The sequence below is a fragment of the Rhinoderma darwinii genome, chromosome 1 (assembly GCF_050947455.1).
Source record: "Rhinoderma darwinii isolate aRhiDar2 chromosome 1, aRhiDar2.hap1, whole genome shotgun sequence".
NCBI lineage: Eukaryota > Metazoa > Chordata > Amphibia > Anura > Rhinodermatidae > Rhinoderma > Rhinoderma darwinii.
The window spans coordinates 478,380,705-478,669,062 of record NC_134687.1 but is presented as its reverse complement, the minus strand read 5'-3'; the positions used below and the strand labels follow the sequence as shown (position 1 = coordinate 478,669,062).

General features: G+C 42.6%; 2 protein-coding genes and 1 long non-coding RNA gene across 7 annotated transcripts; 2 read left to right on the top strand and 1 right to left on the bottom strand.

Annotated features, from left to right (window-relative positions):
- Positions 1 to 50,258: 50,258 nt before the first annotated feature.
- CLIP1 (CAP-Gly domain containing linker protein 1) lies at positions 50,259 to 175,702 on the bottom strand. 5 transcript variants are annotated; one of them, XM_075834150.1, is made up of 28 exons: positions 175,378 to 175,702; positions 149,366 to 149,554; positions 144,984 to 145,522; positions 126,711 to 126,835; positions 124,623 to 124,857; positions 122,780 to 122,977; positions 118,904 to 119,007; positions 117,089 to 117,149; positions 113,191 to 113,295; positions 111,545 to 111,571; positions 109,605 to 110,543; positions 105,984 to 106,100; positions 105,077 to 105,134; positions 103,234 to 103,317; positions 102,996 to 103,152; positions 99,773 to 99,938; positions 97,636 to 97,851; positions 92,102 to 94,861; positions 90,825 to 90,962; positions 90,246 to 90,352; positions 87,504 to 87,624; positions 84,015 to 84,067; positions 76,466 to 76,486; positions 71,397 to 71,514; positions 64,955 to 65,114; positions 60,563 to 60,618; positions 59,411 to 59,538; positions 50,259 to 53,331 (listed from the first exon to the last, which is right to left on the bottom strand). In XM_075834150.1, the coding sequence occupies exons 2-28, from the start codon at positions 149,457 to 149,459 to the stop codon at positions 53,103 to 53,105; spliced, it is 7,116 nt and encodes a 2,371-aa protein (XP_075690265.1). In that variant the 5' UTR covers positions 149,460 to 149,554; positions 175,378 to 175,702; the 3' UTR covers positions 50,259 to 53,102. The 5 variants fall into 5 exon arrangements, with proteins under 5 accessions (XP_075690265.1, XP_075690273.1, XP_075690281.1 ...); XM_075834158.1 differs by lacking the exon at positions 76,466 to 76,486 and having other exon boundaries at positions 175,378 to 175,701; XM_075834166.1 differs by lacking the exon at positions 76,466 to 76,486 and having other exon boundaries at positions 109,833 to 110,543; positions 175,378 to 175,700.
- On the top strand, positions 175,194 to 248,876 carry LOC142658608 (uncharacterized). The gene is made up of 2 exons (XR_012850130.1): positions 175,194 to 175,658; positions 248,510 to 248,876. It is a non-coding gene; the product is annotated as an uncharacterized LOC142658608 (long non-coding RNA).
- A 26,251-nt stretch (positions 248,877 to 275,127) lies between these two features.
- Positions 275,128 to 277,672, top strand: LOC142654004 (uncharacterized). Its single transcript, XM_075828890.1, is given in 2 exon segments — positions 275,128 to 276,561; positions 276,563 to 277,672. Coding segments are annotated over 2 exon segments (2,544 nt in total).
- Positions 277,673 to 288,358: the final 10,686 nt, after the last annotated feature.

Genomic DNA, 288,358 nt, shown 5'->3' with positions numbered 1-288,358 from the left:
CGCCAACTTACATTGTATGACTCATTTTTTAAATTGTCCTGTCTCTTGAATTTGTTAATAAATATATTTTTTCTATTTGCAATATCTTGTGTGTACTCGACCCTTTTTTCTATAGGTTTTCTAGTAATGCTATGGTCAGAGTACCAGGTCATATTGGGTTACATGTGTGTTCTCCTCAGTCTATAGATATAACTATGTGTGTCACCTCGACCGTTATAGACATATAAAGATATATATATCATAAAAATATTCTTCTGGAGGTCATACGATTCCTGCTTGTGTACATATTGGTTGTATACTGGACATCTAGCTGAAAAGGACATTTTGGATGAAACTTGTAACATTGCAAAGATTATTCCTGGTAATTCGCGTTGGCAAAGAACAGCTGATGACAGAGCATCTCACAAAACTCCACTCAAATGTCTACAAAGCCCAAAATTCCCACTCCAAGCACCCACTAGTTTAGCTGCAGACAGTTTTTTTTATTTTTTTCCACGCCATCGAAGAGCCGTGACTTTTTAATTTTTTCCATTAGCATAACTGTGTGAGGGCTTGTTTTTGTGGAACAAGTTAGATTTCTAATGGCCCCATTTAATGTACCATATAATGTAGTGAGAAACTTTGGAAAAAAATAATTCTGGGGTAGAATTTTGGGTTTTGTTTTTACAGCATTGGCTGTGCAATAAAAATTACACGTTAACGTTATTCTGCGGGTCAGTACCATTATGGCTAAACCAAACTGATATCGTTTTTTTTATGCTTTACTGCTTTTACAAAACAAAAACAATTTGTTAAAAAAAAATGTTTTGTGTCACCATATTCTGAGATCAATAACATTTTTATTTTCCATCAATGGAGCTGTGTGAGGCCTTGTTCTTTGTGGTAGTTTTTATTGGTAGTATTTTGGTACAACTTTTTGATCACTTATTACATTTTTTGGGCGACGTAGCCAAAATACAGCAATTCTGGTGTTGTGAATGTTTTTTTTTTCCCTCAGCGTTCAGAGTGCGGGATAAATAATGTGATATTTTAATAGTTTGGATTTTTACAGTCATGGCAATACCAATTATGGTAATTGACATTTTATTTATGTTAATGCCAATTTTATTTACGGTTATATTTTTAAAAATGTTAAGAAATTTAGCATGCAATCGATCGATGACTCATGCATTACACTGTGATTACTAATAGGAGAGCACAAAAAAAATAAATCAATACACTGCACTACATAAGTATCAAACAGAGAAGTCAGACCTGGAGGCCTTCACTAGGCCTCAGGCTGCCATGGCAACCGCTTAGCAATTCACAATATTGTTGCGGAAGGGGGACGAGGTCGATCGGGGACAGATGTATCTAACTGCACAGATGCAGTGGAGTTCTCTCCTTTCCCGGCCATTACAGGTGGGTGTCAGCTGTATAAAACAGCTGGCCTCCACAACTTTGATAGAGCATACATCAGCCATACATGTACAGAAAATATTGCTAAGTAGTTAAAGGGGTTGTCCCACGATTAAATAATCAATTTTTCTGTTAGATCACACAAAACATAATTTTTCAATTGGAATATATATTTTTAAGTGTTCTTGTATCTAGATATTGCTGTTAGATACTGTCATGGTGCCCCCGTGGTGTGCTTTTTATTCCTTCCCGGAACATCCACCTTATGTGTCTAGTGCTGGTGGTCACACAAGTTTAGTAGCTCAGTACCACTACATGAATCCTCTTGTACAAGGGTGGCGGAATGATTCCTGCTATTGTGCAGGTCAGAAAATTTGGCGCAATAAAAGCAGCATCTTCTGTCACTGGACACAATAGGTGGATGTTTTAAAAGGAAAACAAACCAACACAAGAGAGCACTATAATAAGTATGTAACCGCAATATCTAGTCACAGGAGCACACACGCTGCAAAGGACCGGATGGAATGCGTAGTTACTGCAAAGCACTTAGCTAGACTGATTTTTCTTGGCAACAGGGAGCAGAATATCTCTTTTACCAGTGAAAGGCCACAAGGCAACGGAAGAAACAGGGAGGAATAAAGAGAGTAAGGAGACAGAACTTGTTAATTTACTAATTTATAAAATAGGCAATCTACCTATGTAGAGTTGAAATGGGGAACATAAATTAAGATGATAGTGACTCTCCAAACTAGAAATAACACATATTTCGTACTGATATTTAGAACAATAGACAAACTGATAACTTTAAAACAACATGTACATGAAGACTTTCAATGACAGCCAGCTGCTCCTCTCTATTGTACAAATCAAATGCCACTTTAAAAAGTCCCTGAATACTATAAAACCAGATACTGTTCAGTCCACCACGAAGCCTCAGCTTTTCAAACTTGAACGCTGGAAGGAAACACACACATAATTTTATATATATATATATATATAAATAAAGAAAGAAGATTTGCAGCACTCCAATGTGAAAAAACTGGTGGTTTATTCAATCCAAGAACAACAGCAACGTTTCAATCCTTAATAGAGGCTTGATAAAGATCCTATTGTAGGTTTGAAACGTTGCTGTTGTTCTTGGATTGAATAAACCACCACTTTTTTCACATTGGAGTGCTGCAAATCTTCTTTCTTTATATATCAATACACGTCCGAGGATCGGGACGTTTTGCTGGGCACCTGATCGATTGATTCCGTGTGAGTGCTGCTGCTTTCTTGTTTGCTATATATATATATATATATATATATATATATATATACACACACACACACATACACACACACACACACCATTGTTTATATATCATTTCATACTACAAGCAGATATATGAACGTTGTAATATATATTATTGAAAAGCAAAATGTCTCTGTCTCCAGTTTTCAGGCTCCTTCCCCTTTCCTAATGGTTCACTTACTCTGAATTAACTGCTGGAGATTAGCTATTAGCTCACTGAGGGATCATGTTACAGCTGTCCATAGAAGTCTATGGAGAGGTGATCAGAGTGAGATAGAGTGAAAAAAAGACAGACGCTGTAGCTTCTAGTAAGTGTGTTATCTCACCCCACTGCACCTTCTGTGTGTGTGTGTGTGTGTGTGTGTGTGTGTGTGTGTGTGTGTGTGTGTGTGTGTATATATATATATATATATATATATATATATATATATAAATAAACAACACAAAAGTTTGAACAGCACATTCCAACAAAATGTTATAAAATGTGTATTCAGGTGCAAGAACACCTGTGACTGCAAATATACAGCAGACAAAAAATGGCAACAGCACACTGTGAACACCAATGCAACCTAAACCACTAAATATAAACAAATATGCATTACTGCTAAATCTACTTACAATAGGGAGGTTCTTAGTGCACATTTTGATCAAAAAGTGTTTGCCCACGTGCCACGACCTCTATAAGGTGGGGACCTACTCTGCACATACACCCAGAACTGGGACTAAGCCTACATATATATATCTGGGGATGGTAGGAACCAGCATTAAATTAATTAAAATCACCCAGGGCAGAATGGGAGGAGTGCAAGAATAAAAAAATGGAGGCAGTCACTAACCCCACTGTAATGTCCGTGTAATGTCCGTGTAATGTCCGTGGCTGCGGGCTGTCAGCTACGTTCCCCCCGAGTCGGCAAGCACTGGCCCTAGCCTCATCAGGAGACGCCAGTGCTCGTGTCCACTCACCTCAGCTGGATCCCGTAGAGTGTGCGCGCATGCTCGAGCCCGCTCTTAAAGCGGAGGCGCGCACACCGAACCTTGTTGATGAACTTTGACCCATGTGTACACTGGACTAGAAGAGGGACCAGCCCCCTAGTTCTATGCCTGAGCGTTGTTGTGTTCCCTGGTTTGTCTATGTGATGGCCTCCTAGTGTTTACCTGTTCTTGCACCTGTTCCTGTTCCAGTTCCTTGCATTTCCATATCATCCTGGTCGAGCACTGTGCTGTGCCAAAGTCGTGTCGTGCTGTATCCACGTCTGACCTGCTTCACCTCGTCTGACGTCTACATGCTGCCTAGTCCAAGCTGAGCCTGCCCTGCTGCTGTCTGAGCTGTCACAGGTACCTATACGAACTATAGACTTTCACCTGCTCCCTGTTGGCCAGCTGCCTTACCGCCAAGGCGGTACGGCCCAGTGGGTCCACAGACCCTTCGTGACAGTACGCTCAGGCCATGGACCCTGCTGGTCGATTCAATACTATGACGACGTCTCAAGAGATGCGAGCGGATATGCTAGGCCTCCGTTCTCCACAGGACCAATTCCTCCAGGCGTTGAACAGTCTTGCAAGTCGGCAGGAGGCACAAGCTGCTGTTCCTCCTACTACACCTCCTGGCAATGTTGATCCTCAGACTACACCTTTTGGCAGTATTGACCCACGTGTTTCTTTGCCACTTCCTGACCGCTATGATGGAGAAGCAAGTACCTGTCGTGGATTTCTTAATCAATGTCAGATCCACTTCTGCCTGTATGCTAGGACATTTCCGTCTGATGGCGCTAGGGTCGCTTTCATTTCTCTCCTCACCGGCAAGGCTCTTGCATGGGCGAACCCTATCCGGGAGAGACAAGGACCCATGACTTCCAAGCCTTCCTCCGGACTTTTCGCATGGTGTTTGATGACCCTGGCAAGGTCTCATCTGCAGCGGCCTCTGATCAACCTGCGCCAAGGAGACACCCCCGTGAGTGAGTACGCCATCCACTTCCGCACCCTGGCAGGAGAACTGTTATGGAACAATGAGGTCCTGGTGGCTGCATTCTGGCATGGACTATCTTCTAGAATTAAGGACGAACTTGCCGCCCGGGATCTGCCGTCTACCCTGGATGACCTCCTTCTCCTGTCTGCCCGGATTGATATATGGATCCGAGAACGCCTCCAAAAGGTTCGACGGGAGTGAGCCCTTCCGAGTCTGGCTCCTACTTTGCAGCAACCACTGCTGTCCTCAGATCTCGATCCTCCTAAGGAGTCGGTAATAACCGACCAGTATAAGTTATCTAACCAAGAGAGACAACGCAGACGCACATCTGGACTCTGTCTTTATTGCGGTCTTGATGGCCAACTTGTGCGCCTGTGTCCCCAAAGATCCCAAAACCTAGGGTTGCTAGGAGTGACAACCTTGGGTAAAGATGGACTTTTGTCTAAATTGTCCATACCTGTGACCATAGTGTCCAACGAGAAAACGCATCAGGTCTCTGCGTATCTGGACCCTGGATCAGCTGCTAATTTCATCCGCAGAGATCTGGTGGCCTTCTGCAATTGCCCACCACCCCTCTGGAGAGCCCTTTCACAGTTGCCTCAGTGAATGGACTACCTCTGCCAGATCCTGTTATAGCTGTGACCAAGCCATTGAGGCTCCAAGTGGGAGCCCTTCACTCCGAACTTCTGTCTTTCTATGTCCTGTCCAAAGCTGTTAGCCCTGTGTTGCTGGGCCTGCCTTGGCTCCGACTGCATGCCCCAGTCCTGGACTGGAATTCTGGAGAGGTTCTCCAGTGGGACCCTGAGTGTCAAGGTCGTTGCCTGATGCAGATTCGTTCGGCTCAGCCTTTGCTGCCTCGGTCATTGGCAGGATTGCCGAGTCATTATGCTGCATTTTCGGATGTCTTCAGCAAGAGGAAGGAGGAGACATTGCCTCCACATCGGGCGTATGACTTCCCTATTGAACTGATTCCTGGTGCATCCCTTCCCCGTGGTAGGGTATATCCTCTCTCCTCGCCAGAGGCTTCATACGGAAGTCTTCCTCCCCGGCAGGAGCCGGGTTATTCTTTGTCAAAAAGAAAGATGGCTCTCTTCATCCTTGTATTGACTACAGAGGTCTCAACCAGATCACGGTAAGGGTATGTGCACACACACTAATTACGTCCGTAATTGACGGACGTATTTCGGCCGCACGTACCGGACCAAACACAGTGCAGGGAGCCGGGCTCCTAGCATCATACTTATGTACGATGCTAGGAGTCCCTGCCTCGCTGCAGGACAACTGTCCCGTACTGAAAACATGATTACAGTACGGGACAGTTGTCCTGCAGCGAGGCAGGGACTCCTAGCATCGTACATAAGTATGATGCTAGGAGCCCGGCTCCCTGCACTGTGTTCGGTCCGGTACTTGCGGCCGAAATACATCCGTCAATTACGGACGTAATTAGTGTGTGTGCACATACCCTAAAGAATAAATATCCGTTGCCACTGATCTCTGAACTGTTTGATCGTATACGTGGTGCCAGGATTTTTCTAAACTAGACCTGCGTGGGGCTTACAACTTAGTCCGGATTCGCCAGGGTGATGAATGGAAGACTGCATTTAACACCCGTGATGGACGCTATGAGTATCTAGTAATGCCCTTCAGCCTGTGTAATGCTCCCGCGGTCTTCCAGGAGTTTGTGAATAACATTTTACGTGACCTCCTCTATGTTTGTGTAGTAGTCTACCTCGATGACATCTTGATTTTTTTCTCCAGATCCTATAACGCACCAGAGACATGTCCGTCAAGTTCTGCTACGATTAAGGGAGAATCGTCTGTACGCCAAGCTGGAGAAGTGCATGTTTGACAGAGATGCTCTACCCTTCCTGGGCTACATCGTCTCGAATCGTGGTCTCGAGATGGATCCTGAGAAGGTAAAGTCTGTTCTGGAATGGCCACATCCCCAAGGCTTGAGGGCCATACAGCGCTTTCTGGGATTCGATTCCAAACTTCTCCTCACTGACTTCTCCCATCTCTAACCTTACTAAGAAGGGTATGAATGCCAAGGTGTGGAAGAGTGCCTTCACGTCAGCCTCTATCGTCCATCATCCGGATGTCACTCTGCAGTTCTCGTTGGAGGTGCATGCATCCTCTGTCGGTGCTGGTGCACTCTTGTTCCAGAGAGGTCCCAAGGGCAAGTCAAGGGTATGTGGATATTTCTCTAAGCTCTTCTCTTCCGCAGAACGCAACTGCTTGATTGGGGATCGGTAGTTACTGGCCATCAAATTGGCCCTGGAAGAATGGAGACATCTATTAGAGGGCACAGCTCCTCCGATCCTGATTTTTACAGACCACAAGAATCTGACCTACCTCCAGATGGCCCAACGGCTGAACCCTCGTTCGGCCAGGTGGTTACTGTTCTTTACAAAGTTTGAGCTCCATTATCGCCCGGCCGACAAGAATGTGAGGGCCGATGCCTTGTCCAGGTCTTTTGAGACGGAAGACACCTTGGAGACTCCAAAGAATATTATTGATCCATCTTGCATTATCTCTGTCAATCTCCTGCAAGTTGGGGACATTCCTCCAGGGAGGACTTTTGTGCGCTTGGCTGATTGGGGAAGAATCCTCTGCTGGGGATACTCCTCTAGACTGGCAGGTCACGCGGGGGTCCGTAAGACCTGGGATTTGATTGCTCGTCACTTCTGGTGGCCCACGCTGCCCAAGGACATTATGGACTTCGTTTCTGCCTGTTCTGTATGTGCAGCCAACAAGGCCACTCACTCCTGATCTGCTGGCCTGCTCCAGCCACTGCCAGTGCCCAATGCTCCCTGGCAATATATAGCTATGGACTTTATTACGGACCTGCCTCTCTCTGCTGGATGCAGTGCTGTCTGGGTGGTGGTGGATCGATTTTCGAATGTGGCCCACTTCGTTCCTCTGACATGTCTTCCATCTGCTCCTCAGTTGGCCAAGCTGTTCATCCAACACATCTTTCGCCTGCACAGCTTGCCACAGCATATTGTGTATGATCGGGGGGGGGGGGGGGGTTCAGTTTACCTCGAAGTTCTGGAGAGCCCTCTGTGGACCCCTCGGTATGAAGTTGGACTTTACATCAGCCTACCATCTTCAGTCCAATTGTCACGTCGAGAGGATTAATCAGATCTTGGAGATCTACCTACACCACTTCATTTCCAAGCAACATGATGACTGGGTACAGTTGCTCCCATGCTCTCCTACAATAATCACACCAGCGAGTCTACAAGGAATACACCGTTCTTCATGGTTACGGCCAGCACCCACAAATTCCTCTCCCGGTACCCGATACTTCCGAGGTACCAGTGGCTGACTCCACGTTTAGAGACTTTCTGCAGATCTGGCAGCAGACTCGATCCTCTATCCTAATGGCAGTTGACCGCATGAAACTGAAGGCTGACACAAGGAGAAGAAAACCTCCTCAGTTTCCTCCTGGCACGAGGGTCTGGCTGTCTTCCAGGAATATCCGACTAAGGGTGCCATCATGCAAGTTTGCTCCCAGGTTCCTCGGACCCTTTGAGATCCTACAGCAGATCAACCCTGTCGCCTATAAGCTTCGGCTGCCTCCTACCCTCAAGATCCCCAACTCCTTCCATGTATCCCTCCTGAAGCCGGTGGTCCTGAACCGCTACACCAAGACTCCTAGCCCTGTGGTTGCCTCCAGCGGCCCTTCAGACACCTTTGAGGTTCAAGAGATCCTGGACACCAAAAAAGTGAGAGGAAAGACCTTTTATTTGGTGGATTGGAGGGGGTTTGGTCCTGAAGAAAGATCTTGCGAGCCAGAGGAGAACCTCAATGCTCCTGCTCTTCTGAAGAAGTTTCTCTCTCGCTCTGGTCCCAAGAAGAGGGGGCGTAAGAGGGGGGATACTGTAATGTCCGTGGCTACGGACTGTCAGCTCCATTCCCCCCTTGACAGCCGCAGCCACAAGTCGGCAAGCGCTGGCCCCAGCCTCCTCTGGAGACGCCAGCGCTCGTGCCCGCTCTTAAAGGGGCAGTGCGCGCACCGGACCTTGTTGATGAACTTTGACCCGTGAGTACCCTGGTCCTATGCCTGAGCATGGTTGTGTTCGCTAGTTCGTCTATGTTGTGGCCTCCTAGTGTGTTCCTGTTCCTGTTTCCTGTACCTGTTCCAGTTCTTGTTTCCTGTACCTGATCCAGTTCCTGTACCTGATCCAGTTCCTGTTCCTTGCATTTCCATACCATCCTTGTCGAGCACTGTGCTGTGCCAAAGTCGTGTCGTGCTGTATCTACATCTTACCTGCTTCACCTCGCCTGACGTCTACCTGCTGCCTAGTCCAAGCCGAGCCTGCCCTGCTGCTGTCTGAGCTGCCACAGCTACCTATACAAATGATAGACTTACCTGCTCCCTGTTGGCCAGCTGCCTTACCAACAAGGAGGTACGGCCCAGTGGGTCCACAGACTGTTCGTGACACCCACATATATGGATCACAAACAACACAAAAGTTTGAACAGCAAATTCCAACAAAATGATATAAAATTTGCATGCAGGTGCAAGAAAACCTGTGGCTGAAAATATACAGCAGACAAAAAATGGCAACAGCACACTGCGAATACCAATGCAACCTAAACCACTAAATATAAATAAATATGCATTACTGCTAAATTTACTTACAATAGGGAGGTTCTAATAATGCATATTTATTTATATTTAGTGGTTTAGGTTGCATTGGTGTTCACAGTGTGCTGTCGCCATTTTGTGTCTGCTGTATATAGATAGAGAGCAGATTCTCCTCTTCTATGTGTGAAGTGTCTAGAAGACATGATAGCCATAGGCTACGCCTACTAGCTCAGGACAAACTGTGCATTAGAGATAGAGCCTGCAGAGGGAAAAACTGCTAAAATATGCAGCATACAAGTCATATAATGGCCAGAAATAGTGCGATTTCTCATATACACACATATAACAGCTTATTCTGAAAAGTCATCTCGAAGTATACGCTTTAAAGCTGCAGGTTTCTTATATCATACTCAACAGATGAAGAATTATATGGTGTTACAGTAGATGTGCCAAAGTGACACGCAGATCAAAACTGCTCTACAACTTCTTCAATGAATGAATAACTTTATTTTACATATAAGATAATAATCATTTATTACTTCATGTAGCAAGATAAACCTTTACATGATTGGCCAAGAGGCTCCATTTGATTGTAACCATGGTACTTTAGTGCTGAAAGGAGTCACGATCGCATCCATAGAATCCATCAATCAGGTTGAGAGGCACCTTCATTTGCATATGGCTTGCGTTTTTATTTGTCTACTCGAACACGAGTTTGAGGCGCAGTTAGGCCGGTGCAAAGCCACTTATGTTATTTAGAAAGAGCATCAAATGGATACTTTTTTTGTTTTTAATATATAGATGTTAACCGATATAATAGGATGTGCTGCTGATTGTGTAAACTATCAATAACACTCTGAAGAACACCAGAGTGGCAGATTGCTGGAGTTATCTGATCAGACAGATGTGGGAAGAACAAATTCTCTAAGATTTCTCAGCATCCCAACAATAGGCTACAGACTGCGCTCTATAGCTGCCTATTCTCTATTCAGGTCCTCTACAGTGAGTATATGACTAGAGATTTGCTTGTATATTGACTTGTGTACCTCAAACAAGATGTCTATAGTTATATTAACCAGAATGTACACCGTGTTCCAAATTATTATGCACATTGGATTTAAGTGTCATAAACATTTAATTATTAGTTTTTCAATTAAACTCATGGATAGTATTGTGTCTTAGGGCTCTTTGGATCATTGTAATCAATCTCAGACACCTGTGATAATTAGTTTGCCAGGTGTGCCCAATCAAAGAAAAACTACTTAAGAAGGACGTTCCACATTATTAAGCAGGTCACAGGTTTCAAGCAATATGGGAAAGAAAAAGCATCTCTCTGCTTCCGACAAGGTATGAAAACATTGCATATTTCAAGAAAACGTAAGCGTGATCATCGTACTGTGAAAAGATTTGTGGCTCATTCAGAGCACAGACTGGTTCATTCAGATAAAGGCATAATGAGGAAGGTTTCTGCCAGTCAAATTAATAGGATTAGGAGAGCAGCTGCTAAAATGCCATTGCAAAGCATCAAACGGGTATTTGAAGCCGCTGGTGCCTCCGGAGTCCCGCGAACCTCAAGGTTTAGGATCCTCCAGAGGTTTGCAAGTGTGCATAAAGCTATTATTAGGCCACCCCTAAACAATGCTCACAAGCAGAAACGGTTGCAGTGGGCTCAGAAATACATGAAGACTAATTTTCGAACCGTGTTGTTTACTGATGAATGCCGTGCAACCCTGGATGGTCCAGATGGATGGAGTAGTGGATGGTTGGTGAATGGCCACCATGTACCAACAAGGCTGCGACGTCAGCAAGGAGGTGGCGGAGTCATGTTTTGGGCTGGAATCATGGGGAGAGAGCTGGTAGGCCCCTTTAGGGTCCCCGACGGTGTGAAAATTACCTCTGCAAAGTACGTAGAGTTTATGACTGACCACTTTCTTCCGTGGTACAAAAAGAAGAACCATGCCTTCCGTAGCAAAATTATCTTCATGCATGACAATGCACCATCTCATGCTGCAAAGTATACCTCTGTGTCATTGGCTGCCATGGGCATAAAAGGAGAGCAACTCATGGTGTGGCCCCCATGTTCCCCTGACCTCAACCCTATTGAGAACCTTTGGAGCATCCTCAAGCAAAATATCTATGAGGGTGGGAGGCAGTTCACATCAAAACAGAAGCTCTGGGAGGCTATTCTGACATCCTGCAAAGATATTCAAGCAGAAACTGTCTAAATACTCACAAATTCAATGGATGCAATAATAGTGAAGGTGATATCAAAGAAAGGGTCCTATGTTAACATGTAACTTGGCCTGCTAAGTTTTTTTTGATTGAAAGAGCTTTTGATTTCTGTAAATATGACCTCCTGATGCTGCAAATTCAACAAATTACCATTTTAGTTCTCTTTACAACCTTTAAAATATTTTGATCTCTGTTGTGCATAATAATTTGAAACAGTGCATTTTGAGTTTTTTACTTCTAAAAAAAAATCTGTTATCATTAGGAGATTTGTTCATTAAAATTTGCATTATAAGAACGGTTTCTACTGTACATGGGTATCAATTCTCTCAGGGCTTATCTTGGGACAAATGGCAGTCCTCTAGGTACTTTATGGACGCTCTTCATACCTAATTGTACATGCCTGTATCTCTGTCTTTCTCTTATCTCATTTATAACTGGTGAGTTTTGTTTTTGTTAAGGTTTGTTTTTGTTGGGCTTTTTCTTTCTTTCTTTCTTTCTTTTTATAATAAACCTAAGCATGTCCTTACTCTTCTTTATATACACGTGTATTATTGGAATGTATAATGGTTTATTTTTGTAAACTTGCGGATGTGTACTGCTATAGAATTTTGTTTTAGCTACTGTTCCTGATACATTTTGTACATTCCTATTCTGTAACATCTCTGATGAACCTTATGGTTCAATATCCTACTGTGTATTTTCTATTTTGTCAATAAAAAATATGTTTAAAAAAAATAAAAATAATTTGCATTATACTCCAACGGTTGATGGCTTGAAGATTATACTGACTGTCATTTGCATTGACTATTTAGGAAAATCAGCGAAAAATAACATTTGCATAATAATTTGGAATGCAGTGTATACAACTCCATTGTGATGTTAGTATGTAATGAATTTGCCTGACACAGCTTCTTTGTCGACGCCCGTGGTTAATCAGCCTGCATCTGTGCCTAAGTCTGTTAGAGTAACTCGATCTGCTACCACTCAGGCTGGGAGGCTGAGGAGTGGCAGAACCTATCACAGCCTGGCCAGATGGAGCTAGCTCCCGCCCTCTGTCTATTTATACCTTCATTTTCTGCTCCTCCTTTGCCTGTGATTCTGTTCTGTTTCCTGGCCCTGCTGCTCCGGCTTGTTCTATTGTCCTCTGCTTCAAATTGACCCTGGCTTTACTGACAACTCTCCTGCTCTGCGTTTGGTACCTCATACACTCTTGGTTTGACTCGGCTCGTTCACTACGCTTGTTGCTCACGGTGCTGCCGTGGGCAACTGCCCCATTTCCCGTAGCTTCTGTGTACCCTTGTCTGTTTGTCTCTCGTGCACGTATTGAGCGTAGGGACCGTCGCCCAGTTGTACGCCGTCGCCTAGGACGGGCCATGCAAGTAGGCAGGGACTGAGTGGCGAGTAGATTAGTGCTCACCTGTCTGTCTCCCTACCCCGTCATTACATAATCACAGGCCCATATACCTTTTCTACCCTGGTCCCTGACACAACTATGGACCACCTTGAGACCCTGGCTCAGCAAATGCAGGACATCTCCCTACAGGTCCAAGTCCTGGCTCAGAGGGGCAACCAGCGTGATGCTACCCTGGTAGTGCCCCCCACCTCACCTCTTGAACCCCACCTCAAGTTGCCTGACCGGTTCTCAGGGGACCGGAAGACTTTTTTCTCCTTTCGGGAGACTTGTAGGCTCTATTTCCGTCTAAGGCCCCACTCCTTAGGTTCTGAGAGCCAGCGAGTGGGTATAATTATGTCCCGGCTCCAGGACGGGCCCCAAGAATGTGCCTTCTCCTTGGCTCCTGACGCCCCTGAACTTTCCTCTATTGATCTTTTTTTTTCTGCTCTTGGGCTCATATATGACGAGACTGACAAGACTGCCTTTGCCGAGAGTCAGCTGGTGATCTTACGTCAGGGTAAGAGACCCGTTGAGGAGTACTGTTCTGACTTTAGGAAGTGGTGTGTAGCTTCTCGGTGGAATGACCCTGCCTTGAGTTGCTAGTTTAGATTGGGTCTGTCGAACGCCCTGAAAGACCTGTTAGTTAGCTATCCTTCTTCGGACTCTCTAGATCAGGTTATGGCTTTAGCGGTACGTCTTGACCGACGTCTCAGGGAACGACGACTCAAACATTTTTGTGCTTTCTCCTCTGGCTCCCGAGGTTCCGTTGCTTCGTTCTTCCACGGAAAACTCGGATGAACCAATGCAACTCGGGGCCTCCGTGTCTCCCCAACGTGGAGAGCTCCGCAGGAAGAATGGTCTCTGCTTCTACTGTGGGGATGACAAGCATCAAGTGAACAACTGTCCTAGGCGTAAGAATAAGCAGCCGGAAGAACTTCCGCGCCTAAGTGACCATCGGGGTGGTCACTTGGGCGCACAGGTATTTCCCGTTAATATGAAGCCTAATAAAATCTTGCTTCCCTTTCAGGTCTCTTTTGGTGGTAGGTCTGCCACCGGCAGTGCCTTCGCGGACTCAGGGTCTTCTGCTAATATTATGTCTGTGGAATTTGCTATGTCTCTAGCTATGCCTTTAATTGATTTGCCTAAAGCTGTCCCGGTAGTGGGTATCGACTCCACTCCACTTGCTAATGGTTATTTTACGCAGCATACCCCTGTTTTTGAACTCATTGTGGGCTCCATTCATTTGGAGCAGTGTTCTGTGTTGGTTATGAAGGGATTATCGTCCGATTTGGTTTTAGGCCTTCCTTGGTTGCAGATGCATAATCCCACGTTTAACTGGAATACTGGGAATCTTACTAAATGGGGTAATGAATGCATGACTTCCTGTTTTTCTATTAATTTGGTTTCTCTCGCTGAGGAGATGAACACTCTACCTGAGTTTATTCAGGACTTTGCTGATGTTTTTTCTAAAAAAGCCTCAGAAGAGTTACCTCCTCATAGAGAGTACGATTGCACAATCGATTTGGTACCAGGAGCTAAGCTCCCTAAAGGTAGGATATTTAATCTCTCTTGTCCTGAACGTGAAGCCATGAGAGAATATATCCAGGGAAGCCTGGCCAAGGGTTACATTCACCCCTCTACTTCTCCGGTAGGTGCTGGCTTCTTCTTCGTAGGGAAGAAGGATGGTGGTCTTAGGCCATGCATCGATTACCGGAACTTGAATAAGGTCACTGTAAGGAACCAATATCCCCTTCCTTTGATTCCTGATCTCTTCAATCAGGTTCAGGGGGCCCAATGGTTGTCTAAGTTTGATCTTCGGGGGGCTTATAACCTTATCCGAATCAGGGAAGGGGATGAGTGGAAGACTGCGTTTAACACGCCCGAAGGTCATTTTGAATACCTCATCATGCCCTTTGGGTTATGTAATGCTCCCGCGGTCTTCCAGAATTTCATAAATGAGGTTTTAAGAGACTACCTGGGGGTATTTCTTGTAGTGTACCTTGATGATATACTTGTGTTTTCCAAGGACTGGTCCTCCCACATTGAGCATGTCAGGAAGGTGCTCCAGGCCCTTAGGGAAAACAAACTCTTTGTTAAAACTGAAAAATGTGTGTTTGGGGTGCAGGAGATACCATTTTTGGGTCAAATCCTCACTTCTAACGAATTCCGCATGGACACTGCCAAGGTTCAGGCTGTGGCGGAATGGGTCCAAACTGCCTCCCTGAAGGCTTTACAGTGCTTCCTGGGGTTCGCTAATTATTACAGGAGATTTATTGCTAACTTCTCGGTCATCGCTAAGCCTCTTACAGACCTTACTCGCAAGGGTGCTGATCTCCTCCACTGGCCTCCGGAGGCGGTTAAGGCTTTTGAGGTCCTTAAGAGGTGTTTTGTCTCTGCCACAGTGCTGATTCAGCCTAACCAAATGGAGCCATTCATCGTGGAGGTTGACGCCTCCGAGGTGGGAGTGGGTGCTGTCTTGTCCCAGGGTACCAGGGCTCTTACCTATCTCCGTCCCTGTGCCTACTTCTCCAGGAAGTTCTCCCCCACTGAGAGTTAGGGTATGTTCACACGAGGTCATTACGTCCGTAATTGACGGACGTATTTCGGCCGCAAGTACCGGACCGAACACAGTGCAAGGAGCCGGGCTCCTAGCATCATAGCTATGTACGACGCTAGGAGTCCCTGCCTCGCTGCCGGACAACTGTCTTGTACTGAAAACATGTTTCGTCCGGTACTTGCGGCCGAAATACGTCCGTCAATTACGGACGTAATGACCTAGTGTGAACATACCCTAACTATGACGTTGGCAACCGCAAACTCTTAGCCATTAAATGGGCATTTTAAGAGTGGCGCCACTTCCTGGAGGGGGCTAGGCACCAGGTAACAGTCCTTACCGACCACAAGAATCTGGTTTTCCTAGAATCTGCCTGGAGGCTAAACCCGAGACAAGCTCGATGGGCGTTGTTTTTTACTAGATTCAACTTTGTGGTCACCTATAGGGCTGGGTCTAAAAATATTAAAGCTGATGCACTGTCGCGTAGCTTCATGGCCAGCTCTCCTCCAGAGGAGGATCCTGCTTGTGTTTTGCCCCCAGGTATAATCATATCCTCTGTTGATTCTGACTTAGCCTCCGAAATTGCGGCTGATCAAGGTTCAGCTCCCGAGAACAAGCTGTTTGTTCCCCTGCAATTCCGGCTAAGGGTACTCAGGGAGAATCATGACTCTGCACTATCTGGCCATCCAGGCATCCTGGGTACCAAACACCTCATTTCTAGAACCTATTGGTGGCCTGGGTTGCTTAAAGACGTTAAGGCCTACGTCGCCTATTGTGAAACTTGTGCTAGGTCCAAGGCTTCCACGTCCCGACCAGCGGGCTTACTATGTTCTTTGCCCATTCCCCAGAGACCTTGGACCCATATCTCCATGGATTTTATCACCGATCTGCCTCCATCCCAAGGCAGGTCGGTGGTGTGGGTTGTAGTAGACCGCTTCAGCAAGATGTCCTACTTTGTACCCCTCAAGAAACTACCCAATGCCAAGACGTTAGCTACCTTGTTTGTCAAACACATCCTGCGTCTCCATGGGGTTCCTGTCAATATTATTTCTGACAGAGGGGTACAATTTGTTTCATTGTTTTGGAGAGCCTTCTGTAAGAAGTTGGAGATTGATCTGTCCTTCTCCTCGGCCTTCCATCCTGAAACTAATGGCCAAACTGAGAGGACTAATCAGTCTCTAGAACAATATTTAAGGTGTTTTATCTCTGACTGTCAAGATGATTGGGTCTCCTTCATTCCCCTCGCCGAATTTTCCCTTAATAACCAGGTCAGTAACTCGTCGGGGGTCTCCCCCTTTTTCTGTAATTTTGAGTTTAATCCACGGTTCTCCTCCGTTTCACCTGGTGGTTCCAACAATCCCGAGGTAGATGTCGTTCATCGGGAACTGTGCACAGTCTGGGCCCAGGTTCAGAGGAACCTTGAGGCGTCCCAGAGCATCCAAAAAACTCATTCAGATAAGAGACGTTCTACTAACCCCTTGTTTGTGGTTGCGGATCTGGTGTGGCTGTCCTCAAAAAAATTGCGCCTTAAAGTCCCGTCCAATAAATTTGCTCCCCGGTATATAGGACCGTACAAGATCATTGAGGTCCTTAACCCTGTCTCCTTCCGGCTGGAGTTACCCCCCTCCTTTCAGATACACAACATGTTCCATGCCTCCCTCCTGAAAAGATGCTCCCCGTCCTTGGCAACCTCGAGGAAACCTCCGGTCCCTGTTCCCACCCCTGAAGGGGTAGAATTCGAGGTGGCCAAGATTGTGGACAGCAGGATGGTCCAAGGCTCCCTCCAGTACCTGGTCCATTGGAGAGGATACGGGCCTGAGGAGAGGACTTGGGTACCCGCCCGGGATGTTCACGCCGGGTTATTGCTCAGGAAGTTCCATCTTCGGTTCCCCAACAAGCCAGGTCCACCTAGGAAGGGTCCAGTGGCCCCTCATAAAAGGGGGGGTACTGTAATGGATTTGCCTGACACAGCTTCTTTGTCGACGCCCGCGGTTAATCAGCCTGCATCTGTGCCTAGGTCTGTGCCTAGGACTCGGCTCGTTCACTACTCTTGTTGCTCACGGTGTTGCCGTGGGCAACTGCCACATTTCCCGTAGCTTCTGTGTGCCCTTGTCTGTTTGTCTCTCGTGCACGTATTGAGCGTAGGGACCGTCACCCAGTTGTACGCTGTCGCCTAGGACGGGCCGTGCAAGTAGGCAGGGACTGAGTGGCGGGTAGATTAGGGCTCACCTGTCTGTCTCCCTACCCCGTCATTACATAGTATACTTTTATGTAAGCAGAAAGTTACCAGTGCTGAAGTTCAGCCTTGTTGCCAGACCCTTCTTTGCAAACTTTGCATGGATTTTTGAATAATTTCCTGTTCCCATTCCTGTCTGGGATACAACATCTCTACCCAAGAAAACAGGGATCTTGTTATCCTGTAAAATAGAAGATAAAATGGAATGGAATGACACATTTTTACATTTTACCCCGTCAGAGGTGCCAGTATTTTTGGTGACAAGAACCCTTATGGATACCTGACAGACCCCATTATAATTTAATATGATACCTTAGGAATCATTGAGATCCATTTAATCCTTTATACCGGTCATGGCTCCGTTATGAACCTAAGCCATGATGGTAGTGTGAATAGAGCATTAGGCTGGATTGACACACGTCTTTAATCACGTTTTTAGTGGCGCTTTTGCTGTGATTTCTGAGCATTTTTTTTTCCGAAAACACTGCGGCCAGATGTTACTTTATTAATAATGATAATAATAATCTTTATTTATATAGCGCCAACAAATTCCACAGCACTTTACAATTCAGATGGAAAACGTACAGACAATATCAGACATTACATAGTGACAAAACAAATTTACAATTCAAACAAGAGTGAGGACCCTGCTCGCAAGAGCTTACAATCTATGAGGAAATAGGGAAGACACCAAATGTAAAAAGTGCTTATTAAGTACAATGCTCCAGCCATCTTCTATACATATGGGGGTAGTACACATAAAGCAGCATGAGCCGGTCACCTGCCAGTATCGGTGTATGACGGGCATGAAGTGCATGAGGGTGCAAGGAGTGTGGGGGATACTGCTGAATGAGGGGGTCAAGTCCTCATGACTAATGTAAAAGGGGGATCAGGGAAAGGAGTCCGATTAGGGAATGTTATAGGCCTGTCTAAAAAGACGCGTTTTCAGGGCACGTTTAAAACTGTGGATGTTGGGAATTAATATGATTGTCTTGGGTAGCGCAATCCAGAGAACTGGTGCCGCACGAGAAACATCTTGGAGACGGTAGTGGGAGGTTCGGATTATGGTGGATGTTAATCTAAGGTCGTTGACAGAACGTAGAGCGCGAGTAGGGTGGTAGACAGAGATGAGGGAGGAGATGTAAGGAGGTGCAGCACTGTGGAGAGCTTTGTGGGCGAGAGTAATACGTTTGAATTTAATTCTGAAGGGTATGGGCAACCAGTGCAGTGACTGGCACAGGGTAGAGGTGTTGGTGTAGCGGTTGGTCAGAAAGACGAGCCTGACTGCTGCATTAAGAATGGATTGGAGAGGGGAAGAGAGTAAGTGGAAGACCGATTAGTAATGAGTTACAGTAGTCAAGAAGAGAGGGAATCAGAGCGAAAATGAGAGTTTTCGCTGTTTCCTCAGTAATAAAAGGGCGGATTCTGGAGATGTTTTTGAGGTGAAAATGACAGGAGCGTGAAAGTGATTGAATGTGCGAAGTAAAGGAAAGATCGGAGTAAAAAATAACCCTAAGACAGTGGGCGTGCGGCTTAGAAGTTATGGTAGTGCCGCACACTGAGATGGAGACATCATGTTTAGCGAGGTTAGTAGATGGTGGAAACACAAGGAGCTCCGTTTTAGAAAGATTCAGTTTCTGATAGAGGACATGATGTTAGAGACAGCGGACATACAATCACTGGTGTTTTGTATTAGAGCAGGGGTGATGTCTTGGGAAGAGGAATATAATTGGGTGTCATCAGAGTAGAGATGGTACTGGAAGCCAAATCTGCTGATGGTTTGTCCAATAGGGACTGTGTAGAAATAAAAGAAAGGTGGACCTAGCACTGGTCCCTGAGGAACCCCGATAGCAAGGGGAAGAGGAGAAGAAGTGGAACCAGCAAATGACACACTGAATGAGCGGTCAGAGAGATAAGAAGAAAAGTTAACGTTTATACTAAAATATAAGAAAGCCTAAATACACATTTTAGTTTGTGGAGTTTTTATAAAAACTGTTGTAGTAAGCGGCATTTTTTACAAAATGCAGTAAGCTTTAGGTATTTTATTCTGGCATTTTTCCCTATAGGAAAAACGAATGTTCAAAAAGTCACATTATAAAAACACCATTAAAAATGCTTAAAAAACCGCATTGCGTGTTTTTTTTTAATGTGTTTTAAAACGCAGAAAAAAAAAAAAAAGTGTGTGTGAAGTCACAAATGAAACAAGTTTCTAGTTTCACAAGTAGAAAAACTAAGACGTGTGTCTCGAAAAAAAAAAAAACTATAGTACATTTTAGGGTATACAGGTATTTTTTATTTACTTTTCTATATACCGCATTAGAGAGCAACAAAAAGGGATTTTAAAGAAATCAAAAGCCTAGTTCACACAGACTTTTGACAGGAAGAAAAAAAAAATCTCAGATTTCTAATTGGCAGCATTTGTATACGCTTTTTTTTTGCGGTGTCTTGTCTGAGGCCGGTAATCGAATGCAAAATATCAGCACCAAAAAACAGTGTGAACTGACCCAAAGGCAGACTCATTCCCTCAAACTGGAAGCTCCATGACTGATTGGCGGCAGAGGTCACACTACATATTTTCAAGCAGAGTAAAAATACGCCTCTTAGAATTTTTGAGGAGTATTTTTAGCAAAGGAGGAGTATAAAATTTACAGTAATTAAAATTAACCCCTTCCCGCTCCTGGACGTACTATTAGGTCATGGTAGCTGTATCGTTCGCGCTCCATGACCTAATAGTACGTCACGGGAGTAACGGCCATTTCGGCCGTCCTCCCGACACATACAGGAGCTGTGACAGCTGCTATCTCGTACAGCAGTTGCCGTAGCTCCTACAGCGGGGAACGATCGCTGTGTCCCTGTTGATTAACCCCTTAAAAGCCGCGTTCAATAGGGATCGCGGCTTTTTAGGGGTTAAGCTACAATCGCCGGCCTGCTACACGATAGCGGCGGTCGATGGTGACTATGGCAACCGGACACCAAACAATGGCGTCCGGCTATGCCATCGACGGAAGCCTAGTGGGTCCTGACAAAGTCAGGACCCACTATGCTTGCTGTCAGTGAGTAGCTGACAGCTCTAATATACTGCACTACGCATGTAGTGCAGTGTATTAGAATAGCGATCAGGGCCTCCTGCCCTCAAGTCCCCTAGTGGGACAAAGTAATAAAGTTTAAAAAAAAGGTGTAAAAATAAGAAAATAAACGTTTTAAAAGTAAAAATCCCCCTTTTCCCTTATCAGTCCTTTATTATTACTAAAAATATATAAATAAACAAATAAACTATACATAATTGGTATTACCGCGTCCGTAACGGCCTGAACTACAAAATTATTTTGTTATTTATCAAAATGTAAAATAAAAAAACAATAGTAGAATTGCTGTTTTTTAGTCACCACGCCACCTAAAAATAGAATAAAAACTGATCAAAAAGCTGCATGCACCCCAAGAAAACTACAATGAATTCCTCAAGGGGTCTAGTTTCCAAAATGGGGTCACGTATGTGCTACGTCGATGTGCAGGCCAGACGGGAACTTTCCTGGAATTTCAAGAGGTGGTTATCAAGAAACTAATTTTTAGGGACCAAGAAGGGGAGGCACCCAGTACTTCTGGAAGAGAGGCCACACGCATCGTACCAGGGCAACACTTTCCAGGAGAAGTTCCCCAAACTGCACCTCTTTTGACTTTTTCCTTTCTTGCCAAAGTCTGCTATAAGAGGGGGATAAGGAAGGACACAATATATCAATGTGACACGTGTCCCGAAAAACTAAGGCTCCGTATGAAAGAGTGCTTCAAAATTTATCATACATCCCTTGATTTTTAATCTACCCCAGTTTTACTTACCCTGATGCACTCCGCACAGCTTATCCCCCTCATCTTTCCCTTCTGAGCCCTGCTGCGTGCCCAGGCAGCTCATAACTGCCACATAGAGGGTATTGCTGTACCCGGGAGAACACACATTACAGTTTATGGGGTGTATGTCTCCGGTCAAAATGCTCACTACACCTCTAGATGAATGCCTTAAGGGGTGTAGTTTTTAAAACGGGGTCACTTCTTGGGGGTTTAAACTGTACTGGTACCTCAGGGGCTTCTGCATACATGACTTCGCACCAGAAAATCCCCAGTAGGCCAAATGGTGATCCTTTCCTTTTGAGCCCTCCCATGGGCCCAAACGTCAGTTTATCACCAAAAATTGGGCACTCAGGACAAATTGGGCAACAAAATCAGGTATTTAATTTCTTGTGAAAATAAGAAATTTTCAGCCAAAACTACATCTTATTGGGAAAAAATATTTTTTTTTGAATTCCCAGCCCAATTCAAATAAGTTATGTGAAAAAACTATGGGGTCAAAATGGTCACATTACCCATAAATTAATTCCTTGAGGGGTTTAGTTTCCAAAATGGGGTCACTTCTGGTGGGTTTCCATTGCTTTGATACCTCTGGGGCTCTGCAAATGCGACATGGCACCCAAAATCCAATCCAGCAAAATCTGCACTCCAAAGAACACACAGCGCTCCTTCCCTTCTGGAGGCCTCCCATGGGCTCAAACGGCAGTTTATCGCCACAAATGGGGTATTGCTGCACTCAGGAGAAATTGGGCAACAAAATGGGGTATTTTGTTCCCTGTGAAAATAAGAAATTTTAATTAAAAAAATGACATCTTATTGGAAAAAATGATATTTTTTTAATTCCACAGCCCAATTCAAATAGGTGCTGTGAAAAAACTGTGTGGTCAAAATGGTAACAACAACCATAAATGAATTCCTTGAGGGGTGTAGTTTCCAAAATGGGGTCACTTTTGGGGGATTCCTACTGTTTTGGCACCTCAACACCTCTTCAAACCTGGCATGCTGCCTAAAATATATTCTAATAAAAAAGAGGCCTCAAAATGTACTAGGTCCTTCTTTGCTTCTGGGGCTTGTGTTTTAGTCCACGAGCACATAAAAGCCACATGTGGGACATTTCTAAAAACTGCAGAATCTGGACAATACATATTTAGTAGTGTTTCTCTGGTAAAACCTTCTGTGTTACAGAAAAAAGTTGAATACAATTGAAATTCAGGAAGAAAAATGACATTTGCAAATTTCACCTCTACTTTGCTTTAATTTCTGTGAAATGCCTGAAGGGTTAAATAAACTTTCTAAATGCTGTTTTGAATACTTTGAGGGGTCTAGTTTTCAAAATGGTGTTTTATGGGGGTTTCTAATACATAGGCCCCTCAAAACCACTTAGGAACTGAACAGGTACCTTAAAAAAAAGGCTTTTAAAATTTTCTTAAAAATATGAGAAATTGCTGTTTATGTTCTAAGCCTTGTAACGTCCAAGAAAAATAAAAGAATGTTCAAAAAATGATGCCAATCTAAAGTAGACATATGGTAAATGTGAACTAGTAACTATTCTGAGTGTTATACAAGCAGATGCATTTAAATTCAGAAAAATGCTATTTTTTTATAATTTTTTTTATAAATTTTCTCTAAATTTTGCAATTTTTCACCAACAAACACTGAATATATCGTCCAAATTTTACCATGAACATAAAGCCCAATGTGTCACGAGAAAACAATCTCAGAATCCCTTGGATAGGTTTAAGCATTCCGACGTTATTACCACATAAAGTTAAATATGTCAGTTAGTGTATAAATGATTAAACATTCTTCATAATTTTTTCACGAGTCAGGAAATTTTATAAATTAGATTCTAATTTATAAAATTTCCCTGTGCTGGTCACTAGAGGGAGCAATTCCCAAAATTGCAGCATTGGCATGTGGTAAAGCAACCACATTACTTTATGCTGCAAAATTTGAGAAGACACACTCGCTCTAGCGTCCTCAAACAATCCCCCCTCCTTTATCCTGGCTAGTGCCAGGAGAAAGGAGGGGATTGAATGTTCAAAACTCCTACACTGTGTGTCGCCATTTTTTGAGCGAATACACAGTGTAGTAGGCTTACATACAGTGGTAGTCACACAGTAAAACACGAACAAACACAGACATAACTTACCTGCTTCTGCCGCTGCCTCCGCTCCGTCTGCTCCCTCCTCTCCTACTGCTTGCTTCAGAACACATGTCCGGAAGCCGCGACCGGAAGTAGTAATCTTACTGTCCAGTCGCGGCTTCCGGTCCACAAGAAAATGGCGCCGGATGTCGCTCGGCCAAAGACCTTCCATTTGGACTGTGTGGGAGCGGCGCATGCGCCGTTCCCAGACAGACGGCGTACACCATAGTGAATGCGAACGGCTCCCGTTCGAATTCTCTATGGGGATGTATGTGCCGTATTCCATGTCTGTATGGGTCGTTAATCGACACATACAGAGATGAAAAAAAAAATGGCAGCCCCCATAGAGGAGAAAAAGTTAGAAAATGAAAAAAAAGTAAAAAACACAAACACAAATAAATAATTTTTTTTTTAATAAAACACTAAAAGCAAATTGATATAAAAAAAAATTTTTTCGCGACACCCTTCCTTTAAGGCCAATACAAGGCTGCGTCCTTAAGGGGTTAATAATACGTAGACATATGCAATGTCAAAAACTCACTATTTATACAGAGAAACATTACTATAACTATACCAATTATTTCATGTATAAATAGCAAGTTTATTTAATTCTCAGCCTATTTTAAATTACTGTATACACTGAAAGTAAGCGTAAACCCTACTTTTCTTAAAACACAAATCTGTGGTTTGGGGGGCTGTATAGTACGATTTAATATAAGTAGTACTAAACTACGCCTCCCAGAACCACAGACTTGTGCAGGCCGAATATTTCGGTATATTTCAATAAAAAAATCATATGATAATCTTCCCCTATAGGGCACTGACACGGTGTGTGATAAATTGGAAGGATTTTTACCACCACAATCTTATTATAAACTTAAATATTCCAAATTGGACCAAATTGTCTTAGTGACAGCCTAATTTAAGCCTTCATGACCAAGCAATTTTTGTTTTTTCAATTGTCGCTGTAACGATGGGGTAGGGAGACAGACAGGTGAGCCCTAATCTACCCGCCACTCAGTCCCTGCCTACTTGCAACGACCCGCCCTAGGCGACGGGGTACAACTGGGCGACGGTCCCTACACTCAATAGGTGCACGACAAACAAACAGACAAGGGTACAAAGAAGCCGGGGAAATGGGGAAGTTGTCCAGGGGAACACCGTGAGCAACAAGCGAGGTGAACGAGCCGAGTCAAACCAGGAGATGAGCGAGGTACAAAACGCAGAGCAGAAGAGTGGTCAGTAAAGCCAAGGTCAATAACAAGCAGAGGGTCAGTAGTTCAAGAAGCTGCAGCAGGGCCAGGAAACCAGCAGAGAAGAATCACAAGCAAAGGAGGAACAGGAAAGGCAGGTATAAATGGACAAAGGGCGGGAGCTAGCTCGTTCTGGCCAGGCTGTGATAGGCTCTCCCACTCCTAAGCCTGCCATTCTGAATGGTGGAAGATGGAGTCAGTCTCACAGACATAGAAGCAGGTGCAGACTGATTACCTATGGGCGTTGACACAGAAGCTGTGTCTGGCAGATCCTTTACAGTACCCCCCCTTTTATGAGGGGCCACCGGACCCTTGCTAGGTGGACCTGGTTTATTGGGGAAACGAAGGTGGTACCTCCTGACCAATACCCCAGCGTGAACATCCCGGGCGGGTACCCAAGTCCTCTCCTCCGGCCCGTATACTTTCCAATGGACCAGGTACTGGAGGGAGCCTTGGACCATCCTGCTGTCCACAATCTTGGCCACCTCGAATTCTACCCCCTCAGGGGTGAGAACAGGGACTGGAGGTTTCCTCGAGGGAGCCAAGGACGGGGAGCAGCGTTTAAGGAGGGAGGCATGAAACACGTCGTGTATTCGAAAAGATGGGGGCAACTCAAGTCGGAAGGAGACAGGGTTGAGGACTTCAATGACCTTGTACGGCCCTATAAACCGGGGAGCAAACTTCTTGGACGGGACTTTAAGGCACAAATTTTTTGACGATAGCCACACCAGATCCCCGACCACAAACAAGGGGTTAGCAGAACGTCTTCTATCTGCCTGAGTCTTTTGTATGCTCTGGGACGCCTCTAGGTTCTTCTGAACCTGGGCCCAGACTGTGCACAGTTCCCGATGAAAGACCTCTACCTCAGGATTGTTGGAACTACCAGGTGAAACGGAGGAGAACCGTGGATTAAACCCGAAATTACAGAAAAAGGGGGAGACCCCTGATGAGTTACTGACTCGGTTATTAAGGGAAAATTCGGCGAGGGGAATGAAGGAGACCCAATCATATTGACAGTCAGAGATAAAACACCTTAAATATTGTTCTAGAGACTGATTAGTCCTCTCAGTTTGGCCATTAGTTTCAGGATGGAAGGCAGAGGAGAAGGACAGATCAATCTCCAACTTTTTACAGAAGGCTCTCCAAAACAATGAAACAAATTGTACCCCTCTGTCAGAAACAATATTGTCAGGGACCGCATAGAGACGCAGGATGTGTTTGACAAACAAGGTAGCTAACGTCTTAGCATTGGGTAGTTTCTGGAGGGGCACAAAGTGGCACATCTTACTGAAGCGGTCTACTACAACCCACACCACCGACTTGCCTTGAGATGGAGGCAAATCGGTGATAAAATCCATGGAGATATGGGTCCAAGGTTTCTGGGGAATGGGCAAAGAACATAGTAAGCCCGCTGGTCGGGACCTGGGAGTCTTGGACCTAGCACAAACTTCACAAGCGGCGACCTAGGCCTTAATGTCTTTAGGCAACCCAGGCCACCAATAGTTTCTGGCAATGAGGTGCTTGGTACCCAGGATGCCTGGATGACCAGATAGTGCGGAGTCATGATTTTCCCCAAGTACCCTTAGCCGGAATTGCAGGGGAACAAACAACTTGTTCTCAGGAAGGTTCCCGGGAGCTGAACCTTGATCAGCCGCAATTTCAGAGACTAAATCAGAATCAATAGAGGAAATGATTATACCTGGAGGCAAAACACAAGCAGGATCTTCCTCCAAAGGAGGGCTGGCCATGAAGCTACGCGACAGTGCATCAGCCTTAATATTTTTAGTCCCAGCCCTACCCTTAGGGAGCTTAGCTCCTGGTACCAAATCAATTGCGCAATCGTATTCTCTATGAGGAGGTAACACTTCGGAGGCCTCTTTAGAGAAAACATCAGCGAAGTCCTGAACAAACTCAGGTAGAGAGTTCACCTCCTCAGGGGGAGAAATAGAATTAACAGAAAAACATGACGTCATGCATTCATTACCCCATTTGGTAAGATCCCCAGTATTCCAGTCAAACGTGGGATTATGCAACTGCAACCAGGGAAGGCCTAAAACCAAATTGGACGATAATCCCTGCCTCACCAGTACAGAGCACTGCTCCAAATGCATGGAGCCAACAAGGAGTTCAAAAACAGGGGTATGCTGTGTAAAATAACCATTAGCAAGAGGAGTGGAGTCGATACCCACTACCGGGACAGGTTTAGGCAAATCAATCAATGGCATAGCTAGAGACATAGCAAATTCCACAGACATAATATTAGCAGAAGACCCTGAATCCACGAAGGCACTGCCGGTAGCAGACCTACCACCAAAAGAGACCTGAAAGGGAAGCAAGATTTTATTACGTTTCATATAAACTGGAAATACCTGTGCGCCCAAGTGACCTCCCCAATGGTCACTTAGGCGCGGAAGTTCCTCCGACTGGTTATTCTTACGCCTAGGACATTTGTTCACTTGATGCTTGTCATCCCCACAGTAGAAGCAGAGACCATTCTTCCTGCGGAACTCTCTACGTTGTTGGGGGGACACGGAGGCCCCGAGTTGCATAGGTACCTCCGAGTCTTCCGTGGAAGTACGAAGCAACGGAACCTCGGGAGGCATCATGGGGGAGTCAGAGGAGAAAACACAAAAACGTTCAAGTCGTCGTTTCCTGAGACGACGGTCAAGTCGTACCGCTAAAGCCATAACCTGATCTAGGGAGTCAGAAGAGGGATAGCTAACTAGCAGGTCTTTCAGGGCGTTCGACAGACCCAATCTAAACTGGCACCTTAAGGCAGGGTCATTCCACCGAGAAGCTACACACCACTTCCTAAAGTCAGAACAATACTCAACAGGTCTCTCACCCTGACGTAAGGTCACCAGCTGACTCTCGGCAAAGGCAGTCTTGTCAGTCTCGTCATAAATGAGCCCGAGAGCAGAAAAGAAAAGATCAACGGACAAAAGTTCAGGGGCGTCAGGAGCCAAGGAGAAGGCCCATTCTTGGGGCCCGTCCTGGAGCTGGGACATAATTATACCCACTCGCTGGCTCTCAGAACCAGAGGAGTGGGGCTTTAAGCGAAAATAGAGCCTACAACTCTCCCGAAAGGAGACAAAACTCCCTGAGAACCGGTCAGGCAACTTGAGGTGGGGTTCAAGAGGTGAGGTGAGGGGCACTATCAGGGTAGCATCAGGCTGGTTGTCCCTCTGAGCCAGGGCCTGGACCTGTAGGGAGAGGCCCTACATTTGCTGAGCCAGGGTCTCAAGGGGGTCCATAGAGTGTCAGGGACCAGGGTAGACTAGGTATAGGGCTTGTGATTATGTAATGATGGGGTAGGGAGACAGACAGGTGAGCCCTAATCTACCCGCCACTCAGTCCCTGCCTACTTGCAACGACCCGCCCTAGGTGACGGGGTACAACTGAGCGACGGTCCCTACACTCAATAGGTGCCTGACAAACAAACAGACAAGGGTACAAAGAAGCCAGGGAAATGGGGAAGTTGCCCACGGGAACACTGTGAGCAACAAGCGAGGTGAACGAGCCGAGTGAAACCAGGAGATGAGCGAGGTACAAAACACACAGCAGAAGAGTGGTCAGTAAAGCCAAGGTCAATAACAAGCAGAGGGTCAGTAGTTCAAGAAACTGCAGCAGGGCCAGGAAACCAGCAGAGAAGAATCACAAGCAAAGGAGGAACAGGAAAGGCAGGTATAAATGGACAAAGGGCGGGAGCTAGCTCCGTCTGGCCAGGCTGTGATAGGCTCTCCCACTCCTAAGCCTGCCATTCTGAATGGTGGAAGATGGAGTCAGTCTCACAGACATAGAAGCAGGTGCAGACTGATTACCTATGGGCATTGACAGAGAAGCTGTGTCTGGCAGATCCTTTACAGTCACATTCAAAGAGCTATAACTTTTTTATTTTTCCGTCGAAATAGCTGTATGAGGACTCGTCTTTTTGTGCAATTAGTTGTATGTTTTAATGGCACCATTTTGGTGTACATAGAATTTTTTTATTTACTTTTATTAATTTTTTATGGGGGAGGATAGAAAAAAAAAAACGTTGTTCTATGAGTTTTAAATTTACGCCGTTCACCGTGCCGCATAAATAGCATCTTACCTTTATTCTTGGGTTGTTGTACGATTACGACGATACCAGATATGTATATATTTTTTCATGTTTTGCAACTTTTGCAGAATAAAAACACTTTTGAATTAAATTTATTTGTTTTTGCATCGTCGCATTCCAAGAGCCATAACTTTTTTACTTTTCCGTCAATGTAGTCATATATAGGCTTGTTTTTTGCGGGATGAGATGTAAGTTTCATTGGCACTTTTTTGGGGTATATGGGACTTATAGATTAACTTTTATTAATACTTTTTTGGGGGGCAATGGAAGAAAATAGCAATTCCTCCATTGTTTTTTGCGCTTTTTTTTTTACGGTCTTCACCTTGCGGTTTAAATTACATGTTACCTTTATTGTTAGGGTCATTATGGTCGCGGCTATACCAAATATGTGTATTTTTATTTATTTTTTACACTTTTACGTAATAAATCCACTTTTTAATAGAAAGTTCTTTGTTTTTTTTGTTACTGTAATCTTTATTAATAATTTTTATTTAACATTAGTTACTTATTTTTTCAGTCCCACTAGAGGACTTCACTAGGCGATCTTTTGATCGCAGATATAATGCTTTGATATAGCATTTTATCTGCCATGGCACCCCTTCCTGTGTAAACGACTTAAATGCTGCGGTCGCTATTGAATGCAGCATTTAAGTGGTTAAACTTCAATCGCTACCGTTAGAACAGGGGCCTGGCTGTCGTCAGACAGCTGAGCACCCTCTCCAGCCTGAACAGGACAACTGTGAAGGACTTAAACTAGGCTGCCGTGAAAAGGCGTGGTCACTAAGGGGTTAAGACAAGATCGCAGTCAAAGCAAAAATCCTTCCAATTTACCAAACATACTGCTGCTTGTCAATAAAAAAAAATGCTGCTTACCTTATACAGGAGACTGTGCAGGCTCTCTAGCATTCCCAAACCAGTCCCATAGCAGAGGCTGTGTTGCACTCACTTCCGTAGGCCTGTCCAAACAGACCAATCGGCTGCTTGTAAATAAGAAAGCTCTTTACTCACCAGCTGGCTGCGAGTAAGGAGCTTTCCCATTGGCTCTCCTGCACAGAAGCTGCATGCAAGTATAACACTGTGGGATCCTCTCCATTTTCAGCATACCTCACAACTTTCAAGTATCAGAAAGAGGGACACCCGATGCGCCGTATGCAGCGTGTCACGTAAATTTTTTCCCCTTCAAGTCAGGCCCCTAATCCCACCCAATCCCCGCCCATACACACCAGGTTCAGCCCACACAGTATTATGCTCCCATAGTGCCTCCCACAAAGTATAACGTCAAATAGCTGCCTCCACACAGTATAATGCCAATTAGCTGTGACTATACAGTATAATGCCCCCATAGCTGCCACCATATAGTATAATGCCCCCATAGTAGCACCCATACCGTACAAGGACCACACAGATGCCCCATACAGTATAAAGCCCACACAGATTCTCCCATGCAGTATAATGCCCAGATATGCCCCCATGCAGTATAATGCCCAAACACATTCCCTCATACAGCATAATACCCCATAGCTGCCCCATGTAGCATAATGCCCCCACAGCTGCGCCATACAGTATAATGCCCCCATAGCTGCCGCCAAACAGCATAATGTCCCCAAAGCTGCCTCCATACAGTATAATGCCCCCTTAGCTGCCCCTAGTGCAAGTGCCCTTGTAGTTAGTGCCCCTATATAGTGCCACAGTGTCCATGTAGATAGTGCCACCCCCCCCCTGTAGATAGTGCCATTGGGACTCCCTGTGGGAGCGGAATGCCCAGCCAGAGCATAGGCCGGGGATTCCGCTCCTAGAGGGAAGCCCTGATGTCACTGTCCATATATGGACAGTGACATCAGTGGCTACTCCTTGAGCGGAATCCCCATTGCCGACTCTGGCCAGGGATTCTGCTCCAGGAAGAGCCCCTGACATCAATCTCCATATGTGGACAGTGACCTCAGTGGTTCCCTCTAGGAGCAGAATCCCCAGCCAGATCATCAGCAACGGGGATTCCGCTCATGGAGTAGCCATATATGGACAGTGACATCAGGGCTTCCCCGAGCAGAGCTGTTAAAGTAGCGATGTGCTCAGGGAGTCCTTGGCGAGCAGAGGAGCTCCCTTCGCTCTGAACTAATTCTGAAGCAGGGAGCTGATGGCTCCCTGCTTCAGAATTGGATTCCACTGTATCCGGAGGACGCAGATACAGTTGACAGCGGGTCATACCCCCGGCCACCCGGGATGCCGCCTGGAATCCAGGACTGTCCCGCTGAATCCGGCGACGGTTGGGAGGTAGCTGATGTTGAGGTTTAGTACTTGGGGAGCACTGGACTATATTTTATGAATGTGCTGTGGCTCGGACTGGCTCATTAACCACTTACCAGTCTTATGTAACTAAAGCTTATCCATAGTATAATGGAACAGTAGTATATAACAGTATAACTCTCTCATACCAGGATTTTTTAGAATAAGTGCAAAAGAAGAGTGGAACAGATTGGTTGCTTGCTACAATTGCTTTCAGTCTAGGCAATCCTTTGTGGGTTATGCTCTGCCTGGGGAAGCTACGTCACTGGAGCTTCCCTGCGGTAGCCCCAGTGATTTAACTGGCCTGTCACATCACTGAGGCTAAGTGATGTAGCTTCCTTGGGCAGACTCTGAGGCTGGGTTCACACGACCTATTTTCAGACGTAAACGAGGCGTATTATGCCTCATTTTACGTCTGAAAATAGGGCTACAATACGTCGGCAAACATCTGCCCATTCATTTGAATGGGTTTGCCGACGTACTGTGCAGACGACCTGTCATTTACGCGTCGGCGTTTGACAGCTGTCAAACGACGACGCGTAAAAATACAGCCTCGTCAAAAGAAGTGCAGGACACTTGTTTGGACGTTTTTGGAGCCGTTTTCTCATAGACTCCAATGAAAACAGCTCCAAAAACGGACGTAAAAAACGCCGCGAAAATGGCGTGAAAACGCAGCGAAAAATGCGAGTTGGTAAAAAAACGTCTGAAAAGCAGGGTCTGTTTTCCCTTGAAAACAGCTCTGGATTTTCAGACGTTTTTGTTGACTACGTGTGAACATACCCTAAGTTGATGAACTTAGATACATGTCAATATGGAAAATGATACCCCGCCCTTTTTAGAATCGAGGGCGACATGCGCGTCGGGTGGTGTGCGGACAGGAGTTTGGTCTTTTCAGACGTTTTTGTTGACTACGTGTGAACATACCCTAAGTTGATGAACTTAGATACATGTCAATATGGAAAATGATACCCCGCCCTTTTTAGAATCGAGGGCGACATGCGCGTCGGGTGGTGTGCGGACAGGAGTTTGGTCTGTATTATGTACTCCATGTTGTGCTGCATCTGGTGACTTTTCGGTTTCCTACATCTACTTATCCTATCTAGTTAGATACTATTCCTACTACTTTGAATTTACTATGTGATGTAGATATTATTTTAGCTTAGTAAACACATCTGCACTTTCACTTTATAATATAGTTTGAACTTGGTACAGCCGATATTTGAAACCGTTTTTTATAATGATACAACAGAATTACTTTTTTCCCCCCTAAATCTTGCCTACCCAGCTCTTCAATACAGCACGTTCATTGTAGGATCAAATACAGACATAAAATCACCTAAAACTATTTTAAAATAATTTTAAAAAATGGGTGCAAAGGCTTAAATAGCCTTTAAACATAGAAATAGGGTTGTTTTTTTTACTACTTGCGATTTTTTCTGCTTTTTTGTCGCTGTTCCACAGCAAAAAAAATCGCAACAGTTGTTTTTTGTCTGGATTTTTTCTTCACCATTGAATTTAATGGGGAAAACTTGAAACAAATACGCAACCATTCTGCAGCAAGTTGTCATGCCACGGAATAAAAAAAAAATTGTACCGCAGATCAACTGCTAATGGAAATTTTCTGCAGTTGCTGCTACAGTAATACAATGCAAAATTTATGGGCAGAATTACAGTAATATTAAACTTGGAAATGCTCATAACTCATAGCTTCACACATACAGATTATATATATATATATATATATATATATATATATAAACTAACTCCTGTACTAGTCAGTCATATACTGGAGGCGATATGGTTACTATGGTTACTCCGGATACGTACCTCTGCCGTCTGCACATCCTGGAGCTGGAAGGAGCTGGGAGGACAAATGTACAGGTACCTGACTCGTCTCATCCCGGTCTCCCATTCTAAAAACTGCACTTTTCCGCCTTGTAGGGACATCAGTCTGGTGGCAGCACTAAGCAAAGCCAAACGTATCCAGCTGTCAATGTGAGAATCTTTATTTATAATGTGTATAGTAACAGCGCTGACACTATAGACACGGACTAATAAAGTTATGCAGACTTCCAAGACTTCACCCTCGCTCTCGTTCCGCCAATTAACAAGTGATACATAACCGCTGGAATATCTGCCCAGTGACGCAGCGGCAGCCATTATAACTACTGGCAAAAAGAAATTTCAGTGGTAAGACTGAAAAAAGGAAACGCCTATCGAGTGGTACAAGTTGCAGCTTTTCATTATGCCGCAAGGGGCAGCATCTCTCTGCTTGTGGCTCAGTGAACTCGTTAACTTTATATTTATGAAAGGATTAGTCCTAAATATACGCACAATTAATTATAAAGGGGACACCTTATTTTCATGTAGTCCACGTTGAATGAAACTTTATTTCACATATCTCCAGTCTTAAGAACGTACATAAAAGTTTCCATTCATGTGTGTGAATCATTTCAGAAGCTCTTTAACAAGTTTCACATCTTAGGTGTAGTTGTCCCGTTAGCACCACAGCCATTTTTCGTTTTTCACTCTCCGCCTACCAAGAGCTATAACGTTTTTATTTTCCCGTCAATGGAGAGTGTGAAGTCTTATTTTTTGCAGGAGGAGTTGTATTTTCTATTGGCACTATTTAAAGTCCCATATAATGTCTGGGAAGCAGAAAAAATGTATTCTTTGTGGGGTGGAATTGGGGACAAAAATTTGATTCCTCCTTTGTTTTTGTTTTTTGTTTTGTTTTAACGTCTTGCACCGTTTGGTAAAAATGACAACTTTACTTTATTCTGGTGGTCAATAGAATTACGGTGATACCAAATGTATATATATTTTTTAATGTTTTACGACTTTTAAAAAGAAAAAAAACGTTGTTAAAAATTGTTTGGCGTCGTAACATTCTGAAAGCCATAACTTTTTATTTTTTGATTGAGCGTTAGGGGGACAAATTTCTTGCTGGGCGACTTTTTGATCACTTATCACATTTTGTTTCTTTAGAGCGGAGTTGACCAAAAAACAGCGATTCTGGAGTTTTAAAATTTGTTGTTTTTATAGGACGTTCTCCGTATGAGTTAAAGGAAAGGTGTCACGAAAAAAAAAATTTTGATATCAATTTGCATTTAGTGTTTTATTATAAAATCTTTTATTTATGTGTGTGTTTGTTTTTTACTTTTTTCTTTTTTCTAACTTTTACTTCACTATGGGGGCTGCCATTTTGTTTTTCATTTCTGTATGTGTCGATTAACGACACATACAGAGATGGAATACGGCAGCTACAGTGCATAGGAGTCAATGAACGGGAGCCGTCCCATTGACTTTGCACTATGGCTCTGTCCTGCGCAGACGCAGGTCAGAGTCACACAGAGCAGAGCAGCTGTTTGCAGGGAGAGAGCAGGCGCCATCTTTTTTTTTTTTTTAAATATCCTTTTTATTATCAGTTTTCACATTTTCTTACAAACATTTCACGTAACAGTTACATCATGAGTGCGCAGCACTCTACTGTCATGGAATTAACTTTGAATTAAATTCAACATAACACATAAACATAGAAACATATGAACATGGCGTAATTGTCTATCTTCAGATGGACCGAAAGCATGACTTCCCCCAACCCCGACACGACCTAGGTCATTAATAAGTTTCTACTCATCCTTTTTCCCTCAGCTGATTCAGAGTTGCAACCCCCCTAAAGTGCCTGCCAAGAGCTGTGTACAATACCACTTTGTGTACTGGAAGGGCCTAACAATTTCCGCTATTTCGGCTGCTGTACATTGTGATTCTATGAATGTTTGCCACTTATCAAATAGCTTCTTGGTTCCCGTTTCCTTCCGCCTTTCCACCTCCACCCTCTCAAGAACCAATAACTGTTTCAGCCGCGACACAATCATTTCTAATCCCAGCATGTCTGCCTCTAGCCATTTACTCAGGAGGCATCTCAAGGCTACCAGTAGAATCGTGTGCACCAGCACGGGAGGTGATCTCACTCCTCGAGCACCCTCTTCCTCCGGCGGCCGCGCCTGATGGAATAGTAGCGCTTGCGGCGTCATTGGGAGATTCGTTTTCCAATGGTCCTCAATATATTTTTGTACCATCCCCCAAAATCGTTTCGTATGTACACACCCCCACACTCCATGCCACAAATTCGTCAGTGGTGTATTGCACTTGGGACAACTTGTAATGCGATCAGGGAAAGATTGTGAAGGCAGAATATTAAAGCCATATATAGCTGCATGCATCAACTTAAAATAGGTTTCCCTCCAGCTCTCATTTATCACACTCTTCCGTACCGTCTCCCAACCCCCCAGTATGATCTCTCCTATACCTGGATCCTGAGTCCACCGTTCCCAGCTTTTAAAACTAATCCTTGATTGCGGTCGAACAAAACCATCTCTTAATGCTCCATACAGCCCCGAAATGGTCGCCCGCCCAGTTGTTGGACCCATGACCTCATCCAGATTGTGCGAGGTAGCTTCCTTACTTAAATCCCTGAGCCTGGAGGTGCAAAATGCTCGTACCTGAAGTACTTGCAAAAAATTGACCCTCCCTGCTATGTGTCTGAGTTTAGTGGTGATTTCCTCCCCAGTTAACCACCTCTTTTCCTCTGTGTGCATAAGATCCCCTGCATTGCCCATGCCTACCCTCCCCCATGAAGCAATTCCGTCCCCCTTGTCTATTCCCGGTAAAAACTCTGGATGTCCGCTTAACGGCATATATTTCGAGACCAGGTGAGGTAGCCCAAACTGTTTACGTACCACTTTCCAAGCTAGAACTGTATCTCTCAATACAATGGAGGTTTTGAGACGGCACGGAAGAGAAGCAACTCTACAATGTAACAAAGCTTTTAGGTTCCAGGGTGAGGCATACTCCCCTTCCAGATCTAAGTTGGAATAATTGCTTGTCTCATGAAGCCAATCTACTACATGGCGAAAAAGACAGACCACGTTATAACCCCTGACATTCGGAAAGTTCACACCCCCTTCTTGTTTACCCATCATGAGCTTGGTAAGTGCTATGCACAGCCTTTTTCCTGCCCATATAAATTTAGTGAATGAAGCCGTCAGTTTCGAGACATCCACATGCTTCAATAATAGAGGAAGTGTTTGAAAGGGGTATAGCAATCTGGGGAAACTAACCATCTTAATCAGATGGCATCTTCCCAGGAGGGACAACAGCAATTGGCCCCATCTAGTGAGTTCCGCTTGTATTTTTTTAATTAACGGGGGATAATTTAGGCCATACAGAGTGTCTGGTGCCCTCCCTATTTTGATACCCAGATAAGTAATGCAGTGCTCAACCGGTGATATCCCGCAACCCAAGGATTGCCAAAAGGTCTTAGGCAATGGCCTGCCCAACTCCAGCAGTTCGCTCTTAGCTATGTTGACTTTATATCCTGAGCATTGCCCAAATTCCTGTAAAAATTGAAAAACCTTCCCTAAATGCTCTTGAGGATTCGACATAAAAAGTATGACATCATCAGCGAACAGGGCTAATTTCACTGCACAAGACCCTACTAGAATGCCTCTGAACATATCCGATTCCTCAAGGTATCTAGCCATAGGTTCCAATGCCAGATTGAATAACAGGGGTGATAGGGGGCAACCCTGTCGTGTTCCTTTATGTAATTGGAAGGGATCTGATAGGAACCCTGAAGAGTGAACACGTGCCTGCGGGCTATTGTAGACTCCCTTCAGGAAGACCCGGAAGTCTCCCTGAATGTTCATTTTGTCTAGCACCATCCCCAGCCATTCCCATTGTATGTTATCAAAGGCTTTCTCTGCGTCTAGCACTAAAAGTGCCGGCTTGGTACCTGGCTGGGGATCATGCCTGACTGTTTCTAGCACCGTCAACACCTTGCGTAGATTTGTCACTGCTGCCCTGCCCTTTACAAAGCCTACTTGGGACTTTCCCACCAGTATGGGTAGATACATAGCCAGCCGATTGGCCAGAATTTTTGTGAGCAATTTCTGATCTTGGTCTATCAGCGAAATGGGACGGTACGCCCCCGGGTCAAGAGGATTCTTCCCCTTTTTGGGTAGCACCTTTATATGCGCTACTTTAGCCTCTGCTGGTAAAGCCCCTGTGCCTAGTAAAATATTATAGTATGCCACCAAGGTAGGACTGATTTCCTCTCTCAGAGATTTAAAAAACTCCCCTGTGAATCCATCCGGACCCGGGGCCTTTCCGTTAGATAAGGTCTTAATGGCGCTCCAGACTTCCTCTAATGTAATGTCTGCGCTCAAGTGACCATTTTGCTCCTGGGTGAGCGCTGGCAGCTTCACCTTCTCCAAAAATTGCCTCCCTTTTTGGAGATCTATGGGTCTTTCTGAGTAAAGGGCTTGGTAGTACTTACTTAATATGGTGTTGATTTTTTTTGGGTCTGAAGTAGGAGTTCCATTTGATTCGTTAAGTGTTGATATGTGCGGCGGTGCATACCTCCCTTTTGCTAGTCGCGCTAATAATTTGCCCGCTTTATTGCCGAAACGCATTAAATCGGCATCAAATTGGGACCGGTAAATACTCTCTCTTTTGTCTAACCACTGATCAAACTGTCGCTTGGCTTCCCTCCATTCCTCCCCCAATGGCAGTGATGGAGAGTGTAGAAATGCTGTGTATGCACACCGTAATCTGTCGCTCGCTGCCTTGTATCCTTCGGTCGTCTTACGTTTAAGATTAGACATATATTGCATGATTTTCTCTCGTATTACCGCTTTAGCTGTACGCCAATACAATGACGGTTCCGAGCGATGCGATACATTATCCCCATCAAATTCCATCCACCACCCCTTAAGCTTCTGTATAAAGCCCTCATCCTTTGCCAGAAAGGCGGGAAACCTCCAGATAAAATCCGTTCCTCTAGCTACTGTGTCGGCCAAGGTAATGGTAACCGGAGCATGGTCCGAAATAACTAGATCTTCAATTGTCGCTTCACGTAAACGCAGCGATAATGCGTCACTAACTAGCAAGTAATCAATACGCGACCATGACTGATGAACATGGGAGAAATGTGTATATTCCCGCGCATCTGGGTGTAGACTCCTCCACGCATCTATTAGGGCCGTGTGTCTTAAAAAGTCGGGCAAGATCTTATCTCTATTTCTCTGCGAACTAGTCCCTGCGCTCCTATCCTCCTTTGAAGATCTTACAGTGTTAAGGTCTCCCCCTAGAATCAAAAACCTAGTGCGATCCTGCTGGAGTTGGGTTTCCAAATGACCAAAAAAAACAGTGTTAACCGTATTTGGGCCATACACATTATGAATACTGACGGTTTCCCCTGCATGCTCCATCACTAGATGGATCCAACGGCCTTCGTCATCCCGCTCCTGGGACACCAGTGTAAACACAAAATTTTTATTTACCAAAATTATAACTCCCGCCTTACCCTCCCTTGCCGACGAGCCAAAAACCTGACCCACCCAGAATTTTTGCAAATACTTAAACTCCGGCTCGGTAAGGTGAGTTTCCTGCAATAGGGCCACATCTGGGTGCAATCTTTTCATGTGTCGTAAAAGTTTGGTCCGTTTCTGTGGGGATCTCAGCCCTTTAACGTTCCAAGAGACTATTTTCATGTTATTGGGCCATGTATAAGATGAGCTAAAGTGACTAAAAGTCGTGCTAAGTTCGGGGAGTCAGATCCGTCTTTTTCCAAGAGCCATGTATAAACATTAACAACATAACCAAAACCCGGCTTATAAGCCAGAACCAACAAGGCCAACTGGCCCTTATCTAACGAAACCCTCAAATCACCTGCGGCAAGGGTTAGCAGCCCCTTCATACCCACTGGTGTATGTGACTTCACTTTTTTCTGTTATGTCAGAACACGCCCCTCCCTCCCCCTCCCCCCCAGCCTGCACATATGACTCCTTCCCTGAGGAAGTAACACCTGCCCATGCCCCCTCATTACCTCTTTGTCGCCTGTGCACACTCTTATACATTCCCATATCATCAATTTTAACAGCCTAGCGTCCGTTTGGATTATATCTTCATGACTTTTATGCAAACAGACTTAAAATCACATATCCACATGAATCGTGCTTCGCCTCAAGGTTTCCCTACCTTCTTTTCCCATATCTTCTATCACAATTTCCCCCAATCTGCCATCTGTGACAGATACAGCTAATCCCTTACGTGGGGGAGGCATTGTCTCATTCCCGGTCAATCCCACCCACAAGGAAAAATCTCAGAGCCTGATCTAACTCCCTCACTAATCTCCTGTAGTGAAAATGCAGGGAAATACCAGAGTGCATACATTTCAACCTTATAACCTTGTAACATTATAACAATAGGCCAGCTGTTGACCGGTACAGAGTGCCGTATACTACCGCCAAATATCTCCCTCAAAACTTTCAAATTATCTGTAAACTTATCTGTATCTGGTCAGAATCTGCAATTGGTCTACAGCGTCCACAAAATCATCATCACATCAGCTTAAATAAAATGTGCTGAAAAGATCTTCGTCCGTCAATCAGGAGACGTGGATCGGGTGCGGTCCCGCGTACGCCTCTGCGGTTTCGGAGAGTCCCCTCCATTTCCGGCTCGACCCCCCCGGGATCTTCCAGGTGTGGGCATTAAAGCTTCTGCTCAGGTTCGCTCCATATTTAGTCGGTTCCGTTTGGCTTCTCTCGACTTGCGATTCGGACTGTGACTCTCCTCTTGCTGTGGTCTGCGCTTACAAAGCTCCGTAAGTGTGTCCTCCGCTTCCTGTGGCGTGGTGAAAACCTTGTTCCGCCCGTTCTCTTGAAACACCCGCAAGATGTCTGGGTACTGCAGGTTAAAACGTATTTTCGCTTGGAACAGCGCGGTGCAGATCTTGCTGAAAGCCCGCCTTCGTTTTGCAACCTCCGCCGAGAAATCCTCAAAAAGTAGCACTTTCATGCCCAGTATTTCCAAGGGACGCGATCTGCTGCGGAATGCTTTCATAAGTGCCACCTTATCATTGTAATCCAACAGCTTAAAGATTACTTGTCTGGGACGAAGCGAACTGTGGTCGTCTGTTGCTGGGAGGTTTCTGGGGTCCGGCCCCACTCTGTGCGCCCTCTCCACCCGGCAGGGACGGGGAAGACCTAAAGCTTCTGGCAATGTCCTCTCACACACTCGTTGAAAATCAGAAGATATCACCGCTTCTTTCAGCCCCACCAGTCGCAGGTTGCTCCTCCTGGAGCGGTTTTCCAGATCCTCCACCTTGCCCCCCAACTGCGTAGTAACAGACAGCACCCCTCTGAGTTTGGATTGCAGACGCTCATTTTCATCCTCCAGCAGCGTCACACGCTGCTCTAACTCATCAGCTCTGATAGTGACTTGTGCCAGCTCCGCATGCACGCGATTTAGGGAATCTTGCACCGTTTTTTCCAGCGCCTTTTGCAGGTCTGGCGCTATCTGTTTGGCTACTTCTCGGGCCAGGGCTACATAATCAATGGCTGCAGGAAGAGCAGACATTATGTGCTCTGTCGGGCTTGAAAGCTGGGACTGATGGTGCTGCAGCTCATCTTCCTGTGTGTATAGCAGGGTCGCAGTGGCGGGAAGCGCCGCCATCTTACCTCCCTTTACCACGGCCGCGGCTGAGTCTTCCATGGCTGGCTTCTGCGAGCTTCTGAGGAGGTACCTGTCCATACAGGCACCACCTGTGATGATTCCGTGTGCAGGGCTGGTGACTTCACCGCTGATTGTCGCCGCTGAAGCGACTATTGAAAGCTAGGTGACCACCATTACCCCTCCTACTGGAGTGTGAGAGGTTCATTAGTCACATCCCCAAACACACTCCACTAGGAGGGGTAATGGTGGTCACCCAGCTTTCCCAGACCCCTGAATGATAAATCTCTCTAGTTGTGCTGAGACTGAGAGGTTCATTAGTCACATCCCCAAACAGTCTCAGGACAACTAGAGAAATTTACCGTTCAGGGGTCTGGGAAAGCTAGGTGACCACCATTACACCTCCTACTGGAGTGTGAGAGGTTCATTAGTCACATCCCCAAACACACTCCACTAGGAGGGGTAATGGTGGTCACCCAGCTTTCCCAGACGCAGATATAACCAGGAAAGAAAGGGCTGGATGGACGGGCTGAGGGTGCACAGGGTTTTTGGTGACCCCCTCTGTCATGTGATCGGACCTAGGTTACCGGGTTCATCAGACGGGGTTCATGTGAGTATAACTCTGTCCATAACAAGAGACAGTGCACTCAGGACAAGCCCTGCCCTCATGCCATAGTTGTGTGGTTCTGTCTGCGGTGATGGCGGTGGGTGGCTCTGACACCCGCCTCCTCCGTCGGGTCATCTCAGGACAGAAGGGGTGTCCGGATTGGAGACACAACGCCGCACCTGTCCTCAGGTTTTGTCTGGTAGTGCAGTTCACCTCCATTGAAGTGAATAGGACAGAGCTGTAATACCACACACGACCTGAGGACAGGTGCGGCGCCATGTTTTCCTGGACGACCCCTTTAAGACTTTTGTGTGTGTGTGTGGCAGAGCGGAGTGTGCACGGGCGCCGCTGATACTTCATAGCCGCTTATCAGCTGTTTTGAAGAATCAGCGGTGAGAACACACACACACACACACACACACACACACACACACACACACACACACACACACACACGCAAAATCAAGCGTAAAATGTGCAAAAAAAACAAAACATGTCAAATACACGACGTGTGAACCGGTCAACTGAAAAGTCATTCACTTCACTTTCATCATTTTCAGACGACCTATTTTCAGGCGTAAACGAGGTGTTTTACGCCTCGATTTACGCCTGAAAAGACGGCTCCAATACGTCGGCAAACATCTTCCCATTCATTTGAATGGGTTTGCCGACGTACTGTGCCGACGACGTGTAATTTTACGCGTAGTTGTCAAAAGACGGCACGTAAAATAACAGCCTCGGCAAAGAAGTGCAGGACACTTATATAAAGGACACTTTTTGGGACGTAATTTGAGCCGTTTTTCATTGAATTCAATGAAGAACAGCCCCAAATTACGGCCGTAATTGACGCCTCGCAAAACGCGAGTACGAGCAATTACGTCTGAAATGACGGAGCTGTTTTCTCCTGAATTTGCAGCAAATCTGCCCTAGGGGTATGTTCACACACAATGTTTTCAGCTGAAAAATCGGAAGCAGAACGCCTACAAGCATCTGCCCATTGGTTTCAATGGGAAATACGGCGTTCTGTTCCGACAGGGCGTTTTTTACGTGGTAGTTATCCAAAAACGGCACGTAAAAAGACGCCCGACCAAAATCAAGTGCACATCACTTCTTGGGACGTTTTTGGAGCCGTTTTTCATTGACTTTATAGAAAAACAGCTCCAAAAACGGCCGTTAAAAAACGCGAGTTTGATTAAAAAATGGCTGAAAATCAGGAGCTGTTTTCCCTTTGTTTAGTAAGCGTGTGAACATACACTTAGCCTTTTGGTGTGTCCTAGAACTTCTTCCAGCTGCAGAATCACACCCAATATGGCTGCCAGACACTGCTTAGCAATTTGAAGACACCTTTACCTGGCTTGTGAGAGGGGGGGTGAGGTTCCCTCCCACATTTACAGCAGCTGTGAGTCAGGTTGCTTTGCCTTATTTACCTTGCTGTAATTCTGGGAAGTGCTCCCCCTGGTGGCCAACATTGGAAAACATGTCAAATTATTATTTAATTTTTAATACTTTCCACCATACGGAAAAAAAAAAAATACAGCAAAAAACGTAAAAAATATAATAGAAATAAGTAACGAAAGTTAAAAAAAAAAGGTTTCATTTGCGACACATTCCCTTTAAAGGTGTTGTCCACATCACTATATTGGTGTGGTTCCGAAACCCGGACACCGCACTGATCAGATGCTCTGGTGGACTGCGGGCACCGGATGTGCTGGCACCGTATGCAATGTACGTAGCCGAAAGCAGTTGGCTCCGTAAATGGCATAGCGGCCGTGCTGCAGCTCTGCCACTATTCCATGACCAGATCCAACGGCTTCCGGCATGGACGCCCGGGGCCCGGATGCAGCCAGAACGGCTTAACGGTGCGGGGTCCAGGTTTTGGACACCCACAGATCATGTATTGATGACCTGATGGATACGTATCTGATGGATACGTCCTCAGTTGTCCGTTAGTGGCAAGTCCACTTTAAATAACGTAATATTGTAGCAATAACAATTTTGATCTTTTTTTACATTACTTTAGAGGAAAAATGAGAAAAGGCTTTTTTTATTTTTTGTACACTACTAAACACTAACTATTTTTAACACTTTTTATTAGTCCCCCTAGACTTGAACCAGTGAGGGTATTGTTCACACGGCAGCGTCCGTAACGGCTGAAATTACAGGGCTGTTTTCAGGAGAAAACAGCACCGTAATTTCAACCGTAATGGCATGTTGTGGCGCTATTTCGCTGCGTCCATTACAGACTTAAATGGAGCTGTTTTTCCATGGTGTCAATGGAAAACGGCTCCATTTACGTCTGAAGAATTGACAGGCACTTCTTTGACGCTGGCGTCTTTTTTACGCCCCGCCTTTTGACAGCGGGGCGTAAAAAAAATGACCGTGTGCACAGAACATCGTAAGACCCATTCTAATGAATGGGCAGATGTTTGCCAACGCTATCGAGGCGCATTTTCGGACGTAAAACGCCCGAATTACGTCCGTAAATAAGCCGTGTGAACATACCCTTGATAGTCAGAAAGGCAGACCTGGGGTCCCCTGGGCCACCATGACACGATTGCGGGGGTGCTGATGGGCTGTTGAAGGGGGCCACCGCCTTTTTCTAAAGGCTTAGATGCCGCGGGGTCCCTATTGACTGCAGCATCTTAGACTCTATTCACACGACTGGGTTTCCCGGCCGCAGTAGGAGCAATAGACCCCAAATGGGTGTATTCACACGACCGATTTTTTGACGCCCCTATTTTCGGCCGTTCTCCCGGCCCCCATAGAAGTGTATGGGACCGGGTAACACACGGTGTCACGGGGTTCGTTAGGTTAATACATGATCAACAGAGCCAGTGACGACAGGACAACTCCAACAGGGTTTATTTCATCCAATGCAGGAACAACACACAGTCCACAAAATCAGGTAATCACAGGAAACTCCTCAGAGCACTGCCCTCAGCTTCAGCTCTCAGTAAAGTCTACATCCAGGAGATCTCCATCCTCCCTAGGACAAGCCCTTCTATACACCCTCAGGGGGAGGAGAATCTTGGCAGTTTCTAGTCACCATCATTGTTATAATGACTTTAGTTTGAATTTCTACTGTGTGTGTGTGTGTGTGTGTGTGTGTGTGTGTGAGTGTGTGAGTGTGTGTGTGTGAGTGAATGAGTTATGGTCCTTTGTACTATTATGTGTATTGCCCAACTATTGTCTGCCACATCCAGGATGAGGACATGGGGAGGGAGATAATTGGATCTGCTTTGTTTGCTGGTCTGCACACTAGCTGAGTGATGGTGGTGCCTGCTATGGAGACTGGACAATGAGGACACTATGTCTTGTGGACTGCACCTCTGACTCATCTGATTGTCCATAGGCTGGAGACACGACATGTGGTACCTGATTACAGAATCATTCCTCTCTGCTGAGGGCTCACAATAAGGCCTCATTTACACGAGCGTGTGCGTTTTGCGCACGCCAAAAAACGCAGCGTTTGGCGTGCGCAAAAGGCACTTGACAGCTCCGTGTGTCATCAGTGTATGATACGCGGCTGCGTGATTTTCGCGCAGCCATCATAGAGATAAGGCTAGTCGACGTCCGTCCCTGTCCAGGGTGCTGAAAGAGTTAACTGATCGGCAGTAACTCTTTCAGCACCCTCGACAGTGAATTCCGATCACAATATACAGCAACCTGTGAATAAAAAAAAGACGTTCATACTTACCATAAACTTCCTGCTTCCTCCAGTCCGGTCTCCCGGCCGTTGCCTTGGTGACGCGTCCCTCTCTTGTCATCCGGCCCCACCTCCCAGGATGACGCGGCAGTCCATGAGACCGCTGCAGCCTGTGATTGGCTGCAGCCTGTGCTTGGCTGCAGCTGTCACTTGGACTGAATTGTCATCCCGGGAGGTCAGACTGGAGGAAGAAGCCGGGAGTTATCGGTAAGTCAGAACTTCTTTTTTTTTTTTACACGTTCATGTATATTGTGACCAGAAGTCACTGTCCAGGGTGCTGAACCAGTTTAACTCTTTCAGCACCGTGGACAGTGACTGTCTCCTGACGACGCGTACCGGAAAATTTTTTGCCGGGTTCGGTCAAAACGAGTTCGGCCGAACCCGGTGAAGTTCGGTGCGCTCATCTCTAATTTGACACTCCGTTTGGATGTTTGTAAACAGAAAAGCACGTGGTGCTTTTCTGTTTACATTCATCCTTTTGACAGCTCTTGCGCGAATCACGCAGTTCGCACGGAAGTGCTTCCGTGCGGCATGCGTGGTTTTCACGCACCCATGGACTTCAATGGGTGCGTGATGCGCGAAAAACGCACGATTATAGAACATGTCGTGAGTTTTACGCAACGCACTCACGCTGCGCAAAATTCACGCTTTGTCTGCACTGCCCCATAGAGTAATATAGGTGCGTACGACACGCGTGAAAAGCACGCGCGTATATTACGCTCGTGTAAATGAGGCCTAAATCCAACAAAATGCACCATCACACACGGCCATCACTTGAATGTGCTCCAAGTGACGGCCGTGTCTTCCGTCGCTCTCTCTCTCTCCTCCTCACAGTGCATTTTTTTGCTCCCTGTAGGAGGGGAATCCCAAATCACCGGCCACAGCTTCGGCAACGCTGTGGCCGCGGATCGGGGATTCTGCTGCAGCATAAGTCCCTGCATTCCCTGTCCATATATGGACACAGTGACGTCAGGGACTTCTGAAGCGGAATTCCCCTTCCCCGCTGTGGCCGGGGATTCCGATCCAGGAGAAGTCCTTCACTTATCTGTCCATATATGGACAGTGAAGTGAGGACTTCTCCTTGAGCCGTCCCCTACAGGAAGGTGGGGGGGGGGGGGTGCCATCTATGGGGGGTGACTATGTAAAAGGGGGCTGTGTGCCATTACCTACAGGGGGGCTGTGTGGCAATACCTACAGGGGGGGGCTGTTTGGCACTACCTACAGGGGCAGCTGTGTGGCACTACCTACAGGGGCAGCTGTGTGGCACTACCTACAAGGGGGGCTGTGGCATTATCTACAGGGGGGCTGTGGCAGTATGTTCAGAGGGCAGTGTGTGGCATTATTTACAAAGGGAAGTGTGTTGCAAAAAATGTACAAATAAAATTAATCAGATTTTAAAACAGACAGGAAAAAAACGGATGCAAAACGGGTCAAAATCGTGCGTTAAAAACGGGAACGAAAGCAAAACGGCCGGGAAAAATGGGACAAAATGGCCGTTTTTATCGGCCGACACTCGGACCCTGTCGTCTGAATAGAGACTAAGGCTCTAGTCACACGACAGAGTTCGAGTGTCGGCCGATAAAAACGACCGTTTGGGTCAGTTTTTCTCAGCCGTTTTGCATCCGTTTCCGTTTTTAACGGCCGATTTTGCATCTGTTATTTTCCCTGTCCGTTTTAAAAACGGATTAATTTTATTTGTAAATTTTTTCCCACACACTGCGCTCTGTAGATACTGCCACAGCCCCCTGTAAGTAATGCCACACAGCCCCCCCAGATAATGCCACACAGCCGCTCCCCTAGGTAATGCCACACAGCACCCCCCATAGATGGCACCCCCCTACCTTTCTGTAGATAGGGACTTCTCCTGGAACGGTGGCGCTGACTTCAATGTCCATATATGGACAATGAAGTCAGGGACTTCTCTTGGAGCAAAAACACCGGCCACAGCACCGGGGATTCTGCTTCAGAAGTCCCTGACGTCACGGTGTCCATATATGGACAGTGAAGTCAGGTACTTCTCCTGGAGCGGAATCTCCATTCCCCGACCACAGCGTTACCGAAGCTGTGGCCGGGGATTGGGGATTCCGCTCCTAAAGGGAGCAAAAAAACCACCCTCCTCCTCCTCCTCACATGCACTTCGCAATGGGAGGCATTTTCGGCCGGTTTTTGCCGAGCGGTTTCCGCTCCAAAGAGGTCGTCAAAATACTCCGTGTGACGAGGCCCTAAGTGTAATTGAAAAATACTGACCTAAACACTGTTGTGTGAATGAGGCCTTAGGGCATGTTCACACGTTGTGTAAATACTGTGGCTTTTCCGCAACAGAATTAGTCGCAGAAAATACAGTAGCAGCACTGATAGAGAGAAGCTGCTGATCAGCGCTGGAACGAAGCGATAGAAAGAAAAATAAGCTCATATGTACCCCGGCCGTTGTCTTGGTGAGGCGTTCCTCTTCTGACATCCAGTCCGACCTCCCAGGATGACGCGGCAGTCCATGTGACCGCTGCAGCGGTCCCATGGTCTGAAACGTCATCTCAGGAGGCCGGACTTGAGGAAGAAGAAGGCAAGCAGGGAGTTCTGGGTAAGTAGTAACTTATTTTTTGTTGCGTTTTTTTTTTTTAATGAAACATTAATAATCTATATTGTGAACACCGCGCATGGTACTCACTGTCCAGCGGTAGTCTCTATAGAGAATGGGCTGCACTGATCGGCAGTAACTCTTTCAGCACCCTGGACAGTGAGTACCGCTGGACAGGGAATACAATGTGCGGCGCTCACAATATTGTGTACATAGTGTGAATGGGAACAGTTTCCTCTCTGAAACTGAAACACGGAAGTTTACACTGAGTACATACGGGAAGCACACTGATCCAATCACGGACACACGGATCCGTGAAAAACGGTGATGGAAGTGTGCACGAGGCCTAAGGCTAAATGCGCACGTTGCAAAGTTTTGTGCGAAAAATCTGCATCAAAACTGCAGGCAACACCTGGGTAATAGTGCGTTTTTTAAGGGGTTTTTAGGTGCGGTTTATAAATTTTGAAGCAGAAACTGGTGCGTTTTTATGCCGCGAATTTTGGGGCGTTTTCTTTTAAAACTAGTCAGATAAAATTCACAAGTGGAAATGCAGGAGAAATTGAAATGCGGATTTTAAACTAACCATCGCAGGTCAATTTACGTGCAGAAAAATTTTGCACCATGTATATGAGATTTCATGAAATCTCATTTACTTTGCTGGTACTGTAATAAGCTGCGGATTTGCTGCATGAAAATACGCATGGCAAATCAGCACATAATAAGCATCGTGTGCATTTGGCCTAAAAGTGGCTTCAAATGCAGTTGGTTTTTTTTAAAAAAAGGACGCGTTTTGTGTGGCGTTTTTTTGTGTCAAAAAAAAAATCTGTGGACAGATGTTAGCTTGAAGTCAGTGGGTAAATATAAAACACACTAAAAACATGGGTGTTTTTTTTAAATTTAGTCTTGCGCTTGAAATACGCCACCTAGAAACAATGTTCACACAAGGTGTATACGCTGCAGAAAAGTCAGCAGCTTATATGTTCCAGAACACGCAGGGAAATACGGTCGCATGTTCGCAACAAATGGTTAGATTTTCCGCTGCGGAAAACGGCCACCAGAACAAAAAAAAAGGCTATCCGTACCTCTACTGGCGTTGCCATAGGCTGCAGCGGTCACATGTGATGAAACGTCATCACAGGAGACATCCTGGACACAGAGCAGCGACACTTTGCAGGGATGCCTGGAGAGGCAAGTAAAGGCCTTTTATTTTTTTAACCTGCGGAATTTGATGCGAAAATGCAGCATAATCACAGCAAACAATGTTATTTGTTGCGAAATTTGACTTCCCCATTGAACTCAGTAGGTAATTTCTGCAACTAATGCACAGAGAATTTGCAGCATAAATGGACATGCTGAGGATTTATAATCCACACCGCAGGTCAATTTATGCACGTTTTCTGTGCGTAATTTGCCCGCAGCATGTGGATGAGATTTGTTAACATCTCATCCACTTTTCTGCTATGGTAATACACTGCAGATTTTCTGCCCGCAAATCCGGACAGAAAATCTGCAGCGTATATGTACACGGCAGGATTTTTGTCAGTATTTTGCATTAGTATTTGGAATCAAAAACCAGGAGTGGGTCCAAAACATGGAAGAAGCGCAAATCTTTCCATTATACTTTTTTGTTTATTTTCCAATCCTGGTTTTGGCTTCCAAATGCTGATGTAAAATGCTGACCAGAATACTGCCTTGTGAACATACCCTTACACAGGTAAAAAGTGGGTGCGATTTGGGGGTGGGGTGTGACTTCATATTGAGTGATTTGCCAAATAGTCATTCTGTCAGAGGCTCTCAAACCTCACAGTCATTATACTCCTCTGACCTCCGCTCTGGACTATGGGGGAGCGCAGGCAAGCATTGTGCGCATGTCCGGAGGTTGGGATTGTATATTTTCGATGATATAGAAACTACACTGTTGTATGACATTATTTGCACTAATGTAGAACATACATTACCTACTGGTACTACTCCGCTAGGACCCTATTTTATGGAAACTTTTCAGTGGTCTGCAATACTGCTGCTCAAATTGTTTTCAACTGCAAACATTCAAAACCTTGATATGAGAACTTATGAGTTCTAGTGGGTGTGGTGAGGAAAGATACTGTGGTACTGGCATGCTGCAGGGAGGACCAATAGATGACAAAATTGCCTTACTAATGTAACATTATAGTTCGGCTCTGTTCACAATACCGTTTTTCGCTTTCCTTCAGTCTGCAGCACTATTGTTGACATGAAAATGACCAGAGCCCTTACGATAAACTTTATAAAAGACAATTGGATCCATTAGGATCCGTTCAAAGATCATCCGGCATAGCCGTCATGGCTCTATTATAAACGGTAGACATGGCGCTAGTGAGAACAGAGTTCTTTGATATGTAATAGAGGCTCTTCTCTCATCTGATATCAAGCATGCCAATGTGCCGGTTGTTGCAAACAAACCAAAACGTTAATAGAACCTGACAGATTTTAATATTTGTGAAGTCAGGTATATTTTTAACATTTCAGAAATTTGATATTCTCTAAAGAATTAAATCAGTACTAAAAACACAACATATCCTCAATTTATTTATTAAGTTAATACAGCTTTTAATAGCCAATTACAAATGTATCCATGGAAAGCCAGGTACAGAATTCTCAATATAAGAAAACGCACTTAAGAACATACATATTACATGAACAATAAATATGTACTGGATTATTAATACATTATATGGATAGAACGATATTAATCACCTCTTTATTTATTTGGAGAGAATATGTATATTTACATTCATCCATTCTTACATCTACTATACATTTAATAAGCAACAGTCACGTTCATATACATATTCTGATAAATTTCCCTGTATAATTTGTTAACTTAGCAACGTACTCTATAAACAAACTTTATACAGTCATATAACATGTGTCAAGTACAATATTGGTAGGATTAATATTGAGATTTCAATCTTTTTACTGGGGGGGGGGGGGTTTAAATTAAATCAAGAGTAAGAGGGTAGGCACAGGAAAAAGGAAATCTAGGAAATACTGAATTCATTGCTGATATTTCAAGGATGCTTAAAATACAAAATGCAATCCTCACTAACTATTGTTAAAATTATATTCTGGGATTTTTGTAATATCAAGTTGAATTTTTCAAGATGTCGGAGGCATGAATTGAACCAAATTTGAGGGTTTTATTTACTTTTGGACTGGTGAAAGTGTTAGTCTTTTTTATCCTGTTTTCCCTCGCAATTAGGAGTGCAGAGTCACAGGTTGTACTGTCTGTGATACAATGTTAAAGCCATGGCTTGAATATGTTGGGAAATATATGTGAAGAGCTTCTCCGCCTAATTTTTTTTTTTCTTTGAGAAATCGGAAAAGTTTCCTGTAGTGGTAAAACGTGCAGTGTGACTGCTGTCCAGCTACTGTTCCCCCTGTCTACAGTCAGCACAGGGTCAATTCCTATTTGAGGTAAACAACTAAGACAGACTGTTGCCAGGGATAAACTGCCTCTCACCCACAGCCTAGTCAATGGGTTTGTTAGGCAAGACATCACAGGACATCTGAGATGACGTAAAGGGATTATCCAGCGTGTTTTTTTTGTTTTGTTTTTACAGACAGATGCCACTTGTCCATGGCCTTTATCTGGTATTGAAGCTCATGTTTATTCAAGTGAATGGGGCTTAGCTGAAATACCAGACACATCCTATGGACAAGAATGGTGCTGTTCCTGGTCAAGATGCAGACCCTTTGTTCTAATTCTGGACTGGAGTCTTCAGCAAATGTTAGATCTACCACTGAACTAAGCGCAGAGAGGGGACAAGGAGGCTTGGCAGGAATTAATAAGAGGGGGTCCCCTTCTTCTAATCAACCCCTTTTTTTCCGTATGTTTCAACAGGGCATATGGTCAGACATCGTCCTGATGGGTCAGCTGCCTAAGCCAGGTAATACCCCATCTCTTACGGCCATATTAACATTTAGGTGGAGGCTCTTTAGGACTCCAGATATTTCTTCAGGACTCCAAGGTAGCTTGCATTAGTTTTAGCTAAGAGTACTTTAAATTTGTAATGCACACCCTGTATCAAATATTACCAAAAGTTCTTGGTGACTGCACTATATAGACATGTGTATGTTTCTTTATACATATATGTCAATTATAGGAATCCATGGACTCGCTTGCAAACATAGTACCAGTCTATGGAAGAGTAACATGCATAGATTTCTGTGATGCATAGACCTGCATGTAAGTCGCCATCATACAGGGTGGTCCCCATGGCATAAAAGATCGGGTTGGCATTACAAAGGTTCAGCACTATGTGCTCAAACACATTTGTATAGTCCTATTGTAGAGGAACATCTTCAGAAGTTTAAATATTTCTATATATAACCCACCTTCGCATCTAGATCCATAATCTATGAAGAGAAGGTCATTTGGCAGCTATGAAGATAAATTCACCAATGGTAAGCTCCACAACTACCTGGCTGAGAAGAGACAGCAGCACATGGTATTTAAATAAAAATGTAATACATCAAAGTGTTCTGTAGCTGGATAAAGTAATACCATAAAACGATGGATATTTGTTTTCAGACACCGGTTATTTTTCATGCAGAAATTCGGGATTCTCACACACAGCAAATATACTTGTATACAGCACTTGTCATTCCCTGTTCTGGGCGACAGTGATGCTCCCATAATTCCCTGTGTAGAATATTCTTATGAACATGTCATTGTGTTCTGTCACCGTTCTGATCACTAGAAGCAGCAAGTTTATTACCTGTGTATGTTGTTAGTAAATCTGCTACCACCACATTTCACACCGCTGAATACAAATTGTGCTATAAAAAATAGGTTAGACAAGTGCTATTCCCAAGTTCATCTTTTCATACAGCATACATGTTCATTTGTTCAGGTTATATGTGCAACTGTCTGCATTTTCAGCACTGGTAATCATAGGACACCAGTGTTGTCATTTATCTGTTCACCATACTGAGGCAGGTGAAAGAAAATGTCTGATATGTCGTTTACATCCAGTGTCACATTCAAGGCATTTAAATGTTCAAATGTATATACGATAGTGCAAATATGAAGCAAAAGCTTACTATAAAGGTAATGACATCTGGTGAATGTTAGAACACACAGATTACAGGAGCTCTTATTCTCATCAGCTCGAATACCTCTGCAAGCCCTTAAATGGTAGAATGAATCAATGGTTAACGCAGGTGGATTTCATTGGTTGACAATAGCAGCCCCTTGTCAGACAGTGCAGAGAAGCAATATCATATGTGTAACTGAAAAAGTAGTAAATGTTCTTCTACAGAATCTTTCCAGAAGCCTGTGCACACGAATGCTGGTGCAGGTGGTATACTTCCAAGGATAAAGTGATATATATTTCCAAGGATATAATGAGCCTGATGTTTCATGTTAAAAAGTCTCATCATCATTGCAGCTGTTTGTCCAGTGACCAAATACCTCACAGATATCACAATATGGCCGCTCTTCTTTTCTGTTACCATGGAAGTTGGAATGAGGTGGAGAGTCAGGCAACTGGGTCTGCGTTGGACAGTCTTCTGTGTCATGGAGATCAAAACAGTCACAGATATCGCAGAACAAACGAGGGGGCACTTTCTTTTTGGCTTGCGTACCATTCAAACTGAAACACAGGAAGGCAGAACGTTTACATTCAGTGAATACCTGAGTTTACACTTCGCATTTTGATACAGTTTTTAGCAGAAACTAGGAATGTGGTAGTCCCACAACAACAGATTGGCATAGTACTTTCTATTAGAAGTAGGGTTTTCTACAGCCATGCAGAGCCTAAACCAGTGCGTGTAGTAGAAGCGATAACAGCCATGTTCTACAACCCGTACTCAATATCCTGAACAGAGTTAGGCTATGTTCACACGCCAAAGTAAAAATGGCTATAAATTACAGAGCATTTTTCAAGAGAAAACAGCCTGTGATTATCAGACGGTTTTTAAGCATTAAACGTTTTTTTATGCGTTTTTTTTCACTGACGTTTTTGGAGCTGTTCTGCTACTGACCCAATGAAAAACGGCTCAAGAAGTCACATGCACTTCTTTTTACGGGGCGTTTTTTTACGTGCCGTTTTTTCAAACGGCCGCGTAAAATAACGCCCCGTCGCAACGAAACACAGTTTTTTCCATTGAAATCAATGGGCAGATGTTTGGAGACGGTCAGCTTCCGTATTTTCAGACGTTTTTGAGGGCGTTTATGGCTCAAAAAACAGTTGAAAATAAGCCACGTGAACATACTGTGTTAGTTGTGTGCCCCTAAGGGTATGTTCACACGGCGGGGGTCCGTAACGGCTGAAATTACGGGGATGTTTCAGCCTGAAAACATCCCCGTAATTTCAGCCGTACCGGCATGTGCAGGCGCTTGAACGCCGCGTCAATTACGGCCGTAATTAGCGCTGCTATTCATTGGAGTCAATGAATAGCGGCTCCAATTACGGCCAAAGAAGTGACAGGTCACTTCTTTGACGCGGGCGTCTATTTGCGCGCCGTCATTTGACAGCGGCGCGTAAATATACGCCTCGTGTGAACAGACAAACGTCTGCCCATTGCTTTCAATGGGCAGATGTTTGTCAGCGCTATTGAGGCGCTATTTTCGGGCGTAATTCGGGGCAAAAACGCCCGATTTACGTCCGTAAATAGGCCGTGTGAACATACCCTAAGAGTAACTAGTTAAAAAAATGTTCAAAAGGGACTAAATGTGGTTAAACCAATTTCAAGCAATTTAGAGTCTGAATAAATGGACTTCACAGTGTAGCTTTCATGCGGTACCTTGTAGACCCCTCTAGTTGGTTTAAACCTTCTCCAGTTAAACTAAGAAAACAACTGCTTGAGCCCATTTACTTTTATCATCTTTGTCAATTAAAGAAATATAAATTTATATTTATAGTATCCGGTGTATCCTTGCCCTGATGAAAATGCAGATACAACCTAACAGAAGCACGGACAATACATTGATGTCAATAAACTATATTCTGGAGTGACAAGATGTTTAAACTGGGCTGTATAGTCGACATTATGATGATGCCCCTCAGACATCCTAAAACAAGGTTCACACAGTGCATAAAAGGCTAATAGTTTTATGTGCCTATCAGATTAGGAGGTTTAAAGCGACCCTCCGGTCTCAGGACAAAATTCTAAATGTGATAGGGTATATAGAGTAATATTACATGGTGCCCTCAAGTTGCACCCGTCTGCCATGTATCCACCATCTTAGGGTCCCCACTGTGTTGTCTCAAAATGGCCACAGCGCTGCTCAGACTGAGCCTAAGAAACTCCCTCTGTTCACGGATTGGACATTACTGCTTACGTGAGCCGCTCTGGCCAATCCAAGAACAGTGGAAGTGTCTAAGAAGCACTACATCCATTTTGGGACAGCACAGAGGAGACCCTAAAACGGCGGATCCAGGGCAGAGGGTCACAACTGGAGGGCACCAAGTAATATTACTCCATTATATTTAAAATGTTGTCCCGGGAAAGGAGGGCTGCTTTAAAGAGACACTCAAGTGAATTTTTTTTATTCTGGCCCCCCATTTGTGAAGTACACCCAGTAAAAGGTAGGGCAGGTCATACTCTTACCGGGCACTTTGTTGGCGAACCATCCCGGCCACAATTATATCACGTAACCGCACTGTAACCGGCCGATTCCTGCAGCATCTGCCGCGTGGACCGGAAGTGTCTTTCACTATGCATTCCTATAATACTGTATTCTATTCTTTGAGCGCTGTAATTTAGCTAGTGTATGGCAGTATTGTGTGCACTCATGTTGTACAAGTGTCTTTGAATGTAGGGGGATAAGAGATTACGGTGAAGGCAAATGATTTGGTGGTGAAGCAAAAGTTTGGCTTACATCCTAAAAAAAAACAGCCAATTTTAGTTTTTTCCCATGATTGAAAAAAGATAGAAGAGCCATCACTTTGTAATCTTTCGGTGAACACAGCCGCACGATGGCTTTTTTTTTTTGCGGGACCAATTGTAGTTTCTAATGGTACAAATAAAAAGCACAAAATGTACCTTAAAATGTACTAGGAAACGGAAAAATTATTCTTTAAGGGATGAAATGGGAAAAAAACTGATTCCTCCATTGTGTTTTGGGGGTTCACCGTGTGGTAGAAACGTCACGTTAACTTTATTTTGCAGGTCAATACGATTACGGCGATACCAAAGTAATATAGTTTTTTTCACGATGTACTACATTTACAAAGAAAAAACAATTTGTTAAAAAAAAAAATCTTATAGTATTGTCGCGATAATCTAAGTCCAAGAGCCATAACTTTTTTAGTATACGTCGCTGGAGTGGCGCGAGGACTTTTTTTTTTGCGTGGCAGGCAGCAGTTTTTATTAGCTGTCCTTCAGCACCAGGCAATGTTACCTTTCAGTTACTCTAAGTGGAGCTGTTCTTCAGCACCACGGATGTAATAATACACACCATTGATTAATACTAACAGTGCTTATTTAAACAGAAACATATAGATAGCAAAATAAATCATTTAAATATTTAGAAACTATTGCCTGTTATGCAAACTAAATTAGCTCTTATCCAACTAGCAATCTTTTCTTTTTGAATATATAGAAAGCAGGTTCTTCACTCCCCCTAGATTACGTCAGAGTGTACAACACACCTGAGTACTTAGCAGAAATTTCGGACATCTAGTTTTTTCTAATGATTTGGAATATCTTTAGTATTTGTCATAATAACTTAAGGTTATACTTTGGATTAATCTGTCTTGTATTACATTAGTAAAAATGCTCTGTTCAAAAATGCTCTAGAAGAAATACATTATGATGTTACGTAACTTAAATTGAATACTTACATGAAAAGGTTAACTTTTAAGGCCCACCTACAGGATGTCACCTGACTCATGATATTTGTTATAAATATGTGAACTCACTAGTGGAACACCAAGCTATGACCTAGCGGTTTGAAATGCATAAACGTGGTCCCAGGATCTTTGTTTCAAACCTTCTGTTTTAAAATGACCAAATAAACCATTTAACTTTTATATCGAGTGCAGGATACACTTCTCATTGTTCACCTCCATTACCTTGTATACCTGATGTCGACCCAGGACTTCATTGGGAGTATTTACAAGAACCTGCAGCACCTGGATTAACTCAACTTGCACCAACTAGCGCATTGGAAACGCGGTGAGCGAACTTTCTGTAATATATTTCTTCTTTTTCAGCAGTTTTTATTGGTAGCATTTTGGAGTACGTATGATTTTTTTGATCACTTTTTACTCAATTTTCTTTTGGGAGGCCAGGTGACCAAAAAAAGAGCAGTGCTTGCATTATGAATTGTGTTTTACCTACACACCCAGCGGTTTAAATAATGTGATATTTTCCTAGTTATGGCCTATGCGGACACAGAGATCTCAATTATTTTTAAAGTGTTTCTTTTAACTTTTGGTTATTTTAACCCTTAGTGACCAGACTATTTTAAGCACTAATGACCAAGCTATTTATTTAGTTTTTCTATAGTCGCATTCAAAGAGCTATAACTTTTTTATTTTTCAGTCGACATACCTTTGAGGACTTGTTTTTTGCGGGATTAGTTTTACTTTTTAATGGCACCATTTTGGGGTACATATTTTTTTATTAGCTTTTTTTGGGGGGGGGGGGGAATAGAAAAGACCATGAAATTCCTCCATTGTTCTATGCGTTTTAAATTGACGCCGTTCACTGTGCGGCATAAATAACACGATACCTTTATTCTATGGGTCGGTACGATTCAGCGATACCAGATATGCAGAGGTTTTTTGTGTTTCACGACTTTTGCACAATAAAAACACTTTTGAACTAACATTATTTGTTTTTTGCATCGTCGCTTTCCAAGAGCCGTAACTTTTTTATTTTTCCGTCAATGCAGTGATTTTTTTGGGCTTGTCTTTTGCGGGACGAGACGTATTTTTGAGGTACATTGGACTTCTTGATTAAATTTTATTATGACTTTTTTGGGGGGGGCAATGGGAAAAAAATAGCAATTTCGCCATTTTTTTTTTAGTTTTTTTTTTTACGGTGTTAACATGTAATTTAAACTGCAAGGTGAACTTTATTGTTTGGGTCATGACGGTCGCAGCGATACCATATATGTGTACTTTTACTAAATTAAAACACTTTTTATGGAAAAAAAATTGAATTTTTTTACTGTAATTTTTATTAATATTTTTTATTTTACATGACTTATTTTTTAGTCCCACTAGGGGACTTTACTATGCGATCTTTAGATCGCTGCTATAATGCTTTGGTATACTTAGTATAACAGAGCATTATTGCATGTCAGTGTAAATCTGACTCTGGCGCATCCTAATAGGCATATGCCCAGGGCAGACCTGGGGGCTTTATCAGGCCCCTGGCTGCCATGACACCCCATCGGTTGCCCGCGATTTAATTTGCGAGCTGCCGACGGGTAACAGAGGGAGCTCCCTCCCTCTGTAAACAAGTTAAATGTCGCGGTCGCTATTGACTGCAGCATTTAACGGGTTGAACGGCCGCGATCGAAGTAAACTTCGATCGCGATTGTTGGAGCAGGAGTCCGGCTGTCATCAGACAGCCGAGCCCCGGCTACAGCCTGCACGGGACACCTGTGCAGGGCTTAGACTGGGCCACCGTGAAAAGGCGACGGCCTAGCCTAAGGCCGCTTAGTGACCGCCGTGAAAAGGCGTATTGGTGGTCACTAAGGGGTTAAATAACCATGTGATCAATGATCGCTTATGCAACACACTGCAATACTTCTGTATTACGTTTACCTGTGCTCTACCACTATGCTTTGCCATGGCAACCAATCGGCACCCCGCGATATTGGGGGTTGAGCGATCGGGGGACAGAGGGAGTCCCCCTGTCTAATCAATCAGATGCCACGGTCGCCATTGACAGCGGCATCTGAAGGGTGAAACGGCCAAGACGGGAGTTATCTCCGATCATGGCTCTTGCAGGCAGGTGTCAGTAGTGCCTGCGCCATCTTGATGTAGCGCACATCCGGCGTAACTGTAAATTGGAGGTGAATAAGGGGTTAATTTTTAAAAAAAAATTGTATTGTATCAAGATTTTACCAAGGATTGTAACATTAACAATGCACAATCCTACTAGTTGGTCTAGTCATCTTAAACCTATTATACCTCATGTATGCCAGTTTCTATTAGAATTCTTATGTCAAAGTCCTCACGAAAATTATACATCTAATATTTGCTTTATATACAATACCGAAAAGTTAGGCTACATTCACACGAGCGTATCCGATTCACGCGCGTGAAAAATGCGCGTGAATCTGGTCCGTATGTGTTGCGTTATTGCATCTGTGCTTTGCGAGTGGCATGTGTTATTCACGCACTTGCAAAGCACATCTTTTAAAAAAAAAAAAAATATTTTCAATTGAATTGATGCGGAAATCACGCACAGCACACGGATGTGCATCTGTGTGCTGTGCGTGATCTTCACGCACCCATTGACTTCAATGGGCGATAGGTGCGTGAAAAACGCACCAATATAGGACATGCTGTTAGTTTTACGCAACGGACACACACTGCGTGAAAACTCCTGCATGTGTGAACGGCCCCATTGAAATCAATGGGTCCGTGAGGTGCGCGTGATTTTCCTGCGAAGCACACGGACGTTATTCACGTTCGTCTGAATGAGCCCTCAGACTGCATGTCTTCAAAGCATAAACCAGCAGCAATGTTTATACAAAACTACAGATACCTGTCATGATTATCCATATCCTCCACATTGTTGCCATTTAGTGACGCTTCAACCATTTTGTCAATCTTTTGTTTTAAATCATCATTTTTTCTTTGAAGGTCAATGATGACAGTGTTGAGAAAATCAATCTGGTATTAAAAATCGCAAAAGACAATACAAATAAATCAGAATCATACCGTAATGCAATAATTGAATTACATGGTTATTTCACTGTGTTAACTATATACAGGGAAGACAAAGAAATGGATCCAGCGCTGTGTCCTTGAAGTCTTTTAAAAGGAAACTATTTCCAAGTTTTATTGATATAATAAGAAAAAATTAAAAACAATCGCATTGTAGGTAGATATTCTCAAGTGAAATAATGGATTTATGGCAGTGTGAGCGGTGCCTACGCGTTTCTGACGCTTGCAGCGTCCTTAAGAAGCCATGATTTCCAATACGGACACTAGCAGTGAAACAATTATTAGTCCTTTGTGAAAGGTGTATAAGATAAATTCCATGACGGCTAGTGGCATATACTATGCCGAGATCTTTTTGAATAAATAGCACCATCATGCTGTGGCTACAAGTGAAACGGATTGCAGTAATCCAAGAGAACAAGTATTGCAAACAGCTCTTCAGATCTGGCAAGATAAGGCTCTGTTCACATCTGAATTCTTTATTTGCGCTATACTGTTCCGCCATATGAGCAGAACAACGAAAATTACAGCAGTGACGAATCTGTCGCACTACAGACACAAACGGCACCTGACGGACCCATTGACTATAATGGGGTACATCGGGTTTCCGCCATTTTACCTGAAAAAATAATGCTGCATGCTGTCCTATTTTGTTATTAAAAGTTAACATGCTATGCTGCCATTAAATGAATTAAGGGATCACTAGATAGAGATGCAATCTCTGAATATAAGAATGTGTCGACATTGCTGACCATAATTGCAGCTACAGTTAAAGAAATATTCAGAAAGTTGAGTGCACCCATAACAGCAAGTTGATTTCTCGACCACCATATACCCTAAATTTCAGAAACAGACTTTATGTTTAATCCACTTTAATTTTGAAGCAAATTTTATTTTTTCTACTACAAACTGTATGGTCAGTCATGCATATACTAACTAGGGTTATAGACATTGATTGTCTAATATTCTATACCTGGCTTTCCATGGATGACTTTTCTTCCAGGTACTGGCTGTTGAATGAGGCATCACCTAATTTACATGCAAAGCGAGAATTAAAGAAATAAATACTTACATACATGAAAACAAAAAAGTTGGAAAAGCTGAAATCACAAATAAATGTCCTTTTTCAGATAAAACGCCTAAGATCAAAATTGCTTAATGTACAGTTGGGTCCACAATTATTTGGACAGATCCACAAGTTTTGGCATTTTAGCGGTTTACAAAAACATATCGAATATACAGTTATATAATCAATATGGGTTTAAAGTGCAGACTCCGCTTTAATTTGAGGGTATTCACATCCTAATTTGAGGAAGGGTTTAGGAATTACAGCTTTAATATGTAGCTGCCTCTTTTTCAAGAGACCAAATGTAATTGGACAATTATCTCAAAAGCGATTTAATGGGCTGCATGGGCTATTCCCTCGTTAAGCCATCATCAATTAAGCAGGTAAAAGGTCTGGAGTTGATTCCAGGTGTGGCATTTGCATTTGGAGGCTGTTGCTGTGAACCCACAACATGAGGTCAAAGGAGCTCTCAATGCAAGTGAAACAGACCATTGTTAGGCTGCAAAAAATGAAGAAATCAACAGGGAGATAGCACAAATGTTAGGAGTGGCCAAATCAACAGTTTGGTACATTCTTGAAAAAGAGCGCACTGGTGATCTCGTGAACGCAAAAAGGCCTGGACGACCACGGAAGACAACAGTAGTGAATGATCGCAGAATCCTTTCATGGTGAAGATAAACCCCTTCACAACAGCTACCCAAGTGAAGAACACTCTCCTGGAAGTAGGTGTATCAGTATCTAAGTCTTCCATAAAGAGAAGACTTCATGAGAGCAAATACAGAGGGTTCACCACAGGGTGCAAACCATTAAATCAGCCTCAAAAATAGAAAGGCCAGATTAGACGTTGCCAAACAACATGTAAAGAAGCCAGCTCAGTTCTGGAACAGCATGAAACTAAGATCAACCTGTACCAGAATGATGGCATGAAGAAAGTATGGAGAAGGCTTGGAATGGCTCATGAGCCATAGCACACCACATCGTCTGTAAAACATGGTGGAGGGAGTGTGATGGCATGGGCATGCATGGCTGCCAAAGGCCCTGGGTCACTAGTGTTTATTGATGATGTGACTGAAGACAGAAGCAGCCGGATGAATTCTGAAGTGTTCAGGGATATACTTTCTGCTCAGATTCAACCAAATACAGCAAGGTTGATTGGACGTCGCTTCACAGTACAGATGGACAATGACCCAAAACATACGGCGAAAGCAACCCAGGAGTTTTTTGGCGAAGAAGTGGAATATTCTGCAGTGGCCAAGTCAATCAACCCGAGCTGCATTTCACTTGCTTAAGACAAAACTTAAGGCAGAAAGACCCACAAACAAGCAACTACTGAAGAAGCTGCAATAAAGGTCCGGCAAAGCATCACAAAGGAGGAAACCCAGTGTTTGGTTATGTCCATGGGTTCCAGACTTCAGCCAGTCATTGCCTGCAAAGGATTCTCTACAAAGACCATTTTATTTATGGTAACGTTAATTTGTACAATTACTTTTGAGCCCCTGAAATAAGGAGGAGGTGTAGAAAAATGGTTGCAATTCCTAAACATTTCTCAGTTGTTTCATTTCAAATCAAAAAATGTGGTGGCAGGCAGAGACCAAATCATGAAGATTGCGTCACTGTCCAAATAATTCTGGACCTAACTGTATTCGCCTATTTTACAACCTTTTGAATGATGGGCATGTGTTTAACATAAATATCTACATGTGTAAGTGGGAGTCGAAACTTGGGAAATCCTTTTCCTTAATGCAATGGTTCTGAAATTCCAGGCAAGTAATTGTTCGAATCACTGGGAAGCGGACCACAAAATATTACTTTTTGGTATTATACCCAGCTAAGTTACACCTCATATAGCCTACCTCATCTGATAGATGCTGGAGAGGGTGACATATTTTTTGGTCTTGTCCACTTCTCTTCTCATTTTGGGAAGCAGTTTAACAACTAATCAAAACAATTACAATCACATCTAAGTTTATGAACTTAGACGTGATCGATATTAGGGTTATCCTGTGCATTAGAGGCACACAGGAGCCATTGTCAGCCAAGCCGTCGGTCCAGCAGACTGACTGATTCGGCTTACAGTGGCGCTATGCAGAATCTATGTATAGTGCATACATAGAAGCTGCATCGTAAAAGGTAATAAACATTTTTAATAAACGTCAATTTGAAAAATTATTATAAACAACATTACACACAAATTTTACTTATAAAAAAAAAAAAAAAAAAAAGGAGGGGGCGAAAAAGGTAATTTGGAGCGACATCTAAGATAGACCTCTCTAGACTAATATACAGGGTGGGCCATTTATATGGATACACCTAAATAAAATGGGAATGGTTGGTGATATTAACTTCCTGTTTGTAGCACATTAGTATATGGGAGGGGGGAAACTTTTCAAGCTGGGTGTTGACCATGGCGGCCATTTTGAAGTCGGCCATTTTGTATCCAACTTTAGTTTTTTCAATGGGAAAAGGGTCATGTGACACATCAAACTTATCGAGTGCCACAAACAGGAAGTTAATATCACCAACCATTCCCATTTTATTTAGGTGTATCCATATAAATGGCCCACCCTGTGTATGTATGTGTATATATATATATATATATATATATATATATATATATATATATGTGTAATATATATATATATATATATATGTCATACAAATAAACACACACAAGTGTGTACAAATGTACATATTGGTCTCATGTGTGTCGTTTATTTCAAATACAATATAGTCTGGAAAGGTCTATCTTATATGTGCATATCCTTATAAACATATAAACTTTCCTTTTGCACCTTGCATTTTTCTATACCGCAGTAAGCGGATTTGTTATACTTTGAAAACCATCATAAAAATTATTGAAATTAAATAAAAGTCCAAAAATTATGACTTTATTGGTAACAGAAATCATAAGTCTATGTCAATAAATTATCTTATAACATGGTAGCGGGTAAGATCTTTGTCCAACATTTAATACCAACTATTCCCCTTCTGTTATAAAATTTATTTAAAGAATGCCCTTTGGTAAAAATATCACAATCGCTCCCTCGGCAGCTTTAGGCTTTGTTCACATCTGTGTCAGGTCTTGGTTCCGACGTTCCATCTGAGCTTTTCATCGTAACGGAGCCCTGACTGACAAAACGACGGAACCCTTGCACAACGGAGACAAACGAAAACCATTGGCACCGGATCAGTCACCATTGAAATCAATGGTGATGGAAACAGAAACCTATGGTTTCCGTTTGTGTCAGTCAGGGCTTCGTTACGATGAAAAGCTCAGACGGAACGGGACCCGCAGATGTGAACAAAGTAAGAATTAGAAGTAGTGAAGCAATATTGGTCTAGTATTATGGGTCAGTTTCCTTCCCTCAGCTGGTTTTTGTAAATGCACAGGAGTGGCCGGGCTCTTCCTAGTGTGATGTAAAAGCTGTACAGGGTCTTAATCCGATATCTTCCCCATGCTGTGGCACTGAAACACTAAGTGAGAAGTTGGACCCCCTACTTCCTGCCTTCTATTAACGATTTTACTTTTTGGGGACTGAGGAGGCCTTTGAACATTTACAGAGGTTGCAGGCTCTATAAGGGAACGACAGAATGCCGGAAGGTGGGGAAGATGCCACTAATAGCATATATACTAAGTTTCATATATTTATATATACTACAGATTTATGTGAAAAACAAATATGTACGCTTTCAAGCAGGCTGTAGTCTGAATCCCTTTGACAGACTACAATAAAGGCCTGTTCACATCAGTGTTTGGCTTCCTTTCATTGGTTCCATTAAACCTGCCCGTCGGAGGAACCGATGAACGGAAAGCCGAATGGAAACTATTGCTAAGGTTTCCATTTTTTTTCACGGACACAATAACGTAGTCGACTACGCGGTTTCCATTAAAAAAACAAAAAACTTTACGGAACAGAGAAAAAAGAAAACCAACTGCAACGGAAGCATTACCATTCAAGTCAATGGTAATGCACACGGAAGCTATGGTTTCCGTTCATCGGTCCCATTCAACCTTTCTGTCGGAGGAACAGATGAACGGATACCAAACTCTGATGTGAACAGGCCCCATAATCATCCATAGTTGTAGCTGGGGGGGGGGGGGGGGGGGACAATGCTGAAATGTTTTTTTCTATTCAAGCAAATTGAAGTTGTGCTTTAAATCTTCATAGCAAATAACCAGAGCTTGGCTTTTAACTGACTGACATTCCTAAATACAGCATAGTGTTATGTTATGAAGATAGGAGGATTTGAGGACCGTAGTGTAAAAAACAAACAAACACAGCTCCATTTGGTTCTTACCTGAGGAGTTTGACAGGTTGCTGAATTGTGTTTTGTTGTCATTCAGTTCCTTCTCGAGGCTTTGCACTTTTTTCTCCAACTTAAGTTTTTCAGACTCCAGTGACTTTACTGCTGACTGTAAAGATTTTGCAGATTCATTCTCTCCCCGAAGCAATGTAATCTAGCAAAAAGTACAAGTTTTTAAAAAAAAAAATGAGTGCTTACATATTACTGTACTGCCAGCTAAATGTAAAAATAAATAAATAAAAAGGGACTTAAATGCTATGATATTGTTTTTTTGGTTTGTTTTAATAAAATGCAATTATTTAGTGATCAAAAAAAACTTTTGTAATTGATGTTTATTTTTTTCTAAAAATTAACGGTTTCACTTCTACAGAGTCCATGTGTCACAGTACATAGAAGCTGCAGAAAGCCATCCTGAACCAAATCCGTCAGTGAACTGCTTTGACTGCAGCGGCTCCGGTGTCCTCTTCTAAGCTCAGTCCTGAACAAGTCAAAGTGGATCCACTGTGATACATAAAAGCTGCAGTAGTGAAACGGTGCATCTTAAAAAAATATAAATAAAAGTACATTACAAAAGTTGATTTGTTTTAATCACTAAATAAATGCATTGAATAAAAAAAAAAAAAAAGACCCCAAAAGGTGCACATAGCCTTTAATGCCTATTAATCCTCACATCATTTTTATATTTGCCCTATTCTTTTAATCCCCCCCCCCCCCCACACACACACAAAATGTATTTTTACTCTCAGATAAAAACACAATAGTAAGTTATGCCAAGAAAGGAAAAAAAAAAAGTATAAAAACAATCTAGAAAGCAAAAAAACATATTGGAAAACAGCTTCTGGTACATGTATATTGAGCCTGCATGCACAAAAGAACAGCATAAATGATGATCTATCTAGCCCATCATATTATAAAACAACGCATAGAAAAAAAAACAACACTTCTCAGAATACTAACCTTTGCGCTCATAGTATAATGTTGGACAACTAAAATAATAAGTAACTCCACAATTGTGCTTCACTGTGTGCAGCATTTAAATAGACCTACTACTGTCTGCAGTCATCGCTGTATAAGGTGCCACCTATTGCTGGGAATGATGGTTCCCTATTGATTCGATGATGAAAAAGCTATTGTGTCATTGGCATGTCAGCTGCACTGAAGGCTTCGTGCACAGTAATCACTTATTCCAAAATGACAAATCTTTATTTACTCAAGTTTTAGTCACTGCATACCAAGCTCACAAAACTTCAATTGTTAACTTGGGCCTATCGAGGGTATAATTATTCAGCTAGAGTTTATATATGAAGGGCAAGACAAACGTAATCAATTTAACAACATTATAATAATAATAATAATCCTTATTTAGATAGTGCCAACATATTCCGCAGTACTTTACATTTCAGAGGGAACATGTACAAACAAAATCTGACAGATTGAAAAGCATTTAACAGATCAAACATGAGGAGTGAGGGCTCTCGCAAGAGCTTACAATCTATGAGAAAAAAGGGTTGAAACAAGAGGTAAAAGTGCTTGATTTGTATAATCGTCCAGCCATCTTTTGTACAAGAAGGAAAACCTATAAAGCTGCATGTGCTAGTCACCCAGCCAACATTAGTGCAGACACATATGTAGAACATTAGGGTGCAAGGAGTGTGGGAGATATTGCTGAATGAAGGCATCCGTAATGTAGTGGGGTGTTAAAAAGGATAGAGGAGTCAATTTATGGAATGTGATAGGCCTGCCTAAAAATATGTGTTTTAAGGGCACGCTTAAAATTGGATGTTGGGAATTAATCGGATTGTCTGGAGTAGCTCATTCCAGAGAACTGATGCAGCACGAGACGGGGGAGGAAGGTTTACATTATGGAAGACGTTAATCTTCGATAGTAGACAGAGATGAGAGAAGAGATGCAGGCAGGTACAGCATTGTGGAGAGCTTTGTGGATAAGAGTTATAAGTTTTGAAATTAATTCTAAAGGGAATGGGCAACCACAGTGCAGTGACTGGCACAGGGAAGAGGCATTAACCCCTTCCCACTTTGGCCACTTTTGACCTTCCTGATAGAGCCTCATTTTTCAAATCTGACATGTTTCACTTTATGTGGTAATAACTTCGGAATGCTTTCATCTATCCAAGCGATTCTGAGAAAGTTTTCTCGTGACACATTGGACTTTAAGTTAGTGGTAAAATTTGCTCGATACATTCAGTATTTAATTGTGAAAAACACCAAAATTTAGTGAAAAATTGCAAAAATTTGCATTTTTCTCAATTTAAAAGTATCTGCTTGTAAGACAGGCAGTTATAGTCGCTAATTAACATCCCCCATATATCTACTTTAGATTGGCATTGTCGTTTGAACATCGTTTTATTTTTTTAGGACGTTACAAGGCTTAGAACTTCTATATTAGAAAGCCCCAATAAGTCACCCCATTTTAAAAACTGCACCCCTCAAAGTATTCAAAACAGCATACAGAAAGTTTCTTAACCCTTTAGACATTATGCAGGAATTAAAGCAATGTAGAGGTGAAATTTACAAAGTAAATTTTTTTTTTTTTGCAGAAATTCATTTTGAATCTATTTTTTTTGTAACACAGAAGGTTTTACCAGAGAAACGCAACTCAATATTTATTGCCCAGGTTCTGTAGTTTTAGGAAATATCCCACATGTGGCCCTAGTGTCCTAATGGACTGAAGCACCGGCCTCAGAAGTAAAGGTGTACCTAGAGGATTTTGGGGTCTCCTTTCTATTAGAATATATTTTAGGCACCATATCAGCTTTGAAGGGGTCTTCTGGTACCAAAACAATGGAAATCCCCCAAAAGTCACCCCATTTGGAAAACTACACCCCTCGAAGAATTTATTTAGGGGTAAAGTGAGCAATTTGACCTGACAGTTTTCTTGCAGAAATTTTTGGAAGTAGGCCATGAAAATCGACATTTTTTTAAAATAAAATGTAGGTTTAGCTAATTTTTTTCATTTCCAAAATGACTGAAGGAGAAAAAGCACCACAACATTTGTAGAGCAAATTCTCCCGAGTAAAACAATACCCCACATGTGGTCATAAACGGCTGTTTGGACACACGGCAGGGCTCAGGAGGGAAAGAGCGCCATTTGGCTTTTGGAACTCAAATTTAGCAGGAATGGCTTGCGGAGGCCATGTCCTATTTGCAAAGCCCCTGAGGGGACAAAACAGTGGAAACCCCCAACAAGTGACCCCATTTTGGAAACTACACCCCTTGAGGAAATTATCTAGGGTATAGTGGGCATTTTGACCCCACAGGTGTTTTACAAAAATTATTGGAAGTTCTTTTTTTTAAATTTCCACAAGGACTAAACGAGAAAAAGCACCGCACCATTTGTAAAGCAATTTCTCTCGAGTAAAACAATACCCGATATGTGGTCATAAACTGCTGTTTGGACACACGGTAGGGCTCAGAACGGAAGGAGCACCATTTGGATTTTGGAATGATTTATGGGCGCCATGTCACATTTGCTGAGCCCCTGTAGTACTAGTACAGTGGAAACACCCCAAAAGTGACTCCATTTGGAAAACTGCACCCCCTGAGGAATCATCTAGGGGTATAGTGAGAATTTTGATCCCAAAGGTTTTTTGCTGAATTAATTAGAATTAAGCAGTGAAAAGGAAAAATTAAATTTTTTCCCAATAAGATGTAGTTTTTAGATCAACATTTTTCATTTTGACAAGGAATAAAGAAGAAAAAGCCCCACAACATTTGTAAAGCAATTTCTCCCGAGTACAGTAACACCCCATATGTGGTTATAAACGGCTGTTTACATATATGGGAGCATTCAGAAGAAAAGGAGTGGCATTTAACTTTTGGAGCGTAGATTTTGCTGGAATGGTTTGCGGACGCCATTTCGCATTTGCAAAACCCCTGATGTACCAAACAAAAGTGACCCTGTTTTAGAAACAACACCCCTAAAGGCATTTATCAAGGGGTGGAGTGAGAATTTAGACTCCACAGGTGTTTTTCAGAAAATAATGCGCAGTGGATGGTGCAAAGTGAAAAGTGAAATTTTTCCACTGATATGCCCATTCACCGCACAATATGTTGTGCCCAGCTTGTGCCACTGGAGAAGCTTACCACATAAATTGTTAAGCGGGTTCTCCCGGGTATGGTAATACCTTACTTGTGGACATAAATTGCTGTTTGGGCACACTGTAGGACTAAGAAGGGAAAGACCGCCATTTTGAGCATGGATTTTGTTTGGTAGTAGTTCTGTTTGGGGTTTTGCTGGTATTTCAGTTTATAATGTGGTGGCATATGTAATCTGTGCCAAGTACATCAGGACATAATAAGAGGGTATAATAATAATGGGGTAAATAATACAATTATCCATAGATGTGTGTTACGCTGTGAAGCAATCCGTTATGCACAGGCCGGTGTCGCACTGATCAACGGTTTTCTTTCTTATCCCCCTTTTGTAACTCTATGCACTTTTTGGGGACTTTTTCTCCTTTGTAGTTTGGGAAATTTTGCTGGGAAAGTTTTGCGCTGGTATAATACGGGCGCCCTCGCTTCCAGCGGATGTGCTATGTCCCTTCCCTTCCTAGTTCCTAAATACTATGGCCCTGAAACTGAAGGAATGTTCCCCTCCAGTCTACACATTGAGATTTTTTTCCATCACCGCATTACTAGTGCCATAACTTTTTTATTTTTCGGTTGATGGAGCTGTGTGCGAGCTAGTTTTTTGCGAGACGGGCTGTAGATTTTATTGGTACCATTTTGGAACACATGCGACTTTTTGATCACTTTTTATTTCATTTTTTGTTATAGGAAATTACCAAAAACAAGCAATTCTGGAATAGTGTTTTATTGTTTTGTTTTTCGGCATTCAGAGTGCGCCAGAAATGACATGTTAACTTTATTCTGCGGGTCGATACGATTACGGCGATACCAAATTTATATAGTTTTTTTTATGTATTGAATCTTTTGTACAATAAAATCACTTTTTTTTATAAAATCATTTGTTTTCTGTGTCGCCATATTCTAAGACCCATAACTTTTTTATTTTTGCCTGCACAAAGCGGTGTCAGGGATTATTTTTTGCGGGACGGATTGTCGTTTTTATTGGTACAATTTTGGTGTAAATGTGACTTTTTGATCACTTTTTATAGCATTTTTTGGGAGGAGATGTGACCTAAAAACAAAGATTCTGGCGTTGTTTTACATTTTATTTTTTTACAGCGTTCACCGTGCGGGATAAATTACATAATAGTTTTATAGTTTGGGTCGTTACGGACGCGGCGATGCAAATTATGTATAGCTTTTTAAATTTTTTACGTTTTTCCCCTTAATAAAAGACTTATTACGGGAAAAAAGACAGTTTGACTTTTTTTTTTTTTACTTGATACTTGTGTTTTTTTATTGTTTTACGATATTTTTATAACTTTTTTTTACTTTTTTGACTTGTCCCACTAGGGGACTTGAGGGCCTGATGCCTCGATCGCTACTCTAATACACTGCACTACATATGTAGTGCAGTGTATTAGCGCTGTCAGTTATTCACGGACAGCAAGCCTATGAGGACCCGCCGGAGGCGGGTCCTCATCGGCTTTCGTACAATGCAGACACGGAAGCCATTATTTGGCCTCCGATTGCCATAGCAACCCAGCGATTGCGTCGCTGGGTTGCCGGTCGGGTTAAAACCCATCAGATGCTGCGCTCTATTGAGGTAACTGTACTGCGGTTTGCGGGAACACCTTCCCGACAGCGCCGTATATATACACGGCGGAAGTCTGGAAGGGGTTAATATAGCGGTTGGACAGAACATAAGCCTGGCTGCTGCATTGAGGATAGATTGGAGAGGGGAGAGTTTTGTGTGGGGAAGATCGATTAGTAATGAGTTACAGTAGTCAAGACGAGAGTGAATCAGAACAGTAAGAGTTTTGTCTGTTTCCCCAATGAGGAAAGGTCACATTCGATAGATGTTTTTGAGGTGCAGATGACACATGAGCGTTTCACGTGATTGAATATAGGGAGTAGATCGGAGTCAAATATAACCCCCAAGACAGCAGGCGTGCTGTCCAGGGGTTATAGCAGTGCCACGCACTGAAATGGAAACATCAGGTTTTGGTAGGTCATGGTGTCCAACGTTTTACGAAAACCTGACGCAACCCAGTAAAGTAAATTGTTTTGCATCGGATCTGCAACGTAGAGAGCCTAAGGACAAAGAACTTCAGCACATTTAGGACATAATTTTTATTTATGTAGACTATTGTGAAGCAATTATGTTAGAATCATTGAAAATGTGTGAAGCGCATATAGGCAGCGTGAAATGTGTGGCGTGTGAACAAAGATACCGATCAGCCTTCAGAAAAGTTACAGAGAAATCCAAGGACAGGTGTTATTGCATAAAAAACATGGCAATACCCTATTTACCATGTATACAACAGGAAAAAAAATCCACTCCTACCTCTTTTCTAAGTCTTTCAAGTTCTTTGTCCTTTTCAGTGATTAAGGCACCGGTACTGGTGAGAGATTTCTGTAGAGAGGTCTTCTCTTCATCAAACTCTTTCTTAAGAATAGATTCTCTGCACAAAAACAAAGTCAGAAACCAAACAAGAAAGAAATAACTAGAGAAAATGTTTATGGTCTACTTGTAGTTATTTCTAATTTACTAAACTAGGATTGTGAACTACCGCTCGAAAGGGTATGTTCATCTATGAACACCATTTTATCGTTATTATATATGCATTACTTATCTTATCCTGATCCGGAGTTATAATGAGGAATTACAGTCCAAAGCTGCATTCCCAATTCAGCTGGTCACTATTGGAAACAGTCGACAACCTTGTTAGCTGAAACATCCTTAAAAGCATGGTGTAGATCCAATAATGCAGTGGGAAAGTTTTTCCTAGAGCAATTTACTGTATTTTACCTGGTAGAAAGGCTACACTTCCCACAATGTAGATCCCCAGAGCAAGCACTGTGCAGACATTGAGCCAAAAAGGAATGCTGGGATATTGCAGTTCCATTGACAATTCTGCAGGTTTCACAGCGGAAGAGTATATTACAGGCTGTAACTCAGGATCAGTACAATATAAGTAACGCAATGTATTTACAAAGTTACTTTTTTTTAATTTAGATTAGGGTTGTAAACTATACAATGATATTGAATGGTGCATATGCTTTGAACTGAACTGATTGATGTAAGGGTTTAGGTAGGACCCTCTTTATAATGGCATACAGACAAAAGAAAGGTCAGACTGACTACCTTAAAAGAAATGGCAATTCATATGTTACAAACAAGTGTGAAATCCAGGCATCCTATACAACCTGAGGACTGTTTTAGGAAGCATATGAAATCATTGTATTCCATGACACACAGGTTACAAAAGAAAATCGCATACTCAAGATATTAGGCAAAGACTTTAGCAGTTTTTTTTTTACATGGCTTTCCAGAACATACTTTAGGTTCCTCTCATACCACTGGGTTACGCTTCCTTCGCCTGCTGCTTCTTCTAGTTCACCAAACTGGAGGCACCGGGATTGGACCGAGGACCTTTCCTTTAACAGATAACATAAAAGGCAAAGCAACTGCACATAGTGTGATACGGTTATCACTTTAAAAGAAAATCTAGTTTTATTATACTTGGACCATATTTTCCAATTGTAAGGGCAGAGGCAGATAGTGCTGTATTTTACTAATATATTGTTTTATATTGGATACTTTGTGAGTATAATTACATTATCACACTATGTGCAGTACATTTGCCTTATCTAGTATCCATTAAAGGGAAGGTCCTCGATCCAAATTCGATGCCTTTACCTGGGAGAACTATAAGAAGGAGCAGGCGAAAGAAGCGCAACACAGTAGTGTGAGAGGAACCTTTTGTGTCTACTTTGTGGAGCATACAGTGGCACCTCGATAAGAGGACAACCTTTGTTTTTTTAAGTATTCCCTCGTAGAAGCATCATTTCAGCGGTGAAGTACAATTGCACAGAATTCTATTGTGTTTCTAAATGGAATATTCCAGGCACTATAACCAAGCCACATTGTCACAAATGCGATGCTATTTCACATTGCTTGACTAGAGTATGTCTGTCTGTCTCTAGATACTGTACTAAAGAATAGGTCAATTTCATATAGCACCAGAACAGCCCATGGATTCTACAGAATGCCTTCTCTTTGTAGAAAATGCCTGAATTTCTATTAAAAAAAAACATTTCTTATCAATATTTTGTTGGAAGTCTATTAGAAGTTACAGAGCCACACATAACATGCACAGCTTTACAGCACAACAAGCATGCAAAGCATTGGGTTGATGATGGAAGGATCAGATGGTCCTTTACAGTAGTGTTGTCAACCACTGTTTCCTACAATAGTCACAGATCAAAAGTGTAAAAATCAATGTTTTACGGAGTAATATTCAAATATCTTACTGTATTGCTTGCAACATTGCATGAATTTAGTTTGTGAACGAGTGTACTATTTGCTAGCAGCAAAGAAAATTCAGCATGATGAGAAGATGAAAATTGACTATAGCCTCATCCTAAATTTCTCTAGAAGTTATGAGTGTTGACATGTTTAAATGCATTTACTATTTGGCTTATGAGATCAGAATAATGATCTCAAGGTCTTCGACTTCCAACACATGAAACACAATGCTGTTTCTAACAAAGCTAAAAGCAGAACAAACTAATGACTGCACATTAACACAGAAAACCAAGTGCTGAATCGAAACTTTGTTGCCACTAAAATGAGCACAAGAATAAAAACAAAAAAATATGGAGCACTACACTGACGTAAATGTTCATGTGAGATATGATAGAGGTTCCAGGTAATAATACACATCTGAGCACCTGGTTAAATGACTCTTAAGGCTATGTTCACACTGAGTTTTTTTGACGAGTTTTTTAACGCGGAAACCGTGCCGCAAAACTCGTCAAAAACGGCCCTAAAATGCCTCCCATTGATTTCAATGGAAGGTGAGGGCGGTTTTCTCCCGCGAGCGGTGAAAACCGCATCGCGGGAGAAAGAAGGGACATGCCCTATCTTTGGGCGTTTACGCCTCTGACCTCCCATTGACATCAATGGGAGGCAGAGAAAGCGTATTTCGCAGCGTTTTATGCCCACGGCACTCAATGGCCGCTGGCGAAAAACGCTGCGAAAATAGTCATGCAGGGAGAGGAAAATCTGCCTCAAACTTCCATTCCGCCTGCGAAAAACTCAGTGTGAACATAGCCTTAAAGATTATTGGTCACCAGATAAATCCTTTTACTTCATGGGACCTGTGGGATGCACTAAAAGAAACTAGTGGTACCAGATAATGCTACCCTGTCCTTTGATTGGAGAACCCAAAAGATTGCTTGCATTGCATGTAAAACACGGTCCTTGAGATCTGAGCAATTCGATGCACTGAGATACCATACATGTCGGTTCCTTCTGTGTGCGTACTTGCTGAAAAGCAAATACGGCCAGAAGGAGAAAGCATGTGAGTCATCTTATTGCCTTAAAAGATTTACAGTTTTATGTAAATAAAGCCTAATTTTTTCATAACAAATGTATAAAACTTTCTAATATACTTTTGTATTTCATTCTTTACCATTTTTAACATCTCAGCTTGCTATTAGTGAATGGGAATATACTTGTTTACATCTATAGTTGAGGGCTTGCAATGATTGGCTCGTGTCTAGAAAAACCGGGGGTAATGTTTTAAAAGCTTTACGCCAGTTTTCGGTTAAGAACATTGCTTAGTAATAGGGGCCTTGGCACGTTGAGATCTGATAGTGTTGCTCACGATTATTAGGATGGCTGGTGGCACTAAGCACATGCGCCACAAGAAATCCCAGTCCATGTTGTTGGGGAGAAGAGGGTTCCCCAGGAGGGAAACATTTTATTCAAGGGTTGAGAATTAGAGGATTGCTTAGACTGGATGCAATTGTAGCAAAAAAAAACAACAACCCAAATGTGATGTCTATGTGGGTTTTCAGCCTCTCTATATAAACAAGAATATTTACATTCATTACTAGCAAGTAGGGATCTTGAAAATGTTGAGGAATTGAAAACACATCAGATGACCGGAGGCCCCTTGACCATCAATCTACCTAGTAAGGCGGCTGCTGCTGGCCGAAACCACCCAGGAGTTGAATGGAGTGATGGCCGTGCACGTCCACGTCCTCTCTCCATTCTAGTCTATTGAGTAACAGGAACTGCTGTTTCACTCTCTATTGAGTCTCTGCCTAGATGGTGGCCGCCTCACCGGGTAGAACAGAGGGACCTACCCCTACCTATTAGACTTTTATAACATATGCTGTGGATATGCCATAAAGTGTCTTTGCCTTGTTTATATAAAACTTGTCAACCTTTTAAGAAAATGCAGCCAGAGGGGCCTATCATATGTATCTTCCTGGTGTTTGTAGCCTGAAGAGATCAGGGAAAATTACCATAAGTAATGCAAAGAAAAAGTGGATAAATTGCTCCTAGCAACCAAATTCCATTTCATTTTACAGAAGTCCTTTGGAGCATAAAAAGGTGATATCTGATTGGTGGTTATGGGCAACTACTCCACTTTTCTTTTGCATTACCTTTGATAAATCGCCCCATTGTGTGTAATCTTTTTGGCATCTTGTTTAGGGGGCCATTTGCTCCCGCTAGTAAAGTAAGTCTCAAGCTTTTTACCATGGGAAAACCCCTAAAAGTATTTACCCTCCTGGGGAACCCTTATCACGAACACATCCCTACTTTACAATTACCAGCCGTCGTGGTCTTTCAGGGATCCACGAACCTGGATTCATGGAACACTGGCTGCTCTAGAGTCTCTTTATTAGGAAATGTTATATAAGAACTAAGTGTTTATCTATTAATTGACACATTAAGTTTTCCAATAACAAAGAATTCTCAGTTCGAAAACACCTCTGCCTGAGTTTTTTGGAGGCGGAAAATGTGCCTCAAAATTCAGTTTGGAAGTTTGAGGCAGATTTTCCTCTGCCTGCACGCCGATTTTCGCCCGTGGCCATTGAGCGCTGCGGGCATAAAACGCAGCGAAATACACATTCTTTGCCTCCTATTGATGTCCATGGGAGGTCAGAGGCGTAATCGCGCGAAGATAGGGCATGTCCCTTCTTTCTCCCACGAGCTGGTTTTACTGCTCGCGGTAGAAAACCGCCTCTGCCTCCCATTGAAATCAATGGGAGACATTTTCTGACGGTTTTTGGCGAGTTTTGCGGCGCGGTTTCCGCGTCAAAAAACTCTGTGTGAACATACCCTTAAGGAGTAACTTATTGTATATATCTCTCAGGAAAGAGAATGTTTACAGAGGAGGGACCAATTTTCAAGGTAAAAGAATTCATATGGTATTCATATCTGCAATTTCATTTTATATTTACATCGCCAGGTAGCCAAGCATCTGATCACTGCTTTAGAATGCAACTGAGTGTTAAGACTACAACTCCCAGCATGCTCTAAGGCGCAATAAGCCTACTCTAACGGATCACAGATTCTTCTCTTATTACTAAAACATTCATTAATCAAACATGTACCTTAATGTATTATTGGGTAAGCTTAAAAATGCAAGATAACAAAAACCACGTTAGAAAACATGAAAAGAGAAAAAAAAATGTGATATACAGGTAGGAAAAAGAGAAATATTCTCTTTTTTTTTTTGTTAAAAAAATAACTGCAGCTTAATTTTATTTTATTTACAAAAACAAAAGCAAGACACTTTAGGACATATGCAGCCAAAATACGTACAACAATGCTGTACTAAAAAAAATAATAAGGAAATTAAAAAAAAATTAAAAAATAAAAATTGGACTATTTGTTGTAACGTGGATAGACTTTCTTCAGTCTTACCATTAAAGACACACAGATATAGCAAAGGAAGCAAGAGTAGAAAGGGAGAAAGGAATGGGATGAGCATTGATTAGCAGCGCAAGCTGGAACACAGCAGGACAGTTTGCAATCCATAAAGATTCAATTTCATTTCAGGAATAGGAAAGACCCATTTCATTTAACCGCCTTGTACATTCCCTCCCGTTTCTTTTTACAAAAGCCTTATCATTCAAAGGCAAGAGAACTGACCAGAGGATATTTGTGCCACGAAAAGCGACAATTCATAATGATTCTAAGAAAGGAATTATACAAAAAAAAACTCCTTATACAGTCAATCTATAAATACTCAGTTGCCTGTCAAAACATGAAGCATAATATTTAAAATCAGAGGCAAAATCATTTTCTTTTTAAATTAAAAAGTTACTTAGAGAACCTGTCGCTATTACAGACCTTTTTAAATGTAATGCCCTAAAATAGCTATACTGGCGAGTGTAATTGCATTAAACAGCCACAAAAAAGAGCCAAGTGGGGGTTGAAATAAAAATGTTGAGTAACATGTTCCATTCTAACCAGTTAGCAGCTCTGAAAGGAATCATGTGACCTACTGTTATACACCATGTGACTCTACAGAACCAGGAAGTGCTTTGTTTTTTTCTGTTTAAGGTTTGTTTAGTGGGTGCGAATAAAGTGAATTGGACAGCATAGTACGTGGACAGGTACGCTCTATTAACCAAAAATATTATGACGTTTGAATAAGAATGCTGGCCAATAAGTGGAGAATGAAGTTTTCAAGTTCAGTTGCCATGGTCTTGGGACATGTATACTTTAACATGGACTACATGAAAGTGCCAGGGTTACCAAATTTCTGCAGTCTGTAAAAAAGGGGCCTTTTTTTCCAGTGTCCGTAAAAATAAAACAAAAATAAAAAATGAAAAAGGCCCGTGAATTTTTTTTTAAGCTGGGGAGCTCGCACAGATTATTAATGATCATTTTATAGGTCACAATACATGCTGCTGGTATATTCATATTAGTATACTAAACTATAGACCTATATAACTTATAATCTTTATCTTTCATTTTGGTTCTCCAACATGTCCTTAAAAAAAATAGATTTTTGGATAAGAAATAAAAAAAAAAAAAAAAATCAGGTTGGCAACCCTGGGTAGTGCGTGATTTATATTGCTTTCCTGGTCTTCGGACCATTCACAGAAGTTCCTGTGTGGCTTGGATTTATGCAAGTACATTTTATCCTCTGGTCTATACCAGAAACCCCATAATATACCGTATAACATTTGGGAACTTCAGTAAGCATGATCATGTTTTTATTTTCCCATAAAATACAGGAAAAAAACAAAAAACAGCACCACACAATGACTGCAGGTTTTACATGCAAAATCCTGTGATGTACTCATGGGAAGCAGAATTAAAACATCCACTGGTTACATTGCTGGCTTTATTCATGACTAAATAGTTTTACTTATTTAAAAACATTTGAAATGTATTTTTTTACAGTAGCGCTCAACTAACAAGTGCCCCCTAGTGATCAGATAAGGACAAGTAGGTAGGAAGGAATTTACTGAATGTTAAGAAGAAATGGTTTCATTGATGAGAAGTGGTTATTAACGGTTTTACTCTCTCCATCTACTTCTGCTGTGCAACTGAAAAATTGTGTCCCCCCCCCCCCCCCCAAATGTATGAATAGTAAAAAGGTAGTGACATTTTAAAGCCTGGAGCAGACAAAGGGATAAAATGCTTACACAAATCATAATAATCAATATTTACTCTAGCAATCGGATAAGTACCCGATGAACCAAAAGGTTGATGTTTTTGCACTATATAAGGATCAGTAATCTCTATTTTCACAAGGTGAAGTATAGCATGGCCTATCTAAAGCAGAAGGTATTACAGGTCATCACTTCCATCACCGATACCCAAAACAAGGGAACCATTCCCTTTAAGACAGTGGGTGGAGCGATGCAAATAATTCCTTTTTACTCCTCTAACTACTTATTTATCCAATGCCAAAAGTTTGTAAGGCCAAGTTCAGACAGAGGTGCAAAATACAGTACAATACATGTGGATAGGGTTTTTGAAAAAAATCCACATGGATTTAAGGGCATGCAGAAGATTTTTAAATCTGCCGCATGTCAATTATGTAGTGGATTTTTAGCCCTTTAATGTGTGTGGTGAAATTCTCGATTTTGCTGTGGAAACGCTATTGACTTGTGATGAAATTGGTGGCGGATTTCTACCGCTACATGTGGGCATACCCTAAAGCGGTCCACGGCCTTTTATTTCTGCCTCATCCAATTGGGCTGTGTAGAAAGCAGCCCTTATCACTCAAAGGAGTGTTTACATGTGGTAAATCAGTAGAAGGATCAACGCCCTACTGAACAGGGTCCAAGGGGCAGGCTGATGGCTCACTGAGATTTGGCCTTGTTGACACAGATATTGCATAAAATTATAAAACAACTTGCAAAATATTCAAATGATGGCTCTTAACACATTGTTCTGGATGCATATAGCCATGGGGACACTGAGTTTTTTTTGGCGTTTATTTTGACATGGAAACCACGTCGGAATCAGCATTAAAAAACGTCCTAAAATCGCACCCCATTGATTTCAATGGGAGTCAGAGGCATTGCTTACCCAGGCGGCTTTCGGCTGCTCGCAGGGAAAAAAACGGCATGTTCTTTTTTTGCCACGGTTTCCGCCTCTGACCTCCCATTGAAATCAGAAAAAAAAAAAAAAATGAAAAAGCCTGCGGCGCTAGTTTTCCCTGCATTTTTTGGCCTGCGGTCCTTATATTAGCTACAGTGGCCATGGGCAAAAAACGCTGCAAAAAAAGTGCAGTTCAAAATCTGCCTCAAAATTCCTGAAGGAATTCTTACAGTGGAATGAATAAACAAAAATATCTTGTTAACAAAAAAATATGAAAAAAACAATTAGAAAAAAAATGAGACCTTGAGTGCATAAATAGTCACCCCTTTGCTATGAAACCCCTAATTAGAAAGGTCTGGTCAAACCAATTACATTCAGAAGTCACATAATTAGTTGAATAAGTTCTCCCTGTCTGCAATCAGTGTCACATGACCTGTCACATGATGTCAGTATAAATACACATGTTCTGCAAGAGCATCATGGGATATGTGAAGTGTGGCGCAAACAAAACACTTCCCATCACCCCAAGAACACCATCCTCACAGTGAAGCATGGTGGGGACAGCATTATTCTGTGGGGATGCTTTTCACCAGCAGGGACTGGAAAACTGGTCAGAATTGAAGAAAAGATGGATGGCAGTAAATACAGGGCAATTTTGTGAGAAAACCGGTTTGTCTACCAGAGATTTTAGACTGGAACAGAGGTTCACCTTCCAGCAGGACAATGACCCGAAATATACTGCTAAAGCTACAAGTAACATGTGAATGTCTTGGAATGGCCTAGTCAAAGCCCAGACCTCAATCCAATTAAGAATCTGTGGCATGACATGAAGACGCTTTACATCAATGCAGCCTGTCTAACTTGAAGGAGTTGGAGCAGTTTTGCCTGGATGAATGGGCAAAAATCCCAGATGCCTACATGCGAAACGCTGTGGAATTTCCGCAACGGAATTGTGTGCGAAAATTCCACAGCATTTACAGTAGAAGCAAAGTGGATTAGATTCAGAAAATCCCATGCCCATGCTGCGTAAAGAAACCGCATCGTAAACGTTAATAAATTGACTTGCAGTGCAGAATTTAATTCCGCAGCATGTCCATTTATGCTGCGTTTTTGTTGATTTTTCCATTGTGGGTTTTCCCCGTTGAATACAATGAGGATGCAAAACCAGCAACAAAAAGCCAAGTGTTGCGACTTTTGCGGCGTATTCGCAGCGATTACACTGCAAATATCACAACTGCGGTAAAAACATACCCAAAATGCCCTCCTAAAGCTGCAGCGGTCACATGAGCTGCAGCGTTATCCAAGGAGGCCAGACTAGACTGCACAGGAGGGACTCGTCGCCATAACAACGGGTTACGCAAGTATGAGCGTTTTATACCGCTGCTTTCTGCAGCGAAAATTCCGTCCGAAAAAACGCACCACAAAGTGGTGCGGTTTTTGGACGGAGTGTACTGTGGGTTCTATGTCGGATACGCTGCGTGGATTTTACGCAGCGTATCTGTCCCGTGGGAACTTGGCCTTAAACTACTAGAGACATACCCCAAGAGATCTACATCTGTAATTGACGCAAAAGGGGCTTTACAAAAGTATTGACTTTTAGCGGGTGAATACTTCTGCACATTAAAGTTCAATGTTTTAGGTCTTCGTTACGGTTTGCGTGTCACATTAAAAATTATTTTTCACCTTCAAAAGTGGTAGACATGTTGTCTAAGGGCCTGTTCACATCAGCGTTGCCCTTCCGTTGTGGGGTTCAGTCGGGTTACCCCCTCAACGGAAAGGCAAACGGAAACCTTAGATTCCGTCTGCATCACCATTGATCTCAATGGTGACGGGAACGTTGCTAAAGGTTTCCGTTTGTCACAAGGTTCCTGGGTTCCTTTGTTTTGACGGAATCAATAGTGCAGTCGACTGTGCTATTGATTTAGTCAAAAACGGAAACCTGTCACGACGGTGACAAACGGAAACCTTTAGCATAGTTTCCGTCACCATTGAGATCAATGGTGATGCAAACGGAAGCTAAGGTTTCCGTTTGCCTTTCCGTTGAAGGGCTAACCCGACGGAAACCTCCGACAGAACCCCTCAATGGAAGGGCAACGCTGATGTGACCGCAGCCTAAATCAAATTTGCACAAACCCCCCAAAAATTCATTATAATTCAACAAGGTCGGAATGCAAACCACACAGCAATAACTGTACAAGGCAATGTATAAGGGACAATTATAAAAAGAAAGCACATTGTTGATAAATTATACCAAACTCTATCAAATAAATCTAAATATTATTAAATACATTTAACATATGTTTGCTAGTTAATCCATACTGCAAACACACTACTTTCTATGAATATATGTAATGGAAGCAGCATTTTAGTTTGGTGCAAAGCTATTCAATGAAAATGACAGTGCAAAAAAAATTAAAAGTAGAAAATGCATTAGCAGCTAATGTAACATAACGAAATCTATTTAAAAGCACCTAGTCATGTCAGTAAGTTCAGGCATATAGAGCTAGGATTATTGGTTTGTTGAGGCTGTGCCTTTATATACTAAGCACAGTCTTCTAAACTAGAAAATAGATTTGGAATGCAGGAATGTGTGTCCCACTGGCAAGATGAACCAGAAACAATACACAAAGTAAAAGTCAAATATACTTTGTTAGGCAAAAAGATTACGGACACTGGGTCATTTTCACATAAAAGTTAAAATTTCAGAAGCCGCTCTCCCCAGTACCTTATAGCAAAATATGGGCTCTATCAATGGAGCAAAGGAGTTGTAATGAGCATGTGGGGAGGGAGGCCGCACCTGGGAGAGAAATATAGGGGAGTTCAAATGAGCTATAGCTACTCCCCCTCCTTATCAGAATCACTGATCATAAATGAGCCATGTACTTGTGTAAGGTCCTGTTCACATCAGCGTTAGGGTTCCGTTGATTGGTTCCATCAAACCTGGAGGAGGAACCTATCATCAACGGAAAAGGCAAACAGAAACTAAAGCTTCCGTTTGAATTACCATTGATTTCAATGGTAATGCTTCCATTGCAAATGGTTTCCATGTTTTTGGCGGAAACCATAGCGCAGTCGATTGCTAAAGGGACTAACGAGTCTAAAAAAATATATATCTTTTTTTATGAGCCGTTGATCAGATTCGTTACTATGCGTTTACCGCCCCCTCCCCTACTGACTTATAATGGGTGCATCAGGTTATATTTTTTTTCTTTCTACTGAATAGAATAACGGTACGAGTGTCAAAAAGCAGTGGAAAAAACTAATGCAAGTATAAACAGAGCCGTAAGGCCCCATGCACACGACCGTACAAACGCCCATAATTATGGGCCCATAGACTTCTATTGGCCACAGGTACCTTCCCGTTTGCATACGGGAAGGTGCCTGGGCCATTGAAAAATATAGAACATGTCCTATTTCAGGCTGTAATTACGAAGCGTTGCTAGGCAACGTCAGGGGATTTACATTTTTGAATAAAGAGAAGCAGAGAAAATGGTATCTGAGCGATCATGTGACCCTTTTAAAGGGGTTTGGACATGATTGTGACATTTCCAGTCCCCTTTTTTTTTACGGGTCCGTAAATACGGGTGGAATACGGAGGACAACGGACCCGTATTTACGGCCACGGGTCTGTAAATACGGGTTAAAAACGTGTGAAAAAGGACCCGTATTTACAGGAGGGAAAAAATACGGTCGTGTGCATGAGGCCTAAGGCCTGATTGTGAGGCGGAAACCGCTCGCGGGAAAAAAGCGGTGTGTCCTTTCTTGCCACGGTCTCCGCCTCTGACCTCCTATTGAAATCAACGGGATGCAGAAAAAAGACCTGCCACGCTTGTTCCGAGCGTTTTTTTACTTGCGGTCCTTGTATTAGCTTCAATGGCCACGGGTGAAAAACGCAGTGAAAGAGCACAGGCAGGTCAAAATCTGCCTCAAAATTCCTAAGGGAATTCTAAGGCAGATTTTTCTGCCTGCAAAAAAACTGTGTGAACAGGGCTTAAAAGGGGTTTCTGGTTATAACAAAATATCACTTATCCACTGGATAAGTGAGAACGGTTAGATCAGAGTGGATCCAACCACTGGGACCAGCACCGGTCGCCAGAACGAGGTCCAGTGTCGTGTCTCGACACCCCAGCCTCGAGACCGCTTAACAGGAGGATTCGAATGGAGCAGTGGTGGAGAATGCACTCCCTTCAAAGTCTATGGCACTTATGGGAACTGCCGAGCACAGTGGATAAGTGATCATTCATTATAACCGGAATACTGCTTTAAGCAAATTTACTGTTTAGCAATGTATTGCCCCCTCACCCAACAACAGACATATTTGGTTATCCAATACCACAGACAATAGGTTGTTGACAGATCCTTAAAATTCATCTATAGAATGTCTATGGCCATCTTTAATAAGTACACCACATTTATGCAATTTCCTAAAAAAGAAAAACAGATAATATCCAAAAGAGTGTGGTTAACATCTGCCAGTGAGACAGTTTCCACCCACCCTAAGACATGAATGTGCACCCTCATTCTGTCACACTATAGATCAGGCATGCTACGCAGGGTAGTCTGACATAACTAGAATACTGGGAACATTAAAAATACCTTTTTTTCATCTCTAGCAGCTGATTATTTAAAACGGATCTCTCTTCTTCAAGCTAAAATAAACAAAAAATAATAATTAGAACAATATAAATAAGTAAAACATCTACTAAACATTCAGTTCTGGCATATTATTAGGGTATGTGCACACGAGGTCATTACGTCCGTAATTGACGGACGTATTTCGGCCGCAAGTCCCGGACCGAACACACTGCAGGGAGCCGGGCTCCTAGCATCATAGTTATGGACGACGCTAGGAGTCCCTGCCTCTCCGTGGAACTACTGTCCCGTACTGAAAACATGATTACAGTACGGGACAGTTGTCCTGCAGAGAGGGACTCCTAGCATCGTACATAACTATGATGCTAGGAGCCCGGCTCCCTGCACGGAGTTCGGTCCGGGACTTACGGCCGAAATACGTCCGTCCATTACGGACGTTAACGTGCTCGTGTGAACCAAGCCTTACAGTCGGAAGGGGATGGTCAGTAAATGTATGAAATACATACTAAGGCCTCGTTTACACGAGCGTGATATACGTCCGTACGACGCGCGTGCTTTTCACGCGTGTCGTACGGACCTATGTAAGTCTATGGGGGCATGCAGACAGTCCGTGAGTCCGCTGCGAAAAACTCACGACATGTCCTATATTTGTGCGTTGTTTGCGCATCACGCACCCATTGAAGTCAATGGGTGCGTGAAAACCACGCATGTCACACGGAAGCACTTCCGTGGGACGCGCATGATTCGTGCAACAGCAATAAAACTATGAATGTAAACAGAAAAGCACCACGTGCTTTTCTGTTTACAAACATCCAAACGGGGTGTTATAATGATGGCGGCTGCGCGAAAATCACACACGGAGTTAAGTGCCTTTTGCGCATGCAAAACGCTGCGTTGTTTGCGTGCGCAAAATGCATACGCTCGTGTAAACCAGGCCTAAGGCTGGTAAAAGTGGTAAAAACATAAAAAACCTATATAAATTTAGTATCGTCGCAATCGTTATGACCCGCTGAATAAAGTTATTATTCATTATTATTATATTATTAATATATGTTATTTATACCACAGGGTAAACGGCGTAAAATGAAGACGAAAAAAAATAAAATCAATAAAATTATTTGTACCCCAAAATGATGCTATTATAAAATACAACTTGTCCCGCCAAAAAAAAAAAAAAAAAAAAAAGTAGAGATCTTTGAATGAGACGATGGAAAAACCCAAAAAATTGCTCGGTCATTAAGGTTTAAAATACCTTCGGTGTTAAGGGGTAAAAGGGCTTTGCTGAAGAATGAGGTTTACGACATGTCCGACGTAATAAAAGTAAGGCTAATGGGTGTCCGACCGCTGGGCCAGCTCGGATCTCGAGAATGAGATGGTTTTACTCTCTGTTTTCAACAGGGTATACGTGTTCACTTTAAACTGTTACGTATGGATGTTATGAAAACCTACGAGTAAGGAACAGGACTACACTTTGTTTTTGAGATTAGTGGGTCTCCAAGCAGCCCGACCCTCATCGAATTTACTTTTATTAAGTCTCATTGACAAGTCATGAAAGTCTTCTGTCAGAAGACCAAGCAGAAAGGAGATAGAAAAAAACATAAAAGTAGGTGAATCATCAAAAACCAATGTGAGAGTCATTAGCAAACCCTTCCAGCTGTTTGGTTAACCTTTTCACAGGGAGATGCATTATGACAAGGAAGTGATTTTTTTTACTATTAATAAAATATGATAGATAAATAGATAGACTGCTATAGGTATACAGACAAATGTATAAAACACATCGATAATTGCTTACAAAATGCTGGTCATTTATAAATTAAAGCTAAAATCAATAAACATTCTTGTTTCTTCATGAAAGGAATGATGAAAACATTTTGTGAAACACACAGATCTGTGCAAATTACTGTTGTCACCTTTGTAGAGCCGATCACAAACCAAAAATAGCAATTCCACTCTACGCGCCAAGTGCAGACACCCACACATAGGCACACCGTTCTTTCAGAGATGAGAAAGATGCAGTGTACAGCTATGAAAAATAGAACACCCGAACACATCACACTTTTAGTAGCACTAAATAGAAGTATACTACCGTGTTTCCCCGAAAGTAAGACAGTGTCTTACTTTCTTTTTATCCCCAAAAGCCCCACTATGTCTTACTTTCGGGGTATGTCTTATATTAGAAAAAAATTGTCGAATTTTTTGCACTTTACTTTATTATTTTTTTATTACTATGGTCTGTCCCTCAAAGGTCAAAAAAGACCTTTGGGGAACTTTATATATATTTTTTTCTTTCTTTTACACCATCTTTTCCCCTGTAACTGGAGCTGCACAGCAGCCCCAGTTACAGGGGAAATCAGCCCTCTCATAGTGACGATTGTCACTAATAGGGCTGTGCTGGGTCTTGTTAGACACAGCAGCAGCCTGCCACTAACGGGACCCGGCGATCATGTGACCTGTCACATGATCATCGGGAGGAATAGAGACAGCGCCGCTGCTGCTGTCTCTATTCCTATACACAGCGTTCATTGAACGCTGTGTAAAAACACATCGGAGAAGACAGAAGCAGCTAAAGCTGCTTCTATCTTCTCCTCCGGGTCCCCGGCAGTCACTGACAGCCGGAGACCCGACATTCAGCTGCCCGATCGCGCGGGCAGCAAGTTAAAACCCGAGCCGTAAAAAGTCTATGGCTCGGGTTTTAAGGAGGAGGCGGCATTGACAAGTGCTGGGGGTGACGTATGGAGAGGGGGGCGGCGCGGAAGTGGGCAGGAGGCGGCAATACCCCGTGTTTCCCCGAAAGTAAGACATATGTCTTACTTTCGGGGTACGGCTTATATTAGCCGACCCCCCTGAAACCCCCGATACGTCTTACAATCGGGGGTGTCTTACTATCGGGGAAACACGGTAGTTTAGATATATATATATATATATATATTGTTTTTTTTTGCTAGGCAACCTAATGTCCATCAAGGTTTTATTTATCTATCAACTGGTTACATTTAAAATAGTTCTTTATAAAATCCTGCAAATCATACGAAGCTTCTAGAAACTTTGACAGAGCAAGACATTACTGAATGCGACAATCTGTGAAGCTGTAATGAAATATAATTGAAGGTGTTGTACGTTCCGTCATGTGTCGAAAACATTAAAGGTGGGAATTCCTCTACAAGGAAATCCGTGATTTTGGAGCAATCAAGTGAATAAAGCGGACTGTTTCCATAGTGACAAATCGCTATACTTTATAATGGCAAAATAGTCTATTTTAAGCTATTCTTCAAAAAGACATAACCACTCAAAAATAAATATTAGTACAAAGATTTGCACCCCCTTTATAATCTCACCTTCAATCCATTAAGTTCAGTAATGTGATACATATTACCGCTCTATGGCAAATATTACAGAAACACATTTCATATTCCAAACAATAACTAGGTTAGAGGAGACACATTCTTTTAGGCATCATAAAAACCGTAGCGTACACATGCATTTATCTACCTTCTGGTTACTTGATACTTCTTCTTTGCTCCTTCCAAGCTCCTCTGTAAGTTTGAGGGTCTCCTCCTGCAGAGCAGCTAACTGCTGGGACTTGTACTCAGCCGCCTGCTTTAGCTCTTCCCTGCAAGGACAATGAGAGCATAGTTACTATGGAAACACGACAGGCACGAAATCTGTGGGATAGAATCGTGTTCAGAGCTTACACAGTACACCCTATCATGTGATTTATATAATCTAGAACACGGCACATATGACAGAGATGCATTAACACCTTAACGACCGCAAGACGACTTTACAGCGGCCATTAATTTACCTTATTTTACAGCGCCATGTTTTTACAGCGCTGTAGAATAAGCTCTGCACAGTAGTCCTGTGCTGGCCTAGATCAGGCGATCGGCTGTGTAATGACAGAGTTCCTGCTCGAATGGTTGAGATCCTGTCCGTTTAACCATTTGATCACTGCAGCCAACAATGACCTTTGATCGGGTCACTGGGTTTCCCGGTAACTCAATTAGGGACTTGGGGACCCCTGTGCAGTCAGCCCCGAGGGTTGTCTGTTTACTAAGCCTGTCATTAACCCCTTAATGACCGCCGATACGTCTTTTTACGGCGGTCATTAGTGGGCTTTATTCTAGAGCGCCGCCAAACTACGTCGCTGCTGTAGAATAAAGTAAACAGAGCAGGGAGCCGTGAAATCTCCCTGCTCTCAGCTGCCAGAAGCAGCTGAGGGCTGGGGGCGTCCCTGCTCTGCCGGGTGAGATCGATATTAGTATCGATCTCACCTGTTTAACCCTTCAGATGCGGTGCACAATAGCGAGCACCGCATCTGAATGGTTTTGGAGAGAGGGAGGGAGCTCCCTCTCATCTCACTGACACCCGGCGATAAAATCGCCGAGTGTCTGTGTCTTCTATGGCAGCCGGGGTTCTAATAAAGACCCCCAGGTCTGCCTGCAGCGAATGCCTGCTAGATCATGCCGCAGGCATGACCTAGCAGATGCCTGTCCGTTTTAAACGGACAGGCAGTAATACACTGCAATACAAAAGTATTGCAGTGTATTATAATAGCGATCGGAGGATAGGGAAGTCCCCTAGTGGGACTAGTAAAAAAGAAAAAAAAGTTTAATAAAGTTAATAAAAAAAAAAAAGTGAAAAAAAAAAATGAAAAACCCAGCTTTTCCCCTTACAAAATGCTTTACTATTAAAAAAAACTACAATAAAGCAAAAAAGTTACACATATTTGGTATCGCCGCGTCCGTAACGACCCCGACTATAAAGCTGTTACATTATTTAACCCGCACTGTGAACACCGTAAAAAATAAAATAAAAAACAATGGAAAAATTGCTGTTTTCTGTTAATCCTGACTTAAAAAAAATGTGATAAAAAGAGATCAAAAAGTCGCATCTACTCTCAAATGGTACCAATAAAAACTACAAGTCGTCCCGCAAAAAACAAGACCTTATACAGCTATGCCGACGCAAAAATAAAAAAGTTACAGCTCTTCGAATGTGACAATGGAAAAATCTAAAAAATCGCTTGGACATTAGGGCCCAGAATGCCAGCAGGGGGAAGGTACACTAAGTGTTGCCCTAACAACAGTCTGTGTTATAGTGACACAGATCATAAGGTATTATGAATATAAAATAGAATGAGGAATATACTTGGACTCATTGGCTGCATTAGACTAAATTAGATTACATTTTGTCGCTAAAAAAGTGGTCTATAATAAGCTAACCAAGTGGTGGTATAAAGTCAGACAGACAGGTCTAGAGGGGCACCAAATCTTTCATCCAGCATGAGCCACTGTAATAAATTTGGCACATCTAGTCGAATTCTAAACTGTCTGAATTTAAGATGGTATTAGCAAACCTGCCATAGCGAGACCGAGCTTGATCAAATGATATGCAATCTCTAATGTGTCATAGTCTATTATGGATAATCAGTGTCTCATTGTTTGTACATTTTAAATGCAATTGTATCGGGGTTCCCTCTTCAGTATCTACAAAACATATTCCAGCATTAAACAATTAATTTACTTTTATGTCAGGCAATGCATGCAATTTAAGAAAATCTATATATCTGGCATTACAAGAAAGTAAGACTTCCTTCAGAATGGCAGTCTAAATCAAATCAGCCATATAAAGCACATAAAAAGTAAACCCAGTAAGTTCTAAGGTGGTGCAAACCCTATCTATCAGCTAATCTCATCCAATTAGTCTAACCGAGTGAGGTTATGAGGATGCGGATTAGAACAGATCTGCTGACAGACAGGGCCATCCTACTACAACTACCCAACTCACATGGACAGTTTAGTACTCCCCCTTAAAATTCAGGTTAACGCTTTATAAACGTATATTAGAAGCCAGGTGCAACGAAGACCATCATGCATACACAGGAATAGATGGATCATCTGGATACATGACCAAGTTTCAGGCTTTAGGACTGCACGGTGTCTCAGTGGTTAACTCTGCTGTTGTACTGGGATCCTAGGTTCAAATCCTACCAAAAACAACATCTGCATGGAGTTTGTAAGTTCTCCCCGTGTTTGTGGGGGTTTCCTTCCGGTACTCCCAACACTCTAAAAACATCCTGATTGTTGTGAGCCTTATTGGGGATAGGGACTAATGTGAATGGAGAAAATCTCTACACAGCGCTGCAGAAAATGTTGGCACTATATAAGCTACAATAAATATTATACATGCATACGTCAAAAAGCAAAAAAATAAAATAAAAAAGGTACTTACAATTCTTTCTTGAGAGATTCTGTTTTCTTACATTCTCCTTTAAATTGTTCATTAGTCTTTGTTATATGTTCAGAAGCCGATTTATGCTGCTCTTTGAGGCTATCCAACTAGGATAAATATAATTTCATCAACACAAATGCATGGCAATAGTAAAAAATACAGAAATGACATCTAACACAAAAGGTAGGGTACTACTCCGCTTGTGAGAACTGTGCAGGAATATATGTTGGTTTTGTATTCATGTGCTGATCTGCCAGAAGCTTGAAGATTTATTCTTTGGTTTAATCTCTGTGTAATGCCACGGATTACTACGTAACCGTTAATCCTACAGCATTCTAGTGTTATTACTGTATTTGGTATGCACTCTAGTTAAGCCCACTTAACATATTTAAACTAGCCTGGTAGCACTAAAATCACACAAAGCATTATTCATATTAAAAAAAAATAATGAATATTATAATTTTTTTTTTGTATTTAATCTGCAGCTACTGGGTATTTCCACAATATAGAACAAGTGCTTGAGATTAACTGGAGAGACAAAACAATAATGGCATTTGCCTTTAAAAACGAGTTACTCACTTCTTTCTGTAGTTCACCGTGTAGTTTCTTCAGCTCTTCCATTGCAGTTACAGTCGCGGTCCTTTCTTTCAGTAGTGTATTTTTTTCTACAGTTATTTGCTTAATTTTTTGACCAGCTTCTTCTGCAATCTGAGAAGTCTGTATTTAATGAAGAAGGGTTAGTTAAAATATGTGGAAAGTACCACATGAAATTACTATCCATTTGAATGTGGCCGATTTCGAGATGTGCTCATGTCATCGACTGTACTATATCCTACTGAAATGGATTATTATTAACTCGGTTTTTTGTTTTCTAATTATCATGACGAAAACGCAGTAGGGCTGCAGATGAGCCAATAACATGCTGGCCTGTAAAATCCCCTACAATAAGCAACCCTTTCTGGTGTGGTGCTTTGTAGCCTAGGACAGAAGGGATTCTGCTTTTTAATAAGTTGGTAGAGTACCTTCAACTTTATGGTGTTCCGAAAACAAAACATTCAAGATCCTTGCTAGTGTGAGCTTCTAATAAAAATGTGTATGTGGAGCCAATATATAAATCAGTCATTTGGATAAAATACTATCTCTACATTATGGAGAAGTGATATACAAACTACAGGAGTAAAATTTGAAATCAGTTAGGGCCTGTTCACATCTGCGTTGGAGGCTCCGTTAATATTGGCCGTTACAAAAATGAGTCACTGATATTTACTTTTTAAAACTTCTCAAATGCCTAAACGTACACTAAAATCCTGACAATTGTACCAGCCTCTAATGTCTTCACAGATCTGAATAAAATGCAAACAAACAAAACGCACATTTAGAACAACTTATGATTGGCCCTAGATCATGCTTCAGGCTAATTTCAGAGAGGTTATTCGGGGTTCTGAAAAATATTTACAGTCAAAAGGAAAGTGTGAATAAAAATTGTATCTATACAAAAGTGTTTTGTTTTTTTTTTAAATTCTTTGAATAATTGCATGACTGTTTAAATAACAATGTCATCCAAAGGAGAAAAAAACACAAAATTTATCAAAATACTTATGATCTTCTGCATTCAAAGTACACTATTCGTTTAAACAGACTCAAAATGACTGTGTCTTTAAATACTAGAATAGATATAAAAGAAAATGTATTCACCGTTTCCTTCAATATAAAATTATAAAAAGAAAAAAAAAAATTACCATTCCTCTGATATTAACACTAAAGTGAAAAACATGCATGTGCAGGTGAAACCCCAGAGTTCCCTGTAGAATAGTGCTCAGTGTTAGTCGTTTTAGTTCACTTAACATGGCTGGTACCTCGTGTATTTTTGCTTCTTTCTTGTTCTGTTGATCCTGAAGTTCATTAAATCTCAACATGAACTCTTCTTTTTCACTCAGCAATGCCTGGCATTGGATGTCTAACTGTTTGGCAAGACCTGTAGCTTCATATTTGCTTTGCGTTAGTACTGCCATTTCCTCAGACATCTTATTACAGTTGTGGATGGTGGTTTCCTTTTCTGCTAACACAGTTACGTTTGCTTTCTCCAATGTTTCTTGAGTCACCATTAGCCGAGATATTTCCTCTTGTAGATTTTGAACGTCTCGTTCTTTGATTTCATGTTGACAACGAAGCTCTTCCAATATTTTTGAAACCCCATTATACAGGTCCTGAAGTTCTTCTTTTGAATTTTTCAGGGAAGCAAAATCATTATGGACCTCTTTTAACTTGGAAGACAGGCGATTTATCTCAAGTTGTAAGCTCTCCTTTTTCTGTGAAAGGGTATTTAACGCATGATCTACATCTTCCTTCTGCTCCAGAAGTGCCTCATACTTACACTGAAGCTCCTTCCTTTGTAGAAGCACTTGTTCCCTTTCTGCAGTTACATTGCCTAAGCTGTTCTGAAAGTCTACACACTTTAGCTCTAAAGCATCTTTTTCCATTTTAAAAGTTTCTCGCTCTTCCACTAACCTTTGCTCAAAACTTTCCAAACCTGCCTTAAGTTCAGTAACTGTTTCTTGTAAGTCATCCCTATCTTTTATTAAAAAATCCTTGTCCTGGCAACACTTTTTATAATCCTCAAGTAAAGACTGTTTCTCTACTAAGGTAATGTTGTATTCCACTTCTAGATCAGACTTGTCTTTTTGAGTTTGTACTAGTATCAGCTTAAGACTTTCGCTAGTTTGTGTCAGTTTATCACTTTGTTTTGTTACATCTACAAGCCTAACAGTTAAAGATTCAACCTCTTGTAATAGTCTGCTCTTCTCCTGAGTCAATAGAAGGTTTGATGCGTTTGAAACTTCCAACCTGGTCGTAAAGCTTTCAAGCTCAGTCATAATCAATTCTTTACTGGATTGAAGATCATTATTCAAGGATTTCACCGCATTTCTCTCTTCAGATACAGATTCAAGTTGCTTTTCATAGTCATTCAACTGCAGAGCAATACTGTCTTTTGCATTTTTTAGGTTATTAATCTCCTCTATCATTTCAGCCTGGACACGTTTAGCCTCATCTGAAGACTTCTGACATTTCCCTACAAGCTCTTCTTTTTCTTTTAAAATACACTCTAGCTCTGCAGAAAGCTTCCGCTCGGATGACAATAGCCTCTCTTTTTCTTGGAGCAAATTGAAACGCTCAGAGTCCGATATACTACTGCTGGTGTTCATCTCTTCAAGTAGCTTTGCTAAACTTTCGTTGTTGATTCGAAGCTCTTCATTGGCTTTGTCTGACTGGTCAAGCTCTTTTCTGATCACTGTCACTTTAGTTGTCAGCTCACTGTAACCTGCACCCAAATTAACTTTTTCTTCTATCAGTTCCAGAAGTTTTACATTTAATTCATTTTGTTGTAATACTAGCTTGTCTCTTTCTGAAGACAGTGCGTGTGTTGTCTTCAGTAACTCATCATGCTTAACAACAAACTCAGAAACCTTGTCCTCAAGTTCTAGATTTCTTGCTACGACAGTCTCATTATCTGCTTTAAGCACAGACATTTCATTGACCAGATCAGTGTGTTTGGTTTCCAAATCCTCTTTTGAGCCTGTGAGAATTTGGATCATTTCATCTTTTTCCTTAATAATGGAGACTTTATCATCTATTATTTTGTTCTGATTTTGCTCCAACTTACGTTTGTCCTCTTCAAGCTCAGAAAGTGTTTTTAGCAGTTCATCTCTTTTTCCTACAAGCTTTAGATGGTCTTGGATTGAGGCATCCAGTTGTGACTTCACATTAGTCAGTTCAACTTCCATAGAACTACGTTCCTGGCCCAAGTTTTCTTTTTCTTTAAGCAGATTCTCAATTTCTGTATTTAGCTGATTTTGCTTTGCTACAAGATCTTCCCTTTCAGATGTGGCTTCTGCAACAGTTTTGATCATCATCTCGGTCTCTTCAATTACGGTAACCATCTTATTCTCCAGAGCCACAAACTTATCTGAAGCCATTTTTTTATCGGCTTCCAGTCCATCTATTTCTTGTTCTAGAGCGCTCTGTTTGGTCTTAAGATCTTCTGTGCTTTTTGTTAGCAAATAAATAATTTCATCTTTTTCCCTGACCAGATTTAGCTTCTCTTCACCAAGTCTCATCTGCTGTTCTTGCTGTACCTGAATTTTGTTTTGTAGTTCTATGTAATTTGCAAACAGTGCATCCTTGCTTATCTGAAGTTCTTTCATAGCAGCATCCATAGTAGTAATAGAATACTGTAAGTCCTCACACACCAAACTGACTTTCAGAAGTTCCTGTTTAGAATGATTAAGTTCAACTATTAATTTTTCTTTGTCAGAGGCTAGTGTTTGGGAGGCACTATTCAACGCGCTATATTTGTTATCCAGCTCCTGTTTCTCATGCATAACATAGTCTTTTTCAGCTTTCACTTCTTCAAAGAGCGCTAAATGCTCCATTTTCTCTTGCTGAAGAACATTAATACAAGAATCAAGTTCTACAATCTTTAAAACTAGAGAATCCTTTCCTAGTTTTAAGGCATCTGCCTCCTTGAACAATGTGTCTTTTTCCATTTTCAAACCCCTCATCTCTTCTGTTATAAGTTCAACCTCCTTGTTTTTGGATTCTAACACACAGGTTAAAGACTAAAAGGATAAAGTTGGGGAAAAGAAAGAAAAATAAAAAATGAAAATAAAGCAAGCTAATGGAGTCATGAAGAAAGTAAACTTGTATGTATGAACGGACACACTAAAAAAACATTATATTTCAAAAATGTGCATAAGAGACTCTTGAAAACATAAACATAATCTCAGTGATCCCTATATATCTAGTTCAGTAACTATGTAAGGGAACATCTGCTATATCTAGAGAACAGGTGGTTTCAGAATGAACATAGATATTTTTATGACTTTTACTTCAATAGAGAGAGGGGGTAAACTTCTGCCAAACACCTCTGGCAGCCGCTTATCTCCCTGGGACACAAATTATCAGGCATGGTGAAATCCAACATGCCCGATGCTTGTTCCCAACCAGTGTGCGCCATTGTGGGACAGTCAGACTGCCCCCATATACATTAGATTTTTATCTGATCCCCAGAAACTGCCGAGATTTATGTAATGTTTATGGCCAGCTTAAATAGGTTTTCAGGTACTTTCATATTGAGGACTCCTGGCACCCCCACCCATCTGCTAACTGAATGGGCCACAGTGACAAACGCGTACGGCCTCTTCATAGTTAACCAGACACAACAGTGTACACATTCATAGCGGCTGTGCCTGGGACGGCATTTTTTACTTGAATGACACCAGAACTGCAATCCCAGGCACAGCCGTTACGGATGTGTACGGTGCTGTGCCTCCTAAACAATGGAGACCGCAGCCCCTTCAGTCAGCTGTTCAGTGGAGTTGCTGGGAGCTGAACCCCCACTGATCTGATATTGATAGGCCATCAGTAGAAGTGTACCGGAAAACCCCTTTAAGGCCTTGTTCTCAGCTTCGGACTAAATTTTACAGGGAGGAGGGGTGTTGTGTTAACCAATGCCAGTAGTGGATCCTAAACATAAATATAAAATAGGGGACTTGCATCTGTCAAACTGCCTTAAAGATGACCAGAGCAAAAACATCCGAAAGCTAATATAGCGTTGAAGGGCCTAACGTCTGCCTCCTTTGAACTTGGTCGGGGAACGAGACAAGGATGCCCCCTGCCACCCCTGCTCTTTGCTATGGCGATGAAAAAAGATGACCAGAGCAGCCAATTTTTGTTTCTGCCCATTCCAGTATTCTATTTATCATCATCTGAAAAATTATTTCTGGGTATTTTTCTAAAGCTAAATAACATTTAAAATATTTTTATTTCCTGATCCCTGATGTATTTTCAGACATTGCAGATTTTGTATTCAGATTTTGCACCGAAAATCTGCTGCAAGTTTATAGTACTATGCTAGTGAATGGGGTTTTATAAACCCCATTCCACATATCAGTTTTTTCAGCTGTGGATTTAAGGGCATGCTGCAGAGTTTGAAATGCACAGCATGCCTATTCGGTATGTTCACACTGAAGAATTTTGCGTCGGAATACGCAAAATTCCACCTCCCATTAATTTCAATGGGAGTCGGACGCTTCAATTTCCCACTAGCTGATTATTTCAGAAAGAGAGAAAAAGAAATGTCCTGCTCGATCTTTGGGTGGAATACGCCCGAACCTCCTATTGATGTCAACGGAAGGAAGGAATCTTCCTGACCTCGGCAGGAATAGTTCCGCAGCGGGTTTTGCGGTGGGACCTGTAACGCTAAATCCGCCGTGTGAACTAACCCTTATGTTGCCAGAAAAATTAGATGCAAATACATAGCAAAATCTGCTGCAAAACCTGCACGAACGAGCAGATTTACGGCATAATCCACGGACGAAAACATTTTTGGCGCCTGAACATAGAATAGTTTTCCTTTTTCTTCAGCCATTGCGGCATAAGACTTACTGCATAAAAACAGCTAACCATTGAGTCTCAAATACATAAAATGTTATCTCACTTTAAATTTGCACATGATTTAGGTAGGCGTGTCTCACTTCATGCATACAATTTATAAAGCATTGCAAAAAAATGTAAATACTATTTAAAGCACCCCAAAAATAAAGAAAAATGAAACCATGAAGCTATGGAGAAAAAAAAATAAATGTTAGATTTGCTGTAATAAAAAGTTATTTTGCTGTGATCATGCCAGAGGTGCAGGAGCACTAGTCAAGGAATATCAACATCTCTGCCTTCATTTATTTATTTTGCCTGAACCTATAGTATTACAGTCTTTCATGTAATAAAAAAAAAAAAACTGTTAAAAAAATAAATAAATAAGAGAGTGCACATTTTGACATCTTTAACTTCTCAGCTCACATATAAAATAAAGCCAAATGAGATTATAAGTTGGTAGTATCATTAGGTGCACAGTGAGACATCTAAGCGTTTATGTTAGTAGTACAAGTTATAAAAGCAATGTGTATAGGTGAATGACGAAAACAATGTAAATAATGGAACGCCAGCAAAACCATTTCCTTGTGCCTAGTAGTCATAGATCCAACCAATAATCAGTAGTATTAGCAAACTAATTTCATGTTAAAATCAGGATAACCTGTGTGAAGGCATTACTGTAGTAATTACCAATTTTCCATTATTTGATTCTCTGTACAGCTTGACTTGATACATTTATAGCTTCGCATATGTGCAGCTATCCCTGGACTATATGGCAATGTGAGCCGTCGCAGTAGTGCCTGGAGTTTGCTCTTGTTTGTGAGTAAATGCATTTACTTGGCAAAGACCATTTCATGTGAGGAAAAACAACAACTTTCTTTTCATCAAAACATCATAAAAAGTTAAAAAAAGAAACCTTGATTACAAATCTGTAAACTTCCCAAAAGCAGAGGTCTAATACCTTGGCCTGTTCTGCTTGTTGTTGCAGCTCCTCCATTTGTTTGACCGTATTATTCTGTGTAACCTGGGCAGCTTTCCACATTTCCTCTTTAATCTGTAGATTTTGATTCAACTCATTGATCATAGTTTGATGTTGGGAAACTAAATCCAAAATAGATTTTTCGTGCAATGCCTGCATTTCTTTATTCTCAAGTTGAACTTTTTCAATTGTCAATTTCTATAGAAAAAGAAAATAAACTGTAAAAAAAAAAACAAGACGCATCTAGCAATAATCATGGCTTTCAGTAAGATACATTTGCAAAGTAAATCCCATGGTATGGGTGTGATTTGTCAAATCGTAAAATTAGGCTGTAAAAATGGTGGGTCTTAAAAAAGGGATTTCCATCTTAAACATATTTGGCATACCTACAGGATATGCCATAAATATCTGATAGATGGGTGTCCTACAACTGTTGAGCATAGAGATCCCATGACTACCATCCTACCACAGCATCCAGCCACAAACTAAAGATGACCGCTCGAGTCAAGTCTATTGGAGTTACAGGAAGACCCCTAGTCCAAGAGGCGGTAGATCTCGATCGATCTTAAAGGCTCTGTGACCACATTATAAGTGCCCTATCTTGTACATGATGTGATCGGCGCTGTAAGGTAGATTACAGCAGTGTTTTTTAATTTAGAAAAACGATCATTTTTGACCTTTTATATCTTTATGCTAATGAGTTTCTTAATGGACAACTGGGCGTGTTTTACTATTTGACAAAGTGGGCGTTGTGGAGAGAAGTGTATGACGCTGACCAATCAGCATCATACACTTCTCTCCATTCATTTATACAGCACATAGCCACACTATAACATTACTGCAGTGTCCTGACTATGAATATACATTACCTCCAGCCAGGAGGTCATGTCTATTCACAATCCTGACACTTCTATAGCGTGTGTGATATTTACAGCAAGGCAAGCGTAATCTCGCGAGATTACGATGTAACCTGTCATTTAAAACGAGATTACGCTTGCCTTGCTGTAAATATCACAGAGACGCTACAGAAGTGTCAGGATTGTGAATAGACATGACATCCTGGCTGGAGGTAATGTATATTCACTGTCAGGACACTTGAGTAACGTTATAGTGTGTTTATGTGGCTGCACATAGCGATATAGCTAAATCGCTATGTGCTGTGTAAATGAATGGGGAGAAGTGTATGACGCTGATTGGTCAGCGTCATACACTTCTCTGTACAACGCCCACTTGGTAAAAAAGTAAAAAACACGCCCAGTTGTCCATTAAGAAACTCATTAGCATAAAGCTAAAATAGGTCATAACTCAGTCAAAAATTATTGCTTTTCTAAATAAAAAAACACTGCTGTAATCTACATTACAGCACCGATCATATTATGTCAATATAGGGCACTTATAATGTGGTGACAGAGCCTCTTTAAAGAGGATATGTCACTAGTTTAGTAATGCCCGATCTCCTAGCTATTCTAATAGGTGCTGTCACACTAATAATGCTAGTGAAAATTGTGTACTCAAAAAGTTTATTATTTTAAAAGTTATGAGCTTTTTTTCTAAATATGCAAATTAGGCTATACCAGACAAGTGGGTGTCAACACCATCAATTCTCCCGAGGTGGAGCTACCTCAGAGGAGAACTTCAAATAGCCATATCTCAGTCTGTGGACCACCTAGAACAGTAGTTCTGGTGGCATATGAAAGATGAGATTCTTATTCTAGCTGTGAAACAACCGGAGAAAACAGTCGGGAATGGAAGCAGTGTACTATATGATCAGGCTGTGTTGCTCTGCTGGGAAGAGGAGAACTGCATGATGCTGATTGGACAGCGTCATACAGAAATCATTACACCGCCCAGAGTGAAAAGAACAAGTCACCTCCTATTTGGCTATTAGAGCCAATTTAGCATATTTAGAAAAATGCTCATAACTGCAAATAACTAAAGTGTAATTTTTCCCAAAAACTTGTATTATCAGCATCAAAGCGCCTATTAGATTAGTTAGGAGATAGGGCTTTAATAAACGAGTGACAGAGCCTATTTAAATGTTTTTTAAAATACAAGTCAACATACTACTGAGCACATTTAAAATGTCCTAATGAGTTTTTGTGTGAAACATTTTTCTTACCAAGCCTTCTATTTCAGAAGTCATTGTCTTTATTGCTAGTTTATGAGACTCTTGTGCTTCTTCAGAGCAACGCTTCGCTTCAGATGTTAACCGCTCAATATTTTCTTGCAGTTGTTTTACAGTTTCTCTAGATTTTGACAATTCTGTTTGGAGATCAGCTAAATTCCTGTAATGTGTAAAGATTTAGCGTAAAAAGTTCACAAAATAATAGATAAACTTAACAAAAAAACAAAGCAACAAGTCATATGGAAGCAAAAATAAATTGATAACACCTATATAGTGAGGAAAATAGTCAGTTTTTTGTAGTGCAGTTAAAGTGAACCTCTAATTTTATATATATATATATATATATATATATATATATATATATATATATACACATACATACATACATACACACACAAACACACATACGCACACACACACACAATTCAAGTGCAGGATTTTGCAAATAGATAGGATTTCTATAGAACATGTTTAGTGGATTCTGTTTCTAAGTAGCAGCACGGACCGACTGTGGATCATGCTGCAAGCTGCTCATTAGCGTGCAGTAGGATCCAGTCTCCAGTACGGGAGCCAGAGCTAGGGGATCACATAATATTCCACAGTGCATGTTGCTCAGTCTCCTACTACAAAGTTATGAGCAGCCAGAGACTGGTCCGTGCTGTAATTTAGAAGCAGAATTTGCTTAGAGGCTCTGTGACCGGATTATAAATGCCCTATCTCCTACATAATCTGATTGGCGTTGTAATGTAGATAACAACCGTGGTTTTTAATTTGAAAGACGATAATTTTTTAGCAAGTTATGAATAATATTAGGTTTATACTAATTCGTTTCTTAATAGACAACTGGGCGTTGTAAAGAGAAGTGTATGACGCTGACCAAACAGTGTCATACACTTCTCTTCATTCATGCCCAGCTTGTTTCACTGCACAGCGTGATCTCGTGAGATCACGCTGTGCGGTCACATATACCCACAGTAACTTTAGCAAAGTGTCTTGAGAGTGAATAGACATCGCCTCCAGGCAGGAAGCGATGTCTATTCACACTCCCGCCGCTTCAGTAAAGTTTCTGTGGGACTTAATCACAGTACAGCATAATCTCGCGAGATCACGCTGTGAATGACAGGGAGTGTGAATAGACATCGCATCCTGGCTGAAAGCAATGTCTATTCACTCTCAAGACACTTCGGTAAAGTTACTGTGGGTGTATGTGACAGCACAGCGTGATCTCGCTAGATCACGCTGTGCTGCGAGTACAGCTAAAAATGAATGAAGAGAAGTGTAGGACCCTGATTGATCAGCGTCATACACTTCTCTTTACAACACCCAGTTGGTAAAAAAGTAAAAAAAAATGCCCAGTTGTCCATTAAGAAACTAATTAGCATAAATCTAAAATTGTTCATAACTTGCTCAAAAATGATCGTTTTTCAAAATAAAAACCACTGTTATCTACATTAGGGTATGTGCACACGATAGCAGGCATTTACGTCTGAAAAGACAGACTGTTTTCAGGAGAAAACAGCTGCCTCGTTTCAGATGTAAATGCTCCTCCTCGCATTTTGCGAGGCTTCTCTGACGGCCGTAAATTTTGAGCTGCTCTTCATTGAGTTCAATGAAGAACGGCTCAAATTACGTCTGAAAGAAGTGTCCTGCACTTCTTTTGACGAGGCTGTATTTTTACGCGTCGTCGTTTGACAGCTGTCAAACGACGACACGTAAATGACAGGTCGTCTGCACAATACGTCAGCAAACCCATTCAAATGAATGGGCAGATGTTTGCCGACGTATTGTAGCCCTATTTTCAGACGTAAAACGAGGCATAATACGCCTCGTTTACGCCTGAAAATAGGTCGTGTGAACCCAGCCTTACAGCGCCGATCAGATTATGTAGGAGATAGGGCACTTATAATCTGGTGACAGAGCCTCTTTAACAAGAATATATATATATTATACATACACAATTATTTTACTAAATCATGCACTAATAGTTTTTCTATATAATTGGAGGTAGACTTTAACTCCTTCCCAACATCTGCCGTGCATGCACTATGAGCTGAGCCAACTCCATATAAAGCAGGCGTCAGCTGAATAATACAGCTCAGACCCTGCTCTGACAGCCGGGTTCGGAGATGCCTCCCATTACGTCCGTTAGATGCAGCGGTCAATAGCAACCCTGGCATCTAAGCGAAGTCAGAGGGGGGCGCCCCTTTGTCAACCCATTGCCCCTCCGTGACACGATTGCGGGGTGCAGATTGGTTGTCATGGCAGCCAGGGGCCTAATGAAGGCCCACAGGTCTGCTATCTTGGAAGTATTGAGGTGTCAAGGTGGTCAAGTGAGACAAAAAAAAACAACTTTCATAACATTATCAAAAACATTAAAAGTAATAAATTTATTTTCCCATTTATAACATACAATATGGACAATAAAAAAACAAACAATTGTTATTGTCACGTCCATAACTAATAGAATATCTCATTACATACGTTGTAAAACAAAATAAGTATAGAAATAATTCTTGAATTGCTATTGAGTAAACAGTGATCAAGTCATATGTACCCCGATAATACCAATTAAAACTACAGCTCGCCATGCAAAAAAAGAGCCTCAACACAGCTCCATCTACGAAAAAAAAACAAACAGTTATGGCTCTCAGAATATGGGAACACAAATTTTATTATATTATTACAATTTTTTAAGTGTTTTTATTTTGTAAAAGTAGTAAAAAACATAAAAAAAAACCCATATAAATATTGGTATCACTGTAATTGTCCTGACCTGCAGAATAAAGTGAACATGTCATTTTTAACACTTTAGAAACAAAACACAAAAAAGACTATAGCGGAATTGCGTTTTTTTTTTTGTCATTCCACAAATTATTTTTTTTAATGTTTTTCTGCATATTGTATGGTATATTAAATGGTGGCATTTAGAAATACAGTTTATCCTGCAAAAAAAACAAAACAAGCCCTCATTCGGCTATGTCGACATAAAAAAATAAAAAAAAAGTATGGCTCTTGGAAGGTATGGCTCTTGATATTAAAACGAAAAAAAAAATATTAAAACGAAAAATCAGAACGGCTGTGGCGTGAAGGGGGTCAACAAGGGTCTGTTTCTAATATTACTAAACAAAGGTTGGACAACACATGGTAGGTCATAGGTATCCCTCTTAAAACAAGACACCATTATATGCAGATTTTGTGATAAGGAATATATCTGTACCTTTCCCTAGACTGTAGTTCTTCATTCAGTGATGAAAGTTGAGAAGAGCTGTCTCCTGATGACTGAATCATTTCTGCTATTTGATTTTCTAGTTTTGCTTTTGCCCTCAGCAAGTTCTCCTTCTTCTCTTCATCTTCTTTTACCTTCCTTTCAAACTCTGAAAAACAAAAGACCTAGTATGGTGCAAGAAACTAATGGAGCACATGAAAGCTTAGTATGTCATTGAAGATCTACTCACCAGCACACTGGGGTTGCAACAGTTCCAATTTCTTGGTTATTTCTACACATTGCAGGTCTCTCTCATTTAGTTTACCCATGGTTTCTACAAAAATAAATAACGGTCTATGTGAGATGATTAGCATAACAAATCTCTCATTTGGATGTTGAAGTAGAACTCGACTCTGGAAAATCTCCTAATATACTTGTTCTTAGCAAATCTGTTCTGTTTCAGAAAATGAGCCACTGTATGTCTACGTACGAAGCAAGCAAAGTCTACAGACTACTGCTCACCGTTTATATCCGACTGTAGCATTGAACTTCTGATATAAAATCAGCAGTGTCAGCAGCCCAAGAAGGCGAGCAATTGCAAGAACTTTGAAATCCTGCATTTCAGATAAGTTAGAATTTCCAGGTTCTAAAATTGAGGGTATTTGCAAATGCATGTCTATTAGGGACTGCTGTAAAAAAAACAAAAAAACAGCTATATTCTAAAATTCAGTGAATTGGTCATACTTTTTCACACACAAAATAAACTTAGAGTTTCGAAATATAACACAATGATATTTAATTAGGTCTAACGCTAAATATGCTTCACGGATGCCTACAAAAGAAAAACAAAAATTATTCTTGCTTCCCCATATATCATCCAAATTAGTTTCTATCTTTACCCAGCAGAGAAGTATGAAGTTGTAGTTCACAGCCAAGTGCATATTAAGTGCGTATGAAGGGCCTGGTTTGACATACCAACAACTTATCGATATGGCACACACATAGACAGACTATTTTGTAATGGGCACATGAAGTGGTTGCTCATCGAGTCTTTAAAATTCTGCCAATAGTCAGGCAAGTTATTCTGACTAATCTTTTTTTAATCTTTTTAGCCAAACATGTCATTCTCGTGAGTGAAAAGAAGGACCTTTTCACAACATCTTGGATTTATACATGCCCTCTCTTTTGTTTCATTAGGAGAAAAGTGCTAGCATAGGTGTCTAGCAGCAGCTTATGGACCTTTCCCGCATTAAATAAGAATCAGCTCATCTGAGCTTGTAAGTTTATGAGAATGCTGATAGCCATAGTTAAAAGTTGTAGAAGTAGGGAATTTGTACATTATCGTCACAATCACTTACATTATTCCATTTAGATGCCACAATAAATCACTTATGTCAAACGAGCCAGTGAGTATAAGGCTATGTTCACACGCTTAGCAAAAAACGTCTGAAAATACGGAGCTGTTTTCAAGGCAAAACAGCTCCTGATTTTCAGACTTTTTTTATTCAAACTCGTGTTTTTTACGGCCGTTTTTCTATAAAGTCAATGAAAAACTGCTCCAAAAACGGCTCAAAAAGTGACATGCACTTTTTTGTGGCCGTCGGAACAGAACGCCGTATTTCCCATTGAAATCAATGGGCAGATGTATGGAGGCGTTCTGTTTTGGATTTTTCGGCAGTTTACGGCCCAAAAAACGGACAAAAATAAGCCGTGTGCACATACACTTGAGGATTTTTTGCTTTATAATCTGCTTAATAAGCAAACGGATTTATAATAAAATCTTTATAGGAATTGAAAAAATATTTGTATAAAAAAATTATGCTCTAGGCTGACACTGTTGAGAAGCTTTTGCTGCGTACAGCGCACTATGATAACAATTCAACTATTATCATTAAGGGAAAAAGGAGAAGCACAACAAGAAAGAATTACTGGGTGTGCGTTGAAATCAATGGGTGCCCACTATTTTCTACATAGGTCATCCAGTGCCATATAACAATCTGAACTTCGAAAATTTAGAGAATCTCCCTCCATTTGTTTAACATGCCACAATAGACATATGGAAAGGAAATGTCTAAAGCATATGATACCCTTACCTTGCATAGCTTTTTGAAGGACCTTTGTTTCTTCAGAAGAGGTGTTTAATGACCTTTTCTAGAAGCCAATTAAAAGAAAAATTGGAAAATTATAAAATATCCAATAAGCTAATATTAAAGGAGTATTCTCACAATTGTTATTAACGGGGGAAGGATAGGGGTTTCTCCGGCTCGGCTGTTTCCTTAACACCAATAGACTTTAAAGGGAGTCTGTCAGCAGTTTTGACCCTGCTAGATAGGAGCTCTGCAAAACAGTTTAAACATACCTTTCAGTAGAAGCAGGAGTGAAAACAAAAGTTTTAACCCGGCACACCCTGCCGCATGTGCCCTATAGGCATTCCCGAACGCTGAAGTGCCGTAGCCTCACTCCAGTAAGCGCTCCCCAACCCCTCCCCTCGTGTGACGGCTGTAGCATCCACCCAGTGGGCGGATACTAAACAAGAGGGGTTGTGGGGAGCTTACTGCAGAGAGCTGAGAGCACTTCAACGTTAGGGAACACTCAAAGGGCACTTGCGGCAGATTAAGATTTCCGTTTCTCACCCATGCTACTACTGAAACCCTACACAAACGTATGTTTAAACAACTTTTCAGGGCCCCTATCTAATGCGGTCAGCAGTTTTGTAGGATCTAAACTGCTTACAGACTCCCTTTAATGTAGAGAGCTGTGTGCATTAGCTGCCAACAGTTTCTCCTTCTTGTTACGCCACAGGCTGTTTTCTGCAGCACATTGGGGGTCATGAAAACACGGGTACCCCAATAGATGGGGGCTCAGATGTTGGACTCCCACTTATCAGATATTTATGGGATAACAGGTCAATCGTCGGAATTCTCCATTAAGAGCAAAAGGCGGTAGAATTCAATAGATTTATCAATAGACTTATTGCTTTTACAAAAAACGAAACATTACCAAATCTTCATTTTCCATTTCAAAAGTTTCTTTGACCTGAACCAGTGACTGCAATTTGTTTTCAAGGGCAGCAAACTTTTCATTACGCTCCATCAAATCTCTTTGCAAGTCATTGGCCTAACAGAGTTGAATGGAAAAAAATGAATGGATACAAGAAGAAAATTAACATAAACGTAACAAAATAAAAATGAAAAACAAAATTGAAAATAAATGAGTACCTGTCGTGTTCTCAGTGAAAGTAAGCTGTCGCCATACCTGTACTGTTGCCTTGTTCCTTATTCCAGCGGAATTTATTTAATGTTGCTAGGTGCCTCCGTGCCCCACAATCCGCTGAACTGAGGAGACCGCCCGATTGTGAATTTATTCAAAAATTTGCATATCCGCTACCGAAATTAACGGGCTGAGGGAACAGAAGCTGATTGCAGGGGCACGGAGGCACGTAGCAATAGGAAATAAACAGCGCTGGAATTAGGGGCAAGGCAGCAGTACAGGTATGGCTGCAGACTACCTTTTCAGTGAACATGACAGGTCCTCTTTAAACAGTTTACCTCTTATTTCACATCTTAACCCCTTAATGACCCGGCCATTTTGCGCGTTAATGACCAAGGATTATTTTTTGTTTTCTCACGGTCACATTCGAAGAGTCGTAAATTTTTATTTTTATTTCGTCGACATAGCCGTATAAGGGCTTGTTTTTTGTGGGACGAGTTGTGTTTTTCAATTGCCCCATTTTTGGACGCATATAATATATCGATTAACTTTTATTAACTTTATTTTAGGAGAGAATTGAAAATAAGCAACTATTCGAACATTGTTTTTCACGTTATAAATTTACTCCGTTCACTATGCAGCGTAAATAACATGTTAACTTTATTCTATGGGTCGGCACGATTATGGGGATACCAAATATGTAAAGGTTTTATATGTTTTCCTACGTTTGCACAATAAAAACCCTTTTAGAAAAAAATTACTTGTTTTTGCATCACCGCATTCCAAGAGCCGTAATTTTATTTTTCCATCAATGTGGCCGTATGTGGGCTTGATTTTTGCGAGCCAAGATGTGGTTTTCATTAGAACCATTTTGGGGTACATGGGACTTATTAACTTTTATTTAATTTTTTATGGGGGGGAATGGGAGAAAAGAAAAAATGTTGCCGTTTTTTTTGGACGACGTTCACCCGGCGGTTTAATTAAGGTGTTTATTTTAACGTTCGAGACGTTACGATCGCAGGGGTACCATATATGTATATTTTATTTGTTTTGACACGTACTAAATAAAACCACTTTTTGGGGGAAAAAGTGGTTTTATTTTATTTTGACTAATTTTTTTATTTCATAAACTTTATTTAACTGCTTTAAGTTTTATTTTTTAGTCCCACCAGGGGACTTCACCATGCGACCTGCTGATCGCTTATATAATGCTTTGGTATACTTCGTATACCAAAGCATTATTGCCTGTCAGTGTAAAACTTTGTTAGGCAGCCATGGAAACAAAACCGTGCCCCGCGATTTCTTTGCGGGGGCGCCGATGGGGTGACAGAGGGAGCTCCCTGCCCCTGTCAAACACATTAGATGCCGCTGTCGATATTGACAGTGGCATCTAATGGGTTAAACTGACGAAATCGGAGCGCACTTCGATTCCGGCAGGAGCCAGGCTGTGTATAACAGCCGTGCTCCGCCGCGGATCGCTTTGGTACACAGGTAGTACCCACGCATTCAGAGGACAGATATATTCGTCCTTATGCGGGAACTAGCACCTGCATAGGACGGATATATCTGTCCGTCGTAACGGGGCTAAAGTGAGCATATCCTATTTATAAACATGCTGTTTACTCCGATAATTAAGACCCAATTAATACCAATGCAAATAAAAGTATTTCTTTCCAAAGAACTATTTCTACAAGGTACTATTTGCAACTGTACATAATTTTGTTTCAAACCATATTCACTAATTCCATAGTAAAGAAAATGAGTATTTAACCCCTTAATGACCAACCTATTTTAAACCTTAATGACCAAGGTATTTTTTAAGTTTTCCCATCGTCGCATTCCAAGAGCTATAACTTTTTTATTTTTGTGTCTACATAGCTGTATAAGGTCTTGTTTTTTGCGGGACAAGTTGTATTTTTTTAACAGAACCATTTTGGAGGTACATATTATTTATTGATTAACTTTCATAAATTTTTTTTTTTGGGGGGGGGGCGGGAGATAGAAAAAAAACAGAAATTTTTGCCACTCATTTTTGCGTCCTGAATCTACGCCGTTTACCGTGTGGTATAAATAACACAATAACTTTATTCAGCGGGTTGTTACGATTGCAACGATACCAAATTTGTATAGATTTTGTACGTTTTACTACTTTTACACAGTAAAAACGCTTTTTTTTCAAAATTATTTGTTTTTGTGTCTCCATATTTGAAGAGCCATAACTTTTTTTATTGTTCCACCGATGCAGTTGTATGAGGGCTTTTTTTTGCGGGAAGACTTGTCGTTTTTATTGGTACCATTTTGGAGTAGATAAGACTTTTTGATCACATTTTTTTTAAAGTCAGGATTCACAGAAGACAGCAATTTTTCCATAGTTTTTTATATAATTTTTTACGCCGTTCACCGTGCGGGTTAAATAATGTAATAGCTTTCTAGTCGGGGTCGTTACGGACGCGGCGATACCAAATATGCGTAACTTTTTTTACTTTATTTTGGGTTTTTAATAGTAAAGCAGTTTGTAAGTGGAAAAAGTGGGGTTTTCATTTTTTTTTCTTACCTTTATTAAACGTTTATTTTACTTTTTAACTAGTCCCACTAGGGGACTTTAATATGCGATCATCCGATCGCTATTATAATACACTGCAATACTTTTGTATTGCAGTGTATTACTGCCTGTCCGTTTAAAACGGACAGGCATCTGCTAAGACATGCCTCCGGCATGACCTAGCAGGCATTCACTACAGGCAGACCCGGGGGCCTTTATTAGGCCCCAGGCTGCCATCGGAGACACAGACACTCGGTGATCTTATCGCCGGGTGTCGGTGGGATGAGAGGGAGCTCCCTCTCGCTTTCCAAAACCACTCCGATGTGGTGCACGCTATTGAACGCCGCATCTGAGGGATTAAACGGGTGAGATCGATACTGATATCGATCTAACCCGTTCAAGCAGGGATGCCCCCAGCCCTCAGCTACATCTGGTAGCTGAGACCAGGGAGATTTAACGGCTCCCTGCTCTGTTTACTTATTCTGATGCAGTGCCTGTATCTTGTGGTCAAAGCTAAATCAGTCAGGTCAGCGGGACTGATGGCTTCCATGAGCGATGGTCCTACGTGACTGACACGCAGGATCCCGCTAATATCACTCACATCTAAGTTCAGGTATAATCAGACCATTAGGCTGGTTCAAGGTTTTAACAGACATCTTACTCTGTTAGAAGTTTCAAGGCAGCCTATAGCGCTAAGTTTACATTCTTATATTGAGGGAGGTCTTTGCAATTGAGGGAGTAGGTTTATATATCTAATTATTTAAATAAATGTAAAAAAAATAAATAATAATAATATAATATAAATAAATAGATAAAAAAAGAAAGTGAAACTTAAAAACAAACTTAAAGAGATGGTGGATGGTACAAACCTTATTACTTTCTGCAAGCTTTTCATGCTCAATGTTTTTAACTTGCCCTTCAGCTGCCTCAAGTCTCTCCTTAAGCTTTTTAACTTCTACTTTAACTTCAGATTCTGCTTTCTGCATAGTATCAATACTTGCAAGCCTCTCATCCGCATCCTTTACTTGGGATCTTAGCCTATCAATTATATTATTTTGTTCTGTACATTGGGCTTGCAAAGTCTCCAGTTCCTTTACCTTTATTTCAGTGTCATGAAGCTTATTTAACGTATCCTCCATTTCTATTAAGTGTTGCTCCTCTGCAGCTTCTAGTTTAGATTGTAGCGTTTCAAGTTCGGATTCTCTCTCTTCAGAATAAGCTTGCAGTTTAGACTTCAAAGCTTCTATTTCTTTAAAATTGTGAGCTTGCTCTGTTTCTTGCCTAGATTTCAGAAGTTCAGTCTCTTTTTGATGTTCTAACTTAAGTTTCTCAATATGGGCCTTTAGTTCAATCAGAGCAGAGGTTTCTGTATTTGTGCCTTTACTGAAGGAAACCGTCAGCTCTTCCATTGTTTGCTGATGTGAACTGATCGCAGAGTCTAGTTTTGACTTCCAAAGTTCTATTACGTCTGCATTCTCGTTGTTGGCATGGCCGAGCTTTACTTTCAAAGTTTCATTCTCTTTGGATAGCTTTTCGACAGATGCTTTCAGTGATCCCAACTTTCGCTCATGATCACCTTCAAGCTTGCCTTCCAGAGACTGAATTTCTTGCTCATGTTTCCTGCTAAGTTTTGATATATTTTCTTGCAAAGAACTAATTTCTTGTAACAGTGAAAGTGATGCATCTACATCACTAGATTGCTTGCTAAATTCTACCAGCTTCTGACGTATGTCTGCGGCTTCTTTTGTTTTCAGAGCCAAATCCTTCTCAAGTTCCATAATGCGAGATTTTTCAGAAACCGTTGCCACCTGTGGTCATAAACCAATTTAGGAAAAGACATCAACAAAATACAAATACCTATAAATTGCAGAAAAGTTCGGACTTCCAAAAAGATAAAGACAAAAATGTTTGACTTCATAACGGCTAAGCAACTGAAACCCACTCCACACCCCAATAAGACAAATGCTTTATTTATGGAGCTTTTAGAGAATATTCAAGAACACAAAAAATAAAAAATTATAATAAAAAAATAAATAAAATTTTAAAAAAAGAGTAGAATGTATCATAGATTTTTTTCTGGCTTGTACAATACAAAATATTTTTTTAATCCTAGCTATTAAAACATTTACTGGTAGCTCACACAACGGAGGTTAGTCATGAGAGCATCTATACTGACCTAGATTAGATTATAGACTAAAAAAAAAAAAACTGCAGAAAACAAGAAGAGGCACATTTTAGGAGCTAGACATTTCTACTGAGGTCAGTAAAGCTGAAACCAGAAGAGCACCCCTCTGACATGTTTGCCATAAAACATCCACAACCATATGCAATTTCAATGTTTATCAGACTTGTAAAGCATATTACTCCAACCACTTAAGACTGCACCAAAACACAAGTTTCCGTATCTTATTTCAAACACAAAGTCCAAGCGCCAGAAACACTGCTCTGAAAATCAAGTGATATTTACAATCATGATGCACTGACAATTTACACTTTGTGAAAACATGTCCAAATAACATCTCTCAAATCCTACATTTACCCTCTCAAATGGAAAAAGATGTCCTAAAAATAAAAGCCTTTTGAAGCTCTAAAAAATGTGTACGGTACATGGCTATTAGTTTACAAACATCTATGACCAGACATGAGCATGCATCTTTAATACCTCTGCCCTTACACACATTGCCAAAGATATGCCATTAAAGGTTGTTAAAAAGAAATATTAGTACATTTCCTACCACCGCAAGCAAGGTTTGCAGTTCCAGCAAACAAAGACATCAACACAACCCCTCGCTTTTAGATGAATACTTACTTTTAAGGAATCTGGCCTTGTTTTGGCCTGTAAATAACAAGAAATGTCAGATCTTTCTTCTTCCTCATCACCAGAAGTACCATTTGTATCCCCAGCAGTTCATGTTTCCAGAGTTCTCAGGGTCACATTGAGCATTTCAACAGCCTAGCATACAGAACTTTCTCTGTATGCGCGACTAGGCTGTAAATACTGCACTTTCCATATTCTGGGTGGGTAAAATCCCCGTGTGAGTTATGCTTGTTAAGAGCATTTACAATATATCAGGAGATCTTTGGAAACATTTACTGCAACCCAGCAAAATAAAATAGGACCTGTTCACCGCCATGTGACCACCAAAAGCAGTTTACAAACACTAAAAAAACTTTTTTACTGATGAAACTTCAATTAGAACCTTGGATATAGAGCAAATGTTAGATTATCAACAGTCCTTAGCACACAATAAACAAATATACCCTGTACTAAATTAATGTAAATCAATCCACCGTAAGGAATGTACTTATGAGCCTAACAATAGAATTTCAATTTACAAGTCATTAATAAAATCTTGGCTGCATTCAACCATTGGGACTGAGAACACAAAATGGTCAAGGAATTTACAAGTGAAAAGTAGCAAATAAGGAAACCTTCATAGGCTCATACATACTAGTGTACATTTAAGCCTCATCCCTTATTACCTTTATGCATATGATATATTCGATTGGCACTAAACCAAATCTTCATTTTAAATAAGTCCTATAAATAATTTGTGGCTATTAAAAGGTAGCTTTTAAATGTTTACACTACAGAAAATAAAAGTGAAAACAATGTCTAATAAATTCATATTAGGGTGTGTTCACAGCAGCGTCACCGTTCCCTCCATGGGTTCCGCTAGACCTTTCTGTTGGAGGAATCCATGAACAGAAAGGCAAATGGAAACCATAGCTTCAGTTTGAAGCATTACCATTGAAATCATTGGTAAAGCAGTCACAAACTGTGGACGTTTTTCTTCGTTCCATACGTTTTCCATTTTTTAGCGGAATCAATAGCGTAGTCGACTGCGCTATTATTTCCGCAAAAAAGCCAGAAACCTTATAAAAATCGGAAACAAACAAACCATTTGCAACGGAAGCATAACCATTGAAGTCAATAGTAAGGCTATGGTTTCCGTTTGCCTTTCCATTCATGGATTCCTCCAACGGAAAGGTCTAGCGGAACCCATGAACGGCAGGGTGACACTGATGTGAACAAGCCCTTAGCTAAATATAATCTTAACTTAAAACTGAAGTATAAATGTTTACATTTATAAAAAGCATATAAAATTGAATGTATAAAAAGTATTTTTTATAGTTTATAAAAAGTAAATTACAGAATATTTCAATTGCTGAAATTTTATTTTAATGGTAAATTAGAACAGTTAATAGGACATAATGAGAGATTATAGGTACGACACATGGAAGCCGTTGTAAATCGGTTTCTTTGTAAAGTGGAACATTTAGTAATGAAACTTGTGTTACCTATTTCATACTACGCAGAGGAAATGATACAGATTTAATCACACGATGCAAATACTCTGAAAGACCAAAAGCTATACTTTTCACTACAGATGGACAAAGCTAATAAAGTGTAGTGTACTGGGAGAGTTTCCATGAAATATTGAAAACCATTACCCTAGTATCTTCTAACTCTCTTTGAAGTTTGTCTGCTTTGGTCTTTTCAAAGAGCAGGCTCTGTTCAAGCTCCTTAATGCGGGCATGCTCCAGTTTGGTCTGCGTCTGTTAGTAAAAAGGGAGAGGAAGAGAACACAACAGTGCCACCATCACATGCCAGCACGAGAGGAAGGAGCCACATGCAGGCCGTGCTCCGGCACCATCGGACCATTGAAGAGCAAAGAAGATGCAGTGGAAAACATAACATAACAGAAGAGAAGGGGATGACTAGATGATGCTTAGGTGATGGTGATTGACAAGAATGTGGGAAGAAATTGATGGTGAAAGACAAAAAAAGAAAGGCAATAAGTAGAAATGTAAGATAGGTGCATGCAGCAAGTAGAATTACGGTTTTCCAGAAAATAAATGCATTAGTGCAATTTGGAAAGTTAACACTTTTGTAAGACTTAAAAACTTTACACAACCTGTTTTGTTTCATGAATTGTCTTATTTAAATAGGGGGAAATAATTTATGAAGACTAATCTATTGCATTACTTTAATAGTTTTAAAAGGGGACCGATCAGTAGGTACTTTCACCAGGAAAAAGCAATTTGTCTTCAGCATATTGCATCCTCTGTGGCAGAGGGCGAATGCTCTATATGAAAACAGATTTAAATATAGCAATGTACCTGTTAAGTGGTATCTTTTCAAACAGTTTTAAACTTTTGCATTCAGTTAAATTCCTAGGGATATAAAACTGGAATTATTTTGAGAAAATGAACCATATAGGAGATGTAGGTTGTATTGGTGGGCAAAAGGTGGAACTGCTCTGTTTACTTAAGGATGCACAAGTATTACTGCATGGAATATACACCATTCAGCCATAATATTAAGACCACCTGCCTAATATTATACAGCTCACTCGCGTGCTGCCAAAACAGCTCTGACCCTGAGAGGCACGGACTCCACAAGACCTCTGCAGGTCTCCTGTGTTATCTAGCACCAAGATGTTAGCAGCAGATCCATGAATTTGACTTGTTTTTCCAGCACATCCCACAGATGCTCGATCAGATTGAGATTTGGGGAATTTGGAGGCCATTAACACCTTGAACTGTATGCCTCAACCAATTTCTGAACAATTTTTGCAGTGTGGCAGGGAGCATTATCGTGCTGAAAAAGGCCACTGCCATTTGAGAATACTGTTCCCTCCGCCGGCTTGCCTTCTTATCATAATGCTTCCTGGAGCAACGCATATGAACCCAGCAGTGCGTAAAAAATTTTTTAGATTATTCATACCAGGCCACCTACTTCCATTGCTCCACGTTCCAGTTCTGTTGCTTACATGCCCATTGTAGGCGCCTTTAGCAGTGAACAGGTGTCAGCAAGGGGAACCCCGACTGGTCTCTGGCTACGTAATAGAATCAAGCAATGTACTGTGTGTTCTGACACCTTTCTACCATAGCTTGCATTAACTTTTGAGCCTTGAGCGCCCATGTCCCTATTGAAGGTCTACCAGTCTTCCTTCCATGGACCATTTTTTTGGTATGTACTAACCACTGTACACTGGGAACATCCCACAAAATAAATACCTGCTGTTTTGGAGATGCCAAACTGGGATGGCTAGATGACTAGGTGAGAGCACTTGTCACATTCGCTTAGATCCTTACACTTGCCCATTTTTTCTGCTTCCAACTTCTTTAAAACCTGACTGTTTCTTTGATGCAAAAAATAAGCGCTGTGTGGACAAAACTATTGGGACACACGCACATTACATCCCATTCGAAATCCATAGGCATTCATAGAAAGTTAGTCCCCCCCCCCCTTTGCAGCTAAAACAGCTTGGACTCTTCAGGGAAGGCTTTCTACAAGATTTTAGATTGTGTCTGTGGGAATTTTTGCCCATTCACCCAGAAGAGCATTTATGAGGTCAGACACAGATGTTGGAGGTGAGGGCCTGGCTCACAATCTCCATTCTAGTTCATCGGTGTTGGATGGGATTGAGGTCAAGGCTCTGTGCGGGCCAGTCAAGTCCTTCTACACCAAACTCACCCAACCATGCCTTTATGGACCTTGCTTTGTGCACTGGGGCACAATCAAGCTGGAACAGAAATGGGCCTTCCCCAAACTGTTCCTACAAAGTTGGAAGCATAAAATTGTCCAAAATCTCTTGGTATGCTGAAGTATTAAGATTTCCCTTCAATGGAACTAAAGGGCCTAGGCCAACGCCTGAAAAACAACCCCATAGCATTTTCCCTCCTCCATCAAACTTTACAGTTAGCACAATGCAGTCAGCCAGATAATGTTATACTGGCATTCATCAAACCCAGACTTGTCCATCAGACTGCGAGATAGAGAAGTGTGATTTGTCACGCCACAGAACACGTTTCCACTGCTCAAAAGTCCACTTGCAACGTGCTTTACAGCACTCCATCTGACGCTTTGGATTATGCTTGGTTATGCAAGGCTTGCATGCAGCTGGTCAGCCATGGAAACCCTTGCCATGAAGATTCCGGCGCACAGTTTTTGTGCGGATGTTAATGACAGGTGCCATTGTGATAATAGAATAAATTTTATTCACTTTACCCGTCAGTGGTTTTAATGTTGAGACTGAATGGTGTATATTTAAATAAATTTTAGGCTGGGATCTCACGTCGCGGTTCAATGCATTACTCGCTGGAAAAAAACCCACACCATTTTGATGCAATTTTATGAAGATTGCAGAAAAACAGTAAGGTTTTGCACAATTTGCAAATTTTTTTTTTGCATCTGTACCGCAATGTCAAATCCCAGCCTTAAACATAGATAGTTAAGAGACAAGGATATCATTAGAAATCCCTGTGTGCATCTCAAGACCAGCTTAAAATGTAACCCAACTAGGCACTGAACAAAACTAAACTCCTATGCTGATAAATCCCCTTGTTTTAATCCCCTTGTGTGAGGTAAAGGAGTTCAAAACATTTACAGCTCCAATGGTAAACGTTTTTACTGGTGTCCACCTATTACTAGCACATTATTATAGTTGCCTTATTTTTTAACTAAGGATTACGAATACGATCTAAACTTCCTTAAATACACTGCACTAGAAAAGTTTTTTTGTAGTATCATTTAGTTTAGTAACAAGACTGATCACTTCATAAAAGCAGCATGCACCAATGAATTAAAGCTTTAGTTTTAAAAGCAGTTATTAGTGTGTAAGATTATTTATGTAAAATAGTCTTCCTCAGTTTCCTTGCTCTGACCGAAATGTTTGGTGAATATGGTCACAATTTATTCCAGGTTCCTGTCCTCTTTTTGTTCACTTAACAACTGGATTGTGAAAACAATTAAACAAAGGGGAAAAACATGATACATGAGATTTTAACATGTAAAAAGTAAATAATAACATGAACTTAAATGTTGAAATGTAATTTTATGGAATAAATGCAAGCAATTAACATGGTCATAAACAGTTTTATAATAAAAACTGGCTAATTTAGCATTTGATAGTAAGGCTACATTTAACTCACTGAGGTTAACTAAATTAGCGTTTCTCAAAGAAAGCAAAATGGAAAGGAAAACTTTTACATTTTTAGATTCAATGCTGTACATGTTTAGAAAACTGGAGATGACTTGAAAGCCAGCAAACAATCATGGGTTATCTGAAAACAGCCATCTTTACTTCAACTCCAGTTTTGCAAGCATCAAAAGTTTTATTGAGTTTGATTTCAGATTGTAAAAAAGCAACAGCAAGCAAGAGACATTACCAACCAGTAAAGATGATGGAACTATTGGGTTTACATTTGGAAGGTCTGGGCTGCTCCAGTTTGAGAGAACATGTTTATTAACTGAAGTGTTTTCCCTATCACAATCTACTTCACAAGCTCTGTATTTATGTGGCGCAAACTTTGTGAGGATTTAAAATATGCTTTTCTCTTTTACCTCTAAATCTCCCTTGGTAATGGACTCTTCTTCAACACGGAACTGGAGATCTTCAACCCTCCTGAATAAACAAAATCATGATTACCGAATGCTTAAAAGGAGGAATAAACTGCGTTGAGATTTTCAGAACTCTAGACACTCGGATACTCAGAATTCTTAATGCAGGTTTAGACATCAATGGAGAATAAACTCTAGTGCATCTCCAGCTAATACAAGATAGGTAAAGCAATCTGTGGGTTTATACTGTAAGATGTTGTTAAAAGGGCAGTGTCCTTAGGATAGTCTATAAATGTTTGATCAGTGGGGGGTCTGACCTCCGAGACCCCCCAATCAGCACTATAAAAGGGGCTGTGACGCCCCTCTTCATTATTTACACATGCAGTCCCGCCTACTTTAAAACTTAAGAGCCATAAATAGAGAGAGAGGGCTGAAGAATTAACATAGACTAATCTAAATTCATATTACAACGGTTATAACGGTTCTCATCTTAAACACAATGTATATTTCAAAGAGTTTAACAAGAGTCAACTTTGTGATATACATTTAGATTTATACAGAAAATCTTTTATGTTCAAGATGCTGCTGCACAGTAAGGAGAACACAGACAAGGAGTGCACAAAATGCACATGGGTATTTCTATGTTTGAAGGGAATTTGTCACCAGGTTAATAATCTGCCCTATTTGAGGGCAGCATAAAAGTAGTGACAGAGACCCCGATTCCAGCGCTGGATCACATACCCTGCAATATTCTGTAGTTTATCTCCTGCAGCGCGACACAAAAGCTGTGTGACTTGTATTCATGAGCTGAGACTCCCCCCGTTGATTGACCGCTTTCTCCCCAAAGCTGCCAAACAGCGGCGTGTGGACGGCGGGAGCCGCAGCTCATGAATTTAGAGGCGTGCAGAGCGCGCGCACAACATATCGAGGACTTCCAGTGCAAGCACAGCGCTGCAGGACATAAACAAATGTATGAAAACTGCTGAATATTTCAAGATAAGTGACACAGTGCTGCACTCGGACAGGTATATTACCTACAAAAATTATGAGAACACAAGGATACAATATACAAAATTAACACAAAATACAACTTTATTGTATATAATAATCACAAATCTTTTAAAATTGCTGGATTAAAAAGAAAGCCGCCATGGGCAGCAAAAATACAGAGTCAAATCAGGGAATAATACAGAATCCATAAAACGTGTGACACTATTACATACCAGTATATAAATAGTTAATAGCAATACATTAAGATACAAATGTCCCGACCAACATTTGCAAGTGCTGAGCAGAGTAAGATGACTGCAGTCACTAAGGAGTTAAGGTCCCTGGGGGAGGACAACGGGCATCAGTACGTTCAATAGGTATGCTATGCTATGGTTTGTGATGATGGTCTGCTCTGCATTAGTTGCTGGGTGCACATGCATATATGTACTTTATTTCACGGCCTCTCTTGTGCACTCTTTCATGGATTCTGTGTTACTGCCTGATTTTACTTGGTATCATTGCTGCCCATGGCGGCTTTCCTTTTTAATTCAGCAATTTTAAAAGATTTGTGATTATTGTATACAATAAAGTTGTCATTTTGTATATCGTAGCCTTGTGTGCTAATTTTTGCATTGCCGAGGATGGCTGTCACTATTATTCCTGTCAGGGGTTTTTACAGTTAGTTTATTCAGCTGCATATTTTCCCTCATATAGGACTGGGTTGCCTCATTGGTATCTCAGCTCTCAAAAAGGGCAGCATTAACCTAGTGACAGATTCCCTTTCATGTGTACGCCCTTGAAAGTAAGCGGACAACATTTAACGGATACCTCTTCTCTTCTTCAAGCTGATTTAGAAGTTCTACTTTTTCTCGGTCTGCAGCTTCGACCATAGTTCGTAACTGATCCATGTTAGCCTCCATTTCCATCACATACTGTAAAAAAAAATACATACATTGACATGGCCAAAAAAAGAACACACTCATGGATTACATTTTTAAAAATAAAAAAGCTGGCTAATATAAAGAACATACTGCAAAATTCAATATAGCATTTAGTGCCAATGTGGGGGGATACAAATGTATCCTTTTACACAGTGATTTACATTAGTTATTAAACAAAAACATTAAAAATAACCGGCTTCAAATCAGCATAGTCTCCAAAAAACAGTTTTTCTAAGTGTTTTGAATATTCACAGCAGAGAAACCGTGAACGGGAATTCATTCGTAGACAGGCAAATTACATAGACTCAGTAAAATGTCTTAAATAAAAGTCATAACAGGACTCATAAAAGACATGAGTCATTATTTCATTGAATCCTACCAAGAGAATATATTTAGAGCATATAACATTGATAGTAACGCAAAGATGGTGACAGATGTCCTTAACAGCCAAACTCCACTCAAAACATAGGAATTTAGATGTGGCTTCAGGTATATCTTGAATTGCTGCTTTCCACAGGGCACAGCCTCAGTGGTTCAGAAAACTAAAATATGGGGAGTTACTTTCCTCCCATGGGAGAGCTGATTAGATTTGCCTAAATCACTGGCAAATATTCTGGTTCTACAAGGTCAAAAAGTAAAAAAATAAATATTTATTTTTCTGTACCAATATTTTGTTAACCAGTTGCGGACCGCCCATAGACTATAAATGTCCACAATTAACTGCAGGGATGTTCCTAAACGTCCTGCAGATATACACTGCCGCTCTGTAGTGGCATATAGCTCCGTGATACAGCTGTCTCTAGACCGCTACCATCACGGGGCTCTGCCCAGAGACAAATCAGCGAGGTCTCTGGGCATGTTACCATTGTGACAATACATATCTCATATCTATCTATGTATCCATCTCATATCTACCTACCTATCTATCGCATGCATAATAAATATATTCTAATAATCATCTATCTAAATACTTTTTTTTTTGTCATATAAATAAAGTTTATTATTATTTCTACCTAATAAATAATATTTATATAGTTTTAGGCTGGGGCCACACGGCGACTTTGACCGTGACACAGGTGTGTTTACCCAGTGACATGCACCAGATGTCAAAAATAAAATTACATTCGCATTTTCCTAAAATGTATTTCCCTTTTTTTATTTTACATTTTTAAAATATATCACATCATTTTTTTTTACTATTTACACTGTGTGTGTGTGTGTGTGTGTGGTGGGGGGGGGGGGGGGGGGAGTATGAGTGTTTGCGGGGGGGGGATGGGAGTATGAGCGTGTGTGTGGAGGGAGGATTGTGTGTGTGTGTGTGTGTGTGTGTGTGTGTGTGTGTGTGTGTGTGTGTGTGTGTGTGTGTACGTACGGGGTGTTTTATTTTTTTGAACTGCTGCATGTGTGGGGGAGCTCCTTGATGCGCCAGAATTATTAATAACTATTAAGGTTTCTGATGCCTCTCTAGTTCCCGTCCCAGATCATTGACCTCTTGTTTCTATTGCGGCGCAGGGGAGAAGACAGAGGTCTGCTGTAGGCGAGTAGAAGTATTGTTTATTTTTCATATTACTAACAACTGCTCCTCCGAGGCTTCCGTACATGGCAACCCGAAGGCCATTGTCTGGCCACCGATTGCCACGACAATCACTTTGTGGGGGCTGCCGATGTGCTTCAAACCCCTTAAATGCGGCAATCACAATCGGTCGACGCATTTATGGGGTTAATTGCCGAAATCAGCGGCGATGGTCCGATGACCGGCAAGACTGGAGTGTCAGCTGTCGGGGACAGCTAACCTCCTGGTTCCCGGACACTGTCCGTCAGGACAGTGTGCGCCGGGAACCGCTCCACAACTGTATGTCCTGGTGCGGGAAGCAAGCCCTCTCCAAGACGTACAGTTGCGGTGCAGCGCGGGAAGAAGTTAATCAAACGTTTTTTGCCACATAAAATGTGCCAAAAACCGAGTAAAAGACACGCCGTGTGAACCTGTCAAATGAAAAGTCATTCACCACAGAGTGTTCCCTCTTGACTTTCATCATTCTCAGCTTTTTGGTGTGTCCTAGAGCTCTGGAGGGGGGTAAGTCTACCTCCCACATTTACAGCAGCTGCGAGTCAGGTTGCTTTACCTGATTCACCGTGTTGTAATTTTGGGAAGTGCTCTCTCTGGTGGCCAACATAGGAAAACGTCAAATTATTATTTAATTTTAAATACTTCCCACCTTGTGGAAGAAAAAAAAATAAAAAATACACCAAGAACTATAACTTTTTTTATTTTTGCATCAACATAGATGTATAAGGCTAATAGCACCATTTTGGGGTACATATAATTTATTGATTAACGTTTATTTACTTTTTTTGGGGAAGGGATAGAAAAAAAAAACAGCAATTTCACCACACTTTTTTTGGATCCTAGATTTATGGCGTTTACCGCGTGGTTGTTATGATTGCAACTATACCAAATTAATAGTTTTCTTATGTTTTACTACTTTTACACAGTAAAAACCCTTTTTTTTTTTCAAAATTAATTTTTTTTGCATCTCCATATTTGAAGAGCCATAGCTATTTTATTTTTCCGCCAATGCAAATTGTATGAAGGCTTGTAGTTTTTATTGGTATTTTGGAGTATATGCAGCATTTTAAATCACACTTTTTTTTTTAAGGCAGGATGCACAGAAGACAGCAATTCTTGCATTGTTTTTTATTTTATTTTTTATGGCATTCGCCGAGAGGGTTAAATAATGTAATGGCTTTATAATAGGGGGGGGGGGGGTTCATTTTTTTTTTCACTTTGTATTTTTATTTATTATTAAACTTTTTTTTAAACTTTTTTATTAGTTCCACTGGAGGACTTTACTGTGCAATAACCTGATCGCTTTTCTAATACACTGGAATACTTCTGTATTGCAGTGTATGCTGCAATACTTCTGTATTGCAGTGTATTACTGCATGGCTGTGTAATACCAGAGGCATGGCCTAGCAGGCATTGACTAGAGGCAGACCTGGGGGACTTTATTAGGCCCCGGCTGCCATAGAAGACACCGGCACCCTACGATCTTATGGTAGGGTGATGATGGGGTGATAGAGGGAGCCCCCTCCCACCAAAACCACTCAGATGCCAAGCTCGTTATAGAGTGCCGCATCTGAAGGATTAAACGGACGAGAACGATACTTATTTTGATCTAGCCAGTACGAGCAGGTCTGCTCCCAGCCCTCATCTACCTCCGGTAGCGGAGAGCATGGAGATTTAACTGCTCCCGGCGGTGATTATTTATTCTGATGCAGCACCGTAAAAAGTCAATTGCATCGGAATAAAGCCTGTTCGTGGCCGCTGTAAAAACACCTATGGGCGGTCACTAACGGGTTAAACAAAACGTATATTAAGGCCTTGCCGTGTTTTTCGCTAAGTGTTTGGCCTGCGCTCATTGGGCGCCGTGGGTAAAAATGTTTGTGAAAAAAACGCCTTCACCTCCCATTGAAATCAATGGGAGGCGATTTTGGGCGGTTTTTTTTTCCGCGCTTTCCACGTAAAAAACTGAGCCAAAATACTCTGTGAGCTAGCCCTAAGAGTTTTGCTAGTTTTGATTAGTTTATTGATTTATGTGTACATTTTACTAATGTTCGAGAACTCTGCTGAAGTAACTTGGTCAATTTTAGCTACTTTATTAATCTCTTTTATTTTCTCTGTTGTCCTTAACATAAAACAAGAGAAAGAGCACTCTAAATTCTAAACATATATAGGGTAAATCATACCCATAGATTTTCATACCTGGTCATGTCCATCTCGTATTACAGCCAACTCCTGTTCCACTTCTCCAACATGACTTGTAGCTTTAGCAACTTCAGCCCTCTCCATGTCCCTTTCAGCCAGCAGCTGCTCTATATGTTGCTGCTTCTCTTTCAGAGCCTCCTGGAGAGCTGTGGTACCAGATATTTTTCTTGCATATCTTGAGGAAGTTTCTGTCAACTGTATATTGTAAGTACAGAAAGTAATGTTATCCAAAGTAAAAATTACGTAAAAAACCTGCACCCAGTGTTGTATAATTTCTAAATATATAAAAAAAACTGCACCCATAAAGATGTGCAAAAGAAATAAAGACTAATAGAAATTCTAAGAAAACATTATAATAAAATAACTATTTTGTCTCCAGAAGATAATGATATTTTTTGGACAACTGGATAAATTACATAAAAACACGAACAGTCTTTTTTTAAAAAAAAAAATTTTTTTTTAACCTAAACGCCGAAGGACGGATATATCCGTCCTCTGCAGCTGCTAGTTCGCGCAGGAGGATGGATATATTGCGCGGGTACTAACAGTTTACCCACGCGATCAGCGGCAGGAGCACGACTGTTATACACAGCCTGGCTCCTGCCGCAATCGAAGCGCGCGCCGATTCCAGCAGTTTAACCCATTAAATGCTGCTGTCAATAGCGACAGCGACATCTAATGTGTTTGACAGAGGGAGGGAGCTCCCTTTGTAACCCGATCAGCGCCCCCGCAAAGAAATCGCGGGTCGCCGTCAGGTTTCCATGGCAGCCGGGGGTCTAACAAAGACCCCCAGGTCTGTCTTCAGCAAATGCCTGTTAGGCGATACCGGAGGCATGACCTAATAGATTGTCTGTCAGTTTTACAATAATGCTTTGGTATACTAAGTATACCGAAGCATTATATATGCGATCGGCACATCGCATAGTGAAGTCCCCTGGTGGGACTAAAAAAAAAAAAAAAAATTTAAAAGCAGTTAAATAAAGTTTGTGAAAAAAAAATAAAAAAAATGTACAGTCAAAATAAAATAAAACTACTTTTTTTGCCCAAAAAGTTGTTTTATTTAGTAAAAGTGTTAAAACAAATAACATACACAAACATGGTATCCCCGCGATCGTAACGACTTGAACAATAAAATGAACACATTAATTAAACCGCCGGGTAAACGGCGTCCAAAAAAAAAAAACGCAAAAAAACAGCAAAATTCTCTTTTTTCTCCCATTCCCCCATAAAAAAATGTAATAAAAGTTAATCTATAAGTCCTATGTACCCCAAAATAGTACTAATGAAAACTACACCTTGGCCCGCAAAAATAAAGCCCACATACGGCCACATTGACGGAAAAATAAAAAAAGTTACGGCTCTTGGAATGCGGCGATGCAAAAACAAGTAATTTTTTTTCTAAAAGGGTTTTTATTGTGCAAACGTAGGAAAACATAAAACCTTTACATATTTGGTATCCCCGTAATCGTGCCAACCCATAGAATAAAGGTAGCATGTTATTTACGCTGCATAGTAAACAGCCTAAATTTATAACGTGAAAATTAATCCTGGAATAGCTGCTTATTTTCAATTCTCTCCTAAAATAAAGTTAATAAAAGTTAATCAATATATTAGAAGCATCTAAAAATGGTGCAAATACAAAATATAACTCGTCCCGCAAAAAGCAAGCCCTTATACGGCTATGTCGACGGAATAAAAAAATAAGTTAAGACTCATGGAATGCGACCGTGAAAAAACTAAAAAAAAAATCCTTGGTCATTAACACGCAAAATGGCCTTGTCATTAAGGGGTTAAAAGGGAACAAGTTAACTTACAGATTTCCTCCACCACCACCACTTACCAGTCCAGTACGACTTGGTTTGTTGCTCACTGAAGATGAAATCGAGCTCAAGGAGCTTATAGAAGATGCACTTGGACTGCGTTTTAGAGATGCTGGTGTTGTAGGTGTTGTAGGTGTCGCAGGTACTTTTCTTACGGTGGTTTTGGCTTTAGCTGTGGTAGTTGATGGAAAACCAATTCGTGTAACTTTATGTACAGGTGCAAATAAGCCATACTTTGTCTGGCACTGAAAATACCTGAATAAAGTAGAGGAGACATAACGATGTATGCTTTCCTTGCCTCATACAGACACCTGCCCTTCGACACATTCTTCCAAAAGATCAAAGATAAAAACTGAAGTACAAGGATTTTTGTAAAAGCGTCAGATTATCAATCACACCGCATCAGGTGTAGAGAGAGTTGTATTTTACTTTTAGGATAAAAGCTCTACTCCCATGCAGCACTAGTAAATAATTTTACAGCTCACACAAATACAGATTATCAGGAAGTTTCGTGATTAAACATTTCTGCACATTTAAAAATAAGTGAATAATTTCCTGTAATAATCCAGTGTGCAAACAGCACAAACTGTAATTTTAACAAACCTAAGCTATCCCCTTCGACAAAAAAGAACTCCATAAAGAGGTTATGTGGTCTTTCTGGAGCTGGGAAAGAATGGGTAATGGGGTCACTAAATTACTGTATGGCGTGCACCAACAGGTGCAATGTTTACATGTATGATCAAATCCAAGACAACCCATATATTTAATGAATACTCCCAGTCAAAATGTAGTAAGGAGAAAACTTTTTCTAGAAGGAAAAAAAAAACAACTAAAATGCTATTTTCGTCCCTTTTATGAGACGAAGATGCAATTCACTAAAGCAATGAGATCAAACATTTCCATTCCCTTTAACTTTTGTATGGGGAAAGGTATTCTGGGACGTTGCCCTCACTGGCCAACTAAATTAGCAGAAGCAGCACAGTGATCTACACCGAAGAAAGGTGAAGGCTGCGAAGTGAAAATGAAAAAATTATACTTAAACTATCTGTAAAGGAAGGACCCCAGAACTAGCTAGCAAAGTCTTCTTATCTGATACTTCGAGGTTTGCCCATCACATTTCGCTAGGATATACTATCATTTTCCGATTGTTGGGGTTTCACTACAAGGACCCCCACTGATCCTAGTAACAATGGGGTAGATATTTTCTGCACAAAAGTTCTTCCTGCCACCAGGTGTGCTGGGAATTGTAGCCTAGCCCCCTTCACTTAATTAGAAGATCAAAAGTAAATGCATGCATGTTAATTTCACTGCAAAGAGGGGATTAAGTCACTGTCAAACACCTCTGGGAGCAGCTTATCTATCATTGGAACAAAGTATACAGCATGTTAAACATCATGCAAAATTTTGATTCCCCAATGCTCCCCACATCTGCCATTGGGGCCAGACACCTTGCTTCCATACACGACATGGTTGGCCGATCCGAGCAGGTTTGGATGACTTAAAGGCTATGTACACCTTTGAAATTGTGTGTGTGTGTATATATATATATAAATGTTTCCGTGTTTTGTGCAGCTTTCACTAAACTTGTCAGTCCCGTGGACCTGACGGGTTCAGGTCTTAGTGTCTGATACAGCTGCTCTGTATACAGAATACAAAGCTGCTGTATCTCAAGTAAAAATATTTTTTAATAAAGTATTTTGAAAGTTGCACCAATCACACTGAAAGACATTTTTATTTAAATAAATAAATAAATAAATAAAAACACTTCAAAAGGTGTACATAGCCTGTCAGTCTAAAGTGTATGGCCAGCTGTAGCGTCTACCCTTTTCTAAATACAGACCTGCTGGTGATCAGTAGATTGTCACAATCCAGCAGCTGAAGCTGCAGGTGGCCACATGGTTGCGCCGATTCCACCAGAGCAAGAGCTGCTCTGGTTAATAGAATAGGGGCCCTGAGCAGGGGTCCCCCCTCCATCGGGTCCATATGCACTAGTAAGGCATAAGGAGAGGGGTTGTTCCAGTGGGTCAACTTTAATTTTCTTCTGGTAAGAAGATTTGAATGAAAGAAACACAAATACTAAAAATAAATCATCAAAAATTAAAGCTTACCTTGTGCCAGCCACCGCTCCATCATTTTTTCCTAAAGGTTCATCTAGCTCAACACCACACCACTCTCCTTTGGCAAAATCGGTCTCCCCCAGAAACCGTATAACTCCAGCTTTTGAACCGCTTACCTAAAAATGTAGTGTCAGAAATAGCAACTGGTCAAAACATCATGACATCATGTTAAACAACCATACATGTAAGGAGATTTCCACTTTACATGTTACAATTAAAAATCAGTACATTACCAGGTCTTGTATATCTCAGGGATGAACAAGCGGATTGGTCATGAAAATCAAATAATGCCAATATATTTTTCCTGCAAGAATAGATGCCTTACGGTTTCTTAATTTCCTCCCCTAACATGTGGTGTGTAGGTGCTAAGTGACACACAGTAATCATTGGCTTGAACTAGGAGACTCTTTACGCCTTCTAATAATGGACATAATGAAAAAAAGAACATGGACCTGTACAGGTAGAATTCACAAATTTGACAGTGAAACCATTTATAGCAGTGACAACACTACTGCAAGAGATCTAGAGGACTGTTAAAGATCTATACTTATTTACTCCATCACAATGCAGAAACTCCCTCAACTGACTAGGTCATTAAAGCGTACCTATACCATTCAGGTGAATTTCTGAATAAGCAGTCGTGTGTACTTGAGGAATAGCACTATTTCTGGCCATTATATTACATTTTCAGAAGTTTTCCCCTTTTGTAGGCTCCATCTCGAATAGTCAGCTTTCCCTGAACTCAGTTACAGAGGGGAGGAGACTGTGCGGTGTATGGAAAACATAATAGAAGCTAGAGTGGAGAATCCTGATCTATGTATTACACATATAGAAGAAGCAGCAGCAGCATGGAGGACATTATACAGCAGTAATGAGCAGTGTAGCTGTGAATCCAGCACTGGGGTGAGATAAAACAGCTACTAGAAGCTGCAGCAGTATCGGTGTGTCTTTCTCCATCAGCTCCCTCCGCCACCTCCCTTTTCTATAGATTTCTACGGGCAGCAGCTATAATCTAATCCATCTTGTGTACAGATTTTAATCAGTAAATTCAGAGTGATCAGTGCAAGAGCAGGGAGAGGCATCTGTTGAGTGGAGAAAGTAAATCTTGTGTAATAGGATATACTATGTGGACAAAAGTATTGGGATGCCTACACATTACACCTACAGGAGCTTTTATGACATCCCATTCTAAATCCAAAGGCATTAGTAAGGCGTTGGTCACCTTTCTAGCTAAAAACAGCTTCCACTATTTTGGAGGCGCTTTCTGGGGGGGGGGGCGTGACCAGACACTGGTGGGAGAAGTCGTGGGTCTGAAGAGCTCTGCCGGGGACGCCTACCATCCTTGTTCATCCTCTCTCCCAGGGCTAGTGAAGACATGGCTCTCTACACTACTGTACTACCTCTGACTTGGGGAGCATTTTGATGCCCTAATCGTAATTGGGAAGCCGGATCCCCGGGCTAAATTTATTACCGGAAGTGCGCAGACTACACTTCCGGTAGGACGGCGGTCAGATGAGGCCTACATTTGCAGCCTGGATGAGCAGCAGGTGCTGCGCTTACCCAACATCACTGCCTGGGGCCTTGTGGAGTACAGGGGGAACATGGATGACCCATATCTAACAGAAGGTATCAAAGGTGCAGCCGCCATTTTGCTTTTCTCATCCCTGGCCCTCCTGGGACACGATTTACAGTCAAGGTGTGGGGAGTGGATACTGTGTTCGGCTTGCTGATGGGGTACAGCACAACTTGCCTTTGGTCCCCACCTATATTACTCATATATTGCCTGGATATGTGACTGGAATGTAACACCTGGAGGACTCCCCCCCCCCCCCTCCCCCTTCCCTATGCCAGTGATTTTTTTAAGTATATTTCTGAGTGCACTAGCCTGAGTCGTTCTCTCTGTTCCTATACATCTCTAAAGACTGTGGTCTACTTGTGACGTCACCCTCCAGACAATACAAGATTACCGACAAGATGAAGAAATCGTCGAGCTGTGTCTGGGTCATGCACGTCGCGGCCCTCAGGAGGCATCCACCTCTCTTGTTGACTCTCCCACTGAATAGTGTATGTTAGATGTAGATGTTCCAAAAGCTATTACAAAATCCTGAATGGTACTAAACGAAAAGATAGACGCTCTTCAGACAGACTTTGGACTCCTTAGGGCTGATGTGCACACATTACGTGAAAGGGCTACTGAGTCTGAACGACGCATATCTGACCTAGAAGATGTGGTGACTCATCTTAGATCTAGAGTTGACACTCTGGAGTCTCAACGGTCTACATTGCGGGCTAAACTTGATGACATGGAGAACTGTTCGAGACTATGCATTATTAGTTTCGTTGATCTGCCGAAGGAAGTCAAGAGGCCGGATCCGGTTGCCTTTTTGGAAAGTTGGCTTAAAATCAAACTTTGGTCAAACTGCCTTTTCTCCTATATTACGTGTGGAATGTGCACACCACACCCTGACTAGAGCTCCTCCACCTGGAGAATCTCTGTGCACATTTGTAGCCAAATTTCTCAACTTCAAGGACAGAGACAAGCTGCAGGAACGCGCTAGGAAAAAGGGACCTCTGAAACATGCTAACCAAGATGTAAGAGTTTTCCCTGACGACTCCCTGGCTGTACAAAAGCAAAAAGACAGCGGTTTACATAGGCTATGAAATCTTTGTGGGAGAAGCAAATTCCCTATTCTATGGTTTACCCTGCGAAACCCTGGCTGGTGCACAATAGCGCTACAATATTTTTGGATAAGCTAGAAGATGTTTTTGTATACCTAGAACGACATGGGATATAGTCCCTTTAATACGGAGATAATATATCTCCCTGTGCAGAAGTGAACTATGACTGATTTGTCTCACACTGTATGACTTATCCCTTGGGATACCAGCATCTCCACTTTTCCATGATGTGTGGGATAATTATTACCGCCTTTCTTTTCTCATGTGTAGCACTGTGGAGATATGCTGTGTTCTACAGTCTTCTCTTATACCCAACATGTCTTCCACTCTGTATTTCTATTGAGTGTAACCCTTATACTTGCTGGATTTGTGAACTATCTAGGGGAAGGGGATAGCCCTCTCATTTATTCAAACATTTTATCGTATTTACTAGCTCCGATGCTGCTGCAGAATCATCTGTAGCCTCTGGTGCCGATGTGTCCTCGCTCGTCCGACACGATGCAGGACCTGTGAGTGACGACACAGCGTGATCTCTCGAGAACACGGCTGTGTCTGCACTGCCAGAAGCTGGGCGTTCTGAAGAGAAGTGGATGATACTTCTCGTCAGAACGCCCAGCTAGTAAAAGAAGTAAAAACGCCCCGATGTACGCACATAATACACGCCCAGTTGTACTTTTGCAAGACTCATTTGCATAAATACAAAAATGGTCATAACTTGGCCAAAAATGCTCGTTTTTTTTAAAATAAAAACGTTACTGTAATCTAAATTGCAGCGCCTATCTGCTGCAATAGCAGATAGGGGTTGCAAAATCTGGTGACAGAGCCTCTTTAACCCCTTCCCGACATGCGCCGTACATGTACGGCGCTGTCGGGAGGTGCTTCCCGCAAAGTGCCGTACATGTACGGCGCAGTGATTGTGCGGGCTCAGAAGCAGAGCCGGCACCATCACCGCGGGGTGACAGCTGTATTATACAGCTGGCACCCTCCTGTAACTGCCAGGACCGGAGCTACTCTCCGATCCGGCAGATTAACCCCTCAGATGCTGCGCTCAATAGAGCGCAGCATCTGATAGGTTTTCACCCGATCGGCAACCCAGTGATGCAATCGCTGGGTTGCTGTGGCAATCGGACGCCAGAAAATGGCGTCCAAGTCTGCCTTGTACAGGAGCCGATGAGGACCCGCCTGCGGCGTGTCCTCATAGGCTTGCTGTCAGTGAATAACTGACAGCGCTAATACACTGCACTACGTATGTAGTGCAGTGTATTAGAGTAGCGATCGGGGCATCAGGCCCTCATGTCCCCTAGTGGGACAAGTCAGAAAAGTAAAAAAAAAGATAATAAAAATGTGGTAAAACAATAAAAACACACACATTTCAAATAAAAATAAAGCCAAACTGACTTTTTTCCCATAGTAAGTCTTTTATTATGGGAAAAACCGTAAAAATTAAAAAAACTATACATAATTGGTATCGCCGCGTCCGTAACGACCCAAACTACAAAACTATTATGTAATTTATCCCGCACGGTGAACGCCGTAAAAAAAACAAACCTGAAAAACAACGCCAGAATCTTTGTTTTTAGGTCACATCTCCTTCCAAAAAATGATATAAAAAGTGATCAAAAAGTCACATTTACTCTAAAATAGTACTAATAAAAACGACAATCCGTCCCGCAAAAAATAATCCCTGACACCGCTTTGTGCACGCAAAAATAAAAAAGTTATGGGTTTTAGAATATGGCGACACAGAAAACAAATGATTTTATAAAAAAAGTGATTTTATTGTGCAAAAGCTGCAATACATAAAAAAAGTATATAAATTTGGTATCGCCGTAATCGTATCGACCCACAGAATAAAGCTAACATGTAATTTAGGGCGCACTGTGGATGCCGATAAAAAAAAACAAAAAACGATTCCAGAATTGCTTGTTTTTGGTAATTTCCTTTACCAAAATATGAAATAAAAAGTGATCAAAAAGTCGTAGGTGTTCTAAAATGGTACCAATAAAATCTACAGCCCGTCTCGCAAAAAACAGGCCCGCACACCGCTCAATCAACTGAAAAACAAAAAAGTTACGGCACTAGTAATGCGGTGATGAAAAAACATCTCAATGCGCAGGCCGGAGGGGAACATTCCTTCAGTTTCAGGGCCCTAGTATTTAGGAACTAGGAAAGGGAAGGGACATCCGCTGGAAGCGAGGGCGCCCGTATTATACCAGCGCAAAACTTTCCCAGTAATATTTCCCAAACTATGAAGGAGAAAAAGTCCCCAAAAGGTGCAGAGCGTTACAGAAGGGGGATAAGAAAGAAACCGTTTATCAGTGTGACGGATCGCTTCACAGCGTAACACACATCTATGGATAATTGTATTATTTACCCCATTAGTATACCCTCTTATTATGCCCTGATGTACTCCGCACAGATTACATTTACCCTGATGGACTCCGCACAGATTACATATGCCACCACATTATAAACGGAAATACCAGCAAAACTCAAACAAAACTACCAAGCAAAATCCATGCTCAAAATGGCGGTCTATTCCTTCTTAGCCCTACAGCGTGCCCAAACAGCAATTTATGGCCACAAGTAAGGCATTACCATACCCGGGAGAACCCGCTTAACAATTTATGGGGTAAGATTCTCTAGGGGCACAACATCTTGTGCGGTGAATGGGCAGATCAGTGGAAAAATTGCAATTTTCACTTTGCACCATCCACTGCGTATTCATTTCTGAAAAACACCTGTGATGTCTAAATTCTCACTACACCCCTTGATAAATGCCTTTAGGGGTGTAGTTTCTAAAACGGGGTCACTTTTGTTTGGTACATCAGGGGTTTTGCAAATGCAACATGGCGTCCGCAAACCATTCCAGCAAAATCTACGCTCCAAAAGATAAATACCGCTCCTTTTCTTCTGAATGCTCCCATATACGTAAACAGCCTATTATAACCACATATGGGGTGTTACCGTATTCGGGAGAAATTACTTTACAAATGTTGGGGTGCTTTTTCTTCTCTATTCCTTGTAAAAATGAAAAATGTTGATCTAAAACTACATCTTGTTGGGAAAAAAAAATATTTTTCATTTTCATAGCTTAATTCTAATTAATTCAGCAAAAAACCTTTGGGATCAAAATTTTCACTATACCCCTAGATGATTCCTCAGGGGGTGCAGTTTCCCAAATGGAGTCAGTTTTGGGGTGTTTCCACTGTACTAGTACTACAGGGGTTCAGCAAATGTGACATGGCGCCCAGACACTATCCAAAATCCAAATGGTGCTAGTTCCATTCTGAGCCCTACGGTGTCTCCAAACAGCCGTTTATTACTACATGTGGGGTATTGTTTTACTCGGGAGAAATTTCTTAACAAATTTTATGGTGCTTTTTCTCCTTTAGTCCTTGTGGAAATGAAAAAAAACTAGCTAAACCTACATTTTATTTGAAAAAAATGTAGATTTTCATTTTCACAGCCTACTTCCAAAAATTTCTGCAAAAAACCTGTGGGTCAAAATGCTCATTATACCCCTAGATAAATTCCTCAAGGGGTATAGTTTCCAAAATGGTTCACTTGTTGGGGGTTTCCACTGTTTTGTCCCCTCAGGGGCTTTGTAAATGTGACATGGCCTCCGCAAACCATTCCTGCTAAATTTGAGCTCCAAGAGCCAAATGGCGCTCTTTCCATTCTAAGCCCTGCTGTGTGTCCAAATAACCGTTTATTACCACATGTGGGGTATTGTTTTACTCGGGAGAAATTGCTCTACAAATGTTGTGGTGCTTTTTCTACTTTAGTTCTTTTGGAAATGAAAAAAAATTAGCTAAACCTACATTTTATTTGAAAAAATGTAGATTTTCATTTACATGGCCTAGTTCCAAAAATTTTTGCAAAAAAACTGGCGGGTCAAAATGCTTGCTACACCCCTAAATAAATTCCTCGAGGGGTGTAGTTTCCCAAATGGGGTCACTTTTGGGGGGTTTCCACTGTTTTAGTTCCACAAGACCTGTTCAAACCTGACATGGTGCCTAAAATATATTCTAATAAAAAGGAGACCCAAAATCCACCAGGTGCTCCTTTGCTTCTGAGGCCGGTGCTTCAGTCCAGTAGCACACTAGAGCCACATGTGGGATATTTCCTAAAACTGCAGAACCTGGGCAATAAATATTGAGTTGCATTTCTTGTGTAAAACATTCAGTGGTACAAAAAAAATGGATTCAAAATGAATTTCAGGAAAAAAATAATTTACTTTGTAAATTTCACCTCTACTTTGCCTTAATTCCTGCGCAATGTCTAAAGGGTTAAGAAACTTTCTAAATGCTGTTTTGAATACTTTGAGGGGTGCAGTTTTTAAAATGGGGTGACTTATTGGGGGTTTCTAATATATAAGGACCTCAAAGCCACTTCACAACTGAACTGGCCCCTGTAAAAATAGCCTTTTGAAATTTTCTTGAAAATGTGAGAAATTGCTGCTAAAGTTCTAAGCCTTGTAACGTCCTAGAAAAATAAAATGATGTTCAAAAAACGATGCCAATCTAAAGTAGACATATGGGAGATGTTAGTTAGCAACATTTTTGTGTGGTATAATTGCCTGTCTTACAAGCAGATACATTTAAATTGAGAAAAATGCAAATTTTTCGCTAAACTTTGGTGTTTTTCACAATTAAATACTGAATGTATCGGGCAAATTTTGCCAGTAACATAAAGTCCAATGTGTCACGAGAAAACAATCTCAGAATCACTTGGATAGGTGAAAGCATTCCGGAGTTATTACCACATAAAGTGAAACATGTCAGATTTGAAAAATGAGGCTCTGTAAGGAAGGTCAAAAGCGGCCAAAGAGGGAAGGGGTTAACCTCATTTATTATTGTCAACATCTATAATCCAATTACTTAACCCCTTCCCGCTGCAGCCCTTTTTCAGATTTTCATTCTCTTTCTAACGATTTAAACGCTGCGGTCGCTATTGACTGCGGCATTTAACGAGTTAAACGAGCAGGATCGCGCTCGAGCGCGATCCTGCTTGTTACTCTGAAGTGTCGGCTGTAACATACAGCCTACACCCGCATAGTATGGAGCGGGTTCACTCCGTGAGCCCGTTCCATACTTCCCCTACCCGACTTTGGCGTATGGATACGTCAAATGTCGGGAAGGGGTTAATAATATAATGGTATTAGTGACAGACCTGGGTCCTGCGCCACTTTTGCTCCTTGGTGATTTTAATCTTTTACTTTGTCCAGAGTTGGATAGATTGCGGGTGGTATTTCTCAGCTTGCTACATGGGCTGCAACATACTACCTAACAGATGTTTGGCATACACGCCATCATCTATCTCGGGCCTACTCACGTCACTCTCCTGCTTATAGATCATTCTGCCGAATTGACCTGGTATTTAAAACGCAGCTTCCCTTACATTTGTGGTGGATGCCAAATACCTCCCTAGAGGCATTTCACATCATTCCCCCCTATTGATCACTTTGGGATTCCCTGAGGTGGTGAAGCATAACATTTGGAGTCGGAGTCCTTTGTGGCTTTTTTGTAAAGAGGTTGCGCCCTCCTTAAACATAAAACTACCAGTTTCTTGGAATACTAATATTGGTTCAGTGGGGTGTGGCATGGTCTAGGATGCTTTCAAGGTCTATACTAGGAGTTATTATACAGGTCATCTCCTCTCATAGACATGGACTGGCCGTACACCGTACTGATCTGGAGAATAGTTTAGTGGTACTGGAGGAGAAACATCTTAGAACTAGGGAACCCTCTGCCTTCTCTGTAAAACAAAGTGAATATACCCTGTTGTTGACTGAACTAACTAGGAAGAAAACCTTTATACTCCCGCCAAAAGGATCTTTGATCAGGGGGATAAAAATGGTCTTTTACTAGCGTATCTGACCAGAGATGATACACTCCGAATCCTATTATGGAGGTCACCTCCTCCATAGGTGTAACGGTTAGCAGCCCCCTAACCATTAACCAGATATTTGCCCAATTTAATTCGGATTTATTTTCCTCTAAAATGACTTACACTTTATCTATCCTGGAGGAATATTTAGATTTAGACGTCCCCATTTTGGATGGGGAGGATGTTAATCTCCTGGAGGTGGATTTAACCATTGAGGAAATTACTGCAGGTATTGGCTCCTTTCCAAATAGGAAAACTCCAGGTCTAGATGGACTCCCCATTGAATGGCATAAAGTGCATGTGGAATTGATCGCTCCTCCACCTTTTCTAATCTTTGTGTGGAGAAGCAAACTTCTCCCTCTATGAGAGAGGCTCTTATAGTTCTGATCCCCAAGCCCCGTAAAGACCCCAGGGAATGGGGCTCTCATCGGCCCATTTCGCTTCTCAATTATACTATTACAATTCTGGCAAGGAGTTTACAGAAGGTTATATCCCACATCATTCACCCAGATCAATCTGGCTTCATGCCGGAGAAAGCCACTGACATTAACCTACAGGGGTTGTATACGAACCTCCCATCTACTTCTGATCCCTTTGGCTCCCAGATTATTGCCTCCTCGGGATTGGCGAAAACTAAGTAAATTTGGACAGAGATTAATCCAATGGATAAGTCTCTTGTACTCACAACCTATAGCAAGTGTCAAAACTAATACCTATATTTCCTCTTCTTTTACCTTAGCCCAGGGATCTAGACAAGGGTGCCAGTTGTTCCTTTTAGAATTGGCAATTGAACCCCTTGCTTTAGCTAGAAGACGTTCACCACATATATCAGGTTATGCAGTGGGAGGGAGGAGCGCGTTTCCCTTAAAGCGAACGAAATCCCTGTTTTTCTTAATGATCCGGGTCCATCCTTACGAGCACTACGGACTATTTGACACATTTACATTTTTCTGGTCTACGAGTCAACTGGTCGGAATCATTGATAATGGCAGTGGGTGCAGGGGATAGAGTGGTTGACCTTCTCTCTCCTCTACAGTGGGCAGAGAAGATAACATCCTTGGAATAGTAAAAAGCTCTAATACATACTGTAAAGGATCTGCCAGGCACAGCTTCTGTATCCACGCCCATAGGTAAATCAGTCTGCACCTGCTTCTATGTCTGTGAGACTGACTCCATCTTCCACCACTCAGGATGGCAGGCTTAGGAGTGGGAGAGCCTATCACAGCCTGGCCAGACGGAGCTAGCTCCCGCCCTCTGTCTATTTATACCTGCCTTTCCTGTTCCTCCTTGCTTGTGATTCTTCTTGTTTTGTTTCCTGGCCCTGCTGCAGCTTCTTGAACCATTTGACCCTGCTTCTTATTGACCCTGGCTTACTGACTACTCTCCTGCTCTGCGTTTGGTACCTCGTACACTCCTGGTTTGACTCGGCTCGTTCACCACTCTTGTTGCTCACGGTGTTTCCCCTTTTCCCTTGCTTCTGTGTACCCTTGTCTGTCGTGCACTTATTGAGCATAGGGACCGTCGCCCAGTTGTACCCCGTCGCCTAGGGCGGGTCGTTGCAAGTAGGCAGGGACTGAGTGGCGGGTAGATTAGGGCTCACTTGTCTTTTCCTTACCCCCATCATTACACATATACTTTTATATCTGATAATATTACTCCCCTGCTACAACGACTTAAGGTAGACTTTTATAGGTGGAAACAGCTCCCCCTTACAGTAACGTGTCGGATTAATCTATTCAAGATGAAATCCCCCTAGATTCTTGTAGCTTTTCCATAACTCCCCTGTATGGTTACCTCTCTCATTTTACTCTAATGTGGATGGGGATCTTCAATCCTTTATCTGGGCGGGAGGAGTCCCTCGAATTGTTTTTGGTACACTACAACTACCTACGGAAAAAGGTGGTTTGGCCCTTCAGAATATCTATTTTTAAGCTAGCCAACTAGTGTATGTTTGGTGGTGGTTTACCCACATACATCTTAACCCTTCTACAGACCTTGAGGTATCAATATTAGGTTCTTACAATGCCTTAGTTAATTCTTTATATAGACAGGCCCCTCCCCTGAGTCACTCGCTTACAATTCCGATGCAGACAACCCTGAAGGTTTGGCAGAGGTCGCGCTTACTTTTTGAGTCTGAAGTGGTGTCCTGGCCACCTATAACACCACTTTGGTATAACCCGCTCCTGACAAGTACGACGACTTTCTGACCCTAGTTGTTGGGCGACTTTAGATATACTAGGATTTAACCCCTCCAGTGCTGGCCTCTTTGTGCTTCTCATCCATATCTGGGATCTGCAAGGGGGTGTAGTGGTGGGGGTGCGATCTGCAAGGGGGGGAGTGGTGCGATCTGCAAGGGGGGGGGTGGTGCGATCTGCAAGGGGGGGTGGTGCGATCTGCAAGGGGGGGTGGTGCGATCTGCAAGGGGTGTGAATATATGTTAGTATAAGGAAAAGGTAGGGGAACTAGGCATAACCCTAGTGACCCTGATAATAAAGAAGGTAGTAATAGTGGGTGACCCAAGCAAGTGAAATCCACCATTATACCAGCCCTTTAACATGCAGTGTATTAGAATTGCGATCAGGGCCTCCTGCCCTCAAGTCCCCTAGTGGGACAAAGTAAAAAAAGTTAAAAAAAAAAAAAGTTGTTTAAAAATAAAAAAATAACAGTTTTCAAAGTAATAAAGTAAAAATCCCCCTTTTTCCCTGATCAGTCCTTTATTATTAATAAAAATAAACTATACATAATTGGTATTGCCGCGTCCGTAACGGCCTGAACTACAAAAGTATTTCATTATTTATCCCACATGGTGAACGCCCTAAAAAAATAAAAATAATAAACCATACCAGAATGACAATTTGTTTTGGTCACTTCACCTCCCAAAAAATGGAATAATTAGAGATTAAAAAAAGTCGCATGTACCTAAAAAAAATGATCGAAACTACCGTTTGTTACGCAAAAAACAAGTCCTCACACGGCTTTCTTGATGGAAAAATAAAAAAGTTATGCCTCTTAGAATATGGCAACACAAAAAGTAAATGATTGTACAATAAAATACTTTTTATAAAAAAACGCCATAAACAAAAACAATGAAAATATGGTATCGCCGTAATCGTATCACCCCGCAAAATAAAGTGAATGTCATTTATAGCGCACAGTGAACACTGTAAAAAAAAAAAGGAATAAAAAAACAATAGTAGAATTGCTGATTTTTTTAGTCACCATGGCACCTCTTAAAAATAGAATAAAAACTGAACAAAAAGTCGCAAGCACCCCATGAGAACTACAATGAATTCCTCAAGGGGTCTAGTTTCCACAATGGGGGTCACTTTTAAGGGCTTTCCCCTATACTGGTACTTCAGAAGCTCTGCAAATGCGAAATGGCGCCCAGAAATCAAATTAGCAAACTCTACATGCCAAATAGCGCTCCTGTCTGAGCCCTGCCGTTTGTCCAACCAGCAGTTTATGACCACATATTGGGTATTGCCGTAATCGGGAGAAATTGCTTTACAAATCTTGGTGTTTTCCTCCTTTATGCCTTGTCAAAATTAAAAGTTCGTACCTTTTATCAGAAAAATCTGATTTTCAATTGCACAGCCAAATTCCACAAAATGCAGCAAAAAACCTGTGGGATCTAAATGCCCACTATACCCCTCCTTGAGAGGTGTAGTTTGCCAAATAAGGTCACTTTTGGGGGGGTTTCCACTGTTTTGGCACCACAAGACCTCTTAAAACCGGACATGATGCCTAATAAAAAGGAGGCCTCAAAATCTGAGGTGCTCCTTTCTGAGGCCTGTGCTTCCGTCCATTACCACACTAGGCCAACATGTGGGATATTTCTCAAAACTGCAGAATCTGGGCAATAAGTATTGAGTTGAGTTTCTTTGGTTAAACCTTCTGTTTTACAGAAAAAAAATGGAATAAAAAAGGATTTTCTGACAAAAAAATAAAATTTGTAAATTTCACCTCTACTTTGCTTTAAATTCCTGTGAAACAGCTAAAGGGTTAATAAACTTTCTAAATGCGGTTTTGAATACTTTGAGGGGTCTAGTTTCTAAAATGGGGTGTTTTATGGGGGTTTCTAATATATAAGCCCCTCAAAGCCGCTTCAGAACTGAACTGGTATCTACAAAAACAAAAAGAGCCTTTTGAAATTTTATTTAAAATATGAGAAATTGCTGCTTCTGTTCTAAGCTGTGTAACGTCCTAGAAAAAAACCACAAAAGAATGTTCAAAAAATGATGCCAACATATAGTAGACAGATGGGAAATGTGAACTAGTAACTTTTTTGGGTGGTATAACCCTCTGTCTTACAAGCAGATGCATTTAAATTCAGAAAAATTCTATTGTTTTCAAATTTTCTCTAAATTTAGCAATTTTTCACAAATAAACACTGAATATAGCGACAAAATATTACCACTAACAAAGCACAAGGTGTGAAGAGAAAACTATTTCAGAAATCGCTTGGATAGGTTTAAGCATTCTGACGTTATTACCACATAAAGTGAAATATGTCAGATTTGAAAAATGGGCTCTGAGCCTTAAGGCCCAAACAAGGCTGCGTCCTTAACCCCTTAGTGACCAGCCTATTTTAGGCCCTAATGACCAAGCTATTTTATTCGTTTTTCTATAGTCGCATTCAAAGAGCTATAACGTTCTTATTTTTTCGTCTACATAGCTGTATGAGGACTTGTTTTTTGCCGGATTAGTTGTGCTTTTTAATGGCACCATTTTTGGGTACATATAATTTTTATATTAACTTTTATTAACCTTTTTGGGGGGGATTATAAAAAAAAAACTGAAATTCCGCCATTGTTCTATGCGTTTTTAAATTGACGCCGTTCACTGTGCGACGTAATTAACATGTTACCTTTATTCTATGGGTCGGTACGATTACGGCGATACCACATGTGTAGATTTTTTTTTATGTTTTACGACTTTTGCACAATAAAAACACTTTTGAACTAAAATTATTTGCTTTTGCATCGTCGCTTTCCAAGAGCTGTAATTTTTTTATTTTTCCATCAATGTAGTGATTTTTTGGGCTTGTTTTCTGCGGGACAAGACGTAGTTTTGATTGGTACTGTTTTGGGGTACATGGGACTTATTGATTCATTTTTATTATGACTTTTTTGGGGGGCAATGGAAAAAAATTGAAATTTCGCCATGGTTTTTTGCGTTTTTTTTTACGGTGTTCACTTTGCGGTTTAAATTACATATTAACTTTATTAATGGAGTCATTACGGTCGCGGCGATACCATATATGTGTACTTTTTTTTTTTTTTTTACACTTTTACTAAATAAAACCACTTTTTATGGAAAAAAATGGTTTTATTAATTTTTTTACTGTACTTTTTATTAATAATATTTATTTCACTTTGATGACTGATTTTATTAGTCCCACTAGGGGACTTTACTGTGCGATATTCCGATCGCTGCTATAATGCTCTGGTATACTTCGTATACCAGAGCATTATTGCCTGTCAGTGTAAATCTGACAGGCAATCTGTTAGGACGTGCCTCCGGCGTGTCCTAACAGGAATATGTCCAGGGCAGACCTGGGGGCTTTTATCAGGCCCCCGGCTGCCATGACACCCCATCGGAGACCCGCGATTTCATTCACGGGCCGCCGATGGGTGACAGAGGGAGCGCACTCCCTCTGTAAACAAAGTTAAATACCGCGGTCGCTATTGACGGCGGCATTTAACGGGTTAAACGGCCGCGATCGAAGTAAACTTCGATCGCGGGCGTTGGAGCAGGAGCTCAGCTGTCATCAGACAGCAGAGCCCCGGCTCCTGCCTGCACGGGAGACCCGTGCAGGACTTAGACTAGGCTGACGTGAAAAGGCGTCAGCCTAGCCTAAAGCCCATTAGTGACTCACGTGAAAAGGCGTATTAGTGGTCACTAAGGGGTTAAAGAGGCTCTGTCACCAGATTTTGCAACCCCTATCTCCTATTGCACCAGATCGGCGCTGCAATGTAGATAAGAGTAAAGTTTTTTTTTTTTTTTTTTAAAAACGAGCATTTTTGGCCAAGTTATGACCATTTTTATTTATGCAAATGAGGCTTTCTAAAGTACAACTGGGCGTGTATTATGTGCGTACATCGGGGCGTTTTTACTTCTTTTACTAGCTGGGCGTTGTGAATGGGAGTGTATGATGCTGACGAATCAGCATCATCCACTTCTCTTCGTTAACACCCAGCTTCTGGCAGTGCACAGACACAGCGTGTTCTCGAGAGATCACGCTGTGACGTCACTCACTTCCTGCCCCAGGTCCTGCATCGTGTCGGACGAGCGAGGACACATCAGCACCAGAGGCTACAGTTGATTCTGCAGCAGCATCAGCGTTTGCAGGTAAGTAGCTACATCGAAATTGCTGCTAAAGTTCTAAGCCTTGTAACGTCCTAGAAAAATAAAAGAACGTCCAAAAAACGATGCAAACATAAAGTAGACATATGGAAAATGTTAACTAGTAACTATTTTGCGTGGTATTACTATCTGTTTTACAAGCAGATACGTTTAAATTTAGAAAAATACTAATTCTTGCACATTTATTCAAAATTTTGGTGTTTTTCAGAAATAAATACAGAAATTATCTAGCAAATTTTTTCACTAACATAAAGTACAACATATCACGAGAAAACAATCTCAGAATTGCTTGGATAGGTAAAAGCATTCCGATGTTATTACCACATAAAGTAACACATGTCCGATTTGAAAAAAAAAAATCGGCTGTGTCCTGAAGGCCAAAACAGGCTCGGTCCTGAAGGGGTTAATTTCTGGACTTAGGTAATGTAATTTATTGAGCTGAAAGTTCGACTTCCTGGTATATTAGATCCCAAAGTCTGCCTATTCCTTTTAGTGGAGGAACTTATAAACACTGTAGCTTCTAGATCCCTTATGATGCTTTTGATTGTTCTATGCAAATAAAACCATCCTAATAAATTTGGAGCACCCCAAGGTCCCTACTTTGAAAGCGTGGATTACTATGCTCCAATATTCCCGTTTTCAAACTCGCATATGAAGCACGCAGGTTCCCGAATAAATTTGCAAACACATGGCATCCCTGGGTGGCTAACCCCCATACTAGTCAATAGTTTTAGATCCCCTTTTTATATATTCCTGCGGAGATCGTATGGACTATGGAGCTTCTGATGTTTCTACTGGTCCACTTATTTCTCCACTAGGTTCTTATTATGGACTGCACTTACTAGATCTTCTCCTCTCTTTGGAGTGATAAAAACCTGTTTGTTAGGCCGAATGTACACGATGTGTATTTCGCGCGGCACAGCCGCAGCGTAACACAGTACCAGCAAAGTAAATGAGAATTCAAGAAATCTCATGTGCACGCGGTGTTTTTTTCTGCACAAAAATTTACCTGCGGTGCGTATTTTAAAACCCGCAGAAATTTTAATTTATCTTGCGTTTTCCACTTGTGAATTGTATCGGACTAGTTCTAAAAGAGAAAAAAAATGCACCAAAACGCACCTATTTACGCATCAAAATGTAAAAACTGCATAATTAGGTGCGGCTTCTTGCCTGTGAATTTTCTCCGTGTTTTCCGCAGCAAATTACACAACGTGTGCACGTAGTCTTAGAGTTTTTGTTTTGTGTTGTAGAACTAAATATATATATATATATATATATATATATATATATATATATATGATAACGTGTATCCTTATTTTTTTTGTCAATTTCTGACCTTTAACAATTGGTTACATTTGTAATACCTTTTATATTTGTGACTTTAATATGACATTTTTGGACCTGTACCAGTTTTATTGCGGCCATAATACATTTTTTAAACCATTTGAAAAAGGGAAAGACTTTCTACAAGATTTTGGATTGTGTCTGTGGGAATTTTTGCCCATTCATCCAGAAGAGAATTTATGAGGTTAGACACGGATGTTGGATGAGAGGGTTTGGCTCGCAATCTCCGCTCTAGTTCATCCTATCAGTGTTGGATGGGGTTGATTTCAGGGCTCCACGCGGGCCATTCAAGCTCTTCTACACCAAAGTCACCCAAATAATTATGGACCTTGCTTTGTGCACTGGGGCACAGTCAAGCTGGAACAGAAAACGGCCTTTCCAAACTGTTCCCACAAAGTTGGAAGAATACAATTCTCTAAAATGGTTTGTTATGCAGAAGCATTAGGATTTCTCTTCGTTGGAAAGAAGGTGCCTAGGCCAACCCCTGAAAAACAACCCATAGCATTACCTTTCCGCCACCAAACTTTACAGTTGGCACAATGAAGTCCGGCAGTAACCCAGACTTGTCCATCAGACTGCCAGATTTAGAAGCGTGATTTGTCACTCCACAGAACATGTTTCCACTGCTACAGAGTCTAGTGCCAGCGTGCTTTACACCGCTCCATCCAACGTTTGGAATTGTGCTTTGTAAGGTTTGCATGCAGCTGCTTGGCCATGGAAACCCATGCCATGAAGCTTCCGGTGCACAGTTTTTGTGTCTCAGCACTCGGTGACCCCGCTCTCTAACTTTACATGGTTTGTCACTTCATGGCCAAGTTGTTGTGGTTCCTAAACGCTCCCACTTTGCAAGAACACCACTCACTGTTTACTTGTTGTAACGATGGCATCTTATTACAATACCAAGCTCAAATTCAGTTAGAATGGGTCGTTCCAAAGAGCTTCCACAAATGTTTGTAAAGGCAGACTGCATGGCTAGTGGCTTTATTTTATACACCTGTGGTAATGGGCCTGAATGAAAAACCTGAATTGAATGATTAAGAAGTGTGTCCCAATACTTTTGTCCATATAGTGTATATTACAAGGTTAAAGAGGCTCTGTCACCACTTTATAAGTGCCCTATCTTCTACATGTCATTTACACGCTGTAAGCTGTAAATGAGAGCTTACAGCGTGATCTTACGAGATTACGCTTGCTGTGCTGTAAGTCCCACACAAATGTTACCGAAGTGTCGGGATTGTGAATAGACATCGCGTCCTGGCTGGTAGTGATGTCTATTACCTCTCAAGACACTTCAGTAACGTTAATGTGTGAGTATGTGACTGCACATCATGATCTAGCAAGATCACGATGTGCTGAATAAATGAATGGAGAGAAGTCTATGACGCTGATTGGTCAGAGTCACACACTTCTCTCCACAACGCCCACTTGGTCAAAAAGCAAAAACACGCCCAATTGGGCATTTAGAAAGTCATTAGCATAAATCTAAAATAGGTCAGAACTCTGTCAAAATTGATAGTTTTCTAAATAAAAAGCACTGCTGTAATCTACATTACAGCGCCGATCACATTATGTAGAAGATAGGGCACTTATAATGCGGTGACAGAGCCTGTTTAAGTGAAATGATGCAACCCCAATATTAGTAATTTATGTCGATTAAAGAGGTTGTACAGGATTAGAAAAACATTGCGGATGTCCTTCAAAAACAGTACCACATCTATACACAGGTTGTGCTTGGTATTGCAGCTTGACCCATTTACTTCTTTAATACGAGACACAACCCAAGGACACGTGCGACGCTGGTTATGTATGAAAAGCAGACATGTTTTTCAGATCCTGTAAAACCCCTTCAAATATGCTGCCTAGACTCTGTTTTGTTTATCTATTTAAAAGCCATAAAAAGATCATTTTTATAAAAAAAACTTACCAATACAAAAAACAAAACAAAACAAAGAAATAAATGAAAAAAAAACAAAAAAAACTTACCAAAACTCTATCCCCCAGCTTTAGCTCTCGTTCTCCCTTTTTGACAGATCCAGCTTCAGACAGATTTGATATAGATTCACTTGTGGTTCGAGTGAGGTTACTTAATTGTGCAGGGGTACTAGGCTCCTTAGTAGAAGACATAGTACTTTTTAGAGGAGTTGCCACAGAGGCTGGTACAGGAGACACATTTGTAGAAGACATAGAGGTTGGTGAGGTAGCTCTTGATGCGGTGCCATTGGTTTCATCTTCCAATGGTGTCCTAGACAGCTTTGAAGGTCTTGTAAAAATTCCCCTTAAGGCTTCACATTGGAAATATCGAACACCAGCAACAGATCCATCGTTTTTACCAATTACTTCGTCCAAAACAATCCCTGCCCACTGTCCAGGAGCAAATTGAGTCTCTCCAAGAAACTGAATGAACCCAGGTTTATTACCATTAACCCACACATGTTCTCCTACTCGATAATCATCCACAAACCCTTCAGATGCTTCTGCAGGTGGTAAACTGGCTTCCTTTTCTACTGGTTTTACAGGAGGCGCTGCAATAAAAAATTTTTTTTTATTATGCACCATACAATGAAATATTTACATCCAAAAAGGTATTGCATAAAGGTTTCTTTGATTTTGTATTTATTTTTATGTTTTATACTATGCGAATGTCAAAACATTCATAAAATGACACCACCACCTTTAAATCAAATAGAATATAATCAACTTTATAACAGTAACGAAATCCAGCATGAAGAAAGCATTTTAAAACCTATCTACACTACCGTTCAAAAGTTTAGGGTCACTTACAAATTTCCTTATTTTTGAAAGAAAAGCACAGTTTTTTTCCAATGAAGATAACATTAAATTAATCAGAAATACACTCTATACATTGTTAATGTGCTAAATGACCATTCTAGCTGCAAACGTCTGGTTTTTAATGCAATATCTACATAGGTGTATAGAGGCCCATTTCCAGCAACCATCACTCCAGTGTTCTAATGGTACATTGTGTTTGCCAACTGTGTTAGAAGGCTAATGGATGATTAGAAAACACTTGAAAACCCTTGTGCAATTATGTTAGCACCGCTGTAAACAGTTTTGCTGTTTAGAGGAGCTATAAAACGGACCTTCCTTTGGACTTGTTAAGAATCTGGAGCATTACATTTGTGGGTTCGATTAAACTCTCAAAATGGCTAGAAAAAGAGAGCTTTCATGTGAAACTCGACAGTCTATTCTTGTTCTTAGAAATGAAGGCTATTCCATGCGAGAAATTGCCAACAAACTGAAGATTTCCTACAACGGTGTGTACTACTCCCTTCAGAGGACAGCACAAACAGGCTCTAACCAGAGTAGAAAGAGAAGTGGGAGGCCCCGCTGCACAACTGAGCAACAAGACAAGTACATTAGAGTCTCTAATTTGAGAAATAGACGCCTCACAGGTACTCAACTGGCAGCTTCATTAAATAGTACCCGCAAAACACCAGTGTCAACGTCTACAGTGAAGAGGTGACTCCGGGATGCTGGCCTTCAGGGCAGAGTGGCAAAGAAAAAGCCATATCTGAGACTGGCTAATAAAAGGAAAAGATTAATATGGACACAGACATTGGACAGAGGAAGATTGGAAAAAAGTGTTATGGACAGACGAATCAAAGTTTGAGGTGTTTGGATCACACAGAAGAACATTTGTGAGACGCAGAACAACTGAAAAAATGCTGGAAGAGTGCCTGACGCCATCTGTCAAGCATGGTGCAGGTAATATGATGGTCTGGGGTTGGTAAAGTGGGAGATTTGTACAAGGTAAAAGGGATTTTGAATAAGGAAGGCTCTCACTCCATTTTGCAACAGCGCTTGATTGGAGCCAATTTCATCCTACAACAGGACAATGACCCAAAGCACACCTCCAAATTATGCAATAACTATTTAGGGAAGAAGCAGGCAGCTGGTATTCTATCTGTAATGGAGTGGCCAGCGCAGTCACCAGATCTCAACCCTATAGAGCTGTTGTAGGAGCAGCTTGACCGTATGGTACGCAAGAAGTGCCCATCAAGCCAATCCGTTTACCTCAGCAAATGAACAGCTAGAATGCCAAAGGTCTGCAATGCTGTAATTGCTGCAAATGGAGCATTCTTTGACGAAAGTAAAGTTTGAAGGAGAAAATTATTATTTCAAATTAAAATCATTATTTCTAACCTGGTCAATGTCTTCACTATATTTTCTAGTCATTTTGCAACTCATTTGATAAATATAAGTGTGAGTTTTCATGGAAAACACAAAATTGTCTGGGTGACTCCAAACTTTTGAACGGTAGTGTATATTGATTTCAAACATTTGTAAGTAATGTTCTACTTCATTTTAGATCTCATATCTGCCACTCACACTGTGGTAGTATCAGAGAGTAGACATAGGGAGCGACATGCTTTTAAATAAACTATAACTAACAGGTCAACAATTGACTAAAGCACTGAAATAAGAATACCCAATAACCCAAAAAAGTTGCGGGCCAGTTGCAAATTTATAGGTTGGTCGACTGACTTCTGGGGTTTGTTAAGAAATGTGTGTGTCACAAATGATGGCCCATACAGCAAAAACATTCAAGGGCAACATACAGAGAAGCATACACTAATCAGCCATAACATTAAAACCATTGACAGGTAAATTTAATAACATGGCTTAGCTCATTACAATGGCGCCTGTCAAGGGGTGGGATATATTAGGAGGCAAGTGAACAGTCAGTTCTTGAAGTTGATGTGTTGGCAGCTGGGAAAAATGGGCAAGTGTAGGCATCTGAGCGACTTTGACAGGGGCCAAGTTGTGATGTCTAGAAGACTGGGACAGATCATCTCCAAAACAGTAGGTCTGTGGGGTGTTCCCAGTATGCAGTGGTTAGTACTCAAATGGTTCAAGGAAGAACAACCGGTGAACAAGCGACAAAGTCATGGGTGCCCAAGGCTCATTGATGCGCGTGCCGAGCAAAGGTTAGTTTGTCTGGTTTGATTCCACAGAAAAGCTACTGTAGCACCTCCTGCTGGCTAGAATAGAAAGGTGTCAGAACACACCGTGCATCGCAGCTTGCTGCGTTTCCGACTGTGTAGCCGCAGACCGGTCAATGTGCCCATGCTGACCCCAGTCTACTGCTGAAAACACCTACAATAGGCACATGAGAATCAGAACAGAACCATGGAGCAATGGAAGAAGGTGGCCTGCTCTGATTTATCACTTTTTCTTTTACATCATGTGGACGGCCGGGTGCATGTGCCTCGCTTACCTGATGAAGAGATGGCACCAGAATGCACTATGGGGAGAAGACAAGCCGGCGGAGGCAGTGTGGTGCTCTGGGCAATGTCCTGCTGGAAAACATTGGGTCCAGATAATCATGTGGATATTACATTAAAATGTATCACATATCTACACATTGTTCAAAATCAATTACTTCCCTTCATGACAATGGTATTCCCTAATGGCAGTAGCCTTTTTCAGCAGGATAATGTGCCCTGCCACTCTGCAAAAGTTGTTTAGGAATGGTTTGAGGAACATGACAAAGAGTTCAAGGTGTTGACTTGGCCTCCAAATTCCCAAGATATGAATCCGATCAAGCATCTGCGGGATGTGTGGGAAGCAAGTCCAATCCATGGAAGCCCCACCTTGTAACTTGCAGGACTTAAAAGGATCTGCTGCTAATGTTTTGCTGCCAGATACCACAGGACACCTTGATAGCTCTTGTGTAGTCCATGCCTTCATGGGGAAGAGCTGTGTCGGTGGCACAAGGAGGACCTACACAATATTAGGCAGGTAGTTTTAATGTTATGGCTGAACGGTGTATATATGTCACGGTATGGCCATGTTCAGATGTGGGGATTTGCTGTATTCTCTATATACCTTAAATATAAATACAAGGGGAAGGGAACATATCCCAGCACCTTAATGGTATGTACCCACAGGCCTAATATGCTGCAGATTTTCCGTAATGGATTAACATGCGAAAAAAAAACATGCTGCAGTTAAAAACTGCCCATAATTTATGTGGAAATTCAGCTGCGGTCCAACTTTATAAGCCAGAGCATATCAATTTATGCTGCAGATTTTCAGTGGAGATACTGCTTCTTTTCCCTATAGACTTGAATGGAGAGCATAAAATTGGTTGTAAAAAAAAAAAAAAAAAAAAAAAAAAAAAAAAAGCAAGCCGTGTTTTTTTTGTTTCTTATTTTACAGCGATTTCAGTTAAACCCGGAGCTACATTGCGTTTCCGCAGCTATAATATGCAGAAAAAGATCTACTATTTGCTGCAGAGTTCTGTGAATGATTTACCTGCAGATTTCTGAGATCCTGCTGCAGATTTCCGCAGTGTATCCGGCCCGTGGCAACATACTCTTAGGGAAAAATTAAATTCTTACCAGCAGCAGCAACAGTAGATGATTTAGTAGGTATTGCTCCAGCCTTTGTTATTCTTGAAGGAGCTTTAAGCCCACTTGGCTTTAGTGAACTCATGTTCTCAATCAATAGCGAAGGTTGTCCCAAACCGTTATCTTAATAAAACCATTGATAACACTTGGATTTCTTGTTCAACACGACAAATATCAAACCTGCAAGGAACAACAGAATTGTAATGTGAGATAGGTTGAAATAAGGAAATCTCTAGCAATCAAAGTGGTGTTTCACTAGAAACAGGTCATCTTTCATTTTCTACATTGACCTTGTTTTCAACAGGCAAAAAAGCAACTTTCACACATGCAACGGATAGCCTGTAGACTAAATGTCCAGTAAAACACGCCTATTTATACAATGTTATCTTTGTTATTTATCTAAAACACTTTTTATTGTTCTCAGTTTAACCCCTTCAGGACGAAGCCTGTTTTGGCCTCGAGGACGAAGCCGTTTTTTTCAAATCTGACATGTGTTACTTTATGTGGTAATAACTCCGGAATGCTTTTACCTATCCAAGCGATTCTGAGATTGTTTTCTCGTGACACATTGCACTTTATATTAGTGAAAAAATGTGGTCGATAAATTCAATATTTATTTGTGAAAAACACCAAAATTGCGAAAATTTGTAAACATTTTTATTTTTCTAAATGTAAAAGTATCTGCTTGTAAAACAGGCAGTTATACTACACAAAATAATTACTATTTCACATTTCCCATATGTCTATGTGTGCTTAGTTTTTTAAATGTCCTTTTATTTTTCTTCAACGTTACAAGGCTTAGGACTTTCGCAGGAATTTCTCACATCTTCAAGAAATTTTCAAAAGGGCATTTTTTTCAGGGACAAGTTCAGATTTGAAGTGGCTTTGAGGGCCTTATATATTAGAAAGTCCACATAAATCACCCCATTTTGAAAACTGCACCCTTAAAGTATTCAAAACCACATTCAGAAAGTATTTTAACCCTTTAGGCGTTTCACAGGAATTAAAGCAATGTGGAGGCGAAACTTACAAATTTCATTTTTTGCCAAAATTAATTTGTAATACATTTTTTTCTGTAACACAGAAGGTTTTACCCGAGAAATGCAACTCAATATTTATTGCCCAGATTCTGCAGTTTTTATAAATATCCCACATGTGGCCCTAGTGTGGTAATGGACTGAAGCACCGGCCTCAGAAGTAAAGGAGCACCTAGTGGATTTTGGTGCCTCCTTTTTTTTTTTACAATATAATTTGGAACCATGTCAGGTTTGAAGAGGTCTTGTAGTGCCAACAGTGGAACCCCCCCCCCCCAAAACGGACCCCATTTTGGAAACTACAGCCCTCATGGAATTTATCTAGAATTATAGTGAGCATTTTGACCCCACAGTTTATTTGCTGAATTCATTGGAATTAGTCGGTGAAGATGAAAATAGACATTTTTTTTCTGAAAAACATAGACATTTTTAATTTTTACTAGTAATAAAGAAAAACAACCCAACATTTGTAAAGCAATTTCTCCTGATTGAGGCAAAACCCCATATGCGGTCATAAACTGCTGTTTGGACCCACAGCAGGGCTCAGAAGAGAAGGAGCGTCTTTTAGATTTTGGAGCGCTGATTTTCCTGGAATAGTTTTCAGTGCCATGTCGCATTTGCAATGCACTGGAGGTACCAAAACAGTAGAAACCCCCCAAAGTGACCCCATTTGGGAAACTACACCACTTAAGAAATCTCTCTAGGGGTATAGTGAGCATTTAGACCCCACGGGTCTTTTGCATAATTTATTAGAATTAGGCCGCGAAAATGACTATCAACGTTATTTCCACTAAAATGTTACATTTTTTCATTTTCACAAATATAAAAGGAGAAAAAGCACTTCACTTTTTGAAAAGCAACTTCCCCCGAATACGGCAATACCCCACATGTGGTTATGTCTTTTATTAGAAATTAAGTAACCCTTTCTGGACTGATCCATTTTTTTGCTTTTTCTTTTTTCCCTCCCCGCTTTCTAAGAGCCATAACTTTTTTATTTTTCCATCAATAGAGTGGTGTGAGGGCTTATTTCTTGCAGGAGTAGTTGTAGTTTCTAGTGACACCATTTAAAGTACCATTTAATATGCTGTGAAACTGAAAATAAAATTCTTCGCAGACTAAAATTGGAAAAAAGTGCAATTCCTTTCATTTTTACGGCTTTCACCATGCAGTGAAAACGGCAACTTAAATTTTTTCTGCCACTCAATACGATTACGGAGATACCAAATGTATGTATATTTTTTTTATATTTTAGTACTTTTGCAAAGTAAAAACCATTTGTTAAAAAAAAAAAAAAAAATTGTTTTGTTTCACCATGCCTCGAAAGGCATAACTTTTTTTTATTTTTGGTCGATTGAGAGGGGTGAGGACTTATTTTTTTGCGGGATAAGCTGTAGTTTTTATTGGTACCATTGGTACACAAAACATTTTGAGCACTTTATTACATTTATTTCAAGAGCTAACGTGACCAAACAACAGCGATTTTGTCGTTTTAAATTCTTTATTTTTTACGGCGTTCACCGTGCGAGTTAAATAATGGTATATTGTTATAGTTCGGACTTTTACAGACGCAGCGATACCAATTTTGTGTATTTTTTACATTACTTTAGAGAAACAATGGGAAAAGATTTTTTATTAGTCCCCGTATGGAACTTGAACCAGCGATCACTAGATCGCTGGTACAATATACTGCAATACTAATATGTTGCAGTATATTGTCCTTTTTATAGGCTCCTGTAATTTTTATAGGCTCGTTGTTCCTGTCCGCGTCCACTGTAATACACACATGCTATTAAGTCGTGGTGCGCAAAAGGGTTAAGCGGATGGTGCAGAGTGAACATTACAATTTTCCACTGATATGCCATTTTAGTGCATAGTATGTTGTGCCCAGTTGGTGCCACTGAAGACAAATACCCCATAAAATGGTAATCAGCTTCTCCCAGGTATGGCGATGCCATATATGTAGACGTAAACTGCTGTTTTGGCACGCTGTAGGGCTCAGAAGAAAGGGAGTGTCGTTTGGCTTTTGGAGCGCAGATTTTGCTTGGTAGTAGTTCTGTTTGAGGTTTTGCTGGTATTTCATATTATAACGTGGGGGCATATGTAGGCTGCGCGGAGTACATCAGGGTACAATAAGAGGGTAAAAAATGGGGTAAATAAATAATAATTCATAGATATGTGGCCAGTGTCGCATTGATAAATGGTGCCCAATCTTATCCGCTTTTGCAACACTGAATGTCACAGAATGTGGCGATGCAAAACGTGCAGAAAGCCAGAACTTTTCTATGTTTTCTCCAACGGAGCTGCGTGAGGGCTTATTTGTTGCGGGACAATCTGTAGTTGTCATTGGTACCATTTTGGGGTACATGCGATTTTTTGATCACTTTTTATTCCATTTTTTGTCAAGCAAGGTGATCAAAAAACATCAATTCTGACAACGATTTTTATTCTTTTCACCCTGGGCTATAAATTCCATTTTACTTTATTTTGCGGTACGATTACGGCGATACCATATGCATATAGTTTTTTTATGTTTTGCAGCGTTTGCACAATAAAATAACTTTTTATAAAAGAATTCATTTTTTGTGTCATATTGTGAGAGCCATAACTTTTATTTTTTAGTCAAAAAAGCCGTGTAAGGGTTTGTTTTTTTGCGGGACGGGAAGTAGTTTTTATTGGTACTATTTTGGGGTACATGCGACTTTTTGATCATTTTTTATTCTATATTTTGGGAGGAGTGGTGACCAAAAAAAATAGTGATTCTGGCAGTTTTTTTTACTTCGTTTTTTTGCGGTGCTCAACATGCGGGAATAATATTATAGTTTGGGTTGTTAGGAACGCGGTGATACCAAATATGTGTACTTTTTTTTTTAACGTTTTAATTTTTTTCCTTAGAGTAAGAAAAATATATAGTTTATTATAGGAAAAAAAAAAAAGCAGTTCTTGTTTATGTAACTTATAACTTTTATAAAACATATTTATTAACGTTTTTTTAGTCCCACTAGGGGACTTGAAGACTTGCAGCTCTGATCGCTGATAGCATAATGTATTCTAACTGTCACTGTGACGTGACACAGCCTCCGGCTGGTCCTCATGGGCTTCCGTACATGGCAGCCCGGAGGTCATCGTCTGACCTCCGGTTGCCATGACAACCATCGGCAGCCCCCGAAATTGCATGCGGGGGCGGCCGATCTGATCCACACCCAATAAATGCGGCGATCACAATCGACCGCCCCATCTAAGGGGTTTCTTGCCAAATTCAGCGACGATGGCCAATCACAGGCTGCAGGGGTGATATGGGATAAAACGTCATCCCAGGAAGCCGGTCTGGAGAATGTCAGAAGGCAAGTATGAAAGTTTTTCTTTTCTGTTTTCCACAGCGGACATTCCGGCCAAAAAACTGCACCACAATTTGGTGCAGCATTTCGTCCGGAGTTCCCTGCTGCCACCAGGGTGGATACGCTATGTATCTTTACGCAGCGTATCCGCCCTGTGTGAACTTACCCTAAAGCTTCTGCAATGAGCTGCTGACAGTCACAAATATCTATATAAATGTTCCTGGAGGATCTTAGAACTTGAGATAAATTAGTAGTCTTGGGGAAAGACATTTTTACTCCAACTAAAAAATGCTACCTGGAACGGCTGCATAGAAAACAACATACATCATTCAACTGCGGTGTCTCTTTAAATAATAAATAGACACCTGGTATCTATTTCTATGTTAGGCTTGGTTAACACTGTTTTTTGCATTATGTTTTTGGCTCTGCAGATCAACATAATTTTGCCTCAATATTTGAAATCCATTCCCCATCATCATACATAACCACCCATTTGTAAGTGATTGCTGTGTCTTTTAAAAATGCAGTCCCCCCTACATGTTGTTTTACTGCTGTATTTCTACAGTTGAATTCAAGGGGCAAAAAAACAAGCCAATAAAAAGGTGTATTCCCAGTATCGACAATTATCACCTTATCACGAGATGGGTGATAATTGACATATCACGGAATTCCCCATTAAACGCAAGAACGGGAATCCCGAACCCTTCTTTCCTCCCCACTGCAGACCATAGTCTAGGGAACGGACGGAAGCACCTGACTGCTGTTTCCATAATTCCTATAGACTTTGAATGATGCGGCGGTCAAGCACGCGTGCTGCGCTCCATTCGATGTCCTCCTCACTACAGTCGAGAAGTAAGGAGGAACAGGGGGTTTGAGACCCCTGTTCTCTCGATCGGTGGGGGTCCAAGAGGTGCGGCCCCTTAACGATCGGACAATTATCACCTGTCCTCAAGATAGGTGATAAACGTTTCTTAAAGGGGTAATCCCACAATCGACATGTGTGGTTGTTAACATGGTACCACAAATATCCATTTTCCAGAGGGGCAGTCTTAGGGTTTGACATGCACAAAAGAAGTGTAGTCTAAATAATCGTTTATTAATCGTAATGAGGTTACATGCTCAATTAATCATGATTTTAATTTAGGTCATAATCGCCCAGCCCTAACCCTTAGGCAATTTTAAGAAAAACGTACACTGTTTTGTCACCCTTCTTTTTGTCTGCTCATAATATTGATGAAAAATACGCTTGAACGACAGAGGCTTTACGAGTTATTTTCTTTAATCACACCTCCAGGGATTTTGAGGATATAATATACCCCTTTATCACTAAGCTCTAGATCACTAAAAAGCATGCATTACAGTAATGTAAAACCGAGAACACAAGTAAACAAGAGAATTGAAATAGGTGACACAGTGCCGTAGGCCCAGGTGGCTCCTGCTGAGCTGGCACAGCTGGATTTTATTAGGGAGTACCAGATTAGCTCAGCTACAGATAACAAAAACAAAACTTTCAAGTTGTTCTACCATACGACGCTAAAATAGGCGTCCAGCCAGCAATAAAACGTAATGAATACATGTTCCACCAGTCTCGATCATTGTGCCTCACCCTTGGGAAAATAATTCAGACAGAAAACTCAGCAATATGAAACTCTAGTGTAGATGTCTGCATTCCGGAGCAGAGCAAAATATTATCTTGGAAGCACTCTGGGTATGTAAACTTGTGCAATGTCAGTGCTGTAAGAAGAAAGATACTAACCTGTTGGTGGAAGAACATTAATAGCACAATAAAAATATTGTTTTCAAATTAAAAAAAAATTTAAAATGAAATTTATATGGGAAGTATTTCAGTAAGGCCTGATTCACACATTGCAGGATTTGCTCAGTTTTTTTCATAAATATTTCTAAGCCCAAGCTAGGAGTGGATTCTAAACAAAGGGGAAATATAATGTAAAGATCAATACTTCTTTTCATGCATCCACTTCTGATTTTGGCTTCAAACGGATGCAAAATCCTGACCAAATCTGCAACGTTTAACCCCTTCAGGACCAAGCTCATTTTGGCCTTCAGCACCATTTTTTTAAAAATCTGACATGTGTCACTTTATGTGGTAATAACTCTGGAATGCTTTTACCTATCCAAGCGATTCTGAGACTGTTTTCTCGTGGCATATTGTACTTTATGTTAGTGAAAAAATTTTGTCGATAAATTCAATATTTATTTGTGAAAAACACCAAGATTTTGTGAAAATGTGCAAAAATTTGCATTTTTATAAATTTAAATGTATCCGCTTGTAAAACAGATAGTAATACCACACAAAATAGCTACTATTTCACATATCCCATATGTCTACTTTATGTTTGCATCGTCTTTTGAACGTGCTTTTATTTTTCTAGGACGTTACAAGACAGAACTTTCACAGCAATTTCTCACATTTTCACGAAAATTTCAAAAGGCCATTTTTTTCAGGGACCAGTTCAGGTCTGAAGTGGCTTTGAGGGCCTTCAATATTAGAAAGTCCCCATAAATCACCACATTTTAAAAACTGCACCCCTCAAAGTATTCAAAACAGCATTCAGAAAGTGTTTTAACCCTTTCTGAGCAAATTAAAACAAAAGTAGAGGTGAAATTTACAAATTTCATATTTTTTGCCAAAATTCATTTGCAATACATTTTTTCCTGCAACACAGAAGGTTTTACCCAAGAAGCGCAACTCAATATTTATTGCCCAGATTCTGCAGTTTTTAGAAATATCCCACATGTGGCCCTAGTGCGGTAATGGACTGAAGCACCGGCCTCAGAAGCAAAGGAGCACCTAGGGGATTTTGGGGCCTCCATTTGTAGAATATATTTTAGGCACCATGTCCAGTTTGAAGAGGTCTTGTGGTGCCAAAACAGTGGAAACCCCCCAAAAGTGACCCCATTTTGGAAACTACACCTCTCAAGGAATTTATCTATGGGTATAGTTAGCATTTTGATCCAACAGTTTTTTTGCTAAATTTAATGGAATTAGTCTGTGAAGATAAATATATACTTTTTTTCTGAAGAAACATCGAGGTTTCTAATTTTTACAAGAAATAAAGGAGAAAAAGCACCCCAACGTTTGTAAAGCAATTTCTCCTGATTACGGCAATACCCCATATGTGGTAATAAATGGCTGTTTAGACCCACAGCAGGGCTCAGAAGGGAAGGAGCGACATTTGGATTTTGGAGCGCAGATTTTGCTGGACTGGTTTTCGGTGCCATGTCGCGTTTGCAAAGCACTGGAGGGTCCAAAACAGTAGAAACCCCCAAAAGTGACCCCATTTTGGAAACTACACCCCTCAAGAATAACATTTAAATTTTTTTCACAAATGCGTCATTTCTAGGACATATTTTTCCAAAATAGTACATGAAACTGATGAAACACACCCCAACATTTCTCGATATTTATGTATTCAAATACGGCACGCAGTTAGTAAAACTACAAACAAAGAAAAATTTGTTGTGCAAAAGTCACAGTGGGATCAATAGGCTTATGTATAATACTTTAGGTAAAAAGGGTGTTTCGTCACTATATAAAACTATAAACGGTGTACTTACTGGACGTATTCTGCCCCCAAGCCAATTAAAATGGACTGGAGACTTAGGCTGGGTTCACACGACCATGTTACGTCCGTAAAGGACGGAACGTATTTCGGCCGCAAGTCCCGGACCGAACACACTGCAGGGAGCCGGGCTCCTAGAATCATAGTTATGTACAATGCTAGGAGTCCCTGCCTCTCCGTGCAACTACTGTCCCGTACTGAAAACATGATTACAGTACGGGACAGTTGTCCTGCAGCGAGGCAGGGACTCCTAGCATAGTACATAACTATGATGCTAGGAGCCCGGCTCCCTGCACTGTGTTCAGTACGGGACTTGCGGCCGAAATACGTTCCGTCCTTTACGGACGTAACATGGTCGTGTGAACCCAGCCTTAGTTCTAATCGATAATGATTGGTGGGTAAATTTGTCGGTCAGCGGAAACAATCAATTTATACAAATCAACATCTTGCATAGACTATTATCCTCCTGCTCTTTTATGTAAATTTGACACTTACAACAGCTCTAACTGTCCTAGATGCCAATCCAATGGCTGACTTTATCCATGTTATATGGACACATCTGTACATCAAAATATTGTGTAAACATCTGAAGATATCGAAATGTATGTAGGGAGTAGGGATGGACGATGCAGCGAAACTTCAATACTGTTTCGATACCGCGCACCCTCAAACGTTTCGATAGCTTAGTATGGAAGTACATGAAATAACGGTGTGTGGCCGCACAGCTTAGCATTGTAACACATGAATGTATGAGTGCAGGCTGCGGCTGTGTAATACAGCCATTGCCACGCTCCTGAGTCCAGACAAGTGTGCGCTCTGTCAGCATGATGTGATGTGGCCAGCACTGCACTAATAATTGCCGGCAATGAAGACAGAACATGACGGGCGCACTGCAAAGCACCCCGTTGTTCTGTCTTCAGTGCCTGCGCTCATTAGTGCAGGAGCGGGGCAATGGCTGTATTACACAGCCGCAGCCCCGCTCTAACGGCGAAGATGAGAGAAACCTCTCATCTCCGCCGCTATTTCCCTGCATGCTGCGATCAAAGCTGACCACAGCATTCAAGGGGAAAATGAGAAGGGGGATGCCCCTTGGATCGCGTTACAGGAAATCCCTGTGATGCGATTGAGGGACATACCATATATGGGCAGACAGCCCAGGGTCCATTGAAGGACCCCAGGGCTGTGTTAGGATATTTCCTGTTAGGGCACACTTAGTACACAGGCAGTTGTTAGGACATACAGTGAAGGAAATAAGTATTTGATCCCTTGCTGATTTTGTAAGTTTGCACACTGTCAAAGTCATGAACAGTCTAGAATTTTTAGGCTAGGTTAATTTTACCAGTGAGAGATAGATTATATAAAAAAATAAAAATAAAAAATAAAAAACAGAAAATCACATAGTCAAAATTATATATATTTATTTGCATTGTGCACAGAGAAATAAGTATTTGATCCCCTACCAACCATTAAGAGTTCAGCCTCCTCCAGACCAGTTACACGCTCCAAATCAACTTGGTGCCTGCATTAAAGACAGCTGTCTAAGGCCTCATTCACACGAGCGTAGCGTTTTTGCGCACGCAAAAACGCGGCGTTTTGCATGCGCAAAAGCCACTTAACAGCTCCGTGGGGCAGCAGCATATGATGCGCGGCTACGTGCTTTTCGCGCAGCCGGCATCATTATGACACTCCATTTGGATGTTTGTAAACAGAAAAGCACGTGGTGCTTTTCTGTTTTCATTCATCCTTTTGACAGCTGTTGCGCGAATCACGCGGTTGGCACGGAAGTGCTTCCGTGCAACATGCGTGGTTTTCACGCACCCATTGACTTCAATAGGTGCCTGATGCGCTAAAAACGCCCAAAGAACGGACATGTGGTGACTTTTTTTCAGCGGACTTACACCAAATAAAAATCACGGACATGTCTGCATGGCCCCATAGACTAATATAGGTCCGTGCAACGCGCGTGCAAATCACGCGCATTGCACGGACGTAATTCACGTTCGTCTGAATAAAGCCTTAAATGGTCACCTGTATAAAAGACTCCTGTCCACAGACTCAATTAATCAGTCTGACTCTAACCTCTACAACATGGGCAAGACCAAAGAGCTTTCTAAGGATGTCAGGGACAAGATCATAGACCTGCACAAGGCTGGAATGGGCTACAAAACCATAAGTAAGACGCTGGGTGAGAAGGAGACAACTGTTGGTGCAATAGTAAGAAAATGCAAGACATACAAAATGACTGTCAATCAACATCGATCTGGGGCCCCATGCAAAATCTCACCTCGTGGGGTATCCTTGATCCTGAGGAAGGTGAGAGCTCAGCCGAAAACTACACGGGGGGGAACTTGTTAATGATCTCAAGGCAGCTGGGACCACAGTCACCAAGAAAACCATTGGTAACACATTACGCCGTAATGGATTAAAATCCTGCAGTGCCCGCAAGGTCCCCCTGCTCAAGAAGGCACATGTACAGACCCGTCTGAAGTTTGCAAATGAACATCTGGATGATTCTGAGAGTGATTGGGAGAAGGTGCTGTGGTCAGATGAGACTAAAATTGAGCTCTTTGGCATTAACTCAACTCGCCGTGTTTGGAGGAAGAGAAATGCTGCCTATGACCCAAAGAACACCGTCCCCACTGTCAAGCATGGAGGTGGAAACATTATGTTTTGGGGGTGTTTCTCTGCTAAGGGCACATGACTACTTCACCGCATCAATGGGAGAATGGATGGAGCCATGTACCATCAAGTCCTGAGCGACAACCTCCTTCCCTCCACCAGGACATTAAAAATGGCTCGTGGCTGGGTCTTCCAGCACGACAATGACCCAAAACATACAGCCAAGGCAACAAAGGAGTGGCTCAAAAAGAAGCACATTAAGGTCATGGAGTGGCCTAGCCAGTCTTCAGACCTTAATCCCATCGAAAACTTATGGAGGGAGCTGAAGATCAGAGTTGCCAAGCGACAGCCTCGAAATCTTAATGATTTACAGATGATCTGCAAAGAGGAGTGGGCCAAAATTCCATCTAACGTGTACAAACCTCATCATCAACTACAAAAAACGTCTGACTGCTGTGCTTGCCAACAAGGGTTTTGCCACCAAGTATTAAGTCTTGTTTGCCAAAGGGATCAAATACTTATTTCTCTGTGCACAATGCAAATAAATATATATAATTTTGACTATGTGATTTTCAGTTTGTTTTTTTTTAGATAATCTATCTCTCACTGGTAAAATTAACCTAGCCCTAAAAATTCTAGACTGTTCATGTCTTTGACAGTGGGCAAACTTACAAAATCAGCAAGGGATCAAATACTTATTTCCTTCACTGTACCTATCTGTATATAGATATATGCCAGTACATTAAAAATAAAGTAAAAACATAAAGTGACGTTAAATTAAAAAAAATACACATACACCTTTTTTACAATAAACATTAAAATAAGTCTCAATACATAAAATATAAACATTTGGTATTGACGCGGTCGTAATAACCTGCACAACAATTTTTTTTGCGTCATTTATGAGGTGTACACTGTAAAAAAAAAAAAAAACGGCTTTCTTTCACTTAGGTCTTATTTACACGAGCGCTGTGGAGGGATGTGTGATGCGTGAAAAGAATGTCCTATTTTCGCACGGACTATTCACACGGTCCGTTGAAACAACGGCTGTGTGAAAGGCCACATTGAATTACATAGGTCCGTGGCACGGCCGCTGTTTCAACGGCCGCCTCACGGACGTTTACCACGCTCGTGTAAATAAGCCCTTATTGTGAGGCACGAGGTTTGATTAATTTAACCACCATGTGCCTCATATTAATAGTAATTAACCCTTACACATTTAACCCATTATGACTGAGAAACATGATGGGGTTATTTACTATTAATGTGAGGCACATTCAAAATTCATCACACCTCGTGCCTCACATCATAAAATGGAAGAACTTATTTTTATTACTGTTGGCAAAGTATAATTTTGGTATCGAAATCGAAGTACTACACAAAGTATGGGTATCGAAGTGCAAATTCTGGTATCGTGACAACCCTAGTAGGCAGAGACATTCCTAAATCCCTGATTCTAGCAATTCTTAATTGCACAAAAGAGATGGAAGGTAAATATAATAAGGGACAAATAGTTGTTATTACTAGATTGTTGCATACGGCCAGGGTACTTATTACCAGGAAATGGGGAGCTGCCTCACCCCCAAACCGAGGGTTGAGGAACCTCTTGAAAAAAATAAAGTAGTATGAGATACTTAAGAATAGTAAAACCGGCCATATTGGGAGATTTGAGGAGATCTTGTGTATCGAGTGAGGTGGGCATTTGTTATTTATTTTTTTTCTCTCTCCCTTTTCTCCATTGCGATTTCGATGCGGAGGTGTTGGGGTCTCTTTAGGCGGTCAATGAGAAAAAACGCTTGATGTTCACACGCTTAACAAAAAAAGTCTAAAAATACAGAGCGGTTTTCAAGGGAAAACAGCCCCTGATTCTCAGCAGTTTATTAAGGCGTTTTGTACATCCGTTTTTGAAGCTGTTTTTCTATTGAGTCAATGAAAAACTGCTCCAAAAACGGCTCAAGAAGTGACATGCACTTTTAGCGCGCCGTTATTTGAAAAGGAGGCGTAAAATAATGCCCCGTCGGAACAGAAAGCTGTATTTCCCATTGAAATCAATGGGCAAATGTTTGTAGGTGTTCTGCTTTAAATTTTTCAGCCGTTTATGTGAACATACCCTAAGGCTGGATTCACACGAGCGTGTGCGTTTTGCGCGTGCAAAAAACGCGGCGTTTTGCATGCGCAAAAGGCACTTAACAGCTCCGTGTGTCATCACCATATGATGCGCGGCTGCGTGATTTACGCGCAGCCGCCATCATTATGACACTCTGTTTGTATGTTTGTAAACAGATAAGCACGTGGTGCTTTTCTGTTTTCAATCATACTTTTTACTGCTGTTGCGCGAATCACGCGCGTCCCACAGAAGTGCTTCCGTGTGGGGCGCGTGATTTTCACGCACCCATTGACTTCAATGGGTGCTTGATGCGCGAAAAACGCACAAATATAGGACATGTCGTGCGTTTCACGCAGCGGACTCACGCTGCCCAAAAATCACGGACTGTCTGCACTGCCCCATAGACTAGCATAGGTCCGTCCGAGGCGCGTGAAAATCACGCGTATTGCACGGACGTATTACACGTTCGTCTGAATAAGCCCTAACAGTGATGTATTTCTCCTCCCATAATTGTATCGTAACTCCAAGGTAGGTTAGGGAAGATGTGATTACATTTTTGTTGTGATATAATCAATAGCTGAATGGGGCGGTATTGCGATTGTGTAGAGGTCTCTAGTTTTGCTAATTTACCTATACAGTGTCACTTAGAATGGTATATTAACCAAGATATAGGAGCGGGAGGAGTTCTATTATCCCTTTTCTAGAAATAGGTAGATGAGGAGAGGAAAGGAGGGGAGAGGGAAGATGGCGGAAGGGCAAAATAGGGTGTTTATTGGGTTTTTGGTTGGGGATAGGAGGGTATAAATGATGTATTTATGCAATATCATTATGGATGTTAATTATTAATTTGTTAAATTGAAACAAAAATAAAAATAAAATCTTATTAAAAAAATGATGCGACATCTAGATGAGATTACTTGAAATCTCATTCACTTTGCAGGAACTGTATTACGCCACAGATTTGCCGCAGCATGTGAATGTGCCCTTGAAGTGAATATTTTTAACTTACTAAGGGGCCGTTCACATATGTCCGGCGTCCGCTTCAGTTTACCTCCGGCGTGTTGAAGAAAAGCCGGAGGCAAACTGATGCTAAAACAGATCCCATAGCTTTTTATGGGATCTGTTCTGGCACAGGGGACATCAGTTGTGGCGCCGTACGGCACCGGACCTCCCTCAGAGCCGGATCTAAAAAAGTTACCTGCAGCGTTTTTGGTTCCGTTTCCCAGGGAGGTCCGGCGCCGTGTCTGATCTAATTTAATTGTGGCCGAATGAACGCCAAGTGCTGCCGCATCCACCTTCCGGCAGCACCCGGCAGAAAGGTGAATGTGAGCTAGGAGCGGAATCCCCGGTCATAGCATTGCCGGGGATTCCGCTCCAGGCGGAGACCCTGACGACTACCCTCCCACTCAGGTCCGGCATTAAGGGTGTGCGACCGGTGCCATTGCATATGGCGCATCACCCCAGCAAGTGGAAGGGGGCGCTGTGCTGGCTCCCTTCCCCTGCTTGTTTCAGAAGCGCCCGTGCCTGGCGTTTCAGAAGTCACCTTTCCGCCCGACCGCTTCTTCACTCAGTGTCTGCTGGCGGTGACAACAGGCATGAGGGCGCCTGTCAGGATGAGGGACGGGACCCCCCGATGGGTGGCGGCACAACTAGCAGCCGATGCTACAGCGGTAGTGACGATGCTATAGCAGAGCAGGGAGGGATCTCTTGCGCCACCTACTTGCGCCACTGTAGCTCCCTGAAGAGCGCTCCGCTTCATGTCTCTCTCCATATATGGACATTGACCTCAGGAGCAACTCCTGAAGCGGAATACCCGTACACAGCGTTGCGGACCCTGTGACTGGGGATTCCACTCCAAGATAAGCCAGTGACGTCACGGTCCATAAATGGACACAGACGACAGGGGCTTCTCCTGGAGTGGAATCCACGGTCACAGTATCGGCAACGCTGTGTACGCGGAAGCCACTTCCCGAGTTGCCCCTGATGTCACTGTCCATATATGAACAGAGACATCAAGCGGAGAACTCCAGAAGCGGAATCCCCGGCCAAAGGGGGATTTCGCTCCTTAAGGGAGCTAGAGTGGCGCTATCAGCAGGAAAGGGGGGGGGGTGCTACCAACAAGGAGTCTGTGTGAAGCTACCTACAAGGGGGCTGTGGGGCGCTACCTACAAGGGGGTACTGTGGCATTATATACAGAGGGCACTGCGGCATTATGTACAGGGGCGTGTGTAGCACTATATACAAGGGGGGGTGCAGTACTATCAACAAAGGGCACTGCTGTATTATCTACAGGGGGTGTGTGGCACTATATACAGGGCGGGCGGCAAGATCAACAAAGGGCACTGCAGTATTATCTACAGGGGGTGTGGCACTATCTACAGAGGGAACCGTCGCATTATCTCCAGGGGGGGCGTGGCACTATATACAGAGGGCACTGCGGCATTATCTACAGAGGGCACCGTTTCATTACCTACACATGAAATTCATCTGTTTTTAAAAATTTGTCAAAAACACAAAACACGGAACGGGTGCAAAACGGCCGTCAAAAACGGACCTAAATGGCTGTTTTTAACAGCCGACACCCGAACCCTTTTGCGTGAATCCCTGCGTGGTGTGTGTGGGTAGGAGATGCAGGGTGGTGTTGGGTAGCTGTAAAGGTGCCAAAAACTATCTACTCACTGAAGTTATGGCTAGTGTTTGGCGTCTTTTCAGGCTCCCATGGTTGCTTCGAAGATTTGATCTAAGGTCAGTGGACAGCAGCTGCCTTCTGGGCTCTCTCGCTCTCTCTTGGCGCCGGCCTTGGCGCTGCGCTGAATATGACACACATGACATTACAATGTGTGTGTCAGACTTCAGTGTAGCGCCAAGGCCGGAGCAGAGGAGGAGAGCCCCGACATGGTAGACAACAAGTATCTAATCTATCATGTATCCAATCACAAACTATCCACCACTCTTTGAAAATGTGCCAATTTTATGAGCCTAGACCACCTTTTTGGTGTACCATTGTGGTAAAAACTGATGTTAAAAACGGATGGTAAAAACTGATGACAACTGATGGTTTTGTAGTAAAAATCGTGAAAAAGCCTGATGGCAACTGATACATTTTTGCATCAGTTTTTGCATCAGTTGTAATCACTCGAGAGACAAAAAACTGATGCTGATACAACTGATATATGTGAACGCACCCTAAGGGTATGTTCACACGCCGTGTTTTCAGGCGTATTTCGGGGCATTTACGCCTCGAAAATGCCTGAACGCCTACAAACATCTGCCCATTGAAATCAATGGGAAAAACAGCATTTAGTTCATACAGGGCGTCTTTTTACGCCGCTGTTTTAAAAAACGGAGCGTAAATAGACGTGCATGTGCATATCACTTCTTGAGGCATTTTTTGGAGCTGATTTTCCATTGAACACTATGGCTGGGTTCACACGACCTATTTTCAGGCGTAAACGAGGCGTATTATGCCTCGATTTACGCCTGAAAATAGGGCTACAATATGTCGGCAAACATCTGCCCATTCATTTGAATGGGTTTGCCAACGTACTGTGCAGACGACCTGTTATTTACGCTTCGTCGTTTGACAGCTGTCAAACGACGACGCGTAAGTTGACTGCCTCGGCAAAGAAGTGCAGGGCACTTCTTTGCAACGTAATTTGAGCCGTTCTTCATTGAAGTCAATGAAGAGCAGCTCAAGATTTACGAGCGTCACAGACGCCTCGCATAATACGAGGAGCAGCATTTACGTCTGAAACGAGGCAGCTGTTTTCTCCTGAAAACAGTCTGTCTTTTCAGACGTAAAAGCCTCTCATCGTGTGCACATAACCTATGAAAAAAGGCCTCAAAAAAGCCTGAAAAGAAGCCTCAAAAGAAGCTCCAAATTAAAAGAAGCTTCAAAAACGCCCGAAAATCAGAGGCTGTTTTCTCTGAAAACCGCTCTGTATTTTCAGACGTTTTTTGTATGCACATACCCTAAGGCCTTTCCCATATTCATTGTTTTATGGCCATATAATCAGCGATAAAAGCCAAAATTTTCATTAGTCCAGAGCAGAAAATTATGGAAAGCATCAACGTAGATGTGGAAGGAACTTCACAACAAATGGGAATAGAGGTGGAGAAGCATCACAGTATTCATTTTAGTCAAGCCTCTGTGAAAGTTATTCATAGCCCCTTTACGCAAGACAACATGTGATTTTATTATGATGAGTCGCCAAGTGTATTTAGAAAAGCAAACAATCCGGTACCGAAGGCAGACAAATGAGACTAGTATTAAAAGGCTAAAGATTAGAGAGATAGATTTATTTGTAATGGGGCAGTTGGAGTGGTGGTCGCTAACGTGTGGATGTTCTCAGTCTGTGGCCCCTGAGATGCTCTCCAGTATGCCAGAATAAAACCGGTGTGTGGCCCCTGATGTGCACCTAGCATGACAGGATACATATTGGGGTCCATACTATGATAACAGTTGTGGCTCCTATGATGTAGGTAGACTGAGACCCCTAAGTTTTCCTCCAGTTTGATAGGTGCTGTGACCGGAGCCCTGAGGTCAGGAAAGTAAGGCGGAATTCACACGACAGGGTTTCCCGGCCGGGTGCCGGCCGTTCATAAATCGGCCGGCACCCGGCTGCATTAGGAACAATAGACCCCTAATGTGGCTATTCACACGACCGATTTTTTGACGGCCGGGAAAACCGGCCGTCAAAAAATGGGACATGCCCTATTTTCGGCCGGGTACCCGGCCCCCATAGAAGTCTATGGGACCGGGTAATACACGGCCATCACCGGAATGTGTCCCGAGTGATGGCTGGGTCTACCGTCGCTCGCGCACGCTCTCTCTCTCCTCCTCACAGGGCAGAGTGGCATTACCTACCAGGGGGGCTGGGTGGCATTACCTACAAAGGGCTGTGTGTGGCAACAAATTTAAATGAAATTCATCCGATTTTAAAACGGACAGGGAAAAAAAAACGGATGCAAATCGGGTCCAAATCGGCCGGTAAAAATGGCAACTCGGCCCGGAACGGAATCGGTACGGATGGAAACCGGATGCAAACCGGCCGGGAAAATCGGCCAAAAACGGCCGATTTTCCCGTCCGACACTCGGACCCTGTCGTGTGAATGAGGCCTTAATGTGGCCCCCTCAGGGATAAGAAGATTTGTGGCTACTAACTGGGACTTGTAGTGTATGAGGGGAGTCGTCCCTCCAGGCTTGTGGTGATAATTAAGTGCCCCTAATGTAGTTATACAATGCCCTCTATCATCTTTAGGCCTCATTCACACGACAGGGTCCGAGTGTCGGCAGGGAAAATCGGCTGTTTTTGCATCGGACCTGATTTGCATCCGTTTTTTTCCCTGTCCGTTATAAAAATCGGATGAATTTAATTTAAATTTGTTGCCACACACAGCCCTTTGTAGATAATGCCACAGCCCTCCTGGTAAGTAATGCCACCCAGCCCCCTGCAGGCGATGCCACCCAGCCCCCTGCAGGCGATGCCACCCAGCCCCCTGCAGGCGATGCCACACAGCCCCCTGCAGGCGATGCCACACAGCCCCCTGCAGGCGATGCCACACAGCCCCCTGCAGGCGATGCCACACAGCCCCCTGCAGGCGATGCCACACAGCCCCCTCTAGGCGATGCCACACAGCCCCCTCTAGGCGATGCCACCCAGCCCCCTCTAGGCGATGCCACCCAGCCCCCTCTAGGCGATGCCACCCAGCCCCCTCTAGGCGATGCCACCCAGCCCCCTGTAGGTGATGCCACCCAGCCCCCTGTAGGTGATGCCACCCAGCCCCCTGTAGGTGATGCCACCCAGCCCCCTGTAAGTTGCACCCATTCCCCCCCCCCCTTCCAGGAGAAGTCACTGACTTCTCCTGAAGAGGAATTCCCTGCCACAGGTCGGGAATTCAGCTTCAGAAGTGAGTGACGTCACTGTGTCTATATATGGACAGTGTAGTCACTCACTTCTCCTGTAGCGGCATCCACGGCCATAGAGTCGGGGATTCCGCTGCAGAAGTGCGTGACTTCGCTGTGTCCATATATGGACAGTGTAGTCACGCACTTCTCCTGTAGCGGAATCCCCGGCCATAGAGTCGGGGATTCCGCTGCAGAAGTGACTGACATCGCTGTGTCCATATATGGACAGTGTAGTCACTCACTTCTCCTGTAGCAGCATCCCTGGCCATAGAGTCGGGGATTCCGCTGCAGAACTGCGTGACTTCGCGGTGTCCATATATGGACAGTGTAGTCACGCACTTCTCCTGTAGCGGCATCCACGGCCATAGAGTCAGGGATTCCGCTGCAGAAGTGCGCGACTTCGCGGTGTCCATATATGGACATTGTAGTCACTCACTTCTCCTGTAGCGGAATCCCCGGCCATAGAGTCGGGGATTCCGCTGCAGAAGTGCGTGACTTCGCGGTGTCCATATATGGACAGTGTAGTCACGCCCTTCTACTGTAGCGGCATCCCCGGCCATAGAGTCGGGGATTCCGCTGCAGAAGTGAGTGACTTCGCTGTGTCCATATCTGGACAGTGTAGTCACTCACTTCTCCTGTAGCGGAATCCCCAATCCCCGGCCGGGGATTGGGGATTCCGACTCCTACAGGGAGCAAAAAAAGACCCTCCTCCTCCTCACATGCACTCTGCACTGTGAGGAGGAGGAGAGAGAGTGCGCGAGCGACGGTAGACCCGGCCATCACTCGGGACACATTCCGGTGATGGCCGTGTATTACCCGGCCGAAAATAGGGCATGTCCCATTTTTTGACCGCCGGTTTTCCCGGCCGTCAAAAAATCGGTCGTGTGAATAGCCCCATTAGGGGTCTATTATTCCTAATGCAGCCGGGTGTGAATCCCGCCTTAGACACCCTTGTTGTGGTCATGTTTAGTGACATAGATATATATATATATATATATATATATATATCGTGTATAGAGAAATATATATGTGTAGTGTGTATGTACATTCACTGTATAAATAAAACTTCTACTGTAAAAACTGCGTTCAGTTTACAGTGTAGTGCAAACGCTGTGGTCAGACTGATCTACCGCAGCATTAACATAGGTTGCACTAAATGTCTTTCAGTCTATTTACTATTAAATTGCATTACCACAAATTATATACTCCTCCTTGGCTAAAAATACCCCTTAAAAATGCTAAGAGGAGTATATTTACACTGCTGAAAAGTGCGTCATTAGTGAGTGGATCTGATCAGCCGGCATCATCAGCAGTGGATGTCAGCTGTCAACCCCCTGTAATGGCAGGAACCGGAGCTAGCTCCGATCCCTGCCATTAACCCCTTCGATGCAGCGATCGCTGCACCTTAGAGGTTGCTAGCAGATCGCCAGCCCTGCCATGCAATCAGGGCTGCCGATGCTGCTATGGCAACAGGAGACCTAACAATGGCCTCCTACTCTGCCATTACGGAAGCTGATTAGGTCCCGCTGGGAGTCAAAAAAAAAAATAAATACGTTTTAAAACATAAAAGTTTCAAGTAATAAAATAAAACACAATAGCCCTGTTCCCTTATCAAGTCCTTTATTATTGAAAAAATAAAATAAACCATACATATTTGGTATCGCCGCGTCCTTAACCGCCTGAACTATAAAAATATTATGTTATTTATTTCACGCGGTGAATGGCGTAAACAAAAACGTAAATAACTATACCAGAATTTCTGTTTTTTGGTCACTTTGCCCTACAAATATTGGAATAAAAAGTGATCAAAAAGTTGCATGTATGCAAAAATGGTACCTATAAAAACTATAGCTCGTCTCGCAAAAAACAAGCCCTCATCCAGCTCCGTCGACTAAAAATTTAAAACGTTATGGCTCTCACAACTTGGCGACAGAAAAAATACATTCTTTTTACAAAAGTAATTTTATTGTGCAAAACGTTGTCAAATATAAAAAAGTGCTATAAATTAGGTATCACCGGAATCGTACTGAACCGCAGAATAAAGTTAACATGTAGGTTATACCGCATGGTGAACGCTCCTATTTGCCTCCCAAAAATAGGATAAAAAGTGATCAAAAAGTCGCATGTACCCCAAAATGGCACCAATAATAACTACAGCTCGTCGCACAAAAAAACAGCCTTCATACCACTAAGTCGATCAACAAATAAAATTAGTTAAGGCTTCCATAAGTCAGGAAATAGCATATCTAGGGAAAAATTTTAATTTTACTTTGCACCATCCACAGCGCAATCATTTATGGAAGAGACCTGTGGTGTGAAGATGCTCACTACACCTCTTAATAAATGCTTTGAGGGGTGTAGTTTCCAAAATGGGGTCACTTGTCAGGGGTTTATTTTATTATTTCACATCAGAGCCTCTGCAATTGTGATCAAATACTTTGTAAATCGCCAAATTAGGCCTCAATTTTACATGGTACTCTTTCACTCCTGAGCCCTGTCAAATGTCCAGGCAAAAGATTAGGGCCACATGTAGGGTGCTTCTAGGGGCAACTGTTTGACTGACATCTATCTTGTGTACAGACAGCTTTAGGTAATTACCAGATTGTCTCGCTTTGGCCACTTTTGACCTTCCTGACAGAGCCTTATTTTTCAAATCCGACATGTTTCACTTTATGTGGTAATAACTTTTGAATGCCTTTACCTATTCAATCGATTCTGGGATTGTTTTCTCGTGACACATGGGACTTGATGTTACTGGCAAGGACAGGACGGCCGCATGTGTTGGCATCTCCGGGAAGACATCGGCAGGATGAGAGGGGTCTGCAGTCTGCGACTGTGGCCGTTACAGCCTAAATTTTCCAATCTGACGTGTCATTTTATGTGGTTATAACTTTGCATTGCTTTTACTTATCAAAGCGATTCTGAGATTTTTCCCATGAGAAAACAATTTTAATATTTCTGAAATTAAGTGTTTGCTTGTAGGACAGATACCACACACAATAGTTACTAGTTAACATTTTCCATATGCCTACTTTACGTTGGAATGGTATTTAACCCCTTCCCTCTTTGGCCACTTTTAACCTTCGTGACAGAGCCTCATTTTTCAAATCTGACATGTTTCACTTTATGGCTGGGTTCACACTACCTATTTTCAGGCGTAAACGAGGCGTATTATGCCTCGATTTACGCCTGAAAATACGGCTACAATACTTCGGCAAACATCTGCCCATTCATTTGAATGGGTTTGCCGACGTACTGTGCAGACGACCTGTCATTTACGCATCGTCGTTTGAAAGCTGTCAAACGACGACGCGTAAAATGACTGCATCGTCAAAGAAGTGCAGGACACTTCTTGGGGCGTAATTTGAGCCATTTTTCATTGAATTCAATGAAGAACAGCTCAAATTTACGGCTGTCAAAGACGCCTCTATAATGCGAGGAGGAGCAATTTCGTCTGAAACGACGGAGCCGTTTCCTCCTGAAAACAGTCTGTAATTTCAGACGTAAAAGGCAGCTATCGTGTGCACATACCCTATGTGGTAATAACTCCGGAATGCTTTCACCTATCCAAGCGATTCTGAGATTCTCGGGACACATTGGACTTTATGTTACTGGCAAAATTTGCTCAATACATTCAGTATTTAATTGTGATAAACGCCAAAATTTAGCGAAAAATTGCAAAAATTTGCATTTTTCTAAATTTAAATGTATCTGCTTGTAAGACAGGCAGTTATACCACACAAAATTGTTGCCAACTATCCCCCATATGTCTACTTTAGATTGGCATCGTTTTTTGAACATCTTTTTCTTGGACGTTACAAGGCTTGGAACTTTAGCAGCAATTTTTCATATTTACAAGAAAATTTCAAAAGGCTATTTTTTCAGGGACCAGTTCGGTTGTGAAGTGGCTTTAAAGAGACTCTGTCACCACATTATAAGTGCTCTATCTCCTACATAAGGAGATGGGTGCTGTAATGTAGGTGACCGTAATGCTTTTTATTTTAAAAAACGATCTTTTTTCACAACGTTAGGAGCGATTTTGGTTTATGCTAATGAGCTTTCTTAATGCCCAAGCGGGCGTACTTTTACTTTCGACCAAGTGGGCGTTGTACAGAGGAGTGCATGACGCTAACCAATCGGCATCATGCACTCCTCTCCATTCATTTACACTGCACTAGCGATATAGTTATATCACTATGTGCAGCCTCATACACAAACCCTAACGTTACTACAGTGTCCTGATAATGAATACACATGACCATCCAGCCTGGACGTCATGTGTACTCAGAATACTGACACTTCTGAATCTTTTTTGTGAGATTCCGGCAAGTGAAACCAAATCTCGTTTAGCTCCGTAATCTCGCGAGATTTGGTTTCACTTGCCGGAATCTCACAAAAAAGATTAAGAAGTGTCAGGATTCTGAGTACACATGACGTCCAGGCTGGATTTCATGTGTATTCATTATCAGGACACTGTAGTAATGTTAGGGCTTGTATATGAGGCTGCACATAGCGATATATCTATATCGCTAGTGCAGTGTAAATGAATGGAGAGAAGTGCATGATGCCGATTGCTTAGCGTCATGCACTCCTCTGTACAACGCCCACTTGGTCGAAAGTAAAAGTACGCCCACTTGGGCATTAAGAAAGCTCATTAGCATAAACCAAAATCGCTCCTAACGTTGTGAAAAAAGATCGTTTTTTTAAATAAAAAGCATTACTGTCACCTACATTACAGCGCCGATCTCCTTATGTAGGAGAAAGGACACTTATAATGTGGTAACAGAGTCTCTTTAAGGGCCTTATATATTAGAAAACCCCAATAAGTCACCCCATTTTAAAAACTTCTTAAAGCAATTTCTTCCGAGTAAAACAATACCCCACATGTGGTCATAAACGGCTGTTTGGACACACGGCAGGGTTTAGAAGGGAAAGAGCGCCATTTGGATTTTGGAGCAAAAATTTAGCAGGAATGGTTTACGGAGGCCATGTCACATTTGCAAAGCCCCTGAGGGGACAAAACAGTGGAAAACCCCCACAAGTGACCCCATATTGGAAACTCTACCCCTTGAGGAAGTTATCTAGGGGTATAGTGAGCATTTTGACCCCTTAGGTGTTTTGCAGAAATTATTGGAAGTAGCCGTGAAAATGAAAATCTAAATTTTTTCGGAGAAAATGTATGTTTAGCAAAAATGTTCATTGCCACAAGGACTAAAGGAGAAAAAGCACCGCAACATTCGAAAAGCAATTCCTCCCGAGTAAAACAATAACCCATATGTGGTTATAAACTGCTGTTGGGAGACACGGCATGGCTCAGAAGTGAAGGAGCGCCATTTCGATTTTGGAAAGGTTGCTGGACGCCATGTCACATTTGCAGAGCCCCTCTAGTACTAGTTTACTGGAAACGCCCCAAAAGTGACTCAATTTTGGAAACTACACCCCTTGAGGAATCATCTAGGGGTGTAGTGAGAATTTTGACCCCAAAGGTTTTCTGCTGAATTAGAATTAAGCCATGAAAATTTTTATTTTTTTTCCAAAAAAGATGCCGTTTTAGATCAACATTTTTCATTTTGACAAGGAATAAAGAAGAAAAAGCCCCAAACATTTGTAAGACAATTTATCCCGAGTTTGGTAACACCCCATATGGGAGGGTTCAGAAGAAAAGGAGTGGCATTTGACTTTTGGAGCGTAGATTTAGCTGGAATGGTTTGTGGATGCCATGTTGCATTCGCAAAACACTTGATTGCCCAAAAAAAAAAGTGACCCCATTTTAGAAACAACACCCCTACAAGGGGTGTAGTGAGAATTTAGACCCACAGGTGTTTTTCAGAAATTAATACACAGTGGATGATGCGAAGTGAAAATTGAAATTTTTCCACTAATCTGCCTATTCACCGCGCAATATGGTGTGCCCAGCTTGTGCCACTGAAGAAGCTTACCCCATAAATTGTTAAGCGGGTTCTCCCGGGTATGACAATGCCTTATATGTAGATGTAAACTGTTGTTTGGGAACACTGTAGGGCTAAGGCCCTGTTCACACTGAGTATTTTGAAGAGCTTTATGGAGCGGAAACCACTACGCAAAACTCGTCAAAAACCGGCTGAAAATGCCTTCCATTGATTTTTCCACTCCAAAAATCTGCCTGAAAATAAGCCGTGTGAACATACCCTGAAAGGGGTTTCCTTACTAAGAACATTTATCACCTACCCACAGGATAGGTGATAACTGTATGATCGCTGGGGGCCCCATCACTACATGATCGCAGTGAGAAGGATTCTGAATGGAGCAGTGGTCGCACATGTCCGCTCCAGTCCATGTCTACGGAAACATACCCGGCCTCCACTCCATTCAAGTTCCACCCAGCGGCTGCGGGCAAACAGGGGGTTCTGGTGGTCGGTCCTAGTGGTTGGACCCCCACCGATCTAGCATTTATCACCTAACCAGTGAATAGGTGAAAAATTCTGTATGCTTGAATAGCCCTATAACATCATTTGTTTTTTTGTTAGCCATTAAAAGGTGTCATGTGTGCAAGATTGCTATTGTGTTTCTCTTATGAGAGCAATAAAACTTGTTTCATGCTACTGGGACCATTCCCTGAATTTCCACTATGGGACTGTTCTCTGCATAGAAGTAGGCAGATCCAGCCAATTGTAAATAATGGAAGCACTGGAGTGTCAAAATCAGCACAACAGGAAGGGAAAGTACGTGATGACATAGGAAACGGCTTATCCTGTCAGTAACATAAAAAGCCATATCCTAGCACACATATAGGATTTGTAACATTGAGGCATATTCCACCGCAGGACCTGCAAGCAGTGGCTCTCCAGATGCTTACGACTACAATTCCCAAGATCCACAGCCCGTTAGGGCCAGCAGGCAGTTGTAGTTCCACAGGTAGCTAAATATCCTTCATCCTGTCATGTATATCTGCCATTAGATCCCAGAAGGGACAGCATGGACACATCCACGGTAGCACAAAGAACTGAATCATGCCATTCTCGCCCCGTCATCACTTCGGTCAGAAACGGACCAGTGCCAGGTGGACAGAACCGTTGCCCGCTAACATTTGGAGAGCCCGGGTTCCCAGCGACTACTTCTGACATGCGTAAACCCAGTGCGGTCCGACCAAAGCTGTGTCTATGACGGGGAGTATCGTGTGTATGGTCCCCCTACTAGCGCAGCGACGTGTAGCTGGGTGACTGGGCTATGATGGCCAGGATACAGGAGAAGGCTGTAGGTGACAGGGCTCCGGTAGCGCGGTGCACTCTGGGTGTGCGGTAATATACGGCACGGCCTGTCCGCCTACCCCTGGAGCGGAGGAGGCAGCTCTGCTCCCAGTAACTTGCGAGCGGTCACTGAGATCCTTCCTCCTCAAGGAAGACTCTGGTACCATGAAAAGACGAGGCGGCCACTCACCGTTCCCCCGGCCGGGTCTTCTTTCTTCAGCCACATACACCGTTCACCGGGCCGCTGCGCGCTCACCTCACACGGTTTGCCAGTTGGGGGAACATGAGCCTCTGTGTCAGCAGGCGAGGGGCGGGAAACGCTGACGTCACTGGCCGCCGAGGATTGGTGAGAACCGTGACGGCGGTGGAGACAGCAGAGTGTCACTGACGGGGGCGGAGGGGAGCCGAAACCAGTGTACGGGACGGTAGTCGTGTATGCGGCCGATATATAGTTCTGTGACATGGTCACAGGTAGGTTTTAGGACTTGAAAATAAGTGATAGGCGGTCACACTTTTCAAGTGGTGTAATCAGTTCCCTCCGCATTTTAATACAGCCTGGAGGGACTACCACAGTGTCCTTGTGGCCCTCCAGTTCCGATAAACGACCGCAGACCCGCCACCGCTGGACAGACAGAAGTTGCCTGCATGTTCATGATGGAATTGTGGCCACTGTAGTGAAACGTTCTGTAACTGAAAACTGGGGGATTTTACAAAGCAAATTCTAGGATTTTGGTTTACATTGCCCCCAAAAAACTGCCTTAGGCCCCATGCACACAACCGTAAAAAAAACTCCGTAATTGCGGGCTGATTAGGGCACAGCCACGTGCATGAGGCCTTAGGTCTCATACACATCCTTCACCTTCTTCACGTCCGTGTGGTTTCCGTTGTCACTCCCCATCCGTTCCGTTTTAAACGGGACGTTGTGCTTTCGTTTTAACCCCTTTAGGACGCAGCCTGTTTTGGCCTTGTGGACACAGACGATTTTTTTCAATGTGACGTGTCACTTAATGTGGTAATAACTCCGGAATGCTTTTACCTATCCAAGTGATTCTGAGATTGTTTTCTTGTGACATATTGTACTTTATGATAGTGGAAAAATTTGGTCAATAAATTCAATATTTATTAGTGCAAAACACCAAAATTTAGAGAAAATTCTCAAAAACGAAATGTATTTGCTTGTAAAACAATTTAAAAACGCTATTTTTACAGGGGCCAGTTCAGTTCTGAAGTGGGTTTGAGTGCCTTATATATTAGTATCCCCCAATAAATCACCCCATTTTCAAAATTTCACCCCTCAAAGTATTCAAAACTGCATTCAGAAAGTTTCTTAACCCTTTAGGCGTTTCACGGGAAATAAAGCAAAGTAGAGGTGAAATTTACAAATGTCATTTTTTTTGGGCCGAAATTCATTTGTAATAAAAAAAAATCTGTAACACAGAAGGTTTTACCAGAGAAACGCAACTCAATATTTTTTGCCCAGATTCTGCAGTTTTTATAAATATCCCACATGTGACCCTAGTGTGATAATGGACCGAAACACCGGCCTCAGAAGCAAAAGAGCACCTACAGGATTTTGAGGTCTGCTTTTTTGTAGAATATATTTTAGGTACCATGTCAGGTTTGAAGAGGTCTTGTAGTGCCAAAACAGTGGAAACTCCCCAAAAGGGACCCCATTTTGGAAACTACTCCTAGATAAAATGACTTGAGGGGTGTAAAGTTAGCATTTTGACCCCACAGGTATTTTGCTCTATTTATTGGAGTTCTGTGAAAATGAAAATCGACTTTTTCTGAAAAAACATCGAAATTTTTTATATTTACAAGGAATAAAGAAGAAAATGCACACCAACGTTTGTAAAGCAATGTCTCCCGTTTATGGCAATACCCCATATGTGGTAAAGAACTGCTGTTTGGACCCACAGCAGGGCTCAGAAGGGAAGGAGCACCATTTGGATTTTGGAGCACAGATTTTGCTGGATTGGTTTTCAGTGCCATGTCGTGTTTGCAATGCCCTGGAGGGACCAAAACAGTGGAAACACCCCAAGTGACTCCGTTTAGGAAACTACATCCCTCAAGGAATTTTTCTAGGGGTATAGTTAGCATTTCGACCACACAGGTTTTTTGCAGAACGTAGTGGATTTAGGCCATGAAAATGAATATCAACATTTTTGTCCACTAAAATGTTTAATTTTTTTTTTTTCATTTTCACATGCGACAAAGGAGAAAAAGCCGACCAAAATTTGTAACGCAATCTCTCCCGAGTATGACCATACCCCACATGTGGTAATAATTGATTTTTTTAATAGAAATGAATTAACCTTTGCAGGACTGATCCATTTTGCTTTCCAAATGCCATAACTTTTTTATTTTTCCATCAATAGAGCGGTGTGAGGGCTTATTTTTGGCGGAGCGAGTTGTAGTTTCTATTAGTACCATTTAATATACTGGGAAACTGAAAATAAAATTCTTTGCGGGGTGAAATTGGAAAAAACTGATTCCTCCATTGTTTTTTGGGTTTTGTTTTTACCGCCTTCGCCGTGCGGTAAAAAACGACAATTTAACTTTATTTTGCAGGTCAATACGATTACGGTGATACCAAATGTATATAGTTTTTGTTTTTTTTATATTTTACTATTTTGACAAAGAAATACCTATTTGTTAAAAAAAAAAAAAAATGTTTTGGATCAACACATTCTGAGAGCCATAACTTTTTTCTTTTTTGGTCGATTGAGCGGTGTGAGGATTTATTTTTGGCAGGACGAGCTGTAGTTTTTATTGGTACCATTTTTTTGATCACTTTTTATTACATTTTATTTAGAGCTAAGGTGACCAAAAAAACTGATTTTAGCGTTTTAAATGCTTTATTTCTTACGGCGTTCATTATGCGCTAAAAATCACAGTTTTACTTTATACTGGGGGTCTATACAATTACGGCGATACCATATGTATATAGTTTTGTTTTTTTTCTAAATTCTTTATTTTGATTTTCACTAACAGAAATCGTTAGGATGGGGTTGGATGAGGGGTGGGGTGCAGAAAGGAAGGGAAGGCGTGGGGAAGGTAAAACATTACATTCAAACAAATGTATCAAAAAACATAAACTTTAGCCTCTGCTGCTGGTTACAGTAAGGCTGGGTTCACACGCCCTATTTACGGACGTAATTCGGGCGTTTTAGCCTCGAATTACGTCCGAAAATGCGGCACCATAGCGTCGGCAAACATCTGCCCATTCATTTGAATGGGTTTTACGATGTACTGTGCCGACGGTCATTTTTTTTACGCCCGCGTCAAAGAAGTGCATGTCACTTCTTGAGACGTAAATGGAGCAGTTTTTCATTGGCACCATTGAAAGACAGCTCCAATTACGTCCGTAATTGCCGCGGCGAAAAATGCGAGTACGAGCAATTACGTCTGAAATTCAGGAGCTGTTTTCTCCTGAAAACAGCTCCGTAATTTCAGCCGTATCGGACGCTGCCGTGTGAACCCTTATGATCGTATAATATGATATTACAAATGTTGAATCAAGTTAGTCATAGTGGACAGTCTAAGGGCCTTTGTTGCGTGAGAGAATCCGAGAGAGGAGTGCTTTAATTGAACCAAATTTTAATCTGGGTCTAAAGCTCTATGGTCTTGGAGATTTAACCCCTTAACACTATGTGACGTAATAGTCCGTCGCAGGAGTTGTCCTGTTTATACAAACTTACGGACTATTATGTCACAGCATTAACAGGGCACCGTATCGGCAGACGCGTCTGCAGACACAGTTTTAAAGCAGTGATAGCTTAACGCTATCACGGCTTCAAGCCCAGGACCAGAGCTACCCTCCGATCCGACCGATTAACCCCTTAAATGCAGCCCTCAAAACCGAGCGCTGCATCTACAGTGTTTACAAGCAGATCGGAACCCTGCAATGAAATTGCGGGGTTTCCGATGACTGCTACGGCAGACCGGAAGCCTAACGATGGCCTCCTGTCTGCCTAGAATGGAAAACTGCTAGGTCCCGCCCAGAGGCGGGGCCTAAAAGGCGTCTGGCTGCAGTTTCAAGATGGCGCAGGCTCAGAAGCTGAGCCTGCGACATCAGCCGCTGGTGTCAGCTGTATGTTACAGCTGACACCGTACTGTAACGGCAGGGAACGGAGCTAACTCTGATCCCTGCCATTAACTCCTCAGATGCAGCAATTGCGGCATCTTAGTGGTTTGTAGCGATCGTCATCGACATGATGGTATCGTGACGATGCTGATCGTTGCTATGGCAACCGGAGGCCTAATAATGGCCTCCTGGTCTACCACGTACGATAGCCTATTAGGCCCTGCCCACAGATGGGACCTAATAGGCTTGCTGTCAGTGAATGACTGACAGCTCTAATGCATTGCACTACGTAGAGTAAAGATCAGAGGTGCAGGACCTCAAGTCCCCTAGTGGGACAAGAAAAAGTTGAATAAAAGTTTCAAGTTAATAAAAATAAACACTGCCTTTTTTTCCTATGATAAGTCTTTTATTATTGGAAAAAGATGCAAATGATAAAAAAAAGAACACATATTTGGTATCGCCACGTCCGTAACGACTCAAACTATAATATTCTTTTTCCCGCACGGTGAACATCGCAAAAAAAAAAAAAAGCCAGAATCACAATTTTTTTTATCACCACCCCTCACAAAACATGGAATAAAAAGTGATCGTAAAGTCACATGTACCCCAAAACAAACTAGTACCAATAAAAACTACAACCCCTCCCGCAAAAGACAAGCCCTTACACAGCTTTTTTTAACTGAAAAATAAAAAAAGTTCTGGCTCTCAGAATATGGCGAAACAAAATGTGCAGTGTCCAAAAGTGGATAAGATCGGGCATCATTTATCAGTGCGACACTGGCCACATATCTCTGAAATATTATTTATTTACCGCATTATTATACCCTCTTATTATGCCCTGATGTACTCCACACAGCTTACATATACCCTGAAGTACTCTGCAGAGCTTACATATACCCTGATGTACTCCGCACAGCTTACATATACCCTGATGTACTCCGCACAGCTTACGTATACCCTGATGTACTCCGCACAGTTTACGTATACCCTGATGTACTCCGCACAGTTTACGTATACCCTGATGTACTCCGCACAGCTTACGTATACCCTGATGTACTCCGCACAGCTTACGTATACCCTGATGTACTCCGCACAGCTTACGTATACCCTGATGTACTCCGCACAGCTTACGTATACCCTGATGTACTCCGCACAGCTTACGTATACCCTGATGTACTCCGCACAGCTTACATATTATAAACTGAAATACCAGCAAAACCCCAAACAAAACTACAACCAAGCAAAATCTGCGTTCCAAAAGCCAAATGGCGCTCCCTCCCTACAGAGTGCCCAAACAGCAGTTTACGTCCACATATATGTCATCGCCATACCCGGGAGAACCAGCTTAGCAGTTTACGAGATGTGTATCTTCGGTGGCACAAACTGGACACAACATATTGCGCACTAAAATGGCATATCAGCGGAAAATTGCAATTTTACTTTGCACCATCTGCTGCGCATTAATTACTAATGGAAAAACACCTGTGGGGGCAAAATGCTCACTACACCCTTAAAATGCCTCAAGGGGTGTAGATTCCAAAATGGGGATCACTACTTGGGGGTTTGTTTTACTATTTGGCCTCCGAGCTCTGCAATTGTGGGCCAATGCTATAAAATAAAAATCACCAAAATGGACCTCAAATGCGCATGTTACTCTTCATTTCTGAGCCTATGTCCAGGCAAATGTTAAATTCCTTGAGGGGTGTAGTTTCCAAAATTGGGTCACTTCTTGGGGGCTTCCACTGTACTCTGGTACCTCAGGGTTTTGCAAATGCGACATGGCACCCAAAAACCAATCCAGCAAAATGTGCATGTCAAATAGTGCTCCTGCCTTTCTAAGCCCTGCCGTGTGTCCAAACAGCAGTTTATGACCACATGTGGGTTATTTCCGTACTCTGGGGAAATTGCTTTACAAATTTTGGGGTGCTCTTTCCTCTTTATCCCTTCTGAAAATGAAAAAAAATTCAACTTTTTAGTGGAAAACATGTTGATTTTCATTTTTACGGCCTAATTCCAATAAATTTTGCAAAAGACCAGTGGGGTATAAATGCTTACTATACCCCTAGATAGATTCCTTAAGGGGTGTAGTTTCCTAAATGTGGTCACTTTTGTGGAGTTCCTACTGTTTAGGTCCCGCAGGCACTTTGCAAATGTGACATGGCACCCAAAAACCATTCCAGCTAAATTTGAGCTCCAAATGGTGATACTTCCCTTTTGACTCCTGCCGCGTGTCCAAACAGCAGTTTATGACCACTTATGGGGTATTGCCGTAATCGGGAGAAATTGATTTTCAAATGTTGGGGTGCTTTTTCTCCTTTATACCTTGTAAAAATTAAAAATTTCAACGTTTTATTAGAAAAAATGTAGATTTACATTTTTACGGCCTAATTCCAATAAAGTCAGCAAAATGTGGGGTCAAAATGCTCACTATATCCCTCGATAAATTCCTTGAGGGGTGTAGTTTCCCAAATGGGGTCACTTTTGGGGGGTTTTCACTGATTTGGTCCCTCAAGGGCTTTGCTAATGCGACATGGAACCCGAAAATCATTGCCGCAAAACTTGAGCTCAAAAAGCAAAATGGTTCTCTCTCCTTTCTGAGCTCTGCCGTGTGTCCAAACAGCAGTTTATTACCACATATGGGGTATTGCCGTAATCGGGATAAATTGCTTTTCAAATGTTGAGATGCTTTTTATCCTTTATTCCTTGTAAAAATAGAAAATTTTCTTTGTTTTATTGGAAAAAATGTAGATTTTCATTTTCACGGCTTCATTCCACTAAATTCAGCAAAAAAAACTTTGGGTCAAAATGGCCACTATACCCCTTGATAAATTCCTTAAGGGGTGTAGTTTGCCAAATGGTGTCTTTTTGGGCGTGTTTCCACTGTTTTGGCATCAAAAGACCTCTTCAAACCTGACATGGTGCCTAAAATATATTCTAATAAAAAGGAGGCTCCAAAATCCACTAGGTCCTCCTTTGCTTCGGAGGTCTGTGTTTCGGTGAATTAGCAGACTAGGGCCACATGTGGGATATTTCTAAAAACTACAGAATCCAGGCAATAAATATTGAGTTGCGTTTTTCTGGTAAAACCGAAAAACTGTGTTACCGATAAAAAAAACAAGGATTAAAAATGAATTTCTGCAACAAAAAAAAAGAAATTTGTACATTTCATCCCTACATTGCTGTAATTCTTGTGAAACGCCTAAAGGGTTAATAAACTTTCTAAATGCTGTTTTGAATACTTTGAGGGGTTCAGTTTTTAAAATGGAGTGATTTATGGGGGTTTGCATTGTATAGGCCCCTCAAAACCTCTTCACAACTGAACTCGTCCCTGTAAAAATAGCCTTTTGAAATTTTCTTCAAAATCTGAGAAACTTCTGCTAAAGTTCGAAGCCTTGTAACGTCCTAGACAAATAAAAGTATGTACAAAAAACGATGCAAACATAAAGTAGACATGTGGGAAATGTTAATTAGCATTTATTTTGTGTGGTATTACCATCTGTCTTACAAGCAGATACATTTAAATTTAGAGAAATGCTAATTTTTGCAGTTTTTCGCAAAATTTTGGTGTTTTTCACAATAAAATACTGAATGTATCAACAAAATTTTACCACTATCTGAAAGTATAATGTGTCACGAGAAAACCGTCTGAGAATCGCGTGGATAGGTAAAAGCATTCCAAAGTTATTACCACATAAAGTGAACGTGCAAACTAGTCCATGTCCTTAAAGGGAAAGTGTCGCTACAAATTATTATTATTTTTTTTTGTTAAATATTATTTAAGTGATTACACATTGTTTTAATTTTTTCACTAGTCAGGAAATATTATAAATTAGATTCTAATTTATAACATTTGCATGTGCTGGTCACTAGAGGGAGCAGTTCCCAAAATTGCATCATGGTCACTGTGGTAAAGCAACCTCATTGAGTAAGGGCTTATTCAGACGAACGGGATATACGTCCGTCGCATGGTCCTATAGTAGTCTATGGGGCCGTGCAGACAGGTGCGTGATTTTTACGCAGCGTGAGTCCGCTGCGAAAAACTCACGACATGTCCGTTCTTTCTGCGTATTTCGCGCATCACGCACACATTGAAGTCAATGGGTGCGTGAAAATCACGCGCACCACACGGAAGCACTTCCGTGGGACGCGCGTGATTCGCGCAACAGCAGTGAAAAGGATGAATGAAAACAGAAAAGCACGACGTGCTTTTCTGTTTACAAACATCCAGATGGAGTGTCATAATGAAGGCGGCTGCGCGAAAAGCACGCAGCCGTGCATCATATGGTGATGACACACTGAGCTGCTAAGTGCCTTTTGCGCACGCAAAACGCCGCGTTTTTTGCGTGCGCAAAACGCACACGCTTGTGTGAATCCGGCCTAATGCTGCAAATTTGGGGTGGACACACTCTCTCTAGTGTCCTCACACAATCCCCCCTCCCTTCTTTGGCTAGTGCCAGGAGAAGGAGGGGTTTGAATCTTCAAACCTCCTACACTGTGTGCTGCCATTTTCTGAGCGACTGCACAGTGTAGGAGGATTAGATACAGGGCTTAGCAGACAGTATAAGGGTATGTTCACACACACTAATTACGGACGTAATTCGGGCGTTTTTGCCCCGAATTACGTCCGAAAAATGCGTCTTGAAAGCGTTGACAAACATCTGCCCATTGAAAGCAATGGGCTGACGTTTGTCTGTTCACACGAGGCATATATTTACGCGCCGCTGTCAAATGACGGCGTGTAAATGGACGCTCATGTCAAAGAAGTGACCTGTTACTTCTTGGGGCGTAATTGGAGCCGTTATTCATTTACTCCAATGAAAAGCAGCGCCAATTACGTCCGTAATGGACGCGGCGTTCAAGCGCCTGCACATGCCGTTACGGCTTAAATTACGGGGATGTTTTCTCCTGAAAACATCCCCGTAATTTAAGCCGTTACGGACGCTGTCGTGTGAACATACCCTAACACGAACATAATACACACATCACATACACGAACATAAATTACCTTCTCCTGCCGCCTCCGCTCCTATTCCTTGCGCCTTCGCGTCCTTGAACATATGGCCTGAAGACGCGGCCGGAAGTCGTCATCTTACTGTTTGGCAGCGACTTCCGGGCCACATGAAAATGGGGCCGGATTTCGCTCTGCGAGCGAGCTTCGTCTTGGTCTGTGTGGGAGCGGCGCGGCGTAAGCATTCTCTATGGGGTTGTATGTGCCGTATTCCATCTCTGCATGCGTCGTTAATCGACACATACAGAGATGAAAAAAAAAATGGCAGCCCCCATAGAGAAATAAAAGTAAGTAAAAAGTAGAACATGAGAACACAAATATATAAAATTTATTTTAATATCATATTAAAAGCAATATGATAAAAAAATAAAAAATTAATGACCCCTTCCCGCCGCAGCCCTTTTTCAGATTTTCATTTTCGTTTATTCCTCCCCACATTACAAAAGCCATAACTTTTAGATTTTTGGCCATATAATGTACTAGGAAACGGGAAAAAAAATATTTGTGGGGTAGAAAATTAAAAAAACAGCGATTCCTCCATTGTTTTTTTGCGCGTAGTTTTTACGGAATTCACTGTGCAATTAAAAGAAACATGTTAACTTTATTCTGTGGGTCAATACGATTACAGCGATACCAAATATATATCGCTTTTTCTATATTTTACTACTTTTACAAGTAAAAACCTAAGTGTAAAAAATATATAAATAAATACAAATTTATTTTGTGTCGCCAAATTCCGAGAGCCATAACTTTTTTATTTTTCCGTTGATTAAGTGCTATGAGGGCTTATTTTTTGCGGGATAAGCTGTCGTTTTTTAATGATACCATTTTGGGGTACATGCGATGTTTTGATCACTTTTTATTTCATTTTTTGTGGGAGATGAGGTGACCAACAAATAGAGATTCTGGCGTTTACAATTTTATTTCTTTTTGCGGCGTACACCGTGCAGGTTAAATAATGATATATTGTAATAGTTCAGACTTTTACGGACGCGGCGATACCAATTATGTTTATTTATTTATTTTTTTACTATTCTCTAAGGGGAAAATGTGAAAAGGTTTTTTTCTTGAACTTTTAATTTTTTTACATAAACACCTTTATTTTACACATTTTTACTTTTTTTTATTAGTCACTCTAGGGGACTTCAACCAGCGATTTCCCCCACCCCCCACGCGATTGCGTTGAGGGGGTCGCCCCCCTCTTTCTAACTATTTAAATGCTGCAGTCGCTATTGACCGCTGCATTTAACGAGTTAAACGAGCTCGTTACTCTGAAGTGTCGGCTGTAACATACAACCGACACCCGCATCGAATGGAGCGGGTTCACGTATGGATACGTATGTAAAATTTTATCAAATCTATCAATATTTTGGTCTATTGACCATTTCGTTTTTCCAAAAGCGCTAATTAAGTTAATTTCTTTCTTCCATTCTGAAATAGGTGTCTCTGTCTCCCTCCAATTCCTAGCTATAATGGCTTTCGCCGCATTCAATAAAAATGGAATGATGGAATTTCAATTTAAAATTTTATGTGAGGTACACTACTGTTCAAAAGTTTAGGGTCACTTAGAAATTTCCTTATTTTTGAAAGAAAAGCACAGTTTTTTTCAATGAAGATAACATTAAATTAATCAGAAATACACTCTATACATTGTTAATTTGCTAAATGACTATTCTAGCTGCAAACATCTGGTTTTTAATGCAATATCTACATAGGTGTATAGAGGCCCATTTCCAGCAACCATCACTCCAGTGTTCTAATGCTACATTGTGTTTGCTAACTGTGTTAGAAGGCTAATGGATGATTTGAAAACCCTTGTGCAATTATGTTAGCACCGCTGTAAACCGTTTTGCTGTTTAGAGGAGCTATAAAACGGACCTTCCTTTGAGAAAGTTGAGAATCTGGAGCATTACATTTGTGGGTTCAATTAAACTCTCCAAATGGCTAGTAAAAGAGAGCTTTCATGTGAAACTCGACAGTCTATTCTTGTTCTTAGAAATGAAGGCTATTCCATGCGAAAAATTGCCAAGAAACTGAAGATTTCCTACAACAGTGTGTACTACTCCCTTCAGAGGACAGCACAAACAGGCTCTAACCAGAGTAGAAAGAGAAGTGAGAGGCCCCGCTGCACAACTGAGTAACAAGACAAGTACATTTGTCAGGTCCGTATTTCACACCGAATAACCACCTCTGTAAATTGAACGCTGAAGGCATGCCTGTAAAGAAGTAAACCAGCCAAAGATGTTTGGTACACAGCTTCCCTTGATCAGACAAGGAGAGAACTGACCCTTTATTCAGAACAAAGAAAACACACAGAGAAAAGACACATGCCCCTCCCTAGAGATGTGGGACTTGCTTAAGTCCCATTGGCTCCTCAGCTGTAAGTTCTCCTGTACATTCTTCTGCACACTCCTCTTTGCATTCCAGAGGGCGGTGTCTTCCATAGGCGTGTTATGCAGGCTCCTTGTGCTCCATGAATCCAATCTCTTTGTGTAATATAATGAATATATATATATATATATATATATATATATAGAATCCAAAAATCAGGCAGCACTCCAAGGTATAAGCAAGGTAGAAAAAGGTGCTTTATTGGTCCACATACACACGACGTTTCAGCTCAACACAGGAGCTCCTGTGTTGAGCTGAAACGTCGTGTGTATACGGACCAATAAAGCACCTTTTTATACCTTGCTTATACCTTGGAGTGCTGCCTGATTTTTGGATTCTACTATAGCAGGTCTGTTAGCCCTGACCTGGGCAGGTCGGCACCCACCTATGATTTACAAGGCTGTGCGGCTGACATTGTATTTGGACTTTTATATATATATATATATATATATATATATATAGCACACAAGAAGACAGCAGCACTCACATAGAAATAATCGACCAGGTGCCAGGCAAAAACGTCCCGATCCTCGGACGTATAATAATATATAGCAGAAGAAAATTTGCAGCACTCCAACATGAAAAAAATGGTGGTTTATTCAATCCAAAATAACAGCAACGTTTCAATCCTACAATAGGATCTTTATCAAGCCTAGTGACACATCTACTCAGCAAGTATATATATGTTTGAGACTCTTTTACATAATTAGTCTCATTATAAAGCAATCAAATGCAAAGTGTATGAAAACAAACATCATATATTGTGTACGGTATCATCATAAACATAGATATGATATAGAAAATACAAAAGTGTGTATGTGACATCGTGAATAACAATACATAATAACAAAAACATTAAAAACAACTGATTACATTATAATCATTTATGCAGCAGTGGTGTAAAATCAATTGGCATATTGTCACTCACCAATCAGAACTTCAGACTCAACTACTCCATTCAAGTGTGTTACAGCACTCTGCTGCATCCCTCGTGGTAATTGAAATTTGACACATCAGTGTAATCCCCCGAGGCGGAAGTAGATCATCGCTCCGCAGCAGAGAGCATAGAACGCATCCATATGATGTAATGCGTGTCAATGCGTTCCACTGAGCCGCCCCGTGTATCATGGCATCATAAGTTGCTAAGCAACTGCTGTAACATTATTATAGATATCCATTGACCCGGCTATGTCAGTCAAAAAGTCATGAATGTAAAAAATACAGATATATTAGTGAATGCTCCCTATAGTAAGTGATGGAGATATTAGAAATATCTATAAGTAGCTTTATATCGGCTTTTAAAGACGATCCACACGTGGGTTCAAAGACCTCTGTATACAACCAAGTACTCAGAACGATCTTGTTCCCAGAGTTATGGGACCACATAGACACGTCTTCACGTGTCCAGGATGTCACATTATCCTCATACGTGTAACGGACCCATATTATCACACTAGTGATATGATATACCATAAGGCAAAAAAATGCATGAGAATCCCTCTTGCTTTTAATATCTCTCTATCACTTTGAAACCTAATAGGAGACTAGAAACAATTCAACAAATAATAAATATATTTTATTGATGCAATAAGACTTGATGCATTGAACATAGCCCCATCAAATATCATAGTACAATAACATTGAAAAATAATTAAAGAAGTTCCGAAGTTCTGTTGGGAGTGGTATTCCAATCTAAAAAAATACAAAACATAATTGTTTTTAGTATTTATAAGTCATTGACAGTAAATATGAGATATAGATATTGATATTGATGTGTCAACAATCATCATACTGAAGAGAACATCAAGAGAACACAAAGGAGCGGAGCTCATAAGGCTATTCTATCTACAACAAATTCTACATTAAGACCACAAGGTTTTAAGGTGTTCAATAAAAATATCCATCTTAATTCTTTTTTGTGTAAAACCAGATGGCGATCACCGCCAAATTGTAATGGAGGAACATGGTCCAGAATCATAAATGTTAGATCCCTTTCATTGTGACCATGTTCCGAAAAATGCTTAGCTACAGGTAAATCAAGTTTCTTTTTTCGTATAGAGAAACGGTGATTGTTTAAACGAGTTTTAAAGGAACAGGTGGTTTCACCCACATATAGGAGACCACAGGGACACCATAGCACATATATGACCCACTCTGAGTCACAGGTAAAATTATGTTTAATTTTAAACTGTTGTCCAGTCAACGGATGTCTAAAAAATTCCCCTTTGCACATCAAAGCACAATTGACACATCTGTAACATGGAATATTGCCAGGTTTTAGTGGTTTAAAAATAGGTTGAATCGTTTTCTTATGATCTGGCATTCTGGTTTTCACCAGTCTATCTCGAAGATTTTGTGGGCGTCTATAAGACATAAGTGGATCATTATTCAATACGTCAATGTGTCCAAAACTATTGCTGATGATTGGCCAATGTCTATTCATGATCTTGGAAATGTCTCCACTTCTATCATAAGTAGAGATAAATGGAATACGTTTCCGTTTTCCATGCGCTGACGGTTTTTTAGGCTGCAATAAACTGTCCCTCGCTACATTATCAATCTTCTTTCTATGAGTCCACAGTAATGTTTTGGGGTAACCTCTTTGTAAAAAGTTGCTAACCATAGTGTCTAAAGATATATCAAGATCCTCCTGTCTGTCGGTATTACGTTTAGCCCTAATCATTTGGCTGTATGGCAAGGACCTTACCATATTTCTCGGATGGCAACTATCAAATCGTAGCAAAGTGTTCCTATCGGTCTCTTTCGTGTACATTTTAGTTCTGATTATATTATTCACAATGGATACAGTAACATCCAAGAATTGGATATTATCCATGGAATGTATCATCGTAAATTGAATGTCATCATCTATTGAATTAAGAAACCTGTGAAAATCAATTAATGTAGTGACAGTGTCAGTCCAAATGAGGAAGATGTCATCTATGTATCGCCACCACTTCAAAACATGTGAGAAGTGGTGGGATACATAGACCGACACCTCCTCAATGTTGTCCATGAAAATGTTGGCGTACGTGGGGGCCATGTTAGACCCCATGGCCGTTCCTTTCAACTGAATATAATAACTCTCTTTGAATATAAAATAGTTAGATGTCAAAATAAGTTCCACTAATGAAATAATAAACTCACAAGTAGCATTATCATAGTCAGAAGTCAATAATTTACGTCGTACAGCATCAATACCCTTGTTGTGATCAATCGAGGTATAAAGAGATGTGACATCAAAGGAGACCAAAATGGACCCCTCTGGTAGTTTTATAGATTTTAATTTTTGTAGAAAATCAGTGGTGTCTCTAATATAAGATTTGGAGTTAATAGCAAAATTTCTCAGCACTTTGTCCACAAAGATAGAGATGTTACTTATTAATGAGCCCCGGCCAGATACAATAGGGCGACCTGGTGGGTTCATTAAATCTTTGTGGATTTTTGGTAATATATATAAGCAAGGAGTAACAGGAAATTCAACAGTGAGAAATTTATGTAGCATTTGATCAATTATATCTTCATCTAGAGCTGTTTTAATAAGTGAAGTAATTCTTTTTGAAATATCCTGTCTAGGATCATTTTTTAGTATTCTATATACATTGGTATCTGCTAGTTGTCTATAACATTCTCTCAAGTACATATCTGAATCCATAACCACGATTGCTCCACCCTTATCAGCAGGTTTTATAGTGAGATCATGGTTATGGATCAACTCATCTAATGCCACCATATCAAGAGTAGTCATATTAGGCTGTTTAAAGCTCAATTCACACGTTTGAGACCTAAGTAAAGCAATATCTTTCTGTACTAGTTCTCTAAAGGTTTCTATCGCATGTGATGCTATAGGAGGTTGGAACACACTCTTATTAAATAACCCCAGTTTTTTAAGTGATAATATCGGAAGGGTATCCTGATTTACTGTATTAACCGGTTGTGTTTCAAACCACACCTTCAATTTAATAGCTCTAACAAAACTGTAAATATCCAACTCTAATTGAAACCAATCAATATGCTGATTAGGGCAAAATGACAACCCTTTTGATAATAATTGTAATTGTGTATGAGACAATTGATGTTGAGAGATATTTACCACTGTGGTTTGGGCAGAGTCCTCTTGGTGCTGTCCTGCACCGGTTTCTGCCCTTTCTGATGAGTAGATTTTTGAAAACGGGTTCTTCCTTCCTCTGCTTCTCCTACGACCTGCTCGTCTGGTTTTCTTCTTTTTGATTTGTCCAGTGGACTGGAATCTAAAAAATCTTCATTATTACTTGGAGGATATTTCTTAGTATGGAATTGATTACGGGAATCGCTTTTATTGAAAGCCGGTTCATTGCTTCTTTTGTTGTCACGTCTAAAGGCTCCGTCAGCATAATTGAGAGAATTATCCCATGTGTAAACACGTCCCATAGAATAATCTGTTTGATCACGGAACCATTTCTTCTTTTTGGTTTCTTCTATATCCATCCTCACTTTATTAAGCGTCATACGTAATTTCTCCATGTGTATATTAAAATCATCAGTTTGCACCAACGTTTTAAGTGTATTCTCCAAATCTTGTACTTTCACCCTTAAAGATCTCAGATCTCTCTGCAAAAAATCCATATTAAGTAATATAGTTTCCAAGGCATATTTGCTTGCGAGTTGCTCATTTTTATTCCTGAACTCTTCGTGTTGCATATGCATCGTTGGTTTAAGTAAAATTCTCATCCCCCGTGGGATCATGTTGTTTCTATAGTATTGTCCCAATGTGAGTAGATGTAATTCAACATTAATCAGACGTCGTGACTCAAATTCCAGATTTCTCTTGATGTCAGTAATAGAAGGAACACTTAGAAATGACACATCACCCTCCGCTCCACTCAGGATTCTTTCAATGTCCTCTTCAGTAAAAACAGCAGCAGTATTGGATGAAACATTCCCAGCAGGCATATTGACCTGCTCCATGTTAAACGAGTAAATGATGGTTGAAAAAACGTGGTGCAAGCTAATGGAATCCAGATATAGCACACAAGAAGACAGCAGCACTCACATAGAAATAATCGACCAGGTGCCAGGCAAAAACGTCCCGATCCTCGGACGTATAATAATATATAGCAGAAGAAAATTTGCAGCACTCCAACATGAAAAAAATGGTGGTTTATTCAATCCAAAATAACAGCAACGTTTCAATCCTACAATAGGATCTTTATCAAGCCTAGTGACACATCTACTCAGCAAGTATATATATGTTTGAGACTCTTTTACATAATTAGTCTCATTATAAAGCAATCAAATGCAAAGTGTATGAAAACAAACATCATATATTGTGTACGGTATCATCATAAACATAGATATGATACAGAAAATACAAAAGTGTGTATGTGACATCGTGAATAACAATACATAATAACAAAAACATTAAAAACAACTGATTACATTATAATCATTTATGCAGCAGTGGTGTAAAATCAATTGGCATATTGTCACTCACCAATCAGAACTTCAGACTCAACTACTCCATTCAAGTGTGTTACAGCACTCTGCTGCATCCCTCGTGGTAATTGAAATTTGACACATCAGTGTAATCCCCCGAGGCGGAAGTAGATCATCGCTCCGCAGCAGAGAGCATAGAACGCATCCATATGATGTAATGCGTGTCAATGCGTTCCACTGAGCCGCCCCGTGTATCATGGCATCATAAGTTGCTAAGCAACTGCTGTAACATTATTATAGATATCCATTGACCCGGCTATGTCAGTCAAAAAGTCATGAATGTAAAAAATACAGATATATTAGTGAATGCTCCCTATAGTAAGTGATGGAGATATTAGAAATATCTATAAGTAGCTTTATATCGGCTTTTAAAGACGATCCACACGTGGGTTCAAAGACCTCTGTATACAACCAAGTACTCAGAACGATCTTGTTCCCAGAGTTATGGGACCACATAGACACGTCTTCACGTGTCCAGGATGTCACATTATCCTCATACGTGTAACGGACCCATATTATCACACTAGTGATATGATATACCATAAGGCAAAAAAATGCATGAGAATCCCTCTTGCTTTTAATATCTCTCTATCACTTTGAAACCTAATAGGAGACTAGAAACAATTCAACAAATAATAAATATATTTTATTGATGCAATAAGACTTGATGCATTGAACCATGTTCCGAAAAATGCTTAGCTACAGGTAAATCAAGTTTCTTGAACTTGATTTACCTGTAGCTAAGCATTTTTCGGAACATGGTCACAATGAAAGGGATCTAACATTTATGATTCTGGACCATGTTCCTCCATTACAATTTGGCGGTGATCGCCATCTGGTTTTACACAAAAAAGAATTAAGATGGATATTTTTATTGAACACCTTAAAACCTTGTGGTCTTAATGTAGAATTTGTTGTAGATAGAATAGCCTTATGAGCTCCGCTCCTTTGTGTTCTCTTGATGTTCTCTTCAGTATGATGATTGTTGACACATCAATATCAATATCTATATCTCATATTTACTGTCAATGACTTATAAATACTAAAAACAATTATGTTTTGTATTTTTTTAGATTGGAATACCACTCCCAACAGAACTTCGGAACTTCTTTAATTATTTTTCAATGTTATTGTACTATGATATTTGATGGGGCTATGTTCAATGCATCAAGTCTTATTGCATCAATAAAATATATTTATTATTTGTTGAATTGTTTCTAGTCTCCTATTAGGTTTCAAAGTGATAGAGAGATATTAAAAGCAAGAGGGATTCTCATGCATTTTTTTGCCTTATGGTATATCATATCACTAGTGTGATAATATGGGTCCGTTACACGTATGAGGATAATGTGACATCCTGGACACGTGAAGACGTGTCTATGTGGTCCCATAACTCTGGGAACAAGATCGTTCTGAGTACTTGGTTGTATACAGAGGTCTTTGAACCCACGTGTGGATCGTCTTTAAAAGCCGATATAAAGCTACTTATAGATATTTCTAATATCTCCATCACTTACTATAGGGAGCATTCACTAATATATCTGTATTTTTTACATTCATGACTTTTTGACTGACATAGCCGGGTCAATGGATATCTATAATAATGTTACAGCAGTTGCTTAGCAACTTATGATGCCATGATACACGGGGCGGCTCAGTGGAACGCATTGACACGCATTACATCATATGGATGCGTTCTATGCTCTCTGCTGCGGAGCGATGATCTACTTCCGCCTCGGGGGATTACACTGATGTGTCAAATTTCAATTACCACGAGGGATGCAGCAGAGTGCTGTAACACACTTGAATGGAGTAGTTGAGTCTGAAGTTCTGATTGGTGAGTGACAATATGCCAATTGATTTTACACCACTGCTGCATAAATGATTATAATGTAATCAGTTGTTTTTAATGTTTTTGTTATTATGTATTGTTATTCACGATGTCACATACACACTTTTGTATTTTCTGTATCATATCTATGTTTATGATGATACCGTACACAATATATGATGTTTGTTTTCATACACTTTGCATTTGATTGCTTTATAATGAGACTAATTATGTAAAAGAGTCTCAAACATATATATACTTGCTGAGTAGATGTGTCACTAGGCTTGATAAAGATCCTATTGTAGGATTGAAACGTTGCTGTTATTTTGGATTGAATAAACCACCATTTTTTTCATGTTGGAGTGCTGCAAATTTTCTTCTGCTATATATATATATATATATGTATATGTGTGTAAGGATAACATTTTTCAAACAATATACATGGTAATGATCCCTGACAGTCCCCCCTAAAAATATTATCATTCTATCCATGAGTCTTGCCTAGCAACCTACCACTGACCACTCGAATCAGGCGGGTAGGGGTTTTGGATTTCTTCACCAGCTTGAGACGAGCTACTCCTGATGAGTAACCCCCCTTTGTACCTGGACTTCCAAGTTTTCGGAGTGGTCCTAACTTTCCCTATTCTCCTCAGGATATAGGATGGTTGTCTTGGTATAATCTACAAGCCGCTGCTGGTTGTAATATATATATATATATATATATATATATATATATATATATAATTACAAATTAATCCAGCCTACATTTTTGTTATAGGTAATAATTGTCGCACTGTCACTCACTGTCCTAATGGGACTTTTACCCCTGCAGATATAACAGGTCATGGGCAGCACAGTGACCTTCACCTCACATCTTCACACACATTATAATTATAAACCTCAGACATTATAAACAATAGGGCCTCAACTAATAACATAATGCTATCACCAATCTCATGCTATCACCCTCAGGTTTCGGGTCCCATCAGTTCATTATTGCCAGTCCTGTACATCATCGTCCCCTTCTCCTGTCTTCAGCTCTTCACTGACTGTCACCCTCAGGGTAACCCACACAATTGTGGAGTCAGACTACGTTGGTGTCCAGTGGGGGAGTTATTATTAACCCCTCCTAGCCACTTACTTATCAAAACACTTGATCCTGCTGACGGATTCACTCAAGTCTTTGGTCTTTACTTTGATCTTTGCTGATGTCATCAGGACTTTGTTTGGTCCTTCTCATCTGTCCGACACCGTCTCCTTTAGTTTACGTCACCAGGCTGTACATAGCACCTCATGCTGTGAGCCTCGGGTGAGATCCCACGTTCGCGGATTAGTGGAGTTGTATTGTGACTACCACAAACCCTCCGTATCTGTACTCTTCCTCTGGCAAGTTACTTGTCTGGGCGGCTTCTTAGAATTGTGACACTGCTGTCAGTTCATGATAAACGCGTTGTACTGGCTCAGGCTGCGCCTTCCGCATCTCCGTGATGGAGTTCATCGTGTTAAAAGTCTTTTAGTTCATATTTACTGGCACTTGCTGGGGACCCCCAACTCTTGTCAACTGTTAAAATAAATACTAATCTGGTGATAACATCATCCGCATACATTATAAACGTTCTAAGTACATACAATAATGTCAGGCCCTTAGGGTATGTTCACACGAGGGCGTCCGTTACGGCTGAAATTACGGGGATGTTTCAGCCTGAAAACATCCCCGTAATTTCAGCCGTAACGGCATGTGCAGGCGCTTGAACGCCGCGTCAGTTACGGCCGTAATTAGCGCTGCTATTCATTGGAGTCAATGAATAACGGCTCCAATTACGGCCAAAGAAGTGACAGGTCACTTCTTTGACGCGGGCGTCTATTTACGCGCCGTCATTTGACAGCGGCGCGTAAATTACGCCGCGTGTGAACAGACAAGCGTCTGCCCATTGCTTTCAATGGGCAGATGTTTGTCAGCGCTATTGAGGCGCTATTTTCAGACGTAATTCGGGGCAAAAACGCCCGAATTACGTCCGTAAATAGGCCGTGTGAACATACCCTCAAATGACATCAAACACCTTTTTTTATATATATATATATATATAAGGAAAAACTTCTCTGTTACAATGGACAGGGCACCTAGAATATGTGTGATTACTGGGTACATTTCATTTGCACTTGGTGATACTCCTTTCAGCAGGATTTGTTCCTTGATCTCAGCTGATTGCCTAGAACATCTCCACCTCACAGAAATATACACAGATTCCACATGTTTATCTGACAAGTGTCTCAAACCAATTTTTTTCCTTACTCTAATCTGGTTCGTTCTACCTGGGAAGGCCTCTCAAGGTCGGTTCTCTTCGTGTGAGGCGGGTATGATAAGGTTGGCACCGGTCTGCCAGGACTGTTCTGTAGGCAAATCAAACAGCTCTAATAGAATTTAGCAGCAACAGCTGTAAAGCCTGGGACATACCAATTAGATCTTACCACATCGATCCTTGCAGTCTTGGGGCATATGTGAGGTCATACACCATCAATACAAGTGCTATCAAGAATGCATTGGGCACTACCGGTTTACCTTCCTTTATCCATCCACATTCTGTCAGAATCTGGTTCTCACGCCTTCCGCTCCCAGTTGGACTCTTCCTGTGAAGAACAAGCTTTTCATAGCCTAATCAGTAATTGATCTTAACCCCTTAACGACCAAGGACGAAAATGAACGTCATGGTCGGCTGCTAGTTCCCGCACCATGACGTTCATTTTCGTCCGCATTTCAAACTGTCACTCTGTGTAAACACAGAGTGACAGACCCGCGCTGACAGCTGTCCTAGACAGCTGAGACATCAGTCTTGCCGGACAGCGGACCATCGCCGCTGATTTCGGCAGTTAACCCCTTAAGTGCGGCGACGGATTGCCGTCGCCGCATTTAAGTGGTTTGAAGCACATCCGCAGCCCCCACGAAGTGATCGTGGGGGCTACCGATGCTTGTCACGGCAATCGGAGGTCAGATAATGACCTCCGGGTTGCCATGCACGGAAGCCTCGGAGGAACAGCCTCCGGCCGTTCCTCCTCTGCTTCCTGTCAGTGTGACAGTCACGTCACAATGACAGTTAGAGTACATTACACTACGTGTGTAGTGTAATGTACTCTAGCAGCGATCAAAGCTGCAAGACTAAGTGTCCCCTAGTGGGACAAGTTAAAAAAGTAATAAAAATGTTTTAAAAAAAAATGTAAAAATAAAAGTTAGAAGTTCTATAAACACTAAATGCTTTTTTTCCCTATAATAAGACTTTTATTATAGAAAAAAAATGAACACGTTAAAAAAGTACACATATCTGGTATCACCGCGTTCGTAACGAACCCAACTATAAAACTATAATGTTATTTTTCCCGCACGATGAACACCCCAAAAAAAAATCAATAAAAAACTACGACAGAATTTTTTGGGTCACCACCGCTCCCTAAATAAAGAATAAAAAGTGATCAAAAAGTCGCATGTACCCGAAAATAGTACCAATAAAAACTTCTATCCGTCCCGCAAAAAACAAGCCCTTACACAGCTTTTTTGACTAAAAAATTAAAAAATTATGGCTCTCAGAATATGGTGACACAGAATTTTTTTTTTTTATAAATAAGTAATTTTATTGCGCAAACGCTAAAAAAAAGTACCAAACCTATATACATATGGTATCGCCGTAATCGTACCAACCCGCAGAATAAAGTAAAAATGTCATTTATAGCGTACGGTGAGCGCCGCAAAAAGAAAACCTAAAAAACGGTGTCAGAATTCCTGTTTTTTGCTCAGGATTGCAAAAAAATTTAATAAAAAGTGATCAAAAAAAATCGCATGTACCCCAAAATGGTACCAATGAAAACTACAGATTATCCCGCAACAAATAAGCCTTCACACCACTCTATTGATGGAAAAATAAAAAAGTTATGGCTCTTGGAAAGCGGGGAGTGAAAATCTAAAATATGAAAGCAAAAAATGGATCAGTCCTGAAAGGGTTAATTCATTTCTAATGAAAAAACGTATGACAACATGTTGGGTATTTCCGTACTCGGGAGAAATTGCTTTATAAAAAAAATGGTTGTTTTTTCCTCCTTTATCCCTTGTGAAAATGAGAAAATGCAACATTTTAGTGGAAAAAATGTTGATATTAATTTTCGCGCCCTAATTCTAATAAACTCTGCAAAAGACCCGTGGGGTGTAAATGCTCACTATACCCCTAGAAAAATTCCTTGAAGGTTTTTCCAAAATGGGGTCACTTTTGCGGGGTTTCCACTGTTTTGGTCCCTCCAGTGCATTGCAAATGCGACATGGCACCGAAAACCATTCCAGCAAAATCATAAATCCAAATGGCGCTCCTTCCCTTCTGAGCCCTGCTGTGGGTCCAAACAGCAGTTTATTACCACATATGGAGTATTGTTGTAATCGGGAGACATTGCTTTACAAATGTTGGGGTGCATTTTCTTCGTTATTCCTTGTAAATAATAAAAATTTCTATGTTGTTTCAGAAAAAAAGTACATTTTAATTCTTACAGACTAATTTCAATATATTTAGCGAAAAACCTGTGTGGTCAAAATGCTAACTATACCCCTAGATAAATACCTTAAGGGGTCTAGTTTTCGAAATGGGGTCGTTTATGGGGAGTTCTGGCAGCTCAAAGCCTCTCCAAATGTACAGTGGGGCCTAAAACATTTTCAAGCAAAATATGAGTCCTGAAAGCCTCCGGGTGCTCCCTTCCTTTGGGGCCCTGCCGTGTGTCCAGGCAGCGTATTAGGGCCACAATGTTGGTATTTTTGAAAACAGGAGAAACAGGGTGATAGATTTTGTGGTGTGTTTCTTCATTCTCATGGTCGCTTTACAAAGAAATTGGTCTTCAAACTGATACTTTTATGAAAAAAAGTGAATTTTTTTTTTTTTCACCTGCTATGTATTAAATTTAGCAAAAAACTGTGGGGTCAAAATACTTACTATACCCTTAGGTAAATACCTTAAGGGGTCTAGTTTTCTAAATGGGGTCATGTGTGGGGGTTTCCATCACTCTGAGACCTATGAGCCTCTGAAAACCTGGCTTGGTGCAGGAAAACAAAATGTACTTCAAAATTTATAAAATTATTATTCAATTTGTAAGTCCTCTAAATTGCTGAAAATTTATTTTATTTTTTCAAAAGTGCTGCCAAAATGGAGTAAAGAGATAGAAATATATATTTAATTAAAAAAATTGTACAGTATGTGTGTACATATGTGACATATTGCAGTTAAAAATAGGGGAAAATGGTAATTTTTACAAAATTTCTTCCATTTTTCTATTTTTTAATTAATTTCCGCAAATCGTATCAGTCTACTTTTACCACTAAAATAAAGTACAACATGTGACGAAAAAACAATGTCAGAATTACTTGGATATTCAAAACTTTCACAGAGTTATTCTCTGATAAAGTCAGACATACCAGATTTGACAAATCTGGCTTGGTCATTAAGGTACAAACATGCCCGGTCATTAAGGGGTTAATCAGATAATTAACTTGAAGAAAAACATTAACAATGACAGATTTATTTTAAACGTCCACACTGGTCAGTAACTAAAACTTACAAACTGATTCTTCTTCTTTATATATATCTATACATACACATATACACTGCACAGAATTCTCTGCTCTAAAATTTCCCTTTCACAACAAAAACAAAAATAAACAAATAAAAATGTTTTCGAATGGGAATATTCCGCTTCAGTACCTTTTATCTGACACCTCCAACAGTCCAATGCTGAGGCTAGTCTAGAACTTTACATAAAACTTAACTTCAGTATTTAATATTCCCACAACCCTTCTTAAATAGTTATTAAACAAACTAACCTTGGGACAACGTCTAGAGAACTGCTGACATCTTATCATTGTACAAACATCAGTTCAATACTTGGGAGAAGCACTGTTCCCCTGTCACTTACACACAAGTTCTGCAGTGGGGAACATATTGGCCGGGCTTCAGGCCCCCCTGAGAACAGGTCTTCACACATGAGCACATTGTCATACACGTCTACCTCGGGTAGTTGTATGTTCTGCAGTCGCTGGGATGGATAATCTGGCCGGGCTGCACTTTTCACAGGTACCTTTGCCGTTTTACCTATGTCATGTCGTGCGCACATCATGCCGGCTACTACAAACCTAGTGGTGGCATTATTGTATCCAGGGAAAAGCCAATTTATTGACACCTGGCTGCACATATCCTTGTTGTCAGGTCTGTCGTCTCTCGCTCTCTCAATTGGCTTACCCGATGATTCAATAAAGTTCCTACTACCAATGGGCCCATAATTGTGGGCGATGCCAAAAGCATACCTAGAGTCAGTGTAAATGTCGGTCGTCTTACCTTCTGCCAGGTTACAAGCCTCAGCGAGCACCTCCAGCTCCGCTCCTTGAGATGAACAAGAAGGTGAGAGAGGTTTCTGGGTAATTTACCTGGTGCCTCGTATCCTGTCTTGTACATACTGTATAATAAAATCTCTTTATTACAAATTTACATTAAAAACCCATGTCACATATAGATAGAACATTTCAAAGGGGTGGCGTCTTCATCCTCTAAAATAAAACCAAATGTTATACACTTCTCCACACATCTGATAATCCAGAACACTTTGAGAATCTCACTTTTATCAGGTTCTGCAAATACTTGATTAATACAATAAAAAATAAAATTCCTAAAAACTTTACATCAAATGAACAATGTCCAGATAATTTTTTTGTTTTGCCTTCTCCCCCATCTAAATCTGTAAAGACCCATCTGTGAGTGACGTCACCTCCTGTGTAACTTTGCTGGAGGGGGCTGGTCTTTTACACAATACCTCATATTGGGTGGAGACTACAGCACAGCTTACCCAGTGCCATATTTACTGTTCTGGAAAGATCTGGAACCATCTACACAGAAAAACCTCAAAATTTAGGTTACTCTCATACACCTTTTAATCTGGATTACTCATTGGGGTCTCATACACATTTTGTAGATCTCCTGAAATCAAATTAATTAATTCAAAACAAACCAAAATTGTACCTGATCAGATCCTTCACCATTCCCCCCTTTGTGGACTCTGCGAAAGTAATGTAGCAGAGTTCAAAACTACATCTCAACATAACAAAGTCGGGCACTAGTTTAACCCCCTGTAATGTACAACAGCCTGAAACAAAAATGACTTTTTCCTGACAAAAATACATTTTATCTTTACAATGACATAACTCATGTGTGAAATCAAAAACAAAACAATTGTAGTTAGTTATTCAATAAAACAGAAAATATTATATCTGATAACATGAATTACTGCAAACCAATAAACTGTATATAAAAATATGGAACGGTGGGGGGCACATACATTTTCAAAACCCCTTGTCTCACAGTATCTATAGTTTAATGCATCTGAATTAACATCATAACACATAAATATCGTAACTTTTATAAACAACAGCGCATGCGCAAATATAAGAAATTTATTTAGGTTTATAGACATTACTGATATATATATATATATCAGTGCAATATTGTAATCCCTTTGTCTCATCAGCCCTGCAGACTGCACCCAGTCAGCCCACCTTCCTCCTCCCAAACACAGCATACTACAGGGGGGAGGAGGGGGATCACACACTCACTTCTCACAGCTTCTAGTCTCACAATCTTAACACTTTCAATGCCGGCAAAACAACATACGTATCTGCAATCATTCATCACACCATTGTATAGGAATTATCTACGTTCAAAACATCAAACACATAATCTGTAACAGTCCAATCTGTCGGCCACCATCTATATAATGATGACGTGTTGTTTCATCAGTGAACAGCGTCCAGCACACTAGAATGGAACCTAAAAATAGAAAAGACACTGCAGCATATGCTACAAATGACAAAATTAACAAGGCGATTATTTCATACAGATTTTGTTGGGCCGGGTGATGCCTCATCAGGGGCAGGGGGGCAGCTTCTCCCATTGGAAACACAGTGCGCAGCTGTGAGGGGGGGGTTCCCGCCCACAATGAGGACACACTCAACATGAGGTACGGACGCCATTACCGGGCGTCGGCTGGTCCTGTGTTTTCTAATACATATAACATACAATACCTTTCTTATTCCTAACTTCTGCAAATCCCTCTAAAGCACTTTCCATCAACTTACTACCTTCCAACTTCCCTTTGTTCTCCAGAATACCTTTTGCCCAATCCCTCCTCTATTGATTCCACACACTTCCATCAATTTCTTCATTTTACGGACGATCTTGGAGATTTGAATATGGACCGTAAACCATCCATTCTAATAGTCTATATTATACACGTAATTTATATAACAATTTTCGATCTGCAACTCTTGGTCTGGCCGGAAATATTACAATTCCTAGTCTGCAATGTATTTATTATTACATCTCGCTAGGATATAACAATCTTTATCTAGACTCTCTTGCCTCGCTGGAAATATTAAAATTCCGCAGTCTGCAGCTCTCCGGTCTGTTATATTTTCTAGACTCTCCGGTCTGTTATATTTTCTATCTAGTCCCTAATTACCCAGAGGATGGTTAGTCGGGCGCGACTAAGGTCTCACAGGTTTTCGACCTCACAGCGGAAAATATTGCCTCTGTCGCCTGAGATAATCCAGGAAATCAACAAAAGGGTTCTACAGATCGCCACAAGACTGTCCACTAACACAGATAAGACGAAGATTTATAAAATCAATTCGCTTACCGTGTTATTGCGGAGGTGATCAAATTCCTTATCAGTGGGCAATCTCGGGTCCTCTGTTTCACCCTGTGATTGTCGGTTATCCGGATTTCGATATTTCCTCGAGTGAGGTCCCTGTTCGGGCGCCAAAAATGTCAGGTCCGTATTTCACACCGAATAACCACCTCTGTAAATTGAAAGCTGAAGGCATGCCTGGAAAGAAGTAAACCAGCCAAAGATGTTTGGTACCCAGCTTCCCTTGATCAGACAAGGAGAGAACTGACCCTTTTATTCAGAACAAAGAAAACACACAGAGAAAAGACACATGCCCCTCCCTAGAGATGTGGGACTTGCTTAAGTCCCATTGCCTCCTCAGCTGTAAGTTCTCCTGTACATTCTTCTGCACACTCCTCTTTGCATTCCAGGGGGCGGTGTCTTCCATAGGCGTGTTATGCAGGCTCTTTGTGCTCCACGAATCCAATCTCTTTGCGTCATATAATGAATATATATATATGTAAGGATAATATTTTTCAAACAATATACATGGTAATGATCCCTGACACATTAGAGTCTCTCGTTTGAGAAATAGACGCCTCACAGGTCCTCAACTGGCAGCTTCATTAAATAGTACCCTCAAAACGCCAGTGTCAACTTCTACAGTGAAGAGGCAACTCCGGGATGCTGGCTTTCAGGGCAGAGTGGCAAAGAAAAAGCCATATCTGAGACTGGCTAATAAAAGGAAAAGATTAATATGGGCAAAAGCACACAGACATTGGACAGAGGAAGATTGGAAAAAAGTGTTATGGACAGACGAATCGAAGTTTGAGGTGTTTGGATCACACAGAAGAACATTTGTGAGACGCAGAACAACTGAAAAGATGCTGGAAGAGTGCCTGACGCCATCTGTCAAGCATGGTGGAGGTAATGTGATGGTCTGGGGTTGCTTTGGTGCTGGTAAAGTGGGAGATTTGTACAAGGTAAAAGGGATTTTGAATAAGGAAGGCTATCACTCCATTTTGCAACGCCATGCCATACCCTGCGGACAGCGCTTGATTGGAGCCAATTTCATCCTACAACAGGACAATGACCCAAAGCACACCTCCAAATTATGCAAGAACTATTTAGGGAAGAAGCAGGCAGCTGGAATTCTATCTGTAATGGAGTGGCCAGCGCAGTCACCAGATCTCAACCCCATAGAGCTGTTGTGGGAGCAGCTTGACCGTATGGTATGCAAGAAGTGCCCATCAAGCCAATCCAACTTGTGGGAGGGCCTTCTGGAAGCATGGGGTGAAATTTCTCCCGATTACCTCAGCAAATTAACAGCTAGAATGCCAAAGGTCTGCAATGCTGTAATTGCTGCAAATGGAGCATTCTTTGACGAAAGCAAAGTTTGAAGGAGAAAATTATTATTTCAAATAAAAATCATTATTTCTAACCTTGTCAATGTCTTGACTATATTGTCTAGTCATTTTGCAACTCATTTGATAAATAGAAGTGTGTGTTTTCATGGAAAACACAAAATTGTCTGGGTGACCCCAAACTTTTGAACGGTAGTGTATCTAAATGCAGGAGCACTAACTCTACAGTTTGGTCTATCTTACATTTCAGAGTTTTGCTTATAATATTTTGAATTTCCTTCCAAAAGGGCTGTATGCGCTCACAATAAAACCAAATGTGAGATAAATTACCTGTCTCCTTGTTGCAACGCCAACAAATAGGAGAATAATTGGGATCAATTCTATTTAGGGCTTCTGGAGTTTTATACTACCTTGAAATTACTTTATAGTTAACTTCTTGTAATCTTATCGAACTGGAAAAAGAATGAGCATTTTTAAAGATATTATTGATCGAATCTCTAGAGAGTGTTTTAGTTAGTTATTTTTCCCATTTCAATATGAAAGAAGGTGCTTCCGAATCAGAGATAATAAGTTGATATCTAGGGTAAGATTTGGTAAAATGTTTTTTACTGTTTCAAGTAACTCTTTATTGTGATAAAACATTTTGACCGGTATGGAAGAGAAATCTACTTCCGCTGAAGCAATAATTTTCTTTAATGCTCTTAGTTTGTTGGGAATTAAATAGAAGAAGGGTGTGTGATTACCTATATAAGGTACAAATATGTTTTTTATTTAATTTATGCCAAATTCTAACAGTCCCCCAGACCCCTAACACCCCACGGAATTTTACATTAAATCCAAAACCCCCAGGCCCTATCCCACAATTTGCTTTTAAATCTTGTGATTTAGATGCTCACCTCATTCTGCATAACCTCTTACCTAGCACTCCCCTAGACATTTCTCCCAACCTTTCAATTTTTAGTGTATCTAGTAGTATCACCATCACCCCGGATCAATCACCATCCCTCTTGGATCTCACTACCCACTATGTTGGATCCTCCCCTATATTGACCCCCTTAAATTTCCCTCTCTGCCCAGGTCCAACCAATTCCACTAACCCCCCTTTTTTAGGCTGTCCCCCTGTCCCCACGATGCCTCCTATCATGCCCCTTTGCCAATCCCGGGAGGGGCACATAACCCAATCCCAAACCATAAACTCCTACTTCCCATTAGTACAAAGAACACACTCAAAAAGAAAATTAGGGATAGATACAGAGGGTGTAGAGGGAGGAGACACCGTTCCAAAAATTCCACCATTGTCATTAAAGAAGAAACACAAACTAATCTAACAAAAATCTTCAATCTATCCAAATATACCCCTAGTACAGATGAAATCAGTTTACTGTCAAAGGGACTTTAATTTTGTCCCACCTCATCCCATGATGGCTTTGATTTGTTCATGGATTTAAATAAATTCATGCGGAAAATGACTTTATTACGTCACTTTGCTATTTCCCCAGTAGTGACTATGCCCAACCAGATTACAATAGATAGCACCACACCTGTCAGGACTGACCTTCATCCCAAATCCACATTTTATCCCTTACACCATAGGGGTCCGGCTATTGAAACTGTTTCCAATCTGGTTAGCACCGACTTCAAAACCATCCAACAGTGTAGTGCCCCCAGGTACAATTTTATCCTTCTCCCAACGGAGAGCCCTCAAAAACCTACAGAAAAACCAGAACATCATAATCAGGTCCGCGGATAAAGGGGGGGTATAGTCCTACAAGACAGATCTGACTATTTAAACGAAGCCCATAGTTTACTGTCAGATACCCTTTACTATGAAGAACTCAAATATAACCCAATTTCCAAATATGCAACAGAATACAAATCCCTGATAGAAACCGCATTCACCAAGAACCTGTTATGCAAAAAAGAAAAAATGTTCCTGACTGTTCCGTTTCCAACCATCCCATTCATGTATCATCTTCCCAAAATTCACAAAACTCTTCTCAACCCGCCAGGTCGACCAATAATCTCAGGAATAGGTTCCCTGACGAGTAACCTTTCACATTTCATAGACACTCACCTCCAACCCTTAGTCTCGAAATTACCTTCCTTTCTTAAGGACTCAACGCATCTCATAAGGGATCTTTTCCAATTACAGTCAACCTGTGACATATCCAATATCTGTTTCCTCACAGCTGACGTATCTTCACTATACACTAACATCCCCCACATACAGGGTGCACAAGCTACTTCAGACTATCTTGCAACAGATTTGCGCTATTCAAACATACAGCTCAATTTTATTATGGATTGTGTAGATTTTATCCTATCCCACAACGTTTTTAATTCAGATGGAAAATTTTATAGACAAATAAAAGGGTGTGCAATGGGGACACGGTTTGCCCCCTCATATGCAAATCTATATATGGGGGCTTTTGAGGAAGCACTCATACTGAGTGAGCATATTTTTAGAGAGAAAATCCTGCTTTATAGACGTTTTATTGACGACCTGTTTTTTTATATGGAAGGGCGATTCCGATTCAGCCAGGGATTTTATAGAGCTTTTAAATGATAATATTTTTGGCCTTACTTTTACTCACACGTTTTCAGACACAAGTATTGATTTTTTTAGACTTAACAATTGGAAAGAACAATGGCCTTTTTACAACTAGGACTCATTTTAAAATGGTCGATGTGAACAGTTATCTCGATTTTAAAAGCGCACACTATCCCCCATGGCTTAGAAATATCCCGTTCGGCCAATACCGAAGAATTAGGAAAAACTGTTCAGATGATTTAGTCTTTGATCAAGAATGTGGGATTTTAAACCAGAGATTCTTAGAGAAAGGCTTTCCAAAAAGTCTCATTAAGGGTGCAGAGTCAAAAGCCAGGAGTCTGACACAAAAAGAATGCATTCAAGTGAAGCCCCTAAACACCAAGATTGAATCAAGCCGGGAAATGGTTAAAACCAACTTCACAACTTCATTTAATAAAGGAAGTAATACCATTGCTACCATCCTCAGAAAACATTGGCACATTTTGACAAACGATCCCTTCCTAAAGCCCTTGATACCAGTTAAACCTAACATCACATAGACGGGCTAAAACAATTAAAAATATAATAGCCCCTAGCAAATTGCGCAATATTAAAACAACAAACCCTAGTCTACTAATAGATTTGAAAGGCTCATTCCGATGCGGTCTAAATAGGTGCCTATGTTGTAATAATATCACTAATAAATGCAGAGAATATTACTCCACAACAACGGGTGAAAATTTTATGATAAAAAATACCTTGAATTGCGGGAGTTCTTATGTCATTTATTTACTCCAGTGCACTTGTAACCTCCAGTATGTGGGTCGGACCACACAAACTTTGAGGAACCGTATCAACAAACACAGGTTTAATGTCATTAATGGATTTTTAAAACAAAGTGTGTCCCGTCACTGTATGTATAAACATAAATGTAACTTTTCGGACATAAAAGTTACCCCAATCGAACAGATACCAGCAGACCTACCAGATAGATTCATCAGACTTCAGCAGAGAGAGAACTTTTGGATTTATAAATTAGAAACCCTACATCCTAATGGTCTAAATGACCTTACAGAGTCATCTTTATTTAGAATAAAGTATATATATATATAAAATGAAAAATAAAATTACATAGATGTACCGCCAATTATATATCCCCCGTGGTTTCTGGTGTAATACCAACTAGGATGTCTGTATTCACTAACAGTAACCTTTTATGTTCTTTTGTTTTACATTTTTTAACCCTTGTAATGTAATAATATTTTTGTGATTTTAACATATATGTTCTTTTCCTTCCTAGTTTATCAGATATATACGTGTATGAAATAACACCGATATTGAGTGACGTATCATTTCTACAGTGAAAGACAACAAATCATGCTCAAGCGATGTGCCACATTGATTTATATATCAATAGCCTATACACGACAGTGTAAACAAAGAAATGAAATGCGCAATTTTTAACAAATAATTTTTATATCTTATGAATTTTTGCACTACTGCACTGTAGTCACTTGTATATATATATTTTATTATATTTTGTATATTTATAATATTAGCATTAATCGCTGTATATATTTTATATCTATATATATATATTCTTTCACTTGCTTATATGTTTATATGTTGTATGCACGTATAATTGTTTATCACCATATAATATATGCTTATGTTTACATTCACTTTGAATATAATATGTTATCATGTATTTCCTGTGCACAAATATGTACATGAAATATATGTATACAACCATTTAAGAATGATTTAAAGTTTATTGAATTTATCATATTCTGTACACTTCATCTATTTATTTTCATATTTCACCATGTCAAATTTAACACAAAATATGGGTATGTCTATATGTATCTATATGCCACTTTTTAACAAGGTATACTTTATGTGAATATGGTTTATTTCACGTTTACTGATCACTGAATAGTCTTCACATGTTGCAATATAAAGTGATGCTCTTTTAAATTCATTGCGCATTCTGGTGAAAATCTTGTGGTATATATCAAAAGGAATCTTTTAGTGTTATAAAAATTATATATAAAATTATATATTTCTATAGATCGCGATGGGTATTGACATACTTACAAATATTGAACACTCATTTTTGTGCATGAACTGCAATTTCTCGTAACACGTATATATATTGTATTTGGTGGAATTATCATCAACGTGCCTCAATCTAGTGCGCATGCGCTGGCGTCCTTGGCAACTCACTACGAGTCGGCATCTGAATGTGCGCGGGATGAAGGGCGCCGCTGTGATATCATCACGCGGCGCACCCCTCCTGCATCACATGATGCCCACACCATGTGATGACTGTCTACTGACAAACGCGGTCATGACGCCACAGCTGATTGAGGTAATTGTATGGTAGAATACTTCCACCTGGCCAATCGATTTCTGATTGGTCGTCATCTTAGATTAATAGGAGGGTCATACTTGTAGATGCCACCCCCGGACGAAGGCGGAAGCCGAAACGCGTTGGGGGCCGGCCGCCATTTGGAGTCTCAGCTACATGGGTTAGTACTCTGCTAGTACTTCATTTTTTATTATTTGCTGCTGTTTGCTGTCTGGGTTCTAATACGTACATGGGCATTCTCCCAGTATTCATACATGCATTAGTCGGTGTGGACATTACATGACTTGGTGTAATAGTCCTGTCTCCAATGCACTTTGCAAATTGTGAGCTACATCCCTCTCACCCACTCTGCAAACAGTTTAACCATTCACCTGTAGCTTGTACATCTTACCTCATGTTACTTTACACCTTTTGTCCTGAGGTATATACCTATTCACATGATTATACTCTGACTTATATTTGACTCATGTGGTGGCCATGCTTTTATTTGTGATTCATTTTTAAACATTCATTTTGTATAAATAGTGCAATATTGTTGAATAAAAAGACTACATGTATTTTTTGACTTAAAGACTCCTTAGTTCTTTCTTTGCTCGGTTTAATATATGAGGTCCCTTTCATAATATAAGGTCGTTTTTATCAAGGGCATTTATACATGTGTAGTCCCCCTTGCTCCAAAAATGAAAAAGTTTAGATATATTATCATATATATATATATTTCTTTATTTTTTTGGACACATATATATTTTATCCTTTATCTCTTATTGACAAGGATCCAGTTTTTATGAGTCTAGTCCGTCCTTTATTTAAACGCAAAAGGGCCATCCATTTTTTGTATTATGTATATATAAATTGATATTTTTATCATTATTATTATTTATCATTCGATCACTTATATGAAACATCTATTATCATCCAAATTTTTATATTACGATCCTCCGTTACTCTTATTGACATGGATCCAGTTTTTATGAGTCTAGTCCGTCTTTTATTTAAACGCAAAAGGGCCATCCATTTTTTGTATTATGTATGTATAAATTAATATTTTTATCATTATTATTATTTATCATTCGATCACTTATATGAAACATCTATTATCATCCAAATTTTTATATTACGATCCTCCGTTACTCACCATCCCCGGTGCCCTGGTCCACTTCTGACTTTTTACTGCTGAGGTCCGTAATCCTATGCGGTTCAATATGCGGTCCACCGAAGGCCTTTTGGTCCCCCACGGCTTCCGTAGTGTTTTCGTTACTAGGTAACAAAGGACGCTTGACTCAGCAGTCTTTTAGTTGCTATTGTTTTATCGCGTTAATACCAAAAACACAAAAAAACTTACATTCATAATCACTTACGTGACTATTTGATTATGTGCAGTCATATGTATATATGAAAGATAACATTTTGATTGCAAAGGATTTTCTAGGGGAAAATCCCGAAATGACACGCCTGAACAGTCTGACACAAAGAATTATATATCCCTGACACGTAAAACATCTTTCGAATCCCCATTTTTATTCTCTCTCTTGTTATGTGAAACCATTATATATATAAGTTTGTATATTTAACCATAATGTGGCTTACTTTTGTTTTGTTTGTTTGTGACCTTTGACCCGTTTTTCTGGCGGTCTTTTCTCCTTGCCTTGGTGTATAAAAGAGGCAGGAACCGCACAGTCTGCATTGGCCTGAGGAAGATGCCGGTTCGGCATCGAAACGCGTAGCTCTGTCTACAATAAAGTCCTTTTATCTATTCCTACCCACCGAGTTGGTCGTCTATCTCTATTCAAGCAGCGCCGATGGTCCCCGTTTTTCCTGATTTCCAATCGTTGAACAGTCAAATTAGTCAGAGGGTTTCTTAGATCGGAGTATTTAAATCGGTTATGTGGGGTGATCCAAATAAATGTATTTATTTTTTCATTTAACGTGCTGAGTTCGAGATCCACACACAATTTCCTTATAGGTGAGCATTGCCATTCCAGAAATCTACTATATGTATTGCATTCCTATAAGTTTCGAAGTCAGGTAGGCTTATGCTCCCTGCTCTTTTATTTTTAATTAGTGTAGCGTATTTAATTCTAGGTCCTTTACACTGCCATATAAATTTGGATATAATCTTTTTCATTTTTGAAAAAAAAGATTTGGGGGATAGCAATAAGTAAAACTTGGAGGATGTATAGTATTTTTGGGAGAATAGTCATTTTTATAATGTTTGTTTTACCGAAGCAGGAAATCGGAAAGGACTTCCATGTTTCCAGATCTGATTCCATGAGGGATTTGTAATTAACCCCTTCACGCTCAGCGACGTACTATTCCGTTGTGCTAAGTGCATAGTTCGCTCTTCGCCGGAATAGTACGTCCAGGGGAAAATGCATCGCCATTTCGACCGGCGTGTCATCGAGCTGTGATGCCTGCTGTTTCCGACAGCAGGCTATCACATCTCAGTGTGCAGGGACCAATCATATTTGTCCCGCCTTCGCGATCGCTGCTATTGGTTAGTTAGTGACGACAGACCAATAGCAGCGATTGCATACGTAATTTCCTGCTCTGACCTCAGATCCTGCCACACCCGTTCTCTGTTTTTAGTTAGTCGAAGAGAGCGGTTGTGTAGAGAGTCAGAGTAGAGCAGTTAAAAAATAACAAATATATCATTTATTTTTTTGCTTTTGCCAACTTGTATCCACTTCCCACTCCTGTCCTTGTGTTCCCCTTGTCACCAACGTTTTTGGTCCGTGAACTCCATCACTGACCACTTTTGAGTCTTCAGGGCCACATTCCCCTGGTACCTGAGGTTGTTTTTTCTCTTGATAAAATATAATAAAAACAAAAAAAAAGTCAGTTTAGAAAGTCAGCAGATACTTTAGTATTAGGGTTAGTGTCAGAGAACCGTCAGGTATAGCGTCAGGGAATTTAGCATCAGGAATCAGTCACAGTTAGTTAGGTTTAGCGTCAGGAATCCGTCACCGTAGTTAGGTTTAGCGTTAGGGATCCATCACTGTAGTTAGGTTTAGTGTCAGGGAAGTTCACATAAAATCAGTTGATAGCGCAAGGAGAGCTCTGAATAATCTTGGTACGTTTAGTGTCAGGGAATCGTCGCCGTAGTTAGGTTTAGTGTCAGGGAAGTTCACGTAAAATCTAGTTCGGTTTAGTGTTAGGAACCCTTTCCCTAGTTAGATTTAGTGTCAGGGAAGTCCACTCGTTCTATAAAAACAAAAAAATATATATATATATTTTAAAAAAAAGTTTCGATATTTAGTTATCTGCAGCATCTCAGACAGTATTAGGGTTTGTTAGTGTCAGGGAATCGTTCTATAAAAAAAAAAAAGGTAGTAGTCTATTTCTTGTACTAGTGCTAATAAAAGTACTGTTCAAGAGAACACATTGTGCTGTATACACGTGTCTAAGCACACAATTTATATGTGTGACACATAAATAATAAAATATGTCCCAAAGGTCATTTTCTCTTGAAGAGGCCTATGCGTTTCTTGCATCTGACACGGACTCGTCAGATGGCGAGACTCTCTCTTATTTATCAACCTCCTCATCCATTGATGAATAGGAAGGACCCCCTAGGAGATGACCCAGGACCTCCACCACAGTTGAAACCCCTGAGAGAAGTGACCCCGCAACAGTTGAAACCTTCGAGTTAAGTGACTCCATTTGGACCACCACACCAGACAATTATATGCCCCAAATCTCTGAGTACACAGGCAGCCCATGGATAAAATTGAATACGGCAGGGCTCAGTGCGATGGACTTTTTCAAGTTATTTTTCACGGATGAATTTATAGAGCTTATGGTGTCCCAGACAAATTTATATGCCCAACAGTATATAACAAAGAACCCCACATCATTTTATGCCCAATCCCACAGGTGGACTCCTGTAGACGCAGCAGAGTTGGGCAAGTTCTGGGGACTGCTGTTGAACATGGGGCTTCTGAAAAAGAGTAGGGGCGCTGAGGTTCTCTTCTGGCTCCCAGGACCTCTCCTCAGGACCAAACCCTCTCCAGTCCACCAAATAGAAAGTCCTTCCTCCTACTCTCTTGCGGTCCAGGATCTCCTTTACCTCGAATACATCAGAAGGACCGCTGGGAGCAACTGTGGAACTAGAAGTCTTGCTGTAGTGGTTCAGGACCACTGGTTTCAGGAGGGACACATGGAAGGAGTTAGGGATTCTGAGGGTAGGAGGCAGCCGCAGCTTATAGGAGACAGGGTTAATTTGTTGCAGGATCTCGAAAGGGCCAAGGAACCTGGGAGCAAACTTGTATGAGGGTACCTTCAAACGAATGTTCCGAGAGGACAGCCAGACCTTAGTCCCAGGAAGATACTGAGGCGGCTCTCTTCTCTTGGTATCTGCCTTTCGCTTCATGCGATCTACCGCCAGCAAAATAGAGGACCGGGTCTGTTGCCAGATTTGCAGGAAGTCCCCATATGCAGAGTCAGCAGCGGGTACCTGAGATGAAGTCGACACTGGAAGAGGAACTCTGGGATGTTGACTGTACACGATGTGAAACGGAGTGGAAGTGGTGGACTCACTTGTGTGGTTATTGTAAGAAAACTCGGCCCATGGAGGAAGCTGTACCCAGTTATCGTGCTGTGAAGAGATGAAGTGGCGGAGATAATTTTCCATGATCTGGTTGATCCTCTCAACTTGCCCATTGGACTGGGGGTGATAGGCAGAGGAAAAGTCCAAACGCACATCCAGGAGTTTACAGAGGGCTCTCCAGAACTTGGAGGTAAACTGAACCCCCCGGTCAGACACAATGTGAAGAGGCAAGCCATGCAAGCGAAAGATGTGCTGAATGAAGAGACTCGCCAGACGAGGAGCAGAGGGTAGGCCGGTCAGCGGGATAAAATGTGCCATCTTAGAGAACCGGTCCACCACCACCCAGATGGTGTTACATCCTGCTGAGAGAGGAAGGTCTGTGACGAAGTCCATAGCGATGTGCTGCCAGGGGGCACTGGGTACAGGTAGGGGTTGAAGCAGGCCGGCAGGCTTGGAGTGAGTCGCTTTATTAGAGGCACAGACCGTGCAAGCAGAGACAAAGTCCAGAACATCCTTAGGTAGCGTGGGCCACCAGAAGTGACGAGCGATCAGGTCTTGGGTTTTACGGACACCGGCGTGCCCAGCTAGTTTAGAACTGTGTCCCCAGCGGAGAATTCTTTTTCTGTCTGCCAACCGAACAAAAGTTCTCCCCGGAGGGATATTTCTAAGCTGCAGAGGATTGGCGGTGACAACGCAGGATGGGTCTATGATCGTCTGAAGGGACTCCACCGTGTCTTCCGTCTCAAATGATTTGGACAGGGCATCGGCCCTCACATTCTTGTCAGCGGGACGGTAGTGGAGCAGAAATTGGAAACGGGTGAAGAACAGTGACCACCTGGCTTGACGAGGATTTAGTCTTTGAGCAGACTGAAGGTAAGTAAGATTCTTGTGGTCGGTGAAGATCAGGATGGGGTGAGCAGCGCCCTCCAGAAGATGTCTCCACTCCTCCAGGGCCAATTTGATAGCCAGTAGCTCCCGATCTCCAATGGAGTAATTGCGCTCAGCAGAGGAAAACAGTCTTGAGTAGTAGCCACATACTACTGCCTTTCCTTTGGAGCTCCTCTGGAACAGAAGTGCGCCTGCACCAACAGAGGAAGCGTCCACTTCTAGTGAGAACTGCCGAGATACGTCAGGGTGATGAAGGATCGAAGCTGAAGTGAAGGCTTTCTTGAGGCTAATGAATGCGGACTCTGCCTCTGGAGTCCATACCTTGGCGTTCACACCCTTCTTGGTAAGGGTAGAGATGGGGGCCGTCAGGGAAGAAAAGTTCGGAATAAACTGCCGGTAGAAATTGGCGAAAGCCAGGAACCGCTGTATGGCCCTTAGGCCTTGAGGACGTGGCCATTCCAGGACAGACTTTAACTACTCGGGGTCCATCTTAAGGCCTTGATCCGAGATGACATAGCCAAAGACCTCTTTTCAAAGGTGCATTTCTCTAACTTGGCATACAAGCGATTCTCTCTTAGTCGCAGAAGAACTTGACAAACATGCCTCCGATGGGTCATCAGATCTGGGGAGAAAATTAGAATATCATCGAGATAAACTACAACTCACATATAGAGGAGATCTCGGAAGATATCATTAACTAACTCCTGAAATACTGCGGGTGCGTTACACAGTCCGAAGGGCATCACTAGGTATTCGTAGTGCCAAACGCGGGTGTTAAATGCCGTCTTCCATTCGTCACCCCGGCGAATCCGGATTAGATTATAGGCCCCCCGCAGATCTAGCTTGGAAAAATTTTGGGCTCCTCGTATGCGATCAAACAGCTCGGAAATGAGTCGCAACGGGTATTTGTTCTTGACCGTGATCTGATTGAGACCACAGTAGTCAATGCAGGGTCGGAGAGATCCATCTCTCTTTTTAACGAAGAAGAAGCCTGCCCCGGCCAGGGAGGAAGATTTTCGAATAAAACCCCTCTCCAAGTTCTCCTTGATATAGTCTGACATCGATAAAGTCTCTGGCAAGGAGAGAGGATATACTCGTCCACGGGGAAGAGAAGCATTGGGAACCAGTTCAATGGGACAGTCATAATTCCGATGTGGAGGCAACGTCTCAGCCTCTCGTTTGCAAAAGACATCCGCAAAACTGGCATACTGAGAAGGTAGATCGGAGAGTGACTGAGGCAGAGGGGGCACAACAGGACAGACTTGTGACAGGCAATGGTTATGGCATCTGGGACCCCATTGAAGAACTTCTCCAGAACTCCAGTCGAGTGTCGGGGCGTGTAGACGGAGCCATGGCAGACCCAGCAGGATAGGATTGATAGCGTTGGGTAGTACCAGGAAGGTGATCTGTTCTGAGTGAAGAGCTCCGACCCGTAGTGTCAACGGCTCAGTGATGAGCATGATCGGATCAGGCAACGGTAGACCATTCACAGAGGCAACTGCCAGGGGTCTCTCCAGACGGACTGTGGGTAGTTGAAACCGATCCACTAGATCCTGGTGGATAAAATTAGCAGCCGCTCCAGAGTCAAGATAGGCGGAGGAAGGATGGGATGTCTGTCCGGTGACGATGCCCACAGCCCACAGCGTCCGCACAGCTTAGTATCGAAATACATGAAATAACGGTATCGAACCGTTTGGGGATGCACAGCATCGAAGTTTCGATGCGTCGTGCATCCCTAGTTTCAACTGTACTGGTACCTCAGGGACTTCTGCATACATGACTTAGCACCAGAAAAGCTCCAGTAGGCCAAATGGTGGTCCTTTCCTTCTGAGCCCTCCCAGTTTATCACCACAAATGGGGTATTGCCGCACTCAGGACAAATTGGGCAACAAAATGGGGTATTTTCCTTATGAAAATTAAACATTTTGAGCCAAAACTACATCTTATTGGAAAAAATGAAATTTTTTTTTTACATTTACGGCCCAATTCAAATAAGTTCTGTGAAAAAAAACTGTGGGGTCTAAATGGTCACAACACCAATAAATGAATTCCTTGAGGGGTGTAGTTTCCAAAATGGGGTCACTTTTGGGGGATTCCTACTGTTTTGGCACCTCAACACCTCTTCTTCAAACCTGGCATGCTGCCAAAAATATATGCTAATAAAAAAAGAGGCCCCCAAAATGCACTAGGTGCTTCTTTGGGTCTGGGGCTTGTGTTTTAGTCCATGAGCACACTAGAGCCAAATGTGGGACATTTCTAAAAAGTGCAGAATCTGGACAATACATATTTAGTAGAGTTTATCTGGTAAAACCTTCTGTGTTACAGAAAAAAATTGAATAAAATTGAAATTCAGCAAGAAAAATGAAATTTGCAAATTTCACCTCCACTTTGCTTTAATTCCTGTGAAATGCCTAAAGGGTTAAAAAAAACTTTCTAAATGCTGTTTTGAATACTTTGAGGGGTCTAGTTTTTAAAATGGGGTGTTTTATGGGGGTTTCTAATACATAGGCCCCTCAAAGCCACTACAGAACTGAACAGGCACCTTAAAAAAAAAGGCTTTTGAAATTTTCTTAAAAATATGAGGAATTGCTGTTTATGTTCTAAGCCTTGTAACGTCCAAGAAAAATAAGTGTTCAAAAACGATGCAATTCTAAAGTAGATATATGGGAAATGTTAATTAGTAACTATTTTGTGTGGTATAACCATCTGCCTTACAAGCAGATGCATTTAAATTCCGAAAAATGAAATTTTTTAAAAATTTTCTCAAAATTTTGCAATTTTTCACAAATAAACACTAAATATATCGACCAAATTTTACCACTAACATAAAGCCCAATGTCTCATGAGAAAACAATCTCAGAATCGCTTGGATAGGTTTAAGCATTCCGAAGTTATTACCACATAAAGTGAAATATGTCAGATTTCAAAAATGGGCTCTGAGCCTTAAGGACAAAACAAGTCTGCGTCCTTAAAGGAACAGTGTCATCACAATTTTTTTTTTAATATGTTAAAGATGTTAGTGCTTTATTAAAAACGTTTATATTTATTTGTGTGTTTGTGTTTTACTTTTTCTTATTTTTACACTTTTTCTTCCCTATGGGGGCTGCCATTTTTTTTCCCATTTTTGTATGTGTCGATTAACGACACATACAGACATGGAATACGGCAGCCACAGTCCCATAGGGACTGCAAACGGGGCCCGTTCCATCCACTAACATGTACGCCGTCTGTGTGGGAACTGCGCATGCGCCGCTCCCACACAGTCCAATTTGAAATGCGCGCCGTCCGGCGCCATTTTCCTGTGGACCGGAAGTCGCGGCCGGGCAGTAAGATTACTACTTCCGGTCGCGGCTTCCGGACTTGTGCACTTGGACCAGCGGCAGCAGACGGAGCGGACGGGCCGGAGGGAGCCGCGGCGGCAGGAGCAGGTAAGAGATTTCTATGTATGTTTGTGTTTGTGAACGTTTACTACTGTATGTAAACCTACTACACTGTGTGTTAGCTCAAAAAATGGCGACACACAGTGTAGGAGGTTAGACCGTTCAAACCCCTCGTTTATCCCGGCACTAGCCAGGATAAAGGAGGGGGGGGATGCTGAGAGCTCACTAGAGCGAGGGCTTTTTACCCAATTTTGCAATGCTGCAATTTTGGGAATAGCTCCATCTAGTGACCAGCAATGGGAAATATTATAAATTAGAATTAATTTATAATATTTCCTGACTCGTGAAAAAAATAAAAAAAATTTGAACAATGTTTAATCACCTACACACTAAATGTTTAATTAAAAAAAAACAAAACATGTTTTTCTGGCAACACATTCCCTTTAAGGGGTTAATGAACGCTAATGCAGCAGAGACAAATAACTTGGTGGTGGATTGTAACATGGGGAAAAATGATAAGATAGGCATATATAATTTATAAGCCTACTAAATCAACAAAGGGTATGCTGCCATTCGAGAGCAAGAGTAAGTATTTCCCAACTCAACTGGGTTTGAGAGCATAAATCACATTCCTGGGGGGGGGGGCGTGAACGAAGTTATTGAGATTACGTTGGAGCAAACTGTATAATGACAGAGGATACATGAGCCTTAACAAGTCTTATAACACGTAAGATGTAAAAAATGATTAATTGCTAACGCAGTAATTTCACCTGTATTAGGAAACAAAAGCATGGTATATTTGTTACTCACGGCCTTAACCAGATATTAAATCAAGACAAAATTAAATTAACAAAGGACCGGTAGTATCAGTCTTGTTTCCATCTTTCTTTCTTTTTAGGCGTTTTGCCTACTTCAGGGTCGGTCTTTCTCATCTTTTGGGCTGTTTTGGGTGTAGCAATCTCCCAGTTCTCTGGTCTTGGGAGTGAAGGAAGGCCGAGTAGATCCTCTGTATTGGTCCAATCGGGAATTTGCAAGTAGTTCAGATCTAATTTATTCCGTACAAATTCCAGATCTTCTGGAGTTTTGATTGTTAAGGATTTACCATTAAGAGATAGTGCTAGTCTAAATGGGAACAACCATCTGTAGAGGATGTTCCTCTCTCGTAATGCTCTGGTAAAAGATTGGAGTTGACGTCTCATTTCTAATGTTAGTCTAGACAGGTCTTGGTAGATTACCACTTCGTTTTCTTCATATTCAATCTTTTTAGCATACCAAGTTTTTTGTAGTATTTCTTCCTTTGTTCTGAGGTGTTGCAGGCAGCATAAGATATCTGTGGGTTCATCAGGACCGACCGATTTAGGTTGAAAAACTCTATGCGCTCTTTTTCAATTCATGTCACGATGTGGGGTGTGGACCCACTGGACCGTACCGCGTAGCGGGATGGCAACTGGCCAAACAGGTAAAGTACAGAGTCAATAGTCCAGAGAGGATACCTGAGGCAATGTAGACCGTAGCAAGGCAGGCTTGGCTGGGACCAGGCGGCAGGTAGACGTCAGGCGTGGAATGCAGCACAACACAGCAACAGCACTAGATCTGGATAGCACGAGAACAGGAACAGGGAACACTAGGAAACTGGAAGACACTAGGGGACCATTATCAAGACAAACTTTGGGTAACGAACAACGCTCAGGCAAAGAACAAGAGGGCAGAGCCCCTTTTATAGCCCAGTAGCATTCTGGGCTAGATTGCAGACTTCCTGCAATTATGCGCACACTGGCACTTTAAGACCGTGCGAGCGAGCGCTCCGGAGACCGTCTTGATACCCGGAAGTGAGTGCCGGCGCTTCACAGGAGGACAACTCTGCAAGGAACTCGGAGGGCCACGGCTGTCGAGGGATAAGTCAGCATGACTGGCCGTGGCCATAGACGTTACAAATCCCACCTCATTTGTTCCGTCTTTCCCCAGTAATTCATTAAAGATCTGGCTAAGGACAGTAGAGATTTCTTTGTCAGTTACAGCTTCTGTAATGTCTCTAATTCTTAAATTGTTTCTCCTTGACTTGTTTTCGAGGTCATCAATATAGAGCTTTTGTAAATAGAGTTATCTTTCTTTACTCAGCAGAATGTTCGGAACTTTTTCAGAGTGTGAGATAATTTGAGAACCGGTATCTTCTAGCGTTTGAATTCTATTAAAAGCTTGGTTAACGGAATTTCGCATTTCAGTCAATTCTTCTTTCAAAGTTTGTGTAAATTCCTTGAACATATTTCGAATGCATTCCGTTGTGGGCAGAGCTTGAATGTATTTTTTAAGGTCAGTTGGGTGTTGTTGTGTAGGTTCATCATCCTCACTTTCCAACCATGTCCCAGAAGAACAATTCTCATTTAGTATATCACTTTTTGGATTTTCGTTCGAACAGAGTCCTTTGGTTCCTTCAAAGGACAATTTTTGATGTGATTTTCCCAATTTCTGACTTTTCTTAGGTGTTTTACTGCCTTTGGCTTGGTCGTCACCCAAATTCTTGGAAGGTTTACCCATTTTGTCCTGTTTCTTCATATAACTGGTTGAGAGGTTTTATTTGTTTTTATGTCATTCGCAATATTTCTACATTTGGGGTTTGGAAAGGAGGTAGCTAGGAGCTAATGAAATAAATGCATTCTGTGTAGATCGTGAATAAAGCAGTTTCTTTTATCTTAGTAATTGAAGGAGTGTTTATAGTGGTCCGTTGGTAGTCTTAAGAAATTGGAGCAGTTCTCTTTGTCTTAGTATTTAAAGAAATATTCATAGTAAACGATTGGCAGTCTTAAATAATTTGGGCTGTGCCCTTTATCCAGGTAGCGTGGTGTTATGCAGGGAAACTATGCGTGTTCTCCTTTAAGAAGTTATATTGTATGAGCCGCTTCTGCTTAAAATGGGTCTGAAATGCTTTATATGAAAATTAATCACAAATCTTTAATCTTGTAAATGTGATTTAAGCTGGTTCGCTTTATATAGTTCCTTTTGTATAATATAATGCTTTAATCTCTGTCAGGGATCTCTGTAGCAACCCTGGGCCCTTCACTTTACTTCTCCCTTAGGGGGACAGCCAGATGCACACACCAGGATGTCACAGCCATGCAATGAATATCTCGGCTGGGCTGCTCTGAATGGCCTGACGGTGGAAAGCAGGGAGAAGGTATGTCCATCAAGCTATATATGTGGCTTGGCCCTCACCTGCGTTTCCGATGTCCAGTGTTCTCCGGTCGACCCTTAAAATCTATGCTGCGGCTCCGGTGGTGGAAGTAGGCTGCAGACCGTAACCTGTATCAAAGCAGCCCAAAGCTGCTCCCAAGTGCCTCCAGCTGTGGTGAATGGCCTCTGATGGCAGTCCATGCCATTTTTGTAAAAGGTGGGGCGAGATGCACGGGCCGCTCCTGCGGCGGAGGTTGCAAATTGAGGCCCAGGCTTCAGTCCAAATCGTAGGACGCGATTCTAAAAATTAACCGAGAAAGACGATTTTAGGCTCTAAATGCTCGGTTGGTGCGGCTGAGTGCAGAAATGTCTGAGATGCTGGGGTATCTGCAGTGTAAAGGGATGAATGGTCCTGGATGTGGCGTGAGACTCAGGAACTCACCCCAAATGCGTCTGTCTGGATCCGTTGCTAGCCACGCCCCCGTATATAGTTTTTTTTATGTTTTGCAGCGTTTGCACAATAAAATCACTTGTTTATAAAAATAGACTTATTGATCAATTTTTATTCTATATTTTGGGAGGGGTGGTGACCAAAAATAGTGATTCTGGCATTGTTTTTCGTTAATTTTTTATATGGGAAAAATAACATTATAGTTTGAGTCGTTCCGAACGCGGTGATACCAAATATGTGTACTGTTATTTAATGTTTACGTTTTTTTCTAATAATAAGAAACTTATAGGAAAAAAATCTTTTATTTTTACACTTTTGTAAAACATTTTTATTAACTTTTTTTTTACTTTTTACACTTTATTTTTTGACCTGCAGCTCTGATCGCTGCTAGAATACATTACACTACCTAGGTAGTGTAATGTATTCCAACTGTGAGAGTGACTTCACAGTCACTCTGACAGTAAGTCTACAAGGACCAGCCAGAGGCTGGTCCTCATAGGCTTCCATATATGGCAGACCCAGAGGCCGTTATCTGGCCTCCGGATGCCATCACAAGCATCAGCGACCTCCACAATTGCATGGGGGCTGCTGATGTGCTACAAACCCCCCAAATGCGGCGATCACAATCGAGCGCCGAATTTAACGGGTTAATTGCCGAAATCAGCGACTATGAGCCGCTGATCGGCAACAGTGTACACCGGGGACCGCGCAGTAACTGTACGTCCTCGTGCGCTAAGACACTGCCACCAGGACGTACAGTTGCGTCGCGGTGCGCCTAGGGGTTAAACAGTCCGTTAAAATCCATCTTGTGTGTTGAATGCAGAGAACTTTGGCACGCCCTGCCGTTGCTTTGCAACAGATCCATGAAAAATGGACAGCACACTGGTGCCTTCCGCGTGCCATCCGTTGTTTTGACGGACCCACAGGCTTCAATGGATGAGACGGACACTGAACAACGGACAAAAGTAGGACATGTTCTACTTTTGAAGGAACGGACGCACGGAACTGTTAAAACAACGGAAGTGTGCACACTGAAGAAAATAACTGAAGTGGGCATGAGGCCTTATATACTATGCGCCCATTTTGTGTTTTAGACACTTTTTACAGAATGTTTGGAAACGAGACCTTAATTTATTTTTCGGGCAAAATATTTCTGTGTAAAGTACACCAGCCAAGAGGTAGTGTAAGGGAGAGAAAAGTGTCTAAGGGTATGTAAACAAGTATAAAAATATTTGGCTGAAAATTATGGCACTGTTTTCAAGGGAAGACCGCCTCTAGGCCTTGTTCACACAGCGTATTTTGCAGGCAGAAAAAAATCTGGCTCATAATTCCTTCAAGAATTTTGAGGCAGATTTTGACCTGCCTGCGCTTTTTCCTGCCGCAGTTTTTCGCCAGCGTTCATTAATCTAATGCAAGGACAGAGGGAAAAAATGGCTGTGAATACCGCTCAGAAAGAAGCGCTGCATGTTTTTTCTGCCTCCCATTGATTTCAATGGGAGGTCAGGGGTGGAACCACAGCAAGAAAGGACATGCCGCGTTTTGTTCCTATAAACCGCTAAAATCTGCCCGTAAAAAAAAAAACAACGAGTGGCCATGTGACAACCATATTTTTTTTTAATGGCCGGCACACAGCCCTTTAAGAAAAATATAGTTCTGTGGCTATATTCACACAGTCTGTTTTTGTAATGGCCCGTGAACACTGCCCGTCAAAAAATAGGACATGTCCTCCATAGAACTCAATAAATCAGTTTTTAACAACCGTTTTTCAATCCTTGTGATGGCTGTTAAAAACTGATCCTAGCCCTCACAGGAGGACTCTCTGGGCACAGCGCTACTTTAAGCGCTGAGCCCGAGGAAACCCTTGACTTTACTGTCCATATATGGACAGTGATGTCAAGGCAACTATGAAGTTCCTGGCCAGAGCATCGCAAGCTCTCTGGCCAGGGACTCCTGTCTTGGGAAAGCCTTTGATGTCACTCTCCATATATGGACAGTGACGTCAGTAGGTACTCCTGGAGCGTAATCCCCGGCCAGAGATTTGTTGACTCACTAGCCAGGGATTCCGCTCCCAGAGGGAGCCCCAATGGCACTATCTACAGGGTGGGGGGGGGGTGATGTTATCTACATGGGCACTGTGTGTGGCACTTTCTACATGGACACTGTCTTTTATGTGGGCTTTGGCACTTTATATGCGAACACTGTGGCACTATGTGGGCATTGTGGCCCTATTGACATGAGCACAGTGGTGTTTTCAGGGGGTGGGACAAAAAAATACCTGACAAATGAAATCCATCGAGTTTGTTTTTTTTAACGCCCATGAGATACAGATGGCAAACGCCAATTAATACTGTACAGATGGACTGGAAATGGATGAAAATTTGGAGACACACTGATGCAAAATGGCCATGAAAAAAAGACAGAACATGTCCTGTTTTTGTCAGTTTTCACTGCCCGACGGCACCCAAAGTACTCATTGGATCAGTTTTTAACGGCCGTTTTTCAGGAATCCTTGTAATGGCCGATAAAAACTGATAATGGCCGAGGAATCCTCACACACAACGCTACTTTGAGCGCTGACCCCAGGGAAGCCCTTCACATTACTGTCCATATGTGGACAGTGAAGTCAGGGCTTTCAACTATGGAGTCCCCGGCCAGTGCATCGCAAGATCTCTGGACGGGGACTTCTGTTTCGGGAAATGCTAAATGCTTGCCGACGCTCTGGCAGGGGATTCCACTCTTAGAAAGAGCCCCTGACGTCGATATATGGACAGTGACTTCAGGGGTTCCCTCTGACCCCTCCCTTCTAGATAGCACCCCACATGTAGCTAGCACTACCCACCCCCCCCCCCCTAGATGACACCGCCACTGTAAATAGCTCAACTGTAGCTCCCTGAAGGAAATCTCCGGCTTGGGCGTCGGCAACATTCTAGCCGGGGATTCCACTCCAGGAGTAACCACTCACGTCACTGTCCGTTCTCCAGGAACGGAATCCCCAGCCAAAGCATTGCCGATGCTCTGGCCGGGAATGCCGCTCTAGGAGCCCCTGACATCACTGTACATATATGTAGATCAAATCTGTGGCACTCTGCAGGTTGTCTGGGTGCTGTAGGTAGGGTTCCCACCCCGTAAATGTTTTGAAAGATAAACTCAACCACTCCTCTAGATGAAATATGCAAAAGGTGATTTATATGAATAAGGCAATATTTAAAGAAAAAAGCAAAGTTTCGGACACAATCCGGCTTTTGTCAAACTCTGCAAATGAACGCAGAAACAATGTACATATTAGGCAGAGAGTACGTATAAATTTACCCATTACCTAAATAGATGCAGTATTTTTCTTGTCTTTGAAAACTCTTTGCTAAGAGAGCTATTTTATTTTATTTTTGAACTCTGCTAAATATTCGACTATTGTATCCCACTGTTTTATGCTGTCCTTTTTCCTAGGCCACATAAGGCCTTATTCACACGAACGTGATAAACGGCCGGCGCACGGCCATTTTCAGAACAATGATGTTCTATGCGTGTATTCACACGGCCGTTTTTTTAACGGCACGTGAATAATGGCCGTCAAAAAATAGGACATGTCCTATTTTTGGCCGTTTTGACGGCCCCCATAGAAGTCAATGGATCCGTTTTTAATGGCTGTCAATACATGTAACAACCGTTAAAAACGGTTCTTGGACATCGGCGGCGCGACGACATACCGATTCACCAATGCAGCGATGACTTCTCCTGGTCTGGTCGCTAGTCTCGCGGGTTCTGTGAAGGCGGCGCGATTACTTCATCGTCTTCGCAGATCCCGTGAGACTAGCGACCAGACCAGGAGTAGTCGGCGCTGCATCGGTGAGTATGTGTCATCGCGTCACCTCAGATCCGTGAAGACGAGAGGCCTTACCTGAAGAAGACATCGCTGCATCGGTGAGTATGTAGGGCATTCATGTCAGGCTGTGTGGCATCATATACATCGGGGCTGTGTGGCATCATATACAGGGGAGCTGAGTGGCATTTAAAGGGGGGCTATGTGGCATCTACAGTGAGGCTGTGTGGCATCTACAGTGAGGCTGTGTGGCATCTACAGTGAGGCTGTGTGGCATCATATACAGGAGGTCTGTGGCATATACAGGGAGGTTGTGTGGCATCATATACAGGGAGGTGTGTGGCATCATATACAGGGAGGCTGTGTGGCATATACAGGGAGATGTGTGGCATCTATAGGGGGGGTTGTGTGGCATCATATACAGAGAGGTGTGTGGCATCATATACAGGGAGGTGTGTGGCATATACAGGGGGGTTTGTGTGGCATAATCTACAGGGGGATGTGTGGCATCATATACAGGGAGGCTGGCATCATAAACAGGGAGGCTGTGTGGCATCATATACAGGGGGCTGCGTGGCATCATATACGGGGAGGCTGTAAATAGTGTCTAGGTTAACATGTGACCTTCCTTTGGGTGAAATTCATCAGGTTTTTTTAACGGCCATTAAAAACGGACAGACGGACTGGAAATGGGTGAAAATTTAGAGACACACACATGCAAAACGGCCATGAAAAACTGACAGTTGATCAGTTTTTAACCTCTTCCCGCGCTGCTCCGCAATAGTACGTCCTGCAGAGGGGTTAGTTCCTGCATCAGGACGTACAGTTGCGGAGTAGTTCCCGGCGCACACTGTCCTAACGGACAGTGTCCGGGAACCGGGAGGTCAGCTGTCGCCGACAGCTGACACTCCAGCCTTGCCGGTCAGCGGACCATCGCCGCTGTTTTCGGCAATTAACCCCATAAATGCGACGACAGATTGGCGTCGCCGCATTTAAGTGGTTTGAAGCACATCGGCAGCCCCCACTAAGTGATTGTGGGGGCTGCCGATGCTTGTCGTGGCAATCGGAGGTCAGACAATGACCTCCGGGTTGCCATGTACGGAAGCCTCGGGGGAGCAGCCTCCGGCCGGTCCTCCGAGGCTTCCTGTCAGTGTGACTGTCACGTCACAATGACAGTTGGAATGCATTACACTATGTGTGTAGTGTAATGTATTCCAGCAGCGATCAAAGCTGCAAGTCTAAGTGTCCCCTAGTGGGACAAGTGAAAAAAGTAAAAAAAAGTAATAAAAATGTTTTAAAAAAGTGTAAAAATAAAAGTTATAAATCATATAAACAAACACTGCATTTTTTCCCTATAATAAGTCTTTCATTATAGGAAAAAAATGAACAAGTTAAAAAAAGTTCACATATCTGGTATCACCGCGTTCGTAACGACCCCAACTATAAAACTGTAATGTTATTTTCCCCGCACGATGAACACCCCAGAAAAAATCAATAAAAAACTACACCAGAATCGCTATTTTTTGGTCACCAACCCTCCCAAAATAGAGAATAAAAAGTGATCAAAAAGTCGCATGTACCCGAAAATAGTACCGATAAAAACTACAACCCGTACCGCAAAAAACAAGCTCTTACACAGCTTTTTTGACTGAAAAATAAAAAAGTTACGGCTCTCAGAATATGGTGACACAGAAAATAAATTATTTGATAAAAAAGTGATTTTATTGCGCAAACGCTGCAAAACATAAAAAAACCTATATACATATGGTATCGCCGTAATCGTATCGACCCGCAGAATAAAGTAAAATTGTCATTTATAGTGCACGGTGAACGCCGCAAAAAAAAAATTAAAAAGCATAGTCAGAATTGCTTGTTTTTGGTCACCCGGCTTGCAAAAAAATGTAATAAAAAGTGATCAAAAAAATCGCATGTACCCCAAAATGGTACCAATGAAAAGTACAGATTGTCCCGCAACAAATAAGCCCTCATGCAGCTCCGGTGGTTAATAAATAAAGAAGTTCTGGCTCTCAGAATATGGCGATGCAAAATGTGCAGTGTTTTCTAAAAGTGGGTAACATCCGACACCATTTATCAGTGCGACATCGGCCACACATCTATGAATTACTATTTATTTACCCCATTATTATACCCTCTTATTATGCCCTGATGTTCTCCGCACAGATTACATATGCCCCCACATTATAAACTGAAATACCAGCGAAACCCAAAACAGAAAAACTACCAAGCAAAATCTGCGCTCCAAAAGCAAAATGGCGTTCCTCCCTTCTGAGCCCTGCAGCATGCCCAAACAGCAGTTTTTGTCCACATATATGGCATCGCCATACCCGGGAGAACCCGCTTAACGTTTTATGAGGTATTTGTCTTCAGTGGCACAAACTGGGCACAACATATTATGCACTAAAATGGAATATCAGTGGAAAATTGCAATATTCACACCATCCGCTGTGCATTAACCCCTTTGCGCACTATGACTTAATAGCACGTCATGGTGCGGGGGTTGATGTATGGAGCAGGCTCACATGCTGAGGCCGCTCCATATGCTGCGGGTGTCGGCTGTGTATTATAGCTGACACCCGGGACTAAGGGGGGATTCACACGAGCGTGATTTGGCAGCGTGTAGGGCGCGTGGTTTTCGCGCGGCACGCAATGCCCTATAGAAGTCTATGGGGCAGTACACACAGTCCGTGTATTTTGCGCAGCGTTTGTTCGCTGCGCAAAATACGCGACAGGTTCAATAACTCTGCGTATTTCACGCATCACGCACCCATTGAAGTCAATGGGTGCGTGAAAACCACGCATGTCGCACGGAAGCACTTCCGTGCGAACTGCGTGTTTGCGCAACAGCTGTCAAAAGGATGAATGGAAACAGAAAAGCACCACGTGCTTTTCTGTTTCCAAGCATCCAAACGGAGTGTCTTTGCGAGGAGCGAACCCCGACAACCGAAGCTAACTTCACCGGGTTCGGCCAAACTCGTTTTGGCCGAACCCGGCCAAAAAATTTCCGGTCCGCGACGTCGGGAGACATTCACTGTGCATGGTGCTGAAAGAGTTAAACTGTTTCAGCACCATGGACAGTGACTTGTGATCCCAAAATACATGAACCTGTAAAAAAAAAACGAAGTTCTAACTTACCGATTACTCCTGTCTCCTTCCTGCAGTCCGACCTCCCGGGATGACACTTCAGTTCAAGTGACAGCTCCAGCCAATCACAGGCCAAGCACAGGCTGCAGCCAATCACAGGCTGCAGCGGTCACTTGGACTGCCGCGTCATCCAGGGAGGTGGGGCCCGATGTCAAGAGAGGCGCGTCACCATGGACGCGTCACCAAGGACGCGTCACCAAGGCAACGGCCGGGAAGTTCTCGGTAAGTAGGAACTTTATCTTTTTTTTTACATGTTTTTCGCTGTTGTGTTCGGCATTCACTGTCGAGGGTGCTGAAAGATTTAGCTCTTTCAGCACCTTGGACAGTGACGGGCATCGACAAGCCTCATCTCTATGATGCCGGCTGCGCGAAAATCACGCAGCCGCGCATCAGACACGCATGACACACGCAGCTGTCAAATGGTTTTTGCGCTCGCAAAACGCCGCGTTGTTTGCGTGCGCAAAAACGCAACGTTCGTGTGAATCTGCCCTAACGGACAGGAACAGCGATCGCGCTGCTACAGGAGTCTGTAAAAATAACAATATACTGCAATACATTAGTATTGCAGTATATTGTACCAGCGATCCAATGATCGCTGGTACAAGTCCCCTAAGGGGATTAATAAAATGTGTAGAAGAATTAAAGTTATTAGTAGTGAGAAAGAAAATAGTTTAAAGTAAAAAAAAAAAACCTTTTCCCATTTTTCTTCTAAAGTAATGTAAAAAAATAAACCGAATTGATATTGCTACGTCCGTAAAAGGCCGAACTATTACAATATACCATTATTTAACTTGCACGGTGAACACCGTAAAAAACTTAAATAATTTAAACCGCCAAAATCGCTGTAGTTTTCGTTTTTACCGCACGGCGAAAGCTGTAAAAACGAAAACCCCAAAAAATGGAATCAGATTTTTTTCCTATATTTTCCTATTTTTTTTTCCAGTTTCCCAGTACTTTTTATGGCACTTTAAATGGCATCAATAGAAACTACAATTCCTCCTGCAAGAAATAAGCCCTCACATCACTCTACTGATGGAAAAAGAAAAAAGTTATGGCTCTTGGAAGGCGGGTAGTGAAAAACGAAAATAAGAAAGCAAAAAATGGATCAGTCCTGAAAGGGTTAATTCATTTCTAATGAAAAAAATGTATGACCACATGTGGGGTATTTCCGTACTCGGGAGAAATAGCTTTACAAAAATTGGTTGTTTATTTCTCCTTTATCCCTTGAGAAAATGCAACATTTTAGTGGAAAAAAATAGTGATATTAATTTTCTCCGCCTAATTCTAATAAATTCTGCAAAAGACCTGTGGAGTCTAAATGCTCACTATACCCCTAGAAAAATTCCTTGAGGGGTGTTTCCAAAATGGGGTAACTTGGGGGGTTTCCACTGTTTTGGTCCATCCAGGGCGTTGCAAAGGCGGCATGACACCGAAAAAAAATCCAGCAAAATCCGTGCTCCAAAATCCAAATGGCGCTACTTCCCTTCTGAGCGCTGCCATGCGTCCAATCAGCAGTTTATTACCACATATGGGGTATTGCCGTAATCAGGAGAAAATGCTTTACATATGTTGTGGTTCTTTTTTTCCTTTATTCCTTGTAAAAAATTTAAATTTCTATGCTTTCTCAGAAAAAAAGTTGATTTTCATTTTCACTGCCTAATTCCACTAAATTCTGCAAAAAACCTGTGTGGTCAAAATGCTAACTATACCCCTAGATAAATTCGTTGAGAGGTGTAGTTTCCAAAATGGGGTCACTTTTGGAGGGTATCCCCTGTTTTGGTCCCTCCAGGGGGTTGCAAACACGACATGGAACCAAAAACCAATCCAGCAAAATCTGTGCTCCAAATGGCGCTCCTTCCCTTCTGAGCCTTGCTGTGGGTCCAATCAGCAGTTTATTACCACATATGGGATATTGCCGTAATCGGGAGACATTGGTTTACATATGTTGGGGTGCATTTTCTTTATTATTTCTTGTAAATATTAAAAATTTCTATGTTTTTTCAGAAAAAAAAGTAGATTTTCATTTTTACAGACGAATTCTAATAAATTTAGCGAAAAACCTGTGTGTTCAAAATGCTAGATAAATTCCTTGAGGGATGTCGTTTCCAAAATGGGGTAACTTTTGGGGTGTTTCCACTGTTTTGGCACCACAAGACCTCTTCAAACCTGACAAAGTGCCTAAAATATATTCTAAAAAAAAGGAGGCCCAAAATCCACTGGGTGCTCCTTTGCTTCTGAGGCCGGTGCTTCAGTCCATTATCACACTAGGGCCACATGTGGGATATTTCTAAAAACTGCAGAATCTGGGCAATAAATATTGAGTTGCATTTCTCTGGTAAAACCTTCTGTGTTACAATTTTTTTTTATTAGAAATGAATTTCGGCAAAAAAAATAAAATTTGTAAATTTCACCTCTACTTTGCCTTACTTTCTGTGAAACGCCTAAAGGGTTAAAACACTTTGTGAATACTGATTCGAATACCTTGAGGGGTGCAGTTTTCAAAATGGGGTGACTTCTGGGGATTTTCTAATAAGGCCCTCAAAGCCACCTCAGAACTGAACTGGTCCCTGAAAAAATGGCCTTTTGAAATTTTCTTTAAAATATGAGAAATTGCTGCTAAAGTTCTAAGCCTTGTAACGTCCTAGAAAAATAAAGGATGCTCAAAAAACGATGCAAAGATAAAGTAGACATGTGGGATATGTTAACTAGTAACTATTTTGTGTGGTATTGCTATCTGTTTTACAAGCAGATACGTTTAAATTTAGAAAAATACAAATTTTTGCTAATTTTTTCGAAATTGTGGTGTTTTTCAGAAATAAATACCAAAATTATCGACAAAATTTTTCCACTAACATAAAGAGAAAATATTGTCACGAGAAAACAATCTCAGAATCGCTTGGATAGGTAAAAGCATTCCAACATTATTACCACATAAAGTAACACGTCAGATTTGAAAAAATCGGCTCGGTCCTGAAGGCCAAAACAGGCTGGGTCCTGAAGGGGTTAATGGACATTTTTTTCCACTGTCATGTGACTATAGCCTAAATCATAATGTACATATATGGACAGAGACGTCAGGGGCTACCTCTAGGAGCGGAATCCACGGCCAGAGTATTCCGCTCCTACAAGGAGCTCCAGGGGTTTGCCATCTACGGTGGGCGTTGCTATCTGCAAGGGGGTTGGTGCTATCTACAGGGGTTGGTGCTATCTACAGGGGGTTGGTGCTATCTACAGGGGGGTTGGTGCTATCTACAGGGGGGTTGTGCTACCTACAGGGGGGTTGGTGCTATCTACAGGGGGTTGGTGCTATCTACAGGGGCGTTGGTGCCATCTAAAGGGGGGTTGGTGCCATCTACAGGAGGGTTGGTGCCATCTACAGGGGGTGCTGTTTACAGGGAGGGTGCTATCTACAGGAGGGGTTTTACACTTTTTACCGGGGGCACTGTGGCGGTATGTGGACACTGTACACTTTCTACAGTGGGCACTGTGGCATATCTATGTGGGCACTGTGGTACTATGTGGGCACTATTTACAGTGCACACTATGGCACTATCTACAGGGACATTGCGGCACTATCTACATGGGCACTGTGGTGTTTTCAGCGGGTTGGGACAAAAAAAAAAAACCCTGACAAATTAAATCAGTCCGCTTTTTTTAACGGCCATGAAAAAACGGATGACAAACGGCCAAAAAAAACAGATGGACTGGAAATAGATACAAATTTGAAGACACACTAATGCAGAATGGCCATGAAAAATTGCTAGTTGATCAGTTTTTAATGTCCATTTTTTTCACTGTCGTGTGATTGTAGTCTTAGGCATTGAAACACGGTTGTGCGACGTCCATTTTTGTAACGGCCGTCACACGGCCTTTTTCAGAATAATAAAGTTCTATGGGTGTATACACACGGCCGTTTTTTTAACGGCCCGTGAAAACTGGCCCCACGGCTCCCATAGAAGTCAATGGATCAGTTTTTACCTGCCGTTTTTTAGGAATCAATCCTTGTGACAGTAAAAACTGATCCTGGCCGGGGATTCAACTCCACACACAGCGCTACTTTGAGTGCTGAGCCCGGGGAAGCCCTTGACATTACTGTCCATACAGTGATGTCGGGCTTTCAACTGTGGAGTCTCTGGCCAGGAACTCCTGACCTCCTCTGTAGATAGCACCCCCCCTGTAGATAGCGGCCCCCCAGATAGCGCCGCTGTAGCTGAACAGTGACGTCAGTGGCTACCTCTGGAATTCACTGCCAGAGTGGAATCCCTGGCTGACGCTCTGGCCAGGAAATTCCGCTACTGGAGAAGCCCCTGGTGTCACTGTCCATATATGGACAGAGACATCAGGGGCTCCCTCTAGGAGTGAAATCCCCGGCCAGAGGGATTCCGCTCCTACAGGGAGCTAAAATGGTGCTAACTACAGGGGCAGGTGCCATTTATGGGGGGGTGCTATCTACAGGGGGAGGTGTGATTTACGGCGTGTTTGCTTTCTACACTGTGGGGTGCGATCTACAGTGGGGGGTGGTGCTATCTACAGTGGTATGGCGCTATCTACATGGGCACTAGCACTATATGGGGGTGTGACACTACAGGGGACACTGTTGTGCTATCTACGTGGGCACTGTGGCACTATGAGGGCACTGGCACTTTATATGTGGGGACTGTGGCACTATCTACAGGGTCATTGCAGCACTATCTACATGGGAACTGTGGTGTTTTCAGGGTGTTTGGACATTAAACCCAACAAATTAAGGCCCCATGCACACGAACGTGCTTTTGCGGCCGCAATTTTCCCCCGAAAATCCATGGGAAAATTGCGGCCCCATTAATTCCTATGGGGCCATGCACACGACCGTGGTTTCCACGGTCCGTGCATGGCCGAGGAGCCCGGACCGCAGAAAGAAAAGGCAAGTCTTATTACGGCCGTGTTCTGCGGTCCAGGCTCATAGCAAATAATGGCCGCGGCCATGTGCACGGCCCGCGATTTGCGGACGGCTTGTGGGTGACACTCCGCAACCGGCCGACCCGAAAATCATGGCCGTGCACATGGCTACGGTCGTGTGCATGAGGCCTAAATCCATCAGTTTTTTTAACTTCCATGAAAAACTGATGGTAAATGGATGACAAACGGACATTAAAAACGGACAGACTGACTGGAAGTGGATGAAAATTTGGAGACACACTGATGCAAAATGGCCATGAAAAACTGACCGTTGATCAGTTTTTAACGGCCATTTTTTTTTACTGTCATGTGTATGTAACCTAATGCCTCATGCACACGACCCTGTGTGCTGTCCGAGTCTCGTCAGTGATCCTAGGAAAGATAGGACATGTTCTATCTTTCCTCAGATCGGAGACTCGGACCATTTTTCACAGACCCGATTCACCCACTAAAGTGAATGGGTCCGTAAAGACTATCAGGTGGCACTCGGATGTTGTCAAAAACGGCCCGAGTGGCACAACCCCTTCGCGCTCAGCTCAGTACTATTACGTCGTGCTGAGCGCATCGGTCGCGCTCAGCTCAGTAATAGTACTGACCTGAGTTAACACGACGCCATCTTTCCCCGGCGTGTGTTTGAGCTGTGATACCTGCTGTTTCCTACAGCATGCTATCACAGCTCAGTGTGCAGGGACCGATCGCGGTGGTTCCCGCAGATTAACCCCTTTGAAGCCGCGTTCAATAGCGATCGCGGCTTCTTAGGCGTTAAGCCACAATTGAGGGCCCGCTACACGATAGCGTCCGGCGATGGCTACTATGGCAACCAGAGTACTTACAATGGACTCTGGCTACGCCATCGACGGAAGCCTAGTGGGTCCTGATGAAGTCAGGACCCACTATGCTTGCTGTCAGCGAACAGCTGACAGCTCTAATACACTGCACTACGCATGTAGTGCAGTGTATTAGAATAGCGATCAGGGCCTCCTGCCCTCAAGTTCCCTAGTGGGACAAAGTAAAAAAAGTGTAAAAAAGTTGTGTAAAAATAAGAAAATAAAAGTTGTAAAAGTGATAAAAGTAAAAATCCCCCTTTTTCCCTCATCAGTATTTTATTATTAATAAAAATATATAAATAAACAAATAAACTATACACAATTGGTATCGCCGCGTCCGTAACGGCCTGAACTACAAAACGATGTAATTATTTATCCAGAGCGGTGAACGCCGTAAAAGAAAATAATAATAAACAGTACCACAATCACAATTGTTTGGTCACTTCATCTCCCAAAAAAATGGAATAAAAAGAGATCAAAAAGTCGCATGTACCTAAAAATGGTACTGATCGAAACTACAGTTCGGTACGCAAAAAATATGTCCTCGTACGGCTTTCCTGATGGAAAAATAAAACAGTTATGGCTCTTAGAATAAGGTAACACAAAAAATAAATTCTATTTTACAAAATGTATTTTATTGTGCAAACGCCATAAGACATAAAAAAAACTATAAACATCTGGTATCACCGTAATCGTATCGCCCCGCAGAATAAAGTGAATATGTCATTTATAGCGCACGGTGAACGCTGTAAAAAAAATTGAATAAAAAACAATTGTAAAATTGCTGTTTTTTAGTCACCACACCTCCTAAAAATAGAATAAAAACTGATCAAAAAGTCGCATGCACCCCATGAAAACTGCAATGAATTTCTCAAGGTCTCTAGTTTCCAAAATGGGGTCACTTTTGGGGGGTTTCCACTGTTTTAGCACCACAAGACCTCTTCAAACCGGACATGGTGCCTAATAAATTTAATTTAATTAATTAAATGTCACTTCTACTTTGCACTAAATTCCTGTGAAACACCTAAAGGGTTAATAACCTCTCTAAATGCTGTTGTGAATACTTTGAGGGGTCTAGTTTCTAAAATGGGGTGTTTGATAGGGGTGTCTAATATATAGGCCCCTCAAAGCAACTTCAGAACTGAGCTGGAAACGAAAAAATAAATAAATGAGGCAATACTTCGCTTCTTACATTATATTGATAATGAGCAGTGCCCACCCCGAGATGACCCCAGTTTTGACCGTTTGTATAAACGGAGACCCCTATTAGACCGTTTCAGTGCCCAGTTTTCCCAAGCATACACCCCCGAGAATTGTATTTCTATTAATGATTCCTTGGTACATTTTAAAGGGAGGCTTCAATTCCGCCAGTACCTGCCGGGTAAGAGGGCAAGGTATGGCGTGAAGATGTATAAGCTGTGAGAGAGGGCATCAAGGTAAACCTAAAAATTTAGGATATATGAAGGGAAGGACACCAGTATTCAGCTCCCAGAATGCCCCCCTTTACTGGGAGTTAATACAAAAATTGTGTTGGATTTGGTGCACCCACTGCTGGACCAGGGTTACCAACTCTACCTGGATAATTTTTATACCAGCGTCCCACTCTTCAACTGCCTCGCTTCCAGAAGTCCTGCGGCATGCGGAACTGCTAGAAATAATCTGAGAGGCCTCCCTAAGACTCTGCTTGGGCAAACAAGAAGGGGTGAGGGTTGGGCACATTCTAACAGCAACATATTGTGTGTCAAGTACAAGACAAGACAGATGTCCCACCAGTACCCATGTACCTGTACGAGGTACCAGTACATAGATCCTCAAACCAGACTGCATCCTGGACTACAATAGGTACATGGGAGGGGTGGAATTGTCAGATCAAGTACTGAAGCCCTACAGTACTTCTGGAAGCGGGGCCACACGCATCGTACCAGGGCAACACTTTTTAGGAGAAGTTCCCCAAACTGGCAAGAAGGGAAAAAGTCAAAAGAGGTGCAAAGTCTACTATAAGAGGGGGATAAGGAAGGACACAATAGATTAATGTGACACGTGTCCCGAAAAACCAGAGCTCTGTATGAAAGTGTTTTAAAATTTATCATCCATCCCTTTATTTTTAATTTACCACAGTTTTACTTGCCCTGATGCACTTCACACACTTACCCCTCCTCATCTTTCCCCTCTGAGCCCTGCTGCGTGCCCAGGCAGCTGATAACAGCCACATGTAGGGTATTGCCATACCCAGGAGAACCCACATTACAGTTTACGGGGTGTATATCTCCGGTGGCACATGCTGGGCACAATATATCGGACACTGAATGGGCATATATGTATAGAAAATTGCAAATCTCACTCTGCACCAACTGCTGCGCATTATCTTTTACACAATACCTGTGGGGTAAAAATGCTCACTACACCTCTAGATGAATGCCTTAAGGGGTTGTAGATTTTAAAACAGGGTCATTTCTCGGGGGTTTCAACTGTACTGGTACCTCAGGGGCTTCTGCGTACAAGACATAGCACCAGAAAAGCTCCAGTAGGCCAAATGGTGGTCCTTTCCTTCTGAGCCCTGCCGTGTGCCCAGGCAGCTAATAACAGCCACGTGTAGGGTATTGCCATACCCGGGAGAACCCACATTACAGTTTATGGGGTGTATGTCTCCGGTGGCACATGCTGGGCACAATATATCGGACACTAACATGGCATATATATAGAAATTTGCAAATCTCACTCTGCACCATCTGTTGCGCATTATCTTTTACACAGTACCTGTGGGGTCAAAATGCTCACTACACCTCTAGATGAATTACTTAAGGGGTGTTGTTTTTAAAACGGGGTCACTTCTCGGGGGTTTCAACTGTACTGATACCTCAGGGGCTTCTGCACACATGACTTAGCACCAGAAAATTCCCAGTAGGCCACATGGTGGTCCTTTCCTTCTGAGCCCTCCCATGGGCCCAAACTACAGTTTATCACCACAAATACGGGTATTGCCGCACTCAGGATAAATTGGGCAACAAAATGGGGTATTTTGTTCCATGTGAAAATAAGAAATTTTGAGCCAAAACGACCTCTTATTGGAAAAATATATATTTTTTTTTAATTCACAGCCCAATTCAAATTAATTCTGTGAAAAAACTGTGGGGTCTAAATGGTCACAACACCCATAAATGAATTCCTTGAGGGGTGTAGTTTCCAAAATGGGGTCACTTCTGGTGGGTTTCCATTGCTTTGATACCTCTGGGGCTCTGCAAATGCGACATGGCACCTGAAAACCAATCCAGCAAAATCTGGGCTCCAAAGAACACATAGCGCTCCTTTACTTCTGATCCCTCCCATGGGCCCAAACGGCAGTATATTACCACAAATAGGGTATTGCCGCACTCAGGACAAATTGGGCAACAAAATGGGGTATTTTATTCCTTGTGAAAATAAGACATTTTGAGCCAAAACTACATCTTATTGGAAAAAAGTTAATTTTTTTAAATTCCCAGCCCAATTCAAATAAGTTCTGTGAAAAAACTGTGGGGTCTAAATCAGGGGTCTCAAGCACGCGGCTCGCGGGCCACATGCGGCCCCTGGGACTGTCATCTGTGGCCCGCGGGACACAGAGCCGTTAGTATCGGCTCTGCTCCGAGACTCTGGAATTCCCTGACATCGCTGTCCACATATGAACAGCGATGTCTGGGGCTTCCCCAGAGCCAGAGTCCCGGGCAGAGCGCTAGTACAGGCTCTGCTCTGGGACTCTGTGGAATTCCCTGACATCGCTGTCAACATATGGACAGTGTGTCAGGGTCTTCCCCAGAGCGTAGTCCCGGGCAGAGCGCTAGTATCGGCTCTGCTCCGGGACGCTGTGGAATTCCCTGACATCGCTGCCCATATATGGACAGTGTGTCAGGGTCTTCCCCAGAGCGGAGTCCCGGGCAGAGCGCTAGTACAGGCTCTGCTCCGGGACTCTATGGAATTCCCTGACATCGCTGCCCATATATGGACAGTGTGTCAGGGTCTTCCCCAGAGTGGAGTCCAGGGCAGAGCGCTAGTACAGGCTCTGCTCCGAGACTCTGGAATTCCCTGACATCGCTGTCTACATATGAACAGCGATGTCTGGGGCTACCCCAGAGCCGGAGTCCCGGGCAGAGCGCTAGTACAGGCTCTGCTCCGGGACTCTGTGGAATTCCCTGACATCGCTGCCCATATATGGACAGTGTGTCAGGCTCTTCCCCAGAGCGGAGTCCCGGGCAGAGCGCTAGTACAGGCTCTGCTCCGAGACTCTGGAATTCCCTGACATCGCTGCCCATATATGGACAGTGTGTCAGGGTCTTCCCCAGAGCGGAGTCCCGGGCAGAGCGCTAGAATCGGCTCTGCTCCGGGACACTGTGGAATTCCCTGACATCGCTGCCCATATATGGACAGTGTGTCAGGGTCTTCCCCAGAGCTCAGTCCAGGGCAGAGCGCTAGTACAGGCTCTGCTCCTGGACTCTGTGGAATTCCCTGACATCGCTGCCCATATATGGACAGTGTGTCAGGGTCTTCCCCAGAGCGTAGTCCCGGGCAGAGCGCTAGTATCGGCTCTGCTCCGGGACTCTGTGGAATTCCCTGACATCGCTGCCCATATATGGACAGTGTGTCAGGGTCTTCCCCAGAGTGGAGTCCAGGGCAGAGCGCTAGTACAGGCTCTGCTCCGAGACTCTGGAATTCCCTGACATCGCTGTCCACATATGAACAGCGATGTCTGGGGCTACCCCAGAGCCGGAGTCCCGGGCAGAGCGCTAGTACAGGCTCTGCTCCGGGACTCTGTGGAATTCCCTGACATCGCTGCCCATATATGGACAGTGTGTCAGGGTCTTCCCCAGAGCTGAGTCCAGGGCAGAGCGCTAGTACAGGCTCTGCTCCTGGACTCTGTGGAATTCCCTGACATCGCTGCCCATATATGGACAGTGTGTCAGGGTCTTCCCCAGAGCGGAGTCCCGGGCAGAGCGCTAGTATCGGCTCTGCTCCGGGACGCTGCGGAATTCCCTGACATCGCTGCCCTTATATGGACAGTGTGTCAGGGTCTTCCCCAGAGCGGAGTCCCGGGCAGAGCGCTAGTATCGGCTCTGCTCTGGGACGCTGCGGAATTCCCTGACATCGCTGCCCATATATGGACAGTGTGTCAGGGTCTTCCCCAGAGCAGAGTCCAGGGCAGAGCGCTAGTACAGGCTCTGCTCCGGGACTCTGTGGAATTCCCTGACATCGCTGCCCATATATGGACAGTGTTGTCAGGGTCTTCCCAAGAGCGGAGTCCCGAGCAGAGCGCTAGTACAGGCTCTGCTCCGAGACTCTGGTGAATGCCCTGACATCGCTGTCCTCATATTGACAGCGATGTCTGGGGCTTCCCCAGAGCCTGAGTCCCGTGCAGAGCGCTAGTATAGGCTCTGCTCCGGGACTCTGTGGAATCCCCTGACATCGCTGTCCTCACATTGACAGCGATGTCTGTACTTCCCCAGAGCCTGAGTCCCGAACAGAGCGCTAGTATCGGCTTTGCTTCGGTTCATATATGGACAGCGATGTCAGGGATGTCAGGGATTTCCACAGTGGTGTCAGGGGCTTCCCCAGAGCAGGAGTCCAAGTGATGTCAGGAGCACAGCTGGAGTCCCAGGAATAACCTACTAGTGCTCTGCCCGGGACTCCAGCTCTGGGGTTGCCCCTGATATCACATTCCCATCCAGGAGATTCCCCTGATGTCACAGTGTATGGACAGTGACGTCAGGGGCTTCAACAGCAGAGGAATCCCCAGCCAAAGCGTCAGCAACGCTCTGGCTGGGGATTCCACTCCTAGAGGGAGCCCCCAATGGAGCTATCTACTTGGGGTGTGTGTGGCATTATCTGCGGAAGGCACTGTGGCAGCATCTGCGGAGGGCACTGTGGCAGCATCTGCGGAGGGCACTGTGGCAGCATCTACAGATAGTTGGATTGCTAGTACAATATACTTGAATTATTAATGTATTTTTTTTTTCAGTACTAAAAACTTTTTTACTCTTTTTTTTTTTTTACTTTTTTTTTACACATTTTATTAGCCCCCCTAGGTGATTTGAACCAGCGATCATATTGTATTGCAGTGTATAGTCATTTTTACAGGTTTCTGTTAAGCCGTTCATTAGGCCACTGGGCTGCCATGACAACCATCGGCACCCCCTGCTCTTGTCGCCCAACCCCTCTTTCCAACGCCTCAGAAGCTGCGATTGACCGCAGCATTTGAGGGGTTAAATGGCCAAGAAAAGCGCGAGCTTTGTTCCTGGCCAGTAGTCACCGGTGTCAGCTGCGTATCACAGCTGACACCGACAGCATATGGAGCGCGCTCTATACACCTACCCCCGCACCAGGACGTAATGGCACGTCGAGGTGCGCAAAGGTGTTAACGTTATAGTTTAGCATATTTATTAGGTCACCCCTCAGTTGTCTTTTTTTCTAAATTAAATTACCCTAATTTTGATAATCTTTCTAGATACTTCTGTCAACCCATTAAGTTTTTTACTTTTGTTGCTCGCCTTTGAACCCACTACAGCTCTGTTTTTCTTGTACACTGGTGCCCAAAACTGTACACAATGTTATATATGCTGTCTGTTCTATCTCTATACAAATCCCTAATCAATGTTCTTGTCATGTGAGTCTATGCCCCTTTTAACCCTTTCAGGTCCAGAATAATTTTCGTTTTTAGGCATTTGTTTTTTCCTCCCTGCCTTCAAAAAGTCATAACTTTTTTATTTGTTCGTTGGCAGTGATAAGAGGGCTTAATTTTTACAGAACAAATTGTACTTTCTGATGGTACTATTTAACCCCTTCCCTCTTTAGCCACTTTTGACCTTCCTGACAGAGCCTCATTTTTCAAATCTGACATGTTTCACTTTATGTGGTAATAACTTCGGAATGCTTTCACCTATCATAATAGTCACTAATTAAGATCCCCCATATGTCTACATTATTTGACATCGTTTTTTGAACATCCTTTTATCTTTCTATGACGTTACAAGGCTTAGAACTTTAGCAGCAATTTCTCACATTTTCAAGAAAATTTCAAAAGGCTATTTTTACAGGGGCCAGTTTAGTTCAGTTGTGAAGTGACTTTTAAGGCCCTATATATTAGAAACCCCCAATAAGTCACCCCATTTTAAAAACTGCTCCCCTCCAAGTATTCAAAACAGCATTTAGAAAGTTTCTTAACCCTTTAGACGTTTCTCAGGAATTAAACCAAATTAGAGGTGAAATGTACAAATTAAATTTTTTGTTGTTGCAGAAATTCATTTTTAATCAATTTTTTTTTTGTAACACAAAGTTTTGCCCGGGTTCTGCAATTTTAGGAAATATCCCACATGTGGCTCTAGTGCGCTACTGGACTGAAACACCAGCCTCTGAAGCAAAGGAGTACCTAGTGGATTTTCTATTAGAATATATTTTAGGCACCATGTCAGCTTTGAAGAGCTCTTGTGGTACCAAAAGAGTGGAAACCCCCCAAAAGTGCCTCCATTTGGGAAACTACACCCCTCAAGGAATTTATTTAGGGGTATAGTAAGCATTTTGACCAGACAGTTTTTTTTCCGAAATTTTTGGAAGTAGGCCATGAAAATGAAAATCTACATAGAGAAAAAGCACCACAACATTTGTAGAGCAATTTCTCCCGAGTAAAATAATACCCCACATGTGGTCATAAACGGCTGTTTGGACACACAGCAGGGCTTAGGGTATGTTCACACGAGGGCGTCCGTTACGGCTGAAATTACGGGGATGTTTCAGCCTGAAAACATCCCCGTAATTTCAGCCGTACCGGCATGTGCAGGCGCTTGAACGCCGCGTCAATTACGGCCGTAATTAGCGCTGCTATTCATTGGAGTCAATGAATAACGGCTCCAATTACGGCCAAAGAAGTGACAGGTCACTTCTTTGACGCGGGCGTCTATTTACGCGCCGTCATTTGACAGCGGCGCGTAAATATACGCCTCGTGTGAACAGACAAACGTCTGCCCATTGCTTTCAATGGGCAGATGTTTGTCAGCGCTATTGAGGCGCTATTTTCAGACGTAATTCGGGGCAAAAACGCCCGAATTACGTCCGTAAATAGGCCGTGTGAACATACCCTTAGAAGGGAAAGAGTGCCATTTGGCTTTTGGAGCTCAAATTTAGCAGGAATGGTTTTCAGAGGCCATGTCGCATTTGCAAAGCCCCTGAGGGACCAAAACAGGGGAAACCCCCCACAAGTGGCCCCATTTTGGAAACTGCACCCCTTGAGGAAATTATCTAGGCGTGTAGTGAGCATTTTGATGCCGCAGGTGTTTTGCAGAAATTATTGGAAGTAGGCCGTGAAAATGAAAATCTACATTCTTTCAAAGAAAATGTAGGTTTAGCAAATTTTTTTCTCATTTCCACAAGGACTAAAGGAGAAAAAGCAAAATTTTTAAAGCAATTTCTCTCGAGTAAAACAGTACCTCACATGTGGTGATAAACGGCTGTTTGGACACACGGCAGGACTGAGAAGGGAAAGAGCGCCATTTGGAGGCCATGTCACATTTGCAGAGCCCCTGAGGGGACAAAACAATGAAAACGCCCAAAAAGTGACCCATTTTTGGACACTACACACGTAGATGAATTCTTCAAGGGGTGTAGGGATCATTTTGACCCCACAGGTGTTTAATAGAATTTATTAGAATTGGGCAGTGAAAATAAAAACAATCCTTTATCTTCAATAATACGTAGCTTTAGCTCAAAATTGTTCATTTTCTCAACACATAAAGGAAAAAAATAACCACAACTTTTGTAAAGCAACTTCTCTGGAGTACGGCAATACCCCATATGTGGTCATATACTGCTGTTTGGGCACATGGCAGGGAACAGAGAAGGAGCGGCATTTGGCTTTTGGAGCACAGATTTTGCTGGATTGGTTTCTTGACACCATGTCGCTTTTGCAAAGCCCCTAAGGTACCAGTACAGTGGAAACTACCCAAAAGGGACTCCATTTGTGATACTACACCCCTTGAGGAATTAATCTAGTGGTGTAGTGAGCATTTTGACCCCACAGGTGTTTCATAGATTTTATTTGAATTGGGCAGTGAAACTAAAAATTATTTTTTTTTCCAATAAGCAACACCCTATATGTGGTTATAAACTTATAAATTTTTGGGCACACGGCAGGGCTCAGAAGGGAAGGAGAGCTATTTTGCTTTCGGATTACAGATTTTGCTAGATTGTTTTGGTCCTACAGGGGTTTTGCAAATGCTACATAGCGACCAGAAACCAGTAGAAACCCCCCAAAAGTGACCCCCACTTTGGAAACTACACCCCTCAAGGTAGTCACCTAGGGGTGTAGTGAGCATGTTAACCCCGCAGGTGTTTTGCATAAATTAGTGTGCACTCGATATTGCAGAGTAAAAATTGGATTTTTCAATAGATATGCCAATATGTGGTGCCCAGCTTGTGCCACCATAACAAGACAGCTCTCTAATTATTATGCTGTGTTTCCCGGTTTTAGAATCACCCTACATGGGGCTCTAATCTTTTGCCTGGACGTTTGACAGGGCTCAGGAGTGAGAATACCATGCAAAATTGAGGCCTAATTTGGCGATTTACACAGAATTGGTTCACAATTTCAGAGGCTCAGATTGGAAATAATAAAAGAAACCCCCCCAGAAGTGACCCCATTTTAGAAACTACACCCCTCAAGGCATTTATTAAGGGGTGTAGTGAGCATTTTCACCCCACAGGTCTTTTCCATAAATAAATGCGCTGCGTATGGTGCAAAGTAAAAATTACAATTTTTCCCCAGAATTGCCAATTCAGTGGCAAGTATGTCGTGCCCAGCTTATGCCACTGGAGACACACATCCCAAAAATTGTTAAAATGGTTCTCCAGGCTTTGGCGGTGCCATATATGTGGAAGTAAACTGCTGTTTGGGCATGCTGTAAGGCTCAGATGGGTGGGAGCGCCATTTGGCTTTTGAAGCGTATATTTTGCTTGGTAGTAGTTTTGTATGAGTATTACTGGTGTTTCCGTTTATAATGTGGGGGCAAATGTAAGCTGGGCAGAGTACATCAGGGGCTTAATGGGGTAAACAATAAAGTAATCTATAGATGTGTGTTACGCTGTGAAGCAGTCCTTTCTGCACAGGCCAGTGTCACACTGATAAACGGTGTCTTTACTTATCCCCCTTTTGGTCCACACTCCGCACCTTTTCAGTTTGGCCAATTTTGCTTGGGAAGTGTTGTCCTGGTATAATATGGGCACCCTCGCTTCTAGCAGATATGTTTGGCCCCCCCTTCCTGGTTCCCTAATTTTAGGGCCCCGATAAATCGCCTCTTGAAACAGACGAAATGTTCCCCTCTGATCTACACAACTGCATATTTTTTATTTCCTGACTTATGGAAGCCTTAACCAATTTGGTATGAGGAAGACTTAACCAATTGGTATGAGGGCTGTTTTTTTGCGGGACGAGCTGTAGTTATTATTTGTACCATTTTGGGGTACATGCGACTTTTTGATCACTTTTTATCCTATTTTTTGAGAGGCAAGGTGACCAAAAAACTGCAATTCTGCCATAGTTTTTGTAGCAGGTTTTTATACAGCGTTCACCATGCGTTATAAATTACATGTTAACTTTATTCTGCGGGTCAGTCCGATTTCTGGCGATACCAAATTTATAGCACTTTTTTATGTTTTACAACTTTTTGCACAATAAAATTACTTTTGTAAAAAGAATGCATTTTTTCTGTCGCCAAGTTGTTAGAACCATAACTTTTATATTTTTTAATCGACAGAGCTGTATGAGGGCTTGTTTTTTGCGAGACGAGCTATAGTTTTTATAGGCACCATTTTTGGATACATGCGACTTTTTGATCACTTATTTCAATTTCGTTAGGGCAAAGTGACCAAAGACAAAAATTCTGGCATTTTTTAGGGTTTTTTTTTACGCCGTTCACCGCATGGAATAAATAACATAATATTTTTATAGTTTAGGCCCTTACGGTCGCGGCGATACAAAATATGTATGGTTTATTTTATTTTTTTCAATAATAAAGGACTTGATAAGGGAAAAAGGGCGATTGTGTTTTATTTTATTACTTAAAACTTTTATTATATTTTTGTTCACTTTTTTTCACATTTTTGTTCACCTTTTTTTACACTTTACTTTACTCCTACTAGGGGACTTGAAGGTCCGACTGTCAGATTTTTTTTTCTAATACATTGCACTACCTACGTAGTGCAATGTGTTAGATCTGTCAGTCATTCACTGACAGCAAGCCGATTAGGCTTCGCCTCCGAGCGGGGTCTAATCGTCTTCCGTAATTGCAAACAGGAGGCCATTGTTAGGTCTCCTTGTGTCATAATAGGAGTCGGTAGTCGTGCGATTGCAGGGCACAGCTGGTGATCTGCTAGCAACCACAAAGATGCAGCGATCGGATCCAATCGCTGCATCGAAGGGGTTAATGGCAGGGATCGGAGCGAGCTCCGGTTCCTGCCGTTACAAGTGGATGTCAGCTGTAACATACAGCTGATATCCACCGCTGATGATGCCGGCTCATCTCCTGAGCAGACGCCATCTTGCCGGCGGCTACGGAAGACTTTCAGGCCCCGCCTCTGGGCAGGGCCTGAAAGTTTTCCGTGCTAGGCACACTGAGAGGCCAGTATTAGGCCTCCGGTTGCCATTGCAGCCACCGAAACCCCGGCGATTTAATTGCTGGGGTGTCGATGAGCTGCAAACGCCTTAAATGTAGCGATCGGTTTTGACGGTTGCATTTAAGGGGTTAATGTCGGGGATCGAAGCTAACTTCGGTCCTCGCCGTTACAGCAGGATGTCAGCTGTCAGATACAGCGGACATCTGGGGATGATGGCACCGACTCAGCTTCTGAGCCGGTGCCATGCATTTGTCATAAGTATACGACATTTTGCGGGAAGCACTGGCTTTCCATGTCTTATACTTACGACAAATGTCGGGAAGGGGTTAATATTATGTGTGATGTACTGGGAAGCTGGAAAAAAAATCACAATGGGGTGGAAAAAAAACAGCAGTTCCACAATTTTCTTATGGATTTTGTTTTTACGGTGTTCACTGTATGGTGAAAATGACACATTACCTTTATTCTACGGGTCAGTACAATAACGGCGATACCAAATTTATTTCGTTTTTGTTCTGTTTTAGTACCTTTTAAAAAAATATAAATGTTTGAAAGAAACAAAAATTTTTTAGCATTGCCATATTGTGACTCCCGGAACTTTTTTATATTTTTGTGTACAAAGCTGTGTAAGGCATCTTTTTGTACGTGGAAAGATGTGATTATTGTTAATACCATCTTGGGGAATGTCCGGCATTTAAATCATTTTTTATAAAAAAAATTTTGGGGGGGTTGAAGAGGCAAAAAAAACAGATTCGGACATTTTTACCGTATTGGAAAAATATTTTTAGATTTTTATAGTTCGGCCATTTTTGGACGCGGGGATACCTATTATGTTTATTTTAATATGTGACCTAGGGAAGAGGATAATCTGAATTTTTATAATTTTTTTTTAGATATTTTTAATCACTTGTTTTACATTTTTTTTATTAGTATTTTTTTAGCCCCCCATAGAGGCCTTGAACCTCCGATCATTAGATAGCTTATGCCAAAGACTGCAATATCACAATATTGCAGTCTATACTAGTACACCAGCTCCCGCCCCCAAAGTGAAAGGGGCAGTAAAAACCCCTCAGATGCCGGTGGTCACATCTGACACCGGCATCTGAGGAGTTAAATGCTTGCGATCAGACATTTTTCTGATCACAAGCATTGCCGCTGGGTCCCTGCTGTGCAACATAGCAGAGACCAGGCGGCTATGGCACACGCTCAGCTTTTGAGCCCTCATTTTTAAAAACCCTTTTCGAACATAAATAGGCATATTGGTGACGGGAAAGGGTTAATGCATCCCATGATATTGGTTTGGCTGCAACTGCCTAATACTGGTTGCTATAGTTAAAGGGGTTGTCCACCTTCTGATAACTGATGACCTATTCGCCGGATCGGTCATCAGTGCAGGTCTGACTCCCGGACCCTGCACCAATAAGCCACTGCGGTGGCCTGCGGGCACCGGATGTTGTGGCACACCGGATGTTGTGGCACATAATGTTGTGGCACCGGAGCAGTTGGCTCCGTACATAGTATAGCGGCCGTGCTGCAGAACTGCAGGTCTGCTCCTATTCACTTAAATGGGAGCAGAGATGCAGTACTGCTGCTCTGCCGCTATTCCGTGACTGGATCTAACTGCTTCCGACATATACGTCCGGTGCACGGAGGCACTGGACCAGCTAATCTGTGCGGGGCCCGTTTGTCGGACCCCCACAGATCATGTACTGATGACCTATCCGTTGGATAGGTCATCAATTGTCAGAAGCTGGAAAAGCCCTTTAAGTTTACTGTCAACTAATATTTTATATACCAACCTTTTATCTGTAAGGCTGGGTTCACACGACTTATTTTCAGACGTAAACGAGGCGTATTATGCCTCGTTTTACGCCTGAAAATAGGGCTACAATACGTCGGCAAACATCTGCCCATTCATTTGAATGGGTTTGCCGACGTATTGTGCAGACGACCTGTAATTTACGCGTCGTCGTTTGACAGCTGTCAAACGACGACGCGTAAATTGACTGCCTCGGCAAAGAAGTGCAGGGCACTTCTTTGCCACGTAATTTGAGCCGTTCTTCATTGAACTCAATGAAGAGCAGCTCAAGATATACGAGCGTCACAGACGCCTCGTATATTACGAGGAGGAGCATTTACGGCTGAAACGACGCAGCTGTTTTCTTCTGAAAACAGGCTGTCATTTCAGCCGTAAATGACAGCTAGCGTGTGAACATACCCTTACAGTATAAAATGCTTTGGACATATCAAGACATATGACATCCCACTACTCACCCTGGTCCAGTCTAGATATTACCACCTCATAGAAGCTCATCAGATTAGTTTGACAGGACCGATCCTTCATAAACCAGACAATATGGAGTTATACGTTTATTCTCATTGAGATACTCCAGGAAAGAATCTCTTAGAAAATCTTCAAATGTTTTACATACAATAGGGGTTAAACTTTTGGGCTAGACAGAGACAACCGGCACTCAATGGAACCCATTGACTTTAATGGGTTCCGTCGAGGTGTCAGTGGATTTACAGGAAACAATAGCGTGGTATTCTGCGCTATTGTTTCCAGTATATTCCTCCAATGCAGATGTAAAAATGGCCCTGATTCACTATTTAATAGTTTCCTCTTTCTAGTGGTTTACAGGTCTATTCCTTCAGACTTCTTCATTCACACTCTGCCTACTACTGCAACCAGCTAAACCTGAAGCTAACCTAGCAACCAGATCACATTTCTAGACTTTGATAGCGAGAAGCTTTTAACCTTGCATTATGTCTTTGTTTACGCAGGCTGAGCAAGGGCACATAACTTACTGGGCAGCTCGAAAGCAGCTTGTTGGAAATGTGAAGCCCCACACTCTGTTGCCATGTTACAGTTTAGTCCAAACACAGACAGCAGGATCTTCTGTGATTACATTGCACAAGAATTGTATTTGTGGAACAGAATTTGAACAATCTGCAAGCCTTATACATCAATAACGAATACTACAAAGACTATTATGGAAACAGAAACTTGCTGTCATTCTGCTACTATGATACAGTACCAAACAGTTAACTATGCGTTCATATGTTTAGTCTGTGTCTAGTTTGTATTGCCCTTCAGGGTTTTTTGCTCAGCATTTTATCATATGTTAAAGATCACAAGACTTGCAAACAAGATGACCTGTGTGTGTTTATTTTTTTATAAATTCTTTTATTTATCAATTTTTACAAACATGACACGTTAATGCCAAAAGAATATGCAACCATATAGTACTTCGGCATGCAGGCCGGCATAAGTGGACATCCTGAATGGTAGGTGTACATACAGAGTAATGTTAAACAATAATTGGGACTCACCCCATGCATCCTGAACCTGCACACATGCACCAAGGCCCACAGTGAAACATATCTTAGAAAGAGGTAAGAAAAAGGAAAGAAGAAAAGAGGAACGATAGAGGGAAAGGAAGGGACGAGTACCGTTGTTATATGTCATGCAGAAAGTACAAATCAAGAGGCTACGATGTTCCTGAACTCCAAAGATGATTGAAACCTGACCCAATGATACTAAGTCTTGATGAACTTGGCGTGAGTACCTCTCATAGAAGCCGTGAGATCCTCCATCCTCATGATCTCCTGTATCTTATCTAACCACAAGCTGAGCGACGGCGCACAAGATTGTCTCCACAGCGCTGGTATGTAGGCCCTGGCAGCATTCACCAGATGGTGGACCACAGAGCGACGATATGAGAACAGCGGAACCTCGCACAGATGGAGCAAGAAGAAGGCCGGTGTGCACGGGAGTGGGAAGTCCGTGAATTAGGAGGTGATACGCCACACTTCTGACCAAAAGGCAGTTAGCCTCGGGCAATCCCAAAAGACATGTATTATCGTTCCCACCTGGTCACCACATCTCCAACACAGCAGGGAGACCGCCGGAATCATGGCATGTAATCTGGAAGGCACCCTATACCAACGCGTTAACATTTTAAATCCCGCTTCCTGATACCTACTGGCCATGGACGATTTGTGTGTCATTGTGTATACCCTATCTTGTTATTCAGCCGAGAGTGTGATTCCCAAGTCCTTTTCCCACCGTAGCAAATATGTGGGTGTGGAGAGGGTAGATGGGGAGATCAGTAGGGAGTATAGTCTGGATAGTGTGTGACGCATCGAGCCGGTGCCCACGCAGAGGAGTTCAAACTGAGTTTTGTCCCGAGCATGTTCCGCAGGGTTAGGCAAGGACACCAGGAAGTGTCTCAGCTGAGTGACCTGCCAGGGAGTGAGGGGGAGAGGGTCTGTCAAAGACGTCAATTGCGGGCCAGTCATCCATGACTCCCCATACAGGTAATGAGAGGCGGGGCCCCTGCCTGCCCACAACCAGCTCCTAAATGGACCCCCCTCCCGCCCTGGAAGAAACGCCGGGTTACCCAAGACTGGAAACAAGGGGGACGGAGAAGGGGAGATCTCTTTCCGGGGAAAGACCTTCGACGTAACTGCCAGTGAGGACCCTATTGTCGGGTGTGTCCTTGCTGACAGAGGGGTATCCCTGCCCAGCCAAGGCAGGGCCTGCAGGGGGACAGCCATAGAAGACTGTTCCATCGACACCCATTGTTTGACCTCCGTGTGGCGGAACCAGTCCAGGATGCGCACCAAGTGCGAGGCCTGGTGGTAGGAGATAAAGTCAGGGAGCCCCACGCCCCCTTCACTCTTAGAGCGAAAAAGCGTGGAGCGGGCTATACGGGCCGGTTTCCCCACCCAAATGAAGCGGTGGAGTAAGGACAACAAAGCTCGGAAGAAAGTGCGGGGAATGTGGATCGGTAGGGCCTGGAAGAAGTACAGTATCCGAGGGAGAATGTTAATTTTGAAGATTGCACATATGGCCAACCACGTGAAGGTGCCCTTCGTCCAGGAATCCAAATCGCTCTTTACACGTTGAAGGAGAGGAGGATAGTTAACTGCATAAAGGCGAGAGAGATCCCTGGAGAGCTGGAACCCAAAGTATTGAAGGGAGTCTCTGGCCCACTTAAAGGAGAAGCACCCCCGACAGGTCATCCACTAGGGACTGCGGCAGCGATATGTTGAGAGCCTTAGACTTCTGATAGTTAATTTTGAAATTTGACAGTTTCGAATATCTATTCATCTCCTCCATGAGGTTGGGCAAGGAGATCCTGGGCGCAGTGAGAAAGAACAGAAGGTCGTCCGCATACGCAGCCACTTTGAGACCTTCCACCCACCGATACACCCGCTATATCTGGGTTAGATCGAACCCGACAGAGGAAGGGCTCCAGGCACAAAATAAAAATCAAGGGAGACAGTGGGCATCCCTACCGCGTACCGTTGGAGATAGAGAGCGGAGAAGATAGGGTACCGTTAACCTTAACCCGGGCAGAAGGAGATGAGTAGAGGCTCGAAACCCATTGCATCATGTGGGAACCCAGCCCGATGTTCCGCAAAGTGGCCGACATGAAGTCCCAGTCCACCCTGTCGAAGGCCTTCTCCGCGTCCGTGGACAGCAGCAGCGTGGGCAGAGACGAGGCAGTCGCGTGATAAATCAAATTAATTGCCCTAGTGGTGTTATCCCTTGCTTCCCTAAGGGGCATGAAGCCCACCTGGTCATAGTGGATCACACTGTGGAGAAGGGGGGTAAGCCTATGGGCCAAGATCTTTGCGAACAGCTTGAGATCTACATTTAGCAGTGAAATGGGGCGGTAATTTTGGCAGCTGGTGGGGTCCTTTCCTTCTTTGGGTATAACCGTAATGTATGCCCGCAAGGCATCCTGCGGTAGAGAGCACCCTCCTGTGAGGGAGTTATAGGCCTGCAGGAAATGAGGCACGAGAAGGTCTGAGCAGACCTTGTAGTACTGAATGGGGAGACCATCCGGGCCCGGCGCTTTCCCCACCGGAGAGTCCCTCAGGGCCCAGGACCACTCCTCTGGAGAAATAGGCTCTTCCAAAGCAGCCAGAGCTTCCTGCGGGATACTTTTCATCCCCGAGGAGCGGAGATATGCCTCCATCTGCTCCCGTCTAATCCCCCCATCTGCGGTAGGAGAGGTCCGTGGGAGATTGTAGAGTGAGTGGTAGTACGCCCGGAAGGCTTCCGAAATATCTTGGGGGCGGTGCATACCCCCAGCTCCTGGAACCTGTACCTGGGGGACATAGGTACGGGACCTGGTTTTCCTCAATGCCCGTGCCAAAGTCTTGCCTGGTTTGTTACTGAGTTCGTAGAAATGTCGTCTACACTTTACTAGGGAGGCCCTAGCCTTGGCAAGACAAAGAGAACGGACCTGAACTTGCAACTGCCCCAGCTCCACCCCCACCACCCGGTCCAGGAAGGCCTTGTGGGACTGCTCCAGGAGGTGTATACGGGATAACAGGTCACTCAAGTGAGCCGTCCGTTCCCTTTTAAGTTTAGATCCGATCCGAATGAAGGAGCCCCGGATCACGCACTTATGTGCCTCCCAAACACTGAGCGGACTTACATCTGAAGATACATTCGTAGCAAAATACTCCCGTAGGTCCCTGTGTATTTCCGCAATTACCGTCGGGTCCTGCAGGAACGAGTAATTTAACTGCCAGGAGCGAGGGTGGGCTGCTGGGAGACAGAGAGAGTGTAATGAGGGCGTGGTCCGAGAAGGTTATGTTATCAATAGAGACTAAGGAGAGGTTGGAGAGATGGGAGTGGCGCAGGAAGAAGTAGTCTAGTCTGGTGTATGTGTTGTGGGGGGCCGAAAAGAAGGTGTAGTCTTTTGTCGTCGGGTACATAAGCTGCCACGCGTCTATCAGTTGGTGTTCATGTAGCAACCGACGCACCCGGCGGTGTGCCGACCTGGGTAACGACGAGTGTCCACGTGAGGAGTCTATAGTCGGGTCCAATATAAGGTTCAGATCCCCCCCTAGTATGAGAGTGCCTTCCAAAAAAAACATCCAACTCCGTCAAGACCCCTTCAAGAAAGGCGACCTGACCAGTGTTAGGGAGATAGCATGTAGCCAATGTGAACAGTGTGTTAGCCAACCTACCCTTCACGAAGATATACCGTCCCGCTCCATCCGTACGAGTCTCCACGTGCTCCCACGGAAGAGAACGAGAGATCAAAATAGAGACCCCCTTGGTCTTGGAGTCTGGTGAGGTACTGTGATACCCCTCCGTATAGTGAGAGTCCGTCAACCGTGGAACGCTGTCCGCCCGGAAGTGAGTTTCCTGGAGAAACGCCACATGCTCTTTCTTTTTCCATAGAAGACGGAGGATGGAGGATCTCTTCTCTGGAATGTTCAGGCCCTGTGCATTCAGGGAAACAACAGTAATGTTAGACATGTGGAGCCAAATTAGGAAAAGAGAAAGGCGGGGAAAAGAGATGGCTATCCCCGTAGAGAGGGGGAGGGCCAAGAAGAAGGACACTAGCATCCAGCTAACAGCGGAGTACAAAACCCCTAAACAATACTTCGCGTATTATGTCGAACCCGGGAGAAAACACCCCCTGAGCACGACACAACAGCGTGGAAACCTAGTGGGGAACGTAGAAGGACAGCGGTGTGAAGAGGTGATCCCCTGAAACTCGCCACTAATTGGGACTGAGGTAGTATAGGCCCAAAAGAGAGCAGACCGGAACCCCGGACTCAACTAGCTAACTATAACGGGTGTATGTAGATTCCTGACCTCCCACCGCAGGGAGGAAAAGGGTCCCTGAGACAATCCCCCGGACCTCACAAACAGGACCCACTGGCCCACATAAATTCCCCTACGGCCCGGCAACAGTCCCTCCCGCAAAAACCTGAGAAGAGAAAGAAGGGGGGTTAGACACTCATGACAAACAGACTCCCACTGACACCCTCATGGATACAGAGACACGCTAGCCTTCTGGCCACGGGCCGGTCAGTTTCTTCGGGAAGAGCGCCGTCCAGATGCCCATTGCTCGCGAGGACCGTCTCTAGGATGAGGCAGATAAGGGCGCACAGAGTCCGGGTAAAGACCCCCCATGGGGAAGAGCGACGGCTGCGGCTCCGTCCAGTCTGGGAGGCGCACTGGGGAGATCTCTAGGAAACGGAAGGCTGCTTCCAAATTGTCCGGTGAGCGAACAGCAAAGGATTGCCCCTGTCTGCGGAGAATGACGTGGAAGGGATGGCCCCATCTATAGGAAGCGTCCGCTTCTTTGGTAGCCTCCAGCAAAGGGCGTATCACCCTGCGCATATGTAGGGTCAGCCTAGAGACATCCGGCAAGATGATCACCTCCGCACCCTGGAAGGGAATGGCCCCCTGCTCCCATGCTCGCCGTGCAATGTCCTCTTTTTGTTTGTAAAAGTGCACCCTGCAGATGACATCTCGCGGGCGGTTACTTACCCTGTTCCGTGGGCCTGCTAAGCGATGCACCCTGTCCATTTCAATGGCCGAGTCGCGTGGTCTGTCCATGAGCTTATTAAAGTAATGGGTGACAACATCATATAGCTCCTCGGGCGGCACAGATTCTGAGATGCCCCTCAGCTTTAGGTTGTTCCGCCTCCCCCTGTTCTCCACGTCGTCCAGGTGCAGAGAGAAGTCCCTCATTTGGGTAGCTTGGGTGTCCATAGACTGAGAGAGAACCGAAATGTCCGTTGTGTGAATAGAGTTCTGGCGCTCCAAAGCGTCTACCCGTGCGGTTAAAGATCGTAAATCTTGGGACACCACCCCTATGGCCCGGTCATGTTTCTCTTCCAGCCGGGCGAGGCGAGCATCCAAATCAGATTTCGTGGGCAATGCCCTCACCATTTCCCATAACTCTGCCAGGGTCCGTTCCATGGAAGGGGGGGGGCCAGTAGATGAAGTATGGTGGGGGTCCCCCTGCTCTGCGGAGGAGGTGAGTGGGCCCCTTAATATGGCTGGTGTGCCCTGGCTCAGGGATGACATGTCCTCTGCATGATAGTGCAGGGGGACAGCGAAAGAGAGTGGCGCCTTATCTGCCACGCTTTTTAATGCCCGGCGGCCATGTTCCTGCCCGGGCTCAGGAGGATGCTGCGGGGGAAGGGACGGAGCGTCGGAGGAGCGATCCTGCAGTCCTCTGGAGGATCCAGCCGGGACTACGGTACCGGCGGGCGGAGAGTCCCCACGCGACGTCGGGGATCGACTGCGGCTTACGGCTGGAGTGGAGGAGGGCCGCGGAGAAGACGTGACTGACTGCGACTTGCAGTGTCGCCCTTTGGTCATCCCGACGCTGGAGCAGGTAAGAAAAGCCCGTGATAGTGTGCAGAGAGTGGTGCGGGTCCGGAGCTCCGAGCACAAGCGTCCTCACACCGCCATCGCCAAGCCACGCCCCCCTGTGTGTGTTTATTAATCCATTAACAGATGCAGAATTTAATCAGAAACACAGTGCATACAGAATGTGTTCAGATCCCTTCACTTTGTTACTTTACAGTCTTACTTTAAAATGGATAATGACCCATTTTATTTCAGAATTTTCTCGTACAGTAATAGTTCCCTTTGAAAACAGCAATTTTTCTAGATCCGGAGGAACCTCTTAACACTATCACGTGTTTGACGGTGGATATACAGTAGTGTTCAAAACAATAGCAGTAAGTTTAACCTCTTCCCACTTTGGCCACTTTTGACCTTCCTGACAGAGCCTCAGTTTTCAAATCTGACATGTTTCACTTTATGTGGTAATAACTTTGGAATTCTTTTACCTAATCAAGCGATTCTGAGATTGTTTTCTTGTGACACGTTGGACTTTGTTACTGGCAAAATTTGCTCAATACATTCAGTATATAATTGTGAAAAAAAATTTTGGGCGAAAAATAAAAAAAAATTTGCATTTTTCTAAATTTACATGTATCTGCTTGTAAGACAGGCAGTTATACCACACAAAATTGTTGCTAATTAACATCCCCCATATGTCTACTTTAGATTGGCATCATTTTTTAAACATCCTTTTATTTTTCTAGGATGTTACAAGGCTTAGAACTTTAGCATATTTCCCACATTTTCACGAAAATTTCAAAAGGCTATTTTTACAGGGGCCAGTTCAGTTGTGAAGTGGCTTTGAGGGCCTTCTATATTAGAAACCCCCAATAAGTCACATTTTAAAAACTTCACCCCTCAAAGTATTCAAAACAGCATTTAGAAAGTTTCTTAACCCTTTAGACGTTTCAAAGGAATTAAAGCAAAGTAGAGATGTACAAATTTCATTATTTTTTTTTGCAGAAATTCATTTGTAAACCATATTTTTTTGTAACACACAAAGTTTTACCAGAGAAATGCAACTCAATATTTATTGCCCTGATTCTGCAGTTTTAGGAAATATCCCACATGTGGCCGTAGCGTGCTGATGGACTGAAGCACCAGTCTCAGAAGCAAAGGAGTACCTAGTGGATTTTGGGGCCTTCTTTTTATTAGAATATATTTTAGGCACCATGTCAGGTTTGAAGTGCTCTTGCGGTGCCAAAACAGAGGAAATCCCCCAAAAGTGACCCGATTTGGGACACTACACCCCTCAAGGAAATTATCAAGAGGTATGGTGAGCATTTTGACCCCCCAGTAGGCCGTGAAAATTAAAATCTCAATTTTTTCAAAGAAAATGTGAGTTTAGCTAACTTAAAGGGAATGTGTCGCTAGAAAAAAAAATATATATTTTTTAGTTAAACGGTTGGTATATAAATGATTACACATTGTTCTAATTTTTTTAAGTTTTTCACAAGTCAAGAAATATTATAAATTAGATTCTAATTTATAACATTTCCATGTGCTGGTCACTAGAGGGAGCAATTCCCAAAATTGCAGCATTGCAATGTGGTAAAGCAACCTCATTGCTTTATGCTGCAAATTTGGTGTAGACACACACGCTCTAGTGTGCTCACACAATGCCCCCTCCTTTCTCCTGGCTAATGCCAGGAGAAAGGAGCGGGTTGAATGTTCAAACCTCCTACACTGTGTGCCGCCATTTTTTGAGCGAATGCACAGTGTAGGAGGATTAGATGCAGTGGTAATCACACAGTATAACACGGACATACACAAACATAACTTTCCTGCTCCTGCCGCCTCTGCTCCGTCCTCTCCCTCAGCTCCTAGTCCTTGCTTCTGAACATATGGACGAAAGCCGCGACCGGAAGTAGTCATCTTACTGTCCGGCCGCGGCTTCCGGTCCACATGAAAATGGCGCCGGATGTCGCTCGGCCAAAGATCTTCCTTTTGGACTGTGTGGGAGCGGCGCATGCGCCGTTCCCACACAGACGGCGTACGCTATAGTGAATGGAACGGCTCCCGTTCGCATTCACTATGGGGATGTATGTGCCGTATTCCATCTCTGTATGTGTCGTTAATCGACCACATATAGAGATGAAAAAAAAAATGGCAGCCCCCATAGAGAAGTAAAAGAAAGAAAAAAGTAAAACACAAAAACACAAATAAATAAAATGTATTTTAATAACATACTAAAAGCAAAAACATATGAAAAAAATATTTTTTGTGACACCTTCCCTTTAAGGGGAAAAAGCAGCATTTGTAAAGTAATTTTGTCTCTAGTAAAACAATACCCCACACGTGGTCATAAATGGCTGTTTGGACACATGGCAGGGCTTAGAAGGGAAAGAGCGCCATTTGGCTTTTGGAACTCAAATTTAGCAGGATTGGTTTGCGGAGGCCATGTCGCATTTGCAAAGCCCCTGAGGGGACAAAACAGTGGAAACCCCCACATTTTGGAAACTACACCCCTTGAGGAATTCATCTAGTGGTGTAGTGAGAATTTATTAGAATTGGGCAGTGAAAATAAAAACAATCCCTTTTCTTCAATAACACGTAGCTTTAGCTCAGAATTTTTCATTTTCTCAATAAATAAAAGAAAAAAAGAACCCCAACATTTGTAAAGCAATTTCTCCCGAGTATGGCAATACCCCATTTGTGGTCATAAACTGCTGTTTGGGCACACAGTAGGGCTTAGAATGGAAGGAGCGGCATTTGGTTTTGGATGCAGATTTTGCTGGATTGGTTTCTGGGCGCTATGTCGCATCTGCAAAGCCCCTGTGGGAACAAAACAGTGGAAACCTCCCAGAAGTGACCCCTTTTTGGCAACTACACCCCTCCAGGTATTCACCTAGGGGTGTAGTGAGCATGTTAACCCCACAGTGAAAGAGCACCATGTGAAATTGAGGCCTAATTTGGCGATTTACAAAGTATTTGTTCACAATTGCAGAGGCTCTGATGTGAAATAATAAAAGAAACCCCTGAGAAGTGAAACCATTTTGGAAACTACACCCTTCAAGGCATTTATTAAGGGGTGTAGTGAGCATTTAAACCCCACAGGTCTTTTCCATAAATGATTGCGCTGCGGATGGTGCACAGTAAAAATTCAAATTTTTACCTAGATATGCCATTTCAGTGGCAAATATGTAGTGCCCAGGAGACACACACCCTAAAAATGGTTAAAAGGGTTCTCCTGGGTATGGCGATGCCATATATGTGGAAGTAAACTGCTGTTTAGGCACGCTGTAGGGTTCAGAGAGGGATCGCCATTTGGCTTTTGGAGCGTGGATTTTGCTTGGTAGTAGTTTTGTTCGGAGTATTACTCGTATTTCAGTTTATAATGTGGGGGTACATGTGAGCTGGGCAGAGTACATCAAGGGCATATTCAGGTAGATAGAATAATGGGGTAAAAAAACAATAAAATAATCCATAGATATTTGCTACGCTGTGAAGCAATTCTTTCTGCACAGGCCAGTGTCGCACTGATAAATGTCCTTCCTTATCCTCCTTTTGGTCCACACTGCACCTTTGCAGTTTGGGGAATTTTGCTGGGAAAGCAGTGTCCTGGTATAATACGGGCACCTTCGTTTCCAGCAGATATGTTTGGGCCCTCCCCTTCCTTGTTCCCTAATTTTAAGGCCTAGATAATTCGCCTCTTGAAACAAGAAATGTTCCCCTTGGGTCTTCACAACTGCATATTTTAACTTTCCTGGCTTATTGGAGCCTTAACAAAAAAATATTTTTTTTATAGGACGTAGTGGTATGAGGGCTGTTCTTTTTGCTGTACGAGCTGCAATTATTTTTGGTACCATTTTGGGGTACATGCGACTTTTTGATCACTTTTTATCCTATTTTTTTGGGAGGCCAGGTGATGAAAAATTTAACACCCATGGCCGCGGGCCTTCAGGATTACTCACCTCCTGATGGCCGCAGCCATGGATCTGTGAGCGCTGGCCTACATCTCCTCCTCAGGAGATGCCAGCGCTCACTTCCGCTTCACTCTGCTGTGTACCGTAGGGTGTGCTCGTGCCCGGTCTTAAAGGGCCAGCACACACACCTGAATTTGATTACCCAAATTAGCCCATGAGCACCCTGGACTATAAGAAGGGCCCTGCCCCTTCCTGCATTGCCTGAGCATTGTTGTTGTTTACCTATGTTTGTCTCTGCAAATAGTCCCTTAAGTGTTTTACAGTTCCCAGTGTTCCCTTTCCTGCTACCTGTATCCCGTGCTATCTTGGTCCAAGTGCCGTTTAGAGTTGGAGTCGTGTTGTGCTGTGTACTACGCCTTCCTGGTTACACCACGCCTGGTGTCTGCCTGCTGCTAAGATCCCATCCGAGCCTATCTTCGCTACTGTCTGAAGTTACCACAGGTACACCTATCCAAACTATAGACTTTGACTTGTACCCTGTTGGCCAGCTGCTATACCGTCAAGGTGGTATGGCCCAGTGGGTCCACGCAGCCAACGTGACCGTACGCTCAGCCCATGGACCCCGCTGGTCAGCCTAAGACTATGTCGACGTCTCAACGATGCAGGCAGATCTGCGAGACCTTCGTTAATGACAGGACCAACTCCTCCTGGCAGTGAATTCCATTGCACAGCAGCTAGATGCACAAGATGCAGCCTCCTCAGCTCCTGTTCCGACTGATCCTACTACTACACCTCCTGTCAGCACCAGTGCTGATCCCCGATTCTCACTACCACTACCGCCTCGTTACAACACAGACGCGAGTACCTGCAGGGGATTCCTCAATCAGTGCCAGATCCACTTCTCTCTTCATGCCAGAGCATTTCCGTCTGATGGTGCCAGGATTGCCTTAATTTTTTCTCTGTTCACTGACAAGGCCCTAGCGTGGGCAAACCTGATCTGACAGGGACCAGAGACCCGTGACTTCCAAGGCTTCCTTCGGACATTTCGCACTGTGTTTGAGGAGCCTGGATATGTCTCGTCGGCAGCGGCCTCCTTGCTGAACCTGTGCCAGGGAGACAACTCCGTGGGCGAGTACGCCATTCAATTCCGTACCCTGGCAGGAGAGCTGTCCTGGAACAACGAGGCCCTGGTGGCTACATTCTGGCAGGGATTGTCGTACGAGATCAAGGACAAACTGGCTGCTCGTGATCTGCCATCCACCCTGGATGCCCTCATTTTGCTTGCCACCCGGGTTGATATGAGGCTCCGGGAACGATCCCAGGAGATTTGTTGGGACAGAAGACTTCCTAGGCTGGCTCCTACTTTCCAGCAGTCCCTGTTACCCTCACCAGGTGGCCCACCTGAGGATCCTATGCAAGTAGACCGGCTTAAATTATCCGTTCAGGAGAAACGGCGCAGACGCACTTCGGGACTTTGTCTTTATTGCGGCCTCGGAGACCATGTCGTGCGTCTGTGTCCTCAGAAGTAAGAAAAAACTCCAACGCCTAGGATTGGTTTGGGAGACAACCCTAGGCGATACTGCGCTGGATAGAGACCTGTCTTCTAAACTGTCCATCCCCGTGACTATTATGTCCAGCTAGAAGAACCACCGGGTCTCTGCCTATTTGGACTCTGGGTCCGCAGCCCGTTTTATCCACTAGGATCTAGTGGATCTCCTCCAGTTGCCTGCGACCTCTCTGGAGAGGCTGTTGATCGTCGCCTCGGTGAATGGACTACCTCTTCCAGACCCAATTGTAGCTGTGACCAAACCACTGAGGCTCCAGGTAGGCGCTCTTCATTCCGAACTCATCTCATTTCTTGTTCTACCCAAGGCTGTCAATCCTGTACTGCTGGGCCTGCCCTGGCTCCGACTACATGCCCCAGTTCTGGACTGGAATTCCGGAGAGGTTCTCCAGTGGGGTCCCAAGTGCCTCGACTGCTGCCTGGGGCAGATGCATCCAGCCCCGCCTCCTCATCCTCAGTCTTTGACAGGATTGCCTTATCATTATTCTATGTTCTCGGATGTCTTCAGCAAGAAGGAGGCGGAGACACTGCCCCCACACTGGGCGTATGACTGTCCTATCGAGCTGGTTCCTGATGTATCCCTTCCCCGTGGTAGGGTATATCTTTCCTCCTTGCTAGAGACTCCGTCCATGTCCGCCTATATTAAGGAGAATCTGGAGAGGGGTTTCATACGAAAGTCCTCCTCCCCGGCAGGAGCTGGGTTCTTCTTCGCCAAGAAAAAGGAGGGTTCTCTGCGACCCTGCTTTGACTGCCGGGGCCTCAACCAGATCATGGTAAAAAATAGATATCCGTTGCCATTGATTTCAGAACTGCTTGATAGCATACGAGGAGCCAAAATATTTTCTAAGCTATAGCTGCGGGGGGTGTACAACCTAATCCGGATTTGCCGGGGTGACGAATGGAAGACGGCATTTAACACCTGTGACTGACACTATGAATACCTGGTAATGCCCTTCGTCCTGTGTAACGCTTGTGGTCTATCTTGATGACATCTTGATTTTTTCTCCAGATCCGATGACTAATCATGTCCTTCAAGTTTTTCTGCGATTAAGGGAGAATCGCCTCGGATCAACGCCTCAAGATGGATCCTGAGAAGGTAAAGGCCGTCCTGGAATGGCCACGTCCTCAAGGCTTAAGGTCCATACAGCGTTTCCTGGGATTTGCCAATTTCTACAGGCAGTTCATCCCAACCTTCTCCTCACTGACATCTCCCATCTCTACCCCCACCAAAAAAGGAATGAACGCCAAGGTGTGGACTCCTGAAGCGGAATCCTCATTTAATAGCCTGAAGCGTGCCTTGACGTCAGCCTCTATCCTCCATCATCCCGATATATCTTGACCGTTTTTGTTGGAGGTGGACGCCTCCTCTGTTGGTGCTGGTGCATTCCTGTTCCAGAGAGGTTCCAAGGGCAAGGCAGTGGTATGTGGCTATTACTCTAAACTCTTCTCTACCGCAGAACGCAACTACTCGATTGGGGATCGGGAGTTACTGGCCATCAAATTGGCCTTGGAGGAGTGGAGACATCTACTAGAGGGCGCAGTTCATCCCATCCTGATATTTACTGACCACAACAATCTCACCTATCTCCGGACGGCCCAACGGCTGAACCCTCATGAGGCCAGGTGGTCGCTGTTCTTTGCTCAGTTCCAGTTTGAGCTCCACTACCGTCCGGCTGACAAGAATGTGAGGGCCGATGCATTATCCAGGTCGTTCGAGACAGACGACACCATTGAGTCTCCACAAAATATTATTGATCCATCTTGCATTGTCTCTGTCAACCCCCTGCAAGTTAGAGACATCCCTCCGGAGAGGACTTTTGTACGCCTGGCAGACAGAGGGAGAACCCTCCGCTGGGGACACCATTCCAGACTGGCAGGTCACACGTGTACCCGTAAGACCCGATACCTGATTGCCGTCATTTCTGGTGGCCCACGCTGCCCAAAGACATCATGGACTTTGTTTCGTCCTGCTCGGTGTGCGCAGCTAACAAGGTTGCTCATTCCAAACCTGCTGGCCTGCTCCAGACGCTGCCTGTGCTTGATGCTCCCTGGCAGCATATAGCAATGGAGTTTGTTACGGTTCTGCCTTCCTCTGCAGGATGCAGTACGGTCTGGGTGGTGGACTGATTTAGGAAAATGGCTCACTGTGTTCCGCTGACTGGTCTACCTTCTGCTTCTCGACTGGCCAACCTCTTCATCCAACACATCTTCCGCCTGCATGGCTTACCTCGGCATATCGTGTCTGATCGGGGGTTTCAGTTCACCTCGAGGTTCTGGAGAGCCCTCTGTAAACCCCTTAATGGGAAGTTGGACTTTTCCTCAGCCTACCATCCCCAGTCCAATGGTCAAGTCGAGAGGATCAATCAGATCATGAAGTGTTGTAGGTAGTTCTCCATCTCCAGGCAGCATGATGACTAGGTGCAACTTCTTCCTTGGGCCGAGGTCTTGTACAATAACCATACAGTGGCTGTCTGACATACTATCTGCGGCCACCTGACCCAAAAAGAACAATTTTGCTACCATCAGTCCACAAAATGTTGCGCCATTTCTCTTTGGGCCAGTCAATGTGTTCCTTGGCAAATTTTAACCTATTCAGGACATGTCTTTTTTTCATTAACTTTACGGGGAGTTCTTGCTGGTAACTTGGCTTCAGTTAATCATCTTCTGATTGTAGCTGTACTCACTGGTAACTTCAGATCTTCTTTGATCTTTCTGGAGGTGGTCATTGGCTGAGCCTTTGCCATTTTGGCTATTCTTTGATCCACTCGAACAGTAGTAGCTTCCTTCCATGCGTGGGCTGTGGCGCTAGTGTAAATAGAAATATATTGAAAAATAGAGAATGGACTAAATAGAAAGGATACATGGGCAATACAGAATCAAGTATACTCTGCAAAGATCACATGGAAAGGAAGCTAACAACTGTATCCACCTAAAGATTTGTATACAATACAAAAGCTCAATAGATTCATATCAGAATGCAATACCCTGGAACTCAACATTATACTTACACTATCAGAATTGCTAGAAATAATCTCATCATACTTTGGGGTTTCTAGGATAGACCCATATCAAAAATTTCAAGAGATAGAGATACTGCGAATATAAGCAGTCACCATAATGGAGAGAGAATAAATTGACATATGACATACATATGGAAGACAGTTAGGAAAGGGACCATATTGCTTATTACATAATAATGTCATTCAATATTTCTATATTGATGGAATAGGAAAGAATTAGATAAGTATATATTTTGCTTATCACACTTTCACCTAGGGGAAATGGGCCTCTGCTACCCTCCAACAGCCATCAAATTGCTTCACAAAAATGTGTATCTAAAAAAATACAGAAAGAAACAAAAATAATTAATATACAGTATTTATGAACCAATAATACAGTATGGATAAAAAAAATGCATGAAGAAGGTCCAAATAAGACCCAAAATCTTACATATACATGAACGAACTACACCATCGAGTAGATCTACCAACTGTGTCCACCAGCGGCCATGGCAAGTTACCCCCCACTGTACTAAATATGTGGACCATATGGGTATTCTACATTTAATCCCTTGGGAGACAGTTTCCAATCTATTGATCCTCTCAAACTCCTTTCTTTTAAAGGGAATGTGTCATGAATTTTTTTTTTATTATATTGCTTTTAATAAAATATAAACAAAAATTGTATTTATTAGCGTTGTGACTTTAAACTTTTTACTGTGTTCTTACTTTTACTTCTCTATGGGGGCTGCCATTTTTTTTCATCTCTGTATGTGTCGATTAATGACACATACAGAGATGGATTACAGCACATACAACCCCATAGAGAATGCGAACGGGAGCCGTTCCATTCTCAGAAGCGTACGCCATCTGTGTGGGAACGGTGCATGCACTGCTCCCACACAGACCAAAACGAAGCTCGTTTGTAGAGCGAGATCCAGCGCCATTTTCATGTGGACCGGAAGCCGCTGCCGGACAGTAAGATGACGACTTCCGGCCGCGGCTTCCGGCCATATGTTCAACGAAGCGTAGGCGCAAGGAGCGTAAACCAGCGGAGGCGGCGGCGGTGGCAGGAGCAGGTAATTTATGTTCGTGTATGTGATGTGTGTATTATGTTTGTGTATGTTCGTGTGATACTCTCTGCTGAGCCCTGTATTTAATCCGCCTACACTGTCCAGTCGCTCAGAAAATGTCAGCACACAGTGTAGGAGGTTTGAAGATCTAGCCATGCACTAGCCAAAAGAAGGGAGGGGGGATTGTGTGAGAACACTCGAGGAGAGTGTGTCCACCCCAAATTTGCAGCATAAATCAATGAGGTTACTTTACCACAGTGACCATGCTGCAATTTTGGGAACTGCTCCCTCCAGTGACCAGCACATGGAAAACATGTGAAAACATTTTAAAAATTAAAACAATGTGTAATCACTCAAATACTAATTGTTTAACTGAAAAAAAAAAATAAAGAATTATAGCTGCACATTCCCTTCAAGGGCCAACTCTGTATCACCACCACATCTCATTGGGAGTACTGAATCTATGATTCTAAATTTTAATTGTGACATCCCATGTCTATTCTCCAGAAAATGTATTGACACTGGTAGATCCCATCTCTTTGTATTTATATTAGATCTATGGTTCCTCATCCGAAGTGTTATTTCTGTCGTGGTCTCACCAACATAGTGAAGACCACAAGGACAGCTTAGTAAATAAATCGCAAATGATGTCTGACATGTAAAGAAACTCTTGATAGTCATTACTTTACCAGTTTGTGGATGATTAAAGGTACTACCTTTAATCATGTTGTTACAGATGTTACAACCTAAACATGGGTAGCAACCCTGTTTCGGAGGAGCCGAAAAGGTTTGTCTCTTGCGGTTTGACCAGATATCAGCTTTAACTACACTATTTTTAATTGTTTTGCCCCTTCTATAGGCCATCATTGGTTTCTCCTGGAACTCAACAATTTTAGGAAAAGCCCTACTCAATACACTCCAATCCTTCCTCAGAATCTCACTAATGTGTGAACTGATCATGGAGAAAGTTGAAATAAAGAGTACACGTGTCTTCTCTTTCTTAGTTAGATTCCCATTTAGTAGGACCTGTCTATCCAACATCTCAACCTTACGTTTGTTTGTCTCTAGAATATGTTTCATATATATCCCCTGTCGGCAAATTTTGTGCACATTTGGTCAAGCCGTGAGGACAGCCTATCCTCCTGGCTGACTACCCTCTTGAATCTGATCAACTGGCTAAAAGGCAATGATTTTAGAATTGTCCTAGGATGGCCACTTTTATAATGTAAAAGATTATTTCTATCTGTTTTTTTCGAGAAAAGATCAGAAATCAGACTGTTGCCAACCACAGAGATTTGTGTGTCTAGAAATTCAATAGATGAAAAAGAGTACGACATGGTGAACTTAATTGTAGAATTCATATTATTCAAAAAGACAAGAAATTCCTGGTCCGTGAATATTAGGATTGCGCTCTGCAGGAGAAAAAAAGCTTGAAATAATAGCCACATACCACTGTATTGCCTTTGTAGCCTCTCTAGAACAGAAGTGTGCCAGCACCAACAGAGTAGGCGTCCACCTCCAACAAAAATTGCAAAGACACATCAGGATTATGGAGAATTGAGGCTGACGTGAAGGCCTTCTTTAATGTAAAGGATCTGCCAGGCACAGCTTCGGGGTTAACGCCCATAGATAATCAGTCTGCACCTGCTTCTATGTCTGTGAGACTGACTCAATCTTCCACCACTCAGGGTGGCAGGCTTAGGAGTGGGAGAACCTATCACAGCCTGGCCAGACGGAGCTGTGCACAACATGACTCCAACACTTTAAGGGCTTATTCAGACGAACGCGTCGCACGGACCTATATTAGTCTATGGGGCTGTGCAGACAGTTGCGCGATTTTTACGCAGCATGAGTCCGCTGCGTAAAAGTCACGACATGTCCGTTCTTTCAGCGTTTTTCGCGCATCACGCACCCATTGAAGTCAATGGTTGCGTGAAAACCACGCATGTCACACGGAAGCACTTCCGTGGGACAAGCGTGATTCGCGCAACAGCAGTGAAAAGGATGAATGAAAACAGAAAAGCACCACGTGCTTTTCTGTTTACAAACATCCAAATGATGTGTGTCATAATGATTGCGGCTGCGCGAAAAGCACGCAGCCGCGCATCATACAGGGCTGACACACGGAGCTGTTAAGTGCCTTTTGCGCAGGCAAAACGCTGCGTTTTTTGCGTGCGCAAAAAGCACACGCTCGTGTGAATCCAGCCTCAGGCACAGAGGCACGGGATACGGGGTACTGGAAGCAGGAACGGAACACTGGGAACTGGGAAACACTAGGGGACCATTTGCAAAGACAGACTTAGGGTAACACAACAATGCTCAGGCATTGAATGGAAGGACATAGCCCTTTTTATAGTCCAGAGGAATTCTGGGCTAACTTGCAGATTGTTACGTCCATGGCCGGGGGTCGTCGTTCTAACTCACCCCTTGACGATCCCGGCCATGGACGTAACAATCTCTCTTCTCGGCGTCCGTTTCCTCCTGGGAGACGCCGGCACTCTCTTCCGTGTCCTCGTACTGTTTCCCGAAGGGCGCGCGCCCCCGCGCGTGCACAGCCTTAAAGGGCCAGTACGTGTCCAGCTGTCAAAGATCAATTATCAGCCCAAATGGCTGCTGGACTATAAAAAGGGGTTCTGCCCACTGGTTCCTTGCCTGAGCGTTGTTGTATACCCTAGTTTGTCTTGCTAAAGGTCTCCCAGTGTTTTCCAGTTCCCAGTGTTACCCGTTCCTGCTGCCTGTACCCTGTATCCCGTGCTATCGTTACCTGCTGTGAAAGTCAAGTCGTATCTTCCCGCTGCACCCGCGGCGAAAGTCAAGTCGTGATCCTGCCACTGTCTACATTGCCTCAGGTACCCGTTCAGAACTATAGACATTGTTTTTTACCTTGTTGGCCAGCTGCTACCCCGCTACGCGGTACGGCCCAGTGGGTCCACACCCCTCGTCGTGACAGTACGCTCAGGCCATGGACCCCGCTGGCAAAGTCAAGAGCCTGTCATCCTCCCAAGACATGCAGGCGGACCTGCAGGATCTGCAAGCACGACAGGATAAACTCATTGTGGCAGTAGGCTCCATGGCACAGCATCTTGGTGCGCTAGTTACTTCCGTCACCACTCCAAGTCAAGCTCCTCCGATCGACCCTCCTGCTACGCCTCCTGGCAGCCCCAGTTCGGACTCTCCGTTCTCGCTGCCATTGCCACCTCGGTTTCATGGAGACGCAAGTTCGTGCAGGGGGTTCCTGAACCAATGCTAAATCCACTTCACTCTGCACGCCCGAGCATTTCCTTCGACGGAGCCAGGATCTCCTTCATTATATCCCTACTCGCCAGCAAGGCCCTGGCGTGGGCAAATCCAATCTGGGAACGACAGGGACCCGAGACCAGAGACTTCCATGGGTTTGTGCGGTTGTTCCGTTCCGTATTTGAGGAGCCTGGACGAGTCTCATCGGCAGCCACTGCTATCCTTAACCTGTGTCAGGAGTACGCCTCCATGGGCGAATACACCATCCAGTTCCGGACTCTGGCAGGAGAATTGTCCTGGAACAATGAGGCCTCGGTAGTATCCTTCTGGCATGGCCTATCGTCTGAGATCAAAGACGAACTGGCTGCTCGAGATCTCCCAGCTGTCCTGGATGATCTGATTCTACTGGCTACCCGTGTGGATATAAGGCTCAGAGAGAGATCCAGAGAGATTCTTCAGGAAAAACGGCTTCCTAGACTGGCGTCCAACGTCCAGCAACCTCTCTTGCCTTGTTCTTCTGCTGCGCCCGAGGCTCCGTTGCAGGTGGATCGGCTTAAACGGTCCGATCAAGAAAAACAGCGCAGGCGCACCTCTGGACTCTGTCTGTACTGCGGCCTTGCTGGCCATGTCGTGCGTCTGTGTCCCCAGGAGCCGCCAGCACACACGGCTGCACTGCTTTGCAGTTGTTTCTAAGGTGCGCACGTGTGCCTGCCCCTGGCCTTAAAGGGCCAGCGTACGCACCTGTAATATGTTCCCTACCCAATCTCCACACACTCTGTAAAATAAAAAGGGTCCTACCCTCTTTCTCCTTGCCTGAGCGTTGTTGCGTTCTTCCTTTTTTAGTTAAGCAAATGGTCCCTTAGTTGTATCCTGCTCCCAGTGTTCCTGTATTCTGCTTCCCGTATCCTGTATCCAGTAAGGCTGGGTTCACACGACCATGTTACGTCCGTAATGGACGGAACGTATTTCGGCCACAAGTCCCGGACCAAACACATTGCAGGGAGCCGGGCTCCTAGCATCATAGTTATGTACGACACTAGGAGTCCCTGCCTCTCTGTGGAACTACTGTCCCGTACTGAAAACATGATTACAGTACGGGACAGTGGTCCCGCAGCAAGGCAGGGACTCCTAGCATCGTACTTAACTATGATGCTAGGAGCCCGGCTCCCTGCACTGTGTTCGGTCCGGGACTTGCGGCCGAAATACGTTCCGTCCATTTCGGACGTAACATGGTCGTGTGAACCCAGCCTAACTGCGTTTGTCCCTGAGCTGAAGTCTAGCGTTGGAGTTGTGTTTGTGTCATCTGCCACGCCAAGCATCAGCTTCCACGCCAAGCATCATCTGTGCCACGAGTCATCTGTGCTAAAGCATCTGCTACATCTCGTGTCTGTCTGGACTCTCATACTGGTACCCTTGTGCTTAGACGTTTCATTTACTGTTGTTTGGTCAGCTGCCATTCTGCTACGGCGGAGCGGCCTAGTGGGTCCACATACCCCAGAATCATGACAGTATGCTCAGGCCATGGAACCCACTGGCCAACCCAAGTCCGCTGTTTAAATTATGCAAATGGACATGCGTGACCTCCGGGCACGTCAGGATCAACTACTACAGGCAATGAACTCCATCTTAACTCGTTTGGATCAGCCTCCTGCACCTCCTCTGGCTGTTTTCGCTGCCTCACCACCTGATATCCCTTCTGCCTACCCTGGTCCTGTAATTTTGTTACCTCTACCTCGCTATGACAGGGATCCCAAGACCTGCAGAGGGTTCATCAATCAGTGTACTATTCAATTTTAGGTTACTTGCTCACCTCTTCCCCTCTGATGAGACCAAAGTAGCCTTTGTTATTTTTCTCCTCGGCAAAGCTCTGGCATGGGCAAACCCCATATTGGAATGAGAGGACCCGGAATTTTCTGTTGCTATTCCTAGTGACTTTTCGCACGGTGTTCGAGGAAACGGATCAAACATCTTCTGTCGCCGCTTCCCGGCTGACCCGAAAGCAAGGGGAATCAACGGTGTGGGAGTATGCCATCTCCTTCCGTACACTGGCAGCAGATGTGGCGTCGAATTATGAGGCCTTGGTGGCGACTTTCTGGCAAGGACTGTCTCCGCGCATCAAGCATGACCTTGGAGGTCGCAACCTTCCTTCCTTTCTCCCTGGATGCCCTTATACGGTTTGTTGACCCAGATCAACATGAGGATCCAGGAGCGTGCACAGGGGGTTCGCCGGGAGAGGAGACGGCCGTATAGACTGGCACCCACGTTCCAGAGACCCCCTGCTGCCTTCTCCAGTTGTTCCACCCGAAGAGCCAACACAGGTGGACAGATTTAAGTTATCCGATCAGGAGAAACAGTGCAGACGCTCTTCAGGTTTGTGTCTGTATTGTGGCTACAAAGGCCATTTTGTGCGTCCACAAAAGCAAGTAAACTCCAGCGCCTAAAGTTGGTTGGGGAGACAACCCTAGGTGGAACCATGCCTAATGCTAAAACCTCTCCCAAACTATCCATTCCAGTATCCATATCCTGTCTCTGGAGAGAAATCACACACCGTTTCGGCTTATCTGGACTCTGGAGCGACTGCAAATTTTATTCAGCAGCACTTAGTAGGTTGTCTCCATCTGGCTACCGTTCCTCTGGAGAGCCCCCAAGCAGTCACCTCTGTGAATGGGCAACCACTGCTCGATCCTATACTGTTAATGACAAAACTGCTGAGACTACAAGTCGAAATCCTCCACGTGGAAAAGATTATTTTCTTCGTCTTGTCCAAAGCTATCAACCCTATTCTGCTGGACCTGCCTTTGTCTACATGCTCCGGTTCTCGAATGGATCTCCAGAGAGGTTTTCCAATGGGGATCTAAGTGCCTTCACCGCTGCCTGCCACAGTCGTCTTGTGCTGCCTCTACTCCCTCAGTCACTCTCTTGACTACCCACACATTATGCCGGCTTTGCAGACGCCTTCAGTAAAAGGGAGGTAGAAGTTCTTTCTCCTCATCATTCCTACGATTGCTCGAACTGCTTCCAGACGTCTCACCTCCTCGTGGACGGGTCTATCCTCTCTCCTTGCCAGAGACCCAGGCCATGTCGGCTTATGTTAAGGAGAACCTTGAGAGAGGGTTCATCCGGAAATCTTCTCCGGCCGGAGCCTTGTTCTTTTTCATTAAAATTTATCACAAACTTCTCGTTCTGACTGCTCCAATCTCTTCCTCACTAAGAAGGGGGTGAATGCCAAGGTTTGGCCTCCAGAGTCAGCATTTACCAGCCTCAAGAGCGCTTTCACTTTAGCCTCAGATCTTCACCATCCTGACGCGTCTCGACAGTTCTATCTAGAGGTTGATGCGTCTTCTGTTGGTGCTGGAGCACTGTTGTTTCAGAGAAACTCCAAGGGTAAGACAGTGGCTTGTGGCTTCTGACCTTGGAGGAGTGGAGACACTTGCTGGAGGGCGCTATTCATCCTATCATCATTTATACGGATCACAAGAACCTCACGTACCTACAGTCTGCACAACGATTAAATCCTCGCCAACCAGATGGTTGCTGTTTTTCACTTGTTTCCAATTCCTGCTCCACTTCCGTCCTGCAGACAAAAATGTGAAGGCTGATGCCATGTCTCAGTCATTTGAAATTGATGACTCTGAGGAAATTCAATATATTATAGATCCTTCCAGGATTATTGCCGCTAACACTCTGCAAATTAGAGACATTCCCCCCGGAAAGACTTTTGTTCATCCTGCAGACAGGAAGAGAATTCTCCTCAGGGGACACAATTCCAAACTGGCTGGGCACTCTGGTGTTTGTAAGACACGGGACTTGATATCTCGTCACTACTGGTGGCCCACGCTGCCTATAGATGTTGTGGACTATATTTCCTCAGGCATGAACTGTGCCTCAAACAAGTCTACCCATTCCAAACCTGCTAGTCTGCTCCTACCCCTGCCAGTGCCTGATGCTCCTTGGCAACATATCGCTATGGGCTTTTTTTACAGACCTTCCTCCTTCGGCTGGATGTACTACGGTCTGAGTAGTGGTGGACCGTTTCTCTAAAATGGCACATTTCGTTCCTTTGACTGGCCTTCCGTCTGCTCCTCGTCTGGCAAATCTGTTCATTCTGCACATCTTTCGTCTGCAGGGACTACCTCTGCATATTGTCTCGGATCGGGGTGTACAGTTCACGTCCAAATTCTGGAGAGCTATGTGCAATCTGCTAGATGTGAAGCTGGACTTCTCTTCTGCCTATCACCCACAGTCTAAGGCTGGGTTCACACGACCTATTTTCAGACGTAAACGAGGCATAATAAGCCTCGTTTTACGTCTGAAAATAGGGCTACAATACGTTGGCAAACATCTGCCCATTCATTTAAATGGGTTTGCCGACGTACTGTGCAGACAACCTGTCATTTACGCGTCGTCGTTTGACAGCTGTCAAACGACGACGCGTAAAAATACAGCCTCGTCAAAAGAAGTGCAGGACACTTCTTTCAGATGTAATTTGAGCCGTTCTTCATTGAACTCAATGAATCACAGCTCAAAATTTACGGCTGTCAGAGAAGCCTCGCAAAATGCGAGGAGGAGCATTTACGTCTGAAACGAGGCAGCTGTTTTCTCCTGAAAACAGTCTGTCTTTTCAGACGTAAAAGACTGCTACCGTGTGCACATACCCTAATGGTCAAGTGGAGAGGACCAATCAAATGTTAGAGAATTACCTTCGTCATTCTGTTTCTGCCCAAACATGACAATTTGGTACAACTTCTGCCTTGGGCAGAATTCTTACAATAATTATTCAAGTGAGTCTACTCCTTCTTCTCCTTTCTACATTGTGTACAGTCAGCATCCACGAGTTCCTCTTCTTGTGCCAGCCATGACTCAAGTACCGGCATCTAATTCTTCATTTGGGAATTTCCTTCACATCTGGCATCAAACCAAGTCTGCGATTCTTCAGGCAGTTGATCGCATGAAAAGGCATACCTATAGAAATAAGAAAGGTTCCGCCTCAATTTTCTCCCAGAGACCAGGTCTGGCTATCCTCAAGAAACATTCAAGATGCCTTCTCACAAATTCACTCCCAAATTCCTTGGTTCTTTCGAAGTCCTGCAACAAAAAAAACCTGTGACCTATATGCTTCGGCTGCCTCCTACTCTTAGGATTCCCAAGTCGTTCCATGTGTCCCTCCTTAAGCCTGTAAATCTCCTAGTTCTGCAGTTGCTCCCAGCGGTTCTTCTGCTGTCCTCGAGATTCTAGACTACAAGAGAGTAGGAGGAAGGACTTTCTATCTGGTGGACTGAAAAGGGTTTGGTCCGGAGGAGAGGTCTTGGGAGCCAGAAGAGACCCTTAATGCCCCTACCCTCATTAAAAAAATTCCTCTCTCGCTCTGGACCCAAGGAGAGGGGACGTAAGGGGGGGATACTGTAACCGCCACGGTCGCGGACCGCTGCCTTCCCTCACCTCCCGACGGCCGCAACCGTAGATCTCGGACTTCTTCCCAGCGCCTCCCTCCCTGGAGATGCCAGCACAAGGGGCCATACTGCTCTGCAGCATCCCCGGTCTTAAAGGCCCAGCGCGCACACATGCAAAAAGTTACCTATTCATTCTCCCTGAACTATAAAAAGGACTCTGCCCTTCCACTCCTTGCCTGAGCGTTGTTGTTGCCTACTGTGATAAACCAGTCCTTGGGGGATGTAATATTCCTTATTTTCAGGTTGTGAATAAATCTCCCATGCCATCTATAAAAGGGAGAGGTGTCATGAGTTATGTTTTAAAACCCATGCATCAGGTAAATGTCCCTGACTGTGGGGGATAATCAGGATGTCCTTTTCCAGAGACATAATCAAATTAGTTTGCATGACAACACAAGGACCAACTTTGTCTCTGTGGGGCTCCCATCACACCTGGGTGCTAATATAATCAATACTTTGGAAGCCAGACAGAGAGACTCCAGTACCCACATGTCTACAGAAATGGCTGTATGGGACAAAAGAAATATAATCCTTCAAAGCCCCCCCTGTCATAATTCATATTGTATATAACCCAGCTAGGTGTATATGATCCAGGACCTCAGACGCTCCTTGGGTCTCAAGCGCAGGGATTCTCGGCCATGAGAAACCCCAGAACTGAATGTTGGTTACAATTATTAATATTTCATAGTCATGTTTGGTATGCCAGGGTTGGTTAAAATATAAGGAAAAGAAAAAACAAAAACCTGGTAAAAAAGGCACTCGGCTCAATAAAGTCGCAATTTAATTATCAAAAGTTTATTAATATATATTTAAAATTATGCAATCTTGCACAAAAACCTACACCTATCACCGGGTTTGTGATGTCTGTTTGTAGGTTTTTGTGCAAGATTGCATAATTTTAAATATATATTAATAAACTTTTGATAATTAAATTGCGACTTTACTGAGCCGAGTGCCTTTTTCACCAGGTTTTTGTTTTTTCTTTTCCTTACATTTCCATGTCTGGTTGGCACCGTATATATATATATATATATATTTACATATACTGAGCTCTTTAGTCCAGAGATCATTGTTCTTTTTGTTTATATATTGGTTAAAATATGCCCGGGAACTTGTCGGACATGCTATCTCGCTACGAGATTCAAATAAAGAGTTGTGAATTGTGTCCGACAACTTTCCCTGTTTTGCATGTAATTAGCCATCCTCCTTCCACCTGACCAGGAGGAGGGGTGAGGGGTCTTGTTTGGACCCTTTATAGTGGCATACCAAGAAATACACAGTGTCAGACCACAGGAGATGCGACCACATTGCAGTTCTGTCCACATTCAAGCTGTTCTCCTCAGCGGGATCTCTAACCTATCCAATACGTAAGAGGTCTGTTATTCTTTGCTTTATTCCCTTTTATTTTGTAACTGTTTTGCTTATATGTATGTCATTTTATTTACATCATTTTTGTAACCTTTTTGTAAGCACTGTACTTTCGTATAGTAAACCTTAAAATTAATAAGTTTGTTCCTTGCTGCTCTAAACCTACCCACAACCTCGAAGAGGAAAAGCATAATCTGTTGAATGCTATTTAGATTCAGTGTGTACCTGTGTGCGTTACCAGGAGGAGGCTCTTGTCGGCCTAATACGGCAAGTGGTGGCAGCGTTTTGTGTGTATGTGCGAACTGGTTTTGGGGCACGCTTTAACTTGTTATTAGCCTGTTGCGATAGGTGTGTGTACTAGTGAGAGTGGACAAGCGGAGTTCCCCTTTACAGTAGCATCCAAGTCACGTGTGCCAGGAGTGGTGTTTGTGACGGAGTGGTGGCAGCGGTGGGATAATTTTATTTTTTATTAGAGCATTAAGTGCCTGGATTAAGTAATTAACCCTTGCACTTAAGGACTGGCAGAATCCTTGCGAGGAGCTCACCGGTTTACAAGGACAAACTCAGTGCTTATTTATTTTTTATTAATTAAGACATACTTGCATACAGTTCCCCTCCCTTCTTGTTTTTCTTTTCTATTTTTATTTGGCAAGTAACTGCTAAGATGGCAGCTACTTACAAGAAGCAAGACAAAGCCGTTTTGATCAGCCTTTGTGAGCAGAGAGGTCTGGATGGGACTGACAAAACAAAAGAAATGCTGATCCGTGCATTGGTAGAGGATAATGCCAAGCACCAACACCATGTGGTACCTGAGCCAGGCACCTATACAGCACATGGGGATCAAGTGATGGATGTGGCTCCGGAACTGGCAGACCCAGAGGGTACCAGCAGCAGCAGTTCTCGGAGTGGAATGGACTCTTGTTTGCCACTAATTCTTCAACAGATGAGTGAGTGTGACCCCCAAATGCGTATGCAGCTTATTTTACAAGAACGCCAAGCAGAGCGAGAGTTTGCCGAGCCCCAGGCAGAGCGAGAGGAGCGCCAGGCAGAGTGCCAGGCGGAGCGGGAGGCGGCAGAGCGCCAGGCGGAGCGAGAGTACCAGCTGGAGTTAGCACGACTCCAATTGCACACTTCTACACCACAGAACAGAGAGTCCAGGGATACAATAACCACCTTTAAACCCCGTCTGGAGCACTTTCCTGTTATGGAAAAGGATGGGGCCCTGGACACTTTCCTAAGAGGATATGAAAAGGCTTGCAGACAGTACCAGTTACCCAGTGAGCAATGGGCCAGGTACCTAACCCCAGGGTTAAAAGGCAAAGCCTTGGAAGTGTTTGCAGCTCTTCCCCTAGACCAGGATGGGGATTATGATGCCATCAAACAAGCTTTGATCCAGAAATATAACCTCACCCCAGAGGTGTATCGCAAAAGATTCCGGACTTTACAACGTGGACCTAATGACAGCTACTTGGATGTGGTAGATGGCCTGAGAATCAACCTCCAGCAGTGGATCCGAGGGTTTTCCATCACTACTTTTGAGGGCCTGGAGGATCTGATTATTAAAGATCAATTGCTGCACATTTGCCCTGTGGAAGTGCGACAGTTTGTATTGGACCGAGAGCCCAAGGATGCGGCCCAGGCAGCACACATTGCGGATGCCTATCTTGCCAACCAGGAACCAGCAGTGCGGAAACCTTCTATTGCCAACTGGAAAGGGGGTAAGCCAACTACAAACGCATTTTCTTTTGCCAACCGACCCTCAGGGGGTCCTGGCCCTGTTCCCCCCACCAGGCCTGCATTTGATTCCCACAGGTGTTTTGTGTGTAACAAATTGGGCCACCTCAGCACTACCTGCCCTGAGAAAAAGAAGAATGCCCCCCTGCCCAAGCCACCTGGTTCCTCTCCAGCTGTTTTGTGTGTGGGTGGGATTCAGGGGAAACCCAGTGACAATCTTCAGTCGGTTACTGTGGGCAATACTGTCACTGTGGGGTTGAGAGACACCGGCGCTGAGATGACTCTGGTCCGCCCCGAACTTGTGTCTATGGAGGACATTATTCCTGGAAAAACCCTGACTGTCACCGGGATTGGGGGGGGGAGTCCACCCCGCTTTGCCCATGGCACGGGTGTACCTTGATTGGGGTACAGGGAGGGGGTTAAAAGAAGTGGGGGTGTCTGAAAATATTCCCACGAATGTCTTATTAGGTACTGACCTGGGACGGTTAGTATCTCAGTATGTTGCTTCAGATGTTGCTGATGACCCCCCAAGCTCTGTTGAAATGTGTGATGTTGATGATAAAGTAATATGTTCCCCTCTTGATCTTTATGAACCCTGCCATGTAGATCTGTCTAATGATGTTAATGTGCTATGTGACCATGTGGAACCATGTAATGCCATACTATTGGGGGATGCTACTAAGGTAATCGGTAATAGTCATATAACCAGTGATGCTCTAGAGATATGTCCTGATACCGATAATATGGTATATACTCAGATTGACCCCCAGACCCTAGTTAGCCAGAAGCGGACTTACATATCAGCCGTGACCCGCAGTCAAAATAGCCATAACTTAGATATCTGTCTGCCAGCTAACAGCCCAGAAAGTGCCACAGAGGAGCCCAGCGAGGCTGTCGCTTTTACTTCCCTCCTAGCCACCCAGAGCCAAGAGTTTCAGGCCGCTTTACATGATGATGCCAGCTTAGACAAGCTAAGGGACCTTGCTGGAAAAACACCTGCCGAATCTGACAAGGAGAGGATATTCTGGGATCAAGGCAGGCTGTATAGGGAGACTATTTCCTGTGATCACCAACAGGCATGGTTAAAAGAGCAACAGCTCATAGTACCCCACCAGTTTCGTGAACAATTAATGAGGGTTGCCCATGAGATCCCCTTTGCTGGACATTTAGGGGTACAGAAGACAAAAGCCAGGCTTGCTCATAACTTTTATTGGCCTAAAATGGGAACTGACATAGCCAACTACTGCCGTTCTTGTGTGACATGCCAAAGGGTGGGGAAGTCGCGACATATCCCGAAAGCCCCATTAGCCTCTTTGCCAATCATTGATGAGCCCTTCCAGAGAATCGATGTGGATATCATTGGGCCTTTGGCCATACCCAGCAGTTCCGGGATTCATCTTAACGGTGGTAGATTATGCTACTCGGTACCCAGAAGCCATAGCGTTATCCTCCATTCGGGCCGACAAGGTGGCTGATGCCCTGATAAGTGTATTTGCTCGAGTAGGATTTCTCAGGGAGATGCTTACCGATCAGGGGACCCAGTTTATGTCCAACCTGATGCAGTGCCTCTGTAAGAGAATGCAGGTGCAACACCTTGTAGCCAGTCCCTATCACCCACAGACTAATGGTCTGTGTGAACGATTTAATGGGACCCTCAAACAAATGCTCAAGATGTTGGTCGAGTCCCAGGGGCGCGACTGGGAGCGGTATCTCCCCCACCTGTTGTTTGCTTACCGAGAGGTACCGCAGGCCTCAATGGGGTTCTCCCCCTTTGAGCTCCTGTATGGAAGATGAGTACGGGGCCCCCTAGATCTGATAAGAGAATCCTGGGAAGGAGAATTGGTTACTCCAGAGGTATCGGTCATAGAGTATGTCATGAGGTTCCGGGATAAGATGCAAACCCTGACCGGGTTGGTAAGGGAGAACATGGTGCAGGCCCAAGCCAGCCAAAAGCAATGGTATGACCGCAATGCGAGAGAAAGAGTTTGTGAAGTGGGCCAGAAAGTATGGGTGTTAGTCCCCATGACTCAAAATAAATTACAAGCCGCTTGGGAAGGCCCCTATACCATTCACCAACGCCTAAATAATGTAAATTATGTGGTGACCATAGATCATGTGAGGAAAAAGCAGAAGGTTTTTCATGTCAACATGATGAAGGCCCATTATGACCGGGAAGCATGCGCCCTGCCAGTGTGCAGTTGGCCAGAGGAAGGGGAAAGTGATGCCCTTCTAGATCTAGTCGCTACTGTGAAAGAGGTTGGCTCCATTGAGGATGCCCAGATTAGCCCGAAGCTATCTGCGAACCAGATGTCCCAGCTGCGTGGGGTATTACATCCATTTCTAGCCACTTTCACTGGGAAACCGTGGAGAACCCAGCTGGCAGTCCACCATGTGGACACTGGGGAGCATCTTCCTATCAGACAACCCCCCTACCGGGTTTCCTTAGAGGTGCGGGCAGATATTAAACAGGAGATAGATGAAATGTTGGATCTGGGCGTAATCCGAAAATCGCAGAGTGCATGGGCCTCCCCTGTAGTCCTTATCCCCAAAAAAGACCGGACAACTCGGTTCTGTGAAGACATAGGAGATTAAATGCCATTACGGTTTATGATGCATATCCGATGCCCCGCATAGTTGAGTTACTGGATCAGTTAGCCAGCGCTCAATACCTAACCGTTATGGATTTGAGTCAAGGATATTGGCAGATTCCCATGTACATAGAAGCGCAGGAACGGTCTGCTTTCATTACACCTTTCGGATTGTATGAATCCAGGGTGATACCCTTTGGCATGAAAAACGCACCTGCCACTTTCCAGCGCTTGGTGAATCAGCTGCTTGAGGGACTTGAAGGGTTTGCAGTAGCTTACCTAGATGACATTGCCGAGTTCAGCTCCACATGGGAAGAACACCTGTCGCACCTGTCGCAGGTGCTCAGGCGGGTCCAAACTGCAGGCCTGACTATCAAGCCCGGAAAGTGTCAGATAGGCATGACGGAGGTGCAATACCTAGGACACAGAGTGGGTGGGGGGACTCTGAAACCAGAGCCCGGGAAGGTAGATGCAATCACAGCCTGGCCCACCCAAACAACGAAAAAACATGTGATGTCCTTTTTGGGTACCGCTGGGTACTACCGCAAATTTGTACCTAACTATAGTGCCCTAGCGAGGCCCCTGACTGAACTAATCAAGAAGCTGCCTCAGATAGTGAATTGGGCCACCTGTGAGAACTCTCTTGCCACGCTGAAAGCTGCCCTTGCCAGTTCTCCAGTGTTGCAAGCCCCAGATTTCACCCGAAGGTTCGTGGTCCAGACTGATGCCAGTGCCTATGGCCTAGGTGCGGTTCTCAGCCAGATAAATTCAAGGGGAGAAGAACATCCAGTTATGTATTTAAGCAGGAAGCTTCTGCCCAGGGAGGTGGCATACGCCACAATAGAGAAAGAGTGCTTAGCCATAGTGTGGGCCCTGCAGAAGTTGCAACCCTACCTTTATGGGCGTAATTTCATGGTAGTGGCCGATCACAACCCTCTTAGCTGGTTACACAGGGTAGTGGGTGATAATGGCAAATTACTGTGGTGGAGCCTAGCTCTACAGCAGTATGACTTTACGATCCAGACTAAGAAGGGAAGTGAACATGGGAACGCAGATGGGTTATCCCGCCAAGGGGATGTGCTTGGGAAATGACCTGTAAGTCAATTTCCCAGGGCACATCATAAAGGGGGAGGTGTGATAAACCAGTCCTTGGGGGATGTAATATTCCTTATTTTCAGGTTGTGAATAAATCTCCCATGCCATCTATAAAAGGGAGAGGTGTCATGAATTATGTTTTAAAACCCATGCATCAGGTAAATGCCCCTGACTGTGGGGGATAATCAGGATGTCCTTTTCCAGAGACATAATCAAATTAGTTTGCATGACAACACAAGGACCAACTTTGTCTCTGTGGGGCTCCCATCACACTTGGGTGCTAATATAATCAATACTTTGGAAGCCAGACAGAGAGACTCCAGTACCCACATGTCTACAGAAATGGCTGTATGGGACAAAAGAAATATAATCCTTCAAAGCCCCCCCTGTCATAATTCATATTGTATATAACCCAGCTAGGTGTATATGATCCAGGACCTCAGACGCTCCTTGGGTCTCAAGCGCAGGGATTCTCGGCCATGAGAAACACCAGAACTGAATGTTGGTTACAATTATTAATATTTCATAGTCATGTTTGGTATGCCAGGGTTGGTTAAAATATGCCCGGGAACTTGTCGGACATGGTATCTCGCTACGAGATTCATATAAAGAGTTATGACCGATTAGAATTGTGTCCGACAACTTTCCCTGTTTTGCATGTAATTAGCCATCCTCCTTCCACTTGACCAGGAGGAGGGGTGAGGGGTCTTGTTTGGACCCTTTATAGTGGCATACCAAGAAATACACAGTGTCAGACCACAGGACATGCGACCACATTGCAGTTCTGTCCACATTCAAGCTGTTCTCCTCAGCGGGATCTCTAACCTATCCAATACTTAAGAGGTCTGTTATTCTTTGCTTTATTCCCTTTTATTTTGTAACTGTTTTGCTTATATGTATGTCATTTTATTTACATCATTTTTGTAACCTTTTTGTAAGCACTGTACTTTCGTATAGTAAACCTTAAAATTAATAAGTTTGTTCCTTGCTGCTCTAAACCTACCCACAACCTCGAAGAGGAAAAGCATAATCTGTTGAATGCTATTTAGATTCAGTGTGTACCTGTGTGAACGTGTGCGTTACCAGGAGGAGGCTCTTGTCGGCCTAACACGGCAAGTGGTGGCAGCGTTTTGTGTGGATGTGCGAACTGGTTTTGGGGCGCGCTTTAACTTGTTATTAGCCTGTTGCGATAGGTGTGTGTACTAGTGAGAGTGGACAAGCTGAGTTCCCCTTTACAGTACCATCCAAGTCACGTGTGCCAGGAGTGGTGTTCGTGACACCTACCCATGTTCGGATTGCAAATGGTCCCTTAGTTGTATCCTATTCCCAGTGTTCCCGTCACATTCCTGTATCCTGTAACTGTGTTTGTTCCTGAGCTGAAGTCTAGTGTTGGAGTCGTGTTGTGTCATGTGTCATATGCCACATCCAGTGTCTTCTGCATCGTCCAGTGTCTTCTGTAATGTCCAGTTTCATCTGTGCCACGAACCATCTGCCAAAGCATCTGCTACACCTCATGTTTGTCCAGGGTCTTAGAGGTACTCATGCTAAAGACTTTTGCATAGACTGTTTGGCCAGCTGCGACTCCGCTACGGCAGAGCGGCCTAGTGGATCCACATACCCCAGTACCATGACACATACGCATTATACATACACATACATAAATACATATTACACATATATACACTTTACACACATACAAATACATAATACACAAGGCCCACTGTCACGCCCGGCCGGGCAGCATCAGGAAATGATATGCGATGCAGTATACACCATCTTAACACTTCGTTAAATCCGCAAATCCAGTTTTAAGTGGGGCTAACCCATTCCAGGTCAACCCACCCCCCTGTGACCGCAATTGTTTTGCCACTGTTTTAACAAACTTTTTCTCCTTTGCTCTTATGCATGTATTTTTGATCATAGATGAGGGTTTTACCCCTTCCCGAAATCCGCTGTATATACGGCACTGTCGAGCAGGGCTTCCCGCAAAGCGCAGTACCATTACGTCGCAGTGATAGTGAGGGCTCAGGAGCTGAGCCCGCACCATGACCGCTGGGTGCCAGCTGTATGTTACTGCTGACACCCTGCAGTATCGGCCCGGACCGGAGCTAGAATCAGATCTGGCTGATTAACCCCTCAGATGCTGCGTTCAATAGAGATCGCAGCATGTGTGGAGTTTTTAGCCACTGGCACCCCAGCAACGTGATCGCTGGGTTGCTGCTGGCTGCAAAGGCGATTGGAGGCCTAATACTTACCTCCCGGTCCGCCAGAAATAGAAGGCTAGAAGGCTTCCAATACCATCAGCAAGATGGCGCCGGCTCAGCTTCCGGTTCAGAAGCTGAGGCGGCGTCATCAGCAGTGGGTGTCCACTGTATGTTACAGTGGACACCCCGATGTATTGGCAGGAACTGCAGCTCGCTCCGATTCCTGCCATTAACCCCTTCGATGCAGCGATCCAATGTGATCGCCGCATCAAAGTGGTTTGTAGAAAATCGGCAGCCTGCCATGCGATGGCAAGGCTGCCAACTGCTACTATGGCAACAGGAGGCCTAACAATGGCCAAGCCGATTAGGCCCCGACCAGAGCCGGTTCGGCTTGCTGTCAGTGAATAACTGACAGTTCTAATACATTGCACTACATCGGTAGTGCAATGTATTAGAACATCAAACAAACAGTTGGACCTTCAAGTCCTAGTGGGACTAAAGAAAACTAAAAGAAAAGTGTAAAAAAAAAAAAGTTGTCAAAAATAAAAGTTTCAAGTAATAACATAAAACACAATCGCCCTTTTACCCTTATCAAGTCATTTATTATTGAAAAATAATAAAACCATACATATTTGGTATCGCCGCATCCATAACGACCTGAACTATAAAAATATTATGTTATTTGTCCCTCGCAGTGTACGCTGTAAAAATCAACCTAAAAAATAATGGCAGAATAGCTTTTTTTTTTGGTCACAAAAAGTCACAAGTATCCAACAATGGTACCTATAAAACCTATAGCTCGTCCCACAAAAACAAGCCCTCATACAGCTCCGTCGACAAAAAAAAATTAAAAAGTTATGGCTCTTACAACTTGGCGACAGCAAAAAATACATATATAAAAGTAATTTTATTGTGCAAAAAGTTGTAAAACATAAAGTGCTATAATTTAGGTATCGCAGGAATCGGACTGACCCGCAGAAAGAAGGTAACATGTAATTTATGATGCGTGGTGAACTCTGTATAAAAAAAAAACCTAAAACACTATGGCAGAATTGCTATTTTTTGATTACCTTGCCTCCCAAAAAATAGGATAAAAAGTGATCAAAAAGGTCGCATGTACCCCAAAATGGTACCAACAACAACTACAGCGCATCCCACAAAAAAACAGCCCTCATACCACTACATCTATGAAAAAAATAAAATTAGTTAAGGCTCCAATAAGACAGGAAAGATAAATATGCAGTTGTGCAAGCCCGAGGGGAACATTTCTTCTGTTTCAAGTGGCGATTTATCAAGGCCCTAAAATTTGGGAACCAGGAAAGGGAGGACTCAAATATATCTGCTGGAAGCGAGGGTGCCCATATTATACCAGGACGACACTTCCCAGCAAAATTCCTCAAACTGCAAAGGTGCGGAGTGTGGACCAAAAGGGGAATAAGTAAGGACACCATTTATCACTGCGACACCGGCCTGTGCAGAAAGGATTGCTTCACAGCGTAACAAATATTTATGGATTTATAATGGTTTACCCCATTATTATACAACGTGACTATGTCCCTGATATACTCTGCCCAGTTTACATATGCCCCACATTGTAAACTGAAATACCAGTAAAACTCCAAACAAAACTACTACCAAGCAAAATCCACACTACAAAAGCTAAATGGCGCACCTTCCCTTCGGAGCCCTACAGCGTGCCCAAACAGCAGTTTACTTCCTGAGAGAACCCTTCTAACAGTTTTTGGGGTGTCTCCCCCCCCCCCCCCCCAGTGGCATAAGCTGGGCATGACATATTTCCCACTGAAATGTCACATCTAGGGAAAAAATTAAACATTTTTACTTTGCACCACCCGCAGCGCAATCATTTGTGGAAAAGACCTGTGGGGTGAAAATGCTCACTACACCCCTTAATAAATGCCTTGAGGGGTGTAGTTTCCAAAATGGGGTCACTTCTGAGCGGTTTTTTATTATTGCACATCAGAACCTCTGCAATTGTGAACCAATACTGTGTAAGTTGCCAAATTAGGCCTCAATTTCGCATGGTACTCGCTCACTCCTGAGCCCTGTCAATATTCCAGGCAAAAGATTAGGGCCACATGTAGGGTGTTTCTAAAACCAGGAAACACAGCATAATAATTAGAGAGCTGTCTTGTTATGGTGGCACAAGCTGGGCAATACATATTGGCACATCTATGGAAAAAAAAAATAATTCACTCTGCACCATCGAGTGCACGCTAATTTCTGCCAAACACCTGCAGTATTAAAATGCTCGCTACACCCCTAGGTGAAAACCTTGAGGGGTGTAGTTTCCAAAATGGGGTCACTTGCAGGGGGGTTTCCACTGTTTTAGTCCCACAGGGGCATTGCAAATGCTACATAGCAACCAATCCAGCAAAATCTGTACTTCAGAAGCCAAATGGCATGCCTTCCCTTCTGAGCCCTACTGTGTGCACAAACAGCAGTTTATGACCATATATCCGGTATTGCCATACTCCGGAGAAATTGCTTTACACACGTGTTGATTTTTTTTTATTTATTGATAAAATGAAAAATTTTGAGCTAAAGCTACATCTTATTGAAGAAAAAGGATTGTTTTTATTTTCACTGCCCAATCCTAATAAAATTTATGAAACATCTGTGGGGTCAAAATGCTCACTACACCCGTAGATTAATTCCTCAAGGGGTGTAGTTTCCAAAATGCGGTCACTTGTGGGAGGTTTCCATTGTTTTGTCCTAAAGGGGCTTTGCAAATGTGACATGGCCTCCGCAAACCATTCCTGCTAAATTTGAGCTCCAAAAGACAAATGGCGCTCTTTCCCTTCTAAGCCCTGCCGTGTGTCCAAACAGCCATTTAGGACTACATGTGGGGTGTTTTAATCAGGAGAAATTTCTTTACAAATGTGGTGGTGCTTTTTCTTCTTTAGTCCTTGTGGAAATGAGAAAAAAAAATAGCTAAACCTAAATTTTTTTTGAAAGAACGAAGATTTTAATTTTCACAGCCTACTTTCAATAATTTCTGCAATAAACCTGTGGTGTCAAAATGCTCACTATACCCCTAGATAATTTCCTTGAGGGGGTCTAGTTTCCCAAATGGGGTCACTTTTGGGGGATTTTCACTGTTTTGGCACCGCAAGAGCCCTTCAAACCGGACATCGTGCCTAAAATATTTTCTAATAAAAAGGAGGCCCCAAGATCCACTAGGTACGCCTTTGCTTCTGAGATGCTTCAGTCCATTAGCACACTAGGGATATTTCAAAAAAAAAAACTGCAGAATCTGGGCAATCAATAAGGAGCTGTATTGCTCAGGTAAAACCTTCTGTGCTATGATTTTTTTTTTATTACAAATGAATTTCTGCAAAAAACAGGAAATTTGTACATTTCCCCTCTACTTTGCTTTAATTCCTGTGAAATGTCTAAAAGGGTTAAAGAGACTCTGTCACCCCATTATAAGTGCCCTATCTCCTACATAAGGAGATGGGCGCTGTAATGTAGGTCACAGTAATGCTTTTTATTTTGAAAACCAATCTATTTTAAACCACTTTGAGCGATTTTTAGCTTTATGCTAATGAGTTTCTTAATGCCCAAGTGGGCGTGTTTTTACGTTAGACCAAGTGGGCGTTGTACAGAGGAGTGTATGACGCTGACCAATCAGTGACCAATCAGCGTCCTACACTTCTCTCCATTCATTTACACTGCACTAGCGATATAGTTATATCGTTATGTGCAGCTACATACACAAACACTAACATTACAGTAGTGTCCTGATAATGAATATACATCACTACCAGCCTGGACGTGAGGTTTATTCAGAATCCTGACACTTCTGAATCTTTTCTGTGAGATTCCAGCAAGGCAAGCGTAATCTCGCGAGATTACGATGTAACCTGTCATTTCAAACGAGATTACGCTTACCTTGCTGGAATCTCACAGAAAAGATTCAGAAGTGTCAGGATTCTGAATAAACATCACATCTAGAACTGCCCCCTGTAAAAATAGCCTCGAAATTACCTTGAAAATTCGAGAAATTGCTGCTAAAGTTCTAAGCCTTGTAACGTCCTAGAAAAATAAAACGATATTCAAAAAACAATGCCGATCTAAAGTAGACATATGGGGGATGTTAATTAGCAACAATTTTGTGTGGTATAACTGCCTGTCTTACAAGCAGATACATTTAAATTTAGAAAAATACTCGTTTTTGCAATTTTTCACAAAATTTTGGTGGTTTTCTAATTAAATACTGAAAGTATCGAGCAAATTTTGCGAGTAACAAAGTCCAATGTGTCACAAGAAAACAATCTCAGAATCACTTGGATAGGTGAAAGCAGTCCGAAGTTATTACCACAAAATGAAACATGTCAGATTTGGAAAATGAGGCTCTGTCAGGAAGGCCAAAAGTAGCCAAAGCGGGAAGGGATTAAGATTGTACCAAAACAAATCTTGTATCTTCTATTTTGTTTATGTGAACCTGTTGGCGTGTTAATGTTGCCCTAACTTCGGGCAGTATGATATAGTGACAGGTGCACTGATTGAACTAAACGATGTGTTACTCTAAAGTGCTGCGTCATTTTAGAGAAGTCATAGCTTTAGAACTAGCTTGTGTCCATTGTTAGGGCAGCACGAGTGTGCTAAAAGGTTCCTTTTAAATGGGTTTTCCAGTCCCTAAAAATTGATGGCCTATCCTCAGGATAGGCCATTAATAGCTGATGGGTCGGGGTCCAACTATCAAGACCCCCACCGATCAGCTGTTTTGAAGGGAGTGCAGCGCTGCTTCCCCTTAATTTCTACTTGCTCACTGAATAGCCGACCCGGATGTAGTGGCGATTCACAGTATGGCAGCCTTCTCACATTGAAGTGAATGTAAGAAGGCTGCAATACTCCGAATTGTGCTACATCTGTGTCGACGATTCATAGTGAGCAAGTGGAAGCACTGCACTACCTTCAAAGCAGCTGATCGGCGGGGGTCCCGGTAGTTGGACCCCGACCCATCAGCTATTGATGGCCTATCCTGAGGATAGGCCATCAATTTTTAGGGACTGGGAAACCCCTTTAAGTATTATGTTCATTAAATTTGCAGAAAAGGGAATAGTCTTTATTTTATTTATTTTTTTTATTTTTTTTTAAAGATGTAGTTGAATGTCTTTCGACTAAAACCGACAAAAGTTGTAGCTTACAATAATCTTACAGTGCCATGTATAACATTTACTTATGTCAAAAGTACAGCATTGCTGTAACAACCTTGAACAAGCCCCCGTTTTACATTTTTAGCATTTCAACCCTTAGGCAATATGTGATCTCAGCACCAGGGCTGGCTCAAGGTTTATGTGGACCCTTGGTCGACACAGACTTCGTGTGCCCATTTTCTGGGGAACTCACGGTGGCAGTAAAGTGCCACACATCCCCTCTACCTGGTAGTGCCACAAAGCCCCCCCCCCTCCCAGGTAGTGTCACACTGCCCCCCCTCTGGTACCCCTACCTGGTAGTGCCACATAGCCTTTGGGGCTCCATATAGGAGTGGGAGCCGACGCTCTGGCCGGGGATTCCGCTTCACTAGGAGCCCCTGACATCACTGTCCATATACGTTCAGTGAGGTCAGGGGCAACCCCAGAGCAATAGTCCCGGGCAGAGCGCTACTAGCACTCTGCTTGAGACACTGCTCTGCTCCTGACATCACTGTACATATATGGATAGTAATGTCCGGAGCAGAGCTAGAGTCTCAAGCACAGCGCTAGTAAAGGCTCTGCTCCGGGACTCAGTCTCTGGGGAAGACCTTGACATCACTGTCCATATATGGACTACTAGCACTCTGCCTGGGACTCTTCTTCTGGCATCGCTGTCCATATATGGACAGTGATGTCAGGGGCAACCCCAGAGCTGGAGTCTTGGGCAGAGCGCTACTAGCACTCTGCCTGGGATTCTGTAGAGTAGTAATTGGCAGAGCAGGGAGATACCTACCTGCTCTGCCATAGCATTTTAATAGTATCTGCATCCTTAGGACGCAGATTCCATTGAATGTGGCATCGCTACCAATGTAGCAGCTATAGCGGCTGCTAACGGGGCCACTGGACATGGGGGGCCCGTGACAGCAGGCAGCACTACCCCCACATGCTTCGGGCCCCGTAGCGGCTACTGCAGTGGTTACATCGCCTCCTAGACATGGGCTTCCTATAGAATAAGAATCCCTGGCAAGAGTGTCGGCAGCGCTCTGGCCGGGGATTCCACTTATGGAGGAGCCATAACGGCAGCATCAGCACTATTTAACATTTAGCTCTGGCAT

Excerpts from the sequence above, each read along its gene's own strand:
- CLIP1 (XM_075834150.1), bottom strand. The coding sequence starts at position 149,459 with ATGAGTTCACTAAAGCCAAGTGGGCTTAAAGCTCCTTCAAGAATAACA. Across the intron at positions 103,318-105,076 it reads CCTTCAAAAAGCTATGCAAG|AAACCATGGGTAAACTAAAT; the intron begins GTAAGGGTATCA and ends TTATTTTTGTAG. Across the intron at positions 87,625-90,245 it reads GAATCTCTCAAGAAAGAATT|GGAAGAGCTAAAGCAGGCGG; the intron begins GTAAGTACCTTT and ends TTGTCCTTGCAG.